At 38.8% G+C, this 288,358-nt stretch overlaps 1 protein-coding gene across 2 annotated transcripts; it reads right to left on the bottom strand.

Annotated features, from left to right (window-relative positions):
* Nucleotides 1-47,262: 47,262 nt before the first annotated feature.
* Nucleotides 47,263-269,061, bottom strand: hyx (cell division cycle 73 hyrax). Of its 2 annotated transcripts, XM_067144180.2 has the most exons (10): nucleotides 268,913-269,061; nucleotides 258,178-258,283; nucleotides 243,920-244,182; nucleotides 196,517-196,730; nucleotides 169,363-169,540; nucleotides 143,577-143,710; nucleotides 128,262-128,380; nucleotides 111,315-111,544; nucleotides 94,747-94,888; nucleotides 47,263-47,618 (listed from the first exon to the last, which is right to left on the bottom strand). In XM_067144180.2, the coding sequence occupies exons 1-10, from the start codon at nucleotides 269,041-269,043 to the stop codon at nucleotides 47,582-47,584; spliced, it is 1,554 nt and encodes a 517-aa protein (XP_067000281.1). In that variant the 5' UTR covers nucleotides 269,044-269,061; the 3' UTR covers nucleotides 47,263-47,581. The 2 variants fall into 2 exon arrangements, with proteins under 2 accessions (XP_067000281.1, XP_068083113.1); XM_068227012.1 differs by lacking the exon at nucleotides 47,263-47,618 and having other exon boundaries at nucleotides 94,743-94,888.
* Between the last annotated feature and the right edge of the window lie 19,297 nt (nucleotides 269,062-288,358).

Here is a 288,358-nt window from a genome sequence, read left to right as displayed (position 1 = left end):
AAATAAGTTCTTTTACAATGCACAATATGGCTTTCGTAAGAACTCTAACACTGAAATAGCAACCGTAGATCTCATAAATCTGCTGCAAGAGTCAATAGATTTTAATAATTTTGCTGGTGGGTTGTTTATAGACCTAAAGAAGGCCTTTGATACAGTGGACCATGAAAGACTGTTAGCTAAATTAGAGAGTGCAGGAGTTCGTGGTGTTGCTTTGAAGTGGTTTGATAATTACTGTCTGATAGAAAACAGTATGTAGTGCTGAATAACTGTAGGAGCCCAGCAATTAGGGTAACACATGGCGTCCACAGGGGTCAGTATTAGGGCCGATACTCTTTCTAGTCTACATCAACGACATTGCAACTTGCCGTTTGAAAGGACGTATCACACTATATGCCGACGACACAAACTTGTTCTATACTGGTAGCAATATAGACTCCATTGTTAAAGATATGCAAGAAGACCTCAATACTCTGTGCTTTTGGTTTCAAGCAAATAAATTAACAATTAATGTGCAAAAGACTATTTATATGATAATGACAAAACAAGGTCAGAATGAAATCCCACACAGTAAAATATGTATGCAGAATACTGAAATAAAACTAGTTAGTACTGTCAAATATCTTGGGTTGGTGATTGATAGGAACTTGAACTGGATAAACCATGTTGAATACATTACTAAAAAGATCACACCTGTTGCAGGAATTTTAAAGAAACTTAGTTATCTTATCCGGTCTAGAAAGACAAGAATAACGGCCGAGAGGATTCGTCATGCTGACCACACGACACCTCGTAATCTGCAGGCCTTTGGGCTGAGCAGCGGTCGCTTGGTAGGCCAAGGTCCTTCAAGGGCTGTAGTGCCATGGGGTTTGGTTTTTCTTGTTATCTTATCCCACAACATCTTCTAAAACAGATATACTACTCTTTAATTCATAGTCACCTACAATATTTGAATGTAATCTGGATGCGCTGTAAGAAGTCTGACTTGAATGAGCTAATGGTAGTACAAAATAGAGCTGTTAGAAATATACTTAATCTTCCCTACTTAACGCCAATAAAATATCTATACCTAAGTGCAAAAATACCACCCCTAAGTATGAGTACAGAATTCAATACAGCTGTACTCATGTATAAAATAAAACATAAATGTATACACCACAACACTACATATACTCTGAATTCTGACAACCATCCATAGAGTACTAGGCATGCAAATGACTTTGCCTTATACAATATTCACTCTTATAAATATGGTATAAACAGCTTGAAGTTCTCTGCAATCCAGTTATTTAATAACATCCCTGTGGAGGTAAAAACAGCACCAACTTCGGCAAAATTCAAACAAAGATTCAAGCATTATTTTTGGGAAAGGTACAGTGCTGTTTAAAACAAAATATCTGTTGTCATTTAAGTCATTCTCCCAAACAATCTTGCAAACTGTCTGGAATTATCCTTGTACCTCTGCAACTTTTATGTTACATAAATGTAAATACTCTGTAATCTGTTCTTGTACCTCTGCAACTCTGTGTTATGTATATGTACTGTAATTACTCTGTAATCAATTCTTGTGGGTTTGCAATTTTTATGTTATGTAATTGTAAATAATCTGAAATCTATACTTGTACTTCTGCAACTCTTATGTTATGTAAATGAAAATACTCTAATCTATTTTTGTACCTTTGCAACTTTCATGTTATGTAAATGTAAATACAGTCAGAAATAATTCTCTGTAATCCTCATATTGATGATGTACATATTTTATATATTGTATGTGTTTATATGCTTAACCATTTACTAATAATCTTATATACACAAACTATATTCTGATGTGTAAGTGCCCGCCAGTATGTAATGTCCTGTACAATTCCTATGTATGAGCCTGCAGGCTCGTTGGAATTAATTGAAATGAATGAATGAATGAATGAATGAATGAATGAATGAATGAATGAATGAATGAATGAATGAATGAATGAATGAATGGGCTGGCCAAAATTGGAGTCCACTGGGCAGTTGGGGGAGAGAAAGCAGTGACGTCAGAGCTGTTGTCACTCTCTACCTGTGTACCCCGAATGTCGAAAACCCTGAAAAAATGAGAGAAAACACATTTAAACTGATGACCGATTTGAGTGTAGTGAAACAGTAAGTAAACAAGAAAACATAGAAAGTAATAATGTTAACAAGACATATATCAGTATATATACATACCCATCGTACTCAACGACGAAACGTTCAATCGCAGAGCAGTTGGGATCTGACTGGGAATTATCAGTACTGGAATTGTTATTTCCCAAGTCTGGAAAATTGCTGTACGTTTTTCGGGGCTTTATGTGGTCGTCTAAAAAAATATCGCCTCCATTAGCGGGCACGTTTCTTTGAAGGACTTGCCTGCTCCACTCCTTGTCGAGTACATTTTTTAAAAAATAACGCTCTCTCTCAGACATTTCATTCGCGACTGGCAATGAACAACTGAAATACATTGAAATATGCTGTAGTACAAGTCTAGAAAATGTATTTATTTTCACAACCGCTCACAGCCTCTCCTAACTTCTATGCCTCATCAATGTGTCGTATAATTAATTAAACTAGTTAGCTAACTAGTCTAGGTATGCACGAAAATTAAGGTTATGGGAAATCTCAATCTGTACTTACCGTCAGATTTCATTGCTACAGCAATTTGCTTGCATGTATTATCTCTCAATACAGAGTTATTGTAAGTATTTTCCTCTTATCATACAAACAAGGATTATTTTGATATAAAATTACCAGTGTTTCGTCGAAAGAAGCCATCGCGCAAGAAATGCAATGTTTACCGGTACCTATGTTCTGATTGGCAGGTTATCAAACTTAACGTAAAATTAACCGCAAGAGCTTGGAGTTTGCAATCGCTTAATTTTACGGATTTGCGGTTAAGTTTACGTTGGCGCATTGTGAATAGTTCCATTAGATAACATGCCCGCTAACCTCTTATTTAACGTTAATTTTAAGTTTACGTTACGTTACGTTTGCATTATGAATGAGCGTTCATTGTTCCCGTTTACAAAAGACCTAGTATTAAGGCAAAGTTGGGTTTAGAACATTCGTAAGGAAAACTTCGAACCGAATGATAGGCCTAATAAGGTTGTGTGCATTAATCATTTAATCATTTGTGAAATCAAATTTATCGTTTGGGAAGATAGTATATACCATACACATAGAAGGTGGTGATCTAATTCGAGTGCCGCGCAAACTTGGAGTTTGCAATCGCTTAATTTTACGGATTTGCGGTTAAGTTTACGTTGGCGCATTGTGAATAGTTCCATTAGATAACATGCCCGCTAACCTCTAATTTAACGTTAATTTTAAGTTTACGTTACGTTACGTTTGCATTGAGAATGAGCGTTCAGTGTTCCCGTTTCCAAAAGACCTAGTATAAAGGCAAAGTTGGGTTTAGAACATTCGTAAGGAAAACTTCGAACCGAATGATAGGCCTAATAAGGTTGTGTGCATTAATCATTTAATCATTTGTGAAATCAAATTTATCGTTTGGGAAGATAGTATATACCGTACACATAGAAGGTGGTGATCGAATTCGAGTGCCGCGCAAACTTCCGAAGTTAAAACTAATGATGCCTATCCTAGCATTTGCCCTCTCAGCCAACGTAACTTACTACAAAGAAAATTAAATCAGTCCCGTGAAATCCGGAAAATTATGACCAGCATTTATTATTTGGAGACTAAATTAATCTTAAACGGTGGTGAAAGGATGATGTAATTAATTTTCAACGTTTTACAATTAACGTGGTTAAACTAAACCTATCCCCAATTTCCATGAATGAACATTAGGATGATGTTCTTTTTTATATTAAATACAATTGTGCCATCAATTCTGGTGAGTTATAAGTTGACGAGTTCTTTAGATGATCAAGTGTATCATGCACATATCGCTTTTACCTACTCAGGTGGATTTTGAAAGGTTGAAATTTTCTTGGAGAAATTTGTTTGCAAGTTTTACATAATGGGTTGTGGTTAATGGTGGTGTTGCATAGTATTTCATGTAAGGTTAATAATGTTTTTTGTTGACATCTGTATATCTTATTTGCTGACCGGAGTTTCATGTCTGAAATAGTTTTATACTCTGCGTCTGTTTCAATCTGACGTTGATACAATAATTCTCCCTTCGTTATTTTCCCCTCTGAAATTACATTTATACTTAAAATACGCGATAATGCTAATTTGGTGTTTAATTATTCATATTTTGAGTTAGTGAGTTGCATTTCATGACGTTGGACTTGTGATCTTTTTTTTAGGTGACTCGGAATAAACATGTACATTATCGGCACACTTTATCTGGATGTATTTACACCCTAGTGCTGAATCGGTCGAACTCGGCAACCTTCGAGATTCGTACTGGCAACCTTTGAAACGCAAACTATGAATCGCTTAAGCATCGTTGTGCGACATCTGGCGTACACTTCACGTAGTAGCACTGTTGTTGTTTACACAGCAAAACCAAACAATAGAATTCTAGGTCGATTCAATTCAGATTTCATTTTCATTCAGTTGGCAGCACTACCGGAACCGAGACAGCTCCCTCCTTACTCCTCAGCCCCGTACATAGTTGCATCGAGATAAAGTGTGCTGATAATAACATTCCCCTTAACTCATTGGGCCCGAACAACGGAACCGTACCGTGTTTCGTCTCGGTGGACCAAACGCAGGACCACGGAACTGTTCCGTTGTCTCACTGTACTACGTAATTAAATTTTCCTCAAGAGCTGGCAGAGTGAGTTGCATTTGTAATTTGCGTAGGGACTATTTCTTTGCAATGTTATATGCTCTTTGCTATTATATATCGATAATGTGCTTGGTAATATCAAATACAACAGAGACAATATGCGAGACTCAGCGAGATAGCGAGGGTCAGCTATTAGAGCTCTCTCTAGTCGATTGACCTGAGAACTACTAATTCTCTCATAAGAGCACGTGTATTTGTGTGTGAAGTTTTGGTGTTATGTATGCGTTTTCACTGAGTTGACATAATTAAATAGTAGCGGGTGTCATTCCTTGATATCTCCTCTCAACATGAGGGGAAAGGTATGTGCTGTGTTTAGCTGCAGTAACTATGAAGTAGATAAGAATGCGCGGCCTTCCTTTAGCTTCCCTCGTCACAAGAAAATGTAAGTAATATTGTGTTTGCATACATATTCTTTCAGTGAAAAAGAGATTTTTATAGTGCTTCATAATCTTCTGACCTGCTCGACCCATATTTTAATTGGCTTAAAAATATAATACGCATATTCTATTGTATAGTGCAGCAGTTAACCTTCAACACCGATGTGTTGTTGTAGGTGTGATCTGTGGGTTTTGAAATGTCACAGAAGGTGTACATGTAAGAAGGGACGTTACGCTTATATAAGAATTATAAAATCTGTCAGATAATTTCCAGGCCAGCGACTTTAAAAATCCTCGACTATACAGCCAAGGGTATGTTACATTTTTACTCTAATTGTACGTAAATATTCCTCAAAGCATCACTATCGACAACATTTTCATACTTTTCTTTCTTTTATCCCTCTTCTCAGATTAAAGCCGGGATTTTATAGATTTTATTTCTGTTAGTAGGCTTCATGTTAAGAGGAAAATTGTCCGGCTTTTAAATGTTAATTCAATGCATCATGCGTGTAAGGAATGTGTCGATATTTTTATTGACAAGATGTTGAGGCAAAGTTATCTGATACTAGAGACCTGTTCCATTCTGAAAGAAATATGATATTAAAACTGACTCCAAATTTATCAAGAGAGGTACTGTATCCCACCGCTATAGAGAGGCAGAATGTTGCTCTTGCTATGAGTATATTTGATACCAAAAACACGGCGGCACTGGATATGCTTAAAAGCGAGCGCGTCGCTATTACTGAGGGGCTGTCCGGTTTTTAAAACTAGTTTCTAAGTGGTGGGCAATTTCTAATGTTCAGCACCTAATGGAAGGAAAATACACACGAAATTATGACGGTAGCCCAATTAATGACCCTGGTAATGCTAAGCTTGTCTTTCTAGAAACTATTAAGACATATGTTGATATATGGCATAGCAGCACCTCACACAATGAGGGTAAACTTACATAATGATGAAACATCCTTAGCTGTTACACACACATTGACTGCAGTTGTTCAGTTATGCAGATATATTTTCAACAAATACTGTACAAATGGTCCTACATGCGGACAGATACGCTACAGACTGACAGTCTAGAGGGCAGATTCGGTACGTACAGAAGGTTAAGTGACTCACATATAATGTCTCAGTAGAAAAAGTGCTAGAATATGAGCGAAGACTCAAGGCAGTGGCGGCGCGTGACTTTTACAATAAGGGAAGCGCATATCATCAGTTAAGAAGATATATAAAGTAAAATAAATATAATAACTGACATTGTCTTTTGCTATTTGAATGTTAATTCCACCTACCTCTCCTTCTTGACGAATTCATCTATGACAAGGCTGTAGAATTCTTCTTCATTCTTTGATGACTTCAATTTTAGTAACGTCTTCTCAATCGACAGTAAAGACAAGTTAGAGAGTGTCTGTTGTCCCTGTGTATTTCTGCAGTAGGTGTGGATTCTCCGAAGTGCCGAAAATGAATATTTGGCACTAACACTGGACACTGGGATAGTTGAAATCAACGCACAGAAATTAAACAGTTCACAAAAGGCAGAAGATGACAATTCACTACTTTTTAAATAAAACAAAAATTTTTGAACTACCATCGTAAGATACTAATCGGAGGAATAAGCTACGCTGAACCCGTTTCTGAGGCGGCAAAGGCAAAATGCTGACCGCAACTTTGTTTCAAAGAACAGAACGCTTCTTCAGGAAAACTTCTCTGCGTGTTCCTTTGATCAACTAACTGTAAAAATGTTAATTACTCTAGTGCTTGGAACGTAACTTCTAGTTGGGTATATATAATGTCATATATCTCGCAATATATGCGACAGTAGTGTGAATTTATGTCGCAGGTTTCATTTTGACGTAGCCTATTCTTTGGCAGCTCGTAGCTCTCTTGACATTTGTTCCATACACTTTCAAATTAATTTCTTTTTCCCTGAATGATACTGTTTAATTCCTCTAATTTGGTAATACAAAAATTTACATCCAGTGCTTTCGTTTGAAGAATTTCAAAGAGAGAATCGGTTAAGCAAAATATCTCGCTTAAAACTAATAAAATGAAACTGAATTGGAATTCTGAGAGAACACGGTTAAAACCTCGAGTTTCGTGATACGTTTGACTATCCCATTGCTCTGGATTATAAAGCATATTGTCGAAACACTGAACTAATTCTTCTTTTTGTTCACGAACTGTTTCAAGAAGTCTTCCGTTGTAATTCCATCGTGCTGGACATACTTTAGGAAATCGTCTCTTGACTTCTTTATTCTAATGCAGCAGTTCTTTTCGTCGATTTAGAAAAGAGTGAGGCCAAGCTACTCAGAGTCATGAAGAATATTTTACATTCCTTTATATTAGAAGTAGTTTGTGTAAGGACAAGGTTCAGTCTGTGAGCAAATCAATGTATGAATATAGCGTGGGGATATTTGTTTTTTCACTCTTTTCCGTAAACCACTGAGGTCTCCTGACATCTCTGCGGCTCCATCGTAACATTGAGCGACTAGTTTAGAATCACAGTTAAACTTGTCCATTATGTGGAACACGTGATCTGCAAGAGCAGGAGCACTGCGATCGGCGCTTAAGTCGGTAAATCCAAGAAATTGCTCCTGTACTACTCCATCAGCAGACGTGAACCTAACAACAATTGAGAGTTGGGAATGGGCAGTAATATCGGTAGTTTCATCAATAAAAATCGCCACGGATGGTGTCTGTGGTATTTCTTTCTTTATTTCGGTCAAAAACACACTGGCTACTGTACCGGTACGACCTGTACGTGCCGTATTTTTTGACTAGTAATTGTACTTCAAGACGTTCAGAGCGAACTTGGTTTGCTTACGTTCGGGGGAGCGAGCAGGCGAGCCGCCGACAGCTGTGTGTGTGTGACGTAGCTGCAGGGACAAGATAGACTACCCGCCTGACACCACGTGTCGCCTGCATGGTCTGGTATGTTCTTGATATTAACGACACGCCTTCGCGAACATTCGATTTAAAAAAAATTAAAACTTCTGTAATAATAATCGCAGCGACTTGAGCCATACGTCATTTTGAAGAGGATACCATAAAGGTCTCAAATTGTGAAGCTCAAATAAACCCGTCGAGGATTTCGCGAGATAATCAGCCTCAAGGCATCACGTTGTCTGATGACGTAGGAGCCCCAAACTGAATATAACGAGAGCTCACTTTACCCAGATCAGACAGTCGTAGCTGGGAGGCCGGCCTGACTCTCCACACTACAGTGTTGTTGTTCGTCGGAGTGCTGACCGAGGCTGTCTCGAATATTCAAAGTCTTCATGTGGCACTTAAACTCTGATTGTCAAGTCGAACTTATATATTTTGCGCGTGTGAACTTAAATGTAAAACAAAGTCTTTATAATGGACATTGAGTCTATCAGTTTAGTTGAATTTATAATTTTTGCGTGTGTTGGAACTCTGTTTGTGACAAGTCGTGTATTGGACTTAGTGACAACAGTAAAATATAACTTATAATCTGGGCGCATGTAGAAACTTCTCGATATAACTTACTTTCTTTCTTGTGGAACTGAGTTCATTACCACGTTGCCTATGTGAAACTTAATCTCCGAACCAATATTAATTTAAATGTGACACTACTGCAATATTCTAGGATCTGTGATACTTCTCTTTAAATCTCAGTCAGCAGAGCTTAATCTCTGAACACATCATTAATTTTAGTGTGACACTATTACGTTATACTATTAACTGTGACGTTTTTCTTTAAATCTCAGTCAGCATAATTTCCTTAATAGACACGAGCATTTATGAAAGTGTTCAAAATTTCTCACGAATGTTACTGCAAATGATTACCATGATAAAAGTATAATCGAGTGCTGCGTTACAAGTGTTTCACGGTGAATTCAAAGTGTTTTTTATCCAATTCAAACAGAATTTTGTAATATTTCTTTTGAACAGTGAGTGAAATATTTGTGTGTGACTGGCAGCAGTATCTTTGATAAACTCTCGAACAGTCATCTATTTTATTTAATGTCAAGTGCACCTAACAACGAACTGTACTTTTCATTTCAACCTTAGCTCTTCGTCAAAATGTTTAGTATTATTTCATGACTGACAGCAGTGTCCAAAAACTCTAGAGCAATCATACATTTCTTTCAACGTCAAGTGCTACTTTATTTAGTGGAAAATCGCCACGAACTGTTCCAAGTGCGTGAACAATTTTCAGTTTCATTATTTCTATTCATGAACTGTGCTTTATTTTCTTATAATCTCGATGCTACTCGCATCTACATTTTTAATGAACTTTTAAATTCTATCTACAAGATCAAGAGTGAATTCGACGGCATATCTCAACCATATTAAATGAAACAGTGCTGTTAAACCAAAGTGTCAGGGGACTGTGTAATTCTGGACACTCGTATAAGTTATGTAACGAGTGATTACCCAGCAACATCGTCGGAGATCGTCAGAAAACGTCGGAGATCGTCCAGAACGTCGAAAGTTCGAGACTCAATCCCGGTTTCTTCAACGAATGTTAAGTGTTAACTCTGCTGTTAAGGAGACTTAACACATAATTTAACAAAATTATAGTTTCATCAATGATTGTTAACTCTAACAAATTGTTATATTGTTAAATTAACCTGGCAGCAGCCCTGTGTTAAACGTCTTAACAACTGCTGAAATTTCAAAATGGAGGCATGTAGAAGACGTAAGTTTGAAGCTTTACTGCTGTATGAAGACTATTTATAAACTGAAGAAGGCAAAGGACGAGCCATACTAAGAAATAAGTACTTTCTAGAGTTGTCAGAAGATATATTTCTAATTACCAAAGGCATAATGAACAAGATAGTAGACGATATTGAAGATAGGTTAGAATTTCCAACAGTGAGGACAAATATCAGGAGGCAGGATCCGCTCCGGACCACATGGATGTGATAGAACACTAACATGCGAACACATTTTACACAAACTTGTCATGTCTGCAACCTAATAATTTCCGAAAAAATTATGAATTCACCGATTCTAATGTAACACATATATACCTAAAGAGTTGCAATCCCGACAAGTGAACCAGTGGCCGAGTGGTCATCGTACTTGTCTCCGATCCGCGACGACTGGAGTTTCAGTCCCGCCGTAGACGTAATTTTTTATACATATTATCATTGTTTCAGGGAATGTGAAGGTAAAATGCGAATAAAATGAATAATCAAATTGCAGTGAAACTTTATTTTCTACCTAGAAGTTATATATATATAGAAAGAGATCCAGCAGTAACTGTGAGAACATTTAAGCCTATAATTATTTCAGGTAGAAAATAAACTTTAATGCAATTTGCGTAATATTTTTGTTCCAGTTTTTATCTTGACGTTCCCTCAAATATTAATTTAATTGTCGTCTTATTTTTCTTTATCTGTTTACCCTCCAGGGTCGGTTTTCCCTCGGACGCAGCGAGGAATACCACCTCTACCGCCTTAAGGGCAGTGTCCTGGAGCTTCAGACTCTGGGTCGGGGATACAACTGGGGAGGATGACCAATACCTCGTCCAGGCGCCCTCACCTGCTATTCTGAACACGAGCTTTGCTGGTCGATGGGAAGATTGGAAGGGATAGACAAGGATTAGGGAAGGAAGCGGCCGTAGCCTTACGTTAGGAGGAAAAGGGGGAAACCACGGAAAACCACTTCCAGGATGGCTGAGGTGGAAATCGAACCCACCTCTAATCAGTTGACCTCTCGAGGCTGAGTGGACCCCGTTCCAGCCCTCGTACCTCTTTTCAAATTTCGTGCCAGAGCCGGGAATCGACCCCGGGCCTCCAGGTGTGGCAGCTAATCACACTAACCACTACACCACAGAGGCGGACATATTAATTTATTTTGTTCAAATATAATTGCTGCGACGAGACTCGAATTCACGTCTACGAGGTTCGCAGGGAAGGTTCAGAAGTTATTAGGTTGCGGACCTGAAATTTGTTCGCCTTTTAGTGTTCTACCTCCTCGACTTTGTCCGAAGTGGATTCTGTGTAATATCTGACCCCCTTTTTTTTTAAACAAAAGCGTTATTGACTTAAACCGTTACACACGAGTTACCGTTGAGTGTCTCCCCACAGGTAAATTGAAGCTCTGTGAAATCGGTTGACCGCAGGGTCTGGCCTCTACTTGTTAGACACTTTTCATGTAATTTTAGGAGACTATGTTCACGAGTGCAAGAAAAAGTGTGTAGAATCCTGCAAAGAATTCCTGCTGCCACTGCAGCATTAACAAGGCAATACATTATATTGCCCGCAATAAAATAATGCCAGAAAACCATACAAAACACATCAATTATCACATTTTACCGCTGCTAAGAATATAAGAATAGGCTATATCGAATGTTGTGATATAACATTCCGTTTTTCATTTTTCAAGCACATTCACATAATTTTCAATATAAATTAAATGAAATAAATCTCACATTCATCGTAACGCTTTTGTTCTTCTTACTTAACATGTATACGTCTTACCGGTCTAGGCTAACCATAACTTATAAAAATGTCAACCATGTGTCTGTGTGACAAAATACTATTTCAACACACCACTAGGAGCGCTTTATGTAAAGAAACAAAAGACGCTCACTGCCAGACGCGTTCAGAAATCTCACTGAAATGTGTTAATTTGTCTTTAACAATTGTTTCGTAACAAATGTTGGAAATGTGTTCGTGAAATCAGGCACTTTTAAACAAAGTGTTAAATTAATAACAATTGTTAGTTAACATTTGTTAAGTAAAATTTAACATATAGTTAAAGAAACTGGGCCTAAACTGCGGTACCTGCATAAAATAGCTATGATTAGAAAAAAGGTACCATTTCCCAACAATTTCCAAATGTAACTTCGTTATATCCGAAAGGACAGGGCAATCAGAAATGTATTATTTCCCAGCGAAGGTGTAAAATCCTCAATCTCTTGGAATGGCACTTACAGTGGTACAGCTAACTCCTCAGCTTCTCGTCTTCCTTTTCTTCTTCCTCATCTTCCTCCCCTGACTCACTGCTTCCATGATGAATGTCTAGTTCCTCCACTTCAGGAACACCTCTCACCTCATTTTTGTAGAACTCAACAATCTTCTTCTCAGTGTGTTTCACTTCATTTCCTCTCATCTCTGCTGTCACCTGTACGATATATTGAAGTATCACAACCTGACAAGCATATGATAAACTCCACTTGCCTATATCCAATAAATAACGTTTCTACTTGGACTACCTAATCAAGAGATTCATTCCACACAACTCCAGCTCTGTCCAATCCATGACCAAATCTCGAAGCCAATGTTTTGTTATAATACTGTTTTGCCACAGACAATACTAATTCGATGGCATTGAAAAATGAGTGGTTTGGAAGAATTAGAAGGACAGTATGACCTTCATTGTGCAGTATCTCGTCAACAATGTACCTGGTTTAAAAAAACGATAAATAATTTTATGAATACGTGAAAGTAAGCAACATTATCTAAACTTATGTATAGATCCATCTTGACCTCTTTAAGTGACTTCGATTCATATGACACAACCCTTGCAGCTCATCTTTTGTAGCATTTTCTGGTGGAGAAACCCCATGAAAAAAATGCTGTAAAATAATTAAATATCATTCAGTAGAAGAAAATATTCAATATAGTATAATTACGACTAATTCATCCTTCCTCCATTTCGTTGTTGGTTGATGCTCCGCAAGCTTACAGTGATATGCTGCATTATCCATTGCAACAACACAGGTTCCTGTATTTCTTAATCCGACGATTAATTGTGTTTCCAGCCACATTTGGTATTTATCACTGTTCATAGCACCATGACAATCTTGATTTCTTTTCAAGTTTGTGGCAAATGTCAAATCAGCAACTGTAAGAATGTTAAGTTTTAGAATGAAGATATTTCTTCTAAAAAAGTATTCTCTAAAGATACGAGATCAACCTCTTCACGGATAGGCCTATTAATTGACAAAAATTGTGATTTCTGTTGAATGGTAGAAAAGATGTCTGATTTTAAGTGAAACCAGCTAAAATGTAGCAAAGTTACCTGATGATGAAGTCACTGAATTACTACTTACACTACTTTATCTTAACATCTGTAAAGAATGTATTTCCATTAGTAGCCCTATATCTATATTAGAAGTTCACGATATAATGATATAAGTATGAACACTAATGTTAATACCTTAGAACAAAGGTAATTGCTGCGAACACTGAACCTACTGTATATCAGGCACTAAGAAATAAGAAGCTTGGAAGGTGTTCAACAGTCAGGTATCATGAACTGATTCAGGTGTAGATTTTTGAATACAGAACAAACGTAATAAATAGGCCTACAATACAAGTAATTTACTGATACAAATATTCAGTAATATTATACGAAAAGTTTTGATAGAAGTTTCTTTCTAAATCGTTGGCCTAAAGTGAATACCTACAGGTCTTTTTAATAACTACGAGATCCCTTAACAGTGGAGAAGTCAAAATCAAGAACCATATATAGAACCTAGTGAGCGATAAGTTATAATACCACTTCCGATATAGTCCCAGTAAATTTCAATCAATAAGTCACCAATGATCTGAACTTAGGACAGTCGCCCAGGTGGCAGATGTTGTTTACTTAGTCTTTTTTCAATAATTGCAAAGAATGTGGAAATGTATTTAACATCTTCCTTGGTAAATTATTCCAATCCCTAACTTCCTTCTTAAAAACAAACATTTGCCCTAATTTTCATCCTTAACTTATCAACTAGAGTATGTTTCCAGCGAAAGGGACCCCCACCAGGATTACTTGATTCAAGAACTGGAAAATATCCAAAGAAAAGCAGCTCGATTTGTTCTGGGTGAGTTCCGACAAAAGATTAGCGTTAAAAAATGTTGCAAAGTTTGGGCTGGGAAGACTAGGGAGAATGGAGACGAGCTGCTCAATTAAGTGGTATGTTCCGAGCTGTCAGTGTAAGGATGGCGTGGGAGGACATCAGTAGACGATTCATTTTGAGTGTTGTCTTTAAAAGTAGGAAACATAATATTGTCCCCTTCAAAATTGGTAAAAATCATTTATTGGAAAATATTTTATTTCTACTGTGTGTTGAAATATTATTTCGTGAACCAGGAAGGGAGTTTTATCACATCGAGTCGGCTGAGCGAGATACGCCAGGTGTCAGGGAATTCCACTCAAGGGCAAACGAGGGGAGAGCGCAGATACAGCTAGCCAAATAACCTTCAAATCAGCCGTGAATGCCACGTGACCAGGCAGAATGTGTGTCAAGTGCTCGATCGATAATAGTGAAGGTGCATGACGTCTGACTATGGCAGCCAATCAAGCGATTAATTTGGTACGAAGTTAATAAATTAACCAATCGCTTATGAGGAAAAGACGCACCCCTGTCTTAAGACAGTGAATAATGGATTTTCCTAAGGAAAATTTACTCAGAAATTTCTACCTCTGAACACGTCGTGTGGAGAATTACTCTAGCTTCAACTACGGACGGAAGAAGACGCACTTCGCTTGCTGAGGGAACTTCGTCATTCAGAGACTACAACTTGTTGCAACTGCAGTTCAGATATTTACGGATTCCACCTATAATTCAACAGATTTTAAAAGTTAAATTTCTTTCCCATCTTATCAAACATCGATGTGAGTTTTGGACCTTGTCTCAGACGTGATTTTCAGTTTCAGCTTCACAAGAAATTCCACAGAAGAGATCACCGGTTCGAGTTCAAGTCAGGATGCCAGTCTTCTTTCTTGGTGAATGGTGTGATTTCCAGCGCGCCAGCATGTCTCCAATGCACGAGTAAAATGTGAGGCAGTCCAGGCGGGCGTGACCAGGATCGATGGTGCGTAATGTGATAATGCACTAGGTCATCAGCCCGAGTTCTACAACCGACAGTCACCACCAAGTAATATTTAAACTTTGTTATTCTTTCTTTCCTTTTGTAATGTAATTGTAATGACATAGCCTCTACTTATTTGTTTAGAAACTTTCTATTAGTTAGAATTTTTCCATCTCTTCTTTCTTGGTGATGGTAGATTGAGGATGTGTGAGTATTTGAACCTATTAGTTTGTTTGAGTAGATGTCTTCGAGAAGTGTTTCAACTGTCCCGAGTTCATTGTGGCAGGAGAAATAAATGTAAAACGACCTCAACGTTAAACTAAGACTATTTGAATATTTTTAGACTTAAAATGAGATCAAATGGGACAGTATTTTCGTAGATTCTATTATGTCAGAGTTCATTCTTCAATTATGCGACGTATGGTTGAATTTTGTGTGCAATAGAGTCATCTGAAATATTATTGTGCAGTAGCTTCCGCACGTATGATCTTGCGCGGCCAGGGATAATAATAATAATAATAATAATAATAATAATAATAATAATAATTTAACTAAATTATCGCGTAAAAGAACACCTAAGGTCATGAGCATAATATTAGTTATTATTGAATATGGTTGATGTGCGCTCATTTATAGTAATTTAGGCCTGGGAAATGGCAGTATCTGCCGATACAATTTTTTATATATTTGCTGTGTTGTGATGATTAGTTGACTGGTAGATGGATATTATTGAATTCAGCAGTCGAGCTGTGCATCCATTTGTGAGTCAATTTAAGAATAAAATATGTTACTTGATGTAATTTCTTCGTTGTGAGTGCAGATTAATCGAGAATCACAATTATAGTGGAGAAGTAAAAATAAATATCGTAGCTCATGAACCGCGTGCGCGGAATGTTAATTCTGGCCTATGTTTAAGCGATTTTATCGATGATTTTGGATGATTTTGTGTTCGTAAATTTTCTCTGAACATCGTCGTATAACTATGTTCTTTAATAAAGTGACAATCATTGCTCTGTCACATTTCCAGTTGATGAGAGGAGGTCACCACGATAGTGTCATCATGAGAATAATTTTCCTAACTTTGTCTAAACATGAAAATTAATAGTCAAGGGCTAGCGTTCGTGTAAATATGTATATAATATTTCCGTGTATCTTTGTGTGAGTGTAGTGTGTGTGATTTGACTGTATTCTGCTTAATGTAAGTTTCCAATCCATATTTGTGATGATGCTCTTCGTTATTTCGTGGAATTTTGGCCTAATTTACGCCAACTTTAGTGGTTCACCATTTGAATGAATTTAAACCTTTAGTGAATTTTATTCGTTTCTAAGGAAGAATAGGGTCTTATTTAACGAATACACATAAATAAGTATAGGCCATGTCAGTGGATTGAACTCACAAAATCAAAAATTGTAAGCGTTAATTAATTAATTATTTCAATTAATGGATAAACATAGATTGACATAATGTCAAGTTCCAAGCTATTATGTGAGAAGCAACTACTAAATAATTATAAAGTTGAGTTTATTAATTAATTTAAAGGTCAAGGAAGACGATTTAACCATAATTTTATGAGAGAAAAATTTTTATTTAATTTTCAAAGAGGAATGAAAATGATCATTTTCAAACTTGTTTAAAATCAAATCTATGAAGGAAGGAAGTTTATTTTCAATTTATTAAATTATCAATGGGAGAGATCATCTCAAATCAATTATTATTAATTATTCAATTAATTTTCCACTAAAAATATAAATATTATATTTGCAGATTCAGCCATTTGCTGTTCCGTTTTTCGATGAAGTGTCTATGTGATTACGACATAAAAGAAGACAAATCATATAAACAAAATACCTAGATTTTGTAAATTATTGTGAAGTTTATGAAGAGCAGTAGTTATAATAAATGTGTAAAACCTATTTAGCTTTCTCTCATTTGCCACTAGTTCATCATCTATCCCTGCACTTTAAAATTTTCGCACAGCCGATAAGCGAACGATCTACACCCTGGAGATCTTCGCTCACCGGCCGAGCTGAGCCCGGCATGACGGGTGCAATATGAAGATAAATTTGGAATTCAAGAGGACAAATTGGAGCAAATTTTCGTTTATAGGAAGGGGAGTTTAGGATTGGAATAACTTATCAAGGGAAATATTCAATAATTTTCCAATTTCTTTGCGACAATTTAAGAAAAGGCTAGGAAAACAACAGATAGGGAATCTGCCACCTGGGTGACTGTCTTAAATGCAGATCAGTAGTGCTTGATATTCCCACGCCCATGAATAACACCGCAGCAGCCATGAATGAATGGTCATTGTACTAGATAAATAGATAGATAGATAGATAGATAAAGAATGGGTGAGCTCCGCACGTACGTCTGTGAAGACTCTTTGTATCTCTTAAACGGGTTTGCCTAGTCCAGCTTTAGTGCTCCTATAAAGGATACCGGTGTACGGATGTTGGTGTTCCTGATGTCTTCCAGGCTCACAAAATGCGAGCCAAGATATCGATGTCTAGTGCTTGCAAGAGCCTCGCACTGACACAACACATGCGCGGAGGTCTCTTCAATCTTACAGCATCTTCTGCACATCAGATCCAGACTGATTTTCATGATGTGTAGGTCTCTGTAAGGTACTGTGGCCTGTCAACAATCCAACTACCATTCGTTGGCCTAAAGTGAATACCTACAGGTCTTTTTAATATCTACGAGATCCCTTAACAGTGGAGGAGTCAAAATCAAGAACCACATATAGAACCCAATTTACCAGGACCTTTTTATAACTTTGGCTAGGCCGTTTGTAAGTTCACGTGCCTGCCTTGCTATGGTTAACCTCTTCCAAATGTCTAAGTGAGACTGTTTTGTCCACCGGGATATTACCAATCTCACGCTTCGGAGTGACACTCCTAGGAGGGGCTCTGGTCCTATGAAAGGACCTTTTGAGCCTTATTTCGCTAGTCTGTGAGCTTCTGTCAGCTTCTTCATTTCAACTGATAACTGTGTGCCCAGGGACCCATAATAGGGTAACTGAGCTAAGTTCACACAGCTGATCTAACGTCCTTCGGCACTCCCATTCCATTTTGGTTGTTGTTCTAACTGCGCATAGTGCTTTTAACGCTTCCTGGCTACCACTGCAGATGGTGATGCATCTTCTATGTCCAGGCATGTACCATATATATACAGAATAGGCCAGTATTGCATATACGTCGCCTGGAATACAGTAGCATATTTACCCATGGGAAGGGAGAGCCTTGTCTTAGGCCCCCAGAGTCCGGCGCCTGTGCCCGTCTCTGTCCGCGAGCCATCTGTGTACCCTGTAATGCCCCCAGACCTAAGACGGGCCCCAGCATCCGCGGCCCACTCCTCCCCTGTGGGTATCACCACTGTGAACTTATAATTCAGATTAAAACTCGGCTTCATCAAGTCCCCGGTCATCATTGTCGTAGGGCAGGTCTGGTGAAGCCTTGTAAGAATAGAAGCATGACCTCTATTCGGATTCTTGAAGGACCATCCTCCGAGTGACCAGAGGCGGTAAACACTCATTCCCGCTAATTTATTAACATATAAATGTAAGGGGAAAACCTTGGATAGCCTCCATTGCACATAATGGTGTAGTATCCAGTGCCCCTCTTATTCCTAGACACGTAAGTTTTTGGACATTCTTTAACTTGGTGGTCACAGTTTTACTCTGCAAACCTGGCCACCAGACTGAAGATCCGAAGGTGATCGTGGACCGTACAATAGAAATATAGAGCCAATGGACCACCTTAGGCTCTAGGCCCCGTCTTTACGACAGGCCCACATAATCTTGCAAGCCTTATCCACCTTATGGTCTATATGTTTCTTCCAACTCAGTCTTGCCTCAAGGATTACCCCTAGGTACTTAACTGAGGTTGCCTTAACTAATTTTTTCCCAAATATGAAAGGCTCTGACGGTCCGTATAGCCTCCTCCTCCTCCTGGTAAATACCACGAGCTCCGTCTTGTCGGTATTAACCGACAAGTCCGTGTCGTGACACCACCTTTCCACCCTACGTAGGGAGCTCTGTACGAGCTCTGAAACCGTACTGGAGAAATTTTCCACCGCCATCAGGCTAATGTCATCTGCATGGCCTTGGGCCGAAATTCTTCCAACATTTAACCTGGTAAGTAGTTCATCCGCGACCAGACACCATAATGTTGGTGATAATACTCCTCCATATGTACACCCCCTGTCTATATTTGCTCTCATCATTACTGCGTTGAGGCCCTGCAGTGAAGCCATAATCCGTTATATGAGAATCCTGCTCACGCCTCTTCTCTCTAGACTAAGATCTATGGAGCCCAAAGATGTGTAGTTAAAGGCCCCCCTCTATATCTAGGAATACCACCATAGCAAGTTGTTGCTGATCAAAGGCACTCTCCAGCCTAGAATCTATCTGGTGTAGTGCCGTCTCAACCGACTTTCCTGGTTGGTATGCATGTTGATGAGGATACAGGGGACAGTCTCTTAATACTATATCCCTGATATGTCTATCCACCAGTCTTTCCAAAGTCTTAAGAAGAAAGTACGTTAGACGAATGGGTCTATAATCCTTAGGTCTAGTATATGAAGACCTTTCGGGTTTAGGTATATACACTACCTTCACCTGACGTCACATGGAGTACGACTACCCCATAGAGAGGCAGGCTCTAAACATTCTGACCAGATATTGTATAAGGACCGCGCCCGCTTCCTGAAGAAGTACTGAGAAGATCCCATCCATTCCTGAGATTTTATAAGGAGCAAAAGTTCTAATGCCCACTTCACCCTTCTTGGGGTTACAATCTCTGCTCCTTCCTTCCAGCCATTTCTATCGGGTCTGAAGGATCCGCTCGATTCTACATCACTATTCGTGACTACTTAACCTGGAAAGTGGGCATCAAGCAATAAGCTCAGGGCCTCTCCCTCTGTGGACGGAAGTCCACCAGAAGGTGACTCCAATGATCCCAGCCTTGCTCTTCCATCCAAAGTTAGAATTTTATGAAGCCATACCGCTTCATGTGGACTCTCGATGGAGTCACAAAACTGTCTCCAAGATTTCTTAGAAGCCTATTTGACTTCTGACTTGTACTTTCTTTGTGATTCTTTATAAGATCTAGACTTACTTGATCCTGAAGTTCCCTGTATTTATTCCAGAGCCTTCGTCTGATTCTCCTCAGGTGTTCAAGATAACTGTTCCACTTGAATCTTCTTGTTACTCTTTTTGCCTTCCTGTTGTTCTTTTTGCCTTAAACACTGGGCAGTTTAATTCATAAGAGGTAACTAGTGTCTGTGTGAGAAAGCTCACACTGAGCTCAAGCTCCTCTTTGTTTTTAATTATATTTGATTGTCCTCCTTCCAGACCCCCCTTCACGTCCTCCCTAAAAGGCGTCCAATTGGTTCATCTAGGGTTTTCTTAAGATGAGATCTCGAAGGAGCCTTCTATATGAAACACAATGAGTGTATTATCTGACAAGAAAGGCTCCAAAGAAACTTTCCAGTCTTTAAATTCCTGTATGATTCCCATGGAACCCAGGGTAAGATCTATGATCCCCTCACTCCTATTATTGATGAAGGTAGGGGTATCACCTATGTTCATGATCTCGAGATCAGTTGTACATAGAAATTCTATGAAATTCTCTCCCCTTCGGTTTGTGTATTTACTTTCCCAAATCCTATGATGAGCATTGGCGTCATATCCCACTATGAGGTTATGTCCTTGTTTCCTACAGTATATCACCAGTCTTTTGAACTCCTCCGGCGGGGGTGGAGATTCAGAGTCTCCTGGGAAATATGCAGAACGGACAACCAGGTCTCTTGGCTGTCCGCCCTCTTCATATCTCACTAGGACTGCTACAAGGTCTCTAGTAATGAAGCCCGGTATAGCCCAAGCGCTATGATCCTTAACTAGTATACATGCTCTAGGCTTCTCCTCTGCTACTCCACTGAACAGAGTGAAGCCTGCACATTTTAGTCCCATTAAATGCCCCTGTCTAAGCCAGGGTTCTTGTATCAGGGCGACCAAAAACCTACCTTTCTGGATACTTCTTATAAGTACCCTAGAGGACGCTATACAATGTTGTATGTTTGCCTTATGAAAGTAATCATTCCTTACTTTCATGTAATTCTTTACCTTACACGGTCTCCGGAACGTGCAGCTCCGTCTCCCGCGATGAATCCTGAGGCTTGGCTGGCCCCGGCTCCTGTCCAGGCTCCCGCTCTTCGCCCGTGCTAGTCTCAGTGTTGTCTGCGGTGGGGTTGGCCCTCTGCTTGTCGCGTTTGTCCTCCACCAGGGTGAAGGTAGCAACATGCACCCCGCAGAAGATCTTCTTCCCCTCCACTTTTTCCACATCTCTGGAGTCCATGCTGACCACAAATCTGACACCTCTCTTCTCCTCCTTGCGGTCGTAGACTCTCCAGCTTTTGGGATTTAGCCATGGTTCTGGCGTGTCATTCTTCCCAAAAGGACGTTGTTGTTCTTTGGTTGTCCTGGCATCCAGACCATGACTCTCTTATTGGAAAGGAGTTTATCCATGCCCACAATTGTGAGCCTGGCTCCTTCCCACAGTTCATATCTGTAACAAGACTAGAAAGTCAGGCTACAGTCTCTTCATTCTCTGCGATAATGATGGCCGCATCTCTCGACAGATAGCAGTCCAGGAACTGAGGCTTAATGGGCCCCTGCTCCGGAAGCTCATCTATCAGATTGGTGATAGCCGCCTCCACAGACTCCACCTGTTTCTCAGCTGCTGGTCAGGATATCCTACAGACACTATGGCCACCCTGATTCCAGCTTTAGCTATCCTGGCATACTTCACCTTGGGTCTTTTGTTGGCCTGCCGATCTTCTTTCGGGGTTGCCCCCGACAGAAGGCGTTTCCCCACTGGCGTCTTGGTGGGTGGAGTACTCTGTGCCCTAGAAGCAGAGCACTTTTCATGGGCCCGCCGCTTGTGCCCATTGGATCCCCCCACAGTCGTCGCTGTCGTGACAGTAGAATGCCTCTCAGCTCTAGGAGTTGGGCCCTCTTTGGTCTGCTCCCGGGCCTTTAAAGCCTTCTTGTACATCCGCTTCTCAGCGCCGGAGCGCTGTTTCTTCTTCTTCTTCTCTTCTTCTGGACTAGAAGATTGCCCACCTCTAGAGTGAGTCCTCTTACTGTCGAGGTCGTACTATCCAACGGTATCTCCGAAGAGTCCCCATCGGTTGTTGTTGAACTGGTGTTTCTTTCGGAGGCCCCAGAGAAGCTCTCCGGTTTTTGGGTGGCTACGGTACTCATGTACGTTCCACGAGTAGCTAGGGAAATATAATGTCCGCCCAGGCAGATGCCCGCATACCCGGGTAGGCTGCTTACTTCGAGAGGGCGCCAAGTATCTCGAAGGCTCCGTTCAAGACACATCTCCCATGTGCCATGCACCCCATCGGCACGGGGCGCGTTACACCTAAGGACTGGGTGGTGCTTTAGCTTCCTCCTCCTTGTATACCGAATGGTTACCCAATAGGGCTCCATTCAGCATCGCAAGAAAGGAGCTACTAGTCCCCCCACCACGCAGAGGATCTTCAATTGAAGAGGGTAACCGAGGTTAACCCCCTACAATTGTAGAAGCACACACGAGGGGGGATCATTGAACTATGACCTTACCTACTTTTAAAACACCACTGAAACTTTTTCGTCTACCAATGTCATTCCAAACCACCTCTCCACCGACAGCTCTAAACATATCACTTAGTCCAGCAACTCGTCTCCTTTCGCCCGAGTCTTCCCAGCCCAAACACGACAACATTTTTGTAACACTACTCTTTTTTCAGAATCACCCAGAACAAATCGTGCTTCTTTATTTTGAATTTTTTCAGTCCTCAAATCAAGTAAATCAAGTGAGGGTCCCATACACTGGAGCTATACTCAAGTTAGGGTCTTACCAGAGACTTATGAGCCTTACCCTTTACATCCCTACTACAGCCGCTAAATACCCTCATAACTATGTAAAGAGAGATCAGTTCACTATAATAAAATAAAGTAAGAACACACCAGGTACAAAGCCATCTTTTGTTCCAGCATGAACAATAACCAGTCTTCCTCCCTCAGACAAAGGTCGACGAATTACTTCTTGAGCATCATGTCCAGATTTGTGTGGTTTATTCTAAGAGTGTGTGGGTGACCCTGAAAGAAAAATGAACATTTGAAACAAAAGACACCTGATGGAGATAAATTATTCTATGATTTTTATATGAAATAGAATATGTAACATATATATTCACCATTCATACAAATCCAAGTCTCATCCAAGAAAACAACAGGTTTTGGTTTCTCACTGTCTTCATTTTGTCTCGTACTAGTGAACGGTTGGCTGTTGAGAGAGCTCTTGCATTATCTATATATATAAAATAAGAGTTTTGTCTGTACATTGCTCAGAATTTAAAAAGGATGGTATTTCTGTATCGATCGTGTCCATAGTAGTAAGGAAATGCACTTTTTAAATTTCCGTAATGTCTGTCTGTCTGTCTGTCTGTCTGTCTGTCTGTCTGTCTGTCTGTCTGTCTGTCTGTCTGTCTGTCTGTCTGTCTGTCTGTCTGTCTGTATGCGTGTATGTATGTATGTATGTACACACATCACGAGAAAACGGCTGAAGAGAATTTAATGAAAATCAGTACGTGAAGACGGGGGATGAGCCGCTACAATCTAGGCTATAGATCATCTTACTCCCGCTGAGTGAAATGGTAGTTTAGGGGAAGGCCTAAAATTGAATTTACAAATATTTATATTATTAGTCCTATCGATAAATACTACATAACTAAAGTTATATAGAATTAAATTTCCGATCATTTATGTCATACGTTGTCATACACAGATATTAATGAATTTGTATTTTTGTTCATCATCATCATCATCTGTTTACCCTCGGACTCAGCGAGGGCTCCCACCTCTACCGCCTCAAGGGCAGTGTCCTGGAGCTTCAGACTCTTGGTCGGGGTATACAACTGGGGAAAATGACCAGTACCTCACCCAGGCGGCCTCACCTGCTATGGTGAACAGGGGCCTTGTAGGAGGATGGGAAGATGAGGGAAGGAAGCGGCCGTGGCCTTAAGTTAGGTACCATCCCGGCATTTGCCTGGAGGTGAAGTGGGAAACCACGGAAAACCACTTCGAGGATGGCTGAGGCTATACTCAATTGACCTCCCGAGGCTGAGTGGACCCCGTTCCAGCCCTCGTACCACTTTTCAAATTTCGTGGCAGAGCCGGGAATCGAACCCGGACCTCCGGGGGTGGCAGCTAATCACGCTAACCACTACACCACAGAGGCGGACTGTATTTTTGTTGCCAAGTCCATATCAACGCCGAGCCACGAGAAAATGGGTTAGCAGAATTTAATGAAAGTCGGTGTATAGATTTGGAGAATAAGAAACTAGACCAAGTTATAAAGAATTTTATTCGTCCTGTATGAAATTGTAGTTTAGGGGAAGGCATCTAAAATTTAATTTTTAAATGCCCATCTTATTGGTCCTATCGAAAATTACTGCATAACAAAAGTTACAGAGAATACAATTTCCGACCATTTATGTTTTATTTATTTTCACCGTACCGACTATGAACAAGGGGAGTGTGTATGTGAGGATCTTCAAAAGGCAGAAGTATTCAGTCAGCAGTATGTAAAGATTGTTGGTTACAAGGATAATGTCGAGATAGAGGAAGAGACTAAGGCCAAAGAAGTAATAAAATTTACATATGATAACAATGACATTTACAATAAGATACAAAAGTTGAAAACTAGAAAAGCGGCTGGAATTGATCAGATTTCTGGGGATATACTAAAGACAATGGGTTGGGATATAGTACCATATCTGAAGTACTTATTTGATTATTGTTTGACCGAAGGATCTATACCAGATGAATGGAGAGTTGCTATAGTAGCTCCTGTGTATAAAGGAAAGGGTGATAGACATAAAGCTGAAAATTACAGGCCAGTAAGTTTGACATGCATTGTATGTAAGCTTTGGGAAGGCATTCTTTCTGATTATATTAGACATGTTTGTATAATTAATAACTGGGTCGATAGAAGGCAATTCGGTTTTAGGAAAGGTTATTCCACTGAAGCTCAACTTGTAGGATTCCAGCAAGATATACCAGATATCTTGGATTCTGGAGGTCAAATGGACTGTACCGCGATTGACATGTCTAAAGCATTTGATAGGGTGGATCATGGGAGACTACTGACAAAAATGAGTGCAATTGGACTAGACAAAAGAGTGACTAAATGGGTTGCTATATTTCTAGAAAATAGATCTCAGAGAGTTAGAGTAGGTGAAGCTTTGACTGACCCTGTAATAGTTGAGAGGGGAGTTCCTCAGGGCAGTGTTATCGGACCTTTATGTTTTCTTATATATATAAATGATATGAGTAAAGGAGTGGAATCGGAGGTAAGGCTTTTTGCGGATGATGTTATTCTCTATAAAGTGATAAATAAGTTACAAGATTGTCAGCAACTGCAACGTGACCTCGAAAATATTGTGAGATGGACAGCAGGCAATGGTATGTTGATAAACGGGGCTAAAAGTCAGGTTGTGAGTTTCACAAATAGGAAAAGTCCTCTCAGTTTTAATTACTGCGTTGATGGGGTGAAAGTTCCTTTGGGGGATCATTGTAACTATCTAGGTGTTAATATAAGGAAAGATCTTCACTGGGGTAATCACATAAATGGGATTGTAAATAAAGGGTACCGATCTCTGCACATGGTTATGAGGGTGTTTAGGGGTTGTAGTAAGGATGTAAAGGAGAGTGCATATAAGTCTCTGGTAAGACCCCAACTAGAGTATGGTTCCAGTGTATGGGACCCTCACGAGGATTACCTGATTCAAGAACTGGAAACAATCCAAAGAAAAGCAGCTCGATTTGTTCTGGGTGATTTCCGACAAAAGAGTAGCGTTACAAAAATGTTGCAATGTTTGGGTTGGGAAGAATTGAGAGAAAGAAGAAGAGCTGCTCGACTAAGTGGTATGTTCCGAGCTGTCAGCGGAGAGATGGCGTGGAATGACATTAGTAGACGAATAGGTTTGAATGGCGTCTATAAAAGTAGGAAAGATCACAATATGAAGATAAAGTTGGAATTCAAGAGGACAAACTGGGGCAAATATTCATTTATAGGAAGGGGAGTTAGGGATTGGAATAACTTACCAAGGGAGATGTTCAATAAATTTCCAATTTCTTTGAAATCATTTCGGAAAAGGCTAGGAAAGCAACAGATAGGGAATCTGCCACCTGGGCGACTGCCCTAAATGCAGATCAGTATTGATTGATAGTATTGATTGAAGAGTGGTATTTCAGAGTCGGAAGAAGACTAAATGTGAAGGCCTACAATGCTGAAAACGCATGACATTGATCAAAAATAACATTATATTGACCGTTGTTTGTGGTGATGTTCTTTCTTCTTTTATGCTGCCGCTCAACTCGGATAGACGGGATTACTGCTGCGAACCGAGTATAACAGCCTGACTGAATACTGGTGGGAAATACGTTGAAAGTCTGTTTCGATTACAATGCGGGCGCGAAAATTCAATATTTATTGACATGCCCCACAACGGGCGACTTAAACCCACTCTACAGTGCCAGACCTGTAGCTCAGATCCTTTCAAACAGAACAAAGATTGCCTAGGCCACCATAGCTCAATTGGTAGATCAACCGACGCGAAATCAGGAGGTTGTGGGTTCGGATCCAACTGGTGTCCGGCTGGACGTTTTTGTTCTGTACTTAACATCTTTTCAACACGTACTACATGTACGTAACACGACCTAATACGTTGAAAGTCTGTTTCGATTACAATGCGGTCGTGAAAATTCAATATTCATTGACATGCCCCACAACGGGCGACTTAAACGCACTCTACAGTGTGCTAGTAGTAGTGCCAGACCTGTAGCTCAGATCCTTTCAAACAGAACACAGATGGCATAGGCCACCATAGCTCAATTGGTAGAGCAACCGACGCGAAATCGGGAGATTGTGGGTTCGGATCCCACTAGTGTCCGGCTGGCCATTTTTGTTCTGTACTTAACATCTTTTCAACACGTACTACATACGTAACACGACCTAATACGTTGAAAGTCTTTTTCGATTACAATGCGGTCGTGAAAATTCAATATTCAACGATTGTTCCATGTTAACCTAATATAAGTACACTGCATTTTATGACACCACTCAAACACAATGATACACAAATATTAACCTATACAGTACGGTACTTCGTGCAAACACGAAATAATTAACCTAAAAGTATTTAAAGCTTCCATGTGAAATCACCTACCGACTTTAATTGAAAATATAGAACACCGATCACAATCAGATTAAAAATAAATTGTAAACCGCGATCACGAGCCCGCGTTCACGACCATATTTCCGCTAATCGAAACCTGCCTTAAGATCTGAATTTTGTACTTTGGTCTTGGACGGTACCCCAGGTAAAGGAACGCGGCATACGTGTGGACAAGATCGGCCGCCTGCAGTTCAGAGACAGCTACACAGGCCTTACGGCCCGCTAGCGGTTCTTTTACGGTACTGTTGTCACTCCCAGCTCAGCAATGATCGTTACCATGATGTATACACCGTCCCCACACTAGTAAGAAGATGCCGGCCTAAAGGGAGAGAGCTACCCAACTGCTACAAACGACTGAACTCAGTGAGGCATTCAACAAAAGAATCAATCAGGAGAGGCCACAATTAGATAGCAGCAATCAGGTGAAGTCCGAAAGCCCCCTCAGCAAATACAGTTGAGACAATACGCGATACTTCCGGATTTAGCCTTGTTAAAATGGAAGACAAGTCGCAAGTGGCGTTCCTAGTGGCTTGACCTGAAAATTCGCGCTAAATTAAAATATCAATGGAAATGAATACACGGAAATTGATAAATAAATTACGTCTAGAAAGAAAGTGTAACTAAGATATTAACTTCAAAGTTGCTAAAGCAATTCTGGATAAATGAATGAAGAATTATTTAACAGGCTATTATTTAAGGACTGAAATTAGACATATAATCAAGATGTGAAATGGACTGCCGTGAAAGTGCTTGATATTTCATTTATGCATTACTTTTTAAACTTTAGATATCCTGCCTGAAATTTCACGGCTAGATTTTTCTTTTTCCTCGTCTAAAAGCATTGCATCATATTAAAACACTTGTCAACAAAAATATCGGCACATTCCTTACACACATGATTCAATGAATTTATATTTAAGAGCTGGACAATTTTCCTTTTAACTTGCAGCCTACTAACAGAAAGAAAATCTATAAATTTAGCCTCAAAACATTCAAACTTTCCCTATAAGCAATACTTGCTATAATGCCATTATATTAGGGTAAAGCAAATTTGCATCTTCATATTGTTTCAACAAAATATGTGCAATTCTTAAATTACCCATATTGTCCTCAGTGTTTGACAACCCATTATGGCATTCCAAATGGGATAACTTGGAACACAACCAGCCACACTCATATGCATATGTATTTTCCTGAATTAAATCAAACCCACAGATCACACCTACAACAACACATCGGTATTGAAGGTTGACTGCTGCACTATACAATAAAATATGCGTATTATATTTTAAGCCAGTTAAAATATGGGTCAAGAAGGTCAGAAGATTATGAAGTACTATAAAAATCTCTTTGTCACAGGAAGAATATATATGCAAACACAATATTACTTACATTTTCTTGTCACGAGGGAAACGGAAGAAAGACCGCGCATTCTTCTATACTTCATAGTTACTGCAGCCAAACACAGCACATACCTTTCACCTCATGTTGAGAGGAGATATCAAGGAATGACACACGCTACTATTTAATTATATCAACTCACTGGAAACGCATAAATAACACCAAAAACTTCACACACAAATGCACCTGCTCTTATGACAGAATCAGTAGTTCTTAGGTCAATCCGCTAGAGAGAGATCTCTAATAGCTGTTCCTCGATAAATCGCTGAGTGTCGCGTATTGTCTCTATTGTATTTGCTTTCAGCAGCCCTTGGCAGTGAATTCGCTGTATGAGGTGGTGCCACGGTCAGGTTAATTGTGGTCTCCAGGTACATATTTTGTCAGACCATGTCAGCGTGCCTGCCTCTCGCCCGGAGGCCCCGGATTCGATTCCCGGCCAGGTCAGGTTTTTCCTCTCGACCTGAGGGCTGGTTCGAGGTCCACTCAGCCTACGTAAGGAGCTATCTGACGGTGAGATGGCGGCCCCGGTCTCGAAAGCCCAGAATAAAAACCGAGAGGATGCGTCGTGCTGACCACACGGCCCCTCGTAATCTGCAGGTCTTCGGGCTGAGCAGCGGTCGCTCGGCAGGCCGAAAATCTTTCAAGGGCGTTAATTGCCGTGGGATTTGTTTTCTTATCTTTCGTCTTAATCATCTTCTACTACTAACAAAACTGTTTCCATTCCATACCCTGAAGTGGTATGGCTGGTAACATAGAAATTGACGTCTTTACTCAGGCCAAGGAGATTTGTTCGGTGAAGTTTACGGGGTTGGTGGCGTTAACTTATACTAGGAACTGTATCGCCATTCGCCTTAGTGCACGAGAAAGGAAAACCGCGAAAAGCAGCCTGCCGACGGTGGGGAACAGTTCCTATTCGTCTCCCGAATTCAGGGCTTGTTACTGATTCTGTCAGCACGTGTATTCGTTTGTGAAGTTTTTTGTGTTATTTATGCGTTTGCAGAAAATTTAACATAAGTAAACAGTAGAGTGTGTCATTCATTTGCATCTCCTCTCAACATGAGTGGAAGGACATGTGCTGTGTTTTGCTGCTATAATTTTGAAGTGCAGAAGGATTCGCGGTCTTCCATTTCCGTTGTGACAAGAACATGTAAGTAAATATTGTGTTTACATATATACTCTTCCAGTGACAAAGAGATTGTTGGTACTTTCTAAACTCCTGAACTGCGTGACCCATATTTTAAATGTTATTGTATAGTTCAGTAGTTAACCCTCAGTACCAATGTGTTGTTGTAGGTATGATCTGTGGGTTTTAAAATGTCAGAGAAGTGATTTGGATAAGGTGTACAATAAAGAAAGGATGTTACGCTTGAGTAATTATTATAAGATCTGTTGAGATCATATACAGGCCAGCGGCTGTGCAGCCAAAGGTATGTTATACTGTTGCTCTAACTGCACGTAGATATTCCCAAATATACTAATGCCAATACCGGACACTTCCGTATTGTCCCGTACTAACGTGAGAGACATGTTGACAGTGGCGCATCTGGCGGCCCGACGTTAAACATCAGATAGCAGGAGTGAAACTACAAAAGTTGCATGCTAAAATTGATAGAAAAAAATGAAATTAATAATTATTTCCGCTTTGCTCTACTGTGAAAGTTGAATGTTTATACTGACAGAAATAATTAAACTCTGTAATGATTTGGTTTTGTCTAAATCCTTGACTGAATAGTCAGCGTTGAGGCCTTCTGTTCAGAAGGTCCAACAGCCCTGCACTCTGCGCGGACAAGCGAGCAGAGGAGGGGTGGTTACGGCTCTACCGTGGATCTACGCCTCTGCATTCCGGAGACGGGACAGGGATGAACCTCACGACTTTTATTTATTTATTTATTCACGAAGCACAAGATACAGCTACACTGAGCAAATTTCACTTGCACTGTCAACGGACTATTTAACAAACGTAAACTTTCATAATAAAATATAACAAACTTAACAAAATATAACAAGATCAGGTACACATCCTACTAATAACTGTCCAAATCGAAAACCATGAGAATGTCCATGTTCATAGCCAAGTCGTCGTGGGTCAAGATGGCGGTATAATCCCTTCACATCAACTTATCTTGTCCTGAGAATGGTTTTCCATTCTCCTGCACTACAGCGAATGCCGGTACAGTTCCTAGTACAGGCCACGGCCTCCGACTCCCTCACCTTCTCCGAACATTCCCTTCCCAATTTCAAACCTCCCGGCCTGAGAGACGGCGTCACCGCCTACGAGGATCGCCTCCCCCTTCAGGGGTGGAATGAAAACATTTTAATAGTAGTAGTAGTAGTAATTCTTCTGGCTCCGGGACTGGGTGTTTGTGTTCGTTCCAACACTTTTCTCTTCAAATTCAGTCAACGCATTGCACTTCCAACCAACACATAAATTTGCAATAGTGATTACTAGACCTCGGATTCTCAGGTTTTAAAGTATTATTTAGGTGCCTAAAATAGACTCTAAAATAGGTTACAAAGTATTTTTAGGCATCTTCAATTTTACGTATTTTAAATGGGCATCAATTAAAATACCATGCTTATTTTGGTAAATTGATAATAACTGGTTAGGGGTAAATATAAATCATGTTTCACTCACCTCTTTGATACAAACATCTCAGAATTTTGCCATCCGATGAAAAATGAAATGACGTATGGCTTTTAGTGCCGAGAGTACACGAGGACAAGTTCTGCTCTCCAGACGCAGGTATTTTTAGTTGACTCGCGCAGGCGACCTGCGCGTCGTGATGAGGATGAACTGATTATGAAGACGACATATACACCAAGCCCCGTGCTGTAGAAATTAACCAATTATGGTTAAAATTCCTGACGCTGCCGGGAATCGAACCCAGGACTCCTGTGACCAAAGGCCAGCACACTAAACATTTAGCCATGAAGCCGGACATCATACGTAAAGTAGGGAAACTCCTGTAACCACTTTTTAATTCAAGATGACTTGGAATCATACACTTTCGGCATAATTCACACACTGAACAAACGGGAATATCAAACTGCTCTCACAGAATGAAATAAAACTTGTATTTTTCCCAGCAGGCCAATAGATACTGTCTCCTGACTAGTGACAGACTACGGGAGTGTTCGCTGTGGGAGTTTCTTATGGCTTTTCGGGGCGTGTGGTTTTTACAGCTCTCCGATTCTAATATTTTGTTTAAGATACTGAAAACGGGTCACCAAATATTTTATTTTAAGTTATCTCTCCAAGAACAAAATAAATCTTTCCCTAAAATCCGAGGTCAAGTGTTTACATCCCTCCATATACGGTTGGCGTCAGGAAGAACATTCGGCCGTTTAATAGGGCCAAAACCACATGTGCGATACAGCTCGCACCCACGACCCCACAGATGTGGGAAAAGCGGTAGAAGTAGAAGAATAATTTTTGTTTTATGTATTTTGTTTTAGTATTTTCCATGTAATTAATCTAAGATGAGAATATTTGTTGACAACTAAATGTTAAACCTAATGTGATGTGTACACTAATATTTTACAATATTGGAATTCACTTGCACTGATTTGTCTCGAGGAAAGCAGAATAAAGGTTTTGATAGCTGAACAAGTTCAAAGTTATTGAAGCCAAAAACAGCACAAACCTTACTAAACATGGTTCGATACTTGTATGATTGTAATTCCAAAAACTTTTGTCACCGGAGAAATTAAATTTTCACGAAAGTCTTCTTCTTAACGCAAATCCGACAACAAAGTAACAGACTACATCAGCTGATAGGTAATACTATTTCACTCAGTTTCAAGGCCCCCCTCCCCCCGCTAGGTGCGCTGGCAATCATTGTCTTGCGATATCTCGCAAAGTGTAACGTATTCTCTATAATGTATTGATATTCCTACAAAACATAAAACATTTTCATGCTTTTCTTTCTTTTATCCCCTCTTCTCGAATAAAGCCGGGATCTGTACCAACATAGAATCTCCCAAAAACTAAGACATCAAAATAATGCTACCGCCCTTTCCAAGAGGAAAAGACAGAAATGTGCTGATCTGTTTATTGACAAGTGTCTTAATGCAACGATACAATGTTTTTTTTTAAATGAGGGAACAGACAAATCTAATCGTAAACATTCATGCAGGAATCCTAAATCCAAAAAAAAGTAATGCACAGCAGTACATTTCATAACTTGAATACATATCTATTTTTATTCTTTAAATAATAACCTGTTAAATACGGTAGATCTTCTTTCATTTATCGAGATTTGCTATAGCAACTTTGAAATTAAATTCTTAACACTTTCTTTATAGACGTAATTTATTTTTTCCATTTCCGTATATGAATTTCCATTAATATTTGAATTTAGCGCGAATTCCCAGGTCACACCACTACGAGCGCCACTTGCGAATCGTCTCCCATTTTAACTAGGTTTAATCCGGAAGTGTCCTGTATTATCTAAACTGTATTTGCTCATATAAACCAAGACCGAACGAACAGTGTTTGTATTCTGGGCAACGGTAGCTGCACTCTGGGAGGCGGGTGCATAGTTCTTGACTTTGCAAGCAGCCTGTACGTGTACGACCTGGCAAACATGAGTCGCCAGTCTGAATCTCAGCCGTTAACATGGTGAAACAGTTATCATTGCAACACGCTATTTTTGTATGTAAAAGTCCTGGTTTCAAATTAATGGCCGCGTGAACAGTCATAACTCTCACTATTGGTGTGCAGAAATTCCTAATGGTGTTTATGAAGTCACTCATTGAGATAGGAAGATTGTCGTTTGGTGTGCTGTTAGTGCAAGACGAATAATTAGGCCTTATTTTTACGAGACGAGAGAAAATGCAGAGAGGTGCCAAAATGACATTTTGACGCCGTTCTTCCATCAGTTAACGGAAGGGGATATATCGCGTGAGTGGTTTCAACAAGTTTTAGCCCCTGCTCATACAGCAGAAGATTCCCCTCTTACAATTTCCGAAGTAATCGCAGACAGGGTGATTGCTGGTCTATTTACCCCCTCGTTCTGCAGATCTAGCAGTGTGCCCATTTTTACTTGTAGGGTAAATTGAAAGAAAACGTGTATTGATCAAATCCTCACATTTTAGGAACTGAAAGCCACCCGAAAAGGAGGCGTTTGTACTTATCGTTATAAACAGATATAGTTATTATTTTTACAGAAGTTTTATGAGGAGCATTTATTAAGACGTTCACTTTTCAACTCCTGTCAGCGAGAATGTGGTTACCAGATACAATACTTGTACAACCTAGAAAGAACGACACTTCCAGCGTCTTTTATAAGGTGAGATTTCAAATAAGATTGTATACACGATTAAAATAGGGCGGCCGCGCGCGACAAGTTCGACTGAGGCAGTTACCGTAGTGCAGAATACAAACACCGTGCGTTCAGTCTGAATTATGGGAGATTCTGTATGTGAACTGTAGTTCCAATTCTGCGAGTGCTAGACACTTGTAATCAGGCGCGCCGACTTCGGGTAGTTACTGATAGTGGGGGGGGGGGATGTTTAACATGAACACAGGCATATTAAATGATGAAAACAATTAGTGCAAGCGTTCCTATATACAGGTGGGTCCAGTAAAATGTAGACACACTTTGATAGTTAATACCAGTAGCATAGCCAGGGTTTCAGTTTATGTTTGGGGGCAGTATGGTAGGTCTTCTTCCAGAATTTTATATTGATGGATGTCCAAACTTGCAAGAGTTTAAGTGGTATGGAATACCTAATAAGAAAATGAGTGTCCTTGGCACCTAGTGAGAGGGGTGGATTTGTGCCGATTCCGGATGCTAATAGTAACATACATTACATATAAAATATTCAATAAAAGTACGGTACTTTCGCTAATACTTCTGGGGTGTCTGAACTCCTTGGTCCCAACTCTCTTCCCACTCCCACCTCTGGATCTGCCCTGGTTTTCATCTATTACTCCCTTCCCAAATACTAGTTCTTAACAGACGGCGGCCCGTCGGAATTTTGTTCAGCAGGAAATTTTTTAACGTGCCAGAAGCCATTACATTCGTGTCATTACAACACCCGTTTAAAGGGCCACCGACCGAAGCTGGGATTTGAACCTGCGAACTGGGACTCAGAAGGTCAGTGACTAAACCAACAGAGCCACACGAAAAGGTGGCGTTTGTACTTATTGTTATAAATAGATACAGTTACCATTTTTACAGAAGTTTTATGAGGAGCATTTATTAAGACATTCACTTTTCAATTGTCGTAAATGCACGAGACCGGACGGAAGAAATAGTTGGAAGCTAAGGAGCCTTACTGGAAAGTCGCTTCCTTCTGTTTACTTTTAGGTCTCCTCATTTTAGAATTTGACTTGAGGAATGCTGCATTCGATTCCTGGCACTGACAGAGTTATGAAAAAAATAGGATGGGAAAGATACAGCCTTGTTTTTGGGTGCAAAGAATTTGGCCTTGAGTCTCCCGAAATCGAAATGTCTATGACCTGAAAAGTTGTACCTTTCACGGGGCGTAGTACCAAAGTGGTTCCCTTTTTTTTTGAAAAGACAAATTAAATTATGATTATACTTCCTCACAAAGAAGAATGATACTGTTAATTTTGCGATCAGTTTCAATAATGAAACCGGTTTATGTTAAGAGTACAGGAGGTATGTTTTCGTTTGTTGGATATAATTACATCGCAACAATCAAAACCATCAATATCTATAGAACATCCCTCCCCGCACTCGGTGCGAGCGGCTTTCTTTTCATATACCCCCCCCCCCCCCCCAAGGAAAAGCCTATCCGCGCTACTGGCCTGAACTTATTCCCCACCCACTGAAATTATTTTCTGGGTACGCCACTGCATCCACTCACCTTTTAAGGTACAAGGTAAGCCCGAAGAATGGTTGGATATTCAATATACGGCACCATAAATGATGCAGTTATGGTTCAAAATTACGGTACTAAAGAAACATTAGCAAGCTTAGGGTTCGTGGGATCTTAAATCTTATAAGTATTATCGACGGGATCTACGGTTTTAAGTATAATGCGATTCAATAGAATGTGACTTCCCATTTCAAAACTTTTGCATGCATCTATTGCGATTCAAGCCTCAGCCGTCTTGATGAGAAGATAGAACAATTGGACCTGAGCTATAATGCCCGCCAATTACAAAATACTGTAGTTACCCGCACTTTTCTTAGTGCTAATTGAGTTTCCAATCAGTCCCCTCGTATCTGACAAACAGATAGGCCTACCTATAGTATGCATGCATATGTGATCTTATCTTGCTACTACGTGCTGTTGCTTCTTCTCGTAACTTACCAAGGATGCACATAGTTTTGGCTTATTTATGACAAAACGGTTCATCTTAAAAAAAATCACTAATCTGGCACAAAATGAGGAACTCACAATCCTGTCACAGTTTCTGCCAGGGCAAATACACTGACTGACAGAGCAAATGCAACACCAAGAAGGAGTGGTCAGAACTTTATGCCAATTGCAGGGTAGACTGACGTCACTGAGGTATGCTCATGATGTGAAATGCGCCGCTGTGCTGCGCACGTAGCGAACGATAAATGGGACACGGCGTTGGCGAATGGCCCACTTCGTACCGTGATTTCTCAGCCGACAGTCATTGTAGAACGTGTTGTCGTGTGCCACAGGACACGTGTATAGCTAAGAATGCCAGGCCGCCGTCAACGGAGGCATTTCCAGCAGACAGACGACTTTACGAGGGGTATGGTGATCGGGCTGAGAAGGGCAGGTTGGTCGCTTCGTCAAATCGCAGCCGATACCCATAGGGATGTGTCCACGGTGCAGCGCCTGTGGCGAAGATGGTTGGCGCAGGGACATGTGGCACGTGCGAGGGGTCCAGGCGCAGCCCGAGTGACGTCAGCACGCGAGGATCGGCGCATCCGCCGCCAAGCGGTGGCAGCCCTGCACGCCACGTCAACCGCCATTCTTCAGCATGTGCAAGACACCCTGGCTGTTCCAATATTGACCAGAACAATTTCCCGTCGATTGGTTGAAGGAGGCCTGCACTCCCGGCGTCCGCTCAGAAGACTACCATTGACTCCACAGCATAGACGTGCACGCCTGGCATGGTGCCGGGCTAGAGCGACTTGGATGAGGGAATGGCGGAACGTCGTGTTCTCCGATGAGTCACGCTTCTGTTCTGTCAGTGATAGTCACCGCAGACGAGTGTGGCGTCGGCGTGGAGAAAGGTCAAATCCGGCAGTAACTGTGGAGCGCCCTACCGCTAGACAACGCGGCATCATGGTTTGGGGCGCTATTGCGTATGATTCCACGTCACCTCTAGTGCGTATTCAAGGCACGTTAAATGCCCACCGCTACGTGCAGCATGTGCTGCGGCCGGTGGCACTCCCGTACCTTCAGGGGCTGCCCAATGCTCTGTTTCAGCAGGATAATGCCCGCCCACACACTGCTCGCATCTCCCAACAGGCTCTACGAGGTGTACATATGCTTCCGTGGCCAGCGTACTCTCCGGATCTCTCACCAATCGAACACGTGTGGGATCTCATTGGACGCCGTTTGCAAACTCTGCCCCAGCCTCGTACGGACGACCAACTGTGGCAAATGGTTGACAGAGAATGGAGAACCATCCCTCAGGACACCATCCGCACTCTTATTGACTCTGTACCTCGACGTGTTTCTGCGTGCATCGCCGCTCGCGGTGGTCCTACATCCTACTGAGTCGATGAAGGGCGCATTGTGTAACCTGCATATCGGTTTGAAATAAACATCAATTATTCGTCCGTGCCGTCTCTGTTTTTTCCCCAACTTTCATCCCTTTCGAACCACTCCTCCTTGGTGTTGCATTGTCACTGTCAGTCAGTGTACTTTAATACTTTAATACACTAATACCGGACAGCTCTATCTCAACAGCATTGAGTGGAGTGCGAACAGCGACGGTGGTGACATCTAGCGTGTTGGTGTGAACTGCATACTTGTCTATGCTACAGTTGAGAGGAATGCACTACACTTATTGGAAATATTGTTGTTAAAATAATTGAATAATCATAATAATTACGAATGAAATTTTAAAATATGAAATGCCTCCTTCATAAACCTCCAAACGAGCATTATGGTAGCCGCGCCTTTCGCTATGTCTTAAAAATTATAAAGCAGAATTTGTTTGAGGGTCCACTCTGGGGGAAATATTTAACAACTACTCTCTGCTCTTTCTAGCTTTTTTTCGATTACCTAGCACAGGATTTTGTATGGACTTAGGAAAGGCATTCGGCCGGAAAACTAGGCTAACAGCAATCATATGTGGAGGGATATATAACATACTATTGCGTGTTTCTGTGGTTGTCTTTCGTATGATGTGTTGTATATACTTGAAGATGCGTATGAATACGAGCACAAACCCTTAGCCCTCGACCTAATGGAATTAATAGACGCGATTAAATTCTCCGACTCAGCCGGGAATCGTACTAGGGCCCTCTGAATCGAAGGCCAGTACGGTCACCATTCGATGATGATTTTAAGAGGAAGTACAACTGACCTGCCATCCTCTATTAACACTAATCAGAAGGGAAATGGAAGAGGTCCAACACTCCGAAGAATGAAAAAGTGTGGGGAGGGGGGGGGGGGGGCACGAAGCGCTAACTATTCAGCCAAAGCGACAGAGGAGGCAGATAACTTAACAACATCCATGATTTATTAAAATTTTGGGAAAGAGAAGCTGTAATTAAGGTACAGGATTTTTGGTCCATTATTTTTGACTTCTTCGGTACGGCCAATCTTCCCGAACTTTACAGGGAAACTCACCTCACGCTGCCATCTGCTCTTGCTGTAATTTGAATTTTCTGTTTTACCTCTGAAGACAGAAATGCATAATATAAATAACACATACTGGGTTTGCGTGAGTGAACTACGATGTTCCTGACAAGGAAGGAGTGTTCATAATTTCGTTAAGTCTCTTTCACAAATTTATGCATGAAGAATTACCATACACACGTATTACATTAGTTGGACTGGTGCTCAAGCCTATGCCAATAATACACTGAAATAATTTTCTTTCGCCGGACTGATTTGCTCAGACGGTTGATGTGATGTCCTTCTGATCAAAATTTGGCAGGTTCGACCCTGGCTTAGTCTGGTGGTATTTGAAGGTGCTTAAATATGTCAGCCTTGTGTAGGTAGATTTACTGGCATGTAAAAGAATTCCTGCGGGGCTATATTCCGGCACCTCGGCATATCCGAAAACCGTAAAAGTACTTAGTGGGACGTAAAGAAAATTATTATTATTATTATTATTATTATTATTATCTTCCAGTAAAAAGGTGACTGGATTCAAAACTCGTGGCCTTCAATTTTCAGTTTCAAGACTACCGCGATAACCACTACGGTACGCTACAGGCCCACAAGTTTTCGATTGTGAAATTTAACAATGTGGACCCTCAAGTTTGAGTATACTAGAGTTCCATATTTGTTAATATTATTGGTTTTACGTCCCATTAACATTTCAGTAGAGTAACCTATTTTATTGATTTTCTTAATATAAGGGGCATAGAATGTAACCTCAACACAAATGCGAGGTCATTACTTTATTTAATACTTGGGGTCCTTATCAGTTCCCATGCTCATTATTTTGCTGGATAATTTCCTCAGCGCATAATACTTATCTTGGAATATAACTGCAATGCAAGATTATTTAGTGACAAACACTGACATATTATAAACAACACGGCAGTGCGCCAAGAATCATTAGATGACAATATGTTATTGAAGAGTTGGTCACACCAAGCCATGTAGGTAGCAGCACTATCGACTTTCTCGCTGAAAAAAGCAAGCTGTCCGGTATTGCCATATTGAAGTATTTGGCCAGGGTCCGTTGGACACTGTCGTTTCCAGGAACCGAGGTAAAAAAACCTGACACGATGTTGTAAGCTTGCAACTGCTTCTGGCCATGGCCCCCGTAATCTCGGTGGTCAGGTCCCGGCCCCCTACGGAATAATCCCTTGCCAATTGCCCTTCTCTTCATCTCTTGAATTTGGCAAAACACGGTTATATACCCAATACTGAGGCCTCTACAGGGAAATATCCCCGCGCACCACAATCCGTTGTGCTTTCCTTTCATTCAAACTCCTTCAAGTACTATAGACATGGAGAATTATGTATAGCCCTGCTGAGCCTTGCCAGTATATTATTCTTTTACGCTACGTTAATGTTAATATTTGTCAAGAAAACAAAGATCATGGCAACTAAACCTATCACCTCCTGGCATATAAATGGTGAAACAATGGAGGTTGTTCCTAGTTTCATCTACTTGGGCTCCAAAATAACTGCTGATGGCGATTGCAGCCATGAAATTAAGAGACGCTTGCTCCTTGGGAGGAAGGCAATGGCCAACCTTGATAACGTTTTCAAGAGTAGAGATGTAACTTTAAGAACGAAGATTCGTATAGTGAAGGCTATGGTCTTCCCAGTAGCAATGTACGGAAGCGAAACCTGGACAGTAAGAAAGGCTGAGCGCCGAAGAATAGATGCATTTGAACTATGGTGTTGGAGAAAACTCCTTAGAGTTCCGTGGACTGCGAAGAGATCTAATAAGTCCATATTACAGGAAATCAACCCAGGCTGTTCACTGGAAGGTCAAATACTCAGGCAAAAACTAAAGTACTTCGGTCATATCATGAGAAAACATGATTCACTGGAAAAGACCTTAATGCTGGGGAAGACTGATGGTAACAGGAGAAGAGGGCGACAACGGATGAGGTGGATTGATGACATCAAGGAAGCCACGGCTCTCAATTTAGAAAGACTTCGGAAAATTGTATACGACAGGAAGAAATGGCGCACTTTGGTCTATGGGGTCACGGAGAGTCGAAAGCGACTAAACGACTAACAACAACAACAATGTTAATATTTCAGAGTACAGCAAGTTCTAAATTTGTTTCATACCGTACGTAAAACAGCGGCTGATCCTTTTTGGGAGAGGGGGGAGTGTGATGTGGTTAATACCTCTGGAACAAAATGACATATCGTTGCAATTCTTGCGCAATAGCGTAGTCCATTGTTTTCTCAACATATGTTGAAGGTCACGTGAATGGCACGACAATCTTGGATCGCGTTTACCAGTAGGTGATCGTGCAGCAATGAATGAAGTAAGATTGTCGTTCGAGCAACGCAAGGCCGTATTGATGTGGTACTCGAAGTACGAAAACATGATGGAGGTACAACGGCAATGGGGTAATGTGTACGGAACTCAGCTACCAACGTGCAACAATTGATCGTATTTTGGATAAAGTTGAAGCCAACGGTAGGCTACTGCCCAGGATGCGCATATGAAAAGGTCTGGCCGATCAAAAACTTCAAGAAGTGCAGCTTCCAAGGCTCCTGCATTGCAACATTTTACTAGGTCACCTCAAAATCTGTAAATCAGAGTGCACGTGAAAGCGGGGTAAGCTGATCAAGCGTACCGGTACGATGAGTTCTGAAGCTGCAAAGTGGAAAGTGTACATTCCAAGATTGCGGCATGCTATGAACGAGGACGACCCGGATCGAAGGATGGAGTACTGCGAGTGGTTTGAAGGCATGCTTCGCGAGGATGAACGGTTTGCAGGGATGGTTATCTCGTCTGGCGAGGCACAATTCAAACTGAACGGTACTGTAAGCCGCCATAACTGCGTGTAATGAGCTCCTGAAAATCCTGACGTTCACGTTCACCCGGTGTTAATTTGTGATGTGGTCTGTCACCGCGCGGTTTGATTGGTCCATTCTTCTTTGACGATACCGTAACTCGTGAGGTGTATCGCTACAAACAGCAATTTTACCTGCCATCTGAGAGGTGTTTGGAAATGAAAGATTTTACCTACAACAAGATGGCGCTCCGTCGCATTAGAACAGAAATTTCAGAGCCCATTTGCTGAAAATCTACCTGGGGAAAGGATAAGTCGAAGAGGAGCTGTTGAGTAGTGATGGGCAGTCTGAGACTAGGTCTAGAGGTTTCTTGAGACTAGCGCAGGCACTATTTCTCGCGAGAAATTTCGAGAGATTTCGAGAGCGTTGTCCCCGCATTGTGCGGCAAGCAGCGTGTCGTAGACCTACAGGTAGTCGGAGCTGAATGTTGTTTGTGCCGAGTATGCGAATAGCCAACCACGGGCCTTCTCCATTTCGTAAATACGTGTCAAAAAGCTACTAGGGCGTTCATTTTTACAGAAGTCCATTTTGACGCAGTATAACATAATTATAAAGGATACGCATTCTGGCAATGTATGCTCTGGTAGGTACACGAATGAGTGGTTGAAGTACAGACCCTGATGGCTACTGTAAGTACACGTACCTGGATACTAGAGGCGTGCGTTATTCAAACTCGAGACGAGGGAAGATGCGCCTTGCTGCATATGCAACGACCATTACGCATGTGTGGAATGTGTAATCTAAAATGCTTCAGTGTGCTCCAATTCTTTCGACAGATACAGTAGGTGCACATCGTTATCATCAATAACATATGACCACTGCTTGTGTTCACCAATATTTTGGTGACGAAGGAAATCATTCCTTACAATGTTATAGAGTATTCCCGTCATAATTAGGTACGTCGATATATGACGATGCAATGTGAAATTGAAATAGTCGTACGTGACAACTTGAAGACGATGTCCGAAACGCAACGTAAGTCGTGGATGTCGGTTATCTTGAAAATATGTCTCATAGCACAGCCTGCTGTGTTGCTTGTTCGAAAGAAGTAAAATACGTCGGCAGAAATACTTCTAGGATGATCCGGCACTTACAAACGCATATCAATGAAGAGGAATGGTCACAGAACACCTCCGGCCCGATCTGTATCACAAGAAGCTACCCTGTCGACTAGTGATGGGCAGTCTGAGACGAGATCTCGAGATTTCCCGAGACTAGCGCAGACATTGTTTCTCGCGAGAAATTTCGAGAGATATTGAGAGCGTTGTTTTCACCGAGTATGCGAATAGCAAACCACGCACCTTCTCCATTCCGTAAATACATATCAACAAGCGACTAGGGCGTCCATTTCTCTCATTTCTAGCGAGGTATATTTTGACGCAGTATAACATTACAAAGGATACGCATTCTGGCATTGTATGCAGTGGTTAGTACACGAATGAATAGGCTAAGTACAGAAACTGACGGCTACTGTAGGTACATCTACCTGGATACAGTACTAGAAGCGTGCATTATTCATGATGCTTGATGATGATGCTTGTTGTTTAAAGGGGCCTAACATCGAGGTCATCGGCCCCCGTGCATTATTCAAACTCGAGACGAGGCAAGATGCGCCCTGCTGCATATGCAACCACCTTTACGCATGGGTGGAATGTGTAATTTAAAATGCTTGAGTTTGCTCCAATTTTTTCGATAGGTAGGTGTACATCGTTATCAGACCCCACATTCAATATTATATTATGGCCACTGCCTGTGTTTACCGATATTCTGGTGATGAAGGAAATAATTCCTTACAATGTTATAGAATATTCGCGTCATATGTAAAATTAACATAATTACCCAACAACAACCAATTCCGTGGAAAGGAAATATTACAAGAAGTACTACTAATTTAACATTCTACTTCCAGCATCATCATAAACAAATTCAGTATTTCCAGTGCTTAACACTACCGCTTACAATACTATAGGATGAGCTTTCTATTAGCTTAACATTACACGTGATAATAAAGTGAAGTTAAACCATCATTACCCTACAACTATAACAACAACGAAAGAAAATATGACAAGAAATACTATTAGTTTAACTTTCTAAATCCTGCATCATTATACACAAATTCACACACAACTTTGGTATTTCCATTACTTAACACTATGGCTTACAATACTATAGGCTGAACTTACTGCTAGCTTAACACTACAAGTGATATTAAAGTTAAAACATAACTACCCAACAATTACAACAAGAGTACAGCACGCAATTCCAAGAAGAGAAAATATTAGAAGAAATACTACTAGTTTAACAGTCTAAACCCAGCAGAAAATAAAAAAATTCAGTGCCCGTCGTTTACAGCTTTTACTTTTCACTTTGCACTAGCACTAATCTTCATCTTCAACGATTTGATACTGGAAAAGAATCTATCAAAGACTGCTGCAAGTAATTTATTCCAATCCCTTATGGTCCTGTTCACGAAGGAAAATTTGCCCACATCAATATGCTTGTTATTATTACACTACTGTAACTGACCGTTGTCACCGGGATATTTCCCATTTGCGATGTATTTGTTAATAACAATAATTAGGTACTTCGGTATATGGCAGTTCAGTGTGTAATTGTGTCTAGTTGTACGCGACAACTTGAAGACGATGTCCGAAATGCAACGCAAGTCGTAGATATCGGTTATTTTGAAGAGATGCCACATGGCACAGGCGGCTGTGTTGTTTATTCAAAAGAAGTCGTCAGAAATACTTCTGGGATGATCCGACACTTAAAAACACATAAGTCAAGAGGAATAGTCACAGAACACCTCCGGCCCGGTCTGAATCACAAGAAGCTACCCTGCCGACAACTATTGTGAGACATCCAGGTAGGTGTGCATCCTAATAACGGTTATTAACAAATTCAGCTAAGAAGTCCACCTGAAATAACTCGTGAACAGTTTAAGATACTGGCATTGTCTTCACTTTCGTTAATGGTATTAAGGAGTTTATAGTTCAACATGCAGTGCTTTCCTAGGCTTTTGACAAAATGTATCGTCACACACGTTTCCATGTGAGAACTGCTGATGATAACTATGAAGCCTACACTCGTAGTTACTGGGACGTCCCGTCGCACAGCTCGCAGCACACGAGAATCTGTCTCGAGAGCGTTGCCTATCACCCCTGCTGAAAAAAATTGGAGCAAGGTTGGGCATTATAGATTACACGTTCCACTCACGTGTGATGGGGTTGCATATGTAGCAACGAACATCTTCCCCGTCTAAAGTTCGAATAATGCACGCCTCTATAGTATCCAAGTAGGTGTACATTCTATCTACAGTTATTCACAAATTATGCAGGGTAATTCAGGTGAGCCGTGAACAGTTTAAGATGACATTCGGTTTTCACTTTCGTTAATGGTATTAAGGGGTTCATAGTTGAATACGCAGTACTTTTCCAGGCTTTTCACAAACTGTATTGGCTCACATGTTTTCATATGCCGTTATTTCACGCAATAACTGCCAATGATATACTATCAAGTTTACAGTCGTAGTTACTGGTACGTCGCACAGCTTGCACTACGGAGGATCGGTCTCGATATCCTCGCGAGTGCGTTGCCCATAAGGCATCCTGTGCGGCTATCACACCGGCAACACTGACACCCATAGTTCGGTCAGCAGTTCAGTGGCATCAACTTTGTTTGGCTGCTAACGGGGGCCACTTTGAAAGAAGAAAAAACCACACACACACAAACTATCGAAGAATGTCCACATTTTTTCTGGTCCCCTCTGTATTAACGATATTCACAAACAAAAAATTTCAGAACAATAATGAAGTTTGTTTTTCTGAACGAAGATTTCAAGAGTTTTCAATAATATTCTGTAAAAAAAAAAGTCTAATAATACGACGTATTCACTCTGGGTTGGAAGATTTCAGTAATTTCTGAGACACGATTTTAATAAATTGATTATTTGTAGGCAATAGACAAGGCTGAAATTTTAATAAGATTGTAAATGGAAGAGTGTAGTTTTTTTACATTATATGTACCGGGATCAGGGCCCTGACCTACCTTGGATTAAGTTATTTTAGCTGATGATGCTCATCAAGTATGAGCAAAACATGTTCTAATTATAATATCTGATTAATGGTTTTATCCTAAATATAAAGGATGATTATGTATTAGAAAGGTGGTTTTTATTAATGTAATAACTTCTTAAACCAAATCACTGTTCTTAAATTGTCTGTGAGGTATTTTGTTTGTTTAGAATTCTACAATCTACAGGGTGGGCAAAATAAAACTTCCCCAGAAAATATTTATAAGACTGATGCAGAACTGACCTTTGATAATGAACAGGAGAACTGCCCATCACAGGAAATGCTGGAAATCGTGATTTTGATGTACCAATGAGTTGCTGTCATGTCTGCAAAGTGGATGCACAAACTTTCAAACTGAGCAATTGACAGGATGAGTCTGACAAGTGTATATAGAAATATTCCTTGTAATTCCACAATATAGGGCAATGATATTAATATTCTTGTTTAGGTTTCTGGTTTGGGAATTAAGACAATCTTCCAATATACAAATTGAGGAGTAAGATATAGATCCTGGTATCGATGATCAAATGACTACCATGTTGCCCCAACAATAAAAAAACTAAGGTCAAGACCTATTTTATTTTTATATGTGTACAATAGAATATTCAGTAAGTTCATTGGAAATATTCTCAGATAAATTGGAATATACTATTAGGGTTGGACTTTAAGACAGGTTTTTCTTTCATATAGTTTATTGTCAGGTAAGAAGCTACCACTCTAGGGAAGGTTCAAGGACAGATGGTTGTATACAGAAGCAGCCACAATATTTAGCAGATGTAAACTCTGGGTTGGAAGATTTCAGTAATTTCTGAGAGACGCTGATTTTAATAAGATTGTAAATAGAAGAAGGTAGTCTTCAGTTTATTTGACACACATGTATCAGTTAAGAGATGTTTAGAATTGAATATGTTGTACAGGTTATAAGAGGACTTGTTAAGAATATGACTGAGTTTAATAGAAATTAAAAGCAAATAGGTACAAAAAATATTTGGTAGTTTGAGTAAACCGCTGAGGTAGAGGACACTAAAGTCCTTGAAACATGTACGGTGTATTATGCTAGGATAATAAGTAATTAACTTCAAGTATTGATAAGGTTGATTTCAGATATCCGAGTGAATTTACTGAAAGAGCAATGGTGATAGGAGATTGATGTAGATAAATTTGACAAGAAGAGATTAATAGGACTCATCTGACACCCAGGGCTTGTTCAGTTAGTTTTTGAGGGAAGTGTAGGCAGTAAGAACGGTAGGGGTAGACTACGGTATGAATATGACAAGCAGATTAGAGCAGATGTAGTAGTCACGCACAAATGAAGAGATTAGTACAGGATAGGGTGGCACACAGAGCTGCATCAAACCAGTCTACGGACTGATGACTTGAACAACAAGTAGCGACACCATCCTGTTGCAGAATATGCCTGTGACTTCCTTCCATTGTATCCATACAGGCTTTATCCTACTTCACTTTTTATGCAAAACCCAGTTTCTAAATGCATTCTTCTTTTCACGCACCTCTTCCTGGACTTGGGCTGTTCTAAACCATGTTTGCTTGTCAATATGGTGGGAACTAGGTTTTGTTGTACCCAAGGTTGTGGCGGTTGCAGCAACAGATTTGCAGAATGTGATCAATGTGTTGTCAGTTGCATTCAGGTCGACAGGAGGAAAATTTATACAGTCCACTAGGGTCTCGTGCTGGTCTTTAATCTTCCCCACTTGATCATCTTAGCGGCATTTATCTTCCACCTCTATAATGTTTAGAGATCCTTAAGTCTGCCATGAGCAGCTACGGAGTTGGTATGACCTTCACATTCGTTACTACTTAAAGATCATGGCGTCTAACAAGGATGAAGTAAAGAGACTATTTCAAAGTAGCTGAAAAATTATAGGTAGGAAAACAGGAACAAATTTAAACAATAAAAGAAAAAAAACATCTCTTTTACTGTACAAAAAAAGTTGTTGGTATACTTTATTTCATATACAAGATACTGCATATGCACATATAATGCAAAGCTTCTTTACTATTTTACACATTTAAACAAATGGAGAATATGATCATTTTAGGTATTTGTAAATGATCAAATTTTCATTGTGATACTATACTACAACAGGAAAGAAAAATCTTCCTTTGCACACTTCAATTAAGAGCTATGTACAAAAATATGTTCATAATTGTACTACTACTCTTTCGAACATTACTGAGCAGTAGACTTTCATGGCCGATATGCAGAGTTCCAGCTCATCCATGCAGGTCGTTTAAAAGCGTAGATGGGGCTTGCTCTTGATCATATGTCTGCAATAAAAACAAGCAAAGTAACTACACGGATATTCAATAACACGATGAAAGTACAGGGAAGAATATCAGACTGAGTAATAATCTTTTCACAGTGATAAAGGTGAAATGAAGTAGTTTTAAATAATTAGCAATAACTATACCTTTCAAAATAAACAAATTTCTGAATTCTTCTCAACATAGCCAATTATATATGTATTTTTAAAATCTTGCTTCCACCCTTAAAGTTATCATTTTTAAATTGATTCAACATGTAATGTAGTAATTCTACCATCCTACTATTGGAATTAAAATTATACATATACAGTGGTGGTCAAAATAATAGAGCCACCTGGCAATGGTTTGGAATTAAGTGCAAATTTATTACTAGACATGTTTGTACTATGATGGAAACAAAATTTTACGTTGTACAGCAACCATTACAAAAGAGTCACATTGTACCACAGTCAGTTATATAGATAACACAACTCAAACTAATCAACAATATTCAAAAGAATATCAGACTACAGGGTCAAAAAAATAGAGCCAATTGACACAAATATTTTGTACTTGATCTCAGTCTTATGAAATTTACAGGAACAGTCGTTTCTTCATAGGAGTGCATTAGTACTTCGTGGGGTAGCCCTTATTTTTGAGGATTGCCCTGCACCTCTTACCCATAGAGTCGACTAAACGCCTGCATTCGTCGCTGCTGATCGCATACCAGGCTCTCTGGATTTCTTCCCAAAGTTTATCTAAAGATGTAGCTTTTGAGCGGTCAATTCTCTTGTCTACGATCTCCCATAAGTTCTCAATGGGTGATGCGTCAGGGGATTGAGGTGGCCACTCTAATACTTCGATACGGTGGTCTTGAACAAACTGCCTTATGATCCTTGCAGTGTGCTTTGGATCGTTATCGTGCTGAAATTTCCATTTCAGCGGTATTTCCTCTTCAGCATAAGGCAGCATCACATTTGCCAAGATGTCTTCGTACATTTCTGCGTTCATTATGCCGGTGATACGGTGTATTGGACCAATACCGTACCATGAAAAACATCCCCATACCGTAACACTTCCGCCACCGTATTTCACAGTTTTTAAAGTGTACTTGGGATTAAATTCCTGAACTGGTGGGCGGCGCACATAGACTTTTCCGTATGAGGCAAACCTATTATACTTGGATTCATCGGACCATAGGATGTTCCACCACCAAATATTAGGTTTTTGTTCATTTCTCCGGGCGAAAGCCAACCTTTTCCGAACATTAGCTTTTGAAACATGTGGCTTCTGTCTTGCAATGCGCCCACTCAATTTTGCGGATCTCAGTCGTCTTTGAATCGTTGAGGTTGATGGTTGAACATCATTTTTGTCGCTAAACAAAATGGCTTTCAGTCGTGGTGTTGACAAAAATGGGTCTTTCTTTACTTCCCTAGTGATGAGTCTGTCTACGCGAGGAGTAGTTACACGAAGTCACCCCCTGTTCTCCACCTGCGGCTTTGTTTGTTTTGCCAGTTTAATGGCGTTCTGGACTCGTTTTCGTGAAACGTGTAAATCTTTGGCTCTTTGATTCATGGACATCCCACTTTTGAACATCAGGAACATTACTATATGATCATCACCACTCGTATGCTTTGCTCTGCCCATCTAGAAGAATGTAAACAAAACCAAACGTCAATTTACATACAAAATAATATTGAGTGGAGGTTTGTTGACAAATAATATCGCTAGCCCCCCAAAAAACTGCAAAAATCAATTTGAACGGGACTTCTGTAAAACGGCTCTATTATTTTGACCCATAAGATTCTTACCTTTATGCCTCTTTTCGCACGTCTAGCTCAAACGCTTCCTTTCGCACGACTACAGATAGCAGCGACGTCTTCCCTGATGTTATCTAAAAGGGACTGACAACACGACACTCGTGGAGATTTTGCGAACTAATAGATATCCTAGTTCTTAATCCCGTCAATAGAGGTGGCTCTATTATTTTGACCGCCACTGTATATATAAAAGATCATTTCCATTTGTGTCTCAAACATAAATTCACCATTTGTCAACCCAGATAAACCTGGGAGGCAAGCATTAAAAATATAATAACAGGTTATCTACAAACAACAGGAAAACAGTTCTTCGTACTAATATACCATATTTACTTGTGTATTAAGACTCCCTGGATTTTCCGGAAAATGAAAATAAAAAATGAAAAGAAAGCTTGTATGTTACACCACCCTCCCCAAGTTAATTTGTCAAAGAAGAACAATGATTCTTCTTCGCACCACTACAATAACACAAAATTTTATCTTATTTCAAATCTTAATGAATCAATGATCACAATACCATAACTTTCTTTTGATGGTGTCCCGTGTTTTGTGCAATAGCCTGCTGCTGCATGTTTTCTCTCTCTCTCTCTCTCTCTCTCTCTGGAGTTGAATAACACGAAAAAAAAAGAAGTGTTGTTCTATCACAGCTTTCAAATTAACACATTGAAGATGAGCGACATAGCTTGTGCGTCATTTGTAGTGTTCCGCCGAGGACGAGCAATATATGCCATATTTTAGTGCTTATACTAGGTGGTTTGAAAAGTTCTCAGAATGTACTAGAATTAAGTATCTTACCTCGGTGGAACTGCTTTTGTTTTTCAACATAGTCTCCCTGTAGACTAATGCATTTGGTCCAGCGATGTTCCAATGCCTTGATCCCATCTCGAAAATGAGATTCCTCCAGGTCTGCAAAATACCTCTCCAATTCGGCTGTCAGTTCTTCCCTTGTAGAAAATCTCCGTCCACCAAAGAAAATTTTCAGCTTGGGGAATAGATGAAAGTCTGATGGTGCCAAATTAGGTGAATAAGGTGGATGTGGCAACAATTCGTACCCCAGTTCATGAAGTTTTGCCATGGCAATAACACTTGTGTGCGGCGGAGCGCTGTCCTGACGAAAGATGAGCTTTTTCCTTGCCAAACCAGGCCTTGTTTCGCGTATCTTTTCCTGTAGTTGGCCTAGGAGGTTTGCATAGTATTGCCCCGTAATTGTTTGGCCAGTAGGAAGATAATCTATAAGCAGAATGCCTTTTGCATCCCAGAAAACTGAGGCCATGACCTTTCCGGCCGAACGCACTGCCTTTGCTTTCTTTGGTGGTGGTGAATCAGCATGTTTCCACTGCTTTGACTGCTGTTTTGTCTCTGGGGTATAGTAGTGAACCCAAGTTTCATCTGTAGTCAAAAACCGGCGCAAAAAATCTCGTTGGTTGCACTGAAAACGGGCCAGACTTTGATCGGACATTCCCAATCTGGTGCGTTTATTGTCCAATGTCAAGAGCCGCGGCACCCATCTTGCGGATAATTTTTTCATACCCAATTGTTCGGTTAAAATATAATATACCCGTTCAGAAGACATTCCTACAGCTTCAGCAATCTCCTGCACTTTCAGTCGACGATCCTCCATGACCATTTTATGCACTTTTGCGATAAATTCTGGGGTTGTAACACTTTTTGGCCGTACACTACACGGATCATAATCCAAGCTCTCCCGACCAAATTTAAACTTGCTGGTCCACTTGGCAACAGTTGAAAATGAAGGAGCAGAGTCCCCCAGTGTGTTCTGAAAGTCGGCATGAATTTCCTTTGCTTTCATCTTTCTTTACAAAGTATTTAATCACTGCTCGAATCTCAGTTTTTCCATTGTCACAAATCACTACACAGGAACAACAACGAAGAGTCGTCACTACCACACTCCTGCGGCTAGAGAACTGACCCGCCACGTGTTCACTCACAAAGGATGTGTGATAATTGCGCGGGAACCTCGTTGATCTAGCACTGACATCTAGCGGTGATTCCGAAAACTTTTCAATCCGTCCTCGTATACATCCATTTCTACATACTGCAAATGTTGGCAGAGTGCTGCAGCATATTCTGCAGTGCTTGCAGTCCACAAAAAACATTAAGTGGCAATCTATGCTTGATCCAAAGTTCTAACTGTACATGTAGCAGCTTGAAGTAATGGAAATGAAATGGCGTATGGCTTTTAGTGCCGGGAGTGTCCGAGGACACGTTCGGCTCGCCAGGTGCAGGTCTTTTGATTTGACTCCCATAGGTGACCTGCGCGTCGTGATGAGGATGAAATGATGAAGATGACACACACACCCAGCCCGCGTGCTAGAAAAATTAATCAATTAAGGTTAAAATTCCCGACCCTGCCGGGAATCGAACCCGGGACCCCTGTGACCAAAGGCCAGCACGCTAACCATTTAGCCATGGAGCCAGACAGCTTGAAGTAATGATGGACACTAGGAGTCTCCAGCATTGGAAGCAGTAAAAATAACCTCAGTTGGCAAAAAAACTCATTTTTCTTTTCTAATTTTTAAAACACGCAAAGGAGAATTTATAATGGGAAAACCTAGATGTGTTAAAACAAGCAATCTCGAATGCGAAACCATCTATGACATGAATAGCATATAGCAAAGCAGTAGAGATATCAACTACAAATATGCATTGTAGGTCTTGCCACAAAGAAATCTATGCTCAATCTATCAATCAACAACTAGCATCAGCTGTGTAGCTAATGTAATCAAATACAGTAGAGACAATACGCGACACTCAGCGAGATATCGAGGGACAGCTATTAGAGCTCTCTCTAGCGCATGGACCTGAGAACTACTGATTCTGTCATAAGAGCACATGTATTTGTGTGTGAAGTTTTTGGTGTTATTTATGCGTTTCCAGTGAGTTGATATAATTAAATAGTAGCGTGTGTCATTCCTTGATATCTCCTCTCAACATGAGGGGAAAGGTATGAGCTGTGTTTGGCTGCAGTAACTATGAAGTAGAGAAGAATGCACGGTCTTTCTTTTGTTTACCTCGTGACAAGAAAATGTAAGTAATATTGTGTTTGCACATATATTCTTCCAGTGACAAAGAGATTTTTATAGTACTTCATAATCTTCTAACTTGCTTGACCCATACTTTAACTGGCTTAAAATATAATACGCATATTTTATTGTATAGTGCACAGTTAATCTTCAATACCGATGTGTTGTTGTGGGTGTGATCTGTGGGTTTTGAAATGTCGCAGAAGTGATTTGGATAAGGTGTACAAGAAAGAAGGGATGTTACGCTTATATAAGAATTAAGAGGAAACTTGTCCTGCTTTTAAATGTTAATTCATTGCATCATGTGTGTAAGGAATGTGCTGATATTTTTATTGACAAGTGTCTTAATGTGACGATAAAATATTTTTTAAATGAGAAAAAAGACAAATCTAACTGTAAAAGTTCAGGCAGGAATGCTGAATCAAAAAAGTAATGCATAAATGAAAGATCAAGCCATTTCACAGCAGTCCATTTCACATCTTGTTTATATGTCTAATTTCAGTCTTTAAATAATTCTTTTAAAGTCTTTTAAATAATTCTTCATTCATTTATCCAGAATTGCTTTAGCAACTTCAAAGTTAATATCTCAATAACACTTTCTTTCTAGACGTAATTTATTTATCCATTTTCGTATATGCATTTCCATTGATATTTGAATTTAGCACGACTTTTCAGGTCAAGTCGCTAGGAGCGCCACCGTCGAATTGTCTCCCATTTCAACAAGGCTAAATCCGTAAGTGTCGCATATTGTCTCTACTGTATTTGATGTAATGAAACATTGATTGAACATGGCGCACCGGTCCTTAAAATTAGAAATGAAGTACAGAAATTATTAGTAAAAAACAAAACAAAACATAACTCACACGCTGTGAAAGTCGAATGTGGAATTTGAACACTACTACAACAACATTCATTTCTTGTCATCGCCAATAATGACTGCAACACTGGCATCCCCTTTACACATGCTAATGAAGTAATTGAGCCACTGGTATAAGTCAGGAAACGTTAGTTTTTGAGTTATACCACTCAGTGCTCTTACGATGCACAGAAATTTATTCGGAGAAGGTATATAACAATAACTCCCACAGGAGCTGCTTGAGAGCACTACATGCATTCTTCCTCTCACGCCAGAGTGAAGTGCGTTCACAGGAATAGTGGTATGTAGGCAAGTCAGTAAGTATCTGCAATTTTGCTCTAATTGTCTTCAAGTTGACTCTATGGCCTTGTGTGCTCACCAGCCGCTAGATGGCACCGCTGTCCATGTCTGTGGTAGGTTTCAGTGTTATCAGATCAGTACAGCTTGCACTGGTGCGACGTAAAGTTGGCCGCTCCACTCTCTGTTTGCACCAAGGAAGAACAGCGTTCCGCAATCCGTTTTTTTTTTTTTTTTTTGTGGTCCGAGGGTGTACCAGGACTGGCAATTCACAGAAGACTTTCAGCACAATATGGGGACAATGTTTTGCCACAGCGAAGTGTTTACCCGTGGACTGAACAGATCAAAAGGGGTTGCACGAGCGTGAAGGATGAGGGAAGATCCGGGAGTTCATCTGCAGCCGTAACTGATACCAATATTGAACAAGTGCGTGATATAATCCTAAATAACAGACTGTTGATGACATGGCAAACCATATGCACATTAGTCATGGTTCTACATACAAAATCAAGCATAACAGGCTTGGGTTCTAAAACAACTCAATGAACAGCAGAAGCACAATCATGTGAGAATCAGTCAGCACCTACTGGACCATCATGCTAACGAAGGTGAAGCGTTCCGGAAATGGATCATCACTCGAGACGAAACATGGGTTCACCACTACTTCGAACCTGAGAGCAGACGTCAGAGCGTGGAATGGAAGCATCCCGGATCCCCAGTCAAAAAGAAATTCAAGAGGCAACCTTCTGTTGGAAAAGTGATGCTCACAATGTTTTGGGACTCTCAAGGGCCAATCCTGGAATGTTACAAGGAAGAGAGGGAAACAGTAAATAGTGAACATTAACAGCAATATGCTGGTAAACAAGCTGAAACTTGCAATTCACAACAAACGCAGAGGTCGATTGTCAGAAGGAGTTCTTTTGTTGCATGACAACGTGCCTCCACATACTGCCGCCCACACCGCTCAAACTCTTTAGATGCTGTGTTTCAAGGTGTTGGAGCATCCAGCATACAGTCCTGATTCACAACTGTCGGATTACCATCGGTTAGGTCTATTTAAAAACGTTCTAAGAGGCCGTCGAATTAGCTCCGATCAACAGGTGAAGAAAGCGGTTCACGTGTGGCTTGCCGTGCAACCAAAAACTTTTTTTTTTGCAGAGAGTATCAGAAAGCTTGGGAAACAGTGGATCACACACAATGAAAAGCAGGGCAACTATGTTGAAGAATTATGTCAATAAAAAGTATGTACTCTTCTTGTACTAAATTATAAAAATTGATTGCAGATACTTATTGACTTGCCCTCATGTAAGTCAAGCGGCATGGCACGGGGTTGTGTTGTTTTGTGCTGTTTTATATTTTTATTTACGCTCTAAAATCAAAATGTTTGTGCAACTGTCCGGGGAAGTATTAGCATGGTCTTCTTTTGTTTAGAATTGTAATATCTGGATGGATATTAAAGCTATTGTCTTTATAAAAGAGGTTCGCACTCTGAGTTGAAGTGTAGGTTATAGCCAACAAGTATCATGCAGTGATGTCTCACATTAAGCACGTAAAAATTACATTGTACTTTGTTACTTATATAGTGTTTCTATACACAAAAAGCATAGAGCAGAATATTTGCATGCCAATTAAGCATTTTTAATTAATCGAGGTTAATTTTACGAGGTCGGATGTTTCTTTGTTTTTCTTGCATGTATTCTGTGTCTAATGATGCTTTCCAGATAGTGTTCTTTTTCCCTTGAAATTTTAAGTCCTAGGTTGAGTTTCATTGTAAATAAAAGTAAATAATTGTGACACCAGCGAACACAGTCCACAGTAGGTTAAGCTGTATGAAATCAGAGCAGCTGTAAGTGTTTTAGGCCAAAACATGTATGAATCTGGAAGTAACTACCCAGCCCTTACTGCCAGGACTGACCATGAATGATCCAGACTACTAGTTTTCCAGTGGTTGTGGATGTTACAACGATAGTGATTCTGATAACGACACAGTGGATTATTTAGAAGAGGGTTTGTTGTCAGATCCAACAACTGCAAAGCACTGCAAAAAAAAAAAAATACAGGAGGACCCAAAAGTCTGTTAACATTTGACAAGGCAATACTTCACGGAATATTGGAGGTACAGAGGTAATAATTAACAAATGATTGGCATGACATAGGGGTCTATTGACACCCTAATAAATTACACAAAATGACCAACAGATGGCGCTGGACAACAACATGTCAGATACAAATGACCACACATGCTTGACATGACATGGAGTTTTATTGACACCATCAACAAGTGCACAAACAGGCCAATATATGGCACTGGACAGTAACAATCAGTGATGCCACACGAGACCCGTGTACGGTATAAAAGAAGCTTGTCGTGAGAGAGGGTGTCAGATGCGCCTGCACTTGCGGCATGTTGACATTACCAGAAAAGGCAGTATTAGTGAAGTTTTACTATCAGAATGGAGAATCCACTACTGTAGCATTACGAGCCTATTGCCATAAGAAGAGTATTTGAGACCACGGGTTGTTTAGACAATTGGCTTCATAGTGAGTGACCATAGATACGTGCTACCACTGCTCTAACAGTTCAGGAAGAAATGGAGACATCAGCGGGGTCAATTCTGCATGGTGAAGCCAGCGCTCGTGATGTCACATGTTATTCCAGGCACGACTGTGTGGAGAGCACTACGGCGTATCCTCCAGCGCTATTTGTAAAAACTGCAGCGTCATCATGGACTGTTAACTATCAATTTTTTGACAGAGAGCATTTGCGGGGTGCAGACTTAAAAAAATGGGGAACGTGCCGATTGTCTAATGTGTTGTGGACTGACGAAGCCCATTTCAGACTCCGAGGGTCTGTCAACACCCAAAACTGCAAAATTTGGGCTACCAAAAATTCTAGAACCGTCGTGAAAATCCCATTACATGACAAGAAAGTCACGCTGTGGTGAGGCTTTACTGTATCCATAATGACCCAACCCATTTTCTTCGAGGAAATGTATGGTGTTGCTCTTTGAACTGTCAGCGTGATCGGTGCGAGGTACGCAGATATGCTACAGAATCTCATCATCTCTAGCCTGGCCGAGAAACATCTGCTGGAAGGCACGACGTTTATGCAGGATGTTGCTCCACCCAATATTGTTACACGTGTGAGAGATCTCTTGCATACATAGTTTGGTGAGGACTGCGTGCTGAGCTGCCACTACCTTATGACTGGCCTCTCTGGTCCCCCTGACCTTAACCTGTGTGAGTATTGGCTTGGTTGTGGGGATACCTGAAGTCACAAGTCTACCGTGATTGTTCGACCTCATTAGGGCTGCTAAAAGACAACATCCGATGGCAATTTCTCACCATACCTACGGATATGCTGTAGAGTGCTGTTCCCAACACTTTCCCTCAACTATACGTATTGTTGATGAATGACGTCCGACATGTTGAGCATGTATTATTAAGAACATTGTCTTTGCTAAACCTCAACTGTTATGCTAATTATTGCTTGTGTATCGTTTGAAGCATCACTAGTTGGTCATTTTGTGTACTTTATTTTAGTGTCAATAAAACCCCACGTCATGCCGATTATGTGTGTCAATTATTACCTCTCTACCTCCAATATTCCATGAAGTATTGCCTCGTCAAATGTTAACTGTTGGGACATCCCGTACTAGGGCTACATCTATAGAGACTGGTACCAATTTCGAGCATTCTCCATTTCTGGAATCAATATCAACAACATCAACAGCATTTAACAACAACAATGCAATTATTTTAACTTAATCCATGGGAGAACAATACGTAACAGGAGCCATAAGTGCAGTTTAACGTTTACTGTAATACATTACGTTTCCTTAAGAATTATTTTACAAATAAATTGTAATACTGGCGGTTAAAACACAGCTTATTCCTTCCCTTGTGCTCAACTTCTACCAGAACATTTTTTATAAGAAGATCTTGATTTATACCACTTTACATTCTACTATGAGTAAATTGCTGAGAGAAAAGTGGTACTCTAATTTTTAGGAACTATAGAAACCAATTTAAGGCACGAATAACTAAAATGTCTTCAGTACACGGAATTTCTATATTTCATTTATACATTTCACCAAATTAATAATGAATTATTGTAAAGCATGAATTTACATTTAACAAAACGCAAAACCTTTCAGTTCTCAGAATTAGGAAGAACTGAGTTATATCAGTCTGGCTCTCAGCAGCTCAATTACTAAGTGTACGGTATTGTGTTCCGCATAACAGTGTGCAGACAATATCTGTTTACTAGTTTTATTGCATATAACAATACATTCAGTATTAAGAGTTTAAATAATACCTACTAAGACCTTATTTGTCAAATATGAAATGTGTCCATTAAGCATGGCATCAATTCCATGAGCAAATACGGCATGTACACTTAAAAGTAATGTGTTCAATCATTTACCATTCTATAGGCCCGGAAGTCGTATGTTCACAGTACAAAATAGGAAGTTCTAATATACTGGACCCCTATTTATTGCGGCTGAGGGAGGAGGGAGCGGGGGTAAATAGGGTATAACAGAATAAAAGAAGTAAGTGATTAAGCACAAGCATGCATGTTTGGTCACTTCTTTTCCCATGTAACTCTGTAGACTTAAGACATGATTTTCACTTCTACATCTGTTCAGTGAGCCAATTTGGGCTCATCAGGTGGTTACTTGTACACATACCAAGATGCATAACTAAAGCACACAGTGGATGACACTGTACAGGCTACCTGCAGTGACCTCTACTACATGCACTATACTAGGCGGCATGAACGATGACAGGAGGAGCAGACAGAGACAGAAATAGAAGGATGAACTCCACAACGTTACCATGCGTGAGAAGAAGCAATAGCTGCCGGTGACCCTTACATTAGGTTATGTGTTGTTTGGATGCAATTGTATATAATTATACCGTAAGATTAGTTCGGAAGTTCTAGCCGCTGAGGATTTCAGCTACAAACCTCCAGTATATAAGACATTTGTAAAATATAGGCTATTTTTTATGGATTTATATTCACACCAATGCATATTTGAATGAAGCAGCAAAGTGAAAGCAACAACAATGTGTGCCCATCCTGCGTCCAGGTACTACACACGTAAAAATATCCCGGTGGCTGATCATCATCTCAGGGTAAATCTTCATTAAATTGTTTAGCTTAACGTGACTTCAGAGAAAAGACTCGGATCGCACACGACATGTTTCATCTTCGGATGAACGTCTCCATCCTATCGCATTTTAATATCACCGCAGAAATTATAGTAAAGCGCATGAACTCAACTTAAAACTATATGCTGATATTCTTCCAAACATCTCATAAAATCAGTTACTATTTACATGTATTCGTTTAAGTCAGCGCTGATTTTCAAATAAAGTTGGATTTCATTTCTGACATGAAATGTTGCATTTCATCTGATATGAAAAATATTCAAACAATCAATTACATCATTAAAATGATCGTTAAAGTGAAAGAAAATAATCATTCAATGTCTTTGACTATCACAATATTCAATTCGTTTCCAAATATTTTCTTTAAAATCTTGCAATCGGCACTATTTATTTATGCCGCTTTTATATCGAAGTTTTTGTTGAATGACATGCTAAGGTTACTACCCCTATTGCCTTCCAAAATCTCGGCACCTATCTTTTTAGTCTATCACATTTACATGCTAGCAATTACCCGCGGCTTCGCTCGCGTGAATTTCGTGATTTGATCAAAGTAATCGTTCCTCGGCATTGTACCAAGACATTATCTGAAAATTCCTAAAGTATAAACTCACCCAAAAGTTGCGTTTCATTTACCCCAGACATTCTTTGTAAACCATGTTTGTGGTATTACCTTTTGCGGCTAAGACGACTATGCGACATAGAACTGTACATATGAGAAACAGTCTTTTCTCAAGTCAAAAAAAATAAATACAAGTTTCTTTATTTTTAAAGGAGATTTCAAATACCTATTCCCACATCTGTAACATCTACAGTTTTTGAGATACATAAGTATCCACATAAAATGAATTCAAGCCTTAATCAGTCTTTCCCCCACCCTCACCCCCATCTAAGCGTATTTTCCTAAAACAAAAATACATGTTTCTTTATTTTTAAATGAGATTCCAAATACCAATTTTTACGTCTGTAACATCATCGGTTTTTAAGATATAAGTATCCTCATAAAAAATAATTCAACTATTTTTTCACTTCCTTTCACCCCCTGTTAAGTGCCTTCACTGAAAACAAAAAGTAAAGGTTCTTATATTTTTAAAAGTTTTTCCAAATACGAAGTTTCTTGTCTCTAACATGTTATGTTTTTGACATATAATGTAAATAAACCGGTACTCATTTTAAAAATTCACCCGCTTTTCCAATTCTTTTCAGCCCCTTAACTGCATTTTCTGAAAACAAAAAAAAAATGCGTTTCATTATTTTTAAAGGAGATTCCACATACCAGTTTTCATGCTTGTACGTCTGTAACACCTTCAGTTTTTGAGATAAATTTATACTCATAAGAATAATTCAACTTCTTCTTCACTTCTTTCCACCCCTCTCCCGCCTTAGTGGACATTCCGAAAACAAAAAATACGCGTTTCTTTACTTTGAAAGGAAATTCAAAATACCAACTTTCACGTCTGTAAAAGCTTCTGTTTTTAAGATGGAAAATATCCTCATAAACATATTTCAACTCCTTATTTACTTATTTTCAACCCCACACCCCTTATGTCGATTTTTCGAAAAAACAAATGCGTGTTTCATCATTTTTAAAGGAGATTTCAAATACTAATTTTGCCGTCTGTAACATCTTCAGTTTTTGAGATGTAAGTATACTCATCGAAGTAATTCAACTCCTTTTTCACTCCCCCTCACCCCTTCCGACCCCTTAAGTTGATTCCCCCCTCCCCGAAAGTGCGTGTTTCTTAATTTTTAAAAGGAGATTCCAAATACCAATTTTCACACCTTTAACATCTTTAGTCTTTGAGATATAAGTATCCTCACACAAAGAATTCAACTGATTATTCGATTCATTCACCCCCCTTAAGTGGATTTTCCAAAGACAAAAGAACACGTGTTTCTTTAATTTGAAAGAAGATTCCAAATACGAATGTTCATGCCTCTAGCATCTTCAGTTTTTGAGATATAAGTATCCTCCCAAAAATAATTCAACTCCTTTTTCACCCCAGCCCTTTAAGTTGATTCCGCCCTCCCCCTTCAAAAATGCGTGTTTATTTTTTAAAGGTGATTCCAAATACAAATGTTCACATGTGTAACCTTGAGTTTTCAGACCTAAGTTTCACCATAAAAAGAACTACATTTTTTCATTTCCTTTCACCCTCCCTTTAAGTGAATTTTTTGAAAACCAAAAAACTTGTTTCTTTATTTATACAGGGATTTTTACCTAGATCTGAGGGCTGGTTCGAGGTCCACTCAGCCTATGTGATTAGAATTGAGGAGCAATCCGACGGTGAGATAGTGGCCCTGGTCTAGAAAGCTAAGAATAACAGCTGAGAGGATTTGTCGCGCTGACCACATGGCACCTCGTAATCTGCAGGCCTTCGAGCTGAGCACCGGCCGCTTTGTAGGCCAAGGCCCTCCAAGGGCTGTAGTGCCATGGGGTTTGTTTTGTTAAATGTTCATAAGACTGTTCATTTTAATAGCAGGGAAGCTCTCTTTGTAAACTATGAACTGATTTGGATCCAACAACTCAACAAACTGAATGCTTTCAAAATCGCCAAACCGTATTTCTATTTGCATAATTAAGGTGTCAAGAACTTTATATGTTAACATTTTGAGCGTTTGAAATGTCCCGTCATCTACATTTATCTCGTTATTTATTTTGCGATATTTTACGATGCAAGAGGATACTGTATTTTCTGATCGCATGTCCTTGAGAATACCAGGGGTTTTTAATTTCAGTATTGCACAGAATTACATCATATGTGCTTTTATCTTAGAGTAGGGCAAAGGGATTGTCTGTATAAAAAATTTCTCTATAGAGACAGAGTAAATAAATGTATTGAGCCTTCTTGTGTATGGCAGCAACCCAAAAGCTGAATTTTACGACTCTCTGTCCCAACCCTCATCACACTCTGCAATGTCTTCAAAAACCTGTCTTAGATCATCATAGTGTGAAAATATTGTGTGGACTGCTCTCGAATGAAAGCTCCAACGGGTAGCGCCTGCTTGCGGAAGTCTGAATCCTTTGGATTCCAGAAGATCTTTTGTGAAGATCTACTAAAAATGAATGAAGCGCTGTCAGATGATGAAGAGCCTGACTGATTTTATTATTTTGGAGTAATGGAGAAGAATGAGGTTCAACTTGTGGGTTTAAAAGTGTAGAAATATTGCCCTTGGGAAAACTTGCCTAACGTATTTCTGAACACCCCCATGTCTTCCTGCCATTGTGGAGCATCCGTCATATGTTTGAGATACAAGTTTATCAATCACTCGCCACTTTCACAGAATAGCGACAATTAATTCTGATAAGCCTCATGAAGTCTTATCAATCAAAACATCATAAAAGCCTATGAATCTTTCTGTGGGACCCTGTTTTGAACAGAACCGGAATGTTACACTAACTTGAGATCTGTTTGATACGGTACATCTAGGTCTCATCAGCCTGAATATCAATTAACTCACAAGAATCTAACTCTGCTTTGATTGTCTCCTGAATTATGGCAGTTACAGACTCAATTCATTCTGTATTTCGCTTGATGTGCCTTTAAAGCACAATGTGGAATGGAGATGATGTCGAACGACGTCTGTACTGTTCCTCTTTTGAAAGAAGATCTAACAACTCTAGGTAATTGCCCCTGTTGATCGAATATTCCCCTTCAAAATGACCTCGAAATCCAAGCTCCTGTTTCCCAAGAAAACACACAATGTCAGCAAGTCTCTCAACAACAAGCCTATTTTGTTTCACGTACGTATTCGTTATGTTTAACGGCTTGAATTTTTGCACCTTCAGATAAAGAATGTTCTGTCCTCCTGCGCCCCAGTAGGCGGAATCTCTCTTCATTCTGAATAGGTTTATTTGAATTTTGATGTTTCTCTGCTTTTCTAAAAAAGTTTTTTCGTAACAATTACCCCATTTAAAGTCTATTCCTTTTAACCACCAAACAAAACACAAGTACAACAAAAAAGCTTCTTGCTTTTGGAACAAGCTGTTAACCACGAATATCATGTATACCAAGAAAATTGAAATTTTCTTGCTACTTTACTATCAAAGTACTTAACCCTTACCCCTCGAATTAAAGTTCTCTGTGCTGTCTCTACTACTCGTATTTTAAATGTGAATTTTTATCTTATATGACCTGTATTCAACTTTCATGATTTTAAATGATGTATTTAGGCTATAGAAGTTTTAAGAAAGCTATACTGGAGCAAATAAAAGCAATATGTGCAATTTAAGACAAATTATTTTGCATTTTTATCATTATTACTATTGTTATCGCATACCGATTGGTTTCGTTAATAATTTCACTGAACAAATTAAAAAGCAAATGGAAAACTCTATTCAGTCTCTGGTTTCATACCTCACGGTAGTTTGTAGGCTAAACAGCGATTTCTTGAAATCGGGATAAGTTGATTTATAATTGTGCCAGCCGTCAGCATCAGGCAGATGTTGGGTTACGGTACACAAGCTGAACATCGCCAGTTCACTTTTAGGGTACAAGGAAGGTGAAGAGGTGCGAAAATACTGTGGTTTTGTGTGTTACCCGACATATACAACATTGAACAGTAAACTATATATGACTAGAAGAGCACATGGTGAACATGTTTGTTTACTATCGCTCGACCTTTCGTGTTTGTGAGTGGACAGCCGATGGCTACACTGCCCTCTAAATAATAGATTGTTGACTCACTGTGAAATAATATCTGGATTCTGCAAAGTTCCACGCTGAACCAAAAGATGGCAGTACAGTATAGCATCGTTTATTTTGTTGGCTAAGAAACGGCAGTAAATAGATTATTAACTGACTCTCCAATAATATCTGGATTCTACAAAGTTCCACGCTGAACCAAAAGATGGCAGTACAGTATCATTTATTTGGCGGCTAAGAAACGGCAGACGAGCGGAGGGCGATACAATGTCATGTCGGGTCTCGCCTGACATGCGACTGGAACGGGAATATCGTAATGTCGGGCCTCACCCGACAGATGAGTGGTAAGGGTTAATATCCAAATTAGGCATACATCTTTTGTTTTTGGCTTCACACTTCTCTTCGTAAGTCCAAGATGAGAACGGTTTACGTTTTAAAGAGTTCAAAAGACTCGTTAAGATACCGAAGGGGGCTACTTCACACATTATGCCAACGCAATTTTCAACCAGATGATGTCAGTCTCGTTTTACACAACCAGAAGTCCATGTCTGAAATGTCAAAAAGCCAACAATGTGCGGATTACCTATCAATTTCTACGCTCTCAAATAGCACAGGATGCTTGCCTCTCTTGGGTCTAGACCTTGCAGAGAGAGGAGAGTGGGCGGTAAACCTATCTTTCCTCCACCAGCCCGTGCCAGTTACCAAACTGACTTAAGGGAAATAAAACAAAAAGTCCTGGGTGAGACAAGTTACAGACTGCCTCCCTGTCAGAACAAGTACTCTGCTGTTGCCATCTAGCGGGGTGATCAGCGAAGCACATAATCTGCTGCCTTCATGTAGCACATATCAAAAAGAGATTATTGTTGATTTAACACAATAACAGCAGCAGATAAATTTGTTATGACATTTATGTTTAATAGTATTTCTTACGATAGGCATTGCCTCGAGTGACTGGGGCAGCATGATGTCACAAGATGGAAATTTGGATGGAGAAACTGATTTAAGAATACAGCAGTCTACAAGTTTCTACCAGTGTATAAGAGACATTGTATAGAACAAAGATGTGCCAATGAAGTGCAAGAAGATTTTATACTCATCCTATTATAAACCTATACTAACCTATGCTTCAGCAGCCGGGATGTTGACTAAGCGGAACCAAAGCAAGATGCAAGCAGCTGAAATGAGGTTCTTGAGGAGCATACAGGGAAAGACAAGATGAGATAGGATACGAAATAAGGAGAAGCGTGGGAGTGTGTAAACTTCAAGAAGAGATTGATATAGTAAACCTAAAATGGTTTGGAAACATGATGAGAATGTCAGAAGAGAGAATACCAAAGAGAACATTCATGGATACAGAGACTGGAAGAGACCTAGGGAACGGCCTAGGATGAGATGAAGAAGCTCTGTTGTGGACTGTATTGCAAATAGAGGTGTCGATACCAATAAAGTACTAGAAGAGGAATGGTGGAAAGATCGAGTAAGGTAGAGGGCTTTGGTACACTACCCTAGCCAGAGAGAATCTAGAAGAGGGAATGGATGAAGAAGACAATAGAATAATAAGAAGAGCTAGTATGTGGTTAAAATGGTACATGTAGCTCACCTCCATTGGGGGTGTGCCTGAAAAGATCGGCATTACCTCGGGACTAGTTTACTTTATTTTTGCAAATATAAAGAGAGGAACTTTCTACCTAATCAATACATTTATTACTTATGAGGAACTTAAAATATTTTTACATAACAGTACCGATTTCGACCCTATTTGTAGGTCTTCTTCAACTGCTGAAGAACCTTAGTCTTAATAAAAACAACATATAATATAAAAACATTACTAGTACTAATTACTAATGACTAATGCTAAATTACAATGATGTGTTGTGTGATAAAATATGCTTGAAAGAGTAGCTATGAAAGTCTTATATGTTCACCAGTTCGTTATGACACTGATCTTGATGTTCACACATATACTTACTAATTCAATCCATTGTTATTATGTTGACACACACATTTAAAATTAAAAATCCGCGTCAGTAGGTGGTTTGGTAATAAATAATGATGTATCTTGATAAGCTTATGCGATTTATAGGTGCGAGTCAAGTGTTTTGAACAATAAATTTAAACTCTTAAGCTTAGCTCAGGGTCAAGTTGTTGGGTTTGATGTTTCATTAACTAAGATGCGAACGTTCCCCTCCTCAAGATCGCGTTTTGTTGGATGGTGTCAGATAATTTAGGTGGAAAAGAGTTTTACTGTTAGAGAATGTCTATGGAATGTGTTTTGAAGTTGAATATGTGTGTTACTTACTTGCTGTCTTGCACTGTCATTTGTATGCTTGTCGGGAGCGCACCGTATACTGATTCATGTACGCCAGAGACTAAACCACTTTTCACGAGAGTTTAATCCTGATGTAAACAAATAGGCGGAGCACCTTGCCTTTCCACGTGGACATAGACGTAGTTGATTGGAGAAGCAACCGTCGCACTCACTCGACTGTACGCGAGCTTGAAGAAAAGCAGTACGTAGCATTAATTTAATTTTATTTTAGTTTATTACATTTAGAGAGTTTGGAAGAGTACGTAATCAAATTAAAAAACGGCTGTCATATATAGCGGTATATATATGTTTTTTATTTATTTATAAAATAGTGATTAAATTACGAGAAATGAAGGCACAAGGCATGGTGCAATACAGGAAGTCTTCTCGTAGGGAGGGAAAGTCCCAAGCTGTACAGTGTAGAGATAAGGTGTTGCATCTTGCAGCAGCAGTCAGTGTCAGTATTCACAGTGACTGAAATGGAGCAAGAGGTAGGAACATCGCGTGTAGTGAAGCACAAAAGAGGAAAACCACTCAGAAGTGACCATAGGCAGTACATTGTGAATGTGTTCAATTAACTAAGTGAACAGAATCCAGGTTTAGTCGTTTATTCAGAAGTTCAGATCTTCGCACTGTTGTCGTATGCGATGCGCAGCCCTGTATGTCCGAACACGAGACGATGACGGGGTGGAAGTCTGTACTACATGCTCAGCGAATCATGACTCTTTCTTGTTGTTTTCTTTGACGGATTTAGTGTTGTGCAGGATAGTGGCATTATTTCGTGAGGTTTTATACGCTATTCTTAAATTTAGTCTTTTAAAGATGTTAGTTATGGGGCGGATGTTGGCATTGTTAAAATTGAAAATCACATATTCTTTCTCTGATTTGTTTTCTTTTATTAGTTTTGATTTCGGCTAATGTTTTATTTTTTTATTATTTTGTTGATCGTATCTTTATCCGTTTTGTTTAGCTACTTCATGGATTACATTTTATTCTTTTTTAGATCTTTGTGAGATAAGGGTATGTTAAATACTCTGTATATCATGCTATAGTAGGCTGCTTTTTTGTGGGCATCGGGATGAGTGGAGTCTTGGTTTATTGTATTAGATGGTTGAGTAGGTTTTCTGTATATTTTATACGTTAGGTGATCTTAATGCTTGGTGACAGATTGAAGTATGATCTCTTTTGTTCTCTATTGTAAATTTTATGTAAGGGTCTCGTCTGTTTATCTGTTCTAGTATGTTATTCTCATCTGTGAATCTATGGTAATTCTTCCATCTCTAGAATGCTTAGGCTGCTATAATCTTTTTTTTTTTTTTTACTAGGGGCTTTACGTCGCACCGACACAGATAGGTCTTATGGCGACGATGGGATAGGAAAGGCCTAGGAGTTGGAAGGAAGCGGCCGTGGCCTTAATTAAGGTACAGCCCCAGCATTTGCCTGGTGTGAAAATGGGAAACCACGGAAAACCATTTTCAGGGCTGCCGATAGTGGGATTCGAACCTACTATCTCCCGGATGCAAGCTCACAGCCGCGCGCCTCTACGCGCACGGCCAACTCGCCCGGTCTATAATCTTTTAGACTGGTTTCTATTAGTTTTATTGTTTCTTATATGGGTATGTTGGGGTACATATTAATGATATCATATCCTTACAGGATTGACGGTACCTGAACCAGATCGCGCCTTCCGTCTCGCGGAGGCTTTGAAACAACTAGTGCCAGCATACCCCGTCGGGAGAGATCAACGCGAGGCGCAAGCCATTCTATGGGCCCTCTCTAACTGGGCCAATATGGATCATGCCCAACGTCGGTTCTTCTATACTAGGGCTTCAATTTTGTACCTAGCCCTTACTCGTGGATGGAATATGGCAGTGCAAGTGGCCAATGCTACAGGGGATGAGTTGGTCAACTTGTCTCCGGGATTTCAATTTCAACCTCTCACCCGGGCACCCGCAGTCAGCCACGGCATGGGTCGCCGCGGCACTCATGGTGCCCGAGGTGCGGCTGCTGCAGCAGGAGGAACAACTTAGTGTGGGCGACTGGTCTTCCCCTGCCACCCAGCGCGCCCTGCCAGTGATGGACGCCTCCCGACAGTGCACTTTAGGCCTGATTTGTTGTATAGTGTTGTTTGTGCTCTCTTATTCTGCCTTGTTACTTTTCTTGAGTTGTGTCTTGTCTATGTATGTTGAGATCTTCGGATCACCCTCCTGTAATATGTATAATTTCTTGAATAAAGCACTTGAGGGTTTGATCCTGACGGACAGGACGGAGTGGCGATCCTCGAGGAAAGGGAGTACCTATGTTGGATCAACCACCTGTCTCGGTTCTTTGGGCCGAACCGCTCGCCACCGTCACCCGGTCGCACGCGGCCGCCGCCAGTACATGCGCACTCGGCCAGCCTATAAAAGGAGGCTGGTCGGGCTCCTGGCGAGCAGTCTGCCAGTGACCGGAGGACGGAGGTGTTGGTTGATTTTCAATTCTTTTGTGATTTTGCAAATTTCTGATGAGTTCCGAATTGCTTTCTTAGCTAAAAATACGTTATGCTTCTTACGGATCGTTTGAATAAAGTGTGATGCTAGTTGCTTTACGTCGCACCGACACAGATAGGTCTTATGGCGACGATGGGACAGGAAAGGGCTAGGAGTTGGAAGGAATCGTCCGTGGCCTTAATTCAGGTACAGTCCCAGCATTTGCCTGGTGTGAAAATGGGAAACCACGGAAAACCATTTTCAGGGCTGCCGACAGTGGGGTTCGAACCTACTATCTCCCGAATACTGGATACTGGCCGCATTTAAGTGACTGCAGTGTGATATTTTACATGTTGGACTTGGTATAAAGTTTATGATGGGCCTCATAGGAATATTTTCCTTGTGAATTTTAGGATATGCTTTAGCTGTCGGTAGTCTGGGATTCATTACGGTCTATTTTCATTTTTGTCAATAATGACGGTGATATTAGCTTTATCTGCCTTCGTTACTAATGTAATAAGTTGTTAGTCTTAATTTTGTCTGCAAGTCTCTTAAGCTGTATGCCGTTGACGGCATTTTTGTTGTTGTTGCTATTATTGTTGAGCTTGTTAATGTCTTGTGGTAATCATTTTTTATTTTTACTTTGTATCTAATTTCATTACGTAGATCGGAAGGAACTTCGTTTAGAGCATTTTCGGTTTCTGCAATAATGGTGGTTACATTTGGGAAGATTGAAGTGTTTTCTCATATTGGAAGAATTCTATATCAATATGGATCAGTATACCAATCCAAATTTTAATCTGAATGAGATCACAGAAAAAGCAAACAAAAGCAAACAACCTTTTCAATGCTGCAATCAATCCCTTTAAAAAAAAAAAAAAAAAATTCAAAGAGAGTCAATAAACAAAAACAAACAGCTGAGCCTTCAAAAGACACGTTCAATCCTACCCCAAGCCCCCTCCTTTTCCCCACCACCTCACCCCTCCAATCCTGCAATAGCTAGTCCACCTGGATTATCTGACACAGTCCAACAAAATGTGATTATGAAGAGGGGAACATTCACACTTTTTTTGATGGAACATCAAACCCAACAACTCAACCCTGAGGTAAGCTTAAGATGAGTTTAAATTTATTTTTCAAAACACGACCTGCGCCTATCACAACGCATAAGTTTATCAAGATAAATCATTATTTATCTTCAAACCTCCTACTGACGCAGATTTTATAAAATACAGTACCATGTAACTCAGCATTAATACGTTTTTAATATAAAATGAATGTATAAACATCGTAATAATGGACTGAACAAATGAGTATATGTGCGAACATCAAGATCAGTGTCATAACAAACGGGTGAACATATTAGACTTTTAAGGCTACTCTTTCAAGCATATTACATCATTGTAATTTAGCATTAGTCATTCGTAATTAGTATTAGTAATACTTTATTAACTCAGCATCAAGACGTTTTTAATTTAATACAAGTGTGTCAACATTGTAACACACTGTCTGAATGATTATATGAGTAAACATCAAGACCAGTGTCATAACATTTTAGACTTTCGAAGCTACTCATTCAAGCATATTTTATTACCACAACACTCACTGTAATTTAGCATTAGTCATTCGTAATTAGTAAAAGTAATGTTTTAATATTATATGTTGTTTTTATTAAGACAAAGGTTCTTCAGTAGCTGAAGATGACCTACAAATAGGGTTGTAACCGGTACTGTCATGTAAAAATATTTTAAGTACCTTATAAGAAATAAATGTATTGATTAGGTGGAAAGTTCGTTTCCTTATATATATATATATGCTATCATTAGAATCATCAATACGGATAATGAAGCTAATAGATTATAATAATTTATTTTACTATATGCACTTTCCTGCTATTGATGATAAGTTATAAATTAGCTTTCAATTGTATTGCGTGTGTGTGTGTATCTATATATATAGATTGTCCCCGTCAAAATTATGCTTGCAATTTACAAGCTTCATCATATAGATACGTATTGATACAGCTTAATTAAGAACTGGTATTAGGTTTAATGGTCCACCCAATCAATACACTTCACTTTACAAGTGAGAACACATTCAATGTTAAAATATCTTATACATTCTTTGGTACATGTTTCGTCTAATTTAAGACTTTTTCAACCATAGCGTCTCATAACTAATTAAGATACATAATTATTTCTGTCTAATAATTTAAAGTGGATGAACCCATGTCTTTTACAAAATGTTTGAAAAATACACTAAAAACAATACACACTCTTTTCCCATAAAAATGTCCATCACTTTCTTGTAAAAATTCTTCACGTGTTAAAATTTGGTTCTAAATGATATTTATTGAAATTTGACATACGGTGCCGGTGGCTGGTAGCTTCAGTGTACTGACTGACGGAGATTTGAACTTTGGCCTCGGAATAGGAAAATAGAACCTTATCAACCAAATAATACTGAAAGCTTTAATTCTAATGAAGATTCCTTTCAAAAGAAAAGGTCTGGAAAGAAAGATATATACACACATATTAGTGGGTTTAAATGCTCAGAAATTGAGAAATGAGTTTTTGTCGCGATTACGTTACACAAAAACTTACCCTCAAAGTTAGTATGCCTCCGTACAGCCAGTTCCCATCCGAGCCTAGCTCTGACCTGCTTCTCGCCACGCTACTGAGAGTGTTATAATTATGTTTCCTCTCGCTCGGCGGAACTTCGCTGGAGGCCGTAGGAGGAGGAGCAGCAGCAGCGCTATTAGTAGAGGACGGGAAAACTGCTCCGTCTATATGCAGAATAGAAGGGTGGGTTGTTTGTTTTAGCGGAGGTAACTTCAAACTTTTAATTTTGCACAATGATAAAAGTAACGGCATCTGTTCATATAACGGATTTTTATTCTCTTGTACGTCATTCAAATTTTTGTTTGTGTTATAACTCTGGTCCAAACCTATATAAATATTTTCATATATACTTTTATCATCGCGCAAAATTGATTGAAGTTACCTCTGCTAAAACAAACAACCCAACCTCACGTTCTGCATATAGGCGGAGTAGTTTCCTGTTCCCCTACTAATAGCACTGTTGTTCTTCCTACTGCCCCCCCCCCCCCCCTCCCAGCCAAGTTCCGCCAAGCGAGAGGAAACGTAATTATAACGCGCAGTAGCGTGCTGAGAAGCAGGTCAGAGCTAGGCTTTGATCAGAACCAGCTATAGGAAAGTACATCAACCTTGAGGGTAAGTTTCTGTGTGACATAATCGTGACAAAAACCTCATTTCTCTATATCTGAGGGTTTAAGCCCACTAATATATATATCTCTTTCCTTCCAGGCCTTGTCTTTTGAGAGGAATCTTCATTAGAATTAAAGCTTTCAGTATTATTCAGTTGATAAGGTCCCATTTTCCTCTTCTGAGGCCAAAGTTCAAATATACATCAGTCAGTACAATGAAGCTACCGGCGACCGGCACCGTATGTCAAATTTCAAGAAATATCATTTAGAATCAAATTTTTACAAGAAAGTAATGGACAGCTTTATGGAAAAAGAGTGCGTATTGTTTTTAGTGTATTTTTCAAACATTTCGTAAAAGACATGGTTTCATTCATTTTAAATTATTAGTCAGTAATAATTATGTATCTTAATTAGTTACGAGATGCTGTGGCTGAAGGAGCCTTAAATTAGACGAAACATGTACCAAAGAATGTATAAGATATTTTAACAATGAATGTGTTCCCAGTTTTAAACTGAAGTGTATTGATTGGGTGGACCATTAAACCTAATACTAGTTCTTAAATAAAAACATGCTTTCCATGTATATAGTTATGTGGTTTCTAATAGCCGGTGCCATTCCTACGTTTTGTGTTATTTTGAAGATATTAGTGGGAACAGATTCTGAATTTTATTCAGCCAGGTGTTGTGGTGAGCTCAAGTCGCCATCGTGCTTTACTTTTCTTCCAACCCTCTGCAGTAAGAGCGTGTGCGAGGTCGCACGATACGCCTGTCACCACCCAAGGCTAAATTTGTGTCTACCGAGTGTGTGCGATGTTGGAACATTTTCTGAAGCAAAGTGAACCAATTGTGTAGTGAAAACACAAATCGTAACCTGTCTGAAGATCCACCATCCACCTACAGACCAAGATACATTTAACCTTAGTGAAGTTGCCTGAACCTTCCCTGTATTCCAAATATTCTTAAACTATTCATTGTAGAGAGAGCAAAGCTAAGTTTCGCTTGAGACGTGAAAGGTTAATTCTGGTCTGCCATGAACTTGTGGTAATTCTCGTTTGTCAGTTTCAGCTTAAACTGACATCCTCTGGAAGAGGACGACAGACCAAGACTGTACCAGCCTTAATGATGTCATCTGTAATTCCAAGAAGACCACTTATCAGCAAGGGATCCATTGCCAACATGCCACCAGCATTGAAGGGAGGAACATGAAGGTGCAAGGAACTTAGCAGACAGCAAATAGGAATAGAGTTTCATCACTAAAAATGAGTACACTCATGAATATTGTGTGTCATTCTATTTAGAAAAATTTAATGATCTTCTTCAGTAGAATTGTAGTTCTATTAGCTTGTTATATTTTTGAAATATTTTCTTACTTCATTCTTACCCAGGTACAGGTAGACTTGAAAGTGAACATGTGTGTATTGAGTTCTATTAAACTAGAATTATGGTAGTTTGTCTTCTGAAATCTTACCATCCCAGTGTAATCTCTAAAAATAAGTTTAATATTTTATTGCAAAGACTTAACACTAGTGTTTTTGGATCTTGAAAAAGCATTTCATAGTGTTCCAAGGAAGACTATATGGGAATGCTTAAGAAAGAAAAATGTACCCAAAGGGCTTATCCAGAAAGTTAAAATGCTTTACGAAGACTGCTGCAGTTGTGTACAGATAGAAAAACGGTAATTCTGATTGGTTCCAAACCACTATAGGAGTGCAACAAGGCAGTACCCTTACTTTTTATCACTGTCATGGATGAAGTTATGAAAGAAATTAAGCAGAAGAACAATATGGACATCAATGCATTTGCATTTGCAGATGATGTAGTAATTTGGGGAAATACAGAGAAGGAAGTCCAAGAGGGCTGAACACCTGGAATGAACATTTGAAAGCACACGGATTAACAATAAATAAATCGAAAACTATTACTATGTCTGTCAACAGACAGAAGAAGAAAGGAAAAAGTAATGCTGGAAGGTACACAGCTGGTAATAGTAGACCAATATAAATATCTTGGGTGCATCATTTCAAGTGATAACAGAATACAGCATGAGATTAACAACCGCATTCAAAAATCAACTCAGTTTTACCATCAAGTTTGGAACCTCCTCTGGAACGAACAAGTTCCCTTAAGATCATAGCAGATCTACTCCAATCATACTTCACCCCCATAACAACATATGGCCTGCACAACAACCCAACAAGTGGATAGCAAACTACAAGCCGCAGAAATGAAGTTCCTACGAACTATGGTACAGAAGACAAAAAAGGACAGGGTAAGGAATGAAAGAATAAGGGAGGAAGCTGGTGTGTACCCATCCCTAAATGAAAAAGTAACAAGGGCCCGTTTGAAATGGTTTGGCCATGTCAGAGGAATGGACGATAGAAGGACAGCAAAACAATGGCTACACACAGTCGTGGCTGGAAAACGACCGGTAGGAAGACCTAGGAAGAGATGGCTGGACCAAGTGAAAGAGGACATAGGAACAAGAGGAGTCAGCTGGGATGTCGTCTTGAGAGAAGAGTGGTACATGAACAGACAGAAGTGGAGAGAGCTCGTAAACCACACCCGGGCAACTGGAGTGGAAAACTGATGATGATGATTATTATTATTTTATTGCCATCATGGCTAAACGAGAATTTAAAGGACCATTTATGAATTTCATGAAACATTATGGGATAAATTCTAGGACAGAGTAGTTGTGATTCATTCACTGCACTGTCATGCGATATTGCAAGTTGTGTCATCTTCTAGTAACGTGTATCAGATGTCTTAGGTAAATTTAAAAATAAAAAAATAAAAATAATAAAAATAATTGGAGATCGGGTTAAAATGAGATAAAATAAGATATAAAGGTTGTGAGTGATAACTGAAAGTAGATTTGCTCAAGTGGAATATAATAATAATGTGCTCAGCTGTAGAAATATTTACATGGAAAATGGTATGCCTGCGGGTAAATGTATAATTTTTGGAAGCATTAGTAATGTGATACAATGCATTCCGATGAAAGTGGAGCACGCGCTGAAGCGTTTTACAGCATTTAAAGAATAATAATAAATTTTCTAGACACTCGATGACCACATGGTAGAGTAGAGTCAGTTTAACCCAGGTGTAGTATATATTTACTGTTTCTACCCATTCTTCTGAATGATATCAGTCGAAGCAATCCAATCTTCTTTCCCCCATAAAATTCAGGACTAAAAATGAAGCCTACGATTTGAATTAAACCTTGTAAATAAATTTTGAATATCCTGAATGCATGGAATGAATGTGGTTGTAATATTTTCCAGTGTCATTTATTTGAAATGTGGTTCCTAATCTGACCTCATGTTCATCACGGACTGCCAGATTATTCCGGCATTGTCAATGCTTTTGTTCTTTTACCGAGGATTGTATATTCGTTAATGCAAAGATTAGTGACAGGATTAACCCACTTATAAAGTGAATTACTATGAAATGAACAATATCGAAAGATTTTCTAAAATTGAGCAAGTACAAGCAAAGGAGATGAATATAATGTAAAATTTCATTAGTATCCTGTAGGGCTTATTTTTAAGTCATAGACAACTCAAATATTCAGATACAGTAAAATTGCTCAAAGCGGAATCGCAAGCGACCAAAACTGTTTTCCGAATTAGACAATTTCCGCATTACACAAAACATAGTTTTTTTGTCTTAAACCACCAACCACCACCAACGTTGCACAAAACATAGTACAGTATACAGTATTTTTAAATATTATTTAGAACTTAACTGTATCTGCCTATGCATGACGCTCGGCTATCGAGACCGATGTACGTTGTACTGTAATACATTGATTTGTTTATTATTATTTTTACTATTATTATTATTATTATTATTATTATTATTATTATTCGCTAATCGTCCAACTAGGGACAACGATAAGTTTCAATGTACATTCTGGTGTTTACTCAGTTTTCGATTGATACAACAGGTTTTCATGAGCTTGCTGTGTCGAGCATGGTGTTCATCCGACCACTTTCACCAGTTATCCACTTCAAATCCCGGAAAGTTCCAAAAGTCACGATGCTTGTTCTGGAAAGGTCTAGTCTGTGCATGTCATTTGGTCGTAGGTCCATTTCTTCGAGGTCTTTCTTGACGTTAATGTACCAGGGAATTGTTGTTTTTAGTTTTGAGTCAAAATTATTAAAAGTATGCTTTGTCCATCGAGAGCCATTAAAATTATTATATCGCTTTCATATTACATACAGCGTGATATACAGTATATAATTTTGGAACTATCACAACACTGGATATACGCTCCTTAAACTTATTTCCACCACAACACTTAGCTTTCTTCCACAGATCAAATAAGGAAACTATTTCCTCTTCTTTCTAATTGTCTTCCTGAATGCAGTTCTGAGTTTGAGTACATCAGTTAAAGAAGACTGGAAGAGCAAATTGCAAATTGCTTTATGTCACAAAAGCACTGTCAGCTTGTTCATGGGTTTGAATCTTGTTTTTATCTTCATCTTCTTGCTCATTTCCTACGGCTTCCACCTTCTCTTTCTCGGCCTTTCTCACTGCTAGCAGGGGTGTAGCTGATTCGAAAATATTGTGTGTCATTAAATTGTTCATCACTTCGAATGAAGTTTTCTGCCTCACTTCACACAACGTGTTTTCAAGCACTTCATTCTTTCCACCATCCATATTATCACTCTCTCCAAACACAGGCGTTCGTTTGTACAAACAACGACACTGATCATACCAGCATAAAAAATGCACGAATACTGTATGTAGCGGTACGTAGCTAATTTTTTCCGCATTGTACAAGTAGATTTTAAAGAATTCTTTCATTTTTAGTTTCTGTTTCCCCGTTTAGGAGATTCCGCATTATACAAAAGTAAGAACATTATAACGCTGTAAGCTTTGCCGGGAACGAGAAAATATTCCGTAGTGGACAACTTTCCACTTAATTCAAGTTCTGCTTTGAGCACGTTTTACTGTATTAATTTTTCAAGCATGTTTATGACTCAAATATTAATTTGAGTTTGTTAATCAGAAACCTGAGTCAGCTGAGAGACTAAATTCATTTAAACAACATTTATTATGGCGCTTAGATGATATCAAATCTACCTAGAAAAACATCGACCACAAAGACATGTATTTCTACTGTAATACACTGCCTGACAAAAAAAGTTAAGCTCCCAGAAGGAGTGGTTGAAAGTGAATTAAACTACATATGCTGAAAGACCACGTGCCATTGGCAGTTATAGGTGGAATATAGAATAATAAAAATAATTGGAGATCAGGTTAAAATGAGATATAGGCCTAAATGTCGTGAGTAATAAGTGAAAGTAGATTTGCTCATGTGGAATAAAATGATAATGTGCTCAGCTGTAGAAATATTTACATGGAAAATGGTAAGCCTGCAGGTAAATGTATAAATTTTGGAAGCATTAGTAATGTGATACAATGCGCACCCCCTCTTGTCGCAATATATGCTCTTATGCAGTTCAGAATGGTGTCAAACAGCCTTTGGATCCTCTCCTGAGGCAAGTTTGTTCACAGTTGTTGCAGTTGTCCCTCCAGATCCCGCCGGTTGGTACTGGGACGGCATCCCCTTCCAATGTCATCCTACACGTGTTTAATGATGGAGAGGTCCGGGGATCTTGCTGGCCACGGGAGGAACTCAACATGTTCTAGGCAGTCCATAGATACAAGTGCTATGTGTGGATGTGCATTATTCTGTTAGAACACTGTCCCAGCATGCTGTGCCATGAGGGGTAGGATGGGCGGACCCAGAATGTCTGTGCCGTATCGCTGTGCCAAAGAACTATTAGAGGTGATATGAACACATATCCTATTGCTCCCCACACCATGATGCCAGGGATTATGCCTGTGTGTCTTTCTACAATATGAGCAGGATCTGCCCTTTGCCCTCAATGCCGCCAAACCCGCACATGATCGTCATCGGAGGTTACGGAGAAGCGGGACTGATCACTGAACATGATGCGATGCCAGCCGTCCTCTGTCGATGCCTCCCGGGCAAGGCACCACTCAAAACGCAAGCGTTGGTGTTCTGGTGTCATTGGCAACTGACGCATGGAGCGGTAGGGCCCCAATCCGGCAGATGAGAGTCGTCGAGACACTGTGTGGGAACTTACAGGATGTTGTAGAGTCTCTAGTACACATCGTGGATGCTGAAGTTATGGGATCCCGCAATGCTTGGCGCACCAACGACGGTCCTCCCTCGGAGTGGAGTTTCTTGGTCAACCCAAACCTGCACAACGTGATTGGGTGCCCTCATGTACCCACCGAGTCCAACATCGGATCACTAAAACATCTGAATGGCCCACATACCTGGCAACTGCATACGACCAACCAGCCTCATACAGTCCCTTAATGCAGCCTCTGTCAAATGCTGTCAATTGGTGGATAGGCTGTCTAACGAGTATGCGAGGCATCACAGGTGCTTTGTACTGTACACAGTCCTCTCTGCACGTCTTGCTTAACCCTATAACCAGTAAACGTCGCAACTGCGACGTATTTCTGCGTAGCTCTACCGCTAAAGTCACGATCGCGACGCACTATGTCATCAGCGCTTACTAATCTTGCGATACCTCCTTGATTGTCAATGTACTGAACAGATATTATATACCACTTTAAAGAGGAAAGTCTGTTTATTATTATAACACATCTGTAAAGTAATTTAGAATCATGGAGAAGATTGGTATATGTGTGGAAAAAGAACATACTGCAGAGAGCCACCTTGTTTGTTGTGGTTGCCCAGTGTGTGTTTCCATAGTATTTGTATCTACGAATGAATTGTCATGAAGCAATGAAATTCCCGACTGTATTAGATTTAGGTGAAGAAGGTAGTTATGTCATTCTGGAAGAAGGAAATTATGATTCTGACATCAGCTGGTACACCTCCCCCAGGAAAGAAACTGCGCTTGTGCCCTGTCTGTTCAACTGCAGAAAAAAAATCACGCAGCAACTTCTGGTGCCTAGGATGTAATTCTGGGGTCCATCAACACTGCTGTAATAAATTAGAAGATACTGGAGACTTATGAAGGCAGGTAGAAAGAGAAGCCATGTTGAAGATGTTGAGGATGAGGCCAACTAAGCTGTCTGTGTTTTGGAGCAATGTGCAGGTATTATATTATTCAGTACATTTTTTATTTCTCTTACCTCTACAATAGATCAGGATAGTGGTAAGTGTATATTCTTCATAAGCATAAAATGGCATACATTTTGCATATAACATAAAAGTGATAACGCTATTTTTTGTTACCCCTGTGTTTTCTAGAACTTCAAGGACTATTTAGACATTTTTCCTTTGTGTGAAGTATTTTATCAATACATCCCTAAAACATTAAATTGGTAAGTTTGATTTCTTACTATATTTTTCTGTATTTTGTTCTGAACAAAATGACATGTAATACAGTAATTACTGTATTAGACAACTATTTTGTATTGTGTGATTTTAAGAAAGTTTGCTTGCAAAACTCTCAGAAGTTGTTAGTGGTTGGAGGTAATATAGTCACCGGTTGCAGGGTTAACTGTCTCACAGCAGTTGACTGGTAACAACTTATCCACAACAGGACGGTGTCATCACGAATGCACTCTGGTCGGCGTTCTACACATTACAGATCCTTGTAAATCTAATCATTTAATCACACATCAATGGTGTGCATGGATACTAAAATGAAATAATATTGGAGCACTCCTTCTGCGTGCTTAACTTTTTTTTGCCAGGCAGTGTATTACGTACAAAATAGGTTTAAGGATAGCATGGACATCGCCCATGTGTAGAAAGTTTGATTGTTAACTCTTTTGCAAAGTACTGCAGCTGTTTAATGAATTTGAAATGAATATTTATGGCATAATTTATTAGGGTAGATCAATTATTCAAGGATAGGAAGGAGGTTCTTCCATTTATTCATTTTTGCGTAACCACAATATATGGCTAATTTTACTATTTTTCTTCTTCTCACAGAATATTCCAGATATGTCATGGTCATCGAAAATCTAGTAATTTAATTCTGTAAAACAAATATTTTTTTGAACTTGTAAATTCATAAGTTATTCAAGCAACAACTAGCAAGAGACGATTTTTGTTAAATCATGGTTTTTGTTACGTGAATATTTAAAAATAAATGTCAGGCTTTTCTTTTTCTTTTTTTTTTTGTCAACCCTTGTTCCTTAAATGCCTCTAGAATTGGGGCAGCTTGCAAACGAACGGTTCACCTTGAGATCTCTTGTATGCTCGCCGAGTTAAACTGGGGCAATATGGGGACAATTATATGTTTTATTTAGTTATAAGTTTTATGCTATATTCATTTATATGCACGCATGTTATACTGTGTCTATGATGTATCTACATATGCATGGATGATGTGTGTTTTTTCAAAAAGTTCATTTTCTGTGAAAAAAAAAAAAGAATGTCACAGTCATTGTTCTAATAAAGAAGTCAATAAGATGTTTTAAAAGAAAAGATAATTGTGTCTAGAAGACTATCTGTGTAATGAAAAATGATTTAACAATCTCAGTATGAGATAAGATATTTAAATAAAAATGAATGGTCGATAAACAGAAAAGGAGAATTGTGCGGAAGGATATGACAAGTGGCAAACTGGGTAGCATAACAAGTTTTAAGTTGTTCATCTAGGTATTTTAAAGGAATATAGAACTGTGTACAAGGCTATCGACGTGAATGAAGATCATTTGTCTGAACTGATAGTTAAAAAAATCTATTAGTATAAACTTTGAACTCGTTGATGGAACAATGCAAGTTTTAATACTGATAGGTAAAGATATTGAAATAGAGTATATTTCATCATTAAGTGGGGGGTGCCAATTTAAAGTTTTTATAAAATATTGCAGAAGACAGGAAGAAGATTAATGTAAAAAAACAACTAATTAAATCAAGTTTTTTATAACGCTGGACGGCTGAGGAATTGCACATTCATCTTGATTTGTGGTCACTGTATAAGCAGAAAACAAATTGATAGTATTATAAATACAGTAGATCCTTGATAATTCGAAATCGGTTAATTCAAAATTCCGCCTAATTTGAAAAAGCTCTCGTTCCTGGAAACATGAGATACGGTTTTGCATGTTATTTAAATTGTTTAATTCAAAATACGGATCATTCGTAATTCGAAGTACAATGTCGGCCGATTACCGAAATTCAGACTTTTAATTCGAAACTGCCTTTACATTTTAAAACGATAATATGTTACAGAATACAGCAGAACCTCGATTATACATTCCCGGAAACTACGTCTTCCCGTATTATTCGTTCAAATTACATGGTCCCACGAGCATCCTAAATAAATCACATTGTAAAAATCCCGCAATATCCGTTCCTCGAAGAAACGATTTCCTGGATCAACCGTCCAGAAATTTCAGTCCCATCAACGCTAAATCCTCGATCACGCATTTTTTAAGAAACTGTATCTTACGAAAGGACGGCTACGGCATACTTACGGATCTTGGTGTTGACGTCCTGTCATTGCGGTAATTTGAAGAAGTACTGTATGTTCTGGAAAAGCGATCGGCGGTGAACTTGCATAAGCGATCATCTTAGCATCGCATTCGGGTAGTATTGTTAAGAGAATCCTCGGAAATCATAAAGCAGAGAGTGTCCACGACAACTGGAAGAAGCTCTATTTGAAGACAGAACGAGTTTCGTCAAATGTTCATACTTGCAAAACGTCTACATTATGTCCAGGGTTAGATGTTTATTTTTGTACTTTTTTCGAGTGTATCGCCGAACAGGTTTCCGGCATTTCCATCAGGGCACTGTATAGTCACTGGGCTTTCAGACAGGAATCGAAACTACCCCTTCTTAAGTAACACAAATTTGGTATTTTAATATTATCGTTATGTTATCGAGACCAGAACAGATGTTGCACCTTACATACCGTACATAAAGCCATGGGAGGTTTTGGGATTGCCTATTACTGTTTTCGTCCTAGTATTAAGACTGGGAATTTCACGTTTTTGTGTTAAAATTTTATGAAAGCCGCAGTCGTTTTATTTGCGGACATTACATTTAAAAACTTTGTATCATTTCGCACTCGTACTGACTTGTACAGTGCCAGCTGAGCTCAAGGTAGCGAATAATCGTAATTTCGGAATGTTGATGATATTTTTTTCTCTTTCCAATTTGATTGTGATTAGTGACGGGCAGAACTAAATATAATGCATTCGAGAACTTGAGGATTGATACTTTCGGAACTATATTCTCGAGTTCAACATAACCTTTAAAAGTCGATGTAGGCCTAATTTATGTGGTACAAGATTTCCATAAACTGACTACGAACAGTATACCGGTGACCAAATTACAATGGAAGATTAAAAAAAAAAAAGGATTTTGCCATCATGTTGGACGCTTTTGTATCTAATGTGCTTTATTTTATTAGATTAGTGAACGAAAATCTACTTGAGGTCGACTGTTGCTTGGCGTTACGGGTATTCGATTTTTCGAAGAGTTTGGCTGATCAAAGTTGCTCAAATGAAGTTTTCAAAGGAATGGTGTTTTCAGAGGAAACTGACGAAGTTTCCCCGGTAAAACTGAACGTAAAGTTTCAAGATTTTTAGGTCACGTACCGATAATTAACGTTTGAAGCCAGCCCCGCGGTCTAATTTGCCTGCCTCTCACCCGGAAGGCTCGGGTTCGATTACTGGCCAGGTCAGGCATTTTTATTTGGATATGAGGGCTGATTCCAGGTTCATATATTACACGATCACCTTTAATTGAGGAGCTATTTAATGGTGATATGGCGACCCCGGTCTAGAGAGCCAGGAATAATGGCCGAGAGGATTCGTCACACTGATCATGCGTCACCTCAATCTGCAGGCCTTCGGACCGAGGGCGGTCGCTTGGTAGGCGGAAGGCCCATTGGGGCTATAGTCTGGTTTCGTTTAGTGGCATTTGTAAGATTATAAGTGTACATATTTAATTTTGTTTTGTGATGTTTAGCCAAATTGTTGACGGTTCATTCGTTACTGGATTTTCAGTTTTCCCGTGTTGTACGTTTTTTTTCCAGGGTCCCTCCAAAAACGGAGAATCGAGGTTCCACTGTAATTTAAATTCAAAATTTATCCGCATCATGATAGAACGCATCTTCTGGAACGTGCAGAGGTAGCTTTCTGCACTTTCACATACATGGGTGTGTCTACAGTGTGCTTCGTATTTGTTAAGTTCGAGTGAAATCGCAATTCTTTTGTATACAACGTTTTAACGAACGCCGTAATATCATGCAGCAGGCAGCGTGTGGAGAAACAGAATCCACAAACACTGGCGATGCTGACAGTTGATGAAAAAATGTGGCTCATATAATCAATTCGTAGGCACTGAACAATATTGTCATTGCTGATGAAACTGCATTGCTTTCTTTTAATGCCGAGCCCAAACAGCCAGGAAATCGTACAAGGATGGGGGTCATTGTACTGTTTTGCAATGCACACGGAAGCGAGAGAATTCGTCCCCTCGTCATAAGAAAGTTTGATAAGCCACAATGTTTTAAGGGCGCCTGGCACTTTCCGTGCAAGTACAACACATCTAAAAATGCTCAGTGGAGTAATCCAAAAAATAATGCATTTGCACAAGGAAACCAGCATAGTTTATCTTTGTCTATGAATTGTGTGATTTCTTTTTCTTTCATGTGTAAGGTTATGTTTGTCAGTGATTTGTCCAAGTGCATTATTTGAAGATTGTAAATGCACCTTGTTGGATACATTTCGGAAATAGTTTTTACCACGGCATTTGAAAGGTTTAAACTGTGTATCCACGTGATTGCATGCATTAATGGGTCTTAGAATACTATGTGACGTGGCAAGTGTTTACATTTCTGAAGTAGGAGAGAAGTGCCATGGCGGGAAATCGTACAAGGATAGAGTGACTATTGTGTTGTCATGCAGAAGGAATCGAGAGATATTCTCCTCTCGTCATAGGAAAGTTTGATTAGCTACAGTGTTTTAAGGGCATTGAGTACTTTCAGTGCAAGTACAGTAATCTAATGAAAAACTCACTTGCACATGGGAGCCAGCACAGATTTCTCCTAGTCTTTGAATTGTGCTTTATTTTTTTCTTCCTTCTTTCTTTCATTGCGAGGTTATGTTTGTCAGCAAGTTATCCAAGTGCATTATTTGAATACTCTAAATGCACTTTCTTGGATGCATTTCGGATATAGATTTTTTTTCCATGGCACTTGAAAAGTTTAAACTGTATGCAGAAATGGGCCTTAGGATATTTTGTAACACGGCAAGGGTTGGCACTTCTGAATTACGAATTGGCAGTTAATTCGAAATCAAGTAATTCAAAGTCCGATTTTTTAGTCCCAACGACTTTGAATTAACAATGTTTTACTGTATACATATACCTGGTGGTTCACCAGCCACTTATTTTTTTTGGAGGTAGGTAACCCAACTAACACATATATCCTAGTCATCCGAAAAGCATTAGTACCTGCTTCTTTATGGCCTTAGTACAACCATACCGTTCATATAATCCTCATGAATATGGTAGAAATCATTAACAGAAGTGTTATTTATATCGCTTAAACTATAATGAATATGTAAAACGAACACAGCTGCGAATAGCACTACCTTGCGTATGGACAGAATGTGTCTGTAAGGACTACAACGTGTAACAACGTACCGCACCTTGCGGTAGCAAAGGTGGATAAATCGCGCATTACTGTTGCGTGGTAGTAGGTTCGATCCACAGGTTGGTACACTCTTTTTTCGATTAACAACGCTTACAGTGACTGTAATATGCCTGCATATCATCCTATTCCAAACAGTGAATTTTTATTTGGCTCTGAAAAGGACAGTTTTTATCCGATGTTACATAGCCAGGTTGGACAGCGACATGATCGTCTGTAGTTAGGAAGTAGGGTGCTCCTACATAATCAGAGTAACAAGTGTTCGAAATGTTGACCAGTTTACAGTGTTCATTTAACTTTTTACCATTATGGAGCATGTGGCATATATATTAATTCGACCATCCTTCTTCCATAAATTAGCAACAATTCAACATACTCTTCACAGGAATACATTGTGAGGAAATTAGTAGGTGCTGTGAGGTGAGTTCGTAGGTGTGGATTACTATTTGCGTGCGTTGAACTCGGGAGATTGTGGATTCAAAACCTATGCCGTCTGCCCTGAAAATGGTTCCTTGGTTTCCCATTTTCACAACCAGGCAAATGCTGGGATGGTACCTTAATACATAGCTGCCAACTTTTAGAAATCAAAAATAGGAAGAGTTTTTAATTCTTGGATATTACCACATACAGTAGAACCTCGATTATACATTCCCGGAAACTACGTTTTCCCGTATTATTCGTTCAAATTACGTGGTCCGGCGAGCGTCCTAATTAAATCACGTTGTAAAAATCCCGCATTATCCGTTCCTCGAAGAAACTATTTCCCGTCTCAACCGTCCAGAAATTTCAGTGCCATCAACGTTAAATCCTCGATAACGCGTTTTTCAAGAAATTGCATCTCACGAAAGGACGGCTACGGCATACTTACGGATCTTGGTGTTAACGTGTCGTCATTGCGGTAAGTCTTAGGATTTCGCCACAAATGATCTTTGCTCCAATACGGCTGATGATGACCCCTAGATGGGTCGAAACTAGTACCGTATAATTTTGTAATTTTGTGAATATATTGTAGTATTGAAAAGGTGGAAACATTTACGTTATTATTATTATTACTTATATATTATTCTCAGTTCAATACGGACCAAAAACATGAAATTCATAACCATCAATTTGAGGAAGTACTGTATGTACTGGAAAAGCGATTGGCGGCGAACTTGCATAAGGGACTATCTTAGCATCGCATTCGGGTGGTATTGTTTAGAGAATCCGTGGAAATCATAAAGCAGAGAGTGTCCACAACAACTAGAAGGAGACAGCGCATTTCGACAGATCTACTTGAAGATGCAACGAGTTTCGTCAAATGTTCATACTTGCAAAAAGTCTACATTATGCCCAGGGTTAGATGTTTATTTTTTTTTAACTTTTTTTTTTTTCGAGTGTACCGCAGAACAGGTTTTTGGCATTTCCCTCAGGGGACTGTATAGTCACTGGGCTTTTAGGCAGGAATCGAAACTGCTCCTTCTTAAGTAACAAAAATTTACAGTAGTATTTTAATATTATCGTATATGATTATGTTATCCAGACCAGAACAGATGTTGCCATGGGAGGTTTTGGGATTGCCTGTTACTGTTTTCGTCCTAATATGAGACTGGGAATTTCACGTTTTTGTGTTAAAATGTTGTAAAAAACGCAGTCATTTTATTTGCTCACGTTACAATCAAAAAGTTTTGTATCATTTCACACTCGTACCAACTTGTCCAGCGAGTGCGCTTTCCAGCTGAGCTGATGTCACGAATAATCATAATTTCGTAAGCGTTGATGACCCTATTTTTTTCTCTTTCCAATTTGATTGTGATTAGTGATGGGCAGAACTGAATTTAATGCATTTGAGAACTTGAAGATCAATACTTACATTATTTGAAACCATATTCTCGAGTTCAACATAACCTTCAAAAGCCGACGTAGGCCTAATTTACGCGGTACAGGATTTCCATAAACTGACGACGAACAGTATACCGGTGACCAAATTACAATGGAAGATAAAAAAGAGGATTTTGCCATCACGCTGGCCACTTTTGTATCTAATGTGCTTTATTTTATTACATTAGAGAATTAAAAACTACTTGTGGTCAATTGTTGTTTGGTTTGCCATTACGGATATCAGATTTTTCGAAAAGTTTGGCTCTGGCTGATTAAAATTGCTGAATTTGAAGAAGTTTTCAGAGCAAAACTGACAAAGTTTCCCCGGTAAAACTGAATGTAAAGTTCTGAGATTTTTAAGTCGCATACCGGTACCTAATTAATGTTTGAAGCCGGCCCTGCGGTCTAACTTGCCTGCCTCTCACCTGGAGGGCCCGGGTTCATTACCGACCAGGTCAGGCATTTTTACCTGCATATGAGGGCTGATTCCAGGTTCACTCATTCTATGATACCTTTTCAAATATTTCTGTTATTCGTGGTCATACCTTAATGAAATTCGGTATACAAAGTAGGGAAATAAGTCGCTATAACCTAGGCTATAAATAATTTTACTCACACTGAGTGAAATGGTAGTTTTATTTGTAGTATTTGTTATTAATGGTCGTATCTACTATCTAGGCCATAAGTAATTTTATTCACACTGAATGAAATGGTAATTTAGGGGTAGGCCTAAAATTTAATTCCCAAATAATTATGTTATTAGTAGTCGTATCAATAAATACTACATACGTTAACCAGTATTATATTTCCGATTATTTATGTCTTATACATTGTTACCATACCAGCTATGGTCAGAGACATTCATGAATTTGGGTTTTTGTTACTAAGTCCTTATCAGCGCCGAGTCACAAGAAAATGTGTAAACAGGATTTAATGAAAATCGGGATGTAAAGTCGGAGAATAAGGAACTACAGCCTACGCTATAAATAATTTTATAAGACGCCCTAATATCACAGAGTCTAAAGAAAAATAAATGTGAAGAGCTACAATGTAGAAAACTCAGAATTGATCAACAATAACATTACATTGACCATTGTTTGTTGTGATGTGCTTTGTCTTCTGTTGCCTCTCATCTCCAATAAATAGTCCGGCTCCATAGCTAAATTGTTAGCGTGCTGGTCTTTGGCCACAGGGGTCCCGCGTTCGATTCCTGGCAGGGTCAGGAATTTTAACCATAACTGGTTAATTTCTCTTGCACAGGGGCTGCGTGTAAGTGTTGTCTTCATCATCATGTCATCCTCATCATGACGTGCAGGTCGCCTACGGACGTCAAACTGAAAGACCTGCACCTGGCGAGCCGAATGTGTCCTCAGACACTCCCGGCACTAAAAGCCATACGCCATTTCATTTCCGATATATAGGATTACTGCTGCGTACCGAGCATTTTCTTAATATTTGTCTTACGTCGCATCGACACAGTTAGGTCTTATGGTGACGATGGGATAGGAAAGGGCTATGAGTGTGAAGGAAGTGGCCTTGGCCTTAAATTAAGGTACAGCCCCAGCATTTCCCTGGTGTGAAAATAGGAATCCATAGAATAACATCTTCAAGGCTGCCAATAGTGAGGTTCGAATCCACTATCTCCCGGATGCAAGCTCACAGCTGCGCACCCCTAACCACACGGCTAATTAGCCCAGTCGTGCAACTGCAACAGTCTCCCTAAATACTGGCGGGAAGTACCTGGGGAGTTTGGTAACTTTCTTCTTTAGCATGCCATTCCTCTGTTTCATAAATTTTCCGATACTACTGGTACATAACACACTGGTTCATCATAGCATTCGACCTATTCAATCCCTACTTGAGGCACTGATTGGAATGAGAAGTGTGCATATTTAACGGAATAATGGCAGAGAAGTGTTCACGGCTGTCCGCGGCCTGGTCATTCCAGCTCTGGAACTCTGGACTGTTAGATCGGCACCGCAGTATGGATTTATTACATGTAATAAACATCATTTTTGGTCCGTATTGATGATATTTGATTGAAATAATAACATTATTTATTAGACCACCTAATCAATACAAAATCGTCTTGGATGATTTACAAAGATTTGTTAGCTAATAGTGGTACATGTTTCGCCTTCCCTGAAGGCATCATCAGCCATAGTCTTAACCTTAAATTAAAAATAAGCGTCTAAATAACATGTAGTAATGAAATGAATTTTAAAATCTTGAAGAGATTTGAAGTAAAATAACATTAAAAATAACAATGATGGTTTGAAAATACAATGTGATGAGATTTAATAGTGGAAGTATTGACAAAATTAACATTAGAAGGCTGCTAAAATAAGTACAATGGATAAAACAACAGATTGTTATACAAGTAGTAAGATTGCATAAAAGTAAAATTGATAGTCTGGCGGTTATAATTAGACGATGGCGAAAAATCGTATATAATCAAAGTAAAGAAGAGAGAATAAAAGTCAAAGTTAGTCGAGAGATCCGGAGTTAATCATGATCTTGAAGATAAAAGACGAAAGTCAGAAGCATATGGTGAAGTTGTAGAACACGTTGAGGATATGAAGTTGGTGAATAGAAGTTGAAGAACAGTTTCAAATAGGATCACTATGGACCATCTCAAAATTTGAAGTGATGTTCAAATGTTGTAAATTGTGAGTTTGTAGATATTCTAGTTGAAAAAGCATATAAAAGTGGAATCTGTAAAAGGAAGCAAGAAACGTAGAGTTAATTGTGTGAAAAGATATTTGAAAGTATTGAAGTAGAATCGTGTGCACTTACCATTTGACGGTGACAAAGATAGCTTGTAACATTATGAGTTAGAAGTATTTGCATCAGTAGACTTCTTGCTACGTGTGTTATGGTGAAGTTGAAGAACAGTTTCAAATAGGATCACTATGGACCATCTCAAAATTGTTTAGCTGTAATTGCTTCGGTTCATCAAGCTATTCACCGAGTTCCGTCGCCATTTGAAAGCACAGTGCCGGACATTGAGTGTGTTGCGCTGATCTTCAGGAGCTAGCAATTCGCTTCAATCAAGCGACTCGTCTTCGACTTCTAAACAATTTTGGGACTTCATATTCATTAAATTATATTGTGACTTCACGCCTGCCTCATTCGCTGGCTCATTTAACTTTCACCTCTTCTTGTAAACATTATGAGACAGTGCTGAAATTTGCGTGTGTTGTGCTACTATTCAGAAGATCGCGCCTCACTTCTTATAAGTGACTGACTTTCTACTTCTTCTAGATTTTAAGATTTAAAATTGCACAGTGCCAATCCCCATTAACATATTTTTCCTTTTTCAACTGTTTTTGTGAAAGACTCACTGCTTAATTTCTTATTTACCTATGCATTGTTTTTTGCATTTTACTTGGCTGATGATGACCCAGATTAGGGTCGAAACTGGTACCGCTTCCGCTTTTTGTTAAATAGGAATGTAATACTATATTTCATATTTATTTGTACTGAATAGGTTGAACTACCTTATTTATTATTTCAATTTCAATGTGATACATTTCAATACGGAACATTATGAAATTTTTATCTTTAAGTGATTCGAGATATTGAGGTTCCACTGTACTTATATCACACCGACACACGCAACAAAACGCATAATAGTTTCCTTTATTAGACTGTAAAATGAACGAGAATTTAATTTTATAGGTATCTCTGAAACACTTTGAGATAACGTTTGTTATGTTTTCTGGCCATAACGTGAAGAGAAAATACCAGAAACTGTCACCTACACAACTCTTGTGAAATACATTCAACTCATTAAAATTATGAAGTAAGAATGAACAAAAATGCAGTGAAATACGTGAAACTACCATATACAAAACAGATCGGTATGTCTCATACATAATTAACATACGACTGACATGGAGAAAAGCACAGAACCGCTACAAAAAACACGTGGTCTACAAATCCAAAGAAATTACGCACATAAACGCTGTTAATAGTGTGCGACCCACACAATAAGAAACTCATTTTTTCATCCCAAATAACTGAGTCGCCAGTGCGGGCTAACCTCCCTCGCTTGTAGGATGATTGCCGTCCCGAATCCCCAGCTGCAAAGCACACATGCTGCTTTAACGAGCAGGAAACACGATACCCGAAGGCAACGGACAATACACCCACGAAATAAAGCGTCGAATACATACACAATCACCGTACTGGAGGTTACATTGCTCAAAAATAGGAAGAATTAAAAATAAATCGGAAAATCGGAAGACGAGTTAACAGAAAATTTCCGGGTAAATCGGAAGGGTTGGCAGGTATTTTAATAAAAGACCAACAAGGTCGATTTCTTTCCCAATCATTCCCCCACCCACCCTTAGGAAAAAGGCGCCAAATCAGAGCGCTGCCAATAGCAAAAAAATATTTATTATTGTATCCCTGCAAAATGGAGCACCTCTATCGTTCCAAAAATTTGACTCATGCTGGATTCGAACCACTACGCTGTTGATACACACTTTGGGCACCGGCCCTTAACCGATACAGCCATGAAGTCAACATACACGATGCTTGCTACAGGTTTAGTACTTAAGCATTGCCGTTCCCCCTCGAAAGTTTATATCCATGTCAAAGTCTTCAATGATGATTTACAGTGTTCACTTAACTTCTTTATATTACAGAGCACGTGGCATAACCTATTAATTCAATCGTATTACGGGTACCTGTATTATTTCGAGGCGCAATAAATCGCATGTTTGCAGAATGGCCCTTAGTATTTGGTGCGGAATTGTACATAGTAGTTTTTCCTTTGCTCTGTCCATGGATCAATTTATGGTGATGACTAGGGAGCGGATTTTTATGTAATTACATATTTTTTTGCGTAAGTTTTAACGCAAGTAACGAAGTTCATTATTCCTATTGTGTATCCCTAAGTGTAAAAACTGAATCTTATTTCACATAAAAACACGTATTTTCACATTTTAAAAATGTAAATACATATTTTAAGAAAATATATGATAAGCACATAAATCGTCAATATTTGTTGATCAATAAAATTTAAAATGCTTCTGTGTTATAAAACAATGCTCATATTTTCATTTTACGATTATGGTATTGTTTTAACAGTGTATTTAACATAATGTATCTGAATGTTTCGGCTATTTATGGACTTTCCTCCATAAGTTCTAAGACTTGCTGGTCACTGGCTACGTCGTTACATTTAGACAGCGATTTGATTTGCTGCACAAGAAGTTTCCTTGCGTGATGTCATTCCAACTCTTTATGAGTCAGACCCTCTCGGGTTTTGTTTATAGAATATCAGCGAAAGGCAATCACGGTGAGATAAGGTGACGTAATTCCGTTACGACATGGGAGACTCGGAAGAATATTGCCCCACCATTAGGTAGTGGAATTTCATCACTCCCAAGAGTAAGGTTAGCTGTTCGGGTCCATATATCATTCCCGTGGTCGTGTGATTTTGTATGGATTTATAAGAAATATTTCCTTCAGTGTCCGCTGCTATTCCTTTTATTGAAACAGTGATTCACCGTGAATGCGTGTGTCGTAACCTGCAAAATAATGCCAAAAGAGAAGTCGAGTACAAGGTCGTGTCTTCAACAATATGTAGTGGAATTTAAAAGCATTTTCACTACCGATGGAAAAGTATTATTTTGCCAACCGTGTGGTAAATCAGTACGTGCAGATCAACGTTCTCAAGTAATCCAGCATTTGTCTGGAAATAAGCATACTGCGGTTGCTTCGCGTGTGCGTTCGCGACAATTACTAATAGCTGAACCAGCTACTTCAAATGCAGGCCCATCTAAATATTCCCAGTATTATTTAGATGTATGCAGAGCATTTGTTTGCGCCGACATTCCTCTCGGTGGAATAAATAATCCGGGACTGAAAAATTTCCTAACAAAGTACATTAATTTTAAGCCTCCAGACGAATCCACATTAAGGAAAAACTATCTCCCAAAATGTTACGAAGAAACTTTATAGAGAATTCGGGCGGTATGTGATAGCGAAAAACTGTGGGTGAGCATTGACGAAACCACTGATTCAAGTGGCAGAAAAGTAGGAAATGTTGTAGTTGGTGTGTTGAAGAATGACAAAACTGCTTGCGAACATTCTTATTTGCTAGCGTGTAAAGAAATGCTTGCTGCAAACCATGTCACTGTAGCTGGGTTATTCAATGAAGCCATTCACTTACTTTGGCCAAAAGGTATAAAATACGACCATGTATTGCTTTTCCTTACTGACAGTGCAGCTTACATGAAAAAGGCAGCCGAAGGCCTTTCTGTGAGCTTTCCGAAAATGATACACGTAACTTGCGTTGTTCATGCTCTACACACGTTATGTGAAACTGTGCGGGCTAAGTATCCTCAAGTGGATAAATTAGTGTCTAATGGCAAAAATGTCTTCGTAAAAGCACCCTCAAGAATCGATCTCTTTAAAGAGAAAAACCCGAATCTTGCGCTTCCTCCTCTGCCTATTGTTACGCGGTGGGGTACCTGCCTTAGTGCTGTGGTATACTACGCAGACAATTTTGAAAGTTTTGCATTCGTTGTGAACATGCTAGATAAAAACGACGCGCCGTCAATTGAGATTCTTCAAGAGATACTAAACGACAGCTCACTGAAAAATGATTTGGCGTTTATATCTGCCAATCTAAGCTTCTTGTGTAAAACTATAGACATACTTGAAAAATCCACTAACCTGTTGTCCGAAACAGTGAAGGAAGTGCGCGCCATTGAAAATAAATTAGATTCACTCCCGGCTTCGCAGGTACAGGGACTGTTAAAGGTCAAATATCAAAATTTGTTCAGGAAAAACAGAGGATTTCAAACAATGAGCCAAATTTCTAATGTATTAGAGGGTGCTTATGTTGGTGAAATTGATGGCGTTAGTGTTGGTGACATTCCTCTCTTTATATATGCACGTCTGACTTTCTGTGATGTAGAGCGATCGTTTTTGCAGTATAAGGCGTTCTTTAGAGATAATCGGCATGCATTTGTGATGGACAATTTGGAGATGACCTTTGTTGTTCACTGCAATTCTGAGACTACTTCTAACAACTAATATTCCAGCGTGTGATGGGCGAGTACGAACTGGTACTATTTTTTCAAAGATGATAGGTTGCTTTTGCCATATATAAACAAAACATTACCTTTAAAAAAACCATTCATAGTATCTACTCTGGCATATCAAAAATTAATATACCATACAGCACTTTTCCATACATAGACACCATTTTCGCCTTAAGGAGCACGTTTGGTAGCACCATATTCTATTACAAAACATTATACTTATTTAATTCTTGAGCGCGAGTAGTTATGCGATATTTAAACGAAAATAATTTCAATTTTTATCACATATTTTAAAGTTTTTCAGCACATAAAAAAAAAAAATATTTTTCACATTTTTAGCACATAAAAATCCGCTCCATAGTGATGACACACACGTAGGAGTGAGCCTTATTGATCATAAGAAGAAATTTAATGTTATTTGGTGAACATAAAACTAAATTTAAGGATATTTAGGTTATATGCGTTATCTGGGTTGCCTGTCCCCAAAAAAATAAGGGACTGGTGAACCACCCGATATAGTTCTTGATGGCATGAGTAAGACTCAGGGTGATTATACTGAGAGACTTTCGAAACTACTATTTCAGATACTGTATGTATCTTGATGTAAAAAAGATTGTGGAGCAAGACAAGGTATGTTTATAATATTATAATTGTGGTGTTTTAATATAATATGTATATACATTAAAAACAAGTCTTATTAACTGAAATTTGAACCTATATTTACGTTATCTGCAATATTGCAATAACTTATTATTACTTTTGTAGAGGTGAGAAAGAAGGGAAAGGTCAGATTAGACTTGGAGACAAGCCCCTGGAAGTAGTGGAGATGTTCAAATACCTGGGGAGTGAATTAATGGAGAATGCTCGACTGGATGCTGAGATTAGTAAGAGGTTTCAAGCTGGAAGCTGTTTCTATCATAGTGTAAGAAACATGTTATGGGACAAAGATGTGCCAATGGAAGCAAAGGAAACTATGTACAAGGTGTATTACATGCCCATAACAACTTACAGAGCAGAAAGTTGGACAATGACAAAGAAGGATGAGAGTCGAATACAGACAGCCGAAATGTTGAGGAGTATGATACAGATGAGTAGAAGAGACAAAATAAGGAATGAGAAAATCTGGGAAGAAATTGAAGTGGAAAAAATGAATGATAGAATAAAGAAGATCCAACTAAGATGGTTTGGGCACATAAAGCGAATAAGTGATGAAGGAATGCCGAAAAAGGTGATGGAAATGCAAATGCAAGGAAGGAGAGGCCGTGGACGACCACGATTGAGATGAAAGGACACAATCCAATGCAGTATTATAGAAAGAAACCTGGACTGGGACACAGTGTTGGAGGAGTGGTGGAAAGACTAAAGAAAGTGGAGAGGAACCATATTTGCCCCTACCCGGCTACAGCTGGATAAAGGGAAATGATGATGATGAATATATTAATTGGAATGAAGGCGAGATGAAGTGAATAATCTAGATATCATCAGCTCATGACCCACCCATGTTGAAAATACTTCATGTCATTTTAATTTAGTAATTTATTGGTGTGGTCCTTAAGCATTTTATTTTTTAATTAATTATATGCATAATGAGGGAATTAGATATTTATGATTTATTTAACTAAAGTTAGGGAAACATTTTGGGAATTATCTCTATTTATCAAGCACATATTATGTTACACAATGTACGTAGTATTCTGGTTTGACTTTCTTCGTAAATTTTCACTCCCTTTCTTTTAAAAGAAATTGCTATAAGACTCACTTGTCCAACTTCTCCCAAAACACCATCAAGGCAGCACGATCCAGATGTCGTTTAGTGCGAGACAGCTCAATAACGTGAACAGCCCAGCGACCCACATTAGCATCCAGTCGCATTTCATCATATTTGATGTGGAATGCACAAACTGCAAAAAATAATTATTAGTGCTTGTTAAACCTCAATTTGAAATAAATAAAGACAATTTGAAATAAATAAATAAATAACTAACTTTTAGAAGTCCTAAAGAGTAAGCATAAAAGTTGCTTCAATTAGCAAACAAAAATCACAGAATATATTGTTCAGTTTAACCAAGAGTGCACAAGGCCCTCATCAACATACTCGGGACCAAAGATGATGGAAGACTTGCATTGCGGGCCGTGGACACCGAAACACAAAATAGAACTCTGTTTATACTTGGCACCTATGGATTCATAAGATTTAGTATTGCTGCTCATAGAAGAAATTGATTGAACATTTTGATATGTGTATAATAAACCGACCATTCAAAGCATCACAATGGATAGCCGCTGCCAAAGAGTTCACGCAGAGTGGAAAAATCAAGCGGCCAGAAGCGACTCAGAAAAATGTGCATTGGACACCATTCCTCTACCAACGGCAGAAAATTCCTCCAAAATTGTGGTATCGGGAATTCACTCGACAGAACTGAGGGCTTTACAAAGGAAAAATTAAATGTATCCTCCTAATTCAATTTAAATCATAATTCTGTCATTAGATGGAACAATAAAATTCAAATGTTTCGACTCGCTTGAGCCATCTTCAGTGAAAGAAGGGGGCAAGGGGGAGAGGTTAAAATAATCTGCATAATACAAGCTAAAAATGTGCTACAAACATAATGAAGGAACAAAAGAAAAAACAAAAGAGACATGATGGAAATAAAAACAATATACAATATTTAATACTAGGACCCGGTTTCATCAATATGGGTTAAATATACTTTAACCCTAGGTTTTTTAACTCAGGGTTAATATTTTAACTCATTCTTACGAGTCACGTGTTTCACCAAGCTATTTCAGCAGAGGGACACCGCATTAACCCTCGCTGGAAACAGCTGCCGTACTAATCAAGGAGGAAGTGACTAAAAATCAGAGATCATGAACACACTTCTTGCGTTCCTTTGTTCATTTCTTACATGGAATTTCGTTTTCTTCCTCAGGTCCCTGGTAAATATTATTCTTTCGTAATCGTGATAAAAAAATGGAAGAAGTGCAGAAGAGAAATAGTAGCATGAAGTTTTCTGCTTAACAAAAAGCATTACTTATTTGAATTAGCCACCGAGTCCCCCTCGAGTGTGTTTCTACAATTGAAGCGATGCGCCGAAAAGGGATCTAACTGACATTTTTTCTGAATGTGAGGTTTCATCGGAATAAGGCTCTATATGGATGTTCCTGCATAGTGGCGTAGTCATGTGGAAGAATTCAGAACTTGTTGCTGTGCTAGAGGGTGGAGAACTTCTGTCTCGCACGGAAAAGGGATCTAACTCCAGTCCAAGAGTGTGTTTCTTGCAATTAACTCATAATTGAGATTTTGGTGGTTAGACCCCTATTCGGCGCATCGCTTCAATTGTAGGGGGCTAACCTTGGTTACCCCCTTCAACTAAAGATCCTCCGCGTGGTGAGCGGGACTAGTAGCTCCTTTCTTGACATGCCGAAAGGAGCCCTGTTCGGTAACCATTTGGTATACAAGGAGGAGGAAGCTAAAGCACAACCCAACCGTAAGGTGTAATGCAACCCATGCCGATGGGGGTGCATAGCACATGGGAGATGTGTCTTGAACAGAGCCTTCGAGATACCTGGAGCCCTCTCGAAGTAAGTAGCCTTACCCGGGTATATGGGGCTCTGCCTGGCCGGACATCATATATCCCTACCTACTCGTGGGACCTACATGAGTACTGTAGCAACCCAAAAACCAGAGAGTACCTCTGGGGCCTCTGAGAGAAACACTAGCTCGACGACAACTGATAGGGACTATTCGGAGATACCCTCGGACAGCACGACCTCGACTGTAAGAGAGCTCACTCGAGGCGGGCATTCTTCTAGTTCAGAAGAGCAAGAAGAAACAGCGCTCTGGCACTGAGAAGAGAAGGTACAAGAAGGCTTTAAAAGGCCCGGGAGCAGGCCAAAGAGTGGGAAAACGACTCCTGTCGGGGGCAACCCCAGAAGAAGATCGGCAAGCGCACAAAGGAACCAAGGAGGAGTATGCCAGGATAGCTAAAGCTGGGATCAAGATGGCCACGGTGCCTCATGGATAACAGGTGGAGTCTGTAGAGAAGGCTATCACCAATCTGATAGATGAGCTTCCGGAGCAGGGGCCCATTAAGCCTCAGTTCCTGGACTGCTATCTGTTGAGAGGTGCAACCATCATTATTGCAAAGAATGATGAAACTGTAGCATGGCTCTCTAGTCTTGTTACAGACATGCAGCAATGGAAGGAGCCGGGCTCACAATTGTGGACATTGATAAACTCCTCTCCTATAAGAGAGTCATGGTCTGGATACCAGGACAACCAAAGGACAACAATGTCCTTTTGGGAAGAATGGCATGCCAGAACTATGGTTTAAACCCCAGTAGCTGGAGGATCTACAACCGCAAGGAGGAGAAGAAGGGTGTCTGCCCTGTGGTCAGCATTGACTCCAGGGATGTGGAAAAAGTGGTGTGGAAGAAGATCTTCTGCGGGGTGCATGTTGCTACCTTCACCCTGGTGGAGGGCTAACGTGACAGAGGACCAACCCCACCACAGACAATACTGAGACTAGCAGGGGCAAGGAACGGGAGTCTGGACAGGAGCCGGGGCCAGCCAAGCCTCAAGATCCATCGCGGGAGACGGAGCTGCATGTTCTGGAGACTGCATACGGTACAGCATTGCATGAAGGTAAAAAACGATTACTTTCAAACAATCAAACATACAACATATGTATTTATAAGAAGTATTGAGAAAGGTGGGTTTTTGGCCACCCTGATACAAGAACCCTGGCTTAGACAGGGACATATAATGGGACTAAAATGTGCAGGCTTCACTCTCTTCAGTGGAGTAGCAGAGGAGAAGCCTAGAACGTGTATTCTAGTTAAGGATCATAATGCCTGGGCTATACCGGGCTTCATTACTAGAGACCGTGTAGCAGTCCTAGTGATGGACAGCCAAGAGATTTGGTTGCTGTTCTGCATATTTTTCAGGAGACTCTGAATCTCCACCCCCGCCAGAGTTGTTCAAGAGACTGGTGACATACTATAGGAAACAAGGACTCCTCATAGTAGGATGTGACGCCAATGCTCATCACAACATTTGGGGAAGCAAATATACAAACCGAAGGGGAGATAATTTCATAGAAATTCTATGTAAAACGGATCCTGAGATCATGAACATAGGTGATACCCCTACCTTCATCAGTAATAGGAGTGAAGGGATCATAGACCTTACCCTGGGTTCCATCGGAATCATACAGGAATTTAAATAACGGAAAGTTTCTTCGGAGCCTTCCTTGTCAGACCACTGACACATTGTGTTTCATATAGAGGGCTCTTTCGAGATCCCATCTTACAGGAAGCCTAGACGAACCAATTCGGCGTCTTTCAGGGAGGACGTGAGGAGGGGACTGGAAGGATCACCCTCAAATATAATCAAGAATAAGGAGGAGCTGGAGCTCGGTGTGAGTTTTCTCACACAGACACTCGTTACCTCTTATGAATTAAATTGCCCAGTGGTTAAGGCAAAAAGAACAAGAGGAAGCTTCAAGTGGAACAGTTATTGGAACACCTGAGGAGAAACACACAAAGGCTCTGGAACAAATACTGGGAACTTCAAGACCAAGAAAGTCTAGATTTTACACAGAATCACAAAGAAAGTACAAGTCAGAAGTCAAAAAGGCTTCTAGGAAATACCGGAGACAGTTCTGCGACTCCATCGAGAGACAACATGAAGCGGCAAGGCTTCATAAAATTCTAACCTTGGATGGAAGGATGGCTGGGCTCATTGGAGTCTCCTTCGGGTGGATATATATCCACAGAGGGTGAAACCCTGAGCTTATAGCTTGATGCCCACTTTCCAGGTTCAGTAGTCACGAATAGTGAAGTAGAATAGAGCGGATCCTTCCGACCCGATAGAAGTGGTTGCAAGGAAGCCGCAGAGATTGTTACCCGAAGAAGGGTGAAGTGGGCATTAAAATCTTTTTGCCTTTTATAGAAGTCCAAGAATGGATGGGATCTTCCCAGTGCTTCTTCAGGAAGTGGGTGTGGTCCTTATACCAAACCTGGTCAGACTCTTTAGAGCCTGTCACAATGTGGGGTATGCATACTCCTTGTGACATCAGGCGAAGGTAGTGTATATACCTAAACCCGGAAAGTCTTCATATACTAGACCTAAGGATTATAGACCCATTAATCTAACGTCTTTTCTTCTTAAGACTTTGGAAAGACTGGTGGATAGACATATCAGGGAGAAAGTATTAAGAGACTGTCCCCTGCATCCTCATCAACATGCATACCAACCAGGGAAGTTGGTTGAGACGGCACTACACCAGCTTGTTTCCAGGCTGGAGAGTGCCTTGGATCAGCAACAACTTGCTATGGTGGTATTTCTAGACATAGAAGGGGCCTTTAACTATACATCTTTGGGCTCCATAGAACTTAGTCTAGAGAGAAGAGGCGTGAGCATGATGCTCATAAAATGGATTATGGCCTCACTGCAGGGCCATCAAGTTCTGTTTATCCTCAACGCAGTAATGTTGAAGAGCTAATATAGACAGGGGGTGACCACCAACATTATGGTGTCTGGTAATGGATGAACTACTTACCAGGTTAAATGTTGGAGGAATTTATGCCCAAGGCTATGCAGATGACATTAGCCTGATGGCGGTGGGAAATTTCCCCAGTACGGTTTCAGAGCTCTTACACAGCTCCCTACGCAGGGTGGAAAGGTGGTGCCATGATACGGACTTGTCGGTCAATCCTGACAAGACAGAGCTCATGGTGTTTACCAGGAGGAGGAGGCTAGACGGACTGTCAGAGGCATTTCTATTTGGGAAAAAATTAGTTAAAATAACCTCAGTTAAGCACCTAGGGGTAATCTCCAAGGCAAGACCGAGTTGGAAGAAACATACAGACCATAAGGTGGACAAGGCTCGCAATATTATGTGGGCCTGTCGCAGGGCTGTCGGAAAGACTTAGGGTGGTCCAATGGCTTTATATTTCTATTGTACGGCCCGCAATCACCTAAGCATCTTTAGTCTGGTGGCCAGGTTCTGAGAGTAAAACGGTGACCACCAAGTTGAACTGTGGAGAATTATCTAATTGACCGTACCTGTTCGCTACACAGCTAAGGAGTTTGAGCCTCCATGACGTTAACATACTCTTGCTATCTACTTAATATGGACTCCATGAAAGTAATAGTATAGTAGTCATGGTGATGTTTGATGCTGTTGTAGCAGAGGATGATTCTTTGTAAGAATAAATCAGTAACGCTATGACATTTCAGTATTCTTATGAAGTAAAACATTACATGAACAGTGTCCAAAGACTTGCGCGTCTAGGAATAACAGGGGCACTGGATACTACACCATTATGCAGAGATGCCAACTTTCAAGAAAGGCAATTCGTAATGTAGCCGTTCGGGCACCGGGGGGTGGGGGGGTGTGGGTGACGGGTGTGGTGACCGTAGAATTTTCTTTTTTCGAGATCTTACTTACATACATATCATTGAAAAATTAATGAACAACATACAATTCAACCAGATATTCAAAGTCTGGCATATAAAGGGTGTATGATTCTTACCCGCTAAAGTAACAGGTGATCTGCAGTACATATTTGAGGTAGGTTGAAGGATCATTTCTTTTGTTGAGTACTGTACTTGCTGCCCTTAGCAGCGTGTAGTTGCTGTTTGGTAAACGTACACTGGTGACATGCTATTCCGTTTGATATCGTGTGCTTCCTCTGCACTAACAGAGCACTTAACAGTTCGGTGTTCAGGTTATGTAGCGCATACCTATCTACGAAATGCCACTGTAATATTTGTCCCAAATGGAACATTATCATTCCTTTTACACAAATGAAGTGAAAAATCTGCGGTAAATTAAGCAATACCGTCGTTACTAGAGAAATATATATAGTATACGTTCTTACGGGCTTTAGACAGGACTCACTTATGTTGTATTCCGCTTCTTGTGCCGTCTTTTCTTTCTTTCTTGAGGTCCAGGGCTAGGACTGACGAATTGGAGTGCTATGTCTGTGAATTCTCATTATCTTTGTCCATATGACTAGCGCGGGCAGTTCAAACAGAAAATAAATATATTACTTTTTTGTTGAAGGGAAAAAGCATAATCCCTGGACCAATAAATATATCTTTTATGAATGAGTTAGGCCACAAAACGAATGAGAAACATGAAGAAAACGACACCTAATTAATGCATACAACTTCAGTGAACAATGACATCACACACGAAAGTGTTAGACAAACAATACACATACGGAAGCGCTGCGACGTAGCAGAAAAAAATAGTAGTAAAGTAGTGAAGTATATATCCATATCATTCTCTTCAAGTAAAATATATCGTGCTATTTCTTAATTTACCGCACATTTTCGAGTTTATTTGTGTAAAAGCAATTATTATGTTCCATTTGGGACAAATATTACAGTGACATTTCGTAGATAGGTATGCGCTACATAACCCGGAGTTCATATTAGCACTGAACTCAGTCTTGTTCTTCGTCACCATACGCAACTGAAAATTCGCGGCTAGACACACTACAAAAACACGCGTGAATGAGATTGAGATTTTTGAACTATTTTGGTTTATTACTAGTGTCACTAATCACGGTAACGTCACCACACGTATTTTCCTGCACAATAAATCGCTTCATTATTTCAAACCTTACGCATTTTGTAACACACGATTAGCATATACCCTACAAGAGCAATATATGTAAATTTTCCAACCAAAATCGCAATAAATACTTCAACAGTCACGCACGCAGTATCCACAATGAAACGGAGTTTCTCACCACTTCGCCACCAAAACAAAAGCAAAACAACTCGCATATTTGAATGGAAGTCTGGTCATGTGATGAACAAAGACAACAGCTCCGCAAGATATACCACTTCACAGGTGCCGATTTCTCCGGTAATGGAAGCACACACTGAGTTCGGCGCGAGAAAACTCGAAATATTCTCAAATGAGGGACAGGAAAGGAGCATAAATGATTACCGAGAAATCCGAAAATAATATTCTGAGAATTAAAGCTGCAATGGCATTCTTTGTCTATACTTTTCAACACATCGTACACTTAGATTTTAAAATCAACAAAAAAAAAAATCGTAATTTGAGGTGTGTGATTCGTAAAGGCGTAATTGTGATGGGTAATTCGTAATTATTACGATTGAATCGTAATAGTTGGCACCTCTGCATTATGTGCAATGGAGGCCATCCTATGCCTTCCCTACTTTTATATGTTAAGGAGATAGCAGGAATGAATGCTTACCGACTCTGGTCACTCGGAGGATGGTCTTTCAAGAATCCGAATAGAGGTCATGCTTCTATTCTTACAAGGTTTCACCAGACTTGGCCAATGACAATGATGATCGGGGATCTGATGAAACCTAGTTTTAAGCTGAATTATAAGTTCACATTTGTGATACCCACAAGGTAGGAGCGGGTCACGGATGTTGGGTCCCGTCTTAGGTCTGGGGGCTGTACATGGTACACAGATGACTTGCGGACGGAAACGGGCGTGGGCGCTGGGGTCTGGGGGCCTAAGACAAGGCTCTCCCTTCCCATAGGTAAATATGCTACTGTTTTCCAGGGCGAAGTATATGCAATACTGGCCTGTGCTGTACATGTTTGGAACATGACTGGACGTAGAAGATGCATCACCATTTGCAGTGAGAGCCAGGCAGTGTTAAAAGCACTATACACACTTAGAACGACATCCAAAATGGTATGGGAGTGCCAAAGGATGTTAGATAAGCTGTGTGAACTTAGCCCAGTTACCCTGTTATGGGTTCCTGGGCACACACGAATCAGTGGAAATGAAGAAGCTGACAAACTAGCAAAACAAGGCTCAAAAGGTCCTTTCATAAGAACAGAGCCCTTCCTGGGAGTGTCACCCCGAAGTGTGAAACCGGTAATATCCCAGCGGACAAACCAGTCTCACTTAGACATTTGGAAGAGGCTAACCACAGCAAGGCAGGCATGTGAACTTATCGAAGGGCCTAGCCAAAGTTATAAAAGGTCCTAATAAATTTGAATAGGACCAGAATACGAATGGTAGTTGGATTGTTGACAGGCCACAATACCTTACAGAGACATCTACAAATCATGAAAATCAGTCAGGATCCGACGTGTAGAAGATGCGTTAGGGAGGAAGAGACCTCCGCACATGTGTTGTGTCAGTGCAAGGCTCTTGCAAGCACTAGACATCAATATCTTGCCTCACATTTTGTGAGCCTGGAAGACATCAGGATGCCAACATCCGGACACTGGTATCCTTTATAGGAGCACTAGGGCTAGACTAGGGAAACCCGTCTAAGGGACACAAAGGGTATTCACAGACCTACGTGTGGAGACCTGCGAAGGCAGGGCTCACCCATTCCTTATGTATCTATCTATCTAGCCACCGAGTACTGAAGCATTATAGAATGCAAGAAGACCAACAGTGTAAAAGAAAAGAAAAGGAGCACACATGGGAAAGAATAACATGGGAATTTAATAGAACTGCCCATGTTACAGTGCAATCTACGAAACAACTAAAACAGTCCTATAAAAATTTTAGTTTCTCTGTGCCAAGAGTTGTTTTTTGAAAGTTGGCACCATCTTCACAGCAATAAAACACACGAAGGTAAATACACAGTTTAGTTTCAAACTGCATTTCTGTATAACTACTACACGTAATACACAGTATAATGTTCATAAGTGTTGTACTATTGAAGTGGTGTTGTTCAACTGCAATCTTATATGCCACTGCAGTGCTGTCGTTACCAATGTGAAGAATTATGTCATTCTCAATTTCTACAATCCTGTTCCTTCTCCTTCCTGCGAGATACTGATGCAGAGTCAAGTCCTGTGGGGGAAATTCGAAATCCTGTGGGGGAAATTTGTCTCTGGTCTCCACAGCAATATTGTGTAATACCCCTGTTGCTACTGTTACGGTCAACGTAGTTTCTAGTTTCTAGTTTAGTTCGCAAGCCCAAGTTTGTTTCGATCAGCTGTGTATTCTAACCTCTCGCGAACTTCATCGACAAATTTACTGACAACGGGTTTTGACAGTCTATCTCTTCAGAAATTGTTCCTCAGATAAATTTTCAAAGTCTTTCCTTCTTATTATAGGCCTATTTATGTTAGGAACACCATTTAACAAATCTAAATAAAGCAACTCTGCATCAAACGCATGATTTACGGTGGCCATTTTCCTTTCCTTTCAACCTCGAATGAACAGTTTAACCCAGGTGAAAGGAGAGGTTAACTTAACTCCAGTCTTAACCCTTCTTGATGAAATAGAATGAATATTCAAATCCAGAGTTAAAACTGTATAACTCGGGGTTAAGGTTTAACCCACGTTGATGTAACTGGCCCTAGATGGAGCAATAAATAACTCGTCGAGACAAATTCAGTGAAAAAAGGTTAATATAAAACATAACTGAATCCAAAGGTGTGCTAAAACTAAGAAGAAAATAAAATAAATGAAACAGACAGAAACAAAACAATAAGTGCTAATGGTGAGGTTGCGGACCTCTTAGTCTAAAAATTTAGTTTGATAAACAATTCAAAAACAAGACGAAATCACTGTTGAAAATTCAAGCTGACAGTCTGTCTTTGTAGAAACACCATCACTACGAATGGTTAGGAGGGAAGCAAAAAAGCTTGAGAAACCAAGTTTGAGAGGAGACAACATGCCAGGTGAAATGTATGTGATAAGCGATGGAAAAAAAACGCCGATGAATTTAAAGTTTTAGAATAGCAGCACTCTCAGTTTCTTCTCAAGTTAGCGGTCCCGTTCTCAGAGATTGTTTCCAGTGCTGGCTAGGTGTATTTGCCTTATTTTAAATGGTCAGGAGAGCAGCGACAAAATTGAGAAGCTGGGTTAGAGAAGTAACAGGTGTATGGTAAATTGTAAGTGACCATAATAGAAACTGTCAATGAAGTTCCAATGGTACTTAAAAGGGGGTGTTCCTCTCGAACCGGCCTGGCCTTATCAAAGCCGTTCGTTAACTTTGATAAGGCCAGGCCGGTTTGGGAGGACAACCACCTTTTAAGTACCATTGGAAACTCATTGACGGTGTCCACTATGGTCACTTACATTTTACCATACACCTGTTATTTCTCTAACGCAGCTTCTCAATTTTGTTGCTGCTCTCCCGACTGAATTTATCTCAACGAGTTATTTATTGCTCCATCTAGTGATGTAAATATTGCATATTGTTATTGTTTTTATTTCCATCATGTCTCTTTTGTTTTTTTCTTTTGTTCCTTCATTAAGTTTTGGCAAATTTTTAGCTTTTATTATGTAGATTACTTTAACCCCCCCCCCCCCCCCCTTATTTCACTAAAGATGGCTCAAACAAGTCGAAACATGTTTGAATTTTATTGCTCCATCTAATGATGGAATTATGATTGTACTGAATTAGGATACATTTAATTTTTCCTTTGTAAATTGAAAACCATCAATACGGAATGATTCTAATATCTTGTAACAAAAGAATTGAGGGCGACACCTTCTGGGAAGATAGCGGCACACAAATGTTATTCAACAGATTTCAATCCCCACAGGGAACTTGAAATATTTGTCCTGAATGAGTAAATTTATGATTAGAACATAATTGGTCCATTATTGGAAATGAAACATTTTCCAGCTAACTCATTCTTGGTTGCCAGCATTTCGCCCCAGTGTGCCAATTTGTGCTCATCAGTTGGTACTGATCTTTTGTTGTACTGTGGCCTTCACTATATGCACTAGTTAAGCATATTGGTAGGTGTGCTAGAGTTACCAATAATTATTGATGAACACTAGTAATGGGAAGAAGCAGTTCACCTCTAGGAACTGGTTCATTAACTCTCGCTCCCTAGAAAGAACTACTTCACGAACTACTTCGCGAACTACTTCAAAATGTGTAATTTTCCCGCTAGAGCACTCTGCAACCGCTGAAGTAGTTCGTCCCCGAACAAGTTAATTCTCATCCCTTCATACAAAGCTTCATCCCTTCAGCGTTTCGCGAGCTTTCCAGAACGAGGAAGTACACAAAGTGGACAACAGGTAACACACAGCTGCACTTCTCTGTAACATTCGTAGATACCACATAGATGAACGTTCCTATTGCCGGTAATGTCAGTTCACACTCTCTCCCCTGCCCCCAAACTCTCAGGAATGTAAGTGTAGGAAAAATCAATGAATTTTCAAATATAATCAAAATGTCTGTTAAATATTGTCGACTTGAAAATGAGATGTTGTAAACGCTGATCTGTTATCGCAAGAGAACCCTTTTCTTGGTGGTGATTTCATCCCCTGACTGAAACATAAATTTGTAACATCTGAGCGTTAGTCAACTTTTTCTCCTCAGATTCCAACACTCGTTCCCAAGAAAGAATTACTTCACGAACTACTTCAAAATGTGTAATTTTCCCGCCAGAGCACTCTGCAACCGCTGAAGTAGTTCGTCCGCGAACGAGTTCCTTCCCATTCCCTTCACACTCGTGAAGTCCTGCAGTTCGCGAAGTAGTTCTCGAGAGACGAGTAAACACTTCACAGTTCATGGGAGTGAAGAAGTTCCCGAGAACTAGTTCGTTCGCGAACTACCCATCCCTAATGAGCACGAATTGGCACACTGGGATGAAACTCTGGCAACCAAGAATGAGTTAATGAAAAATTTATGATTTTCAATTATGGACCAATTATAACTTAATTATAAATACAGTATAAGTCCGTTATAGCGAGAATTCATAACAGCGAAAAATTTACTCGCTATAACGGATTGTCGTTATATCCGATTTTTGTACAAAAGTCGGAAAACCCTTCATGCACTTTAAAGATGGTATGAAACGGCAATCAGTTTGTTCAAAACTTGCGTTTCCGCAGATGATATCCACACTACGGCTTACTTGTTTGTTATGTATTGTAATCCGATACTACGTGAAAGTGTATGTTTAATTTCATTCAGAAAAAACATATAGTTCCGTATTCCTCCGAATCCAAGATTAACCCCACTTTTTCCTTAAAATTTAAATCAGGCTCAAAAAGAAGTTTGTAAAATCATACAAGCCTACGCATTTTTAGACTATTTTTAGACGCCGAACATTGACTTTCGCGACACCGTATTTCATTCTTTTGTGGCTGCACAATTATTCTTTTTTTCCGCGGGTTTAAGGACCATTAACTTAACATTGGCATCATAATACCGAAGATAACTCGTTCAAAATTTTCCGGCAATACCTATTCCATGCGTCTCTACAATACAACGAACCATCAGGAAATTATTCTTGCTGTCTATAAAACTGTTACTTTTATGCAGCGTCAGATATAACCAGCTACCGCTACACGCACGTCTCGCTTGTCGGGTGCGGCCAAATTCAACAGCTAGCGATGTATAGGCCTAATCGCGAACGTTGAAAGTCAACGAATGAGTTTATTGAGCCACGGTATGGCCAATCGCCCTTGCGTTTTTCGTGCACATACCTCACAATTTCATCATCGACTTCTTTAAAGCGTCCTTGTTGCGGACCACTGAATGCATTTTTTGTACAGTACCGGTACGCATTTTTTTCTTAATTCTTTTTTTGTCTTCACGCTAACGCCAAATATTGGCTTTAGTTAGGCTGCACAATTATTCTACATTTCCGAGTGTTTAATAAATATTAACTTAAACTTGGCATCATAATATCGACTAGAATCTGTTGAAAATTTGCCTTTTCCACGTATCTTTACAATACGACTATCCATCACGAAAATATTCCTGCTGTCTATAAACCTTAATTTTACTGAGCGTCAAGTGCAACAGACGCGTTATGACTCTGCCACTGAGTAGCCATGGCTTTTCTAAGAATTCGAAGGGTCGCATGTTTTGATGCCATTCTGCAGATTTGAAAAACACACAGGCACTGTACACTGTACAACCGGTAGCGATGTGTAGTAAAGAGGCGGTCGTTTATTGTCAATGAGTTCTGTGCGCGTGTGAAAAGAAGCAGCGTGGTTACCGCACTAGTTGCCAGTGGTACCCATTAACTTACTGTTAGGCCGCAAATGCAACAACCCTTGAGTTTTCGCACGAGATTCTGAGAAAAAAAAGTCTTGGAGTCGGAGAAATATGGTATCACTCCAGAGATTTCTGTGGCAAACACCTGAGCTTTCTTCTTCAAACAGCGTCACCTAACCTAACCGTATATGTAGCCTATCATGAAAACATATTTGGAATGCATGTAGAGAAATAAGCTCCTCGCGAAAAATTTACATGTAAATAGCCGTAACTACACGCGAGAAGATATGAAATATCCTCTGAAATCAGCGATGTACTCTGCCATATCTTGAGGTGTATGGCATTCTTACGTAATTAAAATTAAAATATCGTTTATTCAGTCTTTAATTTTACGAGTTAACAACTGCTATCGGCCACGTCATTTACGCATTTATTACGAAAACGTGTTATCCTCTTTTTCATTTCGAATTTTCTTTACAGAACAGCGGTCAATGGGTATTACTAATCAACTCCAACATCGCCTTTGAATGTCAACGAGAGAGCTCGCAAATGCACAAAGTGAGAAAACTACATCGTACCGAAGATGATCGATCGCATTTTGTTGCAAAGGTTTCAGTTTTCTTATTCAAACAGCGTTACGTATCCTAACTTAACCATACTAAACATATGATGAAAACACACTTCAAGCGCCGGTAGAGAAATTATACCTTTCTCGCTATAAATTTTCATAATAGCCTTTCCGTAATTTAACCAGACGCCACAAAATACAAACTAACGTATGAAATCAATTAAGCACTCTGTCATATCTCGAGGTGTATCCCATTCTTACTTAATTGCATTATTTAGCCTCAAAATTAAACGGTCGTTTAGTCAGCCTTAATTTTTAACGAGTTAACGACCATTATCGGACACGTTATTTATGCATTTATTACGAAAATATGTTCTCTTTCATTTCGAATTTTCTTTACAGAACAGCTGTCGACGGATATTACTAATAGACTCCGACATCGCCTTCGAATGTCGACGAGAGAAATTGCTAGTGCACATAGCGAGGAAACGATGCCGAAGGTAATCGATCGCATGCAATACCATCGCTGGGGTGCATAAATATCGGTAACGGAAAAAATCGGGCGCGCTTAATCGCTCGTAATAACGGATGCACCAGTGATAGGATCCTCGCTGTAACCGAAGGACGATACACAGTTTAATATAAGAAGTTTGAAGGGACAGAAAAAAGTCGTTGCTATAACGGAGTTCTTGTTATATGCCGTACTCGCTATAGCGGACTTCTACTGTATGATTATTCTGCTAGTGATGATAATGAAAACGATGAACAGAGGTCAGAAAGCATGCAATTACGGACTTTAATTTATTGCATATAATATTCTGAAGAACAAGTCACTCATTTTTCTGTACTGTATTGTAAATCACATAACACTGAAATCTATACTCCAGATATAGTTTAAAAGACGTGAAGGGCTGTTACAACCACCGAGTGTCCTATCGATTTCCATAAATAACAATGGGGTTGGGTCATCAGCAAAATATAGCATATAATTTTTTAAGACTAAGCAGAAAAGCTTATCATTATGTTAAACTTTTTGGTACAGCATTGGAGTGCCTAGTTTAATTTTATACTTGTGAACTAAACTTTAATAAATAGTGCTTTTGATTATTCTAACAGTATTTTCAATGAAGTTGTGTAACTGTCACATGTCCGGGAGAAAAAAAAATCTAACACGATGCGCCCGCCGGTAGTAATATTACTATCACAAACTTTGAAATTCAACCACTTGAAAGCTATTTAGTTATCAAATTAGTTTTTGCTTTGACGTGTTGTCCATTTCCTTTACTATCGTTAGGTGGTGTTGTCAATCAATAGTGATTGGTGGTGCAACTTAGGGACGATGTTTCGTAGCCATGTGCGCTCAGTTAGATCTTGCATAATTGTTGACATACATACTCCTGGCACGCTCCGGTTAGATAGGCTCAAATTTATGTGCATGTTTTCTAATGATAGATTATATGACTTCACAGATTTAGAATGAAAATGTAGTGAGGCAACAGTCTGCAATCATCTCTCAAGTAGTCGATTTATACTGTATAATTATGACCATCTGTGGGACTGTCAGACTAAAGCAGCTGGCACTGTGATGCCAAATCAGAAAGGAGTGCCAAAATCAGAGTTCGCGAAAAAACTGAAAAACGGTGAAAAAATGTCATTGCAGAAAGAACACCTTCTAGCAATAAAGTGGCGAGATGTTCGAGACGTGTATATGCTGAGCACTGCACATGATGACATGATTGAAGTACCTGCAGCAAGAGGGAGCCACGAGATATCCAAACCATCAGCAATAGTAGACTATAACAAATTCAATATTTGTGCTGATAAGTCAGACCAATTGTTGGCATATTATGCATTCACACGGAAATCGATCAAGTGGTGGAAAAAATTATTCTTCCATCTGTTTGATCTTGCCATAGTGAATGCCTATATACTGTACCGTAAGGCTTCTTCATAAAACTTCCCCTTTCGAAATTTTGTGAACGTTTAGCGGATGATTTGGTGAGTAGTGTTGGGGCCGAAATTACTGAAGTATCATGACCATCAACTAAGGGAAGGCTAGTAGGTAGAGATCACTTTCCAGAAAGAATACCTGCAGTAGGCGTGATGAAGGAAGGACACGCGCAGCATACGTGCAAGGTTTGCTACAACAAGTCTAAACATAACACCGGTCGTGCTGAGAAGAAAATGACAACCATATATTGTCATAAATGTGACGTAGTTCTTTGCATAGGAGAATGTTTTCAGTGTTACCATACCAAAGCTAAGTATAGGGAATAACAATGTGTTATTCAGTGACTAAAAACTATCGAACTTTTCTAGTGAATTAGAAATTCAAGTGCGTGAACAAGGATATCAGAATGGACCAATATTGTAGCCTAAGTTTCTTTCCAATGCTGAAGGTAAGCATTTTTTGTTTGATTTCGTGGGGTAGCCCACTCTTTGTACAATATGTATATAAATATGTTAATTTATAATGCGAGAACTGACAGAACTGTGATTTTTTTTCTGAGAGTCTAAAATACGCCGGCACAGGGTAGGGACGCCATCTTGAAACGTCTGGGCTCATTGTGTTAATGGTTACTAACAAATTCTGTAATTCATATCTTTGAAGCACTCTTTCAAACTAATAAGCAATACTTAACCACAGTAGTACCAGAAAAAATTCTGTTTTGAAAGCAACACACAACACTGAGCAGCAAAATTAATTAGTTAATACTTGCAAAATATATCTCATACTAGGACTGAAATTACAAAACTATTGCAGTGTATGAACAGAAAAATCCTCAACAAGACACAAACAATGAAAAGCACTCACTCTTCGAGAAAATATCAACAGGATTTCCATCCCAGGGCCAGCCTTTAAACTGCCATGCAGGTCCCATGACAAAAACTGCCACAACTCGATCCCAGTCAGCGTTGGTCAATTTCTGTGGGTTATCCATCACACGATATGGTACGGTTAGACCACCTTCTTTCCGCCTTTGCAGAAGGATCTCGCTATCTCGTTTAGCACCCATACTCTTCTTCTCCTCATTACTGACAAACCTGAAATATTTTGTCACAAATATAAAGCTTATAAGTATTTGGATTTATTTACATTTAAAGCTGAAGTTGACTAATCTAACTGCTATTATCGAACAGATTATTCTGTACACATATGACTAGGTTTTACAGCTAAAGACAGGGTTTTTAATAAAATTTATCTTCTCTGAACTTCTACATGTATATTAAAAGCAAACTTCTCCTTCTAGAACATTATTAAGCAGTCAGAAGCAAGTTAGCAGCGAGATGTGAAATTTGAAATACATGGATGACTGACACAGTCAAAATTAGTATATCCAGTTCTCATTCCTTTGTTCAGTCACTTTATGCCTCTGCATCAACAGAAAATTATATTTATTCAAATATGTGTAATACTCCAGCCTATAACCACTTTTATCTCCCCTTTACTCTACTGAGACATAGGTGTCTTGCCCAGAGGCTGGCTGGATAATGAAATAGCACCACCAAATGTTATGTGCTTATAGAGAAACAGCAACAACTGATGGCAGTGCCAGAATGAGGAGTGAAGTAGTTTGCCACTGCTTTCCTCACTGGGCCAGGAACTACTACTGCAGCACAATAAATTTATGTAAATTACAGTAAAACAAAGAGTGGATTAAGAATTTTTTTTCTTTTTTTCTTTTTTTTTGCTAGTTGCTTTACGTCGCACCGACACAGATAGGTCTTATGGCGACGATGGGACAGGAGAGGGCTAGGAGTGGGAAGGAAGCGGCCGTGGCCTTAATTAAGGTACAGCCCCAGCATTTGCCTGGTGTGAAAATGGGAAACCACGGAAAACCATTTTCAGGGCTGCCGACAGTGGGATTCGAACCTACTATCTCCCGAATACTGGACACTGGCCGCACTTAAGCGACTGCAGCTATCGAGCTCGGTGATTAAGAATTTACAATGGGGGACCTGAACAAAGGGTTACAAAACAATGTCCCCAATTTGGAGCAAGAGTTTATAGTAAATTTAAAAATAATAGATTCTATATTTGATTTTCAAGTCATCTCACCAAGAATTGCAACTTTAACCTTGAAAACAAGAAACAAAATTTATACCATCATTATATGCCTATTCCTCTACTAAGACAAATTTTCAAATGAAGACTACAGAAGAAAAGGAAAAGTTTTGGTGTTTCACTGAACAGGCAGTAAATGAAGTAAATAATATAAATAGTAACATCTTTTTAGGTAGCTTCAATGTCCAAGTAGGAAGAAAGAAAAGTACCGAGATATAATCGGAAAATGGTCTTCACATAAACATACAAATAGGAATGGCCAAAGACTTTTCGAGCTCTACAGAGAGCACAACCTCATCTCCAAATCCACATACTTCAAAAGAAGGCCAAACAAACCTAAAACTTGCAAAGATCCCGATTGGAGGAAAGGGGAATGGTAGATAAATTGCGTATACATGGAAAAATCCAGATAATACTTTTACAGAGAAATCCACAACAATTATTAAGAGGAATAGACACTGGTTCAAACCACTATAGTCAAAATCAAACTCACATCTCTAAAGAAGAAACCAAAATCCAACAAAGAAAACAGAATTATGACCTACACCAATTAATCAAGAATGACATATCAAGAAACTCCACAAACATACAATTAAGGGATGATTTAGAAGAACTGATACTATTTCTCAAACAAGCTAAAAATTTTGCCCCTTTGGACCCAAGTAAAAGACATGCCTGGTGATGATAAAATTCATGCAGTAAGACAACAGGCATGGTAAAAATTTCAAACCACCGGGCGAGTTGGCCGTGCGCGTAGAGGCGCGCGGCTGTGAGCTTGCATCCGGGAGATAGTAGGTTCGAATCCCACTATCGGCAGCCCTGAAGATGGTTTTCCGTGGTTTCCCATTTTCACACCAGGCAAATGCTGGGGCTGTACCTTAATTAAGGCCACGGCCGCTTCCTTCCAATTCCTAGACCTTTCCTATCCCATCGTCGCCATAAGACCTATCTGTGTCGGTGCGACGTAAAGCCCCTAGCAAAAAAAAAAAAAATTTCAAACCCACAAAAAAAGAAGGAAATGCCATCAACCTCAAAAATATAAAGAAAAAATTCACCCAAATTATCAGGCTAACCAGCAGACAATGTCAAAGATTTAAACAGAAGGAGATACCCACAAAAACAATTCTAGAGACTATTACAAAATCTTTGGAAGACAATTAAAAACATATGCCCCTTCTGTTAATGTTGAAAAAAAGGAGGATGGAAAAATGGTACACAGTACTAATGAAAACGCCAAAATCATGGCAAAAGCATTCAATAAACTTTTGAACCATGAAGAAGCCAAGGAACTTTCAAGAATTAACACAAACATCCAACAAAGACCAAACCTGAGCACACAAATCCCCCAACAGCCCAAGAGGTGGAAGCAGCACTCAAGGAGTTGAAGATTTACAAGGCCTGCAGAGAACAAGTTTTCACAGAAATGTGGAAAAATGCCAGCAACATGGCTCAGACCTCCCTGCATATGGCTCTATAAGAAATTTGGATAACAAGAAAAATTTGCCGAACATCAGTCCACGGCTAAAATTCACCCACTTCACAAAAAAGGAGATATGGCCAATCCAGATAACTACAGAGTTGTCTCTCTTTTGGACTGCACAAACAAGATTCTGTACAGAATCTTATGTCTTAGTATTAAAGAACAACTACAGTGAGAATTAGATGAATACCAGGGAGGCTTCAGACCTTTGAGAAGCTGCACAGAACAGATCACTAAAAATCACTAATATAAGACTCATCATATTTAGGTTGTTCCATATTGAGTGTTTACTAACTGAAAAATCATACAGTAGGTACACGTTTTGACCCTACTGGGCCTTTTTCAGCCTTAATTCATTTTGTATTTACTCTTCCCCTTTCATTTAATTATTCTTCACATTTTTCCTTTGTTCTTTTCCTTTCTCATTATATATAATTTTTCCACAGAGCAACTCACTACTTTAAATATCATGCTTTCATTTCCTGTACTGACAGTGTTTCAGTTTTCATTTTTCTAAATGTTAATTAAAAGGAATTTGAACATGATGATTACTTTTGAATGTATCTTACCAATTGACATCTATAACTACTGTCATACTTCTTCAATAATTTCTTACATCAAGACTTCCTCTATGTGGTTTGGTTATGTTTTGAATGACACAATAACATATTTCAAGACTAACTTTCCATAGGACCTGTAGTGTTATGTTTGAAAGTGTTTGATTAATTTTATATTTTATTTTTAAGGCTGAAAAAGGACCAATGGGGTCAAAATATGTACCTACTGTACGATTTTTCTTGTAAGTTTAAAACACCTTTGTGTATTCATTAAGGTGGACCAATTATATAATTTTCTTTTACTTTAAAATCAATCATGGCATATTACAGGAAACAAACAAGCCTCTTACAATAACGTTTCTAGTCTTTAGGAAGGCATTTGACTGTATCCATAAATCTTCAATACTGAAAATCTTAAATATCGGACTCCACCAAAAGTTAATCAAATTGATAGCTATCTCCTTAACCAGCAAAAATCAGAAAGTATTTTCTTACTATTATTTGCTTTACGTCACACTGACACAGACAGGTCTTATGGTGATGATAGGATAAGAAAGGGCTAGGTGTGGGAAGGAAGCGGCCATGGTCTTACCAGCATTTGCCTGGTGTGAAAATAGGACACCACGGAAAACCATCTTCAGGGCTGCCAAAAAGTGGGGTTCAAACCCACTATCTCCTGAATCCAAGCTCACAGCTATGTGACCCTAACCGTACGGCCACTTGTTCTGTCAATCTAAAGTCAAGTTCAGGGGTAAATTTTCGGAGCCATTCCTCACAAAAACAGGTTTCCAAGACAGGGAGATTGTCTGTCACTAATAATGATCAACTGATGATGATGATGCTTGTTGTTAAAGGGGCCTAAATTCTAGGTCATCAGCCCCTAATGGTAAAAAATAAGATGAAATGGAATGACCAGAATTCAAAACGCGAGGACAAAGAATGAACAGATGGATATGAATTTAAAACAATCAGTGGATCAGACCCGTAATGTCTCGCATTCGCAGAAACTGATGTGAAACAATAGTATTACTGACCAAGGGACTGCGTCTATAACATAACACTGAATCGATGATGCTTTCAGGGCATAATGGTACTTGCAAGTGATCAACTTCATTTTCCGTATCAAAATTTAATCACTAGTTTTACAATATTTAAAAATTCTTCCACCGTTTTGATACTTTTTTTGCCTTTCGGCAAAATTCTATTATTTGTCAACAGTACATGTTTTGTTCCTTATTTAGGAACATCCTCAGCTGTTATTGTAGCTTAGGTGAATTGCTAAAATTTAAAATACATTAATTTGCAGGTACGGTACATTGATTCATTTAAAAACTACTGAAAATACCAATTAAATTAAATGATATTAAAAACAATGTAGGGGTTAGTGTGTTAATAATGTGAGAGCGGATGATTACATAGTTGGTCAGCTTAAAAACTATGTCTATTCATTTGAATAGTTGTTAAAATTTTTTTTGATACATTAAGAAGTCTGTTTGCGGTTAAAAGTTTTAAAAAATGTTTGACTTCGTAACACCGTTCAGATTATTGAATTTTTTATCTTCTGTTCCTTCCAGGTAAGTTGTTATATATTATGAGTTTGCTTATGGTGCCTTTGATTGAGTCTAATGTGGAACTTTGAAGTTGATTGCTGAACAATATTTGTGAAGGGAGCTTCGTTTCAATTTCTGAAATGAAATAAAATACGGAAATGGAAATTTGTTTAAAAAAACATGTGTCTTTGCATGATAACTAAAAGTATAAAAAGTTCTTTACCTTGCTATGGTAGACTCCAATTCTACTGTGACCCTGGAGGGACGTTTGTTGCTGCTTTGCGTCTTGTGTAGTAATGGTGTGTGCGTTCCGTTGTATGCTCCTACTTACGGGGAGGCAAGGTTGCGGAGAGGGGAGGGGGCGTGTCGGTTACTGTGACGGCATCAACTTTAGAGGGGCTAGGGAGAGGGGATGTACAAAATGGCGGAGGTTCGTTCTTATTTATCCTTTTAGTATTTGTATTGCATCTTTTGCCTAAAATTTCAAGACTTGATAGTGTTCCTTCAAATATAGGATTTCTAATGTCAATAGTTTCATTTAGGTTATTGTCCTGATATCTTTTTTGTTCTAAATAAATGTATAGATTTTCTAATGTGTTAAGGAGAGCTCCTTTGTTTATTTTATGCAATATAGTTAAATCCTGTTCTATGGTTGTAAATTGATGTCCGGTTGAACTCATGCGTTGACCCATCGCGGAAATTTTTTTACGTCTTTCAGCGCTGACATGCTCCTGGTATCTTACAGTAAAACTGCGCCCTGTTTGTCCGACATAACTTTTTTTGCATTGGTGACACTTCAATTTATGAACTCCTGATTCAGAATGTTTGTTTTTTTCCTAGGGAATTAACACTATTGTAATTAAATAATTTATGCTTTGTGTTATTGCTGGTTGAATATGTGATCTTATAATTATATTTTCTAAATAAAAAATTAGGGTTATTAAACGTGAACTTGGCGTATTTGTCTTTCTTTTTTGTTTCGGGTTTTAGGTTAGTTTGTAATTTCTGTTTGAATTTACCGATTATTTTGTTTATTATTTTTGGTTCAAAACCGTTGTATTGGGCTTGTTTGCAAATAAAGCGTAGTTCTTTTTCTCTTTCTGTGTGTGTAAGGTGTATATTAAACGCTCTATATATGTAACTGTAATAAGCTGACCTTTTTTGCGATTCTGGGTGCAATGAGTAGTTCTTTATTGTAATGGGAGTAAAAGTGGGTTTCCTGTGTTTCTTGAAGACAAACTCTTCCTTTTTCCGTGTTACATTTATGTCTAAAAAGTTAATGGAGCTTTCTGTTTCTTTCTCTAATGTAAACTTTATTCTGGAATCAAGTGTATTTAATTTATTGAGGATATCGTCACTGTTATTCTCTCTTTGATCTATTACGGCATAAGTGTCGTCCACAAAGCGTATCCATACATTGAGACCTTCTATTTGTCCTATTATTTTGGTATGTTGAAGGTAATCAAATGTTGTTCAGCAATCAGCTTCGAAGTTCCACATTAGGCTCAATCAAAGGCACCATAAGCAAACTCATAATATATAACAACTTACCTGGAAGGAACAGAAGATAAAAAATTCAATAATCTGAATGGTGTTACGAAGTCAAACACATAAATGGGATTGTAAATGTAGAGTACAGGTCTCTGCACATGATTATGAGGGTATTTAGAGGTTGTATTAGGGATGTAAAGGAGAGGGCATATAAGTTTCTGGTAAGACCCCAACTAAAGTATGACTCCAGTGTATGGGACACTGACCAGGATTACTTGATTCAAGAACTGAAAAAAAAAAAATCCAAAGAAAAGCAGCTATATTTGTTCTGTGCTATTTCCAACAAAAGAGTAGCATTATGAAAATGTTGCAAAGTTTGGGCTGGGAAGACTTGGGACAAAGGAGAGAAGCTGCTCGACTAAGTGGTATATAATACCAATATAGTTGGTCCATTATCGGACATTATAAATTTTCCAGCTAACACAATCCTGGTTGCCAGTGTTTCGCCCCAGTGTGCTAAGATGGGCTCATTAGTTGGTATATACCACACCTACCAAGACGCATGGCTTGAGTTAGCTGGAAAAATTATAATGTCCAATAACGGACCATTTATATTGGCATTATAAATTTACTCATCCGGGACAAATATTTCAGGTTCCATATAGGAATAAACATCTATATCATCTGATGCCCAGGCAGGTATCAATTTTTGGTAATGAGATATAGTCTCTCATAGTGCACTGGCACTGCTGGTGGCTCCAAGTAGCCTATGCAGTGACCTCCACAGTATGCACTAGCCATGCATCTTGGTGGGTGTGCTATTTACCAACTGAAGAGCCCAACTTAGCATACTGGGGCGAAATGCTGACAACCAGAATCGAGTTAGCTGGAAAATTTATAATGTCTAATAACGGACCATTTATATTGGTATTATATTTACATGATGAAAAATGCCCAAATACAGTACCCATATTATTTTGCTTTTCCCCTACTTTATGTCACCTGCATTTATTGTTTCCCCACATCCATCGTCATTTCCCTCCCCCTTGAAAAACGATGCATTGAGATTTTTCTGTATTTGAATACTCTAAATGCACCCTGTAGGATACATTTTGGAAATAGTTTTTTTCCATGGCATTTGAGAGGCTTAAACTGTGAATAAAGGATAACTGTATGCAGTACCAGGTCTTAGAATATTTAGTGGCGCCGCAAGGGTTGGCATTTCTGAATTACGAGTTGGTGGTTAATTCGAAATCACGTAATTTGTAGTCCGATTAAGGAGGTTTTACTGTACCTGCACCCCAAATACTTGTGACCAAACTTTTTTTTTAAATATGCATTAATTATTTGCATATACATACTATTTGTAAAATACTGCTATCAACAAAAGTAATTATATAGAATCTGCAAATGTAATGTATTTGAATATGAAAAGGTAGTTAGCAAAACTTTCACTTTATAAAGACTAATGTTTCAAAAATGAACTACGGCAAGCATTCACTCCAGTATTACTGCTGAAGATCAAAGACACGTATTGACTGTTCATAGGACAATCTATTTCTAACAGAAAATAATAGATTTCTCGACACTGCTGATATTTACTGATGACAGACTACAGCCAAACAAGTTTAATGTTTTTTCTAACATTAAAAACCTAAGGGGGAAAATACATGTACAAAATGCATAAATTTCATTAATCAAAAACAGAAAAAGGAAAAAAATATGGATTATAAGTTTTTGCAATACATGATTAATATTTTGCACTCAATATCAGTATGAAATGAAGAAATAGTTACCCACGTTCCACGTAAATTTGAATCATACTGATTTATTAAGTCTCACAAAATACTCTTACCTGTATTAATTACAGATCTACGGGGTGTGATTGTACCCAGTGGCTCAGCTGCATGCTTCCCACCAGGAAGGCTGAGGTTTGAATCCCAGTCGATCCTGAGTTGAGATTATATCAAAAAAACATGTGGCATCAGGAAGGGCATCTGGCCTTGCATCCCAGCCAAAACAAAAATTAGCTTGGGTAATTTCAGCCCTACCAGAAATAACTGGGATAAGCAGATAAAAGTTTGATGTCAGATCTTGTCCAGCCTTGTCTTTGCACTATTATTATAAAATATCTACATTTTACATCTGGAAGCTTGCTAAATTCCTTGACTGTTTCAAGGCTGTTTTAATGGTTCTGATGGGTATGAAAACCAACCAACTAGTGCCTCATTTAAAAGCGGACATTGGCAAACAAGTACTGCACACCCCCCAGCCAGAGGCCACATATCTCTAAAGTTCACTTGCTGTAAGATGGCCTGTTCCTTTCAGGTCTTTCTCTAGCCAACAATGGTGATGAGTAGGGCTTGGAAGTTCGTGCATTTGCAAGTTTTTTTTAGGGGGTTAAAAATGTGTAATTATACATTATGTGCACGAATTATGGAATTTTCAGTCATTTGAACATGCTTTTATGGTGCATATAAGTGCATATTTTCATGATTTTTGATAAATGCATCATATTTTAATATTTTAGCACCTATATGGCATATTTTAATCAGAATAATGTTTTTACAGTATTTTTAATCAGCTTTTTTCATCTGGTTGATGTTGGCAGTAATGTTGAGCATGATGATGCAACTTGTCATGTGGTGAGGAGTTATGATGTCACGCAGTGAATCCCCTATTTCATCATCTACGCACACGTTTTGTACTTAGCTGTTGACTGGCTGTCCATTGAGTCGTGTAACGGTGTTGTGAACTGGTTATGACCAAACTATGTTTCGCATATAATGTCCGTTAAAAAGTTCTTTAAATGCTGAAAATGAGATCAACTTTGAGTTGTTGATTAACTAATTTACAGAAGGAGTTTTCAGGTGACTTAATATCTACAGATAATAGGGTACTGTTCTGTGGAACGTGTGAGAAAACTATAGGGAGTGAGAAAAGATTTCAAATAGTTCAACACATAAACACAGCAAAACATAAGGAGAATTTAACTAGCAAACTCGCAAATAAAGAGCCTAATAAGATAGAGTTTGAGGGATGTTCCACCACGCAACACATTGAAAAATATATTCAATTATAAGAAGACCGGTTTTGACTCCCATGGAGTCATCATCAGTTCCTGTTGAAACTTAAATCGAGGGGAATCTGATAACAATCATTGTAATAAAAAAATTTAAAGGTGATTGCCTGGAAAAACATCAATGGGTTGCAAGATATTACTTTGAAATGCCAACGCATACATGGCAAGCAGCACTTGGAACTTAAAAAGTTCCTAGTTCTGGCCTAAACTGTCCTGAGTTCATGGAACGAATAACACTGGATACACATGCACTGCTGAACACTTGACATGGGCACTTATAGTGATAAGAAACCTTGGCTCTCTAAGAGCGTTCCTGGACTTGACAGTTCTGTTTCTAACTGAGAAAAGATAAAATACACACACCTTGAAACAAATTAACAAAGACATGGTTCTGATCTAGACTGTCGCGCGTTCATATACACAGAATACTGGAATCCCTTGCACTGGTTTGAAAACACACCCTTACGATATGAGACACTTACAATGCTATGAAACAATTGCCCAAATGACCCAAGACCTTTATCAAATACTAAGTATCTCAAGCCAATGTATAATTTCAGCTGATTACCGAACATTTATTGTGATTGTGTGGTCATAATGGTTAACAAGTTTTTTTTTTTTTAAAGGTTCACTACTCCAGTCGATTGTGGCAAGACCGCTTGACGGATCTGCGTCGAGTGGTACGGACATACGACAGGTACGTTGAAGTGCCATGTGTTACATATCGGTGCATAAACTTTCAATCAATGTATATATTCTTGACTACAATAATGCATTTATTTCCAACAGATTGTAGCAGGACCAACGGTTCTATTCTATATTCCAAGAACACATGACAATTTTTTGTAACCAAAACCAAGAACTTTTAGATGCCAAGTGGTTCGTCTTTGTACATTTAATGTATATATGTTTCTTCTAGTTTAGTCAGTTGGAGGCAAAACTGTCAAGCCCAAGAACATTCTTGAAACGCCAATTGTTTCATATTATTGTAAGTGTCTCATATCGTGTGTGTTTTCAAACCAGTGTAAGAGATTCCAGTATTCCGTGTACATGAACATGCGACAGTCGAGACCAGAACCATGTCTTTGTACATTTGTTTCAAGGTGTGTGTACTTTATCCAGTTTTTTCAATTAGAAATAGAACTGTCAAGTCCAGGAACGCTCTTAGAGAGCCAAGGTTTCATATCACTATTAGTGTCCGTGTCAAGTGTTCAACAGTGCATGTGTTTCCAATGTTACTTGTTCCATGAACTCGAGACAGTTTAGGCCAGAACTAGGAACTTTTTAAGTTCCAAGTGCTGCTTGTCATACATGCGTTGCATTTCAAAGTAATGTCTTGCAACCCATTGATGTTTTTCCAGGCAATCGCCTTTAAATTATTTTTACTACGATGATTGTTATCAGATTCCCCTCGTTTTTATTTTCAACAGGAACTGATAATGACTCCAAGGGAGTCGAAACTGGTCTTCTTATAATTCAATATATTTTACAATGTGTTGAATGGTGGAACATCCCTCAAACTCTATCTTATTAGTTAAACGTCAACACGGAAATGAAGATCATAACCTACAATAAAGAACCTGTTCAAAAACAACTATTAGAGTGTTTAGGAAGTAGGATTAGTGAATTTTCTTACAACTTGTGCCAAGCATTTTTATTTATTTATTTTTTTTTTTTTGCTATGGGCTTTACGTCACCCCGACACAGATAGGTCTTATGGCGACGATGGGATTGGAAAGGCTTAGGAGATGGAAGGAAGCGGCCGTGGCCTTAATTAAGGTACAGCCCCAGCATTTGCCTGGTGTGAAAATGGGAAACCACGGAAAACCATCTTCAGGGCTGCCGATAGTGGGATTCGAACCTACTATCTCCCGGATGCAAGCTCACAGCCGCGCGCCTCTACGCGCACGGCCAACTCGCCCGGTCCAAGCATTTTTAGCTGCTGATATTCCATATAAATAATGCTCAGTAGAGTTTTCCACCTATTCAATACTAAGTTGTATTTACAATATTTACATTAAATGGGACTAGTTTCAACCCTACTCGGGGTCATCAGCCATATTAAAACATACACAATATTTGGCAAAATCCTAAAACATGTTTTCTAGCAGTAAGAGTCTTATGAAAATTGTTTTTTGCACTATTTAATATGGCTGATGACGACCCCGAGTAGGGTTGAAACTAGTACCATCTAATGTAAATATTGTAAATACAACTTAGTATTGAATAGGTGGAAAACTCTACTGTACATTATTTATATGTTATCTCAGTTCAATATGGACCAACAATATGAAGTTCATAACCCTTACTGCTGATATTCCCTTGTATAAAATGAATAACCTCACATTATAACATTTTCTTGTCAAATACACTCGGCAACATGTAGCTGAAGGAAGTACAGTGCGTAAGACTTACATACGACGTTACAATAACGTATTGTCAAATTTACAAACTGAATTAGAGGATCAGTTTGTGTGGTTGTCTATTGATGAAACCACTGATTCTGAGGGTCGATTTATTGCTAATGTAATGTGGGCGCCTTAAATAAGGAACAAAAGACGATACCATATCTTCTCAATGTGTGCGATTTGCCTGCCACTAACTATGTAACGGTAATGCAGTGTGTGATGGACTCATTGAAATTATTACGGCCATCTGGAATCAAATACGGCCGGCTACTTTTATTTGTTACCACTGCAGGTACTTATATGGTAAAATCAGGACAAACACTGAAAGGCATTTTTCGTAACTTAATTCATATAACTTGTTTGGCATATGTTCTTAATCACAATGCTGAGACAATACGCAATTCTTTCCCATTGGTAGATCGATATGTGACTTGTTCAAAGAAAATTTTTGTTAAATCTCCAAGAGTGAAGCTGTTTAGATCAACAGCACCCAATATCCCTCTTCTTCCTGCGCCAGTGTTAACACGATAGGGAACATGACTGGATGCAGCTTTGTAAGAAGGTTGGAACTTAAATAGTGGCAACTATTTATTTACAACAGATACAAAAGAGTTACATGTTAGAAACATTTACCGTCCTTCAATGTAGTCACCAGCATTGGGTACAACCCGTTGCCAGCGATGTGGAAGTCATAGTATACCTTTAGCAGAGCCTGTTCTGTTGATGGTGCGAATGGACTGGTCTACTGCCTGTCGAATCTCTGCTACAGTTCCAAAGGGAATGCCACGAAGTGGTTTCTTCATCATCAAAATCATATTGAAGTCACAAGGACTAAAGTCCAGGGATTATGGTGGATGGTACAGTACTTCCCAGTCCCATCGACCGAACAAATCAGCCACAGCTTGCGCTGTATGCGCCCGAGCATTGTCGTGCAAAATGATGGGTGGATTCTACAGAAAGTGTTGCCAGTTCTTTCTCAAAGCTGGTCGAAGGTGGTGCTCCAAAAACGAACAGTAATACTGTGTATTGATGGTCTGCCGTGGTGGAATGTAAAGCGTTAGGATAACACCATCACAGTCGTACACGAGGATCACCATAACTTTCACCGTACTGGGGCTCTAATGAACTTTCGAGTTTCGTGGTGACCCATAATGGCGCCATTCGTTCAATTGGCATTTCAGTTTTGGCTCGTACGATTTGGCCCATGTCTCATCCAGGGTTATGATACAGCGTAAGAAAGTCTCTCCTTTGCACTCATAGCGCTCCAAGTGCGTCTTAGCAGCATTGTAACGCAACCATTTGAGCATTTCCGTGAGAACATGCGGAACCCATCGTGATGAAATTTTTCACATGCACAGGTGTTCCTTCAGGATGTGAAGCACACTCGTATGCGCTAATCCGGTTTCTTGGGCAAGCTCATGAATCGTCTGGTTTCCATCAGTCCAGTAACGCGGCAAGAGCATACACTTCTTCTTCACTGACGCTCGTAGGATGGCCTGCCCGATGAATGTCCGCCACAGTTTGCTGACCATCATTGAAGGCTTTTACCCAACGAGCCACTGTTCTATAGGCAATGCAGATTCCCCGCAAGTCTCTTGAAGACCTTGATGACACTGTCGTGCTGGACAACCTCTGGCACATTCAATCTTGATCCAACTCCGTTGATCCTGTTTGGAAAACATAGCGACGTTACGTTATGTTACGTTATGTTACGTTAGACCGCTAGCTCACAAGTGACTGAGTTTCTCTTGCTTGTGCGCACACAGGTGATGTGGGAAGGGCAAGTCCATTTGCTCTGAGGTAAGTTAGGTATGAAACCAACGTGTGCTATCAGCAAAAATATTAGATTCTGTTGCATAGCGTCTCCACCGCAGTGTTGCCACTATTTAAGTTCCAATCGTCGTATTATACTCAGCACATAAAAGTATTCAAAGAGGTTGGTAATTCATTGGACTCGAAAGAAGCTGCATCAATACAAACAGTGCAAAATATTCTGTCACGCATTGAAAGGAGAATCTTGATTTTATAAATGCCCATTTTTTTTTTTTGCCAACCGCCATAACGTCACTGGAAGCTGTAGGATCTCCTTTAACCCATTGCCTTGCAATGACGGATAATTCCGTCATTGTCCGCGGGTTCCCATAAATGCAATGACGGAAATTTCCGACCACTCTCTTTATTGCTTTTGTTGAGGTTTCCATGGATTCATATCGATATTTCTTTGCAATCCCAACACGTCTACGAGGTGTTGGTAATCGTATTTCAGCTATCTTTGCCTTTCAGCTACGTATTTCGCCGGCAAAGAGTCTCTAAACATGATCGAGTAAATTGCCGCGTAAAGCTTTAGTGAAGGTAAAGTCAACGTCATGGCCGAGTCAGATGAAGCTCGAATATTACGTTTCTTGGAGGAAAGCGATGTCAGTGACGGTTTTTCCGATGAAAGTGATACTGAATTACCTTCCAGTGACGTTAGCATTAGTAGTTCCGAAGAATTAGATGACATTATTGGAGAAAATGAAGACGGAGACGCAGGTGAACGTGTGCATAACCTAGAAGACTGGAAATTGACACAAACAGACAATGTACCAAATAATATGCGGTGTATTATAGATGGAGATCTGAACTCTGTGGTAGCAAGAAGATTAGGCGAGAATCCAGGGAAGGCTGAAGTGCTAGGTGAGTTTCTGACTGACGAATTCTGGGAACTTGTAAAGAACGAAACTAACGCTAATGCGGCAAAATGTCTTCGCAATATTGAAAGTAACCCTACAAAAAAGAAAACTTATGATGAGGAGAACTGGTTTCCTGTGCAAAGGATGAACTGAAGGCTCATTTTGCGATATGTATATTGATGTCTCAGACTAAAAAGTCTTCGGTTCAAGAATACTGGACTAAGAGAAGGGTTAGAGAAACGCCGATATTTTCAGAAACCATGTCCCATAGACGTTTCAGTATCATATCTAGATATTTGCATTTTGCCCCAGATTCTCCAGAAACCCAGTGTGATAAGCTCCGGAAAGTTAGGCCTGTTTTGCAGTTACTATTGGACAAGTTTCAGAAGTTGTACGTGCCTGGATAAAGAATAAGTATTGACGAAAGTTTGATGAAGTTCAGGGGGCGTTTGGCATTCGTTCAATTCAACCCTTCAAAAAGAGCACATTTCGGTATAAAATTCTATAAAGTTTGCTGCTCTGACACTAGCTATTGCTGGAAGTTTCGTATATATGTTGGTAAAGAACCTCAGCATGTAGATGGGACAGGTGATGCCAGACGACTTACTGTGTAGCGAGGCAATTGTTCTTGAATTGTGTGACGAATTGCTAGGATCATGCAGGACTATTTATATGGACAATTGGTATAGCTCACCTACTCTTTTCAAGGAACTGATAATGAAAAATACCAATGCCATTGGAACTGTACGTCCAAACCGGAAATTCATGCCACCCCATTTTGCAGCAACGAACCTCAAGAAAGGAGAACTGACTTTTGCCTCAGCAAATGGCATCCTTGCCACAAAATAGGTGGATAAAAAGAATGTACATCTTCTATCAACAGTGCATCAAAGACCAGATTTTGTGGAAACTAAAAGCAAAAGGGGCAAACTTGTTCTGAAACCAAACATGGTTGTGGACTACAATTCTGGAATGGGTGGTGTTGATTCACATGACCAACGCCTCACATCATACCCCCTAATGAGACGATATGCCAAAGGGTATAAGAAAATATACTTCTATGTGCTCGACATGGCAATGCAAAATGCTAGCGTAGTTCATCATATACTGAATCCTGGAAAAAGGAGGCCCAGCTTTTCCAGTTTCAGGGTTGATGTTGCGGAGCAAATATTGGAGGGTGTTGTTCTGCCTGATTATCGAACCACAGGCCGGCCCAGTGCAGGAAGTACACCAACGAGGTTACAAGGAAAATACTGTTGTCACTTCCCTGTCAAAATAACAGCAACAGGAAGTAAGGCATCTCCATCCAGAAGGTGCAAGGTCTGCTATGACCGCAGAGGAAAAAATCCCAAGGGAAAGAACAGGGGTGAATCCCGTTATGAATGTGATAAGTGTAAGGTGGCACTGCATGTAGAAGAGTGTTTTAAGATCTTCCACACTGTGTTGAACTATTGTTAGGATGTGAACTGTGTTTCAGTGTGTTAACTTGCTGTACCAAAAGTGTTCTCTTTTAAGCTAGATTAAATCGCAATCAGTGTATATTTATTTTCAAGAAAAATTGCAGTTCAATGGGTTAAAGGAAACACTGTTTTTGAAAAAACAATATTCAATCTAAATTCTGTTCCTGGTAGTATAGGACAAAAAGCGAAAGAAAAAAGAATTTATGTAACTTCAAAAAATCCTGGTTATAAACAGTTGTGCGATATTCGAGACATTCTCGAAGGAAAACCGCCTGTCACACCAAGAGACTTGCCTCTTCCTGTGGAGCAGTTATCATCATTTAAATATTCCCCAATAACATCTTGTGATGTGGAAAGAAGTTTTTCACGTTGCCAAAGTGTTTTGTGAGACAACAACAAATTTGTGCAAAGTGATAGTTGTGAACTGCAATTCATCACTCAGCATTGACAGCGGGACGATTTCTGCTTCAACCTCCAAGGAATAAATACAAGTTTATTATTATCAATACTAACCTGAGTTGTCTACTGCCATTTTTTCATTTTAATAGTGCATATTTACTGGCATATTTTCAAGTTTTTAAGAGCATATTTGCATGCATATTTCTTAGTTTTTTAGGGCATGAACTTCTGAGCCTTAGTGATGAGGATGGAGAAAATGTTATAAATTATCATGATTTGGATGTCCCATAGGTGGTTTACGTTTTATTTTATGGTAAACCTTTTAATATTGAACCTCCATTTACAATTAGATCCAACAAGCTAAACAGCAGTTCTCTTCCCTGAGTAGCATCAGAATCATATATAGAAAATCATAAACCAAAATGGGCTATTTTAGAATATTCAAAATCTTTTCATTCCGTAATAAATATCATATGTTGTGTTAATGATTCTAGCTGGTAATGAAATGTTTCAGATTTTTAACACAGTCCTTGCTTTTTTTCCCTCAACAAAAGATTACAGGATATATTAAATTGTCAACACTAAATAAACTGTTACCTGAGATCCTGAAGAACATCTCTTGCATTAAGCATGGTGATAAGAGATGTAGTAGCAGCTGGGATGATGATAATAGGTGTCCTGGAGATCCGTTTAGTGACCTGTTGTGCAAGGCGAGCCTGGAAATGTATTTCAAAATAGAATTAATATATAAACTTGAACCGAAGAAATTATATTTCATGAATTTATATTAAGGAAGAAAGAATAATTAATCTCCACACATCCACAAATATTGTAGGAATGCACTCAACACACAATAACACCATGAAATTATTTCTTTCTCTTTCTTTTTTTTTTTTGCTAGTGGCTTTATGTTATGACTATGACAATGGGATAGGAAAGAGCTAGGAGTTGGAAGAAACCGGCCATGGCCTTAATTACGGTACAGCCCCATCATTTGCCTGGTGTGGAAATGAGAAACCATGGAAAACCATCTTCAGGGTTGCCAACATTGGGATATGAACCCACTATCTCCAGGATGCAAGCTCACAGCTGCACGCCCCTAAGCACATTGCCAACTCGCCGGGTAATTATTTCTCTATAAACTACCTTATTTACTTGCATAATTTCTGCCAACGAGTAACTTATACATCAGAGAGGAAGTACAAAGGCAGCTCAACACAATGAGTGAAACCATTGAAATGTATGAAGAATATTAGCGTGGAAAAAGAGTATAACCATGACGCTGACTAGAGGAGAAAGGGCCAGGAATTATAAAAATTATAAAAATAAAGAAACAAAATCTTGAAATTATGGAAGGCTTCAAGTACTTGGGAAGCACTCTGAAGAAGGCTGCAGGGCTGGACATCGAAATCAGTTAAAGGATTCAACAGGGAAATGCATTCTATCAGAGTGTGAGAAACCCGGTTTGGATGAAAGAAGTAACAATGAAGCGTAAAAGGATGATTTATGAGATGTACTACTGCCCAAGACAGCTTTATGCAGTGAAAACCTGGACACTAAAATGGACAATAAAATCTACATCAGTGAAATGAAATGGTTTAAAATTTGAAAAATTGTAAATTGAAAATTGTATAATGAGGAGGTAGCAAAAACCAATACCTTCAAACATCTTGGATCAGTTATACAGGAGAATGCACACACAAACATAGATATTATGAACCGGGTCAACAGTAAATGGGTGAACTGGAGGAGTTCTATGTGACAGGAAAGTCCCTCTTCACCTGAAGGGCAAAAATCTACAAAACGGTTGTCCCTTAAGCTGTTCTATATGTTTAGGAAGGCTGGGCTACACAGAAGACAAATGAAGAGAAACTACTATTTTTTAAAATTTATCCTTTGCTAGTGGCTTTACATCGAACCGACTGCCGACAGTGGGATTCGAACCCACTATCTCCCGGATGCAAGCTCACAGCTGTGTGCCCCTAACCGCACGGCCAACTCGCCCGGTGAAACTTCATAGGGTTGAGAGGATATGATAGGCCCGTGGCGTAACCAGGCTAGACAAAATTCGAAACATCATCATTCACCTATCTCTGAGAAAGTGAGGGAAAATTGACTGAGATGGATTGGCCACCTTCACTGAAGACCAAAAGATAATGTGGTGCACAGAGTGGAGAAGCAGGCAGTAGAAAGCCAGCCAGTTCCGGGAAGACATAAATTAAGATTGAAAACCTGCATGAGGAAGGGCATGAATAGTATCAATGCTCATAAAAATAGAATATAAGATCAAAATTACTGGAGGATACATTGCCAGAAAAGCTGACCCCATCTGAGTAGGATAAGGCAAAGAAGATATGAAAGGCAAGGAAGAACAGAGTAAAAAATGAGGATGTCAGGAAGGAAATTGGAGTGGAAATGGAGTTCAACTGAATGGAGAGGTATAAACTTAAGATGGTTTGGACATGGTAAGAGGAAAGAAGAGAGAAGAATGCTGAAATGGATGATGAGACCCAGAGACTACGAAGGAGGGCAAGAGGGAGACCCAGACCAACCTCGATTATCCGTTTCCAGAAACTACATTTTCCCGGATTACTTGTTCAAATCACATGGTACCGCAAACATCCTAATTAAATCATGTTGTAAAAATTCCACCTTATCCGTTCCTCCAAGAAATGATTTCCCGGATCACCCGTTCAGAAATTCCAGTCCCGTCAATGCAAAATCCCCGATCAAGCATTCAAGAAAAATGTATCCCACGAAAGGACGGCTATGACTAGAGGCACCTGTTTATCGCAAAGCACGACATTTTTGCAATTTACCGAATTTGGCTCAAAAATGCAAAACTATTTACGTTTAAGCAAAATCGTGAAATAATTTACAAAATTATTCAGAATTGCAAGCCTCCGTGGCTCAGACGGCAGTGCGTCAGCCTCTCATTGCTGGATACCGTGGTTCAAATCCCGGTCACTCCATGTGAGATTTGTGCTGGACAAAGCGGAGGCGAGACAGGTTTTTCTCCGGGTACTCCGGTTTTCCCTGCCATTTTTCATTCCAACAACACTCTCCATTCTCATTTCATAGCATCTATCAGTCATTAATAAATAACTTTGGGAGTGGCGACCCCATCGTACTAATAGCCTATATCTGCTTCATTCATTACATCCCAGACCCGGTCAATGACTGGGAAACAGGTTGTAGGTTTTCCTTCGGAATTGCATCATTTGAAGTTAACGACGGAGATTCGAGGCAAGTTGTGGCAATAAAATTTGATAATTGATGCCACAATCGAATTTATACTTGTTCGATATATATATCGAAAGCTAAGATATAGTATATCCTGGTTCTTCGGAAGCGAGAAATTTATCGTATTCATAATTACGTGATGGAGTGATAGTGTCCACTTGCCTGTTGATTACCGCTGCTGATCGGTGCGTTTAATTTCCTATTTTTTGCTCAGTTTTTTTAACACGTTCACTACCGGCTTCTCAGCGGGACACTTGAATGACTGAACCAGCCATTTTCATGCCCGGCCCTCTTAACATGAATCACTTAATAAAATTTACCATTACTCCTGAACTATAAACATGCTACTTTGTGCTTACCTCTAGTAGATATTGAGGGTGTGATACCTGTTGTCACAGGTTCCAGGGTGGAGAGGAACACCACACTTATTGCAGTACCATATTGTTTCACTTCTTTGTTTCTTGTGCACACTGTACAATTTTTTGAGGGGGTGCTTTTACTTTTTACAGGGGGAAATTTAACAAGAACATGATGCTTCCTTTTTCCATCAAGCCAGAAAACTGGGTCCTTTGTTGGTGCTCATCATGGGGGTAGGAGATTTAGAGATGTTCATACTTGATGAAGATGCTTCAGAAGGAACTGGAGATACTGAATTATTTGCGTATCTTGTATCAGATATCTACAGACTGTTTGCATGAACAACAGAAATGAGAGGGATTTGTTTTTAGTGTTCTTTTGATGAAGCCTAAACGCATTGAAGAGGGCACATTGTAAAATGAAAAAGAAAATCTTTCTGGGCCATTTCATTGTTTTTCTCATGAATGGATACATTGCAAGATACTGATCAGTAATATCCACTCCATGCATGTGTGGGTTATAATCAACAATACATTCCGGCTTCATTGCAGGTTTTCCAAATCTACATTTTGGTAGTTCCGTCATTTCTGCTGAATGCATTGTTGAAATCATTGTTATGACCCTCTTGTCCATCCATGAAAGAAGAAGAACCTCGCCATCTCTAATAAAAGTCATTTCTCCCCTCTTCGGACTTTTCTCTCGTTCCCTGACTTCTTTAGGGACCCCCGTTTTGCTTTATTGTTCCACAAACAATAGTGTTGCGCTCACGCAACTCCATAGCCAAACCTACACTGTTATAGAAATTATCCATATATACCGCGTAACCCTGGTCAAGGTAGGGATTCAGTAATTCCAACACTGCATCTCTGAGTGAAATACCACTTCCATCATAAATTTTGAGATTGCAAATATATCATGATCTGGACTCGCACACCATCCTGACTAAAATGCCATACTTGGTAAGTTTTTCAGGATTGTAGACTCGAAATTTCAAACGCCCTCGCCAAGCTAGCATCCCCTCATCCAATGCAATCTTTTTGCCTGGAGTGTATACGGTTGAAAATTTATTGCTCAATATTTCCAAAATAGGTCTAATTTCATACAGCCTATCTGTACTATCGGTATAATGATCAGGCCTACTGTCACTGAAGTGAAGAAGTGAAAGAATATGAAGGAATCGTGTTCAGGACATTGTTTTAGAAACTATCGGAGTCTGAAAAACAGGGTCTTCGGTCCAGTACATTTTTATATCAGGCTTTTGGACTATACCTGTGATGAACATCAACCCTAAAAACTTTTTCAACTCAGAGACATCAATTGGTTTCCAGGATTGTATTATCGTATTCTTTGTGAGAGGCCGGGGCGCCGCACTTATCACTTGACTCGCCTATAGATTCGTCTGCTCACACACATACTGATAAAATTTGTCATTCATGAAGATACACATGTAACTCATAATATCCTGTTCATTTTCTATTTGAACGTTTAGACCTGAATTCGCTGTAAATGGTGGAACAGGTGGACAATAACTAGGATGATATGTATCATGCACTACAGTTTCTTTTATAGGCCTATCGCATTCGGGAATCAAAATTTCTTCGTCGCTCTCACTTTCACTAACTGAGTCTATTTCAGGAATAAGTTCATCACCAGAATCATCATTGTGAACAATATCTAACAGTTCTTCTTCCGTAAGAAATTTTGTTTTATAAGCCATTATACTACACTCAGTAAGAACGACACGCACTGCATTGGAATCTCAAGTACCGACTTGACGCGCGATGAAGTGCTGAGATTTTCCTGCAACAGAAGAGAGTATAAATGATCCACCTTATATCAATACAAATTATGTTGTTAATACAAAATCACAACATTTTTATTAGGGACCGGTTTTGATGTCTTTGGACATCATCCTCAGCCATAACAGGTTAAATGAACAAAGATATATATCTTACAATACAGAATATAAACCATTAATAATGAGATAATATAAAATGGGAGAAATATACAACATGATTCTCAAGAATCATTTTTACGAAATGTACAAGTTAAAACTTGATGGTCAGACAATAAAATAGGAATGTTATCACTAGTTTAAAAAGTCTTTGCCATTATGTGATGTCTAAAAGTTTTTGAGCGTGGCATAAATAACAATTTTTAAAAAAATTGACGTCTGAAAGTTGACGTAAATCGTTGTTCCTCTGTAGAAAAATTGTCGTAATCGTTGTTCCTCTGTAGAAAATTTGTAACTTGGTAGTGGCCTGTATCTCAGTTTTCATGAGATAAACATTGAGTCATAAGGTGGTTAAGCAAGTGGATCATGTTTACAGTGTTGACATAAGTATGTGTTGTAAGACCAGAAAGTTCTCGATCCAATGCGGGACCTGAAGTGTAAGAAATTTTGAATTAAAATAAGTTGATGGAAAAGAGGGCATTATATTAAAAGAATTTTTAAGTACAGGACTCACCTTGGTCGGCCTGTTTGTACGGAGAGTGGAGAGGAACTGAAGGTTGAAGCTTACAGGGAGCATAGCACAGTGTTAAGGGAGGTCAGGGGCGGGTCAAGAGGGAGGGGGATGAGGGGCAATGGAAGGGGCAAGTCAGGCGGACGTGGTACGGAAAGATAGCATGATAATTTGTTACGTAAAATCTGATAGAACCAAGTGTTTTCAGGGAGCTTGACACTGTTGAATACTGATATGAGGACATCAAATAAAATTCTAGGCTTTTCGGAAATGTCATTGAGATTCAGATTCGGATTGAAATATTGGTCCAAATGTATATAGCAGATCTCCGTAGTGTCTAGCAAAGGGCCTTTGCTCAACGTATCTAAAATTGTTAAGTTGTGATCTATTCCATTAAATTTGTATTTGTAATCATGAATGTGCTGACCTACTGCGGAAAACCTGTTGTATTTGACAGCATTAAGGTGTTCTGCATATGTAATCTTGAAGTTCCTACCGGTTTGTCCGATATAAGAACTGCGGCAGTCATTACACTTAAAACTGTAGACGCCTGACTTCATGAAAGGGTTGGATTTATTAATTAAATTGGAATTGTGCAAAACATGCATGTTGCTGTTGTTAGTGCGGAAGGCAATGTTAACGTTATGCTTCTTACACTTCAGGTCCCGCATTGGATCGAGAACTTTCTGGTCTTACAACACATACTTATGTCAACACTGTAAACATGATCCACTTGCTTAACCACCTTATAACTCAATGTTTATCTCATGAAAACAGAGATACAGGCCGCTACCAAGTTACAAATTTTCTACAGAGGAACAACGATTACGACAATTTTCCTACAGAGGAACAACGATTTACGTCAACTTTCAGACGTCAATTTTTTTTAAAATTGTTATTTATGCCACACTCAAAAACTTTTAGACATCACATAATGGCAAAGACTTTTTAAACTAGTGATAACATTCCTATTTTATTGTCTGACCATCAAGTTTTAACTTGTACATTTCGTAAAAATGATTCTTGAGAATCACGTTGTATATTTCTCCCATTTTGTATCTCATTATTAATGGTTTATATTCTGTATTGTAAGATATATATCTTTGTTCATTTAACCTGTTATGGCTGAGGATGATGTCCAAAGACATCAAAACCGGTCCCTAATAAAAATGTTGTGATTCTGTATTAACAACATAATTTGTATTGATATAAGGTGAATCATTTATACTCTCTTCTGTTATGTGTTAATCTCCTTTCAATACGGACCAAATATGAAGTTTCTAACATTAGATGAGATTTTCCTGCTAAAACAGATGAGATAAACATGAGCCCACTCAATGCGAGGGTGATCTCAACAAGGTCAATCAACTTCCTGTTACAGCCAGTAACGCTGACTAAGGTGTAAGAATACATAGATGACGTATATAAAGAGCACTGCTTTGCGCGGGACATCAAACGTCTTACGGCGTCTACGGCCCGCAGCATAGGAGCGAGCTTAAACGTCTTACGCCGTCCACGGTCCGCAATGAGTTAAAATGGTTGTGACAGTTTTTGATCGAGAACAAGAATTTGCATCGGAAGGATTTTACCTTCACAGCAATTATAATAAGAAGTATTTCTTATCCACCAATTCAATACAAATCACCTTTATTGGTGTTTACACTTTCATACAATTAATTCTTCTAAGGGACACATATTTGCTCGTATAAAGAGCATCTTCAGCCATTAATTTTAATCTTACAATTATTTTTGTGAACAGTCGTAAACATATTAAAAAGACAATAGTCAAAATTAAAATTACAGTAGTATAAAAACCAAATTACATTACATCTAAAAAACAACATTAAAACACTTCAAAAACGTGATAACATGAACATTTAAAATGATCACAATGTCCATTCAAAACGTTGTGTCTGAAACTATTTTTGAATCGTTGTCTTAAAAACCAGTATTAAATGTTTTTCTATAAAAACAACACCAAGGTGAACACCAGTCCTGCTTGTTGGCAACTCCAAATCAGCACGACGTATCTATCATCTTAATAATAACAAATTCCACTATCTGTACAAATTGGTCGGAGGTCAAGTACGACGTTCTATATCTCACAAATTTGCGTAACATAACATATGCTTACTACCTACATTTGTAAACAAGTTGATCAACATTTTCAACTAGAGCCCACATTTGACTCCTGCACACGTTCTACGTCCTGTCTGTTATGTTTAAAGCAATATAGATCATTGTGTTTTCACAATTCTGCTTGTGGGCAGTGTTATTTTATCTTACATTCTGGAAGCATATCACATAAGTTGCTTTTTAATTTTCGTTTTTCTGTAGGATTGGTGTTCACCTTGGTGCTGTTTTTATAGAAAAATATTTACTACTGTTTTTAAGACGAAGATTCAATAATAGTTTCAGACACAAGGTTTTGAATGGACATTGTGATAATTTTAAATGTTCATGTTATCACGTTTTTGAAGTGTTTCAATGTTGTTTTTTTAGATGCAATGTAATTTGGTTTTTAGACTAATTTTGACTACTGTCTTTTTAATATGTTTACAACTGTTCACGAACATCATTTTAAGATTAAAATTAATAGTGAAGATGCTCTTTATAAGAGTGAAACATGTCCCTTAGAAGAATTAATTGTATGAAAGTGTAAACACCAATAAAGGTGATTTGTGTTGAATAGGTAGATAAGAAATACTTATTATAATTGCTGTGAATAACATCATTCAATACGGAACAACAACCATGAGGAAAATGATCAATAACAGAGTTTCACAAAAGAACAAGGAAAGGGCGCTATCGACGACAGGCATCCAAAGACAAGCTAGTCTGACAGACACTAGTTCGCAAGTCATAAAAATCATTGTTGTCTGTATTGAAGATATGTAGGATGCTAAATGGTTTATTTTGTCACCTATTCAATACATATAAATTTTACATTTAGGAATTTATTATTAATTCCGCTTGAGACATGTTTCGCCCTTCATTGAGGGCATCATCAGTCAAATTACCTCCTCAAGGCAAAAATCAGGTATCTGATTAGTATTTAACATGCACAAATTAATACACATTACAATGGGAAAATTAAGTACAAGAAACTCTTGTACAATGGTGATGGTTAAACAATATAAGTTTAAAGAAGAAGAAGTCGGCACCACTGCTTAAAATTACTGGGTAATTATAGCAGAGTTCAGCAGTGGTGCTCTGAAGAATAATTGATGCACTCATAGGAAATTATAAAGTTTATAAAATTATTTACAGTATAACAGTCGGGGGGAAAGGGTATAGTGCTCGGCGTCAATGTTTTTAACAAAAATTACTGCCAACGGTTGGTAACTATACAGTAAATTTACATTATCCAATTGAACAGTTGAGAATTTACAGTTTATATACATATTTACAAGAGAGCAGTTTGGTGAGCAAGGATATAAAAAAGTATATTACCAAGTGTGTCCCGTTGCTTTAATCATTGCAAGATGATTGTAGCATTGACATATCAGAAATATGCAGAGTGGTTTATTAGTTAATAATCACAGGGGGCAGGGAAAATATTCCATAGCCAAATGAGGTTCTATAGGCATCAAACAGAAAGTTGTCTGGTTGAAGCACCGGGTTCGGTACGGTGAACTGGTCAGCGTGGACGGAGATTCAATGGGTGTCATTGAGTAAACAGTGCATTTGAATGGCAACAATGATGGCAGTTATTTGTAGGTAAATGTATTCTGGGAATATGTTGCAGGTTGAATCCTTCGCTTTTTCTTAGTTGATTTCTTGTAGCTTGGAATGATGTGTGAAGACATCGGTGTGAGATGCCGATGAGACGTAAATTGATATTTCGTGAATGAATGTATGAAGGACCTCGGAACGAAGTTACAGTTTTTTGTTGCTGGTCTAGTGAAATAGAATGGAGTTGCTTATGCTATGAACTGCAGTGGAGAGATTAGAATGTATACGGTAACTATAGAGTCAGAGCGATGTAGCTGGGACGAGGCATCACTTCATATTTGTCTGCGAAGAGGAGCCGTAGTGGCACGCCATATTTGTGCCGATGTGCGCTGGAATTCTAGCGTGTTGTTGGCAGTTGTGTTGTATGAAGTGGAAGCAACGGGACGCACTTGGTAATATACTTTTTTACATCCTTGCTCACCAAGCTGCTTTCTTGTAAATATGTATATAAACTGTAAATTCTCAACTGTTCAATTGGATAATGTAAATTTACTGTATAGTTACCAACCATTGGCAGTAATTTTTGTTAAAAACATTGACGCCGAGCACTATACCCTTTCCTCCCGACTGTTATACTGTAAATAATTTTATAAACTTTATAATTTCCTATGAGTGCATCAATTATTTTTCAGAGCACCACTGCTGAACTCTGCTATAATTACCCAGTAAGTTTAAGCAGTGGTGCCGACTTCTTATTCTTTAAAATTATATTGTTTAACCATCACCATTGTACAAGAGTTTCTCGTACTTAATTTTCCCATTGTAATGTGTATTAATTTGTGCATGTTAAATACTAATCAGATACCTGATTTTTGCCTTGAGGAGGTAATTTGACTGATGATGCCCTCAATGAAGGGCGAAACATGTCTCAAGCGGAATTAATAATAAATTCCTAAATGTAAAATTTATATGTATTGAATAGGTGACAAAATAAACCATTTAGCATCCTACAGACACTAGTTCAATGGCAAAACGAGCGAAATACGATAAAGACGAATTCATTTTATCTACAACTCAAGTTTTTACGGAGGCAAATATTCCACTGGAAAAAGTTGATCATCCAAAGATGAGAGAGTGGGTGGAGAAATATACACCAGGTTTGCGCAAGACTATACTATTTTTCTGAGGAAGAAATTTGAGGTTATGATTTCTAATAACTTTGTGCGGTTATGCTAGTTTTCTCGTTTAATGACGTTTAGGCCTAGATAATGCATGGTGGATCCCTCATCTACTTAAAATTATAAATCACTTAATTCATTCGAATGATGGTAGAGCCCTCTCATATTAGGCCTAATGATTTTTTAAAGTGCTGGAAACTTGCCCACATCTGGAAGACTGTGGGAAGGTTCTGTACCTTGAATCATCAAAGAGGAAGAGAAAAGATTAAAGGAAGCTGTGAAAGATGAGAAAGTTTCAATTCTGTGTGATGAAATGACTGATAACAAAAAGGGCAATGTATGTTTATGGTTCTGGTAGAAGTGCTTAGTTGTGGTGATAGAACAATTCAGAAGTTATTTGTAGGGGGAGTGAAAGTTATTGCAAATGCTAATGCTACAGCATGTTCACAGGCAATTATGAATGTAATTCATAAACTTGAAATTCAGTACCAGAATGAAGTTTCTATAACTTCAGATTCAGCATGTTACATAGGCAAGTGCATAAACGCAGTTAGGATTTTAGTTTCAGAAGGGTTAGTACACATGCAGTGCTGGGTTCATAAACTGAATTTGGTGGGCAGCGTACGGGCAGTGAAACTTAGTGCTTTGAACCAATGTGTTGTACAGGCGAAGGCAAAACACGTCTTCCTTAATACACAGAAGAAAAAGCATGTATACATTCAATTCTTGAAACAGAAATAAGAAGACGAACTCACTAAAGTTAAAATCTTCCCTATTCCTGTGATCACCCGGTGGAACTCGTGGTTTAAAAGTGTTGAGTACCTTGGAGAATATCTTCGTGATCAGTCAGTAATGTTGATAGTGAGAGGGCATTCTCAATGTATTGTAATGTAATATCTGACAGGAGAACATCTCTGACTCCCAGTAATATGGAACTTATGATATCTCTCTCTTTTTCAGACTGATGTGTAAATTATATACTTCATAAAGTGACAGCTGATACAATTTTTTCAAATTTCCATGCTTTGATATAATGTGTAATACTGTATGTGTTCTAAGCAGAAGCATAACTCATGTATTAGGCAGAAATACAATGTTGTTGTACTGCAAATGTGTTACCAAGTTTTTGGTTTACCTGTTATTGCTGAAAATTGGAAATAAAATTTAGCAAAATTATTGACGAAATAAAATAAAAATAGCTAAAAATAGACCAAAATAACTGTTTAAAAAAAGACAAAATTAACCTATGCAGTGGCCTCCACAGTATGCACTAGCCTTGCGTCTTGGGTGGTGTGCTAAGCCCCAACTGACGAGCCTAACTTAGCACACGAGGGCGAAACACAGGCAACCAAGAATGAGTTAGCTGGCTAATTTATAATGTCCAATAACGGACCATTATATTGGTATTATAAATTTACTCATTCAGGACAAATATTTTAGGTTCCCTATGGGAATCAACATCTACATCATTTGATGGCCAGGCAGGCATCTATTTTTGGAAATTGAGACATAGCTCTCACAGTGCATTGGCACTGCTGGTGGCTTCAAATAGCCTATGCAGTGGCCTCCACGGTATGCACTAGCCTTGCGTCTTGGGTGGTGTGCTAAGCCCCAACTGACGAGCCTAACTTAGCACACGAGGGCGAAACGCAGGCAACCAAGAATGAGTTAGCTGGATAATTTATAATGTCCAATAACGGACCATTATATTGGTATTAGGAAAGCGATTGGCGGTGAACTTGCTTTAGGGATCATCTTAGCATCACATTCAGTTGGTATTATTTAGGGAATCCTTGGAAATCATAAAGCAGAGTGGCCACAACAATTGGAAGGAGACAGAGCGTATTTCGACAGCTCTACTTGAAAACCGAAAGACCTTCGTTCAATGTTTGTACTTATAAAACATCTACATTATGTCCTGGGTTGACTTTTTTCTATCGTATTGCCGAACAGGTTTTCGGCACTTCCCACAGGGCACTATATAATATAGTCACAGGGCTTTCAGAAAGGAATCAAAATTGCTCCTTCCTAACATGAATCTAGGGTTTTAATAATTATGATCAGATACAATTGCGTTATTAAATGATAAACAATTAATTTATTGAAACCACCTATTCAATACCACTTAAGTCTTTATGACTATAACAATGTCATTACATTAAGTTTGAGTATGGTACATGTTTCGCCTGGCATTGCAGGCATCATCAGCCATGATTCTATCTCCAAGTCAGAGCTCTGAGTGGGTGCTATATTAGGATTAATCATAGTAAATATTATTTACATAACAACTGCAATGGAGTGATCAAGCCATCCATGTTTTAAAGTACTAATGTGATGTCCAAATCTTGTTCACATTTAATGGAGATAATATTAACTGTCAACATTCATGAGTTAGTAATGAGAACGGCATGATACATGGGTTTAAACCATCTGTACATTTTTACAACTTATTGGAGATTAACTTGTGCTAGAACTATTCTTAAAAACTATTTTTTACACCACCTCGCACAAGCAACACAACAGGACCTCCTCGTAACGTCTACCAGCTACACACTACATCCAGAAACCAGTGAACTGCTCTTCAATCCACACTGAATAACTTCAAAAAGCTACAACAAAACAACATACAAAAAGTTTATATGGTTATGTAATAATCCGTTATCTAACAAAACTTGATCAAACTCTCTAACAGATTTCTTGCCATCCACTTTAATACTGATACTCATTCTTCTAGAAGTGAGGTTGACTACAAAATATTTAGACCTTCCCAAAAAAACATATAAGCTGAACGTGTTTAATGTCCTACAAATATAAAAAGAAATATTTAAATGCTATGACTTCAATAGACTACAATACCATATCAGTATCAGCATTATCTCCATTTGACAGGACATGAGTAAGGCATCCCATTGAAACTTCAAGACAAGATCGACCAGTTCAGTTCCAAAATGTAACATAAGTTTGTATACATTAGTGTAAATTGTGTAAAAAATAGTTTTTAAGAATAGTTCTAGCACAAGTTAATCTCCAATAAGTTGTAAAAATGTACAGATGGTTTAAACCCATGTATCATGCCGTTCTCATTACTAACTCATGAATGTTGACAGTTAATATTATCTCCATTAAATGTGAACAAGATTTGGACATCACATTAGTACTTTAAAACATGGATGGCTTGATCACTCCATTGCAATTGTTATGTAAATAATATTTACTATGATTAATTCTAATATAGCATCCACTCAGAGCTCTGACTTGGAGATAGAATCATGGCTGATGATGCCTGCAATGCCAGGCGAAACATGTACCATACTCAAACTTAATGTAATGACATTGTTATAGTCATAAAGACTTAAGTAGTACTGAATAGGTGGTTTCAATAAATTAATTGTTTAACATTTAATAATTGAATTTCAATACGGTCAAAATGAAAATAATCACTTGTAATACGATTGCGTTCTCGAGACGAGAAGAAATGTTGCACTTCATATACATGAAGCCCCTGTTTTGGTCCTAATATAAGACCAAGATTTTTCACGTTTACGTTTTTACGTTAAAATGTCCTTATAAACACAGCGTTAGTTTTATTTGTGCTACATAACATTTAAAAAGTTTGTATAATTTCCCACTCACACTGGCTTGTGCAGTGAGCGTGCTTTCCAGCTGAGCTATAGGTTGCAAATAAACCAAAATTTCTGAAGTTTTGACGGACTTTTCTCTCTCCAATCTGCTTATGATTAGTGACGGGCAGAATTGAATATTTAATGCATTGGAGATCTTTTGAGAATCAATACTTGCATTCGAAACCATACCCTCGACGTTCAACATAACCATTAAAAGTCGATATAGGCCTAATTTACGAAGTACAAAATTTCCAGAAACTTACTACAAACGGTATACCGGTGACCAAATTACAATGGAAGATATAAAAAAGGGAATTTTGGCATCATGTTGGGCGCTTTTGTATTTGATGTGCTGTATTTTATTACATTAGAGAATTAAAAACTACATGTGGTCGATTGTTGTCTCGCTTGGCATTATTAGATTTTTCAAAGAGTTTGGCTGATCAAAGCTGCTGAACTGAAAGAAGTTTCCCCGGTAAAACTGAATATAAAGTATCAAGATTTTTAACTTGCGTACCGGCAATTAATGTTTGAAACCGGCCGCATGGTCTAGCTTGCCTGCTTCTCACTCGTAGGCCCCAAGTTCGATTCCTGGCCATAACAGGCATTTTTACCTGGATATGAGGGCTGGTTCTAGGTCCACCAGCTCGCGTGATTACGTTAATTCAGGAGCTATCTAACGGTGAGGTAGCGATCCCAGTCTAGAGCGCCAGGAATAACAGCTGAGAGGATTCGTCACACTAACCATGCGTCACCTTGTAATCTGCAAGCCTTTGGACAGAGCAGCGGTTGCTTGGTACACAAAGGCCCATTAGGGCTTTACTTTGGTTTGTTTTAGGGGTGTTTGTTAAATTATAATTATACGGATTTAATTATTGTGATGTTCAGCCAAATTGTTAATGGTTTTAATTCTTCCCGGATTTTCAGTTTTCCCGTATCTTACGTTTTTTTTCCATGGTTCCCCCCCAAAACGGAGAATCGAGGTTCCACTGCAGATAACGATTAAGAATAGTATAATTAGAAGAAACCTGGATCAGAACACAATCGACGAGGAACAATGGTGGTTGGATAGAGGAAGATAGAAAAGATGCCATAAACATCACAATATGATGGGTGCTGGACTAGGAAGGAAAATAAATAAATAAATAAATAAATAAATAAATAAATAAATAAATAAATAAATAAATAAATAAATAAATAAATAAATAAATAAATAAATAAATAAATAAATAAATAAATAAATAAATAAAATACAGATACTTGAATGAACTGCTGAACTAAAAAATTAAAGGTATTCGTAAATATTGGAAGCTGGTGAACTTTAATCCCTTTTAACTCATTCAAATAAGTGATTATCAAACTCCTTAATACCTCTGCAGTAGGCCTAACAGGAACAACAGGTTGAGCAGGCACAACTGGTTTTCTAGGCTGCGTTCCTTCTGTTACTGACTTCAGGGTCATTCCATGGTATGTGCCCATTGTATCGATTTTGAATCCTTCAGTCTCTGTAAGGAAAGAACACACATAATTGTTCATTTCCATACAAAATGGATAGAGAGAAAATTTACAAACTGTTTCAAGCTGAAATTAAAGTGACAACAATTATAAACTTGAACTGAACTGCCTTTGATGAAGCTGATAAAGGAATCATGATCAAAGAGAAGCAAAACAACACCATCCTCTATGCAGATTACACCTTGATAAACGCTGACAATTCCCTTTGAACACAATAAACAGAGCAAAGAATGAACCCGGCCTTAAAATAAATATTGAAAAAAATAATCACATTAATCAGCAATCACAAAATCACCAATGCCGTCACTACCCTGTATGGAAACAACATTAAAATGGTGTCACATTTAAAGTAACTAGGATCCTGGCCATCATAAAAATGGGATCCGGATGTATACACAAAAACCAAAATCAGCACTACAAGAAATATGATTCTGAAACAAAAACTTCTTATATGAAACCATGACCTCCTAATTAAAACTCGTTGACATGCCGTGAAGTGTTGTGTGTTACTGGTGTTGCTTCGAGGTGCCGAGAGATCGATACTACAGGTTTTTATAAATGAACCGACTGCAGGCTTCCCAAACATAGTTCACCAATGAAGAGGTATTCTGTTGTGCTGGAAAATCATGTGGAGTGTTAACCCTTACAAAATACAGGAATACAGCACATGACAAATACAGCCTCATACAAGTACTCATCAGTAGAACTGATGAAATTTATGGATGAAAAGGGCATCTGGTTCCAAATGTTGGTATTGGTCTATATTATTATTATTATTATTATTATTAATTTTTATTTATTTATTTCATGTCAGAGTGTTGAAAAAACTTAAATTATAAATAAGGTATTATATACAAACAAAACAAAGTACATTTTATGTCACAAAACATGTTTCACACAATGTCTGCCCAGAAATGGGCAACAGAAAATCACTTTTCAGTGGCTTGAATCAAGTCTTGAAGTGTACAACGAACAGGGCAGGACTGACAGTCATACAGGTGTTGGGTAGTTTGTTGCTCCCCACAATCGCAGAAGTCTGACTGATCTTTCAATTAACCCCATTTTTTTTAATGTTAACCTTGGATTTACCTACTCCACTCCTCAAACGATTCAGTGCCTTCCAGGTTGTCCATTCCAATGATGACCAGGGGGTGGAGATTCAGAAGGCACCATCCAATCAGAAAGATGCTCCATTTATGCTTGCCACATATCACAACGTGCTGTTCTTGTTGGTTTATCCAGAGCCTTGGAGACATCGAGGAAACTTTTCCTGGACTTCAGTCTTCTGGGTGGAGGTCGATGTTCGTAAACTTGGCTCAAGCAAATGGGGAGCCCATCCAACTTTGTTAAGAACCTCAGCTCTTGCTCTGAGTTTCTCTGCAGCTGAGTATGCATGTCCTGTCTGGTTCAGGTCAGCCCATACGAAGCAGGTGGATGCAGCCCTTAATGAAACATGTAGAATAGTAACTGGGTGTCTGAAACCTACTCCCACTGACAAACTCTACTGCTTGGCTGGTATTTCTCCTTCAGACATTCGGCGAAAAGTGTTTGTATGGCAAGAGAGGTCAAAGGTGGATCTCACAAACACCCACCCTTTGTTGTTGTTGTTGTTATTATTATTTGCGTATCGACCCTGTTGGATCACGCATTACATTTATGATTCGCCTTTCTAACAGACCATATTGCTTTCATTCTTTCACTGTGTGCCTGTTTCCTTTCTTCTGACCACTTAGTCCCTGATCTTTTACGGACTTCATTCTCTGGCTTTACTACCCAACTATTTACCTTGTGACAGTAAATGTTTCTGTCCAGTATTTCTGATGGTTCTATCTGGGCCTTTTCCAAATCATTTTTAACATCTTGTATCCATGGTACGTTCTTCAGTTTTTCAGTACATGTCAAAATCTTGTGGGTTAGCCTTGAAGATGATAGTCTGTGAAAGTGTCATTAGAATTTCAGTCTTCAGAATTTTCCTCAAGATCTTCCTTTCCTCCTTCAAGATGTTTTCCAGATCACCTTTATTATTAAGTATCAAGATTTCACTTGCATACAGCACTTCAGTTTTAATAACCGTATTATAATGTTTGATTTTTGTATGTATGGATGTGCATTTCTTGTTGTAGATGTCACGGGTTCTCCAATATGCTCTTTTGAGTTTTTGTAATTGAACTTTCTGTGCTTGCTTTTCCAACCCTGTTGGTTCTAGGATCTCACCGAGATATTTAAAGTATGGAACTCATTTGATCTGCCCATATTTTGTTTGTAGTTCCTGAATGCTGAATTTAGTGCAAATAAACTTGGTCTTCTCGAATGAGATTTGTAGTCCAGTTTCCTCAACGCATTCCTTGAGGACTTCAATCTGTTTGATCCCTGAAATATCACTGTCTGTTAGTATCGCTAGGTCGCCTGCGAAAGCTAAACAACTGACCTTTATGTCATTGTTCTTTCGTCCACGTTGAATGGGTTTCCAGTGCTTCTGAAATTTCAATTCCTTCTCCCATTCTTGAATGACTGTCTAGAACAAGGTTGAAAAGCAGTGGTGACAATCCGTCACCCTGTCGCATGCCGGTCTTAGTGGCAAAGGGCTCCGATACTTCACCCATGAATTTCACTTCTGACTTTGTGTCCGTGAATGTTTCCTTGATGAGTCTTAATGTCTTTGGGTCAAGCCCTTGTTCTTCTAAGATGTTAAAAAGAGACTGTCGATCGACCGAATCGTACGCTTTCTTGAAGACAACAAAACTACAAATAATCGGAGAACTTCGGGTTGCTCTATATTTCAATATCGTCTTCAAGTTAAAAATTTGTTCAACACAGGACCGCCCAGGTCGGAAACTGGCTTTATATTCTCCAATTTTGTGTTCAAGCTGTTCTTGTACTCTTTGAAGAAGACATGCGGAGAGAATCTTGTAGGTGACTTGAATGAGAGAAATCCCTCTGTAGTTGTTTATATCGGTTTTGTCACCTTTCTTGTGTACCGGATGGATAAGTGCATATTTCCATTCTTCAGGTAGCTATTCTTTTTTCCAGATGTCCATGATTATTAGTGTGAGCTCTTCAAGTGTATTTGGGCCTATATTCTTTAAGAGTTCTGCAACTAAGCCATCATCTCCAGACGCCCTGTTATTTTTGAGTCAGATTTTTCTCTGGATTTCTTCTTTGGTAGGCGGTGGAGATTCAGGGTTTACGTCTACAAGAGTTTCTTTGGGCCATCGTAATGTTGGCTCCTGGCAACTGAGCAATTCAGAGAAATATCGAACCGACTCCTTACAATTATCCTGGTTAGACAGCGCGAGTTTTCCGTCTCGTTTTCGGAAGCATAAATTCTGTGAGCTGTATCCACGGATTCTTCCTGCGAAAGTCCTGTAGAAGTCCCGCATATTGTGATCTCGGAAATCTTTTTCTACAGATTCCAGCTGGTCCTTCATATATCTCCTCTTCGTTTGCCTGATTACTTTTGACACTTCCTTCCTTGTCTGAAGATAATGTTGTTGAGTCTCGAGTGACTTCTTACAGTTATATTTCTGAAAGGTTCTCTTCCGTTTTTCCAGGGTGTTTCTTATTCTTCTTCAATGGAATCGTCTCTTTAGCTCTTGTAATGATCTTGTCATGGAACTGTTGCCAGGTGTCTACCTTTTCCTTTTCCCATTCTTCTTTTATGTTAGTTTCCTTTATTTTTTTCATGTCGAACTTCTCAAGATGAGATTTCTTGTAGTGGATTCTTTTCGGGGTAAATTTCACTTTGATACGCACTAAATAGTGGTCAGAATCAATATTAGCTCCTCTTTGAACTTGCACATCATGAATTTCTTTCTATAAATGATGTGTGATGGCTACATGGTCGATCTGATATTCTCCAAGAGATTGTAAAAGTGATTTTCTTTCTGTAAATGATGTTTGATGGCTACATGGTCGATCTGATATTCTCCAAAAGATTGTAAAAGTGATTTCCAGGACTTCTGTTTTCGAGGGTGCTTCCTCAGAGAGGTGGACATTACCTTCAGGTTGCTCTGTTGACACAGCTCAATAAGTCTCATGCCATTTTTGTTGGTGAATTTATGAGCTGGGTATTTGCCTGCGGTCTTTTGGTATTCTTTTTCCCTACCAATCTGTGCGTTGAAATCACCTAGCAATATCTTTGTATCTTCTCTAGGGAATGCTGCCAAGATTTTTTTGAGATTAGACCAGAATTGTTCTACTTTCTGCAAGTCCTTCTTATTTTCAATGTTTGTGGGGGCATGCACATTAATTATTGTGTAAATTTTGTTCGCACATTGTACACGCATAGTCATTACTCTATTACTTATGGGAGTGAACTCTTATCGAATGAACTATGCTTTTGTGAACTCAAAAGCCATACCCAAAAAAGGGGTGCCACCTTTTCCTATTCGTTTGTTTTACATCTGAAAATTCGATAATGACCATAGTCTAGTGTGTTTTCATCCGTAAGGCGTGTTTCCTGAAGAGCTAGTATCTGTATCCTTTGTCTACCTAGTTTTGATGTTAAGGCGTGTAGTTTTCCTGGTTGTAGTAACATGTTAATGTTGAAGGTCCCGATGTATGTGGGTTTCTTTGATGGTAGTTTGCCAGAGAATTCCGATTCTCTATGATCGTGGTAGCCCAGGTCCCTCAGAATCCAAAACCTGGTTGCCGTCCATGGACAGAAGGATTGGTTACCACCTGGGGTAATTCTGCAATTACTCTCACGAAAAATAATTGCTTGTAATCAAGGATTAGTCCAGTGTGTTTCCACCGAGAGTTTAGGACCAGGGATTGCTAAGTTCCTGGAATGTGATTTGTACAGCTGTACCCACTACGTAAACAGACGCTGACCACATTGCCGCTCAATCCAAGCCTGACGCGAAGTGGATTTCATTTTTGGTTCTTCCGCCCTCTCTGCCATTGAGACATAAGTCCTATTTTGTCATCGAAGCCGCTGACCACAGTTCTATTCACCTCAGTTGATCCGCGAGTACTTATTTGACCAGGTCTTATTTGCACCTGTCCTGTACATCTACAGAAAATTTCCCCTATTAGCCATTGGGACGCGCCGTGTCGTGGTTGAGAGACCCATCCCAGTGTCTCACGCAGGGTTATGCTTAGCTCGTACTTAGTTCGGAACTAAACCCCCACGTGAACTGACCAGGTAATAACGTAGTATGCTGTCCAGTACAGAAGTGTCGCATTGCTGGTCTTAAAGATGACTGATAATAGTGGCCGGCTGTGTGACCTAGGTAACGCCGAGAATATAAAGAATAGTGCATATCTTATTCGAGGTTTCTATGGAAATAATGACAAAGGAAACCAAAAAGGGGGCAGTTAGGTCAAAAATGTTATTCAGATATACGGAGTGACCTCTAGATAGTGTTATCTATGGAATAATTGCTGCAATTATTATTATTATTATTATTATTATTATTATTATTATGTGAGCTGTTCTTGAGAAATTCATTAGTGTGCCCTTCCCAAAATTTTATTGTTGCAGCATTCATCTGATTGGTCTATGTGAGTGGGCTATCCCTTTTTCATTACTTTTTTATGCTTGGTCCAGCTGTTGAGGGGACTGTTGTTCTGAACTGATGATGGGACGGTTATCTCAGAGAGTCACAGGATGCTCCCTTTGTTGCAGAAACATTTTCAGAATCCATCGGTTTTACAGAGGAATACATTGGTACTTGGTCGAGAATTACTTTTGTACTGCTCGTATTATCACAAGTGCGTGTACCTGCTCCCGATATGCGAGTGATAACAAGCAAATTTAATTTGATGCTATCTTCAGCAACGAGACTTCATTTATGATTTTAAGAGGCCGCTTGAGGCCATGCTCTCATGACAACCTACGTCAAACAAGCAGCAAGTTTTGTGCTCTATGTTCTATTTTGAAAAGGTTTATGAGCAAATTCAAGTCTGCCAGATAGAAAAGCGATACAGAAACATCGCTTGCTTCCACCTTTGGATTTAATGCACTTCATTCTGTCAGTATAAAAATTACATTCATAAAGGTGAAACAAGAATTTTGTATGCACCGCCTTCGTTCTTACTTCTAGGCAAAATTCTTTACTGTTTTCTTCAATTCGATAATCTGATTTTGCTATCAATCAATACTGATCTGCATTTAGGGCAGTCGCCCAGGTGGCTGATTCCCTATCTGTTGTTTTTCTAGCCTTTTCTTAAATGATTGCAAAGAAATTGGAAACTTACTGAACATCTCCCTTGGTAAGTTATTCCAATCCCCAAACTGCCCTCCCTATAAAGGAATATTTACCCCAAATTGTCCTCTTGAATTCCACCTTTATCTTCATACTAGCAAATGTACCCGTGCTTCGCTACGGTATTCTACATTGTATACGGATATCGACGTAAATACTGCGCGTGCAGCAAATGAGATTGTTTTAAAATTGCATGTCTCTTAGCCTTATCCGAGAAATAGCATGGGGAGGTCCACATACGTTGTTTCCAATGTAAAGTGAGGGTTGCGGACACATACTTTCTCGATCGCTACAAATCGACATCAATGAATATATACAGATGGACATACGAAAGTATATGAATGTTTACAATATTGCAGACCTTCATTTACAGATTAACTGCTGCTAAACGGTACGTCATATCGACAAATGATTGTACCGTAAGGCACAGTATTTAGCAATCTAAATGACTGGTCCTATGATATTTTCTCGCATCTAATCTATTCATGGGTCAGATTGAATCAGAAACGTTGAATAGGTTGAAATTTGTGTAAGAATATCTTACATTGCATTACTTTTCGGATAATTATGTGACATAGCATTTGGCTCACATATGGGTACTGGGTGGGCCAATGTTCGTGTAGAGTTTGATCATACTATCTTTCCTGTAAGTGATTGAAATGATGCACATGAGAAGAAAAGGTTTAGAAATTAATTTCCATTAAGGCAGGTAGATTTCCATTAAGTCTGGTTGTGTGTATTTTAAGGGAGTGCAAAATCACTGTTTCGGTTTCGTATAAACCCCCAATTAGTTCAGGGATTTAGAAACAATATTTGCCCTAAAACCTCCCCAAAGGATAGGTGGATTCTAAATATGAAGTTTGGTGGAAATATATCCAGTAGTTTTCAAGTTAGAGAAAGACAAACAGACCAAACAAACAAACAAACAAACAAACTAACTAACTGACACCAAGGAAACCTACCCTTGGACAGATGGATGCTATATAAAAAATTTGGTTCAAATATCTTGTTAGTTTTCAAGTTTGTAAGAAGTACGCTTTACACGCACCCGCTCTTGCGTTAAGTCCGCTGGGATTTGTACCGAAAAACGGTCCGTTAATGATATCTCCCTTACTAAATCCTGTTATCGAAATGATGCACACGAGAAAAACAGGTTTAGAAATTAATTTTCATTAAGGCAGGTTGATTTCCATTAAGTTCGGTTGTGTATACTTTGAGGGAGTGCAAAATCACGGTTTCGTAAAAATCCCCACTCAGTTCAGGGATTTAGAAACGATATTTGCGCTAAAACCTACCCAAGGAGAGGTGGATTCTAAATATGAAGTTTGGTGGAAATATATATTTAGTAGTTTTCAAGTTATAGAAGGACAGACAAACAGACAAACAGACAAAGAGACTAACAGACAAACAGACACCAAAGCTAAAAATGATGCAGATGGTCATTATTACACCTGAAACGGATAACGGTACGGAAATTTCGCCAAAATAATCAATGTACAGACACACAGTCGTTACGATTTTATTGTTTGCGCTAAAACCTACCCAAGGACAGGTGGATTCTAAATATGAAGTTTGGTGGAAATATATCCAGTAGTTTTCAAGTTATAGGACAGACAAAAAACAGACACCGAAGCTAAAAATGATGCAGATGGTCATTATTACACCTGAAACGGATAACTATACGGAAATTTCGCCAAAATAATCAATGTACAGACACACGGTCGTTACGATTTTATTTATATAGATGACGGATAAGCATGAGCACGTTGAAAAGTGCAGACTTCCACTTCGAGATTCATATCTCCTAAACGGTTTATGATATTAAGAAACGGTTTGCGTGCGCCATCAGACGCCTCATTCATCGCTCTACATGTTTGTTTCTAAACCATTTCCTCGTATATCCCATATTAAGGGGGTAAATTGAGTTCAAATTTTGAATAGGGTGAAATTTGGGTGCATTTTTAACATTTTACATTACATTTTGCCTACTTATGTATAAGCTAGAATCATGAAATTTGGTACACATATGTCCCATAATCGTGCCAATGTGCGCACCCAACGTGATGATCCTATCATTGTTATAAGTGTGTCAAACAATAAAATATACTTGTAAAAATCACCAAATTTACGAACAATCCAGAAATACGGCCGAATTTAACGTATAAGGGAGAGAGATACGACAAAATGTCACAGGACCAAAGTTGTAGATCACTCCGAATTGCAGGCCATCCGTTTTGTGATACGACTTACCGTTTAGCCAAAAAATAGCTCAAAAGGAATGTCTGCACAGTCATTAAAATTGCCTCCATATTTCGATATCTTTGGGGGTAAAAAGTGAAAAATTTGAACATCTTGGAATTTTCCCGTCGGTTAGGGACCAAAAGCTATAATTTCACCAAATTTCAATTGTCTACCTCGTCTCGCAGGTTGTGCCGCCATCTTGATTTGGGGGGATGCGGGATAAAAATGAGGAAATTCCCGAAAATTTTTAAGCCCACGAAACCTATAGGTTATTGTTTTGGATATACTATACGACTGTGTTCTTATGCTGAGCCCAAAATTTGAGCCCCCCCAGTGTGCCCCCTTCAGGGAATTTTGAGAATTTCCGATTTTTCTAGGGATCCTGGGGTCATCAGTTTCCCTCGTACCAAGTTTCAAATTTCTGAGATTTCTGGAAGTGCCTCATTAATTCACGTCTTTTTTCATTTTTAAATATTTATATATACATCGCTCCAGCCCGACTTGCTTTTATATATATAGATTGTGATCTCTCCTACTTTTAAAGACACCACCCGAACTTATTCGTGTACTGAAGTCATTCCACGCCATCTCTCCACTGACAGCTCAGAACATACCGCTTATAATACCAATGTAGATGGTCTGTTAAATTTTCCTGTTTACTCATTCCTGGCTGCCAGCGTTTCGCCCCAGTGTGTTAAATTGGGCTCATCAGTTGGTAAATAGCACACCTATCAAGACGCATGGCTAGTGCATACCATGGAGGCCACTGCATAGGCTACTTGGAGCCACCGGCAGTGCCAATGCACTATGAGAGACTTTGTCTCATTTCCAAAAATTGATCCCTGCCTGGCCATCAGATGATATAGAAGTTGATTCCCATAGGGAACCCGAAGTTTGCAGTAGCCATGCGTCTTGGTAGGTGTGCAATTTACTAGTTGATGAGCCCAATTTAGCACATTGGGCCGAAATGCTGGCAACCAGGAATGAGTTAGCAGGAAAATTTATAATGTCCAACAACAGACCAACTACATGGGTATTATAAATTTACTCATTCAGGACAAATATTTCATGTTCCCTGTGGGAATCAACATCTACTGTATATCATCTGATGGCCAGACAGGCATCAATTTTTTGGAAATGAGACAAAGTCTCTCATAGTGCACTGGCACTGCCGGTGCCTCCAAGTAGCCTGTGCAGTGGCTGCCACAGTATGCACTAGCCATGCATCTTGGTAGGTGTCCTATTTACCAACTGATGAGCCCAATTTAGCCCACTGGGGCGAATCGCTAGCAACCAGGAATGAGTTAGCTGGAAAATTTCTAATGTTCAATAACGGGCCAATTACATTGGTATCATAAATTTACTTATTCGGGACAAATATTTCAGGTTCCATATGGGAATCAACATCTATATCACATACCACTTCCAGTCTTCCGAGCCCAAACTTTGCAACATTTTTGTAACGCTGCTCTTTTGTCGCAAGTCTTCCAGAACAAATCGTGCTGCTTTTCTTTGGATTTTTTCCAGTTCTCGAATCAAGTAATCCTGCTGAGGATCCCATACTCTAGTTGGGTTCTTACCGCAGCTCCCCCTGTGGGTGGGGGCGTAGAATAACACCCACGGTATCCCCTGCCTGCCGTAAGAGGAGACTAAAACGGGCCTCAGGGGCTCTGAACTTTGGAGCGTGAGTTGGTGACCGTGGGGCTCTCAGCTGAGTTCTGGCATTGTTTCAACTTATTTGTGCCAGGCTCCTCACTTTCATCTATTTTATCTGACCTCCCTTGGTCAACTCTTGTTCTTTTCAGACCCCGACGGTATTATGTATGGAGGCCTAGGGAGCCTTTCATTTTCATGCTCTTCGTGGCCCTTGTCTACCTTTGGCCAATACCTTCATTTTTCGAAGTGTCGGGCACCTTCCATTTTTTCTCTCTGATTAGTGTTATATAGAGGATGATTGCCTAGTTGTACTTCCTCTTAAAACAATAATCAACACCACCATCTTACCAGAGACTTACGTGCCCTCCCTTTTACGTCCTTACTACAACAGCTCATAACCATGTGCAGAGTCTGTACCCTTTATTTACAATCATATTTATGTGGTTACCAAAATGATGATCTTTTCTTATATTAACACCTAGGTACTTACAATGATCCCCAAAAGGAACTTTCCCCCCATCAACGCAGTAATTAAAACTGAGAGGTCTTTTCCTATTTGTGAAACTCACAACCTGACTTTTAATCCTGTTTATCATCATACCATTGCCCACCATCCATCACACATTATCAAGGTCATTTTGCAGTTGCTCACAATCTTGTAACTTATTTATTATTCTGTACAGAATAACATCATCTGCAAAAAGCCTTATCTCTGATTCCACTTCTTTACACATGCAACTGATATACATAAGAAAACATAGACATCCAATAATACTGCCTTGAGGAAATCCCCTCTTAATTATTACAGGGACAAATTCAGCTTCACCGACTCCAATTCTCTGTGTTCTATTTTCTAGAAACAGAGCCACCCAATCAGTCACTCTTCTGTCAAGCGGAATTGCACTCATTTTTGCCAGTAGTCTCCCATGATCTACCCTACGGAATGTCTTAGATAGGTCAATACAGTCCAATTGACCTCCTAAATCCAGGATATCAGCTATATCTTGCTGGAATCCTACAAGTTGAGCTTCAGTAGAATAACCTTTCCTAAACCCAAACTGCCTACTAAAAAACCAGTTATTAATTTTGCAAACATGTCTAATATAATCAGAAAGAATGCTTTCCCAAAGCTTACATGCAATGCATGTCAAACAGACTGGCCTGTAATTTTCTTTGTGTCTATCACCCTTTCCTTTACACACAGGGGCTACTATAGCAACTCTCCATTCATTTGGTATAGCTCCTTCATGCAAACATTAATCAAATAAGCACTTCAGATGTGGTACTATATCCCAACACATTGTCTTTAGTATATATCTGAAACCTTATCAATTCCTGCTGCTTTTCTAGTTTTCAACTTTTGTATCCTACTGTAAATGTCATTGTAATAGGTAAATTTTAATACTTTTTGAGTATTAGTCACCTCCTCCATCTGGACATTAACCTTGTAACCAACAATCTTTACATACTGCTGACAATACTTCTGCCTTTGAAGATCCTCACATACACACTCCCCTTGTTCATTAATGATTCCTGAAACGTCCTTCTTGGAACCTGTTTCTGCCTTAAAGTACCTATGCATACTCTTCTATTTGCCACTAAAATTTGTATGACCGCCAATTATGCTTATCATGTTATCCTTAGCTGAACTTCTTTGCTAGATTCAATTTCCTATAAAGTTCCTTCAATTTCTCCTTACTTCCACAGCCATTTGTAACTATTTCTATCCAACCTGCACCTCCTCCTTAGTCTCTTTACTTCTCCGTTATATTGTAGTGGATCTTTACCATTTCTTACCACCTTTAAAGGTATAAACCTATTTCCACATTCCTCAACAATTGCTTTAAACTCATCCCAGAATCTGTTTAAATTTTTATTTACAGTTTTCGACCGATCAAATTTGCTTTTTTTAACTCTCTCATGGCTGTTTTATGAGCCATATGGTACTGCCTAATAGACCTAATTTTAATACCTTCCTTTCTTTCACATTTATTTCTATCTACCACAAAAACAGCTTCGTGATCACTGATACAGTCTATTACTTTGGTTTCTCTATACAACTCATCTGGTTTTACCAGCACCACATCCAGAATATTCTTCCCTCTAGTTGGTTCCATCACTTTCTGAATAAGCTGCCCTTCCCATATTAACTTATTTGCCATGTGTTGGTCATACTTCCTATCATTCACATTACCTTCCCAATTGACATTTGGTAAATTGAGATCACCCACTGCAATCATGTTCCTTTCTTTCCCCATATAGCTGATTATCTTATCAATTAATTCTGAATCAGCGTCAGCGCTACCCTTTTCCAGTCTGTACACCCCAAAGACATCAAGTTGCTTATTATCTTTAGAGATGAGCCTGACTATTCATGCGTGCTTAAAGGGCCTAATATTTCTTTCATGTTTTATTTTAAAAATAAGCCCTAATTGCTTTTAATTCTTTTATCATGTAGTAATTTAATGTTCTCCTGAGATAGAATTTTTTTTTAAACAGGCACAGATATTGAATGTGACTTGATAGAATCTGACGTTCTTTAAAACAAAATATGTCATTCTTTGTTTAATAGTGTGTATCTTTATTCCTTGTTTGGTATTTTTTTTTTTTTTTTTACAGGTATGTTATAGTGTAATATTTATATTGAATTTGTGTATACGGCAACCTGAGAATCTTTTAAACTACATTTAACCGAGTCGACACTGGAAAGTATGGCTTCCTTCATAAAAAACTACATCACTGGTCACTGGGGAGGGGGGTGGAGGAAAAGGGGGGGGGGGGGAACGAAAGAAAGAGAAACCAAAAATATTACCATAGCATGTGGATCACTTCAAAGCATTCTTCTTTCCTGTATCTCAGCAGCTTATGAAGTGTTGCACCAACATCATATGATAGTGCAAGTTAAAATTGCATATGATACCAAGGTGCAGTGATTGCTGTTCACTAGTGGAAATTGCAGGAATAAATTTCAGTCATATTGTAAGATCTGATGCGGAGGAGAGAGGACACAAATGGGAGGATGTACTGGAACAGAAGATGTATGAAGACAGAAGGAGATGGCGAGTGCTTGTACACCACACCTAGGAAACTGGAGTTGGGAAATTATAATGATGATTTCTGTAGTATGATGCATCAGGAGGATGCACTAATTTTTTTTATTTTACAACTTGTGACAAAGTTCGGCGAATAGTCCTGTACTATCAACATAGATGAACAAGGCACGACAGTGACCTTACTGTCCTTCGATATAGTCCCCTCCCATAACTATGCACTGCTGAGATCGGCAATACATGTCCTGGAAACTTTGCACGGAGGCTTTCTTTGGGATGGTGTTCAAAAGCCTCGTCACGTTTCGTTGGATGTCAGGAATATTGTCAAATATTTTTCCTTTCAAAGTGAGTTTGAGTTGAGGGAATAGTTCTTTTTTTACAAGTTGTTTTTGTCGCACTGACACAGCTAGGTCTTACAGCGACGATGGGATAGGAAAGGGCTAGGAGTGGGAAGCGGCCGTGGCATTAATTAAGGTACAGCCCCAGCATTTGCCTGGTGTGAAAATGGGACACTACGGAAAACCATCTTCGGAACTGCCGACAGTGGGGTTCGAACCCACTCTATCTCCGAATACTGGATACTGGCCGCATTTAAGCGAATGCAGCTATAGAGCTCGGTTGTGGGAATAGAACGAAGTCTGGAGAATTGAGGTCTGGCGAGTATGGGGGATGTTCAAGTTGCACCACCCCCTTTTTTTGCCATTAACTGTTTGACGATATTGGCTGTGTGTGGCTGAGCACTGTCCTGGACAAAAACCATGAATATTGTTGTGCATACTGGAGTCGTACCCTGCGTAGACGTTTCATGAAATGGGTCAAAATTTCAATGTACCATGCAGCATTCAATGTCGTTCCCTCAGGTAGAAATTCCTTGTGGATAATGCCTTGACTATCAAAACAGGTGATGAGCTTCGTTTTGATGCATGACTTTAGGCTCTGACCTTTTTCCGACGAGGGGATCCCGGAGTATGCCATTTCGTTTCAGGGTCGTACCTGAGACACCAGGTTTCATCCTCGGTGACAATACAGTTCAAGAAATTTGCTGTCGCATATGCCGTTTCAACAAAATTCTATGAAGCCTCTAAATGTGCCTGCTTCTGATCGTCAGTCAAGTGATGTGGCACACGACGAGAACACGTTTCCCTCTTCCCTTACTTGTGGGCAACGATTTGTCGCACAGATTCACGGTTAATCTGCAGTTCATCCACTATCATGCGCACAGTTAATCGCTGATCGTTAGTGATTGATGTCCTCACCTTCTCAATGTATTCGTCACTTATGGCAGTCGCTGGTCTTCCGCTATGGGGGTTATCAGAAACACTTCCCCGACCTCCTAGAAAACAGGCAAACAACTCATACACACGTGTTTCTTGTGGTGTCTTGCCAAGCTTAAAACAAAACCTTACACTGATCTTTTGGTGGTTCATGTTCCTGTTCGCAGTTCAGAACCAACGCACTAAACACGCCACTGTATCAAACAGGTCTTGCACGGCACACACACGATGCCCAACTGAACGTTGGGAGCAGGTGGTCAAAACATGCTGCTACGCAGGTGCAGCGTTGTGTGTCGCCAGTGTTGCCGGATCGACCGTTCTGACTTCCTTCACCAAACTTTATTGTCACAAGTTGTATCATGTATCCATCCGCAGTATTCACGTTGTTTGAAGAATGACCGGGCTACTTTCGAGCACGTGGAGTTGTCTAGGAACTGTCAATACCTTCCCTGATAGCCAAGATTACATCAGACTGCTGTATGCCACTGATGTCAGCATGTAGATAAAATGCAATGATGCTGATATGAATACAAAGCATATTACATTCACTGTCTGGGAGGAATAAACAAGCAATTGACACCACATCTGGATATTTAACACCTCAGAAAATAAATAAATTACGGAAGGTTAGTGGATTTGAGATTATGCCCAAAATGTAAATACGTAATAAATCATTCACAGCAGCACATATGGAAAAATTCACACTTTTGATATTTAATATTTCAATTAAACTCTAGAAGGGAAAGGGTTTTGAAAAGACAATTTTTAAAAAAAGAAGCACTTTATCTAATTAGAATATGATAACGGATTTCTCTTTCTCACTGTTGCTTGTATCATTTGGATTAATGACAAGACAATCGACAATCATATTGCACAGACCGTCCAATTCCCAGAATCTCAACTCTTCCGTCACCACCTGATAAAAGATATGCAACATCACAGCTATTACACTCACCAGAGTCCCGTTAATATTTTGAGTTTTAAGAGTTTTATTATTATGCGCAACATATCAGTTTGTATACAATAATAAAGTTTTATTATGAATCCACCTGTTCAATACATTATAATGTTGTTACATTAAAATAACTTCATTAGTTAAAAAGTTACATATGGGACATGTTTCGCTCTCTTATAGAGCATCATCAGCCAAATCCGAATCTCAAACAATTGTTATTTACGTAACAAAGACTTAAGAACCATTAGAACACTTTTGACAAACTTAAAACTTATTCTATTCAAAAATCATAAAATATAAAATCCTTGTATACATGGCTCAATTACATGTGCTTAATAGGAACATACATTAAAATTATGGAAAAGAGAGTACTAAAATATAAAATAAATAATATATATATCATGTCCAAAATCCTAGAAAGATGTGAAGATCAATCTTAGGAGCCAATTTGTGGATCTTCTTAGTAATGAGATCTGGTAAAAAAGTTATACATGTATACAAGGATTTTATATTTTATGATTTTTGAATAGAATAAGTTTTAAGTTTGTCAAAAGTGTTCTAATGGTTCTTAAGTCTTTGTTACGTAAATAACAATTGTTTGAGATTCGGATTTGGCTGATGATGCTCTATAAGAGAGCGAAACATGTCCCATATGTAACTTTTTAACTAATGAAGTTATTTTAATGTAACAACATTATAATGTATTGAACAGGTGGATTCATAATAAAACTTTATTATTGTATACTAACAGATTTCAATACGGATTAAAACATGAGATTAGTCACTTGCAACATATCAGTTTACCATGCTGCACACCAATTCTACGGATGTAAATGGAGCTAAAGTTTCCATCGAGCCTTCGCGAACGGATGATGTCACTGTGGTTAAAGATCCAATGCGGTGCAAACAGACGATGTCATAGAGGCTGGAGATTCAACATGGCGGTTCAAGCATGAGGGCATGGGTACCCGGCATTCTTTAGATTGAATTACTTGCTTATATGAATGACAATATAATATTCTGACTGATATTATTTAAGAAATTACATTTTGGACATTGTGCATACGATCGCACTATGCTATGAACTGCTAATGAACTTTATGTCTTTGCGCATGCATTCTGCAGTAGCATCAATCAATAAACATTAACATGAACATATGCTCATTGAAATCGTTCAATATCATGCTTATGGACATGTTAGAATACCTAATAAGTTACAGGTGCCGCTTTCCACACCAATTTATGAAATATTTGGTTGTATGTAGCATTTTGTGCCCTGTCTGGAGTACGAATGACGTTGGGCGGTGTCAAGAGCTACAGCTCCAGTTAGTGGTAAGGAGAGAGCCGAACCTGAGCACAGCAAGACCTTGATATTACCCTCTCAGACGAGAGAGAGAGAGAGAGAGAGAGAGAGAGAGAGAAGACATCACGCGAAGCCTAGTGGTGTCACTCTAGCCGTAAGGTGGAGCTTAGCTACAGGGATCCAAAACACGAGACCTTGTTGGATCTGATAATTTCACAGAGCGTCTCGCATATTATTTATGTCCTTATTTACAGGATAACGCTCCATCATACAGTGTTTTACTTGTTGTGTGTGTCAGGGTCATATTTATAAATGTTTGAAGACTCAAATTGAAGGCACCAGTCCTCAACGTTTTTGCATATTATTCCGACTGAGATTATTTCCGATATAACATTTTGGGCATTGTGCACGTAGGATCACATTACGCCATGATCTGGTTAAAGAACCATTTTGATATTTCCACGCAGGCGTTCTGCAGTAACATAAACCAATAAACATTAACATGAACATGTACTCATGTTTACAGCATGACTGGTTTTCTCCCTGACAGCAGTATAGTTTGCGTACATGAACAGTGGCTAAATATCTGAACACTTCAATAAAGTCAAATACGCTTGACAGAAGCCATTGATATTGAGCCTTATTGAATTTGGTGGTGTCTGCAGACGTTCAGCGGCTTAATATTTGGCCACTTTCTGTTCTGCATGTGCTGCCATCTAGGATGGAAGTGGCTAAATATTTGGACACAGAGTTCTTGCGCACCTAGCAGTATCATGTGTTGTGTATATTCTCAGTTTGTTGCTATTTATCGAGAGTTTCTGGAGTGATTTCTGTATATCACGATATTCAAATTTTCATTATAATGATTTTTCACCACTGTCAATAATCCAAGTGGAGCTAATAGCTAACAGTGCACATACAGTGTCCCAATAAAATGTACGCAGTCTTACCATAAATACTGTCCCAAATTTTGAGGGTGGCTGTACTTCCGCCCAAACGAGAGAGCGGCTACAAAACCGGTACCATGAGGCGTGAGTCATTGCTGGTTGAGCTGCAGAAGTGTACAGTTGTCTGTTTGAAGTTTTCAAGATGGAATGGGGGGGAGTATGAGAATCGTGTGGCGTGATAGCGTTACACAAGGTAGGGCAATCACCAGGGGAGATTTTCAAAACCCTCCAGAAGCTGAAAATGACTAAGAAATTTGTTTACCGCACTATAAATCAATCTGTTCAGGTTGGAACTGTGAGAGATCGCCCGCGGCAAGGAACACCATGCACAGTATGAACGCCAGAACTCATCAAAGCAGTGGTGGCTCGTGTGCGATGAAATCCGGTAAGGAGACAGTCAGTGACGGCTCGTGAATTACAGATGTCAAAAATGTCTATGTCTCGCAAGTTAAGCATTGACCTGGGACTCCATGCTTACAAACGACGCAAAGGACATCTCCTGACAAATGAACTGAAGCGCCAGAGGCTCCTAAAATCAAAGCGCTTACTTAAGCATTACGCGGCCAATGGTCATCGTCGAATCCTGTTTACGGATGAAAAAATTTTCAGTGTTGAGGAGACTTTCAACACCCAAAATGACAGGGTATATGCCCATTCCTCTAGAGAAGCTGGTGAGAAGGCTCCAAGGATCCAGAAGGGTCATCATCCAGTTATCATGTGGTGGGGTGTGAGCTTCGAGGGCTCAACGGAGCTCCATTTCTGTGAAAAGGGAGTCAAAACGTCAGCTAAAGTGTACCAGAAGACAGTGCTTATGGGACTGGTCAAGAATCTCAAGAACACCCTCTTCCATGGATGGAACTAGAGCTTGCAGCAGGACTCAGCCCCAGCGCACAAGGCACGGGCAACCCAGCAGTGGTTGGAAGCAAATGTTCCTGATTTCATTTCCACTTCAGATTGGCCGTCTGCAAGTCCAGATTTAAACCCTTTGGACTACAAATTGTGGTCCAAGCTTCAGGAGATGGCTTGCAAGAAAAGACATTCCAATACTGATAGCTTAAAGCAGTCTCTTCGGAAGGCAGTTGCAGAATTTCCAATTGATGTGTTGCGTAATGGCATTAATGAGTGGCCACGAAGACTTAAGGCCTGTGTGCATGCAAATGGTGGCCATTTTGAATAATTATTTGTGGTTTTGGTTCATAATGCATCTATGTAACACTTGTTATTAGGATATTAAAATATCTAACTATTTTGTGTCAATTTACTTAAACGTTTGGGACAGTATTTATGGTAAGACTATGTATACACTCTTTGGCAGTTCGTAATATCCATGCTTCACCTTTTTTTCAGTTGTGGCTGATTGAAATAATAGCTGGAGTCAGACTGAACTTTGAGGAAAGAAAATTCAGTATAAAGTACTACTGAAAGACTGAGAACATAAGAGAAGTGCAAAGACGATTTAGAATGGAGTTTCAATGCCATGCACCAACTTGACTCACAAATACTAGTTTGCAAGATAAGACTGAGGAAGAAGGAACTGTTAAGGATGTCCATACGAGCCATTCCGGAAGGCCACGATCATGGTACGATTTCAGCAACTGCCTAGAAAATCTGTTCGTCAAGTGGCTTGCGAGACGGGAGCTCCAAAATAGAGCATCCATTGCATTTTGAAGCATGCCCAATGGAGAAGTTTTGTTCCTTCAGTAGTCCAAACTCCTAATGAATTGAATTTTTTTGAGTGGTACCAAGCAAAATCTGCAGAGGACAATCAATTCCCATAAAAGATTGCCTGGAGTGATGAGGCTACGTTCAAGTTAAATGGTTCCATTAATCTTTGCAACTGCACCTAATGTGCAGCTAACAATCCTCATGTAACAGTGTTAACACCATGTGAACTTACCTGGAGTTACAGTGTGGTGTGGTTTATCAGCATTTGGTTTAATTGGACCTTTCTTTTTTGATGATACCGTTAATGGTGCAAATTACATCAACTTGCTACAAGAATACACTATGCCATGCATCCAAGAAATGCATAGGAATGAAGAATGGTACTTCTAGCAGGATGGAGCACCTCCAAACTACCATCGGGATGTAAGGGCCTAACCTGACGGCCACCTGCCAAACAGATTGGTAGGATGAAGAGAAAATATCGAGTACCCTCCACACTCACCGGATTTGACTCCCATGGATTTTTTTTCTGTGGGGGTATGTGAAACACAATGTTTACAGCACAAAACCAGGTACAATCCACGAGTTGAGAATAGCAATTGAAAAGAGAATGTGCCAAAATACTAATTAATAATGTCATTTGTTTTACGTCCAAATAACTCCTCTTTTACGGTTTTCAGAGACGCCAAAGTGCCGGAATTTAGTCCCGCAGGAGTTCTTTTACGTGCCAGTAAATCTACCGACACGAGCCTGACTAATTTGAGCACCTTCAAATACCACCGGACTGAGCCAGGATCGAACCTGCCAAGTTGGAGTCAGAAGGCCAGCGCCTTAACCGTCTGAGCCACTCAGCCCGGTGAAAAATAGTAATTGAAATAATTAGGAATGTTTTGGATTCAATCAGTCAGCCTGATCAGCTGTGCTTGGACAGCAATGGCCAACAATTAGAACAGTTTCCCTCTCTCAACTTGTGCATTCAGATCTCCCATTATCATTGCTTTCTTGTCTTCCATGTATTTCTCCTTTTCTTCAAGGAATTGTTCTATGTTCCCTTCTTTATTTCCAGTTTGTGGATAATATACTTGTAACAAACCTCATGCTCCTATATCAATATGTATCCTTGCTATGGTCATTCAATCATTCAACATATTCACCTCCTCCACATATTCGAGGACATCCTTTCTCATGATTAGGGGCGGATTTCTATGACCTAAAAACGTATGAAATATGTATGCATTTATGACCTAAAAAACTATAAAAATATGACCTATAAAATTCAAAATATGACTTAAAGAATAGCATCTACATTATATAGAAACCCTTTTATTACGATTGCTACAGGCTGCAATTAATTTAGAGTTTAAAAAATTTAAATTTTTCAAAATCTTTAACCCAAAATCAACTAAAATGATGAATATTTCATGAACTCGTTAAGGTTACACGGCATACTTCTAGGCAAGGACGGACTCTGTGGAAGACATAAATACTACAGTTACTTTCACTGTTCAATATTCAATCAGTTTTAATTTATACACAAAACATATATTACTTGAATGAAACTTTCATACCTGATCTAGTCTCCAATATCAGAATTTTTGCAATTAATGACCACATGCATTTTAAGATTGTTGAATGAGAATCCCCTCCTGTTGTCGCTGAGTACTGTCTTGTTGCAAGAAAAACTTCTTTCGATATCACATGATGTAACGGGAGCGTACTTGAATAGAGTTAAATCACTTGGAGAAAATTCCTGGAAACCTGCAGATGAAGGGTTTCCACAAATAATGTCACTTATTCCACGTAGGTACACAAGTCCGCTATTTTTTTTTTCCCCAGTATATTTTCTCATTTTCTACACACCCTAGATGCTATTATTCCTTTCGCATGTTTTAATTCCTGTTTAAGTGCATCGCTTAAGTTCTGCATCTGAAACTTCCAGCTGCGTGGTTGCACCAGATAAAGAATTAAAATTGGACTTTAAGCCAGGTCCGCTTTGAATGTAGTGCTTGAAAATAAATCTTCGAGTGTTTTTTATGGAGGACGATTCAGCAGGATCAAAAGACTTCACGATCTTCTCCACGACATCTAAGTTGTTGCAATAGTACACTGCGGCATGAAGCCAAGTGCCCCATCGCGTTATAACTGACTGGGGAGGTAGGGGTAGTAAAGGTGCTTCTCCTTGAAATTTCTGAACGCGAAGTGGAGCTTTTCAAACACTTTCTTACAGTTCGATATTAATTTATCAACTTCAGGGTAGCTACTTCTAACTTCTTCAGCTGCCCTATGCAAGGCATGTGTAGGACATGTCACATGTATCATTTTCGGATATAGCATTTCAAGTCCCTTGGCTGACTTTACCATATACGGAGCAGCGTCAGTTACAAATAGAAAAATGTGCTCTCTCTTTGCCCCGTTTGACCACAACAGATTCATTGTATTGTCGAAGAGAACTGCAATGGTGGAATGGTTTGTCTTCTCTATAACTTCACATGTCAGGAGGAACGTATCTCCAGGCCGGTCTTCCTTCAGCGTGCCAACGATCACATTTGCTACATATTTTCCACCCACATCTGTGGTATCATCTATTGAAACCCATATCTTACTGTCTCCCACGCCACGCTTTATTATATCCAACATCTCTTCATAACAAGGGATCAGATAGTCCTTCCTGAGAGTAGATTCATTGGGAACAGGATGCTTTGTATATTTTTCAAGAAACTGCCTGAAGCTTCAGAGTTTTCTTTAAAGGAATATTAGACTAAACCATCATCTTGCAGAGATCTTGTGAAAACTGTGAACACTGTGAACTTGATGTCGGGGTTTCGAATAGCAGACGTTGCCTATTTTCGAGTGCAGAATATCTAGTTACACAATTCTTATGTTTTACAGTATTACAGTGTTGTTGCACAGAGAAGCGTTTTTCGGCAGTAACTTTTACCTCATACAATTTGCAGAATAATATCACTCCGTCGGTACTGAATATGTTTTCACTGAACATCGCAATTTCCCTCAAATTGAGACGTTTGTTTTAGGCTTAGTGAAAGGAAATGAATGACTGAAGTTCCCTAATGACCAAGGTCATTCAGTGTGTTGAAGGTGGAAGAGGTATGGGTGAACGAGAGAGATAAGAACAATGACAAATAACTGCAGAATTACATCTGCTTCCATGTAAACAACAGCTGGTTTCCAGGAATTGACCCAGCTAGCAAACAATAGCTCCTACCTGTTAGAAACATTCCATACACTACTTTAGAATGGTTCTTCAGTAGTACATTCCAATCTATCCTGAAAAATAATTTCTAGAGCTTATTCTGATTTTTATAAAATGAAATTCAAATGAAAATTACCAAAATATGCTGTAATAATGATATTTTGTTCAAAATATGCCATAAAACTTAAGAAAGCCTAAATATGCATTTATATGCCCAATAAAGCCTGTTTAATTTTGATTATCATGCTTGGAAACGTGTTGAAAATAAAAGACTATAAGATATAATGTTAAGGGGAAAAAATATGACTTGTCATAGAAACCCTCCCCCTACTCATGATCATTCCTATTGTGTTTATGTCATCCTGTCCTCCACTGTACAATAGCCTGTACCCTTCCTTTAGTTTTTTTTCCCCTCTTTCTCTTCATTTTTTTTCTTCTTCCACTAAGACCATGGATGGCTATGTCCTCCTCTTTCATGAACACTTATCGGCTGTTTTGGTCATGTCTGTCCGGGTTAAGAAGTTAACTATCCCGATTCTGATATACAGTGGAACCTCGACCGATCATTCCTGAAACTATTGTTTTCCCGTACCTATCGTTCATAATTTTCAATCTCGTGAATGTATCCAATACTATATGGGTTAATAAAACTCTTCAATGTATCGTTTTCCCTGAATCTATCATTCATTAATTTCGGACCTGACGAAATTTACAGCTCAATCGATCATCATATCGATTAACACACTCGCCTGTTCCGTCTTGCTCCTGGGCAATCTAATGTAATTTTGAGGTGCGCTGTGACATCGCCTGAGCCGAGCCACGTTGAATCACTAACTGCTGTGACATTGTCTGAGACACACCATGTTGAATGACTAACCGCTGTGACAATGTCCGAACCGCGATACAATACATGACCAACCGCTGCTACATTACGGGAGGCACACCATTACTTTTTACACAAATTTCGGGCTGCAAAGTTCAAGGCAAACTAGGTTGTGTATGTAGCCCACATTCTTACAATGCAGTATTTCACTTTGCGTGTGCATTTGTCATGTATAGTTGTTACTGAATTGTTGTATGTTGTGGATATTTTTTAGTATGACACGACCTTTTAAACAAGTCAGAACCTTAAAAGAATTATCAAAGAAGTTAAGAAAATTCTTTCCAAAAAGTTCGGCATTGCTAAATGACTAGGTTTAGCACACTCAACTTAAGTAATAAATGCATAATACCTCACCAAATAGAAAAACATGGAACATCCGCAAAGAAAAGAAAGACTGAGAAAGATTCTACATACAGCGAGCTGGAGGTTGTACTCTCTGCCTGGTATCAACAAGCCCGAGTATCAAGCATTCCTGCAGACGACAGCATGTTACTACAGAAACCCCTTACGGCCACGGAAAAAACGAACACCACAAATTTCTCAGCTTCTAACAGATGTGTGGAAGAAGCTAGCCGGGGAGACTGCCACTGTAGATACATCAGGTACAGAACTGGTTGGAAAACCTGTCAGCGCTGCTCAAAGGATATAAACCCCGAGGCATTTGCAATTCAATGGAACAGGCCTCTTCTGCAATTGTCTTCCTTTTTCAACAATTTGCTATACGTCGCACCATCACATATAGGTCTTATGGGACAATGGATCCCTACAGCTGAGGGTTGGGAGGGAGTGATTTGTAAAAATCATCTAAAATGACCAATATTAGAGTCAAATCCATACTTTTTGGGGTGGCATTCCAGATATCATGTAAATCTCTATCAGCATAGTGGGGGTGAAGACTGGTGAAAAAGAAAATCTCAAAAATGACCGAGATTATGGATGTATGTGTGTACGTTGCAACAAAGTTCTCAACTTAATTTTGTACTCGCATGACTTACTGAGAAAAATACTGTTGGGTAAGACATCCCTATCACTCCTACGGTTGGGGATTCATAGGGAACATGAAAAAAATCAATGAAAATTACCAATGTTAGCATCAAATTCATACTTCTCGGAGTTGCCGAGATGAACAGTGACACTCCGGACGACGTTTAGGTTTCCAATTGCATTGTGGGTGAAAAGGGATGAAACAGAAAATGTTCAAAATGACAGATTATGGATGTATGTTTCAGCACACCCCTCAACCAAACTTGGTAGACATACAACTTACTACCTCAAGAAAAATATTGAGGATATAAGAGACCACTTCAACCCCCAACCGTAGGGGTGCTAAAGGAGCGACGTAAAAATCATCAGAAACTGCCAATATTAGTGTCGAATCCATACTTTTCAGGATCACTGAGATGAAATGTGACACTCTGGGTGCCATTTAAGTCCAAGCTCAGCCTCCAACAGCTTAAGGGTCGGAAGGAATGAAAAAGAAAAAAGCCAAAATGACCAAGATTAGTCTTGAATCCAGAGTTATCAAAGTTTACTAGGCTTAATGGGAAAAGTCCCATAACAGTTAGAATTATGAACATCATATCAACTACTTCACAGATATTCTGGGCTGCAACAAAGACAAAGTTCCTGTTGCCAGCGTTTCGCCTCAGTGTGCTAATTTCGGCTTGCCAGTTGGTAACTAGCACACCTACCAAGATCCATGGCTAGTGCACACCGTGGAGGCCACTACACAGGCTGTCTGAAGCTACTGGCAGTGCCAATGCACTATGAGAGACTTTGCCTCTTTTGCAATAGTTGAAGGTTACCAAGCTATCAGATGATATAGATTCCCTTGGGGAACCTGAATTATTTGTCCCGAATGAGTAAATTTATAATTCCAATATAACTGGTCCCATATTGGACATTATAAATTTTTGGGCTAATTCAAGTTTTAAGGTTTCCCAAGGGAGTCTATACCCATATCATCAAATATTTTAGTTTCTTAATATAATCATTTATCTTAATTCAATTGGTATGCTGTGTCTAGGGAGACATCTGTAGAAGCAAGCAAGAAAGGAATAAGAGACATTCTGACAGCATGACAGGGTGAAAAAAAAAAACCTTGGGGGGAAAAAACTGGAGACTGGAAGACAAGAACAAAGACAGTAGGGAGAAGCAAAGTGAAGTAAGAAAGAATCGATGGAAAACTAAGAATCAAGAGAGTATAAATTAATGTTTTCCATACACATGAGAATATGAATAAACAAACCTTTTTTCTGTTGAATAAATCGTTCTTGATCATATCGATTATACACGGCTTGTTGAGGAACAGATCGTATGGGTGTGGCATGAGGTGTTACAATAGGAGTGGGTTGAACTGGCCTCTGTCTTCCTTCTTCCCTTGCTTTGATGGATTGCAGGATAGCAAAGATGTTCTTAGCAAAAATCTAAAAAGAAATCACAAAGATTGACATCCCTCTCGTAAATCAACCAGCCTACACTCTAAATGTTGTGAAAAAGAAAAAAAGAGAAAAATTGCTTCTAAACAATGATTTACTGTATATGTGAAATCCTGTAACAGTCAGATGCAGGTTATAATTTAGAATTGTATACTTGTTTTTATCATGCCATTTATTCATAAAAATCAATGCTTTTAATAATTTTTATAAATATTATAATTAATACTGTAATTATACTATTGTACAACACCATCACCAAAATGTTCGTGAAGTTTAAGTGCTAATAAGCGAATTCCAAAGAATGCCATAACAAACAATAAATTTATCCCGATTTTAATAAATCAAAATAAATTAACAACAAAAGACATGAAACAATGTATCATATTTTTCATATTAAAAAAACAAGCTGGCTAAGGATGAAATTGAGAAAGAACGACCTCCTGTATTTATAAATGTCCTGCGTACCCTCACGCCCCCCCCCCCCCCTCCAAAAGGGCTTAAAAATGGTGTGCATATAATGCACACTAGATTTAATATAGGCAAAATCATGTTTTGAACACCTGATTAATGGTTCTGAACAGTATCTTCGTTGGTATTTTACATCTACAAATTAGTTATTCCTGGCAAGAAATGAATGCTAATATTGTATTTACAAGCATATTTCCCCACGTTTTTCTTCAATCTTCAGATGAAAAGACATAAAGGAAAATTATGAGGGGGCAGTAACTGGAGTTATTTAAGCTGATCATGAAAGGGTGACTTCCCCCAGGTGCCACCTGCCAATAATAATAAAAAGCAAATGAATGGAGAGTACGTAACATTGAGTTCATTTCCATGTAGTGACTACATTATTCAATAAAACCACCAAAAACTTAATATAAGGTTTACATTTTCTGGGTGATTTCAGTCACTTCCTTCAAGACATGATAATTTCAGATCACACAACAGCAACGTACGATCCACAATATTATATGCATCAGATTAGGTTAAGTTATATTTAAAAAATTGAAAAAAAGAAAAAGGAGGGTACCGACTATGTCTCAAGACAGCTAAGATGATGATTCTTGATTAAAAGGGCCTAACATCTATGTCATCGCCCCTAATGGTATGCGATGCCATGAAATATAAATTAAAATTAAAATTACTCACCAACTAGGATTTTAAAAATGATGAAAATGATTATGAATTTAAAATAACAGTGGATCTAATTCAAATATGAATGATTTAAAAATAGATTAACATGTAATAAGATTAAAAGCAATGGCCTTTAAAATGAATTCTTATATTTTAATCAAATTATAAGTTAAAAAAGAGAACATTAAAAATACACAAGAAAAATACAAACAGTAAATATAATAAAACTTATACTCCGCACGGCTTTACTTCTAAATTGACGTTTCGCAAAACAAATGAGCATTGGTATACCTCGGCTGCCAGTGCGCTACTGTCGCGAGAGCAGCTGGTGCACTACGACAGCGGTAAACAGCCCTCTTAAAATGTAATACCGTACTCAGAAAAGCGAATGAAGCGGGATTGGAAACAAATTCACAAAAACTTCACTTACTAACAACATCCGACACTAAAAATAGAATACATTATTAAGAATATAAGAGAATGAGGAAATAACACATCACTCACCGCTAATGGCTGGTGAAGGAAGGAGGTTATGGATTACAAAGGCAACACTCCACAGACCTCAGAATCACTTTCTTGCCAGTTGTCTATCCGAACTACACTAATACATTCTAAACACACACGAACTAAGTACACTAACCAATACACGCATGTAAATAAAACTACAGCTAAAAACCTGTATTTTACTAACTTACGCTATGCTAAACTGTAAACTACTCTATACTGAACTATACTGGAGAGAAAAAAACTAATATGAAAAACACAAATTTCTGAAAAAATGCCAAAGCATGAACCGTACTGAATACCATACACGCTGAGAGAGATACGTTAACCACGTGGTGACTGTAAATATTAGAGCTGGCAACTAGGTTTCGAGATTGCAATCTGTAAAGAGAAGTCGATATGAATGGCACCTTGGGATTGATTGGATGTCTATGTTTCAGGACATAACCACAAGACAGGGCTAAAATCAGCTGAAATGTCAATTTAGAAGTAAAGAATTGTGGAGTATAGTTAACAATCAATTAAAAGTTAAAACTAATGGAAAGTCCACATTTAAACATTTAAAGGGAAGTTTCAGACTATGGCACACGTGTGTAATAACGGTATTAGCCCTATGTCCCACTACCTACCTTTATGGTTTTCAGAGACACCGAGGTGCCAGAATTTAGTCCTGCAGGAGTCCTTTTACACGCCAGTAAATCTTCTGACAAGAGAATGACGTAGTTGAGCACCTACAAATGCCACCAGACTGAGCCAGGATCAAACCGGCCAAGTTGGGATCAGAAGGCCAACACCTCAACCATCTGAACCACTCGGGCCATAAGGATGTGTACTACCGTTAGATAAGCGCCGTCCAGCTCCATGGCTAAATGGTTAACATGGTAGCCTTTGGTCACAGGGGTCCCAGGTTCGATTCCCGGCAGGGCCGGGAATTTTAACCTTAATTGGTTAATTTTGCTGGTACGGGGGCAGGGTGTATGTGCCTTCATCATAATTTCATCCTCATCACGATGCGCAGGTCGCCTACGGGAGTCAAATCAAAAGACTTGCATCTGGCGAGCCGAACTTGCCCTCTGACACTCTCGGCACTAAAAGCCAAACGCCATTCCAGATAAGCGCCACAAGTACACACCAGAGGGGGACACTGGCTTCTCCCTTTAAGTAGGAGTGCATTGCTATACTGTGGCCAATCTGAAGACAACATAGTATCACTGCTTCTCTCTGAGAAACTCGAAGGGAAGCCTTCCATACCTTCATAGCTCCATTAATCATTCGCAGCTTATTACCAAATACCTCAGCTTAAAATGAATATCACTGGCAGGAACTTGTAAGGCAACGCGGGCAATGTGGTCGTCTCCTTGGTAGCCCTATTAGGTAACTACTTTCCTGCTACACCTATGTGACTAGGGAGCCACAGAAATGTGATTCTGGTGCTAACACTCCAACACTTGGCAAGCATGTCATGGATCCGCTGGACCAGAGAGCACCATAGTAAATATGCATCAATAGAGTGAAATGAGCTGAAGGGGTCAGTACACAGCAGAAAGCACCGATGATCACTGGACAGCGCGTACCACAAAGCTTCAAAAATAGCATACAACTTTGCTGTGTACACTCTGCAAGATTCCGGTGGAGGAAAAAGAAACCTCTTATTGTCGACAACGAACACAAACCCCACTTTGGCTTCCGCCCTTGAACCATCCGTGTAAGTAACAACTGAACATGGATATCGGCTAACAATAGACCAGAAGAGCCTCCGATAAATGGACAGGTCCGTGTTCACCTTTGGGCCAGTATGCAGATTCAGGATGATTCCAGGTCGCCATATTAATCACAGAACTACCTTACAGGATCATCTAACAAAACAAGGAACTAAAAGGCAACGCGCGCAATGTGGTCGTCTCCGTGGCAGCCCTATCAGGTAACTCCTTTCCTACTACACCTATGTGACTAGGGAGCCACAGAAATGTGATTCTGGTGCTAACCCTCCAACGGGAAACTACCTCACTCCTCATTTCTCTAGTATGCCTCTTCAATGGCGCCTAGGCTGTCTGTGATAGCCTTTGGTGGAGGTGTAGAGGATCAAACCAGCCTTCGGACTGAATAACCAATATACATCTGTAACTGCTATCTAAGCGTATACCAACCGGCTGCGCCTCAGTTGTAAAGGCGACATACACACTTCAGCAAGCAGGCTAGCTATGGGGCTTGTACGGAATGCTCCCGTTGCCAACCTAAGTCCGCTGGGGTAGATGCTATTCAGTTTGACAAGAACACTTCACCTTGCTGACACATACACTGCACTGCCGTAGTCCAATCTAGATAAAATATTGTACCAGGAAGGCATAGGTCCTGGCACATACGAGTTATAAGTTTTATTTATGAGCATACAATTAAGTTCCGATGCATGAACAGCTGTGTGAGAGAAGGTTCTCATTCTTACTGCGCTGCATGAGGGAGACCGCAAGTCACGCGAGGTCAAGTGACGTCACCACTGCTTATAGCTTCCCTCCCTTTCGGAATTCTCTTGAAAATTATTTTATGAACTTTTTAATGCCTGGACCAATTAACATGAGACCAACGCTGAATTGTAGCCAATATTCAGGAACCGAAACCCTGCAAATCTGAGATCAATCAGTCCAGTGGTTTCCGAAATATAATAAGTTAAAGTATGGAAGGAATTATCACCCCTTCATCACCTGACTCCAAGCGTTGCTCGCAGACCGGTATAAATAGGTCAATGAACCAAGGTTATAACCAGTGTGTGTGTTCTGCATTTATGAAGGACAGTATGCTCCGCCACGATGACATAGTAATGGTCACACTTGAACACGCTGAAATAGTACAACGACGTCGTAAGTAACGTTTTCGCCGCGCCGCGATGATGGAAATATTCTAAAGGTTTCCCCGACTAAACTGTCGTGATATGATACTTAGAATTGTGTATTAACTGAGTGAAGCTATAATAGGAAGTGTGAATTGAAGAGTCAAATATTTCATTTGTCAGTAAACGACATTGTGAACTTTACCTATTACACGTAATTCTGAACTGTATCTTTGAACTGTGACGATATTCTAAGTCATTGCATGTGGTGAACTAAAATCCTAATTTGAGACCATTTTATAATTCTGAGACATATTTTCTCCTACAATAGTATAATTGTGAACTGTATGAGACAGTATTTCACTAGACATTCGTCCAATAACAGGGCTAGAAGTAACTATTTTTCTTGTGCACTTTCCTGATGTTTCGATCGCCACTGCGAGAAACTCTGTGAACATTAAGGACTTTTTATGATTATATTAACTCTTAGAGTGCCGGGGAGGGCGATCGCGCTCCTCTGTAGCCTAGCGAAAAGTGCCAGGAGCACGATCGCGCTCCACGTTGCAACTGTCTATGTAAGTCGTAATAGTTTGCACATATCTGGCAGATTGCAGCTCCAGTCAGCATCACTCCGTAATAGATACTACGTAGCAATTGAGGCTTTCACGGCCAGCGTTACAAATCATGTCAGCGTTTTCCGGGCTTGTAGGCCGTGGTCCAGGAGCGAGTGAATGTCCCGACGTTTCACCAAAGACTGCGTTCGGCATTGTCAAGGGTTCCGACTGACTTTGATAGCAGCGAAGCTCTCAGTGGAATGAAGTGCTATTGTAACTCCACCTACTTATATAGTGCAGGATACGGTAAACTGCTTGCCTATTGGCCGCTACGGTGGGGGACGGTCGCCGATTGGCTGTTCTTTGGCCAATGGTTGAAGCGTTAGGGAGTCCGATGTACACTGACCTGCCTTCGCGGAGACAGGCAGCTGATCACCCATTGCTTTCTTCTGGTCTGCCGCGGCTATCGTGCCCTTCAAGGTTTGAGCTTTCAAGACTGGAAACCAGGCTTTGCTTACCTGTTCAGATTCCTCCTTATGGTTGAAGCTGTTGGTGTGCTTTAGGATTTCAATGGCTTCCCTCTGTAGCCGGGCGTGATAAGGCACAGTAGTTGACAGTACTTCGGTGTTGCTGTACTGTATGTCATGGCCTGCTAGCAGTGAGTGTTCAGCGACTGATGATATATCTGTCTGTCCCAGCCGGCTATGTCTGTTATGCTCCTTCAGTCGTGTGGCGATGCTGCGTTTGGTAGTCCCTATGTATACCTGGCCGCAGCTGCACGGAATCTTGTAGACACCTGCTGTGGAGAGAGGATGGTGCTTGTCTTTGGCAGACCTAAGCAGTTCCTGGATTTTCTTTGTCGGCCTGTATATGGTTTTAACCCCATGGGACTCCAGTAGCCTCCCTATTCTGTCAGTTACTTTCTCGATATACGGCAGATAGGCTTTAGCTCTTCTTTTTTCTTGGTTGTTGGACGTCTGGGATGGAGTGCTCGCTGAATATCTTTAGAGCTGTACCCGTTAGTGAGTAGGGCCCTGTTGAGGTGGATGAGTTCTTCGTTTAAGTGCTGAGGTTGACAAATTCTCTTAGCACGGTCGGCTAGCGTCTTAATCACTCCGTATTTTTGTCATGTGTGGTGGTTGGACGTCTTCTAAATATAGCGGTCCATGTGGGTTACCTTGCGGTATACTGTGTGTCCCAAGTTTAAATCGGCAGTCTTCATTACCAGAACACCGAGGAAAGGGAGCTTTCCCTCGTTTTCTGTCTCCATAGTGAACTGAATACTGGTGTTAATACTATTCAGATGCTGTAGAAACAGCTGTAGTGGTGGTGATTATTGTTTTAAGAGGAAGTACCGTATTTCACGGCATAAGCGTCGCACTTTTTATACCAAAATTTTCGAAAAAAATTGTAGGGTGCGACCAATATACGATGAATATTTAATACCAGTAGGCTATTTGTATTACTCAAAAAATGTATTTATAACTAAATTGTATTTGATACAAATTTAAGATGCACGTAATACTCGCGTTTATACATCAAATTAATTAAAGTAGTCTAAAACAAAATTCATAATTTTTCGCAACAATTCGGCGAACGTTTTTCCAACCTGAAAATAAAAATGAACGTATTAAGTTAATTTGTCATTAATTTGACTATTAAAGTTAAAATATTACACTTGCAAAAAATTATCGCTTTGTTGTGAAATGCGGACTTACCGGTACGCAATTTGTTCCAAATCTTCGGTGTCGCTATCGCAGGTTTCGCTATCTGATGCGCCGTCCTCGCCTCTGTTAATACCAGTATCAGATTCTTCGTCTCCCTGCCACACTGCGTCATCTTCAGAACCGTCTAGTGCATTCGAAATCCCAGTCCTTTTGAAGCTCTTGGAGACTAGTTTAGGTGGTATAAGATCCCAACTCTTCTTCACCCACGAGCATAACAAGTCCAAGGGTGGACGCCTGATATTTCCGGCGGGCGTCAATTGCTGATCGCCGCTCATCATCCACTCGTTGTAAAATCGACGTAAGTGGTCTTTAGAGGGTTTATTAACACATACGTCTAGTGGCTGCAAAGCAGATGTTAGGCCACCAGGAATGACTATCTGTCGTGTCTTATTTGTAGTGAGAATTTGCTTCACTTTGTTCACGAGGTGATCTCGGAAACTATCTAAAACAAGCAGAGCTGGTTGTTTAACCCAGTCCAGCATGAGTTCTACGTCCATCCAACCCTTTGGTTGCACTCGTACATGAATTCCACGGGGAAACTGTATATTCTTAGGCATCGTTTTCCTCTTGAAAATGATGTAAGCATTACCGATTTGAGAAAGCAAGTACGAAGTTTCCTTGCGCAAACGTATGACAAATCGGTGAAAATTTACAATCTTGTCCATGTAATTAGCAGGCAACTTTTGGCTTAGTGTTGTTCTCCTTCGCACTGACAGATTGTGTCGTCGCATGAACCCCTTAATCCACCCACGAGTCGCCTTAAACTGAGTTACCGGTATGTTGTGTATGCGCGCTACCTCCTGTCCCTTAATTTGTAACATTTCATATGATACACTGCAGCCATTGTTACGTATTTCACTGACGTACCTAAACACTTCTTCGTCAATTATAGGAAACTTCCCTGTTTTAGGACCTCTAAACGCGCGTCTAGAAGGGTTTGTGCTTTTTAGCTTGTTTTTTACTTTCCGCCAGTCACGCACCAACTTTTCACTCACAGAAAATTTTCTTTCTACAGCTCTGTTCCCGTGCTGTTCAGCGAAGGCAATTACGCTTAGCTTGAAGCCCGCAGAATAGTTTCTATATTTACCCATAATCGCTTATAAATGCTTCACACGTTAATGTTTTGCGATATAAATGACTTTCCGTAATTGTTCACTATTAAAACAAATTATTTCTGCAAACACCCAAAACACAAATTAACTTAAATTCTCACGCACACATGTCTACAGTAATCACGTAAATCTGAAACAAATAAATGCATCTGTGATCTGTCCATTCCAGAGCAGCCAATACTGTTAGGCAGCAAGGAAGCATGCAACAATTTATCAGTTTAGCTCGTTGGTTGCGACACACTACTGCGCTTGCGCAAAGCTCGCAAACCAGAGCTCTAGCTAGCGCGGTGTAGATCTACTGTATAGTTGACTGTATTCCGAGACGTCAATAACAAACATTCATTTTTTTCAATTTCTTTTAAACGTATGGTAATTACGTTAATATTTCTTCCCAGTTATTGATGATTTTACATTACATTACTGACGAGTTTATAAAATAAAACTTTAATAGCATTGGATAATAATTATATTGACTGCTTGGATAAAAGTTTTCATCCCATGCCCGGACACTTATGACGTAGTAGTAAGATAAGAGTCTAGCGATGACAACTGAGACATCGTAAATAATTCGGCTGAATAATTCCGTGGAAATCTGCGTTATCGTCTTGGATTTCACTTCGTGCGCAATAACACAGGAGCCGGCCCCATGGTGTAGGGGTAGCGTGCTTGCCTCTTACACGGAGGCGTCGGGTTCAATTCACGGCCGGGTCAGGGAATTTTACCTGTATCTGAGGGCTGGTTCGAGGTCCATTCAACCTACCTAGCCGGTATTTCCTGGCGACGTTGCCGATAAGCGATAACTTACAGCCTTACGTATTTCAAATGGGAATTCATAATATGTAGGTGGTGAATAAATAGTACACTGTCTCGCGACCACGTTGTCAAACTGCCGATAGCCTACCGGTAAGCATAATATGTAGGTGGTGAATAAATAGTACACTGTCTCGCGACCACGTTGTCAAACTGCCGATAGCCTACCGGTAAGCATAATATGTAGGTGGTGAATAAATAGTACACTGTCTCGCGACCACGTTGTCAAACTGCCGATAGCCTACCAGTAAGCATAATATGTAGGTGGTGAATAAATAGTACACTGTCTCGTGACCACGTTGTCAAACTGCCGATAGCCTACCGGTAAGCCATACGTCGTACATATACCGGTATTATTTATTTATACGTTGTGCAACATGTCGCAAACGTGACTGTGTTGCCAAATTGCCCATAAACCATACACGTATTTAAATTGCACATTCATGTGCAACTTACGTTGCAGTTCCATTTAGCTTTTAACCAGATTAGTGAACAAAATTTGGACGTGCGACGATTATGTAATTAAAGGTTTAAAGTCCGATTTTTGTATTGAAAATAAAGGATGCGACGATTACGCGGTGGCGACGATTATGCCGTGAAATACGGTACTCACTTTCCATGGTAAAGAACCAATGCTGAGTATGGTTCCAGTGTATGGGACCCTCACTAGGATTACTTGATTCAAGAACTGGAAAAAATCCACACAAAAAAAGCAGCTTGATTTGTTCTGGGTGATTTCTGAAAAAAGAGTAGTGTTACAAAAATGTTGTAATGTTTGGGCTGGGAAGGCTTGGGAGAAAGAAGACTAGCTGCTCGTCTAATTGGTATGTTCCGAGCTGTCAGTGGAGAGATGACGTGGAATGACATTAGTAGACGAATAAGTTTGAGTGGTGTCTTTAAAAGTAGGGAAGATCTCAATATGAAGATAAAGTTGGAATTCAAGAGGACAAATTGGGGCAAATATTCGTTTATAAGAAGGGGATTTAGGGATTGGAACAACTTACCAAGGGAGATGTTCAATAAATATACAATTACTTTGAAATCATTTAAAAAAAGGCTAGGAAAACAACAGATAGGGAATCTGCCACCAGCGCGACTGTCCTAAATGCGGATCAGTATTGATTGATTGTTAATGTTGAAGGTAGTGATTTATAGTTATATTTCTAATTGTTGGGTTTGATTCAGTGTCGCTAACCAAACAGTTTAGGTACCCTACTTGCTGATACGTCGTCTTACATTTACTGCTAAGCTGGCATGTTGGCAATGTACAGTCATGTTTTTTGCCAGAATTATGTATTGCCACTGCAATACTGTTAAAGACTCGTGATACATTTGTGAGTATATTTAAAGTATATTTTCTTTTTCTGTGGGATTGAAAATCTGTTTGGCTAATACCAGGTAAGTAGATAGTGGCATGGTTGAATAATGCATTTAATAACGTACGGTAGTTTGTATGAAATGACGAACACAGCATCTTATTAATTACAGTTGTATCTCGTCCAATACTTACATACAGAACTCGACTGCAATATCTAAGAAGCAAGAAAAATCTGCAAGAACTCCTCCGAAAAGGAAAGCAATGTTACGTCCTCTACAAAAATCAGGTCAAGAGATGCTTATATAGTGCTACGAGCAATTGAAACACGAAGACGATGAAGAAGGTATCAGTCCTAGTGATACGGACCTAATGACAAGAGTTCCAAAATTAACTGGGGTAAGTGTTTATTTTAATCTTCTTTCTATGATAAGTTTCTGACAAAATGACAATCAGTTGAAATGGAAGAATATTTCATTTTCAACCTAACCTAATCATGTCTTGTCTCGACTTTGATACGGTTTGCAGGCTTAACCTTCGTGTATTCATATTGACTCTATGTAATATATTTGCTTGTGTGTATTATTATAGTGTAGTTTCCGAGAAGTAATAGGAAAGTTCAAGAAGGGAGTTGTATTTTGTATTTTCTACCACAGATAAACACCGGAAGCGTGAACATCCAGTGACCAGCATAGACAGTTTTTCTAAGGAAGCCATGGCAAGGTAACTTCACAAGGAAACTATTGCAACATTATTTATAGAAAATGGCATGCAGGTGAGACAACTTCCCAGAAATGCTTTACACATATATCAACATACAGCTCTTTCGAGCCTCTTGTAACACTCTTCCCTTCCCACAGAAGTTGTAACTGGAAGGAAGGATTTCGACTACATCAAAGCAAATTATGAGACTTACTTTTATAAGGGGACTTACTTTTACAAGGGGTCGGAAACATCATTAGAAAGAATTTTGAAGGACATGGGATTTGAGTGGAGTAAAGGGGATCCCTATCCGTATGTTAGAGAAAATGAAGACATTTGTTTTAAGAGATCCTGTTTTCTGAGGGAATACATGCGAAATAAGGACAGTGAGAACCCAAAACCTGTTGTTTACCTGGATGTGACTTGGATTTTTATGAATGGTGAATATATATATTAGCTATATATTATGATATTTTATATGAAAATCATAGAATAATGTATCTTCATCAGGTGTCCTTGGTTTCAAATGTGCATGTCTTTTTCAGGGTCACCCACATACTCCTGGAATAAACCACACAAATCTGGACATGATGTTCAAGGAGTAATATGTCGACTTGTATCTGATGGAGGAAAACTGGTTATTGTTCACGCTGGAACAAAAAATGGCTTTGTACCTGGTATGTTCTTACTTTATTTACTTCATTTTCTTATTACAGTGAGCTGATCTCTCTTCACATGGTTATGAGGGTATTTAGGGGTTATGGTAAGGATGCAAAGAGAAGGGCACTTAAGTCTCTGGAAAGACCCCAACTAGAGTATAGTTCCCGTGTATGGGACCCTCGCCTCGATTACTTGATTCGAGAACTGGAAAAAATTCAAAGGAAAGCAGCACGATTTGTTCTGGGTGATTTCTGTCCAAAGGAGTAGCATTACAAAAATGTTGTAGAGTTTGGGCTGGGAAGACTTGGCAGGAAGGAGGCGAGCTGCTTTCCTTAAGGGCCGGTTCTACCACCTATGGGTAAAGTAGCACCAACTTGCTCTCCGCGTAAAAGGAAATTTCTGTTCGATCACTCCCAGGTAGCGCTATCGGCAGCATAAGTTGTAGTTACCCAGCACGTAATTTACCGACCACTTCGAGGGCCTGATAAGACTTCACATTTATTTTAAAAAATTTACATTAATTTATTGAAAACCACCTATTCGGCACTTTAGAGTCTTTAACAATATGATATAATCATTCTATTAAGGTTGTAATGCTATACGTTTCACCTGTCATCGCAGGCAACCATAAATTCTATACTCACTCTGGAGTGTAGGTTATATTAAAACGATTTTCAAAACTAATTGTTTACAATAATTTGCATTGATGTATAAGAACATTATGGTCTATTTGGATTGAATTGGTTAATCCTGTTTTAAAGATCTAAAGGAAAACATATTTGTGTTCCCATCTAATGGAGATAATATAAAATAATATTAACACTCAAAATGTTAATACTGAGTTGGCAGTTGAAGTCAAAAGGAAATCAAAATATTTACACAGATTTTTCAGTATATACAAGAAATCAATACGTTCAGCTTAAAATGATTTGTGGATTAGTTAAAATCTTATATAGATTAAAATCTTTTGTTTAAACCCTTCTCTTTATTAATAATATTTGAAGTGAAGATCCTGGTTAGATGGCATGATAGCTAGTATATCGGTGTCTAGCTAGGTAGCTACTTAGCGCTTGCACGGAGGTGATTGCACGCAAGCCAAAGTACCAGCTGATTTACACCCCCAAATAGTTTACCTCCCGCGCAGCTGCCAGCCAGTTTACCAGCAGATGGTCGAACCGGCCCTAAGTGGTATGTTCCGAGCTGTCGGTGAAAAGTGTGGAATGACATTGGTGGACAAATAACTTTTGAGTGGTGTTTCGAAAGTAGGTACCATAAGATCACAGTACAATGATACAGTTGGAATTTAAGGGTATAAATTGGGCCAAATATTTGTTTATGAAGAAGAGGAATTAGGGATTGAAATATTTTACCAAGGGAGATGTTCAATAAATTTCCAAATTCTTTGCAACGATTGAAGAAAAGACTAGGTAAACACTATCTGCCTCCTGGGCGACTGTCATTAAGTGCAGATCAGTGGTGATTGATTGATAAAAATCGACTGGCACGATATAGGAAGTGGCATTATAACTTACCGCTTCACTGGGTTCTATCTGTGGTTCTTGATTTTGACTTCTCCACTGTTAAGGGATCTCTCAGTTATTAAAAAGACCTGCAGGTATTCACTTTAGGCAAACAATTAACTTTAGAGAAGTACTTCAATTAAAACCTCTCCAGTGTATTTTCAATTAATATTACTGGATATTAGCATCAGTAAATTACATGTACTGTAGGCCTATATATTAGGTTTGTTCTGTATTCGACAATCTCCACCTGAATCAGTGCCTATATCGCCCATGCTGCCGTGTAATGCACAACAGTTTTTTTTTTTTTGCTAGTTGCTTTACGTCGCACCGACACAGATAGGTCTTATGGCGACGATGGGACAGGGAAGGGCTAGGAGTGGGAAGGAAGCGGCCGTGGCCTTAATTTAGGTACAGCCCCAGCATTTGCCTGGTGTGAAAACGGGAAACCAAAAACCATCTTCAGGGCTGCCGACAGTGGGGTTCGAACCCACTATCTCCCGAATACTGGATACTGGCCGCACTTAAGCGACTGCAGCTATCGAGCTCGGTGATGCACAACAGTTTCAACATCTAGAATAAATACGGTCTACAACATAAAAGGAAGAAGCCTTCACGTTATCTTTCAAAATCAAGATCAAGTATTGTAAAAGAAATTGACACTTGATAAAATTATACAACACCAAATTAAGGAGCACGTCGCTAAGACAAATTTTTATTCTTACTAAATGCATTTTACTAATCAACTCAGCATTAATATATAATGAGTCTTGTACATATATATTGAATATGCCTCGAATTGAACACTAGACAACTACCCAATTCTTCAAAAACAGTGTCCAAGTCACTTCAAGACGCTCATACTACCAGCAGAGGAACACGGTGAAACAAACAATATAGTCATTACAAGAATAAACCCTCGAAACATTTTAATCAATTAGCCATAAGTTTTAACGCAAAATAGTGGACACTTCAAGAATACTACTATTAGTGCATACATAGCATTGCAAGTTTCAAATTTTACGCTGATCATAACAACAAAAACATTTGCAAATTACATGTCCTTTTATACTACGCAACCCTTTTACAATCCAAGAAGAGAGGACTTATTTTACTAATTTACTTGTAACATTTGTTTTAGACGGTCTGTTGAATTGGACAATTGTCATAACTGTACAATATTTTCCATTGTGGTGTTTTAAGAATCATATTTGTTATTGTCAGCTGATGACCCTTGAAGGGTCGAAACCGGTACTGTGAATGATAGTATGTAAATAAATGTATTGATAAGGTGGAGGCTTCAGTATCAATCTTATGTTGTTCCAGAGGACTTGTTCTTGAGCCGTTTTAGAAGATGGAGGTAGATTGTTGTGTTGCGAAACACACGCTTGAGTGTCGGTGCAATGGAGCCTGATACTCCAGGCTAGTAGTCATGTAAATTAAGGCTTTCGATTCAATTTTACTATTTTATTTTACTTTTGTATTTTTGTGAAACGTGTGACCTCTGAATTGCTGGGAGTGTGTGCCTGATTTCAAACATGACTTAACGATGTAAGCTATTGAATTACTTTAATTGGACACTCTATGACGAAAATGTAAGTACAGATACCTTTTAATATTTTGTTGAATATTTACTGCCATGGATTATTTGGACAAGGCATTATCTGCAACTGTCGCCATGTGACGTAATTCAAATTAGCCCTATGGATTCATGGAATTTTCGGCAACATTGTCAAAATTTTATCAAGCCAACCTTGCAACTGTAATTAAAAATTAGACCCAACTATTTATGGACCTTTCAGCAACAGTTTATTTATTAACTTAAACAGTGATCTCTTCTGCATCCGACATTTTCATTTCACGGACAAAATCTGCATCGTCAAGAGTTTAAAAATGTAATAAGAGTTATCAAATTCAATCTTGGAACTACAACTGAATTAACGGGGCGATTTGGAAACATACGGTATATGCGCCTACGAGTGTTCAAATTATTCTATTTGTTTTATTTAATTGAGATTCTTGGTGCGTTAAATTTTCTGCTTCTTAATTTTGTTGGGATTTATTATTATTCTGATTATTATTATTATTATTATTATTATTATTATTATTATTATTATTATTATTATTAACATTAATTTTGGTCGGTAGATTTCTTTTTGTATTTCCTGGTTCTTGTTTTGTAGTCTCTAATTGCACTGTCATTTATTATATAATGCCATGTGCTGGTTTATTTTTCGTAATGGGACTGTTCTTTTCTTTGCCTTTCCAGGGTTGGATTTATACTCTGATTCATACGCACATTAGTGATGGGACATTCGATTCATTTTACTGAATAAATTCGTTTGATTCCGTTCACGTCACTGAATTGATACAGTGATCCGACTCACGGCACAGTCACCGCTCCTACTGCATCTGTGTAGTATGTGCTGGTAAGACAGCAGCAACAGCATTCAGTGGTCGCAGCTGCCATCTGGTTTTCACACTATGAACTCCTTTCTTAGAAAAAAATGCTAGTCACTCTAAAACATCGAAGGTTTCCGGTGACGCAGGGTGGGAAAGGTTAGGATTAGGAAGGTAGCAGCCATGGCCTGAATTAAGGTACAGTCCCAGCATTTCCTGGTGTGAAAATGGGGAAACTACGGAAAACCATCTTAACGGCTGCCGACGGTGCGATTAGAAACCACCATCCCCAGAATGCAAGCGCAGAGCTACGCGATATTAACCGCACGACAACTCGCTAAGACACTTTTAAAAATATGTATTTTTCTATCGGCTGACGATTTTTTCAAATCGTCATATTTTGTATAGGCTGCCCGAGATGTACAGTAGCCCGCTGGTTTTCTGATTCAACATATTGTTGGTTAAGTTATTGCATCTGTCCACATATGATTGAAGTCTTGTGCAACAATGCGACATATGAACTGAGAAAATACTGAGCCGTTCTTCCCAATATAAAACAGGTACTTTTGAGTGGTCATGAGCATGACTCATAGTCATAGGGCAGGCTAGAATCGAGTTTAATTGTCAAAAATCTCAATTAAGTTATAATACTAAGATTCATTAAACTAATAAATAGTATAACCTAATAGCCTAGCTACTTACTACTTCAGAATTATGTTTTGACTACCTTTTTAACATGCAAATAAATCCAGCTATTATTTAAACCTCCCTGTAAGAAGAGGACAGTGAATGCAAATGGGTATTATTTTCAAATGAGCTGAGCTCGAGAATCCATTATAGCATACGATTCTCTCAGTGTAACATGGCTCGCTGTATGTCTCGCTGCAGCGGAAGCTCGGCTCGCCGCCAGTGTCCAGTGAGCCGATAACGAGCCATGTGTATCTTGTGTCTCACTGAGCCGTGCTCGTTCACGATTCTTTCGGTGTGCCATGGCTCAATGTATGTCTCGCTGCAGCGGAAGCTCAGCTCTCCGCCAGTGTCCAGTGAGCCGATAAGGAGCTGTGTGTATCTTGTGTCTCACTGAGCCGCGCTCGTTCACGATTCTTTCAATGTGCCACGATTCACTGTCTCGCTGCAGCGGAAGCTTGGCTCTCCGTCAACGCCCAGTGAGTGCACCACTCAGCACTGTCCGCTGGGAGTAAACTGAATCGTGTGCCGTGATATCGCCATTCCTATGAATCGATTCACTCAGTCACTTGAATGTATCTATACACTGCTTCGAATCATGCATTCAGTAGACAACACTAATGCACATTACCGTACTTCCAAGGCTTCCTAACTTTAATAACAAGTATTTCGGTCCTCGATTAAATTTTTGTTCAATGAAATGTTAAATTCAATCAATAATATCTTATTATTATTATTATTATTATTATTATTGTAATACCGCGGTTGTAGCCAATTAAAATTTGTTTCTCCCGTTTCTTAAATATTCTTTCAGTTTACGCTCCCCAGTCTGATTCACGTCTGTGTTTTATTTCTCTTCTTGTTGCATCACATTCGCTTATCTCCCATGGACGCAATTATTTTGCTGGCCTTGGCTACAATTAATTAATGATAGCTGGGCTTTGGTAGCTGTAGGCTCCAGTTTTATGTGTCATCGTTCTGTTAATTATGGAACATTAATATTGTTTACTCTTTGTAATCGGTGACTTGTTTGGGGAATTTTCTGTAATTTGTCATTTCATTTAATTATTTATCCTGTTGTTGTAGTTACATTTTGAGTTTTGTGTGTGAGCGTGTTTCCAGGATTGTTCAAACATTTATGTGGAGGGACTGGAAACAAATTTCAATTGAACCAGATTAATTATAGTGTACTTAGTTGAACTTACTGGCCAGTAGTATTATCATCTTTTAAAGGAATGGATCCACTGAACACTAATTATGTTTTTAATGTCAGTTCTCGACTTTGCTTATTTGTCGATACATTGTAAGAATTACAATAGATTGCTATCTGAGTATGTTCATAATTTTTAATTATTTTCAAACTAGATATTTAACTCCTATTGTAATGAATTAATTTAACATTAAATTATTAGTTCATGACTTTCCTTATTTTTCAATACATTGCAAGAATTTCTGGATCTTGTTATTTAAGTGCCATTCATAAAACTTTTTTTAATCCTTAAATATTTTTATTTAACATTTTATTTCGCCTCTTATTTGGTAGCTTTAGTCACCTTGACCTAGTAACTTGTCAAGTGTTAAATTAGGAACCTGCCTTCTCTTTCTTTTATTTTGGGCCCTCTTCCACATTTTATGTTCATAAGATGCTGCATCCAAGGAAAGATGTCTTGTGCTTTTGTGTTGATTTTGTCGTTTCACTGTATTCATTGTTGTCTGTGTCCTTGGGCATTGCAGTACTTGTGGTAGCATCACAGTGGTTGCTACATAACTTGTAGCTGCTGTTGTTTATACTAATGAACTTGACAAGTTGCCTGCGTCAACGTTACTAGTTGCCAAAAAAACAAGCATTGTAAACTTAAAGTTGTAAGATCAAGTGTAAGTCTAATTGACATTTTGTTTGATCTATAAGATCAATTACATCATTGACATTAAGAGGCTGGCCTGGTGGGAAATACCAACATTACAAACTGAACTTGTGACGGGCAACAAAACACGTACTGCTAATACCTGCGGATCGGTTTAGTGAAACCACTTTATTGTAGATATCAAAATGAGTCAAAATACCAGTGCCATCGGAAACCTGGTTAGCAGAACTCCGTTGTGGTGTGCATAGTAAGTTTCTCAAAACCATATGACGACCTGGTCTGAAATGAGCTTGTACTCACCGCAAACTGACTGATTAGCAGGCACAACTCAGTAAGATGCCTGTAATAACCATTACAATTCCGCTGTAACACTGCCATCTGAAGATGGAGATAGATGCTCGACATCCATCTCCTAGTCACCGGATAAGATGATGTACGCCTTGAGTTTCTTTGACGCTTTTCAGGGTGGAGGCTATGTTTTCTCCTTTATAAGAGGTGTGATGGACGTCCTGGGAAGGGTTCCATTCCTCCCCACCATCTTCTTCTTTAGACAGGCTGGAGAACGATTTCCAGCTCCAGTCGACGAGGATGCCTCCGCCAGCTTTGGCATTGGTTTTGCCGACCACTTGGGGGACAGAGACTGCCTTCCTTCCCTTCTGTGCTGGATTAGGTATCTTCGCCAGCAGATGCTTCTTTGTGGTTGAAGGCAGGGTGGTCTCTCACCTTCGAAGTTTTACACTTTGCGACGCTACTCACTGGAGCAACTGCCGCCTTGGGCGCAGCGATCTCCACATGTGTTACTAGATGATGATGATGATGATGCTGGGGCTTAACATCTAGATGATCGGTTGCTAATGGTACGAAATGAGACGAAATGTAATGATAAATTAAAAGTCCAAAATCCTAAACTGAACAGAATTCAAAACGAGGATGAAGAATAAATGGATGGATATGAATTTAAAACAATCAGTTGATCCAACCCGCAATGCCTCACATTCACAGAAACTGACGTAAAACAAGAGTATTACTGACCAAGGGACAGCTACTATAGCACAATACTGAATCAATGACACAAGTAGTCTAAAGGGGTCCAAAATCCAAGTCATCGGCCCCTCATAATGGTACTAATTGCTAGGAAAGTAGAACCATGGTATATGTCATGTTGCGGTACTAATCAAAAGCAGCGTAGATTCGCGGTATTCCACACATTATGGTACTACTCAAAGGTAATGAAATTCACACGTCACACAGACCTATGGTGTTTCGCACATTGCAGCGTCATTTACACACAATGCAAACCTATGGTGTTCATCACATAAGTGTACTAACCACAGGGACCCGCACTATCCCATGGTGTTCCTCATATAGCGGGTACTAATCATAGGTAAGCCAGAACCATGGTGGTGTTCATATGGTGGTACTAATCACAGGTAGTGTAAAAGCCGAGAGCGCACTCTGTTGCTACTAATCACAAACCTATTTTGAACGTAACATAGTGGTACTACACGCAAGTAAAAGCGACCCATGGTGTTCCCCACGTGGTGGTAGTAATTACAAGTAGTCTCATGGTTCTAATTCGATCATCCCTTGGTCGCCCCTTTTAGACGCCTCTAACGACAGGTAGGAGATACCGTGGGTGTATTCTTCATCTGCATCCCCCACCAACAGGGAGGGGAAAAAGAGAGAGAGAGAGAGAGAGAGAGAGAGAGAGAGAAGGGATCTGTCACTTCAGAAAATGAAGTAACAGATGAAGAAAGGCAACGGCCACGAAGGACGGGAAAATGAAAGACTACCTAAGCCTCGAATGCTCGAATACCGTCAGGGTTGGAAAAGAACGAGAACTGGCCAAGGGAGGTCAGAGAGGATAGATGAAAGTGAGGAAACTGTCACAAGTGGAAGCAATGCCAGGACTCAGCTAAGAGACCCATGATCACCAACCCACGCTCTCAAGTTGAGAGCCCCTGGGGCCCCCTTTAGTCACCTCTTACGACAGACAAGGGATACCGAGGGTGTATTCTTTATCAGCATCAGAATTAAACTTACCTGATAGGAAGGACCTTCAACTGTCTTTGATATTCTGGGTCATCTTCTCGCACCAGGGTTTCCCATTTTCACACCAGGTAAAAGCTGGAACTGTGCCTCAATTAGCCCATCATCATCATCATCATAAGACCTATCAGTGTTGGTGTGACATAAAGCGAATTATATCATCATCATCATCATCATCTCACTGAGAGAGGTCAGTTTCTATCTCGAGGAGAATGAAGAATCTGGGAGTTGGTGCACCTGTCCGGATGTGTCCATTATTCCATGCCAAGAGCTTCTCTTCCACATGTACCACACAGACTAATTTCAACATCAGATATCATGAGCCCGAACGTTTGGAATTTGATATCACCGCATAGGATGCAGGAGAATGGAATTTGGCAAAGAGATTCCTCTTAGGTTAAAAATACACTAAAAACGTTTTGAAAAATTCAATCCCTGAAGCCTAAAGATAAAGGAATAAATGCACAAAAATGAATGAAGTTTCAGGATGACAGCTTGTGGACCATTAGTTCTTTTTTATGACACTTTTTACCCCAGATGAAGCAACAGCTCCAAAAGCTTAATTGTTGGTGATCTTATGGGTAACCACAGAAAGTATGAGAACTTGTGCACTCTTATAGTGTCTAAAACAAGATATTGAACTCAAAGCACAGTATAACCCCGCATGATTTTTGGTGAAAGGAGCACGACCTACTATGCTTTGACTCAGTGCTAGTTTCACCCATTGGCAAACTAATATTAATGTGCTGAGCATGTATATACCATTTCATACGTGTTTAAGATGCAGGTTTATACATGTAATCTGCAACGTAATGAAATTTAATCATACCTGTGTTTGATGTGATGATGAAGTGCATCCTGAAGAAAAATTTAAAAGTATTCAGTAATATGAAACTTCCTAAAACACTCCGAGGAATGCACAGAAACCCACTTTTTCACACTCAGTTCTCACTGCATGTTTTTCTTGCCAGCCTTGCATACAACATAGTCACACCATGGAGTTTTTTTCCTTTGGGTTTGGGATTATAAACCTTGCAAGCCATTCCTGCTGAATACCAAGCAGGGAACCACAATACTTTGAGAAAGAACAAATTCCTGCTACACGATGTAATCTATGATGTTCATTTCACATCAAGAGAGAGAGCAGACTCTTGGTTATCCAACGGTATACTGAATATCATGTCATCTATAGACAGAAGCCTCGAACTAGTTGTAGAAAGGTACCATTTGGTACTTGCCGAGAGTTTATGTATGAATAGTCACAGCACGTACAACCACCTGACAGGCAGCTACGTACGCCAATGAGTTAGAAGCAAGTTTGTAGTTTTCTGAGACTGTTGATATCTTCACCATAACCAGAGTGCTTTCCATTTTTACATGTATCAGGATTTGAACCACCACTGCCTTTTTAAGAAACGCCATTCAGCTTCCGTGCTTACACATGGCATTATTTTCAACAGCTGCTGTTTAGTTCAGTAAAACCTTGATTATACGTTCCCGGAAACTACGTTTTCCCAGATTATTTGTTCAAATTATGTGGTCCCACAAGCATCCTAATCAAATCACGTTGTAAAATTTCCGCACTGTTCGTTCCTCAAAAGAAGCGACTTCCCATTTCAACCATCCCGAAATTTCAGGCCCATCAAAGCTAAATCCTCGATCAAGTGTTTTTCAAGAAACACTATCTCACGCAAGGACGGCTACGGCATGCTTCTGGATCTTGGTGTTAACGTCCTGTCATTGCGATAATTAGAGCAAGTATTGTACTGGAAAAGCGATCGACAGTAAACTTGCATAAGGGACCACCTCAGCATCGCATTTGGGTGGCACTGCTTGGAGAATCCTCGGAAATCATAAAGCAGAGAGTGGCCACAACAATTGGAAGAAGACAGCGCATTTCGACAGCTCTACGTGAAGACCGAACGAGTTTCGTCAAATGTTTGTACTTTTAAAACGACCAGATTATGTCCAGGGTTAGATGATTTTTATTTTTTAACTTTTTCTTTATCACATCACCAAACAGGTTTTTGACACTTCCCTTGGGGCACTGTATAGTCACAGGGTTTTCAGGCAGGAATCGAAACTGTTCCTTCTGAACACAAATGTAGTATTTTAATATTATTGTATACGATTATGTTATCGAGACCAGAACAGATGTTGCACATTACATTTGTACAGCCATGGGAGGGTCTGGGATGGCATATTACTGTTTTGGTCCTAATGAAAGACTGGGAATTTTAAGTTTTTTTTTTTTTTTTTTGTTAAAATGTTATAAAAGCTACAGTCGTTTTATTTGCACACGTTACATTTAAGAAGTTTGTAGAATTTCCCCACCCGTACTAACTTGTACAGCGAGTGCTTTCAACTGAGCTCAAGGTCACAAATAACCGTAATTTCCAAAGTTTTGACACCTTTTCTCTTTCCATTTTGATTGCAATTATAGTGACAGGCAGAATCGAATATAATGCATTTTAAGTATCGATATTTACATTCGAAACCATATTTTCAAGCTAAACATAACCTTTAAAAGTCGATATATGCCTAATTTGCATGGTATAATATTTCCAGAAACCGATTATGAACAGTATACTGGTGACAAAATTATAATGGAAGATTTAAAAAAAAGGGATTTGGTCATCCCGATCAGCGTTCTTGTATCAAATGTGCTTTATTTTATTAGATTAGAGAATTAAAATCTACTTGTGGTCGATTGTTGTTTGGCTTAGAGTTTACTGGAGTTTTCTAAGAGTTTGGCTGGTCAGAGTTGCTGAAGTGAAAGTTGTTTTCATGTTAACTGACAGAAATTTATCCTGTAAAACGGAACGTAAAGTTTCAAGATTTTTAACTCTCGTACCGAAATTAATGCTTGAAGGTGGTCTAACTTGCCTACCTGTCGCCCAGAGGGTCCGGGTTCGATTCCCGGCCAGGTCAGACATTTTTACCTGGATATGAGGGCCGATTCCAGGTCCACTCAGCCTACGATTACCTTTAATTGAGGAGCTATGTAGCGGTGAAACGGTGACCCCGGTCTACAGAGCCAGGAATAACGGCAGAGAGGATTCATCACACCATGCGTCACTTTGTAATATGCAGGCCTTTGGACTGAGCAGCGGTCATTTCATAAGCGAAGGCCCATTGGGGCTGTAATTTGGTTTGGTGTAGGAGTGTTTGTAACATTATAATTATACACATTTCATTTTTGTGACGTTTAGCCAAATCGTTGATGGCTCATTCGTTCCCGGAATTTCTGTTTTCCCATGCTGTACGTTCTTTTTCCAGGGTCCCACCAAAAAAGAGAATCGAGGTTCCACTGTATACATTAATGTAAAAAAAAATTAGACACTTTATAAAATAAAGTATTAATTAGGTTGAAAACTCTCATCCTTCATATTTGTGTGCTCAAACTATCAATACGGACCATGAAACTGATAGATTATAGTTTTGTAATACTGTTTCGGAAGTACATTTTCTCACCCTATACAAGAAGAAAGATGAACCAAATTCACAATATTATGGAAGAGAATGGTCTGAACTGCGATAATACACATGAATATATTTGAAGACTACAGTGTTAAATGATATTGTCCGTTAGTGTTTTTTCCCCACTCTCCCCACGCTGACCTGCCACATTGTTTTCTCATTTCCTGTTTGTCCTGTATTCCTAGTCTTACTACCTCCACAGAATTCACCTTTTTTTGTTTCTTCCCCTCTCTGGTGTTTATCTGGCTTTCTTTTTATGCTACCTTTTCTTTTATAGCTAGGGGCTTAACACTGCACGAACACATCAAAGGTTTTCAGCAATTCAAGAGTGGAAAGCAGCAAGGGTTGGGAAGGTAGCAACTGTGGTCTTAATTAAAGTACAGCCTCAGCATTTTCCTAGTGTGAAAATGGTAAACAAAGAAAAACATATTCAGGGCTGTCAATGGTGCGATTCAAACCCACATCTTCTGAATGCAAGTCCACAGCTACGTGACGAACTGTGTGACCAACTCAGTCGGCCTTTTTTTTAAATTCTATCCTGCCCACAATCCTGAAGATTTTTCAATGAGTGCTGAAACCCATCTCTTGATGAAGCTTGGGAGGAAAAAAAAAACCCTAGCTTGTCGGGGTCTGAGAAGAACTGGGGCCGATGACAAGAGCCAATCTACAGAGTGATCAGATATACTTTACTCTAACGCGTGTGGTGTTTTTCCTATGGGTAACCTTTCCACTAGTTTGGCAAACGTAGGAAGATTTCAGTTGCTCCCAAGTGTGTGTGTGTGTGTGTGTGTGTGTGTGTGTGTGTGTGTGTGTGCGTGTGCGTGTGTGTGTTTTTTTTTTTTTGTTCTTAATTCTGTGATTAGTCATAAAGGGTACAATGGCTCAAGCATTTTTAACAGGGCGTCTTTTATGTACGATTCCTATGTTTTAACTCAGTCGGCTTGTCAAATTCAAAGACTTTTAATGGGTGTCGACATATCAAGGCATAAAACAATCCATAACCTCATAATAAATTTAGGGAAATAGGGAGTACCCAGCCTGAAAAAGCAGCATACGGTTCTCCCTGAAGAAAAATGAAATGAGCTATAATCCAGAAATTCTTCCAAAAAGATCACTTTGACGTTTTTTACAACAAGTGGGAATTTTTGTATGGATCTGTAAAAAGCTACTAAATTGTTACACTTAAAACCATATAAAAATAACTGTGGTACATGCTCTTCAAAGATTTGATGCTGTACATAGGCATGCATTTTACAAGTATAAAGTCCAAAATTTATGCAATGGACGAGGCCTCATTAGATTTCCATGGTTGTGTGCATATACAAAACAATCATTACTGGAGTGCTGTTAAACCTGGCTTGAAGTACCCCTCCAAGATGCAATAAATGGTGTATGGTGCAATACAGTGGTGCAAGAATCATAGAAACTTTTTTTTAGAATATAGTTGGTTCTGTTACTTATATGAATGCTATAACAACTCCTTTGCAGAGAATTAACCGACAGGGAGTGAAAATTTACATTTTTCAACAGGATTCGCCCACTTCTCACACTGTGAAAAATTCTATGAGAGAAATTCACAAAGTATTCCCACAGAACTGGTAGGGATTTATGGTCGGTCCCCTTGGTCCAGTGATTTATCCACCAGTGATTATTAGCGCTGGGGTAAATTTTAAAAATGCTGTATACAAAATGAACCCACACACCATATAAGAACTGAAACAATATTCGTTAAGAAATTATCGGGCTTCCCCACCATGAACTGCAAGTGATGAAGAATTAACTAATGAGATGCCAAAAATATATGGAGAATAAAGTCCACCTTTTCTGGTAAGTAAACTTCCTAAAATTGTTTGTTACTCTTGTATGACTTACTTCCGCACTACTGACCTTGACCTGCATACGACAAATGAGAACGCTCTCGCCCATAGTAAAAACATCGTGGACCATAATCAAGCATACCTGATCATCCGGTATTTGAAGAAGGCAGTGTATGAAGATGTGGAGATTGCATTAGTTTGTTCTGTCCAGTACTTATCACGGGTAAGAAGTAGCAGAAGATCGTAATTCTCGATGACTGGAGTGTACGATATTATACTCACAAGAGTCCAACATCTAAAAACTATTGAACTTAAATAAACAAAAATATGTATTAAAAAACATTCCAGACTTAAAGAAAGACAGGGGTGGCTGTACCTTATGTGCTGAAGTGATGCAGCACATTGCCTATTTGAAAAATAAATTTACTTTTAAAATATTGTCTACAATCAAATACAGTGCACTGAAAAAGACGTCAGCCAAAGAAAAAGAAATTTTTCAACACCCCTGCACTCCACACTGTGTGGCTGTGCTGGGATGTGCGATCACAGCTCAGCGAGAATTTCTAAGCTTTTAGCCAGAAAACTCTTCCTTTTGCGCATGCGTGCCCAACTTTTCCGATAGACTGTGGAAACAACAGCCTAGTCCACCAAGACTGGCAGAGATTCTTCGTTCGACCACAGAGAGGCAGCACTAGTCACACTTGCATTACGACTGATATGAGAAGGTGGCAGGTGGCACCCTCGACTCAGCGGTAGTATTTAAGAGGGGATCGCTCAAAGCAAACAGGAAAACAAAATACTGTAGAGCTGTTCTTGCCAGGTCTTTTAATACCAAATAGGATAGAATACTACCAACTTACCTATTCCATAGCCAAATTTGTAAATCGATTAATTGTAAAAATTGTACTTTTTATGTTGTCAAAATAAGGACATGATATTGTGATTTCCTTCAATCAAAATGTCTAGTTTATAAACGTCACTATAAAAACATAACATGTAATTTTGCATTACGATGTTGCTGGTTTTATTTCAATGATGTTGGTAACATTGGGAAGTTCTGTTTTACATGTGATAAAATTCATTTTTGGGTCCTATTGAAAGCATTTGTATAAATAGCACTAGTATGTTTTTTTTATTCTCCCACCTATTCAATCCAACAAGTTCTGTTTTTGCGCACTCACACCGAGTGTTTGAGTTCGTGAATATTTTGCCATTGCAGGTGGTATTGTGTGTTTCAGTATATAGTTTTATAGTTTTATATGAGGAATGTGTGTAAGTGTTGGGGTTGTTTGCGTGTTTGTTCAGTGTGGAAAACTCAGTGGAGAGCCTCTTGAAAACCACATACCCCTATGTTTCTAAATATTTTTATTTATTGGAGGGTGGATGGGTTACAGCACACAACTGATTTTCTGCACCAGCCACCACTGGCTAAAGAGAATAGTGAAACAATTCCAATTAAAATAATATTTGTTTATACTGCCTGTATAACATTATTAAACCTCCGTTCATAACAATTCAATAGAATTTCTAATTTCATTGAATGTCTTCCTCTTAATAATACAAAATGTGTGATCACATTTCAAGGAACAACTAACCTCCGCACCTGAAGAAACCTAATCCTTGGTATATAAATCAAATGCCAATTCCTATTATACATACTGCATATTGAAATGTGCAAAAGACATCATCTTCAAATTTACCTGGTTAAAAAATGTCGCACAGAAAATTAATGTGCACACAAATGTCCCATGCATCATATAGTGAAATGGCCAACTATTTTTCTATGATGAAATAGAAGAGATACCTTGCCAGCACTCTGAAGAATAGTTGTCCGAGTTCGCCACTGGCGTTCTCTTGATATGATATCTTTTGTTGGATCAACGTCGAAATCCAACATGACACTTAGGTCAGGACCCAAACCGATGTCGTCATTCCCTTTGATGGTAGTTCTCTTCTTTGCCAGTCTCTTTGCTTTGATGGCAGCTATCTTCTCCACAGACATAGCCTCTGATAAAGATCTACACACACACATTCCATTCAACACATAAATTGTTAAATGAAACACACACATATATTTTGTAAAATGTGAACTGTTCAATTATACAGTAAAGGAACTACAACACCAGAGATCAAAAGCTCAAAACTTGAACATGGTGATAAAAATAGGATGGTTAATTGATTGATGCTTTATTTATTCTCGCAAGACTTAGACCAGATGGCTTCCACTTACTTCCAACCAGATATAAGGCTACAAATTATATTTACAAGCACTATAACAAAAACATTTGTAATTAAATACATGATGACCGGTCCTTGCTTTGTCAGAGAAATATACTCTTAAGTAACATCACCAGTTAACTAAGGTATGTTCACTGAACCTTGATAACTAGTATACAGACTAAACTACCGGCTTTGCGTACAGAATAAATGTTATCTGTGTTATTTATTCTGTATAATATGAAATCTGTCCAATAAAAGAGCCAAAAAAGCAAGGAGAATGATGGAACACCCCTAGTCATTGATAATTGGTTTGAGAGTTTGAGTGTTTGTTCAGAGAACTAACTTTACAATACATAAAGAAATGCCCTCTTTAACTACCTTTTAATTGACAAGATATTTGAAGATTACTAATAACTAAGATGGTCAAATATCTCATTGCAACTAACTGCCGTTTACTGAATTACTATCAACACTGAATTTTACTATGGTAATGCTGAACAGTTGAAAAAATGAGACCATACAGAATTTTCAATAAACAAAACAAATGACTTTGTCAGTGGACAAATGAACAGTCATACGCGATTTCTTCATGCATAATTATTTTCTTGACGAAAATGCACTCTACTGTGGTGAATGAAGTGCTCCTATTTGCATATATTGATGATCTAGCTTCATGTCAGGTATATTTTCTTTCTCAACTGCTTGGTAAAAAACAAAACAAAAGAATAAATCAGACTTGAGTTCATGGTTTGTCATATACAAGTTACTCTAGAAACATATTCCTGGAAAGACTGGTACTCATAACTGCAAGTAATAAGGTATGCCACGGTATATTCCAGCATGCCATGTGAGGGGAGATAGGCTCTTACTTCTACTTTTCAACTGTGTACTTAAGAAAGTCACCATGAGTAGCAAAGAGAAATGAAGGAGTTAAAAATGGGGTCATATTGGGCAATTTGAGTATGAACTTGATTGTTGATTCCAGCATTCAGAGATTACTGCACAATTATTTATTTTATTTTTAAATTCATAGGTACGGTCACAGAGAAAATTTAATAACTCTAAAAACAAACAGCAAAGGCAAGCCAGCAGAATTCGTTTGGGAAAACACAATACATATCAACAAATCAAGTCGCAGGCTGGAGACCTAGAGAAGGTGACACAGAATATTCACATGAGTAGAAACGTTTGAAGTGTGTAACAGCCGTCAACATCTAGCATTACTGCACAGTCCTCTAACCAGAGGCCCTATGTGCAGCAGAATGCATTGTGATGAGTAGCAAAAGTCTAAGAATCTGATATTGAAAGAAAAATCCTGAGCAATATCTTCAGCCTGGTTAAAGAAAATAGTGCATATAAAAGACACTACGGCCATGATGTACACTCACACTAACCTTGTAATAGGAGCCTCTATTCAGAAAAGGGCTGTCTTCTATACTCCGCAAAGCTTTACTTCTAAATTGATGTTTTGGCCGATTTTGGCTCTGTTTGGTGGTTATGCACTGAAACATAGACATCCAACAATCCCAAGCTGCCATTCATATAGACTTATATCGACAGAGTGCAATCTTCAAACCTGGTTGTATCCGCTAAACACTGAATCACAAAAGTATTCAACCACCCTATTATGTTTTTTTTAATTTGAAGTACTCTTCCAACATTTGAAGTCCAACAGAAGCAATTGCCAGTCCATTTAGTAATGTGAATATTGACGTACAATATAGCACAGACAAGTACCCGTAAAATGTAATTAATTATGTATGTATGTTGGGTATTCAGCCCGAAGACAGCCATGTAAATATTCAGGCACTTGTCGCGCAGGCAGGAACAGGTGTGAGAGAGGGGTAGTAGTAGGCAGAACAAGCTCATTATGTTCTTTGTTCCTGTTCTGTAAACACAAACGTTTTACAGTACGATGGGGCAGAAAAGAAAAAAATTAATCATTTGTAAAGAGAGAACTTATTTTCCATCATGCTAACAGGTGTTCTGAAAGAGATACTGTCGCGTTGTAACAAAAAGGTAAGAGTATTGTAGGTGATATTATAAGAAGATTTAACAGAGAAGATGGAATTGAAGACAAACCTAAAACAGCGCGACCAAGTTACTGGCAACGAAAATTTCTTCTGCAGCGATGCAGGAATATGGGAAGGAAGTTCACCCTGAAACTGTGTGGAGAATTATCAGAAGAGATAGGTTAGTGGCAGAGTGAGCAGGAAGAAGCCCATGGTAAATGAAAGAAATAGACAGTAAAGACTGGACTTCGTAAATCAGCACAGAAACAAACCTGTTGGTTGGTGGGACGAAGTAATTTTTGTAGATTAAAATCAAGTGCAGATGTTCTCTTCAAACAGAAGAACTATGGTTTGGAGAAAACCAAATGAACAGCTGCAACCCACAGTTAAGCACGGAGGTGGAGGTGTATTGATTTGGGACACCATGTTTTCATCTGGGGTGGGCGAATTAGTATTCATTGAATGTGAAATGGAGAAGCAAAAGTACTTGAATATTCTAAAGGATAACTTATCGAAAAGTGCTGAAAATTTAAGGCTTTCGGGCAAGTTCTAATTATATCAAGACAATGACCCAAAACATAAATTGGATATTGTGAGGCCATGGACGCTGTATAATTGCCCTAAAGTTTTGGATACACTTCCTCAGACTCCAAACTTAAACCCTACCGGAAATATATGGGATGAACTGAAGAGAAAAGGCAAGCCTTAAAGGATAGAAAAATGAAAGAATGGAGACAAATAAGTCCAGATTACACAAGAAAACGCACTCACAGCATGTCTAAATGCTTGGAGCAAGTAATAAAGCAAAAGGGACTTCATACAAAGTATTGAAATGTACTGTGGTGTGTTTGATTCACGTGTCGCCTGAAAACGTTTGTCGCTGCGATTTTGGACATGTTCCTTTTAGTATTAATGTTTATGTTAAGTTTTCAAGTATGAAAAATTCTGTTATGTTATTTAATACATGTGTCCCATTTCAATCCATGCCAAGATTTTTTCTATATTATATTTTTCTGATAATAAAGGTCTACAAACAGCACAAAACGCTGGTACCTGATTACTTTTGTGATTCACTGTATACATTCACCACGTGGTTAACCTATCCCACTCAGCGTGTATGGCATTCAGTACGGTTCGCGATCTTTTGTATTTTTCTTCAGTAATTCGTGTTTTTCATATTAGTCTTTATCTCTAGTATACAGTAGTACAGTATTGTGTAGCTTACAGTTTGGCATAGCATAAGTTAGTACAATATAGGTTTGTAGTTCAGTGTATAAAAATAGCTGCACCTTTATTTACATCCATGTATTGGTTAGTGTACTTAGTTCATGCGTATTTAGCATGTTTCAGTGTAGTTCAGGAAAGAGGTGTGGCAAGAAAGTGACTCTGAGATCAGTGGAGCGCTCCCTTTCTCGGCCATAACCTCCTTCCTGTGCCAGCCATTAGCAGTGAGTGATATGTTATTTCCTCATTCTCTTTTATTCTTAGTAATGTATTCTCTGTTTATTGTCGGATGTTGTGAGTGTAGTTTTTATGAATTTGTTTTCAATTCAGAATAATTAGCTTTTCTGGGTTCGGTATTACATTTTACAAGGACTGATTACCACGGTCGTATTGCATCAGCTGTTCTCGCGGCAGTAGTGTGCTGGCAACAGGGGTAAGGCAATGCTCATTTGTTTTGTGAAACGTCAATTTAGAAGTAAAGCCGTGCGGAGTATAAGGTAAAATACCTTGAATGAGGCTCAATGAGTTAGACCAAATGCATCTTAACCTAAATTCCAGACAAGAAGACCAAGGGCGCCTCGTTCACTGATGTTAATGTAGAAAGAGATCTACACTCATGTTCATAAAAACCAGAACACCTTGAAAGACCAGAGATAAGAAGTTCATATTCACAGGACATGTGTATTAGTATGTTCTGAAGAAATGATTAGCATTTGAACCATGTCGGCCCTCAGATTCAAGGTCCTCATTGATATCTCGGCGCACCACCACCGACTGGTAAAATATGCCTGCGGCTCTCGTTGTGGCTATAAACTGAAGGATGGATCAGTGTGACTTGAGCAGACGTACAGGATGCCTCGCAGACTTATACGAGAACCGTACCGTCAAATTAGTTTGATAGAGGGTGCATTATTGGCATGAGAGAACGTGATGTATCCATCCGGGAAATTGCTGCTCGTGTGAGACAAAGTGCGTCAGCAGTGCAACGGGTGTGTACAGAATGGTTCACAGAAGGCCGTAGAACACGATGATATGGGTCTGGTTGTACCACCCAGACCAACCCCCCAAGAAGATCGACACCTCATCCGAATGGCTTGCAGGACAGATCTGTGTCCTCCTCGGCTCTGGCCCAACAGTGGAACAGTGTAACACATCGTTCACTATCAGGAGTGACAGTCCGTCGCTGTTTATTACGGTCTGGGTTACCGGCGCGTCGCCCACTTCTCTGCCTACCTTTTGACTAATGTGCATAAACATGCCAGACTGCAATGATGTATGGAATGTCATCACTGCGGACAGGAATTGCAGCAGATGGTGTTTTCGGACAAATCCAGGTTGTGTTTGTTTGAAAACGATCGCCGCATTGGGAGAGGCATCACACTGACTGCATTAGCACAAGGCGTACAGCGCCAACTCAAGGCGTTATGGTGTGGGGTGCTGTTGGTCACACAATCACACACCACAGTTGATGCGTGTCCAGGGCAGTGACCAGTTTGACTTGCGTGAATGACATCCTGCGACCCGTAGCCACACCGTTTCAGCAATACACCCCAGCCGCCATATTTCAGCAGGACAATGCGCAACCACATGTTGCTGCATGAACACGTGCCTTCTTGTTGTCACAGGATGTCAGACTGTTGCCCTGGCCCGTCCGATCACCGAACTTGTGGCCAATCAAAAATGTGTGGGATATGGTGAAACGACAGGTGCAGCGCTGTGACTCAAATTAAAAATTGAAGTAAAATATATCCACTTTTTCAATACAAAATCAAGTAATGTGGGTTACATTACGGAAGAAACATTTATCGGAACTAGTTGCTACCTATTTTTTAAGGTCATCATCAGCCAAATCGCAAGTTGCACAATGTATCTGATTGTTCATAGAAATTGTAAAAAAAAATTGAAAACACATTCGTTTGACAATATAAATGTGAAAAAGTCAAAATTATTGCAAAAATTTTGGATAATGCATAAAATGCATAAATTGATGCAATTAGCTGTTGAAGGAAGAACTCAAGAAGAATAATTTGGGCATTGAAGATTCTTGAGGTTTGTATATATCACTCCTTATGAAGTTCTGATAGTTGCGCTGCGATGTGTTGGATATATTACAGGTGAGGTATCATTGGTGATCAAAGTTTCGGATTATGTTTAAAAATGCATACATCAATGCATATAGTTGTCGTTGAAGAATAACTTTCTTGAGAATTACGTTTAACACGATGTGGAGTTTTAAAAGCTACAAATCATCAACGGTAGTAGTAGTGCTGAGAAAACAATCCATACACACGCAGTGAACAATGTAAAAAGATGATAAATAGAAGTCATTCAAAAAGATTAAAGTCCTTAAAAAATTGAAAAGTGAAAGTAGCACTTGAAAGTTTAAAAAAATTAAAATGGTGGAGAATATTCGCAGTTCAATGCAAAAATAAATGAAATGAAATTAATAAAGTTGTAAAGAGTAATACAAGCCAAATTAGTGAAATAGTAATCGAAAAAGAAGAATGACAGAAAAAATTTATAAAGAAAATATGTAATATGTGACTCACCTTGCACTGCTAAATACTGGGCGTAATGGATAACGTATCCGATGGGAAGCAAGATAAAGGAAGAAAAAGAAAGGGGCAATTTCGGAAAGAAATGGGGAATGGAGGTGGAAAAAAACAAATAGAATAGAAGAGGTAATAAAATATGTAATATGTGAATCAATTTGTGGTGCACAGTGTTGGACGTATTGTATAATTTATGCGAAAGGAAGCAGGAATAGGAAGGTAAGGAAAGAGAAAATAGTTTGGAGATGATTGGGGAAGGAAGGTGGAAAAAAACAAGAGAGGTTAATTAAGGTCGGGCTGGGGGATGAGGTAATAGGAGTAAACACTGAGGAAAGGTGCCATGAATACAATGGAAAATTGATTTTAGATTAGTTAAATTAAAAAAATTTAAAATAATAATTAGGTCAAATAGAATGTTGGTTTTCTCAGAAATGTGATTTAGGTTATAGTATGAGTTGAAATTTTGATCTAAATGTATGAAACTTTCTGTCATATTCAGTAGGGGGCTGTTGTTTAATATTTTAAGGATGTCCATATCTTGATTATGTTTTTGTTATTAAAATTATTGTTGTAGTCTTGCGTGTGTTGACCTACTGCTGAGAATTTATTGTATTTTAGGGCATTAATGTGTTCTGAATATCTTGTGGTGAAACTCCTTCCTTGCAATTATTACACTTGATTCTATAAACTCCTGATTTTGAGAAACTATTAATTCTGTTAACAGAAGTGGAGTTGCATAAGACATCGGCATTTTTATTATTGGTTTTAAAGGCTATTTTTACATTGTATTTCTTAAAAATGTTAGTGAATTTCTAGATGCCCTTATTAAAAGTGAAAGTGGAAATTAAGGGGATGTTGGGTTTTTCTTTTTTAAAGTGGTTGCAGGGTGATGTCTGTATTTGTTAATTATTCTTTCAATGAAAAAATTATTGTAACCATTGGATTTGTGTGTATCGAATGGTGTTCAATTAGTTATTTAGATCTTTGTTTAAACATGGGTACAGTGAAGGCTCTGTGAACTAAGCTCTTGTAAGTTGCCCGCTTGTGAGTCTGGTGGATGTGTTGAATCATGACGGATTGTGGAAGCAGTTTGAGTGGATTTTCTGAAGATTTTGTCATTTTAAAAAGTTGGGTGTCTGGTGATGGTTAGATCTAAATAGTTTATTTTTTGGTCTTGTTTGGATTCTAGAGTGAATTTAATATGTGGATCAATGTTATTAACATTGAGAAGGGTAGTAGTAACATTGACTGCTTTTTTTCATCTAAAATAACTAAGATATCATCGACAAATCTGGCCCAAAAGAGAATATTGTTAAAGTTTTTGTTGTTGTGAAACTTATTGTGCTCTAGGAAATCTAGGTATACGTCACCTAGGATACCCGAGGCAGGCGAGTCCATTGCCAGACCTTTCTGTTGATACACCGTGTTATCAGAAGTGAAGAAGTTATTAACAACTAATTTTAAACATACATACATACATTATCATTATAGACTGTTATGCCTTTCAGCGTTCAGTCTGCAAGCCTCTGAGAATTTACTAAACGTCGCCACAATCCTCGATTTGCAACTAGTGTTGTGGCCTCATTTAGTTCTATACCTCTTATCTTTAAATCATTAGAAACCGAGTCTAACCATCGTCGCCTTGGTCTCCCTCTACTTCTCTTACCCTCCATAACAGAGTCCATTATTCTCCTAGGTAACCTATCCTCCTCCATTCGTCTCACATGACCCCACCACCGAAGCCGGTTTATGCGTACAGCTTCATCCATCGAGTTCATTCCTAAATTAGCCTTTATCTCCTCATTTCGAGTACCCTCCTGCCATTGTTCCCACCTGTTTGTACCAGCAATCATTCTTGCTACTTTCATGTCTGTTACTTCTAACTTATGAATAAGATATCCCGAGTCCACCCAGCTTTCGCTCCCATAAAGCAAAGTTAGTCTGAAAACAGACCGATGTAAAGATAGTTTCGTCTGGGAGCTGACTTCCTTCTTACAGAATACTGCTGATCGCAACTGCGAGCTAACTGCATTAGCTTTACTACACCTTGATTCAATATCACGTACTATATTACCATCCTGGGAGAACACACAACCAAAATACTTGAAATTATTGACCTGTTCTAGCTTTGTATCACCAATCTGACATTCAATTCTGTTGAATTTCTTACCTACTGACATCAATTTAGTCTTCGAGAGGCTAATTTTCATACCATACTCATTGCACCTATTTTCAAGTTCCAAGATATTAGACTGGAGGCTTTCGGCACAGTCTGCCATTAAGACCAAGTCGTCAGCATAGGCCAAACTGCTTACTACATTTCCACCTAACTGAATCCCTCCCTGCCATTTTATACCTTTCAGCAGATGATCCATGTAAACTATGAACAGCAAAGGTGAAAGATTACAGCCTTGTCTAACTCCTGTAAGTACCCTGAACCAAGAACTCATTCTACCATCAATTCTCAGTGAAGCCCAATTGTCAACATAAATGCCTTTGATTGATTTTAATAATCTACCTTTAATTCCATAGTCCCCCAGTATGGCGAACATCTTTTCCCTCGGTACCCTGTCATATGCTTTCTCTAGATATATGAAACAAACACAACTGCCTATTCCTCTCGTAGCATTTTTCAATTACCTGGTGCATACTGAAAATCTGATCCTGACAGCCTCTCTGTGGTCTAAAACCACACTGGTTTTCATCCAACTTCCTCTCAACGACTGATCGCACCCTCCCTTCCAAGATGCCAGTGAATACTTTACTGGTATACTAATCAATGAGATACCTCGATAATTGTTGCAATCCTTCCTGTTTCCTTGCTTGTAGATAGGTGCAATTACTGCTTTTGTCCAATCTGAAGGTACCTTACCAACACTCCACGCTAATTTCACTAGTCTATGAAGGCATTTCATCCCTGCCTTCCCACTATACTTCACCATTTCAGGTCTAATTTCATCTATTCCTGCTGCCTTATAACAATGGAGTTTATTTACTATCCTTTCCACTTCCTCAAGCATAATTTCACCAACATCATTTTCCTTCTCCCCATGAGCTTGGCTGTCTGCAACACCATCATGATGATTTCCTTTTACACTGAGAAGATGTTCAAAATATTCCCTCCACCTCCCCAGTGATTCCCTGGGATCTGTTATGAGTTCCCTGCTGCTTGACCTAGCCTTTCCAGGTTATTACAAAAATCTTCCCATGACTTCTTTTTGGATTCAACAACTATTTGTTTCGCTCTCTTTCTTTCATCTACGTACCAATCCCTGCCTGCCTCTGCCCTTGTTTGGAGCCATTTCTGATAAGCCTTCTTTTTACGTTTACAGGCTGCTTTCACTTCATCATTCCACCAAGATGTTCGCCTTTTCCCATCTTTACACACAGTTGTTCCTAGGCATTCCCTTGCTGTTTCTACTACAGCATCCCTGTATGCCACCCAGTCACTTTCTATATCCTGAACCTGCTTACTGTCTACTGTTCGAAACTTCTCACTAATCATATCCATGAACTTCTGTCTAATTTCCTCGTCTTGGAGATTTTCTACCCTTATTCGTTTGCAGACAGATTTCACTTTCTCTACCCTAGGCCTAGAGATACTTAGTTCACTACAGATCAGATAGTGGTCAGTATCATAGAAAAATCCCCAAAAATCTCTTACATTCCTAACAGATTTCCTGAATTCAAAGTCTGTTAAGATATAGTCTATTATGGATCTGGTACCCCTAGCCTCCCATGTGTAGCGGTGAATAGCCTTATGCTTGAAGAATGTATTCATAACAGCTAAACCCATACTAGCACAGAAGTCCAGCAAACGCTTCCCATTAGCTTCCATATCTTCCCCACATTTACCAATCACCCTTTCGTATCCTTCAGTTCTATTCCTAACTCTCGCATTGAAATCGCCCATTAGCACTATTCTATCCTTGCTGTTGACCCTGACCACGATGTCACTCAATGCTTCATAAAACTTGTCAACTTCATCCTCATCTGCACCCTCACATGGTGAATACACGGACACAATTCTTGTCCTAATTCCTCCCACTGACAAATCTACCCACATCATTCGCTCATTTACGTGCCTAACAGAAACTATGTTGCGTGCAATGGTATTCCTGATAAAGAGCCCTACCCCAGACTCTGCCCTTCCCTTTCTAACATCCGTCAAGTACACCTTATAATCTCCTATCTCTTCCTCATTATCTCCCCTTACCCGAATATCACTTATTCCCAGCACATCCAGATGCATCCTCTTAGCTGACTCAGCCAGTTCTACTTTCTTCCATAAGCCCCATTAATATCGATAGCTCCCCATCGAATTCCATTTCGTTCGCCAAGTTGTTTCCAAGGAGTCCCTCGCCTGTCAAATGGGAGTGGGACTCCGTTACTCCCATAGCTCCGAGGCTTGCTTAATTTTAAAATAGACATGCAATCAAGGATCTCTAATTTACTCAAATTTAAATTATTTTCAATAATAGGGTGAAGTTTTGATATTTGTATACTGTGGAACCAAGTGAATGCAGCATGGATGGCTATACCCCAGGACGCCATTTGCGCCTTATACACGTTGATGCTGTCACACATGGAACAAGTTATCAGTCAGTGCCTATGGAGGACCCAGTGCCTACTAGCAAACAGGACACGTGCTGAACCCAAGTGACAAATGCTAATCGTTTCTGCAGAACATCCTAATGTGTATGTCCTGTGAAAATGAACTTCCTGTATCTAGCCTTCAAGGTGTTCTGTTTTTTACGCACATGGGTGTATAAAGACATCCAGGAATGCAACAACCTAAAAATAAATTTGAAGATCACCGGGATTTCCAACAAAGCCATAGCTACAAACAAGTAAGCAGAAGACTGAAGAAAGAAATGAAGAGCACTGATAACAAATGCAAGGACTCTAGTCAAAACTAGTGTAGCCCAAAGAAGAGAATAAGTAAAATAATGTGGTCCATAATGGGAAGTAAAAACAGAAATATGGTAGGCAGACTACCTGAATTGGTGCCATTTAGCTGCTCTGCATACCAATTTGAAAATTCTGACCAGAAAATTTAACCGGGATTGACACTGCAATCTTTGATCCAAGAGAGAAACACTATTTCCGATTCACTGATTAAGCTTTCTTGGCGTTTGTAACAAATAAATACTCCCAGTAAAATATGCCAATAAAGAAAATTCTATCTCCACACAAAGTGGTAACGTTTCATTAAACTAAAGTAGTGTTTATAAATGAATAGTAACAATCATACCTTGGAATTAGCTAGTAAATGGTGTGAGATTTGAAAGTAATTTGCACTGGAAGGGTCATATTGATGACATTGTTGGGAAAACATACAGATCGTTACATGTCATAATGAGGCTACTTAAAGGATGCAACAAAGAATTAAAAGAAAAAAGTTACTTGAGTATGGTTCGTCCATTATTGGAATATGCAAACAGTGTTTGGGATCCTCACCAAGAATACCTAATAAAAGAAATAAGATAGTGTGCAGAGGAAAGCAGCAAGATTTGTAACAGGGGATTTCAGGAGAAAGAGTAGTGTATCAGAAATGTTAAAGGAACTTGGGGGGGAAACTTTAAGAGAAGGGAGAAAACTAGACTTATAGGATTATATAGAGCCTATACAGGAGAAGAAGCAAATAATTATATCAGCAGGACTGACCACAAATATAAAATTAGAAGGAATTTTAGCAGAAGCGATTGGGGTAAATTTTCATTCATTGGGAAGGGCATGAAGGAGTGGAACAGTTTACCAGGGGTAGTGTTTGACCCATTTCCAAAATCTGTACAGATATTCAAGAAGAGAATAAACAGCAACAGAGAAAATAAATGAAGTGTTAGAGGGCATTCGACCAGTGCAGGTTATAGTAAATAAAAAAATGTGTGTGAATAAATTAATTCCATCCCCTGGTCTAAGGAGTTTGGACAGCCAAAGTAGGGGACTGCCTGTAGGGGTGAAGTACAGTGGGGACTTCGAGAGCCCTGGGACCGCTATGGTAGCTGTGAAGGCCCTTCAGGAACTCTGAAAAGTGGTGGCAAAAGGGGCTCTGGTTAAGACGCAGCAGGTCTTTATGCTACTTAGGATCCAGAACGGGTAAAAAAAAAATATAGTAAATAAATAAATGCAATGTAAATATTAATCTTATACCAGTTGTATAGTATCATTTGAAGTAATTCCACATACTGTATATCAGTTGACTATATTTGTAAGTAGCACAGGAGATATTATAAGTAGAATTTTGTAAACAATATTAATTTATTAAGGATGAGCTGTGTGTTTAGTAGAAAACATTGTTAGCATAAATTGTAAAATATTGTATTATGGGAAAATTTTCTTCTCTTGTTAATTTAATATTCAGTGCTTGACAATAATGTATTTTAGTGTACCATTTGCCACCGAGGTAGACACCTCATTTGCAAATAAAGATTTTGATTTGATTTGAAAGAAAAAAGTTTACTTTTCAAAATATAATTTTGCAGAATATACCGTATTTACTGGCATAATCTTCGCACTTGCTTCTTTGAATATTACGACTAAAAACTCAGGTAAGAGAATTAAGCCAGTAATTTGATTGATTGGGCAATATTTTACTACAAAATATTTCAGTCACGCTGATTTGTAAAGCCAAGAGAGAGCAAAGCATGTGCACACCTCCAATGCAGGCCTGTCACAGTATTGATCAGGTATGGATAAATGGACCAAAAGAAAAGCAATATCAGTTAACATGTTATCACATTAGGTACGAGTACTGGCAAGACAAAATACTGTAATATTAATGTCTTATATATGACTTACTACATCTATTCATTGTCACTGCTATCGGAATTGGGAGAACTTCTGTCGTCGCCTGGAAACTATGCCTTTCCATAAGTAGTCATCTTTACTTCCATTAAGCGTGTTGAGAATCCCGTTTTTGTGAAAGTTTTAGAAACAATCTCTGAACGTTCCATGCAAGAAAAATCCAGTCATACACAATTTCCAATGATGGTCTACATATATTGTCCCCGAGAGTAAGCTTGTGCAGACTACCAGCCCACTTTATGCAGGTTGCCCTGGAATGGCTATTCCCTTCCTAATAAAATACTGACGAAATTTTAAAAATCTTCTGTCTTTTCTTTTTTTTTTTTTTTTTTTGCATGAAGTTTGGTGTCTCTGAGAAACTGATGATATGCTTTGCGGCTATCACAACTGCTTTAAATTTCATATCATTTCATGGATAACTACATATCCATTGCTATGAAGAGTCTGAACACATTATGACAGTTCTGAGCTGAGGCAAGAGGGAGGGGTTCAGGGGAATTTGAAAGGGAAGAAATAGTAGAAAGGCTACATGTATCTGTTGAAGGAGTTTTAACAAAAAAATGTATTAATGATCTCCCCAAAAAGAATAATGAAGGTGTCTGAAATTTCATTAAGTTACCATTTGGATTACTACTTTGATCTATGTTAATAAAAATGTTGAAAGGAATTTCATAATGTTCCATATTGAACTGGGATTACAATGAATTAAATATATTTTGGATCCACCTTTTCAATACAATCATAGTTCTAGATGTGAATTATATCGCATGCCGTTCACAAGAGAATGGTACTACTTTCGACACTAATTGTATTATCATCAGCCAATGATATGAAGGTGCAAATTACAAATACCCAAAATCAATATAAACACATGACAAGAAATATATAACAGCCAATGATAAGTTAAAAATTAGTTTGAAAGTATGGTACAAAAACTTATAATCTAATATGGTGCATTAGTCCATGGCGTAAAATTCTATAAAATCTTGAGTGAAAAACAAATTTGTTAAACCTATGTACATGTGATTGGTAATCCTGCTTAAAGGATATAAGTCTTTAAAAATTTTATATCTTGTGCCTTGTTAGAAGGGCTATAGGGAGGTACATTCAGGGAAATAGGGTGGCCTAGGGAGCGGTGATAAGGGAACAAGGAACTGGAAATCAAGTAGGGATGACATAAAAATGTTAGTGCTGAACTGTAGAAGTATTGTAAAGAAAGAAATAGAATTGAGTAATTTAATAGATATATACTTACCAGATATTGTAATAGGAGTTCTCACGGAACTGGAGTGTGTATCATAGAGATAGGTTGGGAATGATAGGAGAGGAAGTATTCATTCTGGTGAAAGAAGAATTTGTAAGCTACGAAAAAGTTAAAGGTGACAAACATGGAATTCTAGGTGTAAGGCTCATCTCTAAAAACAATACGCAACTTGATGTCTTAGGAGTGTACAGACTGGGAGAGGGTAGTGCAAACGCTGATTCAGAATTATTTGATACGTGGGAAACAACATGGAAAGAAACGTAATTGTAGCGGGTGATCTCGATTTACCAAATGTCAATTGGGAAGCTAATGCGAACGACAGGAAGCATGACCAACAAATGGCAAATAAGTTAATCTGCGAAGGGCACCGGATTCAAAAAGTGATGGAACCAACTGGAGGGAAGAATATTCTGGATGTGGTGCTGGTAAAACCAGATGAGCCCTATAGAGAAACCAAAGTAATAGATTGTATCAGTGATCACAAAGCTGTTTTTGTGGTAGTTAACAAGAAATGTGAAAAAAAAGGAAGTTATTAAAATTAGGACTATTGGGCAGTACCATATGGCTGATAAAACAGGCAAGAGGGAGTTTTTAAAAAGTAACTATTGTCGGTGGAAAACGGTAAATAAAAATGTAAACACACACTGGGATGGTTTAAAGCAATTGTTGAAGAATGTGAAAATAGGTTTTTACCTTTAACCCCTTAACTGGGTTTGACGCATAAAGGCGTCAACAGCTGTCGCACGAGTATTGGGTTTGACGCCTTTAGGCGTTCATGTACTTCTAATAATGTGTTCTTACGTAGGGTTAGCTTCCTATAGGCGTCTGACTATTCTTTATCACTTCTGCCATCCATTATCGTAATTTAAAACAAATTCCATTCATATTGGATGTGATTATTGCTGTCCTATTCATTTTCATCCGGTCTCACGCCAGTCGGGTAGTTCGCGCCTGGGCGGCAGTCCAACAGCTGTCTCGTGTTGCCTCGTATGGTCCGTACCAAATTCTTCGTAAAGAATTAATTTGTGTATCTGTACACTGAAACAACTAAATTTGCGAGCTGTCATTGTTGTTGTTGTTGTTGTTGTTGTTCTGCGAACTCCATTGTCCATGTTCTGATAACTTTTTTTAAATTGGTCTGTATATGATGGTAAACTGTTCCGTGTGACATAATGGCTTGGTTAGGAAAGACGTATTATCTGAGAATCCGCCGACCGGATGTAGGAATCACTCAAGAAAACGTGTTGTGTGCCTGTCAAACCAAAGGCGATGGGAAACTGTCTACTACTGCGAGAAATGTGACGTGGCACTTTGTGCTTGCCCTTGCTTCCGTATTTACCACACTGTGTGCAATTTCTGAATGACCTATGAACCAGAAAGTATGTAGAACCCACTGATGCATATCTGAAAACTTGAAAAATGTCATAATAATAATAATAATAATGAAAGGAACACTTTTTAAATTCACTTTTGTATGAACACGCTTTGTATATATATATAAAATAAAAGTTTTGTCTGTACACTGCTCAGAATTTGAAAAGAATGGTATTTCTGTATCGGTCATGTCCACAGTAACAAGGAAATGCACTTTTTACTTTTCCGTAATTTCTGTCTGTCTGTATGTATGTACACTCATCACTAGAAAACGGCTAAAGAGAACTTAATGAAAATCGGTATGCAAAGCCGGGAAATAAGTCGCTACAATCTAGGTCATAAATAATTGTATTTATAATGACAGATATGGTAGTTTAGGGGAAAGCCTAACATTTAATTTTCAAATATTTATGTTATTAGTGGTCCTATCGTAATGAAAATTGGTATTCAAAGCCGAGGAATAAGTCGCTACAATATAGACTATAAATAATTTTATTCACGCTGAGTGAAATGGTAGTTTAGGGAAAGTCAAAAAATGTAATTCTTGAATATTTACGTCTAGAGTGGTTCTATCTCAATGAAAATTGGCATCCGTAGTCAGAGAATGAGCCATTATAACCTAGGTAATGAATCATTATATTCACACTGAGTGAAATGGTAGTTTAGGGGAAGGCCTAAAATTATTCTCAAATATTTAAATTATTAGTAGTCGTATTGATAAATACTACATAACCAAAGTTATACACAATTAAATTTCCGACCATTTATGTCTTATACATTTTTACCGTACTGACTGTGATAAAACAGATATTCATGAAATTGTAATTTTGTTGCTAAGCCCATATCAACGCTGAGCCACGAGAAAATGGGTTAACAGAATTTAATGAAAATCGTTGTGGCGTTACAATTAATAAATAAACTTGAAATCTGTCGGTGTACGTCTTCGTATCTGTATAATATATTTGGACTTTTCGTATGTGTTGTTGGGCCGTTTGCAAGGCACATTTGACATTCCTAGGTTGGTAACATAGTGCCTTCAACTGCCTGAAGTGTACATTAACGCGACCTATCAGCGTGCTATGGAACCTGTAGCGAGTTCGAACGCTGTTAGACAGATAGCGCCTGACATGACTTTCACGCCTGTGCTCCATGCGCTGGGCAGTCAGATTACGACCGCCGGCTTGCTTGACGACATTTTTGAACTGACTGGTGTCAGACGGCTTGTAATGCCTACGTTATATTGCAGGATGCATTTACTTCCCATGGGAGTAGGATAAAACAGTGTGGTGAATCCCTTGCTAGGGATTAGTTGTACATATAAATATTTATTGTATTTTAATTTGATGTAAAGTATGTAGCAGTTAAGGTTGAGTTAATTTAGTCGTGTGACATGGTGTTGCTCGATGCAGGGTTCACTTACGAATTAGTTTGTATTTGTGTTCGTCATTCATGTAAGTACTACTTCTTTTTATTTGTGGATATGTTTGCTAAATTTTGTGGGTGCCTTGTTGTGTGAACTACTTATTTTTGCGAGGCATCATTTAGGTCAGTTCTTTTCGCCATGTGCTCTTGTATATTGGAGCCGTTGTATGTGCACTGTTACATCCGTTAAACCCTATGTGTGTTTGGGTCTTTTCCATTTTATTTTTCATATTTATTATTTTATTTCTGTTTAATTTGGTGTGTTTCTTGTGACGTTCCCTTCATGCTTGTGTTTCATTTGAATTATTGCTGCCGTGCTTGTAAATTCTGCCGGTGTGCGACGTTATATTATATTGTGACTTCTTGTTCTTTTCATTTTATTACGGGTTCGTTTCTCCTCAGTCTTTTGAATGGTGCATCGAGCAACCTCCATTGACACTAATTTTCCCAAATAGTATATTATTATTATTATTATTATTAAATATTTTGCTAGACAAGTATATTTTGGACTATTGGTGACGACTAAATTTCGTTGTTATTCATTTTACGAGTAGTGTTTCTGTAGTATGTAAGGACATTGTTAATGGAAGTCTTATTACGTTCATCTTTCTTGCTTTGTTGGGTTCCCTTATCTCTTCTATCCGTTGTTGTTGTCATTGTTGGTTACTGGTTCTTATCTCTGTCTGGTCATTACATAACCGTTGTATTATTGTTATTATTATTATCTTATCGCATGGGAGTCTGCTTCTGTATTCCGTGGGGTTAGGTCCATTGTTATTGCTCTCTTACGAGTGTGTATTTGAGTATGTGATTACTAATTTTGGTATTACCTGACCGGTTCTCTCTTCAAATGTACGGCTGATGAACGATGTCTTCTCGTTTCCTTCTGTTGGTGGTTTTATTTTGGTGATGCTGAATTTTACTATGTTATTCGGTTCTTTTTTGGGGATGTGCTATGTGACTGGTATTTTTGGCCAGTGATGGCCTTGTGATTTATTCGGGCGACGCGTTTTGCATTTAGCATTTTCTACTATGCGTTCGGTGTTCGAACCTTCCACTAATAATGATCCTTAGAAAATTAATTTATTTTAAATGTAGATATCAGGTAAAATGATACATTTAGTTTCATTTATGGAGCTCCTTTATTAATTAGGTCCCTTAGGTTCGTATTTCATTTTCAAAAATATTATGTTTTGTTGATTTAGTACAATTTACCTATATTTATTTATTTATTTATTTATTCATATTAAGTGAGAGTATATTTATTGTTAAAAACCTCACCTTAGTATTTACAAATTATATTTTTCTTATTTACCAAGCAAAAATTTACCAAACTTATTTTAATTCTTATTTACCAAGCACTAAATTTAACCCAAATTATTTTAAAAGGGTATTGGAGATATGACTTAGCCCTATGAATTTATTTTCATTCACTTGAAACTTAAGTTTTTTTCTAGCTAGACAAATGAATCCTTTTCATATAGTTATTTGGTACTAATGATGAAATAGTTTGTAGTGATTTTGGGTTAATTGTAGTATTGTTTTTTTGAAAAGGGTGTACGTGTTTTCTTGTAGATGCTTGTTCTGGTTCCCCTTGTTGATTCCACCCTTTTTTTTTTCCTTGGGAAATGGGTCCCCTTGTGTTATATATTCAGTCTTCCACATGTGTTTTAATTTTTATTTTGGTGTTTTGGTTGCATTTTAATTTTATTGCTTCCTTGTTGTGATACGCTTACCCCATGGTGTCACTAGCCGGACACCATTTTATTATCACTTGTGGAGGGGGCGTGACATCGTTATATAGAGTCGGGGAATGAGAAACAACAGTCTAGGCTATAAACAAATTTATTCACCCTGGATGGAATTGCAGTTTAGGGGAAGGCGCCTAAAATGTAATTTTTAAATACCTATGTTATTGGTGCTATTAAAAAGTATTACATAACAAAAGTTATATTGAATACAATTTCCGATCATTTATGTTTCAATCAGTTTTACCGTACCGACTATGGTAAGAGTGGTATTTCAGAGTCGGAAGAAAACTAAATGTGAAGACCTACAATATCAAAAGCGCATAGCATTGATCAACAGTGACATTACATTGACCATTGTTTGATGTGATGTTCTTTGTCTCTTACGCTGCCTCTCAACTCCAATAGATGGGATTACTGCTGCGTACCGAGTATAACAGCCGACTGAATATTAGCAAAAAATAGCTGGGGAGATAGAAAACTTTCTTCTTTAGCATGGCATTCCTCTGGTTCATAAACTTTCTGATACAACTGGTACGTAACACAGAGGTTCATCATAGTATTCCAGCTATGCGATCCCTAATCTTGACGCGCTGTTTTGAATGAGCAGCGTGCATACTTAAGGCAGAGGCTCACGTAGTAGTAGTAGTAGTAGTAGTAGTAGTAGTAGTAGCAGCAGCAGCAGCAGCAGCCTGGTATAGAATAACAATTTAGGCTTATTCCAAATTATAGCACCACAAATCAATAAATAACTCAAAATTCAACCCTGAAAAGAGCCATTTCTTAATTAAAGCTTCTTCCTCTTTACTTTTATTAAATTCTACATTCATTTTATTCCAAATTAGCAGTGATGGGTTTCTCCTCTTGCTTGGAGGAAAAATTTGTCTCCAAGTCAGATAGATTTTTCCGCCGCCAGTGTAGTGAATTAAGATTTTCCGACTCATCGGGCACTACTGTAGAAGGTATAGTTTATGCCGTGAGAGTCTCCACTATTCTACCACCTCCCTGCCGAAAAAATACGAAGGGTGTTCACGGATCACGGCTGTCTGCGGCTTTCATCATTCCAGCCCTGGAACTTTGGACTGTTAGATCGGCAGCGTAGTCCTATTTGTTAAAAGTGAGAAAATGTGCGGTTTTTCATTCAATCGAGTATTTTTTATGATATCATTGCTTTTAATCGCTACTTTCGTACTGACGTTTTTGTAATGACCTATGTTGACTTCAGTTAGGAAAACCACAAGGTCAGTCTGTCTGAGAATCCAATTCCGTAGCGAAGCACGGGTATATCAGCCAGTATGTATATATTTACGGGTTTACAAGAAAAACTGTAATAACATAATACTGTTGAATTTCTACTATATCACTCATAATTTAAATAAATCAAGTAAAATATATTTTTCTGTTGAGTATTTACATCTACACCAGCCCGTGATGTAGGGGTTGCGTACCTGCCTCTTACGTGGAGGCCCCGGGTTCGATTCCCGACCAGGTCATGGGATTTTTACCTGGACCTGAGGGCTGGTTCGAGTTCCACTCAGCCTACATGATTAGAATTGAGGGACTATCTGACTGACGGTGAGATAGCGGCCCCGGTCTCGAAAGCCAAGAATAACGGGCCAAGACGATTCGTCGTGCTGACCACACGACACCTCCTCGTAATCTGCAAGCCTTTGGGCTGAGCAGTGGTCACCTGGTAGGCCAAGGCCCTTCAAGGGCTGTAGTTTCATGTGGTTTGTTTTGTTTTTTGTATTTACATCTGCCGCACGCTACTGTACCCATTCCAAAAGAGCATGCTGCGCTGAATCATTACCCACTGGCTGGTTGATGTTATGAAACTATTCCCCAGTTAAGGGGTTAAAGGTGGTAAGGAATGGTAAAGGTCCACTATATTATAATAGAGAAGTACAGAGACTAAGGAGGAGGTGCAGGTTGGAAAGAAAGTTAGAAATGGTAGAGGAAGTAAGGAGGAATTGAAGGAACTTACTAGGAAATTGAAGCTAGCAAAGAGGTCAGCTAAGGATAACATGATGGCAAGTGTAACTGGCTGTCATACAAATTTTAGTGAAAAATGGAACAGTATCTATAGGTACTTTAAGGCAGAAACCAGTGTTGCCAACTTAACAGATTTTCCGCTAAATTTGGCGGAATTAGAAGACTGTCGGCGGAGAAATATACCATTTAGCAGACAGCGGATTTTTTGGCAGAATTCTAGATTTATTATAGCGGAATTTAGCGTATTTCTTGTTAGGAGCTAGCAGTCACATGAGGAAAACATGTTATTTGATTTGATGTTATGAGATCATGGTATCATAAATTTGTAATGCGTAGGGAAAGGGTACTTATCTCTTAGTTGACGAATGACGACAGATAATGAAACTGTGAGAGAGTAGCATTTATATTTATGCTATGAAGGAAGACCATTTAATAAACTGGCCTGTTCTGTGTGTGGCCCTTGAGGTAGGGAATTCACCTAGTTTGTACCCGGCAGTAAAAAGCCTACAAATTTTAGCTCGCCGGATCGCAGTGATCCGAGTGAAACTCCCAGATCAGGTCAGTGCAGACATTTACTTTTATTATTATTATTTGAGATCGGATTTCTTGGCAGAATTTTAGCAGATTTTTAGTAGTATTTAGTGGATCTTGAAAATATAAGTTAGCAAAACAGGTTCCAAGAAGGATATTCCAGGAATCATTAATGAACAAGGGGAGTGTGTATGTGAGGATCTTCAAAAGGCAGAAGTATTCAGTCAGCAGTATGTAAAGATTGTTGGTTACACGGTTAATGTCCAGATATAAGAGCTGACAAATGAGGAGCATTGTTTCAAAACGTATTAAATGCAGTCGAGGCCAGAATATGTTTTGTTGCGGTTTCCCGCCAATTAGGATATGCTCTTTAAAGCTGTTGAGTTAGATTGGGTCATTTCGTATTGTTTCGCATACGAATTCAGTGCTGAGAAACATGATTCGGAACAAATCGTATTCTGCGCACCACGGCAAACAGTTCAAAACGTATTATGTTCACGATAATGTTTCCCAGCCTGCATTTATCCTGCTCTTTTGTTGGCTGTTCCCGCTATTTTCATATCGTACTTGACTGTGTGGTATTGCATGCCCGTTCACCTTCCATCACCATGGAGGGCTACTTACCCGCAGGAGAATGTTTCCGCGGACATGAAAGTGAAAAAGTGGTTCTTCCAGAATATTTTCCGTATACAGTTCAACATTGGGTTTGGGACACCATCCACGGATGCTTGTAGTTACTGCGCTTGAATGCCCTTTCAGATTAAATCCGAAAGAGATAGTGCTAAAAAGAATCGTTTACTAGCTGATTTGGGAGCAGATAAAATTCGCTCACAGGCTTTTCACAAACTTATTAGAAAACGACCTGCTGACACGATGTCTCTCCGCTTTGATTTGCAACAGGCACAACCGCTTCCTAAATTATCAATTCGCGAAGTGTTCTATTCATGCCAAATATCATTTTACGCACTGTGTGTTAACAATGTCAGTATTCAGAATCCAAAACTTTACGTATGGAATGAGAAATGAGGCTGGAAGAGGGCCAAACGACATGTCATCAGCTGTTACATTGTTTCTAGATGAGGTACATTTCGATAAATCGATCACCTGTATCAGGCTCTTCGCAGACGGATGTGGAGGCCAAAACAAGAACATGCCTGATATCCATGCTCTAGTTTACTGGCTACAAACCAAAGCACCCGCTAACATTTCCATGATTGTAGTCATCTTTCCTGTCAGAGGACATTCATTTTTGCCTGCAGACAAGGTTTTTGGTGTTGTAGAAAAGTTTCTTCGTAAGTGCTCGGACATCGTTACTCCCGAGGAATACCGAGAAATTTATCAGTCTGTGGGGATTGTAAAACATCTAGAAAAAGAATGGGTTGTAAGGGACTACAAGATCCTCGCCAAGCATTTAAAGAAATTGGGCGGGATTAAAGAAATGAAGATGGTGATTCTGAAGAAAATCGAGAAAATTGGTCAGTACCACGTTACAATAAAGATGGAACCAACGTACAGGTTTGATGACCCCTCAAAGCAAATTGTAACCCTTCTGAAACGAGGCATAAGGCTGGGCCAGGTAGGTACATGAACCTGCCGTAATCGATAAACAGAGAGCATTACCTGACGCTAAAAAACTGGATGACGAGAACCTGCTGAGAACCAGATTAGGAGACAATTGGAAGAAGTTCGACAGTTTACAATTTTATGTTTCAGCACTAAACATCGGCTCAACGTCAGATACTGGTAGGCTGACTCATTATGACAAGTGCGACTGTTTGCAGGAGGAAGAAGGATTACCTGCAAGACTGTAAACATCCCTATATAGCATTAACAATATGTTAATAATAACTCAATTTAATGTACATGATGCGCCATGTGTATGTTCAGTCATCAGCCCTAAGGCTGATTGGATCCTCAACAGCTCTACCATCAGCTGTCATAGATAGCCAAGGCATCACTGAAGAGGCGTACTAGGGAAATGAGGCGTGAAGTAGTTTCCTGTTGCTTTCCTCACTGAGCCAGAATTTGCTATTACATATCAGTCTGCCAAGCCCACTGAAATGCATGCACCAACCGACCCTATGAGCAACATTTTCACACCATTTATAGCAGGGACTGGCTGCATAACGAATGGCATTACTAGCATCACTCATACCTCAGTCACTTTCATATTGTCAAAGCCAAGGATAAGACAGAGACAGATCAATGAAAGTAACAAAATTGCTCTAGCCTATACCAAAAGACTTAGTGCACTGTAAACACTAGGTCCCGCCAGCAAAGGCAGGATGCGCCATAGCTAACAATAAAGTCAATAAAAATCTTTGGAATCAAATGAAAGGTTCAAATCGTATTATGTGAATAAAAGGTTGTATCAAAACATATTTTGTTCAGTGAATTGGTTCAAAACGTATTAAGTAAAATTTTATAATTAGAATGACACCTTCATGTACTGGGAAATAATTTGAATCATGACTGATTCGAGAACATAACCTCAATACCCAGACTTTGCCGTTTAGAATTTTGACATGTCTTATTTGGTTAGGAAGTAAAACGTTTTTCTAACTTCCTGTGCACTTAATACGATTTGAAACAATGCTACTCAAATACTAAGGAAGTATTACAAGTATGAAGTGAAGAAGTATGACAACAATGACATTTAGAGTAAGATACAAAAGTTGAAAACTAGAAAAGCAGCAGGAACTGATAAGGTTTTGGGGTATATATTAAAGACAATGGGTTGGGATATAGTAACTTATCTGAAGTAATTTGACTATTGCTTGCATGAATGAGCTATACCAAATAAATGGAGAGTTGCTATAGTAGCCCCTGTGTATAAAGGAAAGGGTGATAGACATAAAGCTGAAAATTACAAGCCAGTCAGTTTGACATGCATTGCATGTAAGCTTTGGGAAAGAATTCTTCCCGATGATATTACACATGTTTGCAAAATTAATAACTGGTTTAATAGAAGGCAGCTTGGGTTTAGGAAAGGTTATTCCACCGAAGCTCAACTTGTAGGATTCCAGCAAGATATAGCAGATATCCTGGATTTAGGAGGTCAATTGGACTGTATCGCGATTGACCTATATAAGGCATTTGATAGGGTATATCATGGGAGATAAATGGCAAAAATGAGTGCATCTGGACTTGACAAAAGAGTGAATGAATGGGTGGCTATGTTTCTACAAAAAAGAACTCAGAGAATTAGAGTAGGCAAAGCTTTATCTGTCCCTGTAATAATTAAGAGGGGAATTCCTCAAGGCAGTATTATTGGACCTTTATGTTTTCTTATATATATCAATGATATGTGTAAAGAAGTGGAATCAAAGATAAGGCTTTTTGCAGATGATGTTATTCTGTACAGAGTAATAAAGTTACAAGATTGTAACCTCGATAATATTGTGAGATGGACAGTAGGCAATGGTATGATGATAAACGGGGTTAAAAGTCAGGTTGTGAGTTTCACAAATAGGGAAGTTCCTCTCAGTTTTAATTACTGTGTTGATGGGGTGAAAGTTCCTTTTGGAGATAATTGTAAGTACGTAGGTCTTAATATAAGGAAAGATCTTCATTGGGGTAATCACATAAATATGATTGTAAATAAAGGGTACACATCTCTACACATGGCTATGAGGGTATTTAGGGGTTCTAGTAAGGATGTAAAAGAGAAGGCATATAAGTCTCTGGTAAGACCCCAACTAGAGTATGGTTCCTGTGTATGGGACACTCACCAGGATTACTTGATTCAAGAACTGGAAAAAATCCAAAGAAAGGCAGCTCGATTTGTTCTGGGTGATTTCCGACAAAAGAGTAGCGTTACAAAAATGTTGCTAAGTATGGGCTGGGGAAACTTGGGAGAAAAGAGACAAGCTGCTCAACTAAGTGGTATGTTATAGATGTTGATTCCAATAAGGAACCTGAAATATTTGTCCTGAATAAATTTACTCATTCAGGACAAATATTTCAGGTTCATTATAGGAATTAACATCTATATCATCTGATGGCCAGGCTGGCATCAATTTTTGGTAATGAGATAAAGTCTCTCATAGTGCATTGGCACTGCCAGTGGCTCCAATTAGCCTACACCGTGGCCTCCACGGTATGCACAAGCCATGCGTCTTGGTGGGTGTGCTGTTTACCAACTGATGAGCCCAATTTAGCACAATGGGGCAAAATGCTAGCAACCAGGAATGAGTTAGCTGGAAAATTTATAATTGTCCACTACGTGGTATGTTCCGAGCTGTCAGTTGAGAGATGGCGTGGAATGATATCAGTAAACGAATAAGTTTTAGTGGTATCTTTAAAAATAAGAAAGATCACAATATGAAGATAAAGTTGGAATTAAAGAGGACAAATTGGGGCAAATATTCATTTATAGGATGGGGAGTTAGGGATTAGAATAACTTACCAAGGGAGATGTTCGATAAATTTCCAATTTCCTTGCAATCATTTAAGAAAAGGCTAGGTCAACAACAGGTAGGGAATATGCCAACTGGGCGACTGCCCTAAATCAAGGCCAACTAGATAGACAGGCCATAAGGCTCTCCCTCCACTTCGCACGCTACGTCACACAAGTCGCCAGCCGCTTCACTTCTCGCCAGTGACTTGTAAGCTAATCTGAACCTCGCAGCAGTGAGGCTATCGATGGTGTTGAATGATTTAAACGTGTGTGAACGTTGTGAATTATGGCCACGTCGTGTTGTATACCTGGTTGTGGAATCATCTACAGTTCAAAACAGCCTAATATTTCAGTGTTTAAATTTCCTACCGACTTGTTTCGGAAACACAAGTGGATCACAGCCATCCATCGAACCGAATTCGTCAGATCAGCAAGCTCAGTTGTGTGCATAAAACACTTCGACGAAGTTTCGTAATTAGGGACGATTCTGTTAAAAGACCTGACGAGTCTATTTTAACTGTAAAACCTAACCATTTAAAATTCTCAAACGACGCTATTCCAAAATTTGAAGATGTGCCTGCCTATCTGTCTAAAAATCTTCCAACACCGAGCAAAAATCCTATTCAAAGACAAGAAGAAAATGAAAAACGGGAAGAGGAAGGAAAGAAAGCTAAGGAAGAATATGACAGGATCAAGAGCTTCGATGACTTCAGGGTAATTTCAGTATTAAACGCAAATTAGATTTGGACAATGTTTTCGTCAATTTTAACAGCCAAAGTGTCTGTATTTTCAAAATGCATATGATTGAGGAAAATATTCCGAAAATTGGTACTTCCTTAACATTAAACGAGGCTCTTGATTTTGAAGCCATTAAACATGATATTTTCATGAGTGATAACACTGATATACGTGCATTAGGCGATGGGGACAAAATATTAAAATGGTCAAATTAGAAAAGTATTTGTAACTTCCTGTTTAGACCTGCTCATAACTCAAAAGTGACTGTCCAAGACAAAATTGAATCCATGCACAAAATAATAAAATCGATGAAATTGAAAGTGAAGTAGATGAGTATCATTACTGATAAATTATAATTTTGTAAGGAACAGTTTAATACAGCCTCAGCAAAGAAAGTATTTTACTCCTGTATACTAATAAGATGGTTCACTCCAATATTTTTCGCATTTCCTGGGACGTAAAAGAAGATAAGACAGTCAACGTTTCTTACAATGCCTCACCCGGTTATTCACAGTCTTTTACTGCAAAACTAGGCACGGGAAATTCAAGTATTGATGATTCACATTGGAATTACTTGAAAAAGAAACTAAAATTGTTAAAGGAGCATGAAAGATTTTGTAACTTGTTGGATGGAGTCTACATAAAACGTCAGCTGAACTATAAAGGAGGAAAGGTTTTATTTTTTGTGTTTGCTAGTGGCTTTACGTCGCACCGACACAGATAGTTCTTATAGCGACGATGGGATAGGAAAGGCCCAACATCTGGAAGGAACCGGCCGTGGCCTTAATTAAGGTACAGCATTTGCCTGGTGTGAAAATGGGGAAACTACGGAAAACCATCTTCAGGGCTGCCGACAGTGGGATTCGAACCCACTATCTCCTGATGCAAGTTCACAGCCGCACGCCCCTAACCGCACGGCCAAATCGCCCGTTAGGAGGAAAGGTAGAGGGAGTTGCTTTTAGTAGTAAAAGCGGAGAAAATAACACTACATTAGCTACAACTGCACAAACTTTTATGTTGTCATCCAGTCTTTAAAAAAATAAAGATGTTATTGATTTGTTTCCATGTAAGAACCTAACGTGACATTTCTCAGAAGAACTAACTTTGCAAGTCTTTAAAGTATTAACAGACAGGCCTATAGCTTATATAGTAGCATGCATAACTTCTAATAATAACAACAGTGTTAGTAGGAACATGTTTGAAAAGCTGTGCAAAAGCAGTTAACAAACCACTTTTCAAAACCCATTTGACGAAACACAAAAAATAAATAATTGTTTGATACTGGCCATTTATTTAAAATCTTAATAAATAACTGGCTTAATCAAGCTGACAACTTATCCTGATTTTGACAACCCTGAGTCAGACAAAAGAATGTCTATCTGAGTCTATCTAGTGCGGCCTTAGGTTGCTCCTGTCCTGGACCAAAAGGTAATGTGCCAGACTCTTTTAGAGCTACAAAATGTAAACCTTTATACTAATGTTTTTAAATGAGGATTCTCAGAGAAAAATTCTGATTTCGCTTGTCAACAATGTTCTGGAAAACGAGAACGTCATGTTTAAAACATGCTGTGATTAAATAAATAGTTTTAAACATTTTGTTGACAAATGTATATACATCTTTTGTAATATATTATTGAATAACAATAGAAAAGTTACCGTAGACAAACTCATGGCTAAGAAGAAGAAATCCTCAGGAATATAAAAATGTATAGACTGAAACCTTAGGAATTGTTAGGTAAGTTTTAAGTTGCAGTTTAATTTCTAAGAAAGGTTTCAGACTATTGTCGTGAATTGCCATCATGTATTTTCCTAGTAACATTACAACTATTTGTAAGCGTATTATGCGTTCTAATCTTTTACATGATACCATGTTCAGTTACAAGTGACAGATGTCAGCATAATTTTGCGTAAAGAAATGTACATATACTGCCCAGCCAGTTTTCTCCCCGTATAAAACTCGTGTAGTATACAAGCCTAAGCAAAGCCACAAGTGAAGGAGTGTTCAATTATATCGTTAAGGTTGAATAAATGAACAATATCATGGTGAAAGTGAGAGCGGGACCTACACTGCCACGCTGAACGCCAGCCACTCTCGTGACGTCACGGTCCGAGCCTTGTGGCCTGTCTATCCAGTGCGGCCTTGCCTAAATGCAGATCAGTAGTGATTGATTGTTAAGAAGGGAAGCGTAAATCATACATCATCCATGTGAAAAATATATCATGTTATGTAAAAGCTGTGGTATTCAACAGGGTCATTGAAGTCTTAAATCAGGCGGTTCCAGAGGAAACAAGGTGATCATACGAAGATCCCACTCTACTCATCAACTACTCCAACACGCTGCAAAAGGTCGTTCTTGTCCCATATTGAACTGGGACTCCACCATGGTTCTTGTAAAGTAAGATCTTCCTCTGGAACTGCCTGACTTAAGACTTCTTCACTCAAGATTTTATAGAATTTTATGCCATGTTATAATGTATCATATTTCCATTATAAGATTTGTACCATACTTTTAAGCTCATTTTTAACTTATCACTGGCTGTTGTATATTTCTTATCATGTGTTTATATTAATTTTGGGTATTTTTAATTTGCACCTTCACATCATTGGCTGACGATGACACAGAATTAGTGTCGAAACTAGTACCATTCTTTTGTGAACAGCATGAGATATAATTAACATCAAAAACCATTATTGTATTGAAAAGTTGGATCCAAAATATATTTAATTCATTGTAATGAAAATGTTCTCATAATTTTATAATTTTAAGTATTGCAATAATAATAATAATAATAATAATAATAATAATAATAATAATAATAAAATTAATTTACCCTCAAAAAATCCTTAACACTTGTTCAAGGTTGACAATATGGATTTATAATGAAATTTATTTCTTGTAATGATCACGCTAACCAAGCAAACAAAAAGTTAACACCTACTTGAATATCAAGATACATACATACATTATCATCATAGACTGTTATGCCTTTCAGCGTTCAATCTGCAAGCCTCTGTAAATTTACTAAACATCGCCACAATCCTCGATTTGCAACTAGTATTGTGGGCTCATTTAGTTCTACATCACTTATCTTTAAATCGTTAGAAACTGAGTATAACCATCGTCGTCTTGGTCTACCTCAACTTCTTTTACCCTCCATAACAGAGTCCATTATTCTCCAAGGTAACCTATCCTCCTCATGCGTACAGCTTCATCCATCGAGTTCATTCCTAAATTAGCCTTTATCTCCTCATTCTGAGTACCCTCCTGCCATTGTTCCAACCTGTTTGTACCAGCTACTTTCATGTCTGTTACTTCTAACTTATGAATAAGATATCCTGAGTCCACCCAACTTTTGCTCCTGTAAAGCAAAGTTGGTCTGAAAACAGACCGGTGTAAAGATAGTTTCGTCTGGGAGCTGACTTCCTTCTTACAGAATACTGTTGATCGCAACTGCGAGCTCACTGCATTAGCTTTACTACACCTTGATTCAATATCACTTACTATATTACCATCTTGGGAGAACACACAATCTAAATACTTGAAATTATTGACCTGTTCCAGCTTTTTATCACCAATCTGACACCAATTCTGTTGAATTTCTTACCTACCAACATTAATTTAGTCTTTGAGATGCTAATTTTCACACCATACGCATTGCACCTATTTTCAAGTTCCAAGATATTAGACTGCAGGCTTTCGGCACAATCTGCCATTAAGACCAAGTCGCCAGCATAGGCCAGACTGCTTACCACGTTTCCACCTAACTGAATCCCTCCCTGCCATTTTATACCTTTCAGCAGATGATCCATGTAAACTACGAACAGCAAAGGTGAAAGATTACAGCCTTGTCTAACCCCTGTAAGGACCCTAAACCAAGAGCTCATTCTACCATCAATTCTCACTGAAGCCGAATTGTCAACATAAATGCCTTGGATTGATTTTAATAATCTACCTTTAATTCCATAGTCCCCCAGTATAGTGAACATCTTTTCCCTCGGTACCCTGTCATATGCTTTCTCTAGATCTACGAAACAAACACAACTACCTATTCCTCTTGTAGCATTTTTCAATTACCTAGCGCATACTGAAAATCTGATCCTGACAGCCTCTCTGTGGTCTGAAACCACACTGGTTTTCATCCATCTTCCTCTAAACGACTGATCGCACCCTCCCTTCCAAGATGCCAGTGAATACTTTGCCTGGTACACTAATGAATGAGATACCTCGATAGTTGTTGCAATCCTTCCTGTTCCCTTGCTTATAGATAGGAGCAATTACTGCTTTTGTCCAATCTGAAGGTACTTTACCAACACTCCATGCTAATCTTACTACTCTATGAAGCCTTTTCATCTCTGCCTTCCCACTATACTTCACCATTTCAGGTCTAATTTCATCTACTCCTACTGATTTATGACAATGGAGTTTACTTACCATCCTTTCCACTTCCTCAAGCGTAATTTCACCAACATCATTTTCCTCCTCACCATGAGCTTGGCTGTTCGCAACACCACAAGATAAAGATCTCAAAATTGGTGAAGATATAGCTTCTTGTTAAATGTGTAACAAATGACCTTGTTGCTAAATTTTTAAATTTTGCACAGAAAAAACAAAAACTCTCCTTTTGGCGTCCAAAAACTAAAAACTAATGCATTATGGCTTAGGAACAAAATAACATCCCTTTATAGGAAAAAATCCTTTTTAAATTCACCATTATATGAAGCGCATCTGAGTGCTGATTCAATGCTAGTACCTCTAGAATGGGACTCTTCTCAGAGATATATTAATACAAAAATTCATAATATACTCTCCATAAAACAGAACATTCTAGATAAATATTTGAAGTATTCTTGCACAACAAAAAACTGAAAATAGTCATCCTACAAAAACAGTAATTGGGAACATGCATCATTTTCAAAAATATTTTTTTTGAAAAGTACACCAATGAAATAGTACGTAAACATATTACATTGTGGTATGTTGCCTTGTTTTCTACCATTAAAAAAATATTTAATAGTGCCTTTCCGCAAGGCGAGTGAAACGGCCTCTGACGTAAGCGGCGCGCTGTGACGTCACGATCCACTACCGCATGGAGCTCTACCAGCCGTTGTGCATCAGCCGTTGCTAAAAGCCGATTGTTTATTATTCATGATCGCGAATAACTTCGAAATGACAGAAGAAAGGTTCAAAACAGCACAGTCAGACAATCTACCATGTATACATGTCATCATTCTTTAAAAAATGTGACTTTTGTGGCCGCAGAAATTAGCGGATAACAAGCAAGTTTGTAAGTGGCGTCTTTTATATACCTGCAATGTACTGTAACCCATAGTATTAGGATAACAACGAACCTGGATAGATATCACATTACTTTCAACATGTCCTTCTAGACTGATTCCCCTATTCAAGAATAACATTACATTTTCGGGCTTTCAGCATTAGTAAAGTAAGAAATCGGATTTCAGCACTAACATAAACATATAGGTAGCATTATAGTACTAGTCCGCTTCTGTGGTGTAGTGGTTAATGTGTGCCACTCCCGGAGGCCCCGTTTCGATTCCCGGCTCTGCCATGAAAGTTGAAAACAAATAGTACGAGGGCTGGAACGGGGTCTACTCAGCCTCGGGAGGTCAACTGAGTAGAAGGGTTTCGAATCCCACCTCAGCCATCCTCGAAGTGGTTTTTCGTATTTTCCTACTTCTCCTCCAGGCACCTAAGGCCACGGCCGTTTCCTTCCCTCTTCCTTGTCTATCCCTTCCGATCCTCCCATCCTCCAACAAGGCCCCTGTTGAGCATAACAGGTGAGGCCGCCTGGGCGAGGTAATAGCCCTCCTCACCAGTTTCATCACCATACTCAAAGTCTCACGTTCCAGGACACTGCCCTTGAAGTGGTAGAGGTGAAATCCCTCGCTGAGTCCGAGAGAAAACCAACCCTGAAGGATAAACTGATTAAGAAAGAAAGAAAGAAGGAAAGAAAGAAAGAAAGAAAGAAAGAAAGAAAGATCATAGTACTGTAGGTCTATAACCTATCATTTCTGAAAAAATATATATTTATGATCGAAACAGACTTTCAACGTATTAGGTCGTGTTACGTACATGTAGTACGTGTTGAAGAGATGTTAAGTACAGAACAAAAATGGCCAGCCAGACACCAGTGGGATCCGAACCCACAACCTCCCGATTTCGCGTCGGTTGTGGGTTCGGATCCCACTGGTGTCCGGCTGGCCATTTTTGTTCTGTACTTAACATCTCTTCAACACGTACTACATGTACGTAACACGACCTAATACGTTGAAAGTCTGTTTCGATTGCAATGCGGTCGTGAAAATTCAATATTTATATATTTATGGTTGGGGCAATTGGCCTACCCACTTCCGGGGTCCATGAAAGAGAATTAAATATCTTTGTGGAGGGAAAAAGTTAAACATGATAAAGATAAATATGACTTCATCTAGTTTTCACAAGTTGGGCTGAGTGGTTCAGACGGTTGAGGTGCTGGCCTTCTGACCCCAACTTGGCAGGTTCGATCCTGGTTCAGTCCGGTGGTAGTTGAAGGTGCTCAAATACGTCAGCCTCGTGAAGGTAGATTTACTGGCACGTAAAAGAACTCCTGCAGGACTAAATTCCTGCACATCGGCGTCTCCGAAAATCGTAGAAGTAGTTAGCGGGGCGTGAAGCCATAAACATTAATTTCATTTGGCTTTTAACAAGCTCAGCATATCAGGAAAGAAAAGTGTCCTGGTGACATTTTAGTCGCTCAGTACAGGAATGTCTTTGAGTGCTGTGACTTTTACTTTTTTTTTTGTTTTTGCTGTTTGTTTTACGTCACACCGTCACATATAGGTCTTATGGCGACGATGGGACAGGAAAGGCCTAGGAATGGGAACAAAGCGGCCGTGGCCTTAGGTACAGCCTCAGCATTTGCCTGGTGTGAAAATGGGAAACCACGGAAAACCATCTTCAGGGCTGCTAGCAGTGGGGTTCAAAACCTTCTATCTCCTGGATGCGAGCTCACAGCTGCGCGCTCCTAACCGCACGGCCAACTCGCGCGGTATTTTTACCCTTCGGTTTATTGACTTGGCTAGTATAACCTAAAACTTAGGCTAAGTTGGATAATATTTTAAACACCTACATCACTATTTTCACCTGTGTGCAATTATGGCATTTATTTCATTAATATTATGACAATTATTATAATTGAGCATTGTTAACTTATAATAATAATAATAATAATAATAATAATAATAATAATCGTATGGCCTCAGGTACCGTGTGCAGACATTTCGATTTGACGCCATCTGGCTGTCTGCTCGTCAATTTCGACGTTCCGTTTTACTCTAGGTCCGCTAGATGGCAGACAGAGTAAACCGGATCTCTCTTGGGCGTCTATGGCTGAGATTTAATTAATTTTGTCGGGTAAATACCAAATGTATCACCAGAGATCTTTTACATGCCGACATCGTACGACATGGAGTGTCGAATGGACTTTTTTCCGCCCTTCAAAAACCCGACTACCTCTGCCGGGTTTGAACCCGCTATCTTGGGATTCGGAGGCCGACACTCTACCACGGATCCACCCCAACAGACAAGCATTGGTTTTGTGTAGAGTTATACATTTGTTAAATTCACGTTGTTTCCTTTCATGATGTACACGCCTATTCTATAGAGTATTTAGATATAGCCTAAATTTCTTTACCAATTAAGCTCTTCAATAAAGACATACATAACTGTCCCATGCCAAGATATATTGGTAGAATTAGAGCTGTCAAAATGGTTCATAACCCCTTTGATTTATTATCTTGACATCGATCACCCAAAACATAGGTTAGGTTTGGAGAATACTTTAATAATCAGCATTATTTAATGCACTGTTTATTACTTTCATATTCCAAGATGTAATTGAAGCATTTAAATAAAGCATCATACATTAAAATTTAAAGTTTTACCACTAGAACAGCTGACATGGAAAAGTGATTTGAAAATTCAAACACATTCATCTTACGTTAACATCTTCAAAAAAATAAACTGTAGACTTTTCCGATATATCACCAGCATTTCTCCGGCTCGCCAAAATCCACTTCTCCCTAGTTTTAGCGTCTTTGGAACATTTATAAACAATTTGTTTGGTATGGTATGCGATGTGCTATTGCACATCGGAACTCTACACCATTTATAAGTTTTCTGCCTCACTGTCTGCGCAGGATTCATTTTAAGTCTAAAATATACCTCTCAGATTATTATCCGATGTATAGACCTCGAATTTAACCATACTAGACACTAACGTAAAGTAGAAATACGCGAAGTGTATCCTGCTTCTCACAGCACACTATGTGTTATTTCGTCTGCTAATTCAGTCAACCTGTACGATGACGTCAGACCAATGAGATCGCGTACTTGCGTGACGTGACATTTTCGTAGATTTTTATCATGTTTGGAGTTATTATTTGTACATTCTGATCACATTTTTGAATTCTGCATGAAATTTTGAATCAGATTAGCATATTTTTAATTAAAACCCCGGATCATGCATGTTCCCTATTGAGACTATTCTAACGCAGAACAAATCTTTCATCCGCCCATTAAAAATCTGACTGGCACACATTTTGATGACATTGAAATTAACATCTTAGAAAAGGGTTCCAAACATAATTGGTCGAGTTCATATAAATTAATGAACTCGATAACTAGGATAGCGGAAATCAAGCAAGCAATTTCCAAGTTACCATCGGAGATGAAAGATGAAATTAGGTTTGATATCCAGAAAAAATTACCCAGTTTGATCAATATCCAAAATTCAAAAACACCTCAAATTCCAAAAAAAATGTATCCAGTAAAATCAAACATAACTTAATAATTACAAAGGCCGATAAAGGGAACACTACTGTCATTACGCACAAACAGGATTACATTGAAAAGTGAACAATTTTTTTTTCAGACGCTACATTCCAAAAGATCAAAAAAGATCCAACTAATAAAATTCAAGAGAATTTAAAACAAATTCTAAAAAGACATATTCTCTCATAAATCCGAGTATTCTCTTAGTGAGAGCATTGCCAAAAATCAATAAAAACGGTATTCCCATCAAACCTATCATTAAATTATTAAAAATCCCATTAACTCGTCGAGTGCCAACAGTGTCTATATCAATGCTTGGAAATTATGCGCAAAGTGCCCGCGTAATATAATAAACGCTTTGTTTAACTTGACATCGTCCGTTCTGTAATCGCTAGATAGCACTAACGTCATGCTTTCTCAATAGCAGGGTCCTTTAGCTTCTTCATTTGGCCTCTTGGAAGAGTCTGTAGTTATTTTGCTTTGAAATATTAAATTTTCTTTGGAGTGAGTGACAGCTGACTGACATACAAGATGGCGGTGTCCAGCAGTAGACGTTCTCGGTTTGAAGAACAAGAAATTAACAGTTTTAGTTGTTTTTTTTGCTATGGGCTTTACGTCGCACCAACACAGATAGGTCTTATGGCGACGATGGGATAGGAAAAGCCTTGGAGTTGGAAGGAAGCGGCCGTGGATTTCGTTAAGGTACAGTACCAGCATTTGCCTGGTGCAAAAATCGGAAACCACAGAAAACCATCTTCACGGCTGCCGACAGTGGGATTCGAACCCACAATCTCCCGAATGCAAGCTCACAGCCGCGCGCACCTAACCGCACGGCCAACTCGCCCGGTAGCGCTGTTTTAAGTGAATCCTCGAAGGAAGGGGAAGTTTTCTCGGACTTTGAAGAAAGTGAAAGCGAGTTTATTAATAGTGAACGTGATAGTGACTCAGGAACATCATATCAGGAAAATGATAATGGTGCAAATAGTCATAATATCAGCAGGCAATCAAAGGGTTAAAAACTATGTAGACTTTTGTCAAGCTTCCGCAAATCTTTTATTACAACTTCACTATACATGCGCCTGACATAACAAATATGTATTTTAATACATGAATCACCAAAAAAAAAAAAAAAAAAAGACATTATAACCTTGTTGAAGATAATCTTTATAAACATAGCAAACTAAGCAAACATGAAATGGATGAATTCTTAATCGTTCTGAACTTTGTTTTATCCAATAACTATTTCTCGTTTAATCATTAAATTTATCAACAAGGTCTTTCAACGGGCGCTCCTGCCTGAGGAATACTTACAAGTTATAAATCTCATTTTCCAACCGTATTGGAGTTCAGAGTATCAAATTATTATAATTAATGAACCACCTTTCCAATACACAAAATCCTTATATTTAGGATGAAACCATTTAATCACAAATTGGACATGTTTCACTCAACTTTGTGAGCATCATCAGCAATAGTTAACATAAATCATTGGTGGGTCAGGGCCCTGATCCTGGTGTATATCACAAAAGAATGTCTAATATACATTGATAAAAATATATAAATTTAACACTTTAAAAATAATCAATAAGATCATTTATGTCTATTAAAACAAAAATTTTAATCATTCAAATTGTTTAAAAATGTAAAACGGAATGGATGGCTTAAATGTTAAAAATAGTATACGGTAATTAGATGTTCTTAAAAATCGTTGTCCAACATATCTACGCTCGATTATATTAGACTGTTTATGATAAAATCAGTTTTTCATATCAGGGTGTAAACATAAACAGTCTAATATAATCGAGCGTAGATATGTTGGACAACGATTTTTAAGAACATCTAATTACCATATACTATTTTTAACATTTAAGCCATCCATTCCGTTTTACATTTTTAAACAATTTGAATGATTAAAATTTTTGTTTTAATAGACATAAATAATCTTATTGATTATTTTTAAAGTGTTAAATTTATATATTTTTATCAATGTAGATTAGACATTCTTTTGTGATATACACCAGGATCAGGGCCCTGACCCACCAATGATTTATGTTAACTATTGCTGATGATGCTCACAAAGTTGAGTGAAACATGTCCAATTTGTGATTAAATGGTTTCATCCTAAATATAAGGATTTTGTGTATTGGAAAGGTGGTTCATTAATTATAATAATTTGATAATTTGAGGAATACTTGCCGAAATTACTCTGATCACTTGGAAAACAACAAAATTCTGAATAATATACAAGGATTTTGTTTTTCCTGGGCCAGCTAAATTAATGGCATCTTTGCAATATTCATCAAAAAATATCTAACAGTGACCTAATTTTGGATCAATTGAATAAAATAGACCTGTCTTATTAAATTCACACTGGAATCAGACGTTAATAAATCCTTGAACATTTTAGATTCAACCACTATCAGAGTTTAAAAACAAAAAAACTTGTTTACGACAATTTTAGAAAGCCTACGCAACCTGCCAACATAATAAAACAGGACTCTCTTCATCGTGGAGCCCAGAAGAAGGCAACCTCTTTTAGTTTGCTTCATACGGCATATAACGTTCCTTTATTGGCAAATAGTTTTAAAAAGGAGATGAATATGATTTACAACTTGGCTAACAAGAATGGATTTTAAAAAGGGTTTGTTGACAATTTTGTCAACAGAATTAAAAAACAAAGCTTCTTCTATCCTTATTAGGGATTCCAAAAAGGAAAAAGGAAACTGTCATTTTCACTTTCAACGAAAATATTTATCAGGTCATGAATTTATTCAAGAAGCAGAATCTTAATGTAGCATTTAAAAAAGGTTACAATAACCACCATATTTAACAATCATCACAGCATTAATACCCATCAAAATGTATGTATTCCAGAGTACATAAGTTGAACTGTAGACACCACCAAGAAAGTTACATAGATCAAACAGGATGTGGTATTCTTACCCATTACCAGAAACATACTAATGCCAAAAAACACAACAGAATCTCAGCTATGAGTATCCACATGTCCAATTTTAATCATACATTTTCAACTACAGAACAAGACTTGTCCATTCTCAAAATAGCCATTAAAGGTGTTCTGTTACTATTTACTGTATGAGAACCTTTTTAATAACGTAGATCAAAGAAACAATCCGAATGGTAACTTACATGAAATTTCAGAAACCCACAATATTCTTTTTCGACATCATTAATACATTCGCTTAAACTACCACAACAGATACATGTAGCCTTTCTACTCTTCCTCCCCTTTCAAATTCCCCCCAACCTCTCCTCCTTATCTCTGCTCACACGCTTGCTGCTTTCAGCAGATGACCAACACAAGGCCGCATTTTGGTTGGCCAGCCCAGGGAGAGCGAGGCGAGGGAGAAAGTACTCAGACGCTTGTAATACTATTATCAACTGGAAACTCTGTTGTTTTCAGATCCTTGTTAATTCTTTATTCTTTTATACTTCTCTTACTCTTAACTTCTCCTTAAAACACACTGAGCCATTGATCACTCCAACCCAGCAATTCAACGATTACATTCTGAGAGAAGTTCCACCTGATTCACGCCTAATTTCAAACTTAACATTACAACACCAAGAATAATAACTCATTAGCTAAGTGTTGGACTATCACCCAGTGTTTTTAACTGAGGATTTACAGGGTCTAAAAAGAACAACCATTATGATCCAAAAGACAATGCAACAAATTTTAAAACTTGTAGTCTCATTTTAACTTTATGATCTTCTCTGAAGATCAAACATGCGTTTTCTTAATTAAAAATACAATTTTGATATAAGCAGGTCAATTCAAGTGTATACCTTTAATTGTGACATTTGACTTGAGCTCTTATTGTATAACTCAAGAAGTTTAGACATGTTATTCAAGATAAAGAAGTTTATCAGAAATTCATGCGTAGGCCTATCATTATTATACTTTTCCCTTACTATATTTTAACTCTTTGGCTCTCCTACAGAGAGACTAAACATGTCCCTTCAATGCTGTTCTGAAAAGGAATAAAATTTTTATTACTATAAAGGTGGAATTTACCCTCGAAAAATCCTTAACACTTGTTCAAGGTTGACAATATGTATTTACAATGAAATTAATTTCCAGTAATACACTAGGAGCGTACATTAAATATCGAGAGGTTAAATCCAGCTGTCTTGCTTGAATACTTGCTTTCCTTGCTTGAAAGAATAATACCACACCAAGAATTCACCTATCACACATCATTTCTACTTGTACACAGGAAGTAACTGACCTGAAATAAACAATGTTAAATTCCAAACTGCTAACCAGCATACCTATGTCACAGTAGAGAACAGGAAGAGTGTTAGGAGCCTGAAGGCACCCTTACACAAAGCATCGCTCCAGTGCTAATGACCTTGAGGTTATCTCCTTATCGGAAGAGTTAAGAGCCCATAAGGGGCAGGAAAAAGGTGATTTTCAAGCTTTAGAGGAGCAGAGATGAATAATTACAACCGATATTTTTTGTAACTGATAACTGTCAATTCGGATAACAATGAATTTTGGAACAATTAAATGACATTATTGTCAATTTTGGAATGATTAAATGACATTATTGTCGAGTGGGATGTGTGAAATATGCCAGGAATAATTTTCCCCCTATTTCATCTTTGAGAAATTGTAGTGCATGAAACAAGCCAGGGCAAGAATTATGCCAGTAATACAGTATTTTAAATGCTCGTTTTAAAACTACCCATCACTACGAATGAGCAAGAAAGAATCCACAGCTTAAAATAAGAGGGGAGAGGAACAGTATTTTGGCAATCTTTATTTTCCCTTCTCCTCAACTGGGGTGGTACCTTCGTCTACAGTGCAGCTCAAACTTCTTTACCTTTAAGGTGTGTCAGCCTGTCCAGCACTGGGGCCTGTTTCATAAAACTAACTAATAATATTACCCAATAATATTAGAACTCATACAAATAATACTTATTTAACCAAATTCTGTTTCACAAAGATTTATACATGACTAATAAAATGGCTCCACTCATAATATCAGTTCTTTTAGTCAGCTGATACAACTGGAGGTTAGAATCGGTTCGTTGCATGTTCTTAGTTTGCGTTTGTTTCTTGCAGTAGGCTAGTGCTTGACTACAAACGGCCAAAGAAATAGAATATCTGGAGAAAAGAAAGTTCCAACTTGAAATTCCTAAACTGGCTGGAGCTAGAGGTGTTGGAAAAGGAAAAAATCATTGAAAATTGAACATTCGTCCCCTCACAAGCGCATTGAAGAGCTGGGAGGAGAAGAGCGGCACACTCAGAACTTTAACATTGCAAACTATGATTGTCATATAGTAAACTAGCAGGATACCCGTGGTTTGCTACGGTATTATACTGAAATTTATAATGGAATGCTTAGCATTTTATATATAATCCACCAAAATTCACAATCTGACGGCAAAGTTCCTCCCATTTTTCAATCTTTCCTTAGAGCAATCGATTTCATACTTCCCAGGCTAGCTCCAAGTATTCCACCCGGTCAGTTGGGTCCCTAAATCTTTGCCATCTTTTCCTATAAGCATTTTTAATATGGATCACATCCTTGAGGAGATCCGGCGTGGTGTCATCTTGTGTGCCTTGGCGGTACTGAACCCGCTGCCGGACTGCATTCATAGTCATTACCCGGCCACAACCCGTTTCCAGTGCGGTCCGCACATTTTGACGATAGTCCAGAACATTATTATTACTAGGGTGGGTTATATTAGTTGAACTTAGGTTATTATAATTATTATTATTAACGTTCAGGACACCGCAGCGAGATGCAAGACAGCTACTTGGCGGTAAATTACATCTGATGTCATTGTCATTGCTGACAATGTGACCAGCACCATTGTCACGCGTAGGCAAGTGCGCGGGATTTCTGGCGATACGAAAGATATACTTCTGTGCATTATTGACCTTATTATAGAGGCGAACAACTGCACGGTATATATCATTCGTACCGTTTATTTCAAACATGTTTAAACTTTTATTTATATGCAAGGAGAACCTACTGTAATCTAACTTTAAATTCTCCAAAGGAAAATATGCCTCTTAGAAACAAACCCACGAAAGATTAAAAATGATCGGTTTATGATTATAATCAAGTACATTATGAACAGTAAAATCAATTGGTCTCAACCCCTCTTTCACACCTCCTCCGTTAAGTTGATTCCCCCCCAAAATAGAAGGCGTATTTCTTTATGTTTAAAGGAGATTCCAAATACCAATGCTCACGTCTGTTACCTTCAGTTTTGTGATATAAGTAACACCATAAAAATAATTCATTTTCTTTCACTTCCTCTCACACTCCCCCCTCCAAAAGTGAATTTCCTGGGCAAAAAATACTTGTTTCTTTATTAGTAAAGGATCTTCTAAATACCCATTTTCATGACTAACATCTACAGTTTTTAAGATATGTGTCCAAATAAAACGAATTCAACTCCTTTTCAGCCCTGCCCCCCAAGATGATTTTCCCTCAAAAATGTGTTTTTCTTTTTTTTAAGGAGATCCAAATACCCATACCAATTCTCACGTTGTTACAACTGTAGTTTTTATTAGATCTAAGTATCCTAATACAATTAATTTTTCAATTCATTCATCCCCACCCCCTTCATAGGATTTTCCAAAATCAAAGGAATATGCGTTTCTTTACCTTTAAAGCAGATTCCAAATACCAATTATTACATCTGCAACCTTTTTCGTTTTCGAGATAATACTATCTTCATACAAATAATTCAACTAATTTTTCAATTCTCCCACCCCGCCCTTTAAGTGGATTTCCGAAAACAAAAAAAAAAATTACATATTTCTTTATTTTGAAAGGAGATTCCAAATACCAAATTTCACGTCTGTTACAGCTTCAATTTTAGAGATATCAGGATCCTAATAAAAAGGATTCAACCCCATTTTCAGTCATTTTTACCCCCCACCCAAGTGGTTTTTCCAAAAACAAAAAATACATGTTTCTTTATTTTTAATAGAGAAAAAAATAACATTTTCCACTTCTGTAACATGTTAAGTTTTTAAGAAATACTGTAGACATGATCATTTTAAAATTTCACCCCCTTTTTAGTTCCCCTTAAGTGCAGTTTCCGAAAACAAATCACCTATGTTACTTCACCTTTACAGGAGATTCCAAATACCAATTTTTATTTCTGTAACATTTTACGTTTCTGAGATATACTGTACATATTGGCTTTCTAAAAATTCACCCCATTTGTCACTCCTGTTTAACCCCCATTAATTGCATTTTCCAAAAACAAAAAAAAATACATGCTTCTGTATTTTTAAAGAAGATTCCAAATACCAATTTTCAGGTCCGTAATATCTTCAGTTTCTGAGATGTAAGTATCCTTATTAAAGGCATTCAACGCCTTTATCACCCGTCCTAGTGGGATTTTCCAAAAATATATATATGTGTGTTTATTTTTAAAGGAGATTTTAAATACCAATTTTTACATCTGTAAACTTTAAAAGTTTTGAGATGCAGATAAACTCATTTTAAAAATTCACCCCCCTTTTCACCCCCTTAGCAACAGAACATCCAAAACTCCTCCCTTAGCGAGCACCTACATTGTAATATAAATGTATCCTTAAAATTTCATTTCTTTATGTGCAGTAGTTTAGGCTCGCTGGCCTCGTGGTGTAGGGGTAGCGTGTCTGCCTCTTATCCGGAGGCCCCGGGTTCGATTCCTGGCCAGGTCAGGGATTTTTACCTGGATCTAGAGGGTTGGTTCGAGGTCCACTCAGCCTACGTGATTAGAATTGAGAAGCTATCTGATGGTGAGATAGTGGTCCCGGTCTAGAAAGCCAATAATAACGGCCCAGAGGACCGGTCGTGCTGACCACATGCCACCTCGTAATCTGCAGGCCTTGGGCTGAGCAGCGATCGCTTGGTAGGCCAAGGCTCTTCAGGGGCTGTAGTGCCATGGGGTTTGGTTTTGGTTTGGTTTAGTAGTATTTTTTTTTTTTTTTTTTTTTTTTGCTAGGGGCTTTACGTCGCACCGACACAGATAGGTCTTATGGCGACGATCGGATAGGAACGGCCTAGGAGTTGGAAGGAAGCGGCCGTGGCCTTAATTAAGGTACAGCCCCAGCATTTGCCTGGTGTGAAAATGGGAAACCACGGAAAACCATTTTCAGGGCTGCCGATAGTGGGATTCGAACCTACTATCTCCCGGATGCAAGGTCACAGCCGCGCGCCTCTACACGCACGGCCAACTCGCCCGGTGGTTTAGTAGTTTAGGCTTGGCGATAATGAATGAGTCAGTCAGTCAGGACATGTTCTTTTATATATAATTATATAGATGATGAAGGAAACATTATTATGACTCATCAATAGGCCTCTAAGTAAATTAAGAGCACTACTCTGTTTGGTGGGCATACCATTTGTCTTTTATTTAATTTTTACTCAGTCATCACAAAGTCCGTTCAGGCGAAGTGGTCGTAAAGGAATTGCACATTTTATTGAGCCTGGACAGGAACTTCCTCACCCTCCTGAATATCCTCTTCCTCCAAGTGATTGTCTTCCATTTCAGGAGTAATGTAGTTGCCTAGACGTCTTGACAAGTTACAAGCACATATTCAAATTATTTGTAACCTAACTTAAATCTCTTATTGTAGGTATTCATATGTTTGTTCCATACCAGTATAGGCTGTTCTCGGCCTAAAAGTTCATGGACGGCGAATATACACTCTCCTCATCACTATTTGAGTCAGAGTCAGCCATTTCACTGATCTTCACAATTTTATGCCAAAATATCAAAATAACACTCAGTTTGGTTTCACTAATATGGATTATGAGTTAAAATACACTAATGGAAATAATCCCCAATAATATGAGTAACTTTTATTAATCATGTTGTCTATGAAATACTTTATTAATATTATAAGGAACATCTACTAATAATTTTGACTCGTAAACTAATTACTAATATTATTAGCTAACAACTTTATGAAACACAATACTAATATTATAAGTACTGATATTAGTGAAATATGTTTTACAAAACAGGGCCCTGGACAGTAGCAGCACCTGAAAAGGAAGCTGCGTTGCCTCACATGGACATAATATCTTGCTGGTAATAAAATTAAAAACCAAATACCAGGAGTGCTCAGAGAAGTGTTTCATTTTTGGAACTTTGAGTGCAACTGACACGGATGGGGACATTTTTATGAATATAAGAGAAATAAAGTCATAATTTTACACTGAGTGGTTTGCATTTTATAGTTTGTTAAAGAAAATAGCAGTAATAAACTACCAGAATTATTTCCAGGTTATTGCGGTCTCAAAATTCGTCCAGCAACGAAACACAGGACTGATGAACATGTCCTAATTCCCTAAATGAAGTAACAAATATGTGCCACATCTGATGAACTTCCAGGAATAGGAGAGGTACTATAATGAGGTGGTAGGGTAATATATTGCATGTTATGAACTTAATATTCTATCAAAATGTTAGATAGATTAGCACTAGTGTCCTATAACCATAAATTAATCCATTGACAGCTGACCCATTACTTTGAAGAGGATACTGTTATAAGCAAGGCATAGACTGTTTATTCAGCTGCGATATCGATAAGGTACTATAAACAGATGCCCTTAGCCCAGAGGACTAATATGTGTCAACTGTAATGAATATTATTGTGCTTTCTGCCTGGCTTGAGAAATGTCGTGTTAAGAAGCATATCAGGTGAAAAATTTAAAACGATGGTCTTATCGTCAGTTTAGAACAATGACAGCAATTATGTCGCTCAGCAAGCCCAGTTCTAGTAGAAGTGATAAATCCAATAGATAATTAAAGTTCAGAAGATTGCGCTTAATTTTCGTTGTTTCTTCCAAAACTTTGCACAGACTGCTGAACTTTCGTAAGTACCAAGACTTAACTGCATACATTGTAATATTTTTAGATATGCTTGTATCTTTACCTTTTAACTTTCGTACAATGTTAGACTGAAGATGCCCCCATGAGGGATGAAACATGATCCTCTACTTTTATTTTAACACGTTCCCTGCGGCAGTGAATTTCGATGTCTTAATATTACGTCGTATCGGCCCACCGGTGACCCGATGCTGCCTTTAGTTATTATCGGTTCGGGTCACCGGTGACCTGACGAATTTGACTTTGTTTACTCCCTAGTATGACATCCTAAACCATGCATGTGCACTTGTTGTGTGCGTTATTGTTGAGGAGACATTCCAGCGTATTTACCTGTGCGACAGTGTTCCGATTCAACAATTGCGTGAAACAGAAATGACCCCGGAAATAATTGGGTCACCGGTGGGCCGATCAGAACTAGCAGTATGCCTCGATCCTTTACTTCCACTGGAACACTACGTTGTCGATTAGTTAACGGAAATTCGTAACTGGGACGTAGTTACTCACTTCGCAATTATGGGAAGTTCGCACCGACGGATAAGAGTAACATATTTCGGGGCACATGGTGACCCGAACCGCACGGAACGTGATATAAGCCTACCCCAGTGCTGTCCTAACCCTCTTTCTTTTCCGTGCCACCGGTGTGTCAGAATGTGAAAGCTCCATACCTAAAAAGGACGTGAAATTGCTTGTAAATATTATATTCGGAAGATAATAAATATATCAATAACTACTCCAGTAACCTCTATAGGCTTTCCTAAGAGCAATGTAGAAAGCAGATATCAGAAGGGTGGTACTCCTTAAACAACAATCTACCATCTGCGGGCAGCAACACTCTAGGCTTCATGCACCGTAACCGCGCTAAGCGATTCCCGCGTAAAAATATAGGTCAGACAACAATCGGGACTCAGGGTGACCCGAAGCGATATGAATGGAAGATGAAAAAAACTTCCTTCGGGTCACCGGTGGGCCGATCAAAACCAGCAGTATGCCTCGATCCTTTACTTCAATTGGAACACTAGGTTGCCATTAGTTAACGGAAATTCGTAACTAGGACGTAGTTACTTACTTCGCAATTCTGGGAAGTTCGCACCAACGGAGAAGAGTAACATGGCACATGGCGACCCGAACCGCACGGAACGTGTTAAAGAATAAACATTTAAGCATTGTAAAGGTGGAACATTTTTTTGATTAGAATCAAAAATTGGTTAAAAGTTGACAATATGGGCAAAAAAGAACTTACAGTACATTATGTCGTCCCTACTCTGGCAAACTAGCGAATCTGCAAATTGTCAAAAGTTTGGAGGAGCTGAAAGAAGTTGCGATTACTCATGTCAAATCAATTTTTATATTTAATTATTGGTTTCATGTGTTAGGCATAAGGAACGAGTTGCAGATGTGAGACTTTGTCAGAGGGTAGACAATATTTAACCAATAAAATCTACACCAAAACTTCAGAAGTACAGATTCCCTAGTTTGTCACTTTCGCTAGTTTGCCAGAGTGGGGACGATGTGTAATCTCTGAAGTGCACGGTTGGAATTCAAGTGGCACTGAGTGATAAAATAGTCATGGGAAGTAAAAAATCATACTAGATAATCTTGTGAATGTATGTACAAATTTTCACGTTTTTTGAGTTTATAGTATAGGAGTGAGACTGTGTTAAAACTGTATGTTACGTGTTACATAGCAAGTCAGGACAGTATCCAAAACTCGCTGGGCTGCATGATTAAATACCCAGGGAGGAACTGAGAGTGAATGTGGAGCCGAGTGTGTGAAATCTGTGTTGTGTTATAAGCACTCGTTAGATCAAAAAAGCTAATGGGAGGTGTGCATTTTCATGCAGTTTGAAGTTGAAGATTGTCTATTGTTCATGGAATGAAGCTAAAAACATTAAAACATTTTATATCTTAGGAATATCGTTAAAATAAACATTTCTTGAATTCTTAAACGTCAGTGCTACTTGATCAACAGTAAAATGGCTGGGAACTATTCCCCTGACTTAGATAAAGGTAGATGACTATAATTCGCAACATTATTTTACAATAAAATATTGCTTACAACAGATAGTGTTTAGTGTTTACCAAACTGGATTTAAACGCAAGAGAACATCGAAGGGAGTATGATTCAATGAATTTTACTGTTCTGGCTATTAAAGTAACATCAGTCTCAGGTCTAAAGAATGTGAAACTCTAAAACAGGTTGGTCACAACACTTACTTGATATTGTCAACAGTCACAGAAGCCTCTTTAGGTGCATCCAGCCTTGCCGCTAGCTGTTCTTTCACTTTCTGCACTTGGGTCTCTTCAAACCGTGGTTTCTTTGCCGTTGATTCTAGGGCATCATCTGCAGCTCTTTTTACTTGTGTGGGTATCTCTAGTGGTGCTGACTTGTCTATGCTGGCAGATGAGACTGTCTCACCATTCAAGTAGGCCAACAGATCTTTACGGTCAGGTCTCCGCACCACAGGGATGTTCTCTTGCTGTAAAATGCACATAAATCCAGTTATACGTACAACAAAGTACTTCTACACCTTTCTACAAGACACTAAATGGGAAGTTTTTCTAACATAATAAGGTTGCAATTGTCATCGGCATACTGGATTAAGAGAAAATGTTGGGCACATGTGGTGGTGGTGGTGGTGCCTCTCATTCAAGCAAAGATAAGAGGAAGAATTTCCTAAATTCGATCTTCTTGACGTACCCTTCATAAAATAATTCAAAACTGAATCTATTTACCTAAATTAGCACGTTCTAAATCAGTCCTTGGCTTATAATCATACTTGCACAATTGGCTTTTAACAGAGAGAGGACATACAATGCTGTAGTGTAACACGATCAATTCTTTGAGGCGAAGAAGTACCAACCTTATTTCATATAGCCTAATATGAGTACCCCAGTTTTTCTTCTAAGTTCCAAACAAAATATGGATGCTGTATTCACTTACATATGGTATGTTCCACCGAACTAACCCTACAAGGCTCTCATTGATTGAAAATCTTAGTTTGGTACGGAATGTCGATAGTAATACCAGTATTAACAGCATTTGTAGTGAGGTGCACATTTCTTTTGACAACCAAAAAGTAATCGGCTATTGTGGTCCTGCATAAAAATACCTCGTTGACACAAAGACAGATTGCTGAAAGGCATTGTGAGAGTTGTGCTGTCACCAAAATAATTAAAATGAAGACTGGGACAGGCTGATTACTCCTAAGATGAAATGGCGCTGTGAAAGACAGACAAACCCAAGATACTATCTTTATCGGCAGAAGTACTGTAAGTGGACCCCAGGAAAAACAGCTTTGACGTGCAGAAGTATCTTGTTGCGGCTGGTATTAAAATACACCATTCCATAGTGCAATGTAAGTTTTTAGAGCAAGGCAGGAAATCTAAACTACTTCCAACCAGAGAATAGGCACACTACACTACAGTTGTGATGGCAGCAATGCCAGACCTGTAGCTTAGATCTTTACCAACACAACAAATATGACCTACTGTCGACCAAAATATTATGTGTACTTGAGTTAGGAGGTTGCTTATGAAATAACCAAGAGGCGTACAGAAAATCCAATAACATCATAGTTTTCCTTGTTTCATTCACGTTAGATCATGTAAGTTTTGAATTTTAAAATTATATTTTTCATCGCAGATGGAAAGCAAAAATTGCCCTTTTTTAAATGTATTTCAACCATGAGTCAACTTTAAGACATTACTTCTCAAAAATCCATCATTTGATCAAATCAAAATTTTAGTACAATATAAATTGGGATGTTTTATACATTGCGTAATTTCAAAATAATATTTCCAAGAAATCAATTTGAGTGGTTCATGTTTGTGGATTACTGTAGTTACGTCCTAGTTCGTGAACCATGCGCAACGGCTGAGTGGCCTAGTAAGTGGTCCTGGGAGTCGGGATACCAGTTGCTATGGAATGGGAGTGGGCATCTCGAACATATTCTGAATCATGGCCCTCCTTGTGCTCAGGCGGCTAGGACTATACAATTCATCGGTAGTCCATAACCCGTTAGAGGAGAGATCCTCACTTGGTAATGTGCAAGTAGGGTAGCATCCTACTTCATGAATTTATCAAACTCAGAACATTTTAAGCAAGCCTCGGACCTATGGGAGTAATGGAGTCCCATTTGACACGCGAGGGACTCCTTGGAAACAACTTGGCGAACGAAATGGAATTCGATGGGGAGCTATCAATATTAATGGGGCTTATGGAAGAAAGAAGGTAGAACTGGCTGAGTCAGCAAAGAGGATGCATCCTGGATGTGTTAGGAGTAAGTGATATTCAGGTAATGGGAGATAACGAGGAAGAGATAGGAGATTATAAAGTGTACTTGACGGGTGTTAGAAAGGGAAGGGCAGAGTCTGGGGTAGGGCTCTTTATCAGGAATACCATTGCACGCAACATAATTTCTGTTAGGGACGTAAATGAGTGAATGATGTGGGTAGATTTGTCAGTTGGAGGAATTAGGACAAGAAATGTGTCCGTGTATTCACCATGTGATGGTGCAGATGACGAAGTTGACAAGTTTTCTATCCTGGTTAGGGCTTCCTCCACTCTATTCTCTTCTATCAATTTTACAATACCTATTTTCCAAATCTCAAAATTTTCTCCATTGAAGTACTCTCTGAATTCATTTCCTAATTCTTCTCTCCAACGATACCTAGATATTTTCCTCTCCTGTACGCTATCGTAAACGATCTCTTGCGCTCCTATCTCTTGAATAATTAATTTTATAGATACTGGCATATGATTTGCCTTTGCCCGACAAGTTTTATGAAGCATAGAGTGACATCGTGGTCAGGGTCAACAGCAAGGATAGAATAGTGCTAATGGGTGATTTCAATGCGAGAGTTAGGAATAGAACCGAAGGATACAAAAGGGTGTTTGGTAAATGTGGGGAAGATATGGAAGCTAATGGGAATGGGAAGCATTTGCTGGACATCTGTGCTAGTATGGGTTTAGCTGTTATGAATACATTCTTCAAGCATAAGGCTATTCACCACTACACATGGGAGGCTAGGGGTACCAGATCCATAATAGACAATATCTTAACAGACTTTGAATTCAGGAAATCTGTTAGGAATGAAAGAGTTTTTTGTGGATTTTTCGATGATACAGACCACTATCTGATCTGTAGTGAACTAAGTATCTCTAGGCCTAGGGTAGAGAAAGTGAAATCTGTCTGCAAATGAATAAGGGTAGAAAATCTCCAGGACGAGGAAATTAGACAGAAGTACATGGATATGATTAGTGAGAAGTTTCGAACAGTAGACAGTAAGCAGGTTCAGGATATAGAAAGTGACTGGGTGGCATTCAGGGATGCTGTAGTAGAAACAGCAAGGGAATGCTTAGGAACAACTGTGTGTAAAGATGGGAAAAGGCGAACATCTTGGTGGAATGATGAAGTGAGAGCAGCCTGTAAACGTAAAAAGAAGGCTTATCAGAAATGGCTCCAAACAAGGGCCGAGGCAGACAGGGATGTGTACGTAGATGAAAGAAACAGAGAGAAACAAATAGTTGTTGAATCCAAAAAGAAGTCATGGGAAGATTTTGGTAATAACCTGGAAAGGCTAGGTAAAGCAGCAGGGAAACCTTTCTGGACAGTAATAAAGATTCTTAGGAAGGGAGGGAAAAAGGAAATGAACAGTGTTTTGAGTAATTCGGGTGAACTCATAATAGATCCCAGGGAATCACTGGAGAGGTTGAGGGAATATTTTGAACATCTTCTCAATGTAAAAGGAAATCATCCTGGTGGTGTTTCAAACAGCCAAACTCATGGGGAGGAGGAAAATGATGTTGGTGAAATTATGCTTGAATAAGTGGAAAGGATGGTAAATAAACTCCATTGTCACAAATCAGCAGGAATAGATGAAATTAGACCTGAAATGGTGAAGTATAGTGGGAAGGCAGGGGTGAAATGGCTTCATAGAGTAGTAAAATTAGCGTGGAGTGTTGGTAAGGTACCTTCAGATTGGACAAAAGCAGTAATTGCACCTATCTATAAGCAAGGGAACAGGAAGGATTGCAACAACTATCGAGGTATCTCATTGATTAGTATACCAGGCAAAGTACTATACGCGAACCTTTTCTTGAGCCCTGAGCTCCCTAGTGCTGAATCGGTAGACCTCGGTTATCTTTGACATCCATATTGGCAACCTTTGAAACACAAACTATGCATCGCTGTGTGACGTCTGGCGTACACTTTACGAACTAGTACTGATGTTGTTTACACAGCAAAGCCAAACTATTTAATTCATGCTAGGAAGAAGATTTGCATCGAGAAATGTTATATAATGTTAAATAATGTATGTGTGATAGAGTTGTTGGCGTAAGATAATAAATGTTTAGAAAATTCATATCGATCGATCATATTATTGATTCAATTCAGATATCATTTCCATCCAGTTGGCAGTATAACCGGAACCATCAGCGCTCCCTCCTTACCCCTCACCCCGTAAAAATCGGGCTCAAGAAAAAGTTTGCGTATAGTATTCACTGGCATCTTGGAAGGGAGGGAGCAATCAGTCGTTGAGAGGAAGTTGGATGAAAACCAGTGTGGTTTCGGACCACAGAGAGGCTGTCAGGATCAGATTTTCAGTTTGAGCCAGGTGAATGAAAAATGCTACGAGAGGAATAGGTAGTTGTGTTTATGTTTCGTAGATCTAGAGAAAGCATATGACAGGGTACCGAGGGAAAAGATGTTCACTATACCGGGGGACTATGGAATTAAATGTAGATTATTAAAATCAATCCAAGGCATTTATGTTAACAATTGGGCTTCAGTGAGAATTGATGGTAGAATGAGTTCTTGGTTCAGGGTACTTACAGGGGTTAGACAAGGCTGTATTCTTTCACCTTTGCTGTTCGTAGTTTACATGGATCATCTGCTGAAAGGTATAAAGTGGCAGGGAGGGATTCAGTTAGGTGGAAATGTAGTAAGCAGTCTGGCATACGACGGCGACTTGGTCTTAATGGCAGATTGTGCCGAAAGCCTGCAGTCTAATATCTTGGAACTTGAAAATAGGTGCAATGAGTATGGTATGAAAATGAGCTTCTCGAAGACTAAATTGATGTCAGTAGGTAAGAAATTCAACAGAATTGAGTGTCAGGTTGGTGATACAAAGCTAGAACAGGTCGATAATTTCAAGTATTTAGGTTGTGTGTTCTCCCAGGATGGTAATATAGTGAGATTGAATCAAGGTTGAGTAAAGCTAATGCAGTGAGCTCGCAACTGCGATCAACATATTCTGTAAGAAGAAAGTCAGCTCCCAGTCAAAACTATCTTTACATCGGTCTGTTTTCAGACCAACTTTGCTTTACGGCAGCGAAAGCTGGGTGGACTCGGGATATCTTATTCATAAGTTAGAAGTAACAGACATGAAAGTAGCTGGTATAAGGGTACTCGGAATGAGGAGATAAAGGCTAATTTAGGAATGAACTCGATGGATGAAGCAGTACGCATAAACCGGCTTTGGTGGTGGGGTCATGTAAGGCGAATGGAGGAGGATAGGTTACCTAGGATAATAATGGACTCTGCTATGGAGGGTAAGAGAAGTAGAGGGAGACCAAGACAACGATGGTTAGACTCTGTTTCTAACGATTTAAAGATAAGAGGTATAGAACTAAATGAGGCCAGAACACTAGTTGCAAATCGAGGATTGTGGCGACGTTTAGTAAATTCACAGAGCCTTGCAGACTGAACGCTGAAAGGCATAACAGTCTATAATGATAATGTATGTATGTAATCAATTTTCATAACGTAATTTATCCTCAGCTCAGGTTGGTTGGCGGCAGTTTTCCCAATATCCTTTTTCTATTTCTATGGCATGTTTTACATATTTTTTCCAGAACTCAAGCGTTACAGAACTAACGTTCATTACATTTATTCCTTTCCCCTTCTCTTCACTGTTTGCTCGATTTTTATTGATTTTTTTTATTGTTTTGCAATTTTGTTCTTCTTAAAGGCCCAAATCAGTTCCGTGGCATTGATTTCACAGCAAGCTACTGGCAGCCAGATAAGCTCAACTTCTTGTCTTAATTCTTTAGCGATTCATTCAATTTTCTTTTGAGGCTATCATTTGTATATCATGATAGGTATATCATTTGTTCGAATTCTAATCACAGGTAGTTATTAAATACCAAAGGAAACTGAGAACGAAATGTTAGTGTACATGCAGTTTTTAATTATTTACAATTCTGAGTAAGGCACGACACAGCGTCCCATGGTATCACAGCAGCGCTGCACAACTCTCTGTGCACCTGTCAGCTACTGATCCTTACCATTCTGCCCAATACAAACTAATATTAAGAAAGTGAATTAATTTACATATTTCAGTCATATTCATTAGATATATGATCACAATGCAACCAAGAAGACCATTTTCCAATCACCCTGAGCCAAGAAAAAGTTATATTACAAAATTGATAACTTTTTCCTTGAAAATAATTCTGAATTGTATAAACAGTGTATAAAATTTCCCAATGCATACAGCACTAAAATTTGAATCCGATCAGATGAGAGGTTTTAGAGAAACAATGTCCTAAATTTGATGCATTGTTGAAACAAATTTAAAAAACTGGCTCTTTCAGTGCTCCACCTGCGATAAAAATAATTAAAAATTCAAAACCCATATAACATAACATGAAATGAAGAAAATAAAGGTGTCATTGGATATTCTTAGGCATATTGATTATTTAATAAACAACTTCCAAACTCGAGTACACGTAATATCTTGGTCAACAGTAGGCTACCATAACTCAACTGGTAAGATTATCTAACATGAAATTGGAAGGTTTAGAGTCCGGATCCCACTGTCCAGTTGGATGAATAGTACTCACACAAGACCTGTTGACACACACGTAAATCATACCATGCGTCTCGTATCTAGCACAATGAGATGTACACCTACTTTCTGGCTACCCATAATTAGCCACATACCACCTCCTTCTTTGCAGCAGGAAAACTGCACTTGTACAGGAGTACAAAAAAAAGTACAGAAAAATCATCACCTCCCTGTTCACATAGACATCCCAACCACTAGTAAAGGAAGGTTTCTCGTTACCCACCGTCATAACTGCAACGGCTTAAATACTAATGACTGCCGGAGACACATATAGCAGATTAATGCTATGACAGAACAACGTAACATGCTGAGAGATGCTGGCAGGTGTACAGATTTCCTGCACAAGTGGAAGGAAATAACTTCTCCAAGTTATGACTGTGGCACTGAAAAGCAGACTGTTCAAGATGTAGTTCAAAAATGTCCTCAGAGATTTCCCTGGCAATCCAACAGAGTTCCTGGTTATGACGGAGAGATCAATAGACTACATTTTTGGCCTGGATTTGTTATATGAGATGATTGTAGATATTTATTTCTAGTGATGTAGTCATACGCTAAATAAATGTGGTGAACACGACCTAATAAGTTCAAAATCTATTTAGAGTACAATGAGGTCATGAAAATTCAATATTCATTACAACTATGCGACTTCAGCAGCTTCAAACTTCCTTCTTTGTCCATCAAGTAAAGAGTCAATTTCTACATATTAAAATACAAGTTGTTTCTGAAAGTTTGAAGTATAAAGTATTGAATGCGGAAGCATTTTATTGACTGAAAATAATATATTTGTTCTAAGCTTGGGGTCAATATTTTAACCCATATATGCCCACCGCCCCATTTTTGGGGCAGCTGGAATTTTATTTTTATATTTCAAGGAATTTCTTCCTGAGGTAAGTTTGATGTTATATTTCAAGAGGGTTGGCATTGGTGGATAAGACCTGGGTCCCTGCCAACACACAGCTGCTTCAACATAACAGTTATTCATTGTTGACTACAGCTCATTGTGAACATGCAACATGACCTCTCAGAACAAGTAAGTATTTTAATTATTATTGATAATTATTAGTATGTTTGTGTGATTCCTTATGGTATATAACTTGCATAATGTTGCTGTAATAGAATATAGCTGGTTATTTGTAATTTGAGTACTGTTTCCAGTCATTTCTTTCAATGCCCCAAAAATGGGGCAATGGGCATGGGCGGGGTACACCTTATTTTATAGTACAATCATTACGGCAGCATATGTTCTACTGACTAAAATAATTTGTGTTATGATATGTAGATATACACGAGTTACAGATTCCATATCCTACGCCGTAACTGATTATAAAACACAATATGCATCGAGTAATCCAGCAAAAATGTTGTAAAAATAACGGAACAAATGATTATAGACTATCATCTGCATTATATCAGTATTGTTACCTACTGTAGATATATCGTTAAAATATTTTCACGTGTTTCTTATAATATTTTAGGTTGACCATCGATGAAATCTTGGCGATTCTTGAGAGTGACGACCAACAATTTTCAAGTGCTACAATATACACTTGTCCTCCGGAAAATCATCTTCATAGTGATGAGGAAAGTGGTGACGAAGACGGAAACATCAATCATCTATCTGGGAACCAACTTCGGGCTGAGGGAGAGCTGCGGGCTACTGTCATTTCTGAAAATCGATTTGAAGAAATGGTATTGGGAGTACCTGAGATACGGGATGATACTAGCTGTGCTGACCAAGTAGCATCATCAGGTAGTCACAATGAACAGACTGCATCCTCAGCTACTTCTAGTGATAACTACATGTTATCACCTCCCCGAAAGAAGAAAACATTGCCACCAACACGTAAGTGGGAACATGTTGATATACCCTCCAAACCTGAACACGAATGGACAAGACCAGAATTTTTAAACACAAACAAATCTCCTGTAGAACTTTTCGAACTATTTTGGGATGACCAAATAATAAACACCATTGTTAATGAGACAAAACGATATGCCATGTTCAAAGGTAACCATAATTTTGATGTTGACGTTAATGAAATCAGGTTACTTATTGCCATATTACTTTTGAGTGGATATTGTACTGTTGCTAGGCATCGTCTCTACTGGGATTCAGGTGCTGATACTTACCATCCCGGGGTCGCAGGTGCTATTTCAAGGAATAGATTTGAAGAATTACTTCGCTACTTACACATTTCTGATAATAACACTCTAAATCCAAATGATAAATTCGCAAAAGTGCGCCCACTTTGGGATCATGTAAATGGAAAATGGTTAAAATTCTTTCCTAAAGACGCGTACTTGAGCACTGATGAAACCATGGTCCCATACTTTTGAAGACATGGAACCAAACAGCACATCCAAAACAAACCGGTAAGGTTCGGCTTCAAAGTGTGGTCTATGTGTTCGCGATTAGGGTATCTTGTTCAAGCTGAGCCTTATCAAGGTGCCTCTACAGGTAACACAAACCCTGACCTTGGTGTTGGAGGATCAGTAGTTGTAGACATGGTGAATAAACTGCCTCAAGGTTCGGCATATAGTATATTTACTGATAACTACTTTACATCCCTGCCTCTCTTATCAAAACTAGGAAGAAGTGGTCATGACTGCACTGGCACGATTCGTAATAATCGTATTGAAAATGCCCCTCTCCAGGACCCTGCTGTAATGAAAAAGCTTCCACGAGGTGCTTATGACCAAGTCACAGATGTAAACTCAGGAATAACTCTCGTAAGGTTTAACGACAATAATATTGTAACTCTGGCATCCAACAGAACAGGTGTTTCGCCAATGGGCATGTGCAGTCGTTGGAGTTCCAAGGAAAGAAAGAGGATATCCGTATTTAAAACAGGTAGCGCTTGCTGCCCAGTATAATCTATATATGGGAGGAGTGGACCGGCTGGACCAAAATGTGTCAGCTTATCGGCCTGGTATAAGGATGAAAAAATGGTACTGGCAAGCTTATACTGTTCCCGTTGAGCTGCAGTATCAATAATACATACCAGCTGTATAGGATGACTCCTGCAGGAATGGATAAAGGCACTTGTGGTTTTTTGGGCTTCATACGTTATATTGTCCAATGTTACCTAGGAAAATACACCAATCGTCCTGCAATTGGTAGACCTCTGAAATCTGTGAAACGACGCGTGCAAGATGAAGTGCGGTTGGATGGGGTTGGGCATGTAATAATATAAAACCCAACCCAGATTCGATGCGCAGAATGCCATAAGAACACTACCAAGAAATGTAGAAAATGTGATGTGGGCTGCCATGCTAATTGCTTTGAGAAGTTCCATTGTTAAGTGACATAAAGCAAGTAATTTCCATCAAACGTTCTTATGTTTTTACGTGTATAATGGTAACAAATGGAAATAATTTAACAATCTCTCTAACTTGGAACACTATTCTTTGTTTATTTGACGAGTTTTATATTTTATATTTGTATTTCTTGTGATGTAATTGAATGTGTGAACGTAGTAAACTTCTAGTCAAAAGGGAAAGTAATTTGCTTTACATGTACCCTCCCATGCCCACCGCCCCATTTATGGGGCGGCACTTTCCTCACGACTGGAATAGGAAACAATTTATTTTTCATTTTTTACAACATCAGTGCATCCATTTGACCATTTTATGTGAAGATGGAAGATGTTCAAAACGAAAAATCTGCTAGCTGTAGGAGCTGCAAGTTGAGGCATGACCTTGATTCAGTTTGCAGCAATGGCTATGATTCCAGGTGATGTTCTGAACTCCCTGTTTTTAAAAACCTACCTTCACATGCTACTAAAGAAAATACGTTTGGAGTTCATCAGAAGAAATCAAAAAAGTGTCATACTATAGAGACTGTAGTTGAAAACATTGATATTAATTTAGAAGAGGATCCTAGTAATTCAAGTGACAGTAAATCTTCCGATCTACATGGAATCAAACCTGTCACATAAGTTAATTTCCGTGGCAAATATATTTTTCAGTAATGATGTTAATTTTGTTATTCCAAATACCGTATGTTCAGGCAAAGCAGCTCTATCCATCAATTTTAATTTATGTTCATACTTATACAATGCAAAAGAAAAGCTAAAGGTTTCCACCTATTCAATACTATTTATTGTAACCTTAAAAAAGTTACAGGTATATGTTGAAACTAGTTTCACTCTATATCAAAAGGTCTAAGTGATGTAGCCCTCTGGTATCTTAATGTTTCAGCCACCTACGTACCCGCCAAAATAACTTTTTCAATGCCTGGGCAGATCATAACGGATCGCCGAAATTCACTCTCTCCAGAATCAGCTAATACGTTAATTTTCCTGAACGGGTAACGAAAAGTATTAAACCCAATAATGCACACAGTTCGTTTGATTTATGCATATTACCTAGGGCCATGCTCATTTAATTTTTCAAAGTCATCAGTAATGTAGATAGGCCTTATAATATTATTCTTTTTCTATTCACAGTGATATGTATGTAAGCTACTGGGCATTGTACTGCATTACCTTTGTTTATATGATACCAATAACATTGTTAGAGCATACTCCTTTCCAATCCACCATGCAGTAAATTTGAAGTTACCGCGTGGCAGATGGCTCGTAAGTAAATCTGAACTCCGAATGAATACGCGCCAAACATTCGCTCCGGAAATAATTGCTCTGTTACCAGCACTAATTCCTAGACCTAGAAAAGGCATACAATAAGGGTGCTGCTTTCCTTTGAATCCCTTCCTATGCCCATATGACTTAAACACTTCTCCTTTACACCCCCTAAATACTCTCAAAACCATATGAAAAGATCTGTAATCTTTTTATAGTCCCGTTTATGTGATAACCCAGTGTAGATCTTTCCTTTCATTAACACCTAGTTATCCCCATGAGTTACTGTCATCCCATCTACACAGGACTTAAACTGAGAGGACATTTCCTCTTGGTGAAACTTACAACCTGACTTTTCACCCCATTTACCCTCTGGAAATTGTCTGTTTATATGCAGTCGCTCACAATCTTGTAACTTATTTATTACTCTTATTAATTTTAGCATCATCCACAAAAAGCCTTATCAGTTAATCCAGGTCCTTACTTGTCATCTGTATATACTGTACAAGAAAACACAGAGGACCTACCTCTTAATCAATACAGAATTGAATAATACTAAGCGTACTCTAATTCTCAGAGTTCTGTTTTCTAGAAATTTAGCCACTCACTCAACCACTTTGCCATCTAGTCCAACAGCACTCAGTTTTGTCAGTAATATTCCATGATCTATCCTGTAAAAGGTCTTGGATAAGTCAATAGCATTACAGTCCATTTGGCCTCCTGAATCTAAAATATCTGCTATATCTTGCTGGAATCCTACAAGTTGACCCTCACAGGAATAAACTTTTCTAAACCTGAACTGCCTTCTTATCAAACCAATTGGTTATTTTGAAAACATATGTAATGTAATTGGAAATGCTTTCCCAGACCTTAGGTGTAACAAACGTAATTATATTTTTTACAACTGGCTTTACATTGCATTGACAGAGATAGGTCTTATGGTGACGATGGGATAGAAAAGGGCTAAGAGTAGGAATGAAGTGACTGTGGTTTTAATTATGGTACAGCCCCAGCATTTTCCTGGTGTAAAAACGGGGAAACCATGGAAAACCATTTTCAAGAGCTGCCGACAGTTGGGTTCAAATCCACTATCTCCGGAATGCAAGCAGATATCGTTTGGTACACATGTAATTATTTGCTTTATGTTTTTCACACTTTCTCTTGTACACTAGGGCTACTCTAGCAACTCCCCATTCATTGGGTATAGTTCCTTCATGCAAACTAATAAACTATGTACTTCAGATATGATACCCTATCCCAACCCATAGCCTTTAGTATAACCCCAAAAATCTTATAAATTCCAGCTGCCTTTCTAGTTGTCAATCATTGTCATCATTATCATAGAATCCCTCCAGTGTGCTGGCTAGGGTGTTAAATTAGTCTTCACCATTGTCTGTCCAGAAATGTCTTCTCACTACTAACTGCCAAGTCCCTCTTCTTCTCTCCACATCCTCTCTCAGCTGGTATACCAATCTTTGACTATGTCTTCCCACTGGCCTTCTTCCTTCAACCCTTCTTTCTAGGCATGTATGTGGTGGTCTTGTGCCAGGCATTCGCGTTACATGTCCATACTATGTTAATTGACAGTCTTTAGATTCTCTTCTGTCAAATCCATTGCCAGTTCCATTCTGATGTCATTATTCCTAGTCCTTGCGTGGTTTTTTGGAGGGTAGTTCGTAGAAACTTCATTTCACATGCTTGCAAGTTACTAACTTCTCTCTCTCTCTTTCAGTGTACATGTTTCTAGACTGTATGTGAGAATGGGTACAAAGTATGACTCGTACAGAATCATCTTGGTTCTCATGGGCACTTTGTTATCCCAAAGTAGATGTCTTACAAGGTTGTATTTGAATACCTGTACACATTGAATGTTTTTATCTTCCAGCTTTAAGTGACAGCTATCTTTCCTACTCATTTTCAGTGCAACATTTTTTGTTGGGCTAACTTTCATTTGGTAATGTTTGAACTTTGCTACCCATTCATTCAGCCTAGGTTGTACCTCTACCTCTGTCTCTCCCCTGATGGGTACATTGTCAGCAAACAATGTGTGTAGTTCTCCATTTCGTTCTCTTTTCCGATTTTTAAGAATACTGTTCATGACAGTAATGAATAGCAATGGTGATAGCGCCATCCCTTTTAGACACCCTGTGTGGTTTTAAACCATTTTGAATGGCTACCCGCAACATGCACACAGCGGCCTACAAAATTTTGAGGAACTCAGAGTTCTCTGAGGCACTTCCAAATGACTGGTCTAGGCACCCTTATTGTATGCCTTTTCTAGGTCTAAGAATTAGTGCTGGTAACAGAGCAGTTATTTCCGGAGCGAATGTTTGGCGTGTATGTGTGAAAATGGGAAACCACGGAAAACCATCTTAAAGGCCGCCGACGGTGAGGTTTGAACCCAGTACCTCCCGCACTTAAGCATGAAGGGGGGTTGTGCTTTTCCCCTGGCCTTCCATAGATACTCTAAAGGTTTATGGTAAATAAATAATAATGAATGTAGCTGTCGAAGTCGGTGATACATATTTGAAAATCCTTCAGTGTACCGAGGTTTTAAAGGGAGCATGAAATAAAAAATTACAAATCTCTCCACTGATATTAGGTTTACAAAGAAATAAGGAATAAAAATGACTTAAATGTATTCTAAGCCATTTTGTTCTGTGGAAGATTTTATTAGAAAGAAGTTTGGATTTACTCTAGAACAACAAAAAACACAACATCTAAGACTACTGCAGACCAAGATTATGACTAAACATCATAAATGCCAACACCTGAAATTAAAACCGGCTGATAATTATTGGTGCTCTGTTCCATATCAACACAATGTGCTCAATTTCACTGGAACCTTACTATTCATGTTTTCTAAAGATTTCTAGCAGAAATTTTTCAAAATTCAGTGGTTACAAAAATTAATATTTATTTCTCACATATCTCAAAATGTTCTCTGTTCAATATATAGCTCCTAGACATTTAATCACAATAACTAACAGAATTTCACTAACATAATTTGTTTTTAAAATTCCAAAATAAAGATCTTACCGCAGCTTGCCGGACATATACAGGATGTGTGAGAGTGACATTCTTCAAGAGAAACAACAAGCACTCTAGTGTGTAATATTCTTTGGCTGCACCATCTTTACCAGAACTGGAGAATTAAAAAAATACAAATAATTAAACACAGCAACCATGAAAACATGCAGAATACAATGTAAAATATAAGACATAGTGGACTGGTCAAAATTGACAATCTCAGGTGCTAATAAAAAGACATACTGATCCTTTCATGTGCAAAGGAGACCGATAGTAACATTGACAAACTTGTCCTGATGTTTCATTCTGTTTCCAAACGGACTATGGAAATGACACAGTGTATTTCCTAGACTGAATACTTCTACTTACATTAGTTATTTTTGTCAACATCGATTACTATACATTTTCAATAAAAAGCTTTAAAATGTGCACTTTGTGTGTCCTAAGAGAATGAAAGGAATGTTTCTTTCTACTCAACCCATGCTTTAAACAGATCACTCTGGCAGCATGCACCATCTTCCTTGTGAGTGAAAAAAATCACAGAACAACTAAACCTTTTTTTATTCACAAGAAGAACAGGCTCAAAGGCCTTCTTTTCTTATGAAATCCAAAACTATTGTGAAAACCACAGAGCTTTATTTTCTCCATCTCAGGCAAAATGAAAGGCAGTTTTTCTAAACAGACCTAAAAAATACATTTTTACACATTGCTTTATGTCACACCAACATAGATAGGTCTTATAGCGACGATAGGATAGGAAAGTGCTAGGAGTGGGAAGGAAGTAGTCATGGATTTAATCCTTACTGGAGTGTAAGAAATCAAAACTGAGGTGTATTACTCTGAGTGAAGGTCATTCCCCTATTTTGGAAGCTCTAGCTTCATTCGGTATCCTTCGATTAATGCAATTTATACATTTCAAACATGATATGGAATAACAATAATAATATTAGAAAACCTGAAGTTAACCAGTTAACTGTTCAAGTTAAGTTGAGTTCAGTCAGACACCTCTTTGGAATGCATTCCAGACCAAGAATCAGACACTAAATTTAATGGGCCAGGTTTCAGTCGAGATGATATCATTACAACTATTGCCAAAGCCAAGTCTAACATCCAAAAAATTTCTATAGACTCTCAGGATCATCTTAGATTTGAAATCAAGAAAAGACTCCCACAATGAATACAACTCAAAAACAATGTTCCACTAGATACATACATTATCATTATAGACTGTTATGCCTTTCAGTGTTCTGTCTGCAAGCCTCTGTGACTTTACTAAACACCATCACAATTCTCTATTTGCAACTAGTGCTGTGGCCTCATTTAGTTCTATACCACTTACCTATAAATCATTAGAAACTGACTCTAACCATCATCGTCTTGGTCTCCCTCCATAACAGAGGCCATTATTCTCCTACATAACCTATCCACCACAATTTGCATCACATGATCCCACCACCGAAGCCGGTTTATGCGTGAAGCTTCATCCAACAAGTTCATTCCTAAATTATCCTTTATCTCCTCATCCCGAGAACCTCCTGCCATTGTTCCCATCTGTTTGTACCAGCAATCATTTTCGCTACTTTCATATGTATTACTTCTACTTATCAATAAAATATCCTGAATCCACCCAGCTTTCGCACCCGTGAAACAAAGTTGGTCTGAAAACAGACCGATGTAAAGACAGTTTCGTCTGGAAGCTGACTTCCTTCTTACAGAATACTGTTGATCGCAACTGCGAGATCACTGCATTAACTTGACTACACCTTGATTCAATCTCACTTTATTACCATCCTGGGAGAACACACGCCTCCCATAAGTCCAACCCCTCGTCCACGTCGTGGGAGATGGGCAACGGCATGAAGTAAGGGATTGCCTGCAGGGGTGATGTACAGCGGGGACTGTGTGTGCCCCATGACCGCTACGGTAGCTGTGAAGGCCCTACAGGAACCCTGAAAAGTGACGGCTAACGGGGCTCTGGTGAAGTCCTCAATGGCAGATGCGGTGGAAAAAGATACTTTTGGAATGGCAAATCTGGCAGACGAGGCAACCCTCTTCCCGTGGGGTTTAGAGAAACATGGGGAACCACTGCCTTGTGGTGAAGAGGGATCTTCAACGGCTAAGGGAGACAACCCCAACAGAAAACGGCAGGCTTGGAGGCTTAGGTGGCAGTCCCACCACCAATCTCAGGTTGCTGTGGGCTAACAACTCGCACAGCCTTAAATATAAACTATTAAAGAAACCGAAGTGAAACACAACCGGATGGATAATAAGTCGACGACTTTTGGCATGAAACGGAAAACGAGAATAGGTTTTTGGAATGTCAGAACCCTGAGAGAGCGCAGTAAATTGAAGCAAGTGGCTAAAGTGATGGAGGAATATAGGCTGGATATCCTCGGATTAAGTGAAGTACGGTGGCCAGACTTCGGAGAAATACAGACTCTTAATAGGTGCACATTACTGTATTCTGGGCAAATGGGGGAGGATGCAGAACATAGAGAAGGTGTAGGAATGCTATTGAATGAAACTGCAAAGAGGAGCCTCCTTGATTGGAAACCCATCTCAGAAAGACTGATGACAGCTCGATTCAAGACCCGGGTTCGCAATGTGACTGTGATCCAATGTTATGCTCCCACAGAAATGTCAGAGATTGGAAAAAAAGGAAGAATTCTACTGCCAGCTAAATGAGACTATTAAGAAAGTTGGAAAGAGAGAGATTATTATTGTGATGGGGGATTTAAATGCAAAGATTGGTTCTAACAATGAGGGACTGGAACAAATTATTGGAGTGCATGGAGTTGGTGACTGTAACGAAAATGGGGAGCTTTTCTTTGATTTCTGTGCTAGCCATGATTTGGTAGTGGGTGGCACTTTATTCCCTCATAAACGATGCCATAAGATTACATGGGTGTCGCCAGATCAGGTTACAGAAAACCAGATAGACCACATCGCCATAAGTAGAATGTTTAGAAGATCATTGACTGATGTCAGAAATAAAAGAGGGGCAGATATTGGAAGTGATCATCACCTGGTAGTTGCAGAGTTTAAAATGAAAATTGTGGCAAGTGGAAGGAAATTTGAAAGGCGAAACAAGAAATTTGATTCAGGTAAATTGCAAGATGAAAGTAAAAGGAAAGAATTCCAGATAGAATTAAGAAACCGCTTTGAAGCTCTTGCTGTTGAACCAGAACTTATGATGGATGTTGAATTATCATGGAAGAAAGTCAAGGACACATATTTAGATGTTAGTGAGAAGGTGCTTGGATTTCACAATTATCTCAAGAAGGAATGGATGTCTAATTATACTTGGAAAAAAATAGAGGCTAGAAAGCTAGTTAAGGCAAAGATTAATATGTGTAAAACAAGACAACAGAAAGCCGCAGCACAAAAGGAATATGTGGAAGCTGATAAGAGTGTGAAGAAAAGATCATACACAGTGGGTAGATGAACAAGCACGAATGGCAGAAGAGGCATCAGCAAGGGGAGATGCTAAGGAATTGTATAGTATCACAAAGATGTGAGGATTGAGGTGGTCAGATAATTTATAATCAATCTGTCCAATATTCTCGGGTAATTCAAAATTGACAGAATAATAGAATTAAAATTTATTTAAGTTTTGTCCTGTGGATGATTATGCTGATTATGTTGATTTTGTACTTTAATACCTTATGTAGGAATAAACCCATTAAAAACAAGAGAGGTGAACTACTGACCACCCGGGAAGAACAGCTACAAAGATGGAAGGAACATTTCTCAGAGTTGCTCAATAGAGATACAGAACAGAATGAAAACCAACAAATGGAACCAGTAGATAGTGACCCAAGAATAAATTTACATCCTCCAACCTGTTCGGAAATAGAGAAGGCCTTGAAACAGATAAGAACTGGAAAAGCACCCGGTATGGATAATATCGCGCCAGAAATACTTAAAGCAGATATTGAGACCTCGGCAAAATTATCGCACCCCCTGTTGGAAAGGATCTGGAATGAAGAAAAGCTACCAGCTGAATGGAAGAAAGGCCTGATTGTTAAGATACCAAAGAAAGGGGATATTACTAAGTGTGATAACTGGAGAAGAATTACATTGTTGTCGGTACCAAGTAAGGTGCTTTCAAGGATCATTTTAGAGCGGGTGAAGGATGTTGTGGAATTGCGCCTTAGAAGGAAACAGGCTGGTTTTCGTAAACACCATAGCTGTGTCGATCTCATAAACACTTTGAGAATCATCTTGGAACAAAGAACAGAATGGCAGAACACCCTCTACTTGACTTTCATTGATTTTGAGAAGGCCTTCGACTCTGCAAATAATAGAGTTATGTGGCAAACACTTGAAGAATATGGTATACCACAAAAGATTCTGAATATTATAAAGGATATGTACGAGGGTTATAAATGTCAGGTTCTGCATATGGGAGATCTTACTGAACCAATAGATGTGACCCAGGAGTTCAACAGGGCTGTATTCTTTCTCTGACGCTTTTCCTACTTGTGTTGGATAGTGTGCTCAGGAGTGTATCGAGGTCGGAAAAGGGGGATCCAGTGGGGCTTACAAGATAGGTTAGAAGACCTTGTTTTTGCAGATGACATCTGCCTACTGGCTCAACGGTTCAGAGATATGGAAGAGACGATTAAGCGGTTGAAGGAGGAAGCAGAGGATGCTGGACCTAAAATAAATATTAATAAGACCAAGGAGATGAGGGTCAATTCCAAGATTGATGATAAATTGTCTATAAATGATAAAGAGGTAGAACAAGTAGACTCCTTCATATACCTTGGGAGTATGGTTACTACAACTGGAGGAGCAGAAGATGACAGTAAGAGTCGTATCAGGAAAGCAAATGTTCAATTGTATCCTATATGGAAAAACAAGAACATTTCTAGAAAAACTAAGCTACGACTTTTTAACACAAATGTGAAGTCTGTTCTGCTTTACAGCTGTAAACCGTGGAAAGTTACCCAGAAGACGATTAAACAGCTGCAAGTCTTCGTGAATCACTGTCTAAGATGTATCATAAACAGAAGATGGCCGGATATTATTTCAAATGAAGATGTATGGGAAGAAACTGACCAGCAGCCAATTGAAATGCAGATAAGGGAGAGAAAATGGCATTGGATAGGACATACTTTAAGGAAGCCCGCTGGAGCCATTGAAAAGACTGCGCTCAACTGGAACCCCCAAGGCGCTACAAAACGCGGAGGTCCAAAGAAAACCTGGAAAAGGACGATCGAAGAGGAATGTCTAACAGTGGGAAAATCTTGGAATGAAGTGAAGAGGTTAGCCAACAATAGGAACAGATGGAAGTGTTTCACGGAAGCCCTATGCTCCAGAAGGAGCAACAGGAAATAAGACAAAAGGGAGAACACACAACCTAAATACTAGAAATTATCTACCTGATCTAGCTTTGTAGGGCGCTTCATTTGAATAAACTGGGTGGGTGTACCTCCCAGTACTATTATTATTATTATTTTTTTGCTAGGGGCTTTACGTCGCACCGACACAGATAGGTCTTATGGCGACGATGGGATAGGAAATGCCTAGGAGTTGGAAGGAAGCGGCCGTGGCCTTAATTAAGGTACAGCCCCAGCATTTGCCTGGTGTGAAAATGGGAAACCATGGAAAACCATCTTCAGGGCTGCCGATAGTGGGATTCAAACCTACTATCTTCCGGATGCAAGCTCACAGCCGCGCGCCTCTATGCGCACAGCCAACTCGCCCGGTTTTAAAAATTACTGTAGTGATTTTAATTATCTACCTTTAATTCCATAGTCCCCCAGTATAGTGAACATCTTTTCCCTCTGTACCCTGTCATATGCTTTCTCTAGATCTACGAATTTATTATTTAGTGCTTGACAATAATGTATTTTAGTGTACCATTTGCCACCGAGGTAGACACCTCATTTGCAAATAAAGAGATTTTGATTTGATTTGAACTCTCAGGACCACTTACTAGGTCACTTAACCGTTGTTCATGGTTCATGAACTAGGGTGTGACTATTGTCCCACACCACGAATCACAGAATGGAATAGCATACAAAATATTACTAAAATTACAAAAAAAAATTGCATTAATTAAGGTATTTTGTAGACAAAAATAAGTATTAATAACAAGAATAGAGTAACATAGAAAATAATATAACTTAATTACTTTTGAAATTTTTTGGCATTAACTAAGGCATTATATTTACCTTCGCAGAAAAAGAAGTATGTAATAACAAGAACAGAGTAGCATAGAAAAATAATATAACTATAATTACTATAAAAATAATTGGTATTAAGTAATGCATTATATTTACATTTGCAGTCAAAAAGATGTACGTAACAACAAGAATAGAGTAGCAATTAGAGATTAATATAAATGTAATTACTATAAAAAATTAATTGGCATTAACTAAGGCATTGGATTTACATTTGCAGGCAAAAATTACTATATAATGACAAGAAGAGAGTAGCACAGAAAATAATATAACTATTATTACAATAAAATATTAATTAGTATTAACTCAACTAAGGCATTACATTTACATCTGCAGACCAAAATAATTATGTAATAAGAAGAATAAAGTAACACACAAAATAATATTTAACTATAATAATTACCATAAAATATGAATTGGTATCAACTAAGACATTACATTTATAGACAAAAATATGTAATAACAAGAGAGAAGTATACTAAACAATATACTATCTGCGCACTTTTTAGTGATAGATTTACACCCTAGTGCTGAAGTGGTCGACTTCGGTTATCTTCGAGATTCGTATTGACAACCTTTGAAACACAAACTAAGAATCGCTTATCATCGCTGTGCGCCATCTGGCGTACACTTTAAGTACTCGTACTGTTGTTGTTTACACAGCAAAGCCAAACTATAGAATTCATGCTAGGAACACGTTTCGCAACGGGAAATGTTATATAGTATTATATATTGTGTGTGTGATACAGTTGTTTGCTTAAAATAATAAAGGTTTATAAAATTCATATCGATCGATCATATTATCGATTCAATTCAGATTTCATTTCCATTCAGTTGGCAGTATTAACGGAAACCTTCTTACTTCTCCAACGAGTACAAAAATCTATCACTAAAAAGTGCGCATACTATAATTACTATAAAAATTAATTGGTATTAACTATTATATTTACATTTGCAGAAAAAATTAGTATGTAATGATAAGAAAAAGAAAGCACAGAAAATATGTACCTGGTAACTATACTTACTATCAAAATTAATTGGCATTAACCAATGTATTGGATTTTACATTTGCACATTGCATTTGTGGTAACAATAGAGTAGTATACATAATATTATAACTATAATTACAATGCAAAATTAATTACTATCAGGTAAGGCACTTGATTTATATTTGTAGGCAATCTCTTCTTTCATAATTCTGTTTCTTCTATCAAAACATTTCTTGTCTTCAGTATCTCCAATTTTTCAGTCTCCAGTTTCACCCTTTATTCCTGATATGCCTTCCTGTCATTTTGTATGGATTCCAGGATGGTACTCTTTCTATTCTTGTGACCTCTCTACTGTGAGATGGTTTTTTCATCACACTGCCCACCACCTGAAAATCCTGGTTGTGCATCATCTGGAGCGCTGTGTTGCACCTCATCTGTAGCCCTTACTTTATTATTGTCTGGTGTGTGCTGGATGTGTGTGGCCAGCAATAAGACAGGATACACTGATGTTTTGTGGCCATACACAAGTTCTATTTCTTCCACAAAAGGAAAGATTGTCCTCCCCCTGCCAGTAGAATTGTTATTATCAATAAATTTCTTGTAATTTCTGTCCAAAACTTTCCACCTGTTCTCACAATTACAAGGCATTACTTTAATGGCCAATTCCTTTCCCAGCTCTTCAGATATAACTTGCCACATTTGCTTTCTATTCTTCATCTTGAGTTTTCCAACCTTACCATGATATTTCTTATACAGATCTATCAGCATCTTCGTTTGGTTCTCCGTCCATTTGAATTCATTCCCTTCTGCCCCAGCTAACGCAGTGGGTGATGTGAAGATCACGAATTCCTGCAATTCTGGACAACGGGGATTTAATTAGTAATTTTCTACAAAAAGCCTAACAAATTTCGTGTAATCACTAGACCTATATTTAAGATCAATACTCCTCGTGGGTTGGGTTATGTTTTATTATATTTACTACTATGTGCCGTATTACACTTGCATTATAAAATTAAATAAGTTTATTTATTTATTAATAAAATTACAATAATAAGACTGCAATGTAGTACATTTATTGAACCTACCTTTAGATAAATCCATCGCCACTTATTGTAGTTCAAAGAGAATGTGACGATGTAGTTTTAATTACAGTAATAAAATACCCGCCAAATAAATGATTCGTTTCTCTCACTCTCGCTGGATGACGCTGATTACGCACAGAACGATTCTATTTGCGTTCCAACACGCTGCAATAACAAACCGGTTCTGAATGGTACTCAGTTTGCGCTTGCACATCCACAGTTGTTGGTATCGGTTCTGAACACATTCCGAACTGTGTGTTGGAACAAACCTAATAAGTGCTGCATCGGTAGAAGTTGTTCGGTAAGCTCGAGAGATACAAATTCTTTTTTTTATTTTTTATTTTTTTTTATAACCTGAAAGCTTGAGAGATCCGGAGCACAAAGCCTCTTTGAATTTGCAATAATTTATTCCGGGCCCATTTCTTTCTTTCCCAGTGTGTTTCGGAAAGAAGAGGCACAGTATAGAATCAGTGGCACAAATGCCATATAATAAATTATTTTAAGTACTCCTGAATTCAGTCCCGATGATGGTCTGCATGCAACAGTTAGTCCCTTTAAAAACATACTGGCTTCAATTCTTAAGCTGTTGAAGTGAGTTCTGAATGTGAGTTGTTCGTCCAGTGTAATGCCCAAAAATAACTGATTCTGATCCTCAATTTTTATCTGATGTTCATTCATAATTACTCTTGGTTTCTTCTGTTTTCTTCTCCTCATGAGAAACATTGCTTTGACCTTCATTGCATTAAATTGCAATTTCTTAGTTTCATCCCAATTAAAAACACTAAAAAGGCAGAATTTGTTTGAACAGTGAGATCTCTCACATTTTCAGCTTCAATTAGAAGAGCATCATCGGTGTAGGCAATGACCCGACATCCCGTTGGAAGCGGTCATCATAAAGGATATTTCAGAAACCAGGGCTACATTTTGATCCTTGTGGACAGCCTTTGGCAACATATTTTGTGGAGACTGCTGTTCCAATCTGAAGCTTCACTCTTCATTTACAAAAGTAAAGACAAAAATTACAATGAAATTTTATGGATATGATTCGTTTACGAAACCTTCACATCTCATGATCCTGGGAGAATTTCACTTTTACATTCTATATTATTCCACCAAGAAACACATCCCAAAAGTATGTAGAGTTACTACTCTAATGAGTGATTATTAATTTCCAAGATGTGCCAACAAAAGACAAGGGGAGAAACTTCTTTATTTGCCAGCTGCTTTACGTCGCACCGACACAGATAGGTCTTACGGCGACGATGGGACAGGAAAGGCCTAGGAATGGGAAGGAAGCAGCCGTGACCTTCATTAAGGTAGAGGGAGAAACTTCACACAAAGTAGAGAATACATGTAATATACGGATTAAAGAAGTCATCACATAACGAACTCACAGAAATAGATACGGAACGGTCGTGGAAAACCAGATAACAATTAACACTTGCAGCATTACCTACAATGTATGTTAGGTATTCAGCCCGAAGGCTGGTTTGATCCTCTGCAGCTCCGCCAACAGCTGTCATAAATAGCCTAGGCATCACTGAAGAGGCGTACTAGGGAAATGAGGAGTGAGGTGGTTTCCCGTTGCTTTCCTCACCAAGCCAGCTGTTGCTATTACATATCAGTCTGCCAAGCGCACTGAAATGCATGCAACTACCTACCCTATGAGCGATATTTTCACACCATTCATAACAGGGACTGGCTGCATAAGGAATGGTATTACTAGTATTACTCATACCTCAGTCACTTTCATATTGTCAAAGCCTATATAAGAAAAAGAAAGTATGGTAATTGCTTGACGCCCAGCCTCCTCCGAATTACGGTATCATGCAACGATGTAGGAATCGGCAGCTGATCATCGTACACGTAATCAATCAATCACTACTGATCTGCATTTAGGGCAGTCACCCAGGTGGCAGATTCCCTATCTGATGTTTTCCTAGCCTTTTCTTAAACGATTGCAAAAAAATTGGAAATTTGTTGAACATCTCCCTTGGTAAGTTATTCCAATCCCTAACTCCCCTTCCTATGTAATTCAATAAGTGTAATTGTAATATATTCCTTGCCACATAATGGAACAATCTAATGTCTAGTTCTCCAAAAGATTACGAATAATCGCACAGCGATGAAAACTAGAGCATTGTGATATCTCACTCAATACACTAATACCCCAAGACATATCCTAAAAAAGTTTCGAAAACAGTTGTCATTGTCACGCCGAATCAATTAATCTTAATAACCATAACCCCAAAACAGCTATAATTTCGTTTTAAATAGTGTGTATAAAAAGGTTATTTCAAACTCAGGACCCGTTCTACCTTCGTGCTCGTCTGCGATCCTTCTGATATTAGCCAGTAACAAGCAAATCATAACCATGAAATGACACCTGCGTCCAAATTCATGGTACCAGATTGAGGCTAGGTTAGCACAGCACAACCATGTACATAAAATATAACAACGTTCCAACTGTAATAAAACTTACCCCCACATCAAATAATTTGTTTTGACATTCTTCGGCCACGAAAATTCACCAAATATAATCTGATTATCCCTTTCAACAATTTCCTTTTTGTTGACATTGAACTGCCGTAACAAACTCAACGGATCAGCCATTTTTACTTAAACGGAAGTGACCAAAAAAAAACAACCAAACAAGGAGGTCGGCGGAGGGGGCTTTCTAGAACAACCAATGAGTAAATCAAAAACCAAAACTTCTTCTTCTTCTTTTTCGTTATAATTCACTGGACTTGGCTGAATACCGGTTTACCCAGTCACTGACGTATATTGAACTTCAAAGTACGGAGGAGACGAAAACACAAGTGATAAAGTAGAAAATAGAGGATAACAATTCTACTACGAATCTACAACACACAGGAATAGCACAAGGACACAAGGTACTATGCTTCACATCAGAATAATAATCATCGACGACTTGCTGCCACACAAACATGCCGAGATCCAATGCAGTTTCGGAAAGGAAATTAGACAGGGCTACCACCGTAGTGGGCGTGGGATATAGAACCCAACATGATAGTTGAGTGGCTAACGCGAATGGTTGCCTAAAAAGCAGCTGCAACCATGTTATTCTACTAACTTCGAGCATCAGATATTGAAACAAAATATGATTAATTGTACCAACCGAAGTACGGCATTTACAGAGGTTGGACTCGACCAATTTCATACGATATAACTGATCAGGCGTGCATATATGATTGAGACGCAAGCGAATAATGTTAGTGATATGACGTTTAGAATAAGAATGTTGTTTAAACCACGGAGATGTAGGTATAATCGGAAGGATCGTAAACAAACTTCGACCCGTTCAACGCGAGGTGTAACTCCAATCATCCGGCCATCAGTGTCTAATACTATCTCGACAACTGCCCCAAAAATCAGTAAAAGATAATGCCAAATGGTATGTTACGCCCTGTCCTTGAGCTGCCAAATTAGCCAATCAGCTTGTTCATTTCCTTGAATATTAGAATGACCAGGAATCAAAATTTTTGTGACCATTATTCCTAATTGATGTATATCGAAATAAAGTTTTCAAAGATATTGAATGTACAAATTTCCGGTAACTTGGATTGTTTAAAATTTGGAGGACACTCAGGAATCAGGAGCAAAGTAGGCACTGTCGAGTTGTGAATCCTTTATGCATAGTAAGGCTTGACGGATCGCAAAAACCTCCATCGTAAAAAGAGATGTCTCCGACGGGAGTGGATATTGTTTTGAAATGTGGAGATCTGAGGAAAAAACAGCAGCCCCTACACCTGGAGGGTTGTTATTATTATTGGACCCATCGGTATATATGATTGGGGAAATGTAATGAATATCCTGGGACAATGCTATCCGTAAGTATTTATTAGAATTGTTTCCAAATAATTGACCTTAGTGTGGAGAACCCCCGAATGAAGGCACAATAATGTGAGGGACGTAATAGTTTGCCTGAAAAGTAAGGCGATAATTAGATAGAGACGGGGTACGCATGATATAATGTAGAAGGGTAAAAAGGGAATGATATGCCCAGGCAAGAGCTGGGTAGCGGCGTAGGGGAGTACCTCGTGGAGTACACTGAGCAACGGACTGCTTATGTAGGACGGCTGATAGTCTACACGAATAGGCGACCCAACTAGATCCTGGATGTCTCACGGTCAATCAAAGTTACATCAGAAGATGAAACCTCGTTCCTGATAGTTTCGTACGAGTAAGGGTAATTTGGGAAGGAGGGATGGGAAGTAACTGAGAGAGTCCTGAGAATATAATTGGAGGTAAGCAATTCTCTCGTCAAATATAAAAGGAATTCCGCAGCCTCAACCAAGGTCGCATTATTGGAGGAAGATTGCAGAGCCCCGATACAGAGTTTAATAAATTGTGTCTGAATCGAGTCCAATCTAACAAGCTTCGTATTAGCTGCCAGATCAATTAAACGCGAGCCGTAATCAAAAGTCGAACTAATGATGTTTTGATACAACAGTAGGGTGGTACTTGGATCGGATACCCATGAACTGTGCCTTAAGGCAGAAAATACTGTTTTTTTTTCGTCAGAGGTGGACCTGCAAGGTACTGAATGTGAGAGTGCCATAATGATTTCCTGTCCTGGTATATGCCTAAGTATTTAGCCGACAGGACAAACGGGATAGAAAAACCTTGAAAGAGGACAGGCGTGTGAGTAGTACGCTGGAACAAACAGAAAATTACCGCTTTACATTTTTCATAGGCAACTTCTAATTGATGACCTTGAAAATAAGTAGCCAAATCCAGGAGAGTCATATGTAAGGCAGCGTAGATTGCTTCGATAGACGGGAGACTAAGATATATAACGAGGTCGCGGCAAATTGTAATATTCGAGCCCTGCGTATTATAAATTGCTCAAGGGACAACGAATATAGGGTAATAAGAGAGGACAAGGAATATCCCCTTGAGGCAGCCCAGTAGACTTCATTCGTGCCTTGATATGAGGAAAATGTCTTAATTGAAGTGTTCTGTTCGAAAACATGTTCAAGAAAACAATAACAAATAGGGGCGGGAAGTTATAAGGGAGCAATTGTTGAAGTAATACGTGGAGGTCAACGTTGTCATAATCCCCACGTAAGTCAGAAAATATAGCCATCAAGGGCTCTTTCGGACAGCGTGCGAGAGTAATATCGGTTAACAACAAGTTAATAACGTCAGTGGCAGAATGTCCCGGTACAAATGCGAAATGGTATTTGGGAAGGAAATTATAATATTCCAAGGACTATTTAAGGCGTTCAAGAAGATTTCTTTTAAATATTCCGTAGACATTGTCCAAGGTAAATGCCCCGGTAACTCTCGGGAAGGAGAGGGTTTTTACCTGGTTTTAAGATGGAAACAAAATAAAATTCTTTCCATGTGGGACGAATCTGAGCAGACTCGAGGCAACGATTGAAAATCTGCAGTAAGGACTGTCTTGCCAATGTAGAAAGTTGTTTTAATGCTGAAGACGATATATCATCCCAACCAGGGGCCAGGTTCGGGACGTTTGAATAGCCAGACTTAATTCGGATATTTCCACGGGACGAAGGAGCGCATAAAATTGATTGGAGATGGGAGGGATATGGAAGCTATACTGCGGGAAGACAAAATCCGGGCTTAGTTCATGAAAGAATAGCATTATAGCCTCCAGACTGTAGTGAACAGTAGATGGTGTGCGAAGAAAGTGGTTTGACAGGTGTTCAATCGCTCTCCATGTGTGTTTTGACGGCAATTGTCAATTAAGGAAAGAAATAAAGGATTTCCAAGCCAGGGGGCGTTTGTCTTTAAATGTTTTTTTCTAATTTGGACGACCAATATTTTATAATGTAAGTATGCTTGGCAAGTTCCAAAACTTCGAAAGGAGCGAAGTGCTGATTTCCTTTGTGAAATTAAAGAAGCACACTCATCATCCCACCAGCGTGCGTATTAGATAGTTTTGGGTTGAAAAGTGGCCTTTTAGGATGGTATAGATCTAAATACTGGATGATTATGGAAGTAAAGGTATTATAGGGCATCTGTTGACCGTCAATAACAGATAACTTGCTCACCAAAAACTGTTGAAACTAGATTGTAGTAAAGTGCAGCATTCTCTTACTCACTTTGACCGGGGGCATTTCGGCTGGATGACTGTCAGCAAGGACGATAAGTATGGGGAAATGATCACTCGAGTGCGTGTCGTTTATTACCTCCCATTCTACTCTGTGTGCCAGGACACTAGTACATATTGTTAAATCAACAGCACTTTGATTTTGAAAAGGTGACGTCACCCGAGTGGGCGAACCGTCATTTAAGATGCGTAAATTATATAGTGCTGCTAATTTAGCTATTTTATTCCCTTTAGGACAAAAGACCTCGCATCCCCAGCTGTGATGGTGAAAATTAATGAATCCGCCGAGGATAAAAGGGTGTGGAAGTTACGAGAAAAATGTGTCCAATTAGAATATGAGCCTTGAATTTTAGGTGGACAGTAGAGAGATTTTTTTGCTAGGGGCTTTACGTCGCACCGACACAGATAGGTCTTATGGCGACGATGGGATAGGACTGGGCTAGGAGTTGGAAGGAAGCGGCCGTCGCCTTACAGTAGAGAGAAAGCACATGAATGTTTGAAACAGAAATTGCTACCACTTGTGTTCCAGGAATTCTGTATGGCAAAGGTGTAGAATGGAACTGTAGTTGGTTGGATACCAAAATACAGGTCCCATCATAACCATAGTTATCATAACGAAGACAAATAGAGTATGGAATATGAAATTGTTTGGCTGGAGCCAGCCAAGTTTCGCTGAGCAAAATTATGTGTGGTTTATAGGAATCAATAAGTGAAAAATGTTCGTGTCTCTTACTTAAATCACTATGTGTATTTCCCCTGCAGAATAATCATGATTTGAGAACAGACTTAGCTAAACAATGGAGAAGTGGCATGACTTCCTCCTGCATGGTTAGAAGCATCTTAGACCATTTCGAGTCATGTTCCGGTGCCCGAGTATGTGCAGATAGTTTATGGGAAATAGCGGTAATTGTGGCAGTGAAACGTCGATATTCCTGAAGGCGTTCAATTAACGTGTTATCATCAGTATCAAATGTCCTAGAAAGAACCGGTGTGCGAGTCCTAGATAGGAAGACATGGGAGTAAGTTCACTCCGGGTGCAGGCAGGCATGTGGAGAATCTCACGGTATCCGCGTACATCGAATCCTGGTGAAGGATCGTGGTTAGGCGATCACGATTGGACAACCGCCGTGAATTTTCTTTTCCTTGGCGGAGGAGGTTGTAGAACTTGAGAAGTAGTTCGCGGTAGAGGGGGGAATTGTTTTAGGGACGTGAGGGAGCCAAATCGATTTTCGACTGGTGCAAAAAAGACTCTGAATTTGAAGGGGTCAGTTCCTAGCAAGCTTTTTCTTCAATTCCTGATGTCGTATATGCTCGGGGCACTGAATGGATGCCACTTGATGATACCCAGAACAGTTGAAACATAGTCGTCGAGAATCAGTACACTCTTGTGTCTAGTGACTTTGTTCGCAATTTGCACACCTAGGGCTTTAAGCTCGACAATTTTTTCGAGTTTGACCATAACGTTGACATTTACGGCATATAGTGAGTTGGAAAACAAAGTTCAACTGGGGATCGAACCCTATAAATATATGCAAGTAGCGTCTGGCTGCGGAAAGTAACCTTAATTGTTCCTGTGGGAACATAGGGAATGTTGCCATCCTGCATGGATCGCCTGTTAATTCGCTGTGCTCCGACTATAGGTACGGACGATTCAGCGTATTTGCAAATTTCCTCTTCTGTCAAATCCCTATCCATCCCCTCTGATCACTCCAACCTTATAGATAGAAGCAGAAGGAATAAAAGCTTTAAGCTGCTTTTCCTGTAAAATGGAATTGGAAAGAAAAAGATTGGCCTTGGTAAGGGAGTGAAATTCAATTTGGATTCGAGAGATTTGGATAACACCAACAAATTTCCTTTCATAAAAAAAGTTTGCCGACAGCCATGGGATGCATTCTACCGAATTCTTTACTGTCGTCAAGGGATTCCACAAAGACGATATATGGGCCGGTATGGTGGGCATCGTATAACTTGCCTTCCGATTCAATAGCAGAAGGACCGTTATTGTTAGTTGGGTCAGAAAAACGGTCAGGTAGTAAGGGATCAGGAAGAATGAGAGTCTCATCCATAGGTATTAAACACAGTATTGCAACTGTCGGCTCCTCCATATTATTACCCCCACTTGACTCCGCCATGAGGCCAGGAGTGTGGGAGAAAATCAACACTTAGACCAACTACGAGTCTCTCTCACCACTCACATTGAACAGAAAGAAAATATACAACACAACACCAATCTGAACACGAATTACATAACAAGCACAGAAAAGCACTAGCACTTCGCTACACTACGTCCGCTCACCACCGGGAACCAGCAGGAACTGAACCAAATCAAATACTAAGGTTTTCAAGGTATCCTGTACATTGATCGAGGATGGCTCTACTAGTGACCAAAATTTTCCTAACGTAAGTCAATCAGTCAAATACACTCTACTTGCATGAGTACCTGATTATGCATGAAGGCAGTATAATCACATTATGGTTGAAAGTAAATATTAGTCCGTTTGTAAACTATAAATACGCGAAACATTTATTTGAGACAGACATTTGAGATAATTCATTATCCGGGGTAATGACTGTGTTTGATTTCATCGTGTTGTGTACCAAGTTTATAGACAAAATACGACTACAACAATCATTTGAGGAGCTTGGTAGCAAAGTTGGAAAACTCCACTTTTGCTTTTTTACAGCAAAGGTAAAAACTAGATCCGCAATATGGTTGTCAGTATCATGCTGTTTTTGTAATTCTTATAGGCCACATAAACATTTTTATGCTCACTAAAATATGAATATTAAAGTAATAAACACACTGTGAGTATTGGAGTTGGCCATGTATGAAACCAAGTCATGGAGGTGTCCCTTTTTGAAGCCGAAGGGAGCCATTTTAAATTTGAATCTGTCTTCTTTTGAAACCAGACTATTATGAACTGTATACCAATTAATTTCTTTTCTTTTCTTCATCTACACTTCTAATGCTTGAAGATGATTTAAAATAATGTAATTATATCTCATGTATTAAATAAAATCATATAAAATCAGTCATATAAAATTACTTTGATTATTTTACCTAATAAATGTAGGCTAACAAATGTTTATACAATTGCAGATTCTCGCATCTGCCGATTTCAATGAAGAGAATCCCCTGTTAATGATAACCCGAGGAGAAAAGAAAACATTTCAAATTCCGAGATTTTGTAAATTATTTATTTGTTTATGAAGAGTGTTGGTTATAATAAATGTTAAAACCTATTTTTAGTGTTCCTTCCATTTGTCGCCAGTCCTTAAGTTATCCCTGCCCTTAAAAATTTTCTGTACAGCCAGTAAGCGAACGGTCTACCCCTGAAAATCCCGCTCACCGGCTGAGCTGCCCGGCAAAATGGGGGCACTACTTGGTTTCCAGTTCCCTGTTCGTGAAAATCTGCACTCCCGAACTCATCACACTCACAATGTCCACTGCTGATAACATTACTAGCTTCACTCTGTACTGTGAGATTGTGGTACCACTGTAAATGGTCTATTTCTTCCCAATTTTCTCCTAAGTACTTGGACAAGAGATTCTTGACATCTGCAATTTTCTTGGGGTTGACGCTACAGACGAAAGGAATTGTTGCAGGACTGAGTTCTAGAAGTGACTTGGCCTTTCTTGTTATGGACGTAAACTTACCGATATTGGTGTTGTATGCCATCTCACCAGATACTAATTAGTTCTTGCGGGTCTTGGAGCATCTAAGTATGAAGCGCTTACATCTGGAAAACGGAAAGTGAAGACTTTAGGTTGGCTTTACCACCACCTTAGCATCTTGTCTCCAGTCATGTGCTATCCAATCCCTTCCCGCAATGTCCGTTTGTCCATTTTTTGCAAAGACTTCCTGGTATTCTGCCACGTCAATTATGGTGGTTTTCTTTCTCAAGTCCTTTTCAAGAAATACATAAACTCTGTCGGCTGACAGAAAAGAGTGTCCAGTTACAGCGATATTATTTCCACTGAGACTATATACTCTGAAGCATGCTTGAATAACCAAAACGAGCGCACGGTAAGCATATTTATATTTTTGCTCTAGCCAGAATATCCATCTGCGACTAGTCGAATTAGTTTAACATCAGCAAGATCTCCTTTTTCAGATTGCTCACAAAACTCATGAAAAACAGCAGAGGCGATTTGATTGGGATATTTCTGCATCTAATTCTCACACCAACTGTAAATACAAACCAATGGCGTATACTGAAGGCTACCAAGACAATCAGTGAAGCCCAACCCTCAATTGAGAATGACGGAAGTCTAAAACACGTTATAATGTAACCATCTGGCATTTACAACACTTGAAATCAGTGAGAAAATCCCTCGCGCGTATTTATGAGAGCAAGGCATTGGGGACTGATATTGCAGCCCCGACTCGCGTTCCTCTCCCCTCGACCTGCCTGCGCGGCTTGCTACTGTATATCGGATAGGCGCTGGGACCGGTGGGGATAGGTGTGCTAGGCTTCGGTCTGTCAGATCGCCACTGCTTACAATCAACCATGCGTTACTCGTCGTATATACTTCTGACTTAATTATATAGATAACAGAGTGCTGGTATTTCACTCTCGTTACTTCTACATCCTGGTAGGAAGACTGCAGGGCTGCTGTTACAGGAGCAATGTAGTTTTCGTTTTATTGATAGATCTGCTAAAATGAAATGAAATTTTTCAAGGTTTAGTGTTCTCTTTTGTTGGTTCAAATCGAATCCGTGATCTTGGACCAGACACCACTGATCTCCCGAGGAAGCTAATTAACCATTGAACAATGGATACGACTGCAGTAAAATTCAATATTTAATAATAATAATAATAATAATAATAATAATAATAATAATAATAATAATAATAATAATAATAATTGTTTATCGCATATGTATACTGTAGGATTGGTGGTGACCTAATGAAGATGAAATGAATGGCGAAGACGTCATAAAGCTCCAGTCCCCAAGCCAGGGGAATTAAGAGTATGAGGGAGTTGATTTTGAAAATTGAATTTGGGCCATCGGACCAAAAGCAAGCATTCTATCCATTTAGCCGCAAAACCGGACTAGAATTTGCTAAACATTTGGCTACAGTCTCCACAGTCCAGTGGTTGACCATCGACTGTAGCAGAGGCAGGGCAGTAGCTTGTGAAGCAGCCTTGACAACAGAGCAGGCTATCCCGTTGGCTGTTGGCTGCAGCTCAAAACGCCGAAGGCTTGACGTTCACCAAACCAACCATCGAAAAGGGGTAACCTAAGTCTAGTGGTAGCGCATGTCTTGATCCCAGCATAAGCGACTGATAAAAACTGTTCTTGTATTTAGTGGGGCTGTAGAATATCCAGTAACGACAGCAAAGTTACACTATTAGAGATGACGGCTGTAGTATGCAATTTCAAATAGCAGGGTATTTCAGATAGCACTTCAACGGTTCCACCTATCACGAAGGTAAGAACTTATTTAAATAACGCGATACTGTTTTAAATTTTGTTTAAAGATAGGATTTCAACAGAATATACAACATTTCACTGGCGAAATATTTAACAGTAATATTGTTACTTATTATTGTCGTTCTTCGTATTCAAAAATTGGCATTGTTGTCTACAGTCGTGAACAAACGGTGTAGTGTATCAAGAAAATAAAAATAAAAATAAGCCGATTCTTGTATTTCGATCATTTTTAGTTCTTGTATTTATGAGCGAGTACCTAATAATCAAGTTCGTACATCGCAATATTTGCAATTCAAACCTCTGGCGTAGTTTAGACAGAAATACTTTTGAGAAATTATTGTAAACATCTTCATGTTTTTCAGCATTTAAGGACACTTTTATTCTCCGTCCCGCGGAGTAGGCAGAATAATAGTAGCCTAATCCACCATCTGTAATAACCACATTTCAATTAAGAATTGCAGTGTAGATACGGTATAATAGATAGTTCCTTGCCTGTTATATTCGTGTGTATTTTTGTGCAAACGGCAGGTTTCATTTCTTATACAGCATAGTAGGATAAAGTAGTGCTAATATTAATCGTCTACGTGTTTAAATTTGTTGGTAATCTTTGAGTAATGGTAGTACTTGTGAATATCTAATTTAGGCTTAATTGGTTTTTCCATTTCTATTTGTGCTTAGTAATAACCTATTGCAGTTAGGATCCGTCTGAACGTAGTCTAAACATTACTGTAGTGTAGCAACTTATTAGAAATTAGAATGCCTATTCTATTATTTTGAGTAGTGTTGCGAATTTAGTACTTTAATGGTAATTTTTTTGTGCTTGGTAATAACCTGTTGTAATTAGACTACGTCTGAACGTAGTTTAAAATTACTGTAGTGTATTGTACTATCTGAGCTTAGTCTGACCGTAGATTAAAATTATTGTAGCCTATTGTAATATCTTATTAGAAAATAGTGTGTTTATTCTATTACTGTGAAATATTTGTGTAGTATAGTATCGTATATGTTGTATATGTAGTAACTCTCTTACTAGAATTCTGTTGTAGTAATTTGGGTAGACATAACTGCAGCTAAGAATTGTGTAATTCTTGTGTATTATTCTCTGTTTCCAGTAATTAGCAGCAATTTTCATCCTGCAAGGGTGTTCTAGGGATAAAAGGAATCGTACAATTAAGTAGTATAATAGTGTAGTAGTAGCCTATATTAATTACCTTATTGTCGTGTGATCTTTGTGAACTATCCTAGACAATATTTATTTCTTTCATTTTTATTTTGCACAGAATAAGTTATCTTATATTTCCCTTTCTTTTCATTATTCAGTAAAGAATGGCTAAGGAGTGCAAGTGTAGGAAATGTTTGTGTGGCCAGGCATTCAAGAGTATGAGGGAGGAGTTGGAGAGCTCGAGGGAGATAATTAGGATTCTCTCAGAGGACAGGAAGGAAATTAGGTCTCCCTCAAACAATAAACCGGTACAGGATACAGTTGTTGTAAAAGAGGGATGCGAAGGAAAGGGGTGAATTATAGAAGACAGGTGGTCTAATGTTTTAAGGGGAAGGAGATTGCAGGCTAATGGCTCCATTCAGCATCATAATTCAGGAGAGGTGTCTGTGAGAAATCGGTACGAGTCACTGCAGGTAGAACAACCGAGGGAAGATGAGGAACAGGGAACTGTTGCTGAGATGTGTGGAAGTAGGACAAAGAGAAGAGGTAGGAAAGGTAAATGTGGAGTAGTGGATAGGAAAAGACGGGTGGAACAGAGTCATGGGATGAGAAAAGGGACGACGAAGTAGCTTCTGCAGCTATCAGGAAAGATAGGACTGACCAGGAGGGGAGGGGATCAAATGAGGCGGGCAGAGGTAGAGGCTCTGGTCATGGGGGATTCCATCATTATACCTGTCGGGAATGTGTGTGGAGGAAAGTGTACCAGGATAGAGTCTTATTCAGTAATTCGGTTAAGGTAGATGTTGAAGAAAGTAGAAGAGAAAGAGGAGGGAAAGGAGAAGGTAGGTAGTGTTTCACGTTGGTACTAACAACGTAAGACAAGCAGGTATAATTACCAACATAGTTGGGGATGTGTGGAACCTGATAAATGCAGCACAGGTGAAGTTTCACAAAGCGGAAATTGTTATAAGTGGAATATTGTGTAGAAAGTATACTGACTGGAAGGTGACTGGGGAATGACTGGTCAATGAAATCTAGGTTGCTTTGCTTTTTGTCTTTGCTGTAACTGTCGTAGTTTTGCAATGTTTGTTTTTTCAATTGAGAATTGTTTTTTCTCCTTTAAGATCGATTATTCTTACTTACTTACTTAATTACTTACTTACTTACGTAATTACTTACTTACTTACTTACTTACTTACTTACTTACTTACTTACTTACTTACTTACTTACTTACTTACTTAAATGAGACTATGGAGCGGATGTGTGTGAAATTGGGAGTGAAGTTTCTATACTCTAATGGTTGGGTAGAAGTTAGGGAACTGCGCTCGGATGGCCTTCACATAAACCGCAGTGGTATATATAAGTTAATAAATTTGTTTAGAAGGATTATAGGGAGGTATATTCAGGGAAACAGGGTGGCATAAGGAGCGGTGCTAAGGGAACAGGGAACTCGAAATCAAGTAGTGCCCCCATTTTGCCGGGCAGCTCAGCCGGTGAGCGGGAGTTTCTGGGGTAGACCATTCGCTTACTGGCTGTGCAGAAAATTTTTAAGGGCAGGGATAACTTAAGGACTGGCGACAAATGGAAGGAACACTAAAAATAGGTATTAACATTTATTATAACCAACACTCTTCATAAACAAATAAATAATTTACAAAATCTCGGAATTTGAAATGTTTTCTTTTCTCCTCGGGTTAACATTAACAGGGGATTCTCTTCATTGAAATCGGCAGATGCGAGAATCTGCAATTATATAAACATTTGTTAGCCTACATTTCTTAGGTAAAATAATCAAAGTAATTTTTGAGAATACTTTTCTCTGATTAAAATAAAATTATTTTGAAAAATTACAATTTATCTTCTCTGGATTTCATCTATTATTAATGACTGAGTTGACTTTTTCCTCATTAATTGAAAAATCAAAATACAATTTTCACTCATGAAATTATCTTCAAATCCTCTTCCATATACTTTAAATTTATCAACTGATAGATTTTTACAATTATTCAATAAATATTTCCTCATTATTTATATAAATGTGACGTCGCGTCAATCTACATGTTACTCATTGACTCAGATTTAATGGTTGTGTAAGGTCTACAAATTTCATCTCGTAATTCCCATCCACGGACATGGCCTTTACTTATTCATTTTTTCTAATAAATAGGATCCTATTCTACCTTAGTTACCAATAAAATTCACTAAAGGTTCATATTTAAATAAATTATGAGCACAACAAACGACGCAAAATAGACCAAAAATTACGCGCGCAGCGGGTATGATATCATGACAAATGTCGACAGGAGAAATATTACAACACACAAAATATGGATAAAACTCACACACACATTCACACTAGGACACACGGTAATATTTAAGCAATTATTTACACGAATACTAGCCCTTAATTATTATTTTAGATTTTTTAGTCTAAGTCAAGGGAAAATTTCATGAGGACGATATCGGGTAAAATCATTACAAGTTGGGAGGTGATAGAGTCAGAATTATCACTTCAATGAAGAAATTAAGCTTACAACGATGTTCAAGAAAATGTTATACATAGAAATCATCAGAAAAATTATCTTCCAAAAATGCCTATAACACAAGTTAAATTTAAATATACGCGCTTGCGGTCCATGAGCTGCGACTCTATTTTTACTCTCCTAATATTGTGGTTCTCAATTAATCCGTGCTCAATCTGAAGAAATTATGTTAGGCAACATACTCTCTTCCCATAAGACTCAATTAATGGATTCACAAATAACTCAAATATTAAATGAATTCCCAAGTCCAAAATAATATCACAGCGCAGTAAATGTTATGAATGATCCGTCAAGATACAGCCATATTCCAGGCCCACATTTACATAAACTGAGCACACATTAATCTCATACAAGATTAAATAATATTACACTCATGGCCTTAACGTATTTTAAATCGAAATGAAGTTGACTTATTATTATTATTATTATTATTATTATTATTATTATTATTATTATTATTATTATTATTATTATTATTATTATTATTATTGACCGCGCATGGTAACATTCACGTAGGCTACTGTACGATAAATTTTCATAGATGATCCTAGCGTATCTCAAATCCATTAAGAACATCGCAATACCATTGAGAGAAATCTGACGTAATGAAACGCATTAACACACTGTTCCATCTGATCTCAAATAAATTATAATATCATTTTAAATTCAACCAAGATTATCGGAGAAGTCAAATTACTTTTAATATTCCTGTTACGCAGAATTAGGACAGTCGAAATTAGTCTCGAAGACATTCATTCCGCAAAGTAACTAATAGAATCCAGTACATTTTCATACAGCATCACAAGCTACCTCCCACCAAGGAAAGAGGGAGTGAAAAATCTAACTATAGAAATACTACTAGAAGTTACTTCAAATGAATAAGGAAAAGCAGTGTTTACAGTAAATGTTCAAAGATTGATAGAAAAAATTATAAAGGGTATTCAAGTGAATGTTGAATGCTGGTTTTTTGGCAGATGACCTATGGCATGGTCAAGTCACCCACCATCGAACGACGCCTCCTCCCATGTCTGAAGTTGCCTTACATCTTAGAAGTTCATTGAAGACGTGAGGACGGACAGGAAATAGCAGTGGAATTCAGCAGGCAGATAGACTGGCATCTTGAAATATCTCCGAACACCAATGGTTTTCCTCTTCTGTTTCTTCCATGAAATAAAAGCTGAAACTGACAAAAAAGCCTTAGAATGTGTTCAAGACACACGCTCGATGATATATGAGTTAGCTGGAATACGTAACTTTTATAAACTCTTCAAATATTTGTAGGTTGATTTTATTATATGTCTGAACTGCCGAAGATCCAATATTTAATGAAGTTTGCAAAGTGAAGTTCGCCACAGAAGTTAACACGTCTAAACGCAGCAGTAGTCGCCGTCAGAGTGATCATCCAGAATCAGAATTCAGGAAGTAAGGTTTCCCATTGGAAATACCACACTTTAATCGTCTTGAGACAGAGGTGTGTCTTCTCGATCCATCTTGATTGGTTACTCTCTTACATTCAGGCGTATATTATCATTTTATTGGCTGATACTGTCAAACGTCAATCGGACTTGAATTTATCGATCGGCTCATCTCTAGCTCTGCTCTGTGGGTCACGTGGCACACAGCTGACTGAAGGACATCTAACCAACAAAAAACGTCCCCAGCTCACTGCTCGCTTGCCTGCCGAACTGGAAAATCCAGCCCTAGGTAGCTCGGTCTCGCCGACACGGAAGTGATGACATTCCCCGTCCTATTGTAGAAATAATGTTCCAACTCACTGATAAAATAAAGTATTCCTTCTGAATAAAATATTACAAAATTTGAATGGCACAGTAGGGATGACATAAAAATGTTAGTGCTCAGCTGTAGAAGTATTGTAAGGAAAGGATTAGAATTAAGTATTTTAATAGATATATACTACTAGATATATAAAAGGAGCTGAATAATGGCTCAGAAATGATATAATGGATGCAGAAAATTTCTCACGGAACTAAAGGGTGTATCGTAGAGATAGGATATGAATGGTAGAAGGAGGAGGAGTAGTTATTCTAGTGAAAGAAGAATTTTTAAGCTACGGAAAACTTAAAGATGTCAAACACGAGATTGTAGTTGTAAGGCTCATCTCTACAGATAATAGGCAAATTGATATCTTTGGAGTGTATAGACCGGGAAAGGGTAGCGCAGATGCTGATTCAGAACTATTTGATAAGCTAATCAGCTATGTGGGAAACGATAAGGAAAGGAACGTGATTGTAGCGGGTGATATCAATTTACCAATGTCAATTGGGAAAGAAGCATGACAAACAAATCGCAAATAAGTTAATATGGGAAAGACATCTGATTCAGAAAATGATGGAACCAACTAGAAGGAAGAATAATCTGGATGTGGTGTTGGTAAAACCAGATGAGCTCTATAGAGAAACCGATTAGATGGTATTAGTGATCACGAAGCTGTTTTTGTGGTACGGTAGTTAAAATGAATGTGAAAGAAAGGAAGATATTAAAATCAGGACTATTAGGCAGTACCATATGGCTGATAAATCTGGCAAAACGGAGTTTTTGATCAATAAATATGATCGGTGGAAAACGGTAAATAAAAATGTAAACAGACTCTGGGTTGGGTTTAAAGCAATTGTTGAGGAATGTGAAAATAGGTTTGTACCTTTAATGGTGGTAAGGAATGGTAATGACCCGCTATATTATAACAAAGAAATAAAGAGACTAAGAAGGAGGTGCAGGTTGGTAGAGTTAAAAATGGCTGTGCAAGTAAGGAGAAATTGAAGGAACTTACTAGGAAACTGAATTTAGCAAAGAAGTCAGCTAAGGATAACATGATGGCAGGCATAATTGGCGGCTGTACACATTTTAGTGAAAAATGGAATAGTATGTAAGGTACTTTACGGCAGAAACATGATCCAAGAAGGATATTCGAGGAATCATTAATGAAAAAGGAGAGTGTGCATGCAAGGATCTTCAAAAGGCAGAAGTTTTCAGTCAGCAGTATGTAAAGATTGTTGGTTACGAGGATAATGTGCAGATAGAGGAAGTGACTAATACTAAAAAAGTATTAAAATTTACATATGACAGCAATGACATTTACAGTACGATACAAAAGTTGAAAACAAGAAAAGCAGCAGGAATTGATACGGTTTCAGGGGATACACTAAAGACAATGGGTTGGGATGTAGTAACATATCCGTACTAATTTGATTATTGTTTGCATGAAGGAACTAACTTATACCAAATGAATGGAAAGTTGGAATAGTAGACTCTGTGTATAAAGGAAAGGGTGATAGACATAAAGATGATAATTACAGGCCAATCGGTTTGATATGCATTGCGTGTAAGCATTGGGAAAGCATTATCTCTGATTATATTAGACATGTTTGCGAAATTAATAACTGGTTTGATAGAAGGCAGATTGGGTTTAGGAAAGGTTATTCCACTGAAGCTCAACTTGTAGGATTCCCTTAGATATAGCAGATAACCTGGATTCGGGAGGTGAATTGGATTGAATTGCAATTGACCTGTCTATGGCATTTGATGTGGTAGATCATGGGAGACTACTGGCAAATGCAATTGGACTTGACAAAAGAGTGACGGAATTGGTGGCTCTGTTTCTAGAAGAAAGAACTCAGAGAATTAGAGTAGGCGAAGCTTTATGTGCCTCTGTAATAATTAAGAGGGGAATTCCTCAAAGCAGTAGTAGTGGAGATTTAAGTTTTGTTATATATATCAGTGATATGTGTAAAGAAGTGGAATCAGAGATAAGGCTTTTCGCAGATGATGTTAGCCTGTACATAGTAATAAATAAGTTACAAGATTGTGAGCAACTGCAACATGACTTCGATAATGTGAGATGGACAGTAGGCAACGGTATGATGATAAACGGGGTTAAAAGTCAGGTTGTGAGTTTCACAAATACGAGAAGTCCTCCCAGTTTTAATTACTGAGTTGATGGGGTAAAGGTTCCCTTTTGGGGATCATTGTAAATACCTAGGTCTTAATATAAAGAAAGACCTTCATTGGGGTAATCACATATATATATGATTGTAAATAAAGGGTACAGGCCTCTGCACATGGTTATGGGAGTATTTAGAGGGTGTCGTGGGGATGTAAATACAAGGGCAAATAAGTGTTAGGTGAGACCTCAACTAGAGTATAGTTCCAGTGTATGGGACCCTCACCAGGATTACTTGATTCAAGAACTAAAAAATCCAAAGAAAAGCAGCTCGATTTGTTCTGGGCCGATTTCCAACAAAAGAGTAGCGTTACAAAAATGTTGCAAAGTTTGAACTGGGAAGACTTAGGAGAAAGGAAACGAGCTGCTTGACTAAGTGGTATGTTCCGAGCTGTCAGTTGAGAGATGGCGTGTGAAGACAGCAGTAGACGAATAACTTGTATCACACGACAAATAGGTATTTAATATACTACTACACCATAATACTGCTTAGTCGTATTCTATCTTTATCCTACAACACCCTAACAGATAAAAACTACTGTTAATTACTGAATTCCGAAAGGAATACACAAAATTACACAATTGTATACTGCAGTTAAGCCTGTCCTAATCACAACAACAGAATTTTAGTATGAGAGTTTCTACAGATATCTCTACTATACTACACAACAGTTTTACAATAATAAACTAAGCACGCCTATTTCTAATAGGATATTACTCGTATACTACTGTACAGTACACTACAATAATTTTAAACTACGTTCAGACGTATCCTAATTACAATAACGGTATGTCACGTCTAAGCACAAAAAGAAATTGAAATTGCAAGTTTGAAATTTACACGATCTACTGTATGCAAAGATTAGCAACAAAGCTAATTGCTTAGGCAGATTATTATTAGTACCGGTACTATAATTTAATAGATACACACACAAAGGTACACACGAATATAGCAGGTAAGACAATGTACTATCTAAATATACCGTATCTACACTACAATTCTAAACTGAAATGTGGTTATATGAATTTTACCGCTGATAGATTACTATTATTTTCCCTACTATGCTGGCGGAGAATGTAACTGTCCTTAAATGCCTAAAAATAAGAGGTTGTCTAAAATAATTTCTGTCAAAGCTACGCCGTAGGCTGGAACTGTAATATTATTACGAAAGGCCCTATAGGAATTAAATTATTAACTTTTAATCGGTGTAAGAACGAAGGTGCAAAGTACAGTTCAAAGTATGCCGAGTCCTTAGGCTACAAATAATCGGAATAGTAATCTTCTGAGTTTGTATTTATTTACACAACTACCATGTGCCTGTAACCCGTATACTTTGATCACGTCGGAATATACGGTATCAACAATAGTCAACAATCCAAAAACCGTTAAGTACCGTAGTTATCCAGTGAAATTACCGTGTAATCTCTTTAACTTCTTTTTAAATGGAAGTTTACAGGCGTATCGCGCTTTTGAATTTAGTAAATTATTTCCTTCGTGATAGTTTGAACTGATATCTATACTGTCCCCTTCAAATTTGGCATAAAAGCAATATTTTAATATCTACGAGTGTAAGAGTATTATTTCATCAGCAAGGGCGGAAATATTTCCCAACTCCGTGTCACAGGGAGATGAGCTCGTTCGAAACCCAAATTTCCAAGCGAGGGGAGAACAGTGGATTTTTTTGTGTGTCAGACTGCCAGCTGCCTGCCACGTGACCTACAGGAAGAAACCAAGGCTGCCCGATCGATACGATCAAGGTCGCTCTACAACTGACAGTATTCCAATAAACATGTAACAGCATATCAGGTGCAAGTCATTGACCAATCACAGACGATTACGGCGACACACCCTCATCTTAAGACAATTATATAGCGGTGTTTCCCGAAGGAACTCTTTCTTTGTGATTTGAGCTTTTCTTTGGTCTGCGCCTCTTTCTTCGATTTGAGCTCTCTTTGACTGTCTTGGGAATTCAACGCCGATGTTCACATTGCAGACACTCTTGGGTTCGATCATTCGGCAGAACAGACTCATTACATATTCTAGATCTACGAGTTTAGCAGATTGACGGAAGAAGATACGTATTATTCAGAAATATCATTCATCGTGTGTGTGTACTGGGCACATCTTAAAACTTATTTGTCAGTTTCAGCTCCTTCTACTTGGGAAGAAAGAAGAGGAAGACTACGAGCGGATCGAGACCAATTCAAGATGCCAATACATCAGTAAGAGGAAGTCTACTAGTATTCCATGTTCATCCTCGCAGCTACAATGGTACTGTAAGATGTGAGGCAATTTCCGACATGGAGGAGACGGCGATGGACGGTGGGTGACCTACCTCATGTCCAGGGTCATAGGCCGAAATCCAGTTTCATCAATCATTTAAGTATAACATTATAATTTATATCAATTCATCTTTGTAAACACAATGTACACCTAACGCTTCCATATTCATTTGGCATAATTTTCTTCTAGACTCACAGTAGTTTGCTATTACATTTCTTCTTTCCACGGTGTAAGGTAGTTAGTTATTGTGTGTGAATGATCATTGGTTTCTACTAGATAGTTACATATGTGTGAGTATCCCCGATATTTATTCTGACTGTCCCAATTCAACAGTATAGAAGTTATTTAAAATAATTGACCTCTCCGATAAGGATAATTTAATTTTGAAATAATTTGTAAATTAATTTGGAAGTCATGTGGGACTGATTATCGGTACGTT

This window comes from Anabrus simplex, chromosome 3, assembly GCF_040414725.1.
Source record: "Anabrus simplex isolate iqAnaSimp1 chromosome 3, ASM4041472v1, whole genome shotgun sequence".
Classification (NCBI taxonomy): Eukaryota; Metazoa; Arthropoda; class Insecta; order Orthoptera; family Tettigoniidae; genus Anabrus; species Anabrus simplex.
The sequence above is the reverse complement of the archived record's forward strand: the minus strand, read 5'-3'. Positions and strand labels throughout refer to the sequence as shown.

What these genes read in the sequence shown, in the direction of transcription:
- hyx (XM_067144180.2), bottom strand. Translation starts at nt 269,043, where the DNA reads ATGGCTGATCCGTTGAGTTTGTTACGGCAGTTCAATGTCAACAAAAAG. An exon ending in GTGACTGTTGACAATATCAA is followed by an intron (nt 196,731 to 243,919) that starts GTAAGTGTTGTG and finishes GTGTGTGTGTAG; the next exon opens with ATCTTTATCAGAGGCTATGT. An exon ending in TTTTGGGAGAAGTTGGACAA is followed by an intron (nt 47,619 to 94,746) that starts GTGAGTCTTATA and finishes TTTTTATTGCAG; the next exon opens with ACATATGATCAAGAGCAAGC.